The sequence below is a fragment of the Scyliorhinus torazame genome, chromosome 15 (assembly GCF_047496885.1).
Source record: "Scyliorhinus torazame isolate Kashiwa2021f chromosome 15, sScyTor2.1, whole genome shotgun sequence".
Classification (NCBI taxonomy): domain Eukaryota; kingdom Metazoa; phylum Chordata; class Chondrichthyes; order Carcharhiniformes; family Scyliorhinidae; genus Scyliorhinus; species Scyliorhinus torazame.
The window spans coordinates 77,080,598-77,368,955 of record NC_092721.1 but is presented as its reverse complement, the minus strand read 5'-3'; the positions used below and the strand labels follow the sequence as shown (position 1 = coordinate 77,368,955).

Sequence of the window (288,358 nt, the reverse complement as noted above, 5' to 3'; positions counted from 1 at the left end):
GGTGCTTTTGGCTCCTTCAAGGACACTGACGTCAGTACACTTGTCCTCCCAGCTGGTGCGGAGAATCCATCTCAGACAACGTTGATGGTACCTCTCCAGGGTCTTGAGGTTGCAACTAAACATAGTCCAAGTTAATGAGACGCACAGAAGAATTGGGAGGATTACTGCCTTGTACACGAGGATCGCAGTGTCAGCACAGATGTCGCAGTCATCTAAGCCCTTAGGTGTCCGAAGGAGATGTTCGCAGATTGGATACGATAATGGATTTCCGCATCAATGTCAGCCTTAGAGGAGAGGTGGCTACGCAGGTAGGGGAAATGTGCCACATTTGATAGGGTTTTTTCACTGATCTTGAGGGAGGGAGAGACCGGATGTTGCCCTGGGTTGTGAAATGCCACACAAGACCCCACTAAAGCCTGGAAGGAACCTGAAGCACAGAAGTTCAGAGCTGCGGTGACCTTCGCAGCCACTGGGAGCTGGCATGGGTTGGCCTCTGCACATGGACTGCCACCTTGAGCCTCTTTGGATGCTGCTGCCTTCTCTGGCATCTGGCCACTGGACTGCCAGCAGCACTGAGAGGGCAGCTGCTGCAGTGTCCACTATACCATCCATCATGAGATATCTGTAAGGAATTGAAGAGAGTGAGAGCCCGAAAATCAGTTATGGATTCCATCCCTGGATTCTCGAGTCCCCCAAGCTTCCCTCCTATCCTTATCTACTCTCAGGATGCCATCCAACAAGCCGGTTGTGCAAGGGGACCCCAGTCAGAGGGAGTTAAAGTTTCCTCAGCATCTTACCATGGGCAGGGCTCTGCCCTGCGGGTGTTGGTGGGACAAACACAGGCAGCAGCTGGTTGCCCCTGTTATGGGTATACACAATTTGGGGGTGGCCTATTGGACCCGCGGGTGCCGAGCCCCTCACCCACAACCCAGGGGCAACCCCCATCCTTCCCCACCGGGCCTGTCCCCCTATCGGGCCCATCCCTCCTCTCCCCCCCCCCCCCCCCCACCGAGTTCTGGGGAAGCAGCTTCAGAGCCCCCGAGCTGAATGCCCAATTTCGAAGATGGCTACCCAGCTCCTCCGATCACCTCAGCAGCCATTGTGCTGGCTTCACTTTTTTAAATAGATGTGCTAGAGGCAGTCCTGTTCACTGAGGAGCCAGTTAGGTTACGGTAGGATGTTCGATAGGGGGTCTGTCCCATTAACAATATGGAGATTGGCTTCAATTGGTATTAATTGGCACCTCGCCACATTTCGGCAGGATTCGGAACCCGCCAACGGGGGTGGGCTGGTGTAGCCACTTAAGATGGCCAACTCACGATTCAAAATGGCGAACGGCAAAGGCTGATGGGAAAGTCAGCCAACAAGACAAAAACCAGCAGCTGCAGGTTGGCTGTGTATTTACCTCTGGAAAGGCCAGACAATATCGATACCAGCAACCATCAGCATAACAAAACAACAGCCATCTGCATACTAATGAGCAATCCCCGGGAACAATAAGCAACATTTAGACACACAAAGCAAACCAGACTCTTCGGCGCCAGCAGGAGCCTACACAAAAGCAGGTGAACGAGTACCTCAAGACCACCCATCGATCAGGGAACCACTCCAGTATTGGAGAAAATCAAACCAAATGATTGGGACAAAGTCCAATCACTTAGGACCAGGTACAGGGTCCGCCCCGAAAGGCGGGAAGCACCTGGGGACTATAAGAGTTGAGCCTCAAGTTCAAATCGCTCTCTCTTCACTCCTCTTCTTCACCTCTTCGCTCTCTTCACGCTCTTCTTCCTGCCCGGGTCACCCAGCAACAACGAACCAACATTGACCGTGACCGGTGCAGTGACGCCAGTGATCATCAAACTCGTAAGTCTTAATTTAATGCCCGCTACGAGATAGGCGCTCCTAACTACCAATCCGCACCAACTTCGAATCCCGCAGACTCAGAACCCGAACGAATGGCCATTTGTTCCCCTGACCTGGTTGGCCAGTTCAAAGTTAAGTATAGGCCTGTTAGTTGTAGAAGTAGCTTAGACGTAGAATTTGTGCATGAGTAGCGATTACTGTGATAATAAATGTGCTTTCATTTGAATCTTACTAATCGGTGTATTGGATTATTGATCATTACTCGGACTTGAACCTCGTGGCGGTATCATAAAGATACCTGGCGACTCAAGAGTAAAGGTAATAAAACAGAGCAATTGAACCAAGGAGAAAATTAGCAACATTATTTGGCGACTCTGGTGGGACCCGATCTAGAAGTGGAAAACCACTCCGGGAGAACCCAAGAATTTGAATTAGAGATCCAATTGGAAACAGAAAACCACAAGTGTTCAAGCAGTTCTGATCAATAGTCATAAATTCGGAAGTGTGTGTATGCATGCGTAACTAACAGGGCGATAAGGTAAAACTGATAGATTTTTTGTTGCGACAAAACTGTCGGAAGTTTGTATATCGGAAAGCAGCGAAAGCCGTACCCGTATTTACAGCACCGCCTTAATACCCCTGTCCCAAATTTGAAGAGCTGCATTCGGATTAATACCCCTGTCCCAAATTTGAAGAGCAGCATTCGGATAGGAAGGATGGCAATGCAGCGCCTAATGAACCCAGAGGAATTTGCGGTCGCAGCGACCAGCAGCAGTAGAGTGGGACAATGTCCCATTTGGGAGGAAGAAATCAGGAAATATCTCAAAGGGAAAGGATGGCCCCTTTGGAATGAATTCTGTGACAACGAGGAATCAGGTCCCGGGAGTATAGGACATACTTGGTTGGAGAACCGGAGCGAGATCCACAAAAAGAGCTGAGGGAAAGCTCGCAAGCCGATGGCAATCGTGTCCTGCTTGGCACAATTGCGAGGCACAGAGGAGGTCGTTAGGATGCTCCGGAAAGAAGTTGAGGGCATACATTGAATGAGTAAGGTCGATGTAAGCGAGGTAGAAAAGGGGAATTTGGAATTGAGAAGGAAATTGGCAGCAAAAGATGGAGAGGTGGAGGATGCCAAAAGGGTACACCAGTCTTGTCTGGCGCACTTAATCAGCTTCCAGTCTCAATATGAAAAGGCCTATCAGGACACGCAACGTGCAGTCCTGGTACGTGAGGAAATGGAAAAGCATGTAGAGGCATTACAGAGCCAGTGTAGTGACCTCACGGCAGCATTAAGAGCACTCCATGATGCCACCACAGAAGAACGACAAAGCACATTAGATCACGCAAAGTGCTGGAAGCAGATTGCAGAGCTGCAATCGCTGCTTTCAGTTCAGAAAGGCTTCCAGGAAACCTTTGGAGAAAAATTAGATCAGGAAGACGGCCCTGATTGGTAAGAATTGAACAAAACAGCGCAGAGATATGTTCAGCGAACATGTGTGCAGGGAAAGCCACAAAAAAGGAAAGCGCCCCAACCCCCCACACAGCAGATAGATCAAGCTCCAATGAACCCAGTAACCACCCACCGCACAGCCACATCGGATGATGCGGAATTTCTATACTCCACCCCCTTAACAGTGACCCAATTACGGGACGCGCGCGATAAGATCCCACCGTTCCTCCCCACCTGAGACCCCCACCATTTCTTTGCCACAGTCAAGCATCAGGCGACCATGTACGGCCTGGATGAGCGAGAGCATGTCAAGCTCACAGTTTTAAGTTTAGACCCTTCAGTAGCAGCAGCCCTTCCCAACCCACAGAATGTAGGAGGAGGCACCCTTGCAGAAATGCATACCGCGATCCTGGATGCGATCGGGTATAACTGGGGTGACCCCTTCGATGGCCTCAACAAATGTAGGCAAAAGAAATCCAAGCACCCCACAGCGTTTGCTGGACGCCTGTGGGTCCACTTTGCAGCAGTCTTTGGAGACTTAGACATGGTCAAATGGACCCGCACCCTTATCTCCCATGCCACAGAAACAGGACAGAAAGCCTGCGTGAGTTATGATCCCTCAGAGGAGGCCCATAACGAGAACTGGGTAGTGAAAAGATTGTCCCGCGCTTGGGAGCAATCTATACAAAGTAAACCCGCAGTCAAGAATCCCGAGGAAAAGCAGGCCGGCGCAGATATGCAGGCAGTAAAAACAACACACCAGAACCCCGCATGGGTGAATGAGGGAAAGAACAGTCCCCCACCGAAGTCACAGGAGTGTTACAACTGCGGACAGTTGGGACACTTCGCAAGAGAGTGCAATGCCCCTAAAAAGCCACAGAGAGCCCAGCAGATGGGCACTCTGAGTAAGAAAAAGACAGAGCCCATTCACAGCGTCAGCACCCGTCCAGATCAGACGGACTTGACCGGAACGGACTGACGGTGTACGGGCTTCCCCAGTTGGGTCTGCGACACCCTTTGGGATAGGTCCTGACGACCGGTAGTTGCAGCGAAAATTTGGGGACAGCTCATCGAATTTCTCTGGGACACAGGAGGGTCCCGCACCACAATAAATTCCTCCACCATGTTTCAAAAAGACACGTGGCCCACTACAGCCACCATCACCCTCAGCGGCTTTACAGGCCACTCACAGTCCCTGTACCCATTCGAATTGGTAACATTACCACCAAGCACCCCGTGGTTTTAGTTGGCCTGCCCCACACAGCAGAACACATTCTGGGAATCGATTTCATGAATTCCCACAATCTTTCATTTGATCCAGTCAACCTGGAAGGTTGCAAAATCCGCAAGAGCCCCCGCAACGCTCAACATAGGAGAGTACGCGAACACAATTAGCGCAGGAGGCGAATTTTGGTTCAACCCAACCACGCTTAGTACGGACAAGCAGGTTAGGGCAGTTCTGCAAAAGAACAGGGCAGCATTCGCGACCCACAAGCACGACTGTGGACGGATGACTGGCTCTGTACAAATAACAGGACCTGACCCTAGGCCCCAAAAACAGTATGGATTTCCCCAAGAGGCAGAGGGAGAAATCTCAAAGGTAATAGAAAGCTTATTAGAGCAGGGCGTACTTAGATCAGTAGCCTCCACTAATAATGCCCCGATTTGGCCAGTGAGAAAGCCCGATGGATCATGGCGACTGACCATCGATTACCGGGAACTCAACAAAATCACCCCCACAGAAACACCCACAGTAGCAACAAGTCCCGAGACCATGCTCAAGCAGGGACTCAATTCCCAATTCTTTACGGTTTTGGATGTCAGTAATGGATTCTGGTCCATTCCATTGGCAAAGGCGTGCCAGTACAAATTTGCCTTCACCTTTAAAGCACAGCAGTACACATGGACATGCCTGCCACAAGGATTCCACAACTCCCCCTCCACCGACAGCTGGCAAATGGTTTAGCCAAATTCTCTCGCCCTGAATGTCTGGTTCAATATGTAGACGACCTACAACTGCAGACAGACACCAAGGAAGAGCACATTGAGCTTCTGTCCGAACTCCTGGAACTCTTACACTCAATCCGTTATAAAGTCAACCCCAAAAAGGCCTAGATTTTGGAAGAAAAAGTGATATATTTGGGAACAATTATCACACATGGTAAACACGAGATCGAGCATAAAAGGATTGACTCGATTGCTAAATTGCCCCTTCCCCAGAACGTTTCAGCCCTCTGGCCGTTTTTAGGACTGGTTGGCGACTGCCGAAAACACGTTGACGGTTTCGCCAGCAAGGCAGCACCCCTCTCAGACCTCCTAAAGAAAGGAGCCCCCTGGGAATGGCTTCCACAGCATCTGTATGCTGTGGACTCTTTAAAACAGGCACTCATAGCAGCCCCCGCACTACAAGTTCCAGACCCGCTTTCCCCTTACGCCATAGAGGTAGCGACCACAGACCGCACCCTTTCGGCCGTGCTCCTCCAGGAACTGCAAGACCAGTTAAGGCCCGTAGCTAACGCCTCCAGAATTTTAGATGCTGTGGAGCAGGGATTTTCAGCCTGTGAGAGGCACCTGCTCGCAGTATTTTGGGCAGTCATATATTACCGGACTGAACCCCATCACAATTCTCACCGAACACACCCCCACCCAATTTTTCCTGGACGGACGACTCAAGGACGGTACAGTAAGCCAGATTAGAGCAGCGAGATGGACCCTTCTCTTGCAGGGACGGAACATCACTGTTAAAAGGACAAAGACATAAACCTTTTTAGCCGACAACTTACAGTACCCCGAAACCCCCCATGAATGCGAGATTATCTCTCCACACCACAACACTGGCCCCTTTATCGCTAAAACACCCCCAGAAAGATAGGTAGTTCAACCCAGAGCCCCCAGCACACAGACACGTGTGAGCCCATAAAGACCTATGTGGATGGATCTTCCACAGTCTTGGATGGGAAGCGCATAACAGGTTGCGGTATATATGTCGAGGACGCGCAGGGACGCTCCCTCGAGGAAATATCAATAAAACTGCCATGCCACTTAGGCGCGCAGGCAGCAGAACTTGCGGCCATCGCGTATATAGTGGAACACCCAGATTCCTTCCCCAGCCCAGCAGACATATACTCGGACAGCCTCTATGTCTGCAACAGCCTCACAGAATTCCTGCCCCTGTGGAAAGCAAGAGGATTTGTTTCCGCAGACGGAAAACCCCTCCCCTCAGCCCCATTGCTCCGACACATTTTAGAGAGAGCACAGAACAGGACTTTTGGGATAATCAAAGTTCGCAGTCACCATCGTTCCGCACCCCCCTGGAAATGTAAAAGCCGACGCACTGGCTAAAGCAGGTTCCAGACATGGATATTGTTGGACACCCCCCGAAAGCGCACCAGTGAGTGCAGTTCTGGTCTCACAGACAAAGATCGAGGATCTAGTGGAGGCCCAGAAGCAGGACAGCAATCTCAGGGAGATTGTAAAAGGAAAATATCCAGCTCCCTATGAGAGGTTCCAAAATGCACTGACCACACATGACGGTGTGGTGTTAAAAGACACCCTTTATGTGGTTCTTGAACAGGACAGGAATCATCAACTGATTTGTTTGTTCCATGACGGTCATGGACATCAGGGAATCAATCCCACTGCAGCCCATCTCAAGCAGCTTTGATGGTGGCCGAATTTAAAGGAAGATGTAAACCATTACATCGAGAATTGTCTTATCTGCGCCCAAAATAATCCGGACAGATATGCCAAAAAGGCCCAACTCAGCCACACCCGATCCGTTAATGGCCCCTGGACTAACCTCCAGATTGATTTTATAGGACCATTGCCCCCTTGCAGGAATGGCTATAAATATGTACTTGTGGTAATTGGCACATTTACGAAATGGGTGGAAGCATTCCCAGCCCGCACAAACACTGCAAAAACCACAGCCAAGATTTTGACCCACCACATCTTTACAAGATGGGGACTGCCCCGCAGCATTGAATCTGACCTAGGCTCCCATTTTACGGGATGTGTCATGCAGAACGTCCTCACGATATTTGGCATCACCCAAAAATTCCACATAGCATACCACCCACAGTCGAGTGGAATCGTGGAGCGCATGAATCGGACCCTAAAATCCATCCTCAGAAAAATGGTCCAGCAGAACAACACCACTTGGGACTCAGTCCTCCCTTTTGCGCTGATGTTTTTGCGTAACACAATTTCAACTTCCACAGGTTCCACCCCACACACTCTCATGACCGGACGCCCCATGAAAGGCACAGAATATTTGTTAGGTTTAGACTTGACCAGCCCCGAAGTGACGGCCCTCACACACGAGAAAGAAGTGGAGCAATTAGTCCAAAATGTTAAAACCGCTCAGCTCGCAGCCGCAGTAAAATTGGGCACCAGAAAGAAAAAGAGCAAGGCTTGTTTCGACAAGACAGTGCATGCGACTGAGTACAGTATAGGACAGCAAGTTATGCTCTCTGTATATAACCCCAGCACATTCTTGTCACAAAAATACTCGGGTCCGTACTCCATTGCGGACAAAGTAAGCCCTTCCATATATAAAATAAAGTACCCCAACGGTAAGACTGCGTGGTTCCTTATAAACCAGCTGAAGGCATATGGGACACAGTCGAACCACGCACGACGCAGCACACCACACCCCGCCCACAGCCAATGTAACCCTACCATCCCCCAACACGTCCAGCCCAGCCACGGACTCGACCTCACCCCCGAAATATACACTCCGCCCCGGAACGACCACAGACTGCAGCAGCAGAGACAGCGACTGTGACTCGGACGGTAGCCACAGCACGCCTCCCTACTATCCCCATGCAACAGGACCCACACCCAGCGATTCCGACTACGATCCAAGTGATCCCTTCATGATCACTTTCCTGAACAAACCCCGCCACCGACCACCGAACTACACTGACTCTGTAACCACACAACTAGACCCCAACTATTGGCACCGAGATAACTCGTTCCGACATGTCCACAACGACGAGAGCGACCCCACCTCACACCTTGATACACTCAAGAGTTTGGCACCCGGGAGAAGATGACGACCTTGGGTCTGACTCCCAAACCGAGAACCCCTTTGCGACCCTGTTCGCAACCGAGAACTGAGGTGTCCAGATGATGTTTTAAAAGGAACCGCTTGGGAGAAGTGGTGTCCTTTCTGATGGAACCTGCAGCATGTTTAATGTTGTTTGTAAGTTTGTTAAATGTTGTTTGTCAGACAGGAAAAAAAAATTTCACGGCCCCACGCCTTTTCAGCCCAAACCTCTGAGGACTTGCCCACAGAGACTCACTATTGCCAGACACTAGTTCAGCGGAACTGGCTTGTCTGCAGAGACTTGTTCAGGTACCAGACGCCCGTTCGTAACTGCCCTTCTGGTTCGAAGGAGAGAACCACTACGGCAGCCCCACCACCATGACTACATTTCTTGCCCGTTCTTGTCTGTTGCTCAGGCAGTGGAGAAACGGCTTGGGACCCGGCCTGCCTGGGAACCCCCCCTCTGGTCAACTACGCTCGGGTAGGAGAGACACGGCATTGGTAGCCGTCCTACCCGGGGACTCCATCCAACTCTTACCCGTCGCGGCCCATACGCACCTCATTTTGGAAATTTTAGTTCAAAAAGTTTTGTTTTGTTTCAGGTAACCCTTAGGTTGCCAACCACATGCTATTTACATCCTGAAACATTTGGATGGTAAATTGCACAGTCTGCGAGACGGCTCGCACTGGTTCATTATTTGAAAGTATGTCTTGTCCTAAAATTCGGTTTTTGAAAAAAAAATTAGGGAGTCACACATAGTGACCAATTATAAAGGGAGTAATTGGCACTAAAGGACAGACAGACTATCGTACGAGATGTTAAACAAAGATAAGTTACAGACACTATGCTTGTTTCCACAGAACTCCAGAAGCTCCAGGACCGGAGAAGAAAAGAGAAGAGCCATGAGGACTTCCTCCACATGGATCATCACCATAATAATGGACATTTGGTTGCGAGTGAACGCGAACCCCATGACTTCAAGCCCCCCAGCCGTTAATGTTTCACTTCCCCACAGTACCCAGAGCCCAGTCACCAGCGACACCACATCACCTTGGTGTGCCAGGTTTATAACCTGGTACTCTCTGTCATATGTAATAGAAACCTTACTAGTATTGGCGATACTCTGCTGCATCGTGCAGACTATGCGTCTAAGGAAATGGAGTAGGAGAGTCTACCGCGCTCGAACCCCGGTATATAGGGTCAGATTCCCTATTTTCAGATACGACCAGACCCCCGACCCCCGCAATCTATAATAAAGAGCATTCATTTGCGGTTTTATTGTAAATAAAGAAATGTAAAGAACTGTTCATGAGCAAATTGTACGATCCTGAGCTTGACTGCCAAGCCAGGAAAACTGTGTATAAACTGCTATGATTTTGTTTGTGTGTTGAGGAAGTTAGGATAATGAAATGTTCAAATGAATGTAGTGTATTAAGAATAGTTAGAGGTTCCCAGTTTATTGTTTTGTAATGCATGTCCCTGTTTGACAAAGCGCCCTTAGAATTGTCAGTTAACATTTTTTTGCATAGCTATGGTCAGTGCAGAGGCCATAAAAGAGGTACCCCCCCCCCCCAGGTCAGGGAATGGAAAGCAACATAGTTATGTGATCCTTCACGCTTCGCGTTAGGATCACAAGGAGGGAATGTAGCCACTTAAAATGGCCAACTCCCGATTTAAAATGGCGAACGGGAAAGTCAGCCAACAAGACAAAAACGAGCAGCTGCAGGTTGGCTGTGTATTTACCTCTGGAAAGGCCAGACAATATCGATACCAGCTACCATCAGCACAACAAAACAACAGCCATCTGCATACTAATGAGCAATCCCCAGGAACAATAAGCAACATTTCGACACACAAAGCAAACCAGACTCTTCGGCGCCAGCAGGAGCCTACACAAAAGGAGGTGAACGAGCACCTCAAGACCGCCCATCGATCAGGGAACCGCTCCAGTATTGGAGAAAATCGAACCAAGCGATTGGGACAAAGTCCAATCACTTGGGACCAGGTACAGGGTCCGCCCCGAAAGGCGGGAAGCCCCTGGGGACTATAAGAGTTGAGCCCCAAGTTCAAATCACTCTCTCTTCACTCCTCTTCTTCACCTCTTCGCTCTCTTCATGCTCTTCTTCCTGCCCAGGTCACGAACCAACATTGACCGTGACCGGTGCAGTGACTCCAGTGATCATCGAACTCGTAAGTCTTAATTTAACGCCCGCTACGAGATAGGCGCTCCTAACTACCAATCCGTACCAACTTTGAATCCCGCAGACTCAGAACCCGAACGAAAGGCCATTTGTTCCCCTGACCTGGTGGGCCAGTTCAAAGTTAAGTATAAGCCTGTTAGTTGTAGAAGTAGCTTAGACGTAGAATTTGTGCATGAGTAGCGATTACTGTGTATAATAAATGTGCTTTGATCTAAACCTTACTAATCGGTGTATTGGATTATTGATCATTACTCGGATTTGAACCTCGTGGCGGTATCATAAAGATACCTGGCAACTCGAGAACAAAGGTAATAAAACAGAGCAATTGAACCAAGGAGAAAATTAGCAACACTGGTTAGGTTGGGAATTGGGTGGCGTTCAGCGCAGATCCCAATTTTGGCCTCTCCCGTGATCTAACTGTCTTGCACAGATCCGAGCCGGGCACAACGCGGTCGCTAGATTGAACCCGAAGAGTTCTAATGATCCATCTGCTAATCCCTCAAAAGTCTTGTCCTGACCTTTTGTGTTGTTCCCCTTCTCATCTCTGAGATATAAGAGAGACTCGTGATTCTGCTGTGTCTTTCATGACCTCAGAGTAACCCACTGTGCTTCAAAGTCAGTTTTTAAGTGTCATTCCTGTAGTAATGTGGGGGTCAGATAGCACAGTTAGCTGGACGCCTGATTAATGATGCAGAGTGATACCAATAGCATGGGTTCAATTCCTGTCCCAATTGAAGTTATCCATGAAGGCTCCTTGTTCTCAACCTTAGCCCTTGGCTTCTCAAAAGGAGCCCAGGGACTATGGCAACTTTCAATTTTTACAATATCGGAAACAAGGCAGCCAATCTACACACAGCAAGCTGCTGCAAAGAGCAACGTGACAGTGACCAGATAATAATTTCTCAGTGCTATTGGTTGAAGGGTAAATTTAGCAGGGCACTGGAGAAAACGCTCCAGCTCTTCTTCAAAATAGTGCTATTGAGAACTTTTTATTTCATGGGATAGGGGCGGCACTGGCAAGTCCAGCATTTATTGCCAATCCCTAATTGCCCTCGAACTGAGTAGGTTAATAAGCCATTTCAGAGTCAACCACATTGCTGTGGGCTTAAGAACATAAGAACATAAGAACTAGGAACAGGAGTAGGCCATCTGGCCCCTCGAGCCTGCTCCGCCATTCAATGAGATCATGGCTGATCTTTGTGGACTCAGCTCCTCTCTCCGGCCCGTACACCATATTCCCGAATCCCTTTATTCTTTAGAAAGGTATCTATCTTTTTCTTAAAAACATTTAAAGAAGGAGCCTCAACTGCTTCACTGGGCAAGGAATTCCAGAGATTCAAAACCCTTTGGGTGAAGAAGTTCCTCCTAAACTCGGTCCTAAATCTACTTCCCCTTATTTTGAGGCTATGCCCCCTAGTTCTGCTTTCCCCGACCAGTGGAAACAACCTGCCCGCATCTATCTTATCTATTCCCTTCATAATTCTATATGTTTCAATAAGATCCCCCCGCATCCTTCTAAACTCCAATGAGTACAGTCCCAGTCTTGGAGTCACATGTAGGCCAGACGAGGTAAGAATGGCAGCTTTCCTTCCCTAAAGGGCATTAGTGAACCAAATGGGTTTTTACAACAAAAAAGGCGTCTTCAAAGCCTTCTCCAAAATACGGCATTATAGTAAAACATTTCCTCAGCACTAGAGTCAGTTTATATTTGTGCTAAAGTCCTGGATGAGGATTCGTGACTATCCATTACTGCATGCTGTACTCATGCTGATGTTTTCAATGAAGTAATCTGCCATATCTACCTTGTCTGCTGCTCACTATGGTGGCTTTCACATTAGCGTCAAATGAAGGAAACTAATAAGGAATGCAGAGGAAGTAAATCATGATGAAATTTGCAAGTTTGTAGAAAATTGCTGATTAATAATTAAAACAAACAAAGTAATCTTAAAAGAAAATTGAAAGTAAACGCTTGGGGTACTAATTAAAATACAAATCACGAACAAATAATGCTGCACTTGGCACCTCTGTGGGAAGGAAATATTCTCGTTGGTAAATTAGTAGAGAAAAATCTCTTTAAAAAACCTTGCTCAAACAACATATTCTCTTGTCATCTGTTGTAGTGCGGATATTGTGATATGTAAAATGATCACATGCAATAGCAAAACACACAGAAAATAATATTTTGTTTGCACAGATAGAAATGGGGGGCTGCATTTTCTGCCGCATCGGGAACTCTGCTCCCGGCGGTGGGCAGCGGAGAATCCAGCATCGGGCAGAAAGTAGGATTGTCACCGATCCCATTCTGACGCTCCAGACCCCGCTGGTGTCAGGATTAGAGGTTCACACCTGCACCAGGCGGATGGAAATGGGTCATTAAGACTCATTTGCATCCTATTAATAGGACGGGCATTATATTCTCTGGGCCCTCCTGATTCTCCGGTCCTCGATGCCAGAAATCACGTGACCGAGAAAAGTGCAAGTCTTGACAAGCGTGGCCTTGACGTGGTGAACTTCACAGTGGGCCAAGGGGTAACTCTTTCAGGGAGTTGCCCCCAAAGTCCATCAAAGGACAGCTGGGTGCGTGTGGAAGCTGTCAATCACAGCCTAGTCAGCTGTCTGCATTGTTCCATTCAGCTCCCTTCACGCTTCAGTGACTTTGCAGTCGTAAGCTTTGAAACTAACAAAACGCTCTTAACTCTCTTTGATATGGTCCAGGAACTGTCAATCATAGCTTGAAGTTTGTAAATATTGCGGTTAGTATTGCACAGGTGAATTTCTGAAAAATATATTTATTAACATTTTTTTCTTAACAATCAATACCAATCAGAACAAAAAGAGAAAAATTCAAAACATCGGAATCAAATATAGAAGTAAAAAAAGAGAAAAACACACAACATCTAACAAACATTAAATACCAAAATTAATCTAAACCCCTGAACAACTGATGGTAACTATCTCCTTCAAAAGGAAATGGATGGTTGCCATCTTAGGTCAAACCTCTCCACCCCCCGATGGTGAACTTGACTTTTTCCACGTGTGGGAATGATATTGAGTCACCCTGCTAAGCAGAGGCACTGGGTGAAGTGGGAGACCTCCAATCAAGCAATATTCACCTCTGGACTATCAGTGAGGCAAAAGTGACAATGTCTGCCTCTACCCCAGACTGAATCATCGGAGAATCTGACACCCAAAATATTTCCACCAGCGGACACGGGTCTAACAAGGAGTATCTTTGACATAATATGATCAGAAAGAAGCCCAAATGCCTATAAGTTTGCGGCAGGACCAGAACATATGCATGTGGTTAGCCAGCCCAAGAGAACAGCGATCATACCTATCCTCAACATTCATGAAGAACCCACTCATCCTTGCCCCAGACAAGTGCATCCTGTCTAGTTACCTATGTGGTAGGTAACTTGTGCTACTCAATCCTTGGTTGATGGTGTGGTCTTCTAAATCCTGATGAAGAAGACTCAAATTCTTCCAGTAACAACAAAGGTTTATTGAGTAACTCTAACAACAAGCGCATGAGTTCTTTACTTTAACTTTGATACTAGTGATAAGGTTAACAAGATCTAACTACAATAACTATACGTAACTCCACGAGCCATCTGAACTATTCTGATATTGTCCTGGTCACAGTGCACCCGAGAGAGAAAGAGACTGAGGGAGAAACAATATGGTTGCTTTTTATACCCCTGTTGGTCCGGCCCTCTAGTGATCATGTGGTGCTGCTGATTACACATTAACCCCTTGTGTACATGCACATACAGAGATCACTACATCTGCCCGTTTTCTTGTGTTACATATTTTCTATATGTTGTAAAGAAAATTGAACAAACATAATGGATGCAGTTTGCTTGAGACAGGTAGACAATTTGTGATGGTATTAATGATTATACAAAGCCAATTAATATTTATGCGTCCAATCTTAATTTTTAAAAATCCAAACTTTATGAATTTGTTCGGTTAAGTTGCTTTCTTCTTCTGTTGTTGAAGTGGTGATGTTGATGTTGTTATTTCTTTGTGAACGTCGTCAGTGTCCCTGTGTTTAAGTAACCAAGAAGTCAGTAATGAGGTGTTTGAATGGTCGAATCACTTTGTTGTCTGATTTATACTTTTTTATTATGCTTGTGGTAGCAATTTTGTGTTACATCTTTCTTGAAAGCTGGTTTTCTTGTTTGTTGTGGAGCAAATGCAAATTCGTGAGTTTTGTTGCAATGCCATGGCATGTTTGTACTCTTGTCATAGTTTTGGAGTGTAGTCTTGCATTGTCCTTCATGTGCAAAGTTGTACCATGTTGTACAGGTCGTTGTGTCATTGTCGTTTCTGTCTTTGTTGTTTTTGTTGTCGCTCGTGCCGTTGTTTTTGTCATTCTTGTTGTTTTTGTTTTTGTTGTTTTCATCGTTGTTCTTGTCGTGCTTCTTGGTGTTTTTGTTATGCTTCTTGTTGTTTTTGTTGTGTTTGTAGTTTTTGTTGTTGCTGTGCTTCTTGTTGCGCGCAATGAGTGTTCCGTGTGGATAATTTGAGTAATTGTCACAGTTATTAGTGTCAGTGTCCGTTGTGGTGTCTGGTACATTGAGCGTTTCATCTTCAGAATTGTGAGAATGATCTGATGTTGCATTGATGTTGGTGACTGTTTTGTTATGCACTTGTCGTAGCATAAACTGCTTCCTTGATGTGCACTCTGACAAAGGACGGTTCAGACATGGAGATAGCTTTAACACGTTTATTAAACTATTAACAATTCTCCTACTTGGATTCGACGCTACTGTTAATCCTGCTATAGCGACTCAGACTGACTAATCAGTCTGCTACAATCCATGTGGTGGGTGTGATGCTCAATCAATCCTGTGTCTGTACTCACTGAGAGTCTCCACTGGAAAGAGACTGAGCATGTGTGATGTGTCCCTTTATATAGGTTGGTATAATGCCCCCCTGTGGTAGTGTCACCTCTTTGTGTATCGTGAATGCCCATTGGTCGTGTCCTATCTTACTGACCCATTGGTTGACTGTCTGTGTGTCATGTCTCTGGTGTTTCCTCTCGTGTCTAGCTAGGTGTAGTGTATTTACATTAACCCTTTGTGTACTTACAGTGATGTATATCACCACAGTGACATCAGTCATTTGTGGTGGATTTGATTGCTCTTCTTTGCTTCCTTGGTGCTCCTCTGCTGGAGACATTTCCGGTACATTTGAATCATCTGTCATCTCTTTATGCTCCTCTTCAGGAGTTATTTCTGGTTCATGTGAATCACCTTTGGTTTCTTGGTGCTCCTCTTCTGGAGTCAAAATCTTCAAGATTTCAATTGACGTGGTCTCACTGGACCCAAGAATAGTCCTACTCTGTGCTTCTGTACAGCCGAGCTGAGATCTGTCAGTCTCGCTGTGATCCTGCACACTCTGTATGTCGAGTGTGAACACTTTGTCAGACTTTCATAGTCTGCTGCTGGTTGCTCATATAAGGCGGATAGACCTTCATAGTCTTCCTCGTGCACGGTTGTCGCTCCGGTGTCTTTAATTGCGTCCATTCTGGAGTCTGTCAACGAGCTCGCTGTGGAGGCTTGTATTACTCTCTCTGTGGAGTCGATTTGTGCTCTCTGCGTGGTGTCGCCTTCTTCTTGGGTATTGCTGTCATCCAATGTATCGACGATCTGCCATGGTATCATGGTATTGGATTCATCCACCATGAGTAGAGTCGTGTTGAGATTTTCAACCGTGTTGCTGATGCATTGACCATGAACTCCAAATAACTCATCCATGTCTGAGCAGTAGTCTTCAATGAACAAATCATCTCTTTTTGTTTCGGATTTCTCATTGTGCTCTCTATGTCCAATGAAGAACTCATCTTCTGAGTAGTAATCGTCAATAAACAAATCTTTTGGTCTAGATTTGTCATTGTGCTCTCCTCTTTGGGTGTTGCAAACTGCTTGTTCCAGGGTGCTGCGGAGGTAATCTTTAACTGTGGGTGGAGGCTTGGACTGCATTCTGTCGTTCGAAGAAAACATTTTGTGTTTTGCAGCTTTAAAATTCTTATTTGTAATTTTCGGGCATTTCCTTTTTAAGTGGGCGTGGTCCGGGTCTTCTGACATCATGACGCTCGTGACATAAAGCGTAGGAATCGAGTGTGCATGCGCAATCCAACTTTCCTTTACTCTGCGCTATTTTCGCATATGCGCATGCGCGACTTCTTGCACATACGAACAAGTGTATTTTGCCATTCTTTTTCTTTTTGAGAAGTGCGCGTGTGCGGACTGGCCGGAACGCTCTCGCTCAAGATGTCTGCCAATCAAAAAGTGCTGTTGCATCGAGTGACATTCTGCCTTCGTCTCGTGGTAAGTTTTTGCGCCATTTTTATGGGGTTTGTTTTCTAGATAATGATTCTGTCTTTGTAAAGACTCAAAGTATTGATTTTGTTTTTGTTCATAAGCAAGGCATGTTTGTATAGCGATTTCTAATGTTAAATATATTTTTTGTGAAAGTTGTTTCCTCAAATTTTTATCAGATATTCCAGAAATTAATTGATCCAGTATTATAGCATCTCTGAAATCAGCATAATCACAGCCTTGTGCTATTGACTTGAGATTTGTAATAAAATCAGTGATGGGCCCTCCGTTTCTGTGGCATTTATGACAGGAGTTAAATTTTTTCAGCATCTCACAAGACTGACCATTACAGTGTTCATCAAATTTTTTGAGTATTACTTCTAATGTGGTGTTGTCTTCACCTTCTAAGTAATTAAAGCAATTATAGATTTTTCTGGCTTCATGCCCTCCTGCTGTGAGTAGTAGTGCTATGTTTGTTGTGTGAGAGACCGTGGTTAACTCATTAGCTGCGATACATATTTGGAACATCTGTTTAAACATTCTCCAGTTAAAACTTAAATTACTGGTTCTTTCCAGCTGCCATGGAACTCCAACGATTTCCATCGAATCAGGTCATCGCCAAGGACACCTTTTGCTGCGAAGTCTTCCACAGTCAAATTTCCCGACCTGAATTTTCTTGTTATCTAACCTTATCTAACTAGTTCTTTTATAGCCAACACACCTGGTACCATGTGTGGTATGTAACTCATTCTACTCAATCCTTGGTTGATGGTGAGGCCTTCTGAATCTTGATGAAGAAGACTCGAGCTCGTCCAGTAACAACAAAGGTTTATTGAGTAACTATAACAACAAGCGCATGAGTTCTTTACTTTAACTTTGATACTAGTGATAAGGTTAACAAGATCTAACTACAATAACTAGAACATAGAACATAGAACATAGAACATTACAGCGCATTACGGGCCCTTCAGCCCTCGATGTTGCGCCGACCTTTGAAACCACTCAAAAGCCCATCTACACTATTCCCTTATCATCCATATGTCTATCCAATGACCATTTGAATGCCCTTAGTGTTGGTGAGTCCACTACTGTTGCAGGCAGGGCATTCCACACCCTTACTACTCTCTGAGTAAAGAACCTACCTCTGACATCTGTCCTATATATATCTCCTCTCAATTTAAAACTGTGTCCCCTCGTGCTAGACATTACCATCCGAGGAAAAAGGCTCTCACTGTCCACCCAATCCAATCCTCTGATCATCTCGTATGCCACAATTAAGTCACCTCTTAAGTCACTTCTTCTCTCTGACGAAAATAGCCTCAAGTCCCTCAGCCTTTCCTCATAAGATCTTCCCTCCATACCAGGCAACATTCTGGTAAATCTCCTCTGCACCCTTTCCAATGCTTCCACATCCTTCCTATAATGCGGTGACCAGAATTGCACCAATACTCTAAATGCGGCCGCACCAGAGTTTTGTACAGCTGCAACATGACCTCATGGCTCCAAAACCCAATCCCTTTACCAATAAAAGCTAACACACCGTACGCCTTCTTAACAACCCTCTCAACCTGGGTGGCAACTTTCAGGGATCTATGTACATGGACACCGAGATCTCTCTGCTCATCCACACTGCCAAGAATCTTACCATTAGCCCAGTACTCTGTCTTCCTGTTATTCCTTCCAAAATGAATCACCTCACACTTTTCTGCATTAAACTCCATTTGCCACCTCCCAGCCCAGCGCTGCAGCTTATCTATATCCCTCTGTAACTTGTAGCATCCTTCCGCACTATCCACAACTCCACCGACTTTAGTGTCATCTGCAAATTTACTCACCCATCCTTCTACACCCACCTCCAGGTCATTTATAAAAATGACAAACAGCAGTGGCCCCAAAACAGATCCTTGTAGTACACCACTAGTAACTGGACTCCAGTCTGAACAAAGGTTTATTGAGTAGTTTATTTGTCTTCTACCAGCTAGCCAATTTCTGATCCAAACTGCTAAATCACCCTGAATCCCATGCCTCCGTATTTTCTGCAGTAGCCTACCGTGGGGAACCTTATCAAATGCATTACTGAAATCCATATACACCACATCAACTGCTTTACCCTCATCCACCTGTTTGGTCACCTTCTCAAAGAACTCAATAAGGTTTGTGAGGCACGACCTACCCTTCACAAAACCGTGTTGACTATCTCTAATCAAATTATTCCTTTCCAGACGATTATACATCCTATCTCTTATAAACCTTTCCAAGATTTTGCCACAACAGAAGTAAGGCTCACTGATCTATAGTTACCGGGGTTGTCTCTACTTCCCTTCTTGAACAAGGGGACAACATTTGCTATCCTCCAGTCTTCTGGCACTGTTCCTGTAGACAAAGATGACTTAAAGATCAAAGCCAAAGGCTCAGCAATCTCCTCCCTAGCTTCCCAGAGAATCCTAGGATAAATCCCATCCGGCCCAGGGGACTCATCTATTTTCACCCTTTCCAGAATTGCTAACACCTTCTCCTTATGAACCTCAAGCCCTTCTAGTCTAGTAGCCTGAATCTCAGTATTCTTCTCGACAACATTATCTTTTTCCTGTGTGAACACTGACGAAAAATATTCATTTAGCACCTCTCCTATCTCCTCGGACTCCAAGCACAAATTCCCACTACTGTCCTTGACTCTTACCCTCATCATTCTTTTATTCCTGACATATCTATAGAAAGCTTGAGGGTTATCGTTGATCCTACCTGCCAAAGACTTCTCATGTCTCCTTCTGGCTCTTCTTAGCTCTCTCTTTAGGTCCTTCCTACCTAACCTGTAACTCTCGAGTGCCCTGACTGAACCTTCATGTCTCATCTTTACATAAGCCTCCTTCTACCTCTTGATAAGAGTTTTGACTGCTTTAGTAAACCACGGTTCGCTTGCTCAACCACTTCCTCCCTGCCTGACAGGTACATACTTATCAAGGACACGCAGTAGCTGTTCCTTGAACAAGCTCCACATTTCCATTGTGCCCATCCCCTGCAGTTTTCCTCTCCATCCGATGTATCCTAAGTCTTGCCTCATCGCATCATAATTGCCTTTCCCCCAGATATATCTCTTGCCCTGCGGTATATACCTATCCCTTTCCATCACTAAAGTAAACGTAATTGAATTGTGGTCACTATCACCAAAGTGCTCACCTACCTCCAAATCTAACACCTGTCCTGGTTCATTACCCAGTACCAAATCCAAAATGGCCTCGCCTCTTGTTGGCCTATCTGCATACTGTGTCAGGAAACCCTCCTGCACACATTGGACAAAAACGGACCCATCTAAAGTACTCAAACTATAGTGTTTCCAGTCAATATTTGGAAAGTTAAAGTCCCCCATAACAACTACTCTGTTGCTTTCGCTCCTATCCAGAAGCATCTTTGCAATCCTTTCCTCTACATCTCTGGAACTTTTTGGAGGCCTATAGAAAACCCCTAACATGGTGACCTCTCCTTTCCTGTTTCTAACCTCAGCCCATACTACCTCAGTAGACGGGTCCTCATCAAACGTCCTTTCTGCCACCATAATACTGTCCTTGACTAACAATGCCACCCCTCCCCCTCTTTTACCACCTTCCCTGAGCTTACAGAAATATCTAAACCCCGGCACCTGCAACAACCATTCCTGTCCATGCTCTATCCATGTCTCTGAAATGGCCACAACATCGAAGTCCAATGTGCCAACCCATGCCGCAAGTTCACCCACCTATACGTAACTCCACTAGCTATCTGAACTATTCTAATATTGTCCTGGTCACAGTGTATCCGAGAGAGAGAGAGAGACTGAGGGAGGCACAATTTGGTTGCTTTTTATACCCCTGTTGGTCCGGCCTTCTAGTGATCATGTGGTGCTGCTGATTACACATTAACCCCTTGTGTACATGCACATACAGAGATCACTACACATCCCATGTATTGAATTTAATTGAATTAGGCCCAGCAGAGCACAGAAGACATGGAGTTGACCCTGTGATGGGACTCGCTCCACACCTCACCAGTAAGAATCCAGTTCACTTTCCCATTTCTCCCTCACTCCACTCAACGGAGCAGAATCCAATGAAAGGATATGACTATTTAGGTCTGAAATGGAGGGCAGCACGGTGGCGCAGTGGGTCAGCCTTGCTGCCTCACGGTGCTGCGGTCCCATGTTCAAACCCGGCTCTGGGTCACTGTCCGTGTGGCGTTAGCACATTCTCTTCATGTTTGCGTGGGCTTCGCCCCCACAACCCAAAAGATGTGCAGGCGAGGTGGATTGGCCATGATAAATTGCCCCTTAATTGGAAAAAATAAATTGGGTACTCTAAAAAAAAAATGTTTAAGGTCTGAAATAGACCCCTAGCCAGTCCGAGCAAGGGACAGAATCTTCTTTGTCAAGCAAGAAGGTAGCCCAAAGGAAAAGAAGGAAAAGCTTTATGAGGAAAAATCGAGAACTTGAAAATACCGAAAAATACTGAAGTTGGGCACATAGAATTTATCAGCTAACTCCCCGAAACTGGCAAAACTCCCCTCCACAGAGGTCCCCAAAATGCTCCAGACCTTTCACTTCCCAAGATATAAATGTTGGGTCCAAACCGGAAGGTAGGAAAAGGTGATTATTGTAAATAGGGGCCAGTGAAGTCAGGGAAAGGTGCTTGAAATGCTGACTAAACTGTTTCCAAATCCTGAGAGAGGGCACCACCGCTGGATTTGAGGAAAATCTAGTGGGGGAAAAGAACAATGGTGCAGTGACTACGGTGAGAATAGTAGAGGTAGTGCAAGAACAAGCTTCCATTTTTCCCCAAATGGAAACCTGGATCACTGATCCACAACAACATGTTTAATGTTAGCTGCCCAGTAATAAAACAATGAATTGGGGAGGGCCACCCCCCCCCCCTCCCCACCGCCCCCCCCCCCCCTCCCCCCGCCTCCCTGGCTGTCTGACCCTTTGAAACAGAATACTATGGATTCTAGGATTCTCACCCACCCAGAAAAAGGAGATATCAGTTTGTTGACCTTAATAAAAAGAATTTGGTGAGAAAATGGAAAGACATTGAAAGAAAAACTCGGGATCATGTTCATTTTCATAGTTTGAACACTGCCTGCCAAGGAGAGGGGAACTTGTTCCACCTCTGCAAATCTACTTTGATACTGTTAACCAGAATGGTATAATTTAACAAATGAATTGAGGTAGAGTTGTGAGCCACTTGGACCCCCAGATAGCGAAAGCTTGTTTCAGCAATGCGAAAAGGTAATGCCCCCAGTTTGGCTCACCTCCCAGGCGGGTTAACCGGGAAACATTCACTCTTGCCTAGGTTCAGTTTATACCCAGAGAAGGAGCCAAAGGTGTCATGTGAGAGTACCTTTAAGAAAAGGGTGTTTATAAATGGGTGTGTATATAAATATCTGCAGTGAGAGTGCCTTTAAGAATGGGTGTTTACTACTGCAGTGATGTCAGAGTGTGGGTGGAGCTGGGCTGTCTGTTAGATTTTTACTTTTGTTTTAGGCTGTTTGCTGCAGGGTGTGTTTTAGTTTCGTTTTCAGTGTTGGAGCTGAAGCCAGACCAAGCAGATGTACTGCTGCTCTCTCTGCCATCAAAATACTATCTCTTGATCATTTGGTGAATTCAGAATTATAAATGTTTTCAATAGTGACTTTAACCTGATGTGCTTCTGTTAAAAGTTTTGTTTTTAAGTCGTATGGATGTTAAAAAGGAAAGCTTAAAGGATTACTTAGTGTTGTAGTCTTTGGGGGTTGTATTTGAATTGATGGTTGCTAAGATGTTAACAACGTGTTTTAAAAAGGTTAACTTGAGTTCATAGAATAAACATTGTTTTGCTTTAAAAAATACTTTTCCATTTCTGCTGTACCACACCTGTATAGTGGGCCATGTGCTCCCCATACCAAAATCTATTAAAAGTTGTGGGTCAGGTGAACTCCATGATACACTTTGGGGTTCTCTAAACCCTGGTCCATAACAAAGGTGTTACGCAAATTCATTATGCCTTCTGAGGCATATATATATATATATATATATAAGTAATATACAGGTGGTTATCGAAGCAAACACCATAATGAGCTTCAGTGAACCCTTCAAACCCCTCCCGTTAACTAACTCTCTTGTTAGCAGGGAGACTTCCAACTGGAGAATGGGAAAAATAGATGAAAATAACAAAATGCCGAAGCCCCATTTTACTTCCACATGCCACCAGAGAATAAATGTCACGTCGAACAACAACGTTTAAAAAACAAAGGAAGCCATATATTAATACAACAAACAAAAGCTCACATAGTAGAATCCCAGTTCCACTCAAAGATTATAGAATTCAACCCCAACAAGAACAAGGAAAAACATGAAAAACAAACAATACAACATGATCGTTATCAGAGTCAAAAAAACAAATTACAACGGGTCCAACCTGTACATTTTAGAAGAGTCTTTTCCCTCAAACATTATTCTGAGACGAGCCAGATCCCGAATCGAACTCCACCCTTGTACAGGGTGACCTTGACTCCATTGAACACAGCTCTCCTTTTTGCTAACTCCTGATACAACCTAATGGGGTGGCCTTCCCACTTAAAATCGCGCTGGTCTCTTGCCCATTGCGGAACCCTGTACTTTTCCTTAAAGCTGTGGAGTTTCGCAATACCACACGGGGGGGGGGGGGGGGGGGGGGGGGGGTTTGAAGGGTTCATTGCAGCTCATTATGATTTTTTTTTAGATAATGAGCTTAGCGTTTTTGTTTGGTTTGGTTTTGTTAAACATAGGTTTTAATATTACGGTAAGCCTTTGTTTGCCTCACTCCTATTTACATTTGGGTCTTCAGGATGATGCTGAACTGTGTGATGAGCCCGGTCCAATTCCTGCAGGGTTGCGAATCCACCCTCACCCACCATTTTGAGGAACATGTTTGAGAAGTATTCCATAGTGATATGGCTCTCGATCCCCTCCAGCAACCCTACAATCTGAAAATTCTACCTCCTGGACCTATTTTCTTGGCCATTCAGCTTGACGCTCAATGATTTATTAGTTTCAGCCACTGACAGCGCAGCAATCCGATCACTGTGGTCTAATAAAGCCACCTCTATAAGCTTGATCGTGACTCCCTTGACTTCGACAATCTCATTCGTTATCCACAGAGCTGCTCAAATAGAATCCACGGCCTCATCAGTTGATCGTTGACAATCCTTCGACATGATTTGTCGGTGCTCCTCAAGCTCTTTTGCCAAGGTATCAGAACGAAACTTGCCGTGAGTAGAGTGGAAGGAGAAAAGGAAACCGATTCACCATCTTACTTGCCGTTGATCTCCGAGAGACCTCGGACTCCGTGGGAGATTATGTTCTCCAGCTGGAGCTGAATTGCACCAGTTTTACGATTCCCTTGCGGTCCTAAAGTGGGATGTTTATCATTGTTCCACTCTATGCCAATTTATACAGGGCGTGATAGCGAGATCCTTGGCTGGCCAGCTCATGCACCGCAAATCGGCCGGAACATTCCTCCCACCGCAAATCAGCCTCGACTCCTCCCCTCGCCCCACTGCACACCAGCCCGCACAGGGACCTTGTAATAGGGGGAAACCCAGGGACCCCTTGCTTGAAAAAAACACCCTCCACAGACCCACCACACACAGCGGCACCACCTCCCACATGCACACACAGACCTCTCCCACCCCCCAGAAAGGTGACTCCTGGCTAGAAGCTAGAGAGCGGTCCAGGAAGAAGCAGTGGCAAACATTATAGCTGTAATACTTGCCTTGCAGCTTCACATGTCCATTCTTTGAAGGAGAGCATCTGTACCTGCATTTGGTTCCCACAGATCCATGAACTGCAAGTCATTGATAGCTTTCTACTAGTGGTCTGTGATTGACAGCATGTACAAACCATCTGCAGCTTTAATCCATTCATATCCCTTCATGTTTCAGTGGCCCAAGTGGTGAAATCCCAATGTTTGTAAACATTGACCATATCAAAGAGCTAAGTGCATTCCAAGCACTAAGTGCATTTCAATCACTCAAGCATGTGATTTCAGTGCACTTACCTCTTTGCTGTGGTGAATATTTACAAACATTGGAATTCCACCACTTAGGCCACTGAAGTATTCAGGGATGTGAGTGAATCACAGCTGCAGATGGTTTGTACAAGTTGTCAATCACAGACCACTACTGAAAACCTATGAATGGCTTGCAGTTAATGGATCTGTTGAGCCAGGTTCAGTCATAGTTGCTCTCCTTCGAGGGATGGGCATGTGGGGCTGTAAGGTCAATATTACAGCTATAATGCTTCCCACTACCCTCTAGCTTCTAGACAGTGCCCCTTTTCTCGGGTGGGAAGGTCTATGTAGGAGGGGGGCCTTTGTGTGGGGGTAATCTGTGAAGGGGGTTCCATTAAGCAGGGGGTCCCTGTGCCCCCCCTATTCAGGGGCCCCCTTGTTACAGGGGTCCCTGGGGAGCGCCTCTGTATTACAGGGGTTCCTGTGAGGAGTCTCCCTATCACAGGGGTCTATGTGGCGGTGGGTCTGCTAGAGCAGGCGTGGGCATGCAGTGCATTGTTGGTGGGGGGCTGGACTTTGTATGGGCTCGGCTGGTCTCACCTGTGTGGCCCTGGCGAGGTGGACCTCACGGTGGGCTAAGAGGGCAACTATTTCCCTGTTAGTTGACCACAAGGTCCACCACGTCAGGGCCATGCTGGTAAAAACCACAAGAGATCCGCACCCACGGAGTTCCTTGCCGCTGGGACCAGAGACTCACGGGTAGCCGGAGCATAGGACACCGGGCCCGCTGAATAGATGCAAATGGGTCATTCAGACACATTCGCATTTATTAACGTTTCCCCATTGGTGCGCACTGTGGCCATCATTCACGCAGCCAGCAGGGGGGTTATGATCGGGTCGGTGCCCAGCACCGATCCTGATTTTCCCCTGATGCCCGGGGATCGCATTCCAGGCATTCCGGACGGAGAATCCATCCATAGGCCATTGTTGATTGGAGACTGGGTGTTGTAATGAGTTGTCCCAGTTAAGCAGTCAATTGATCCTCACCGGCTAGGCACTTGAATCTTTTCTTCAGTGTTGCCAAAGCTAAATTCCTTGAAAATATTTGATCTCCTGCACTAACTTGAAATTTGAAATCCACTTTGAGTGCGACTGCTTTTCAAACGGAAGGTAAGATGCCAGCACACCCACAGACCTGCCACCCGACATAGCACAAACCTCTCTGTTTTTGGTGTTCAGTGTGGAGTACAAGACTGGAGATGCGGCACAGGTGAAACAGCTGCAGTAATTACATTCCAGAATGGCTCTCTGAAGTGAACCGTAACACAGCACAAATTTTGCTTTGGTGTTTGAAGCCACCAAACAGAATATTCACAATTCCTGATGAAGGTGCATTGTCCATGGAGGTTCACTGATATCCACATTTCCAGGTGGCTGAGATGCTTCATTTACCTCAAGGGTGAAGAAACCACAGAGCCACAAAATTAAAAAGAGCATCACCATTTCGCTCTCCAATTAATATTACAACATCCATTATAAAGTTCAAACCAACTCCTTCAGCAGCGACTAGAATTAAACTGTTGGCATACTTTAAAAATATTTCTTCAGAAAAATAGACTTTCTTCACTCAGTTTGGAGATAAATTATTGATGCAGACCCTGGAGACTGCTGTAGAGTTATATTAAAATTAGATGAGGGACGGGGAAGGGAGATCAGAAGTCGGCGACTGAACAAGCAATTTGACAAAGCAATGCACATGAGAAGTGAAAACTGTAAACGGGAACAAGAAGAGGCAAGAATTTATGAACAGAATGGACAAATATAAACATTAATTAGAACACAAGGGCTAAAGAATAAGGCATGAGAGTCTATAATCTGCTGAAAAGATGAGTATCATTAGACTTCAGTGAAACTTAGTTGAAACCTAGGGATGAAAAAGAGTAATTCTGAAACTACAAGATATTCAAAATAACAAAGTGGGAAGCTTTGTTAGGCACAGTTGGTGTAACGGTCAAAGAGGCGATGGTCAGAATTATCTAGACGTTGGCTCCCCCACCCGCGGGTATCCTGGTGAGGTGGCTTCAATGGGAAATCCCATTGACCAGCAGCGGGAAGAAAGAGGTCCGCCGCCAGTGAACTGCACGCAGCCGAGAAACACACGGCCGGGGGACCGGAGAATTCAGCTCAATAGACTTATAGAATGACTGATGATCAAGGCCAGAAGTGAATTGCAGATGTGGACATGATCCCGATGTTTTTCATTTATTCATCGGATGTGCATGTCATTGGATTGGCTGCCATCCCTAACTGGACCTCCACCACATGGACTGCAGCAGTTCAAGAAGGCAGCTCACACCATCTTTTCCAGGGTAATTAGGGGTGGGCAATAAGTGCTGATGCATCTGCAATTCACCTTTGGCTCTGATCATCGGTTATTCTATGCAGCTATCATCTCCTTGACTATTGCATGATCAATTGCTTTCGTTACATTCAATACATGCCTTCCAAGCCGTTCTTGTACAATTACAATTGAATAAAGAGATAATTTTCTGACTGTTAATTTGGGGCTGCAACTGTTTAAAAATAATAGATGATACTGAAAGAGCTGCCAGAAAATTACAGGATGGAAATGTTTCCTAATTTTGTAATTGACTAACTGTGAGGCTACAATTAAATAAAAATTGACTGTAACCTTTGATCTATGTGGAAATCTATGTGATTGCCTCTCAGGCCACAGGAGTCACACAAAGAGAAACGTATCCTCCAACACACGTCATTTGGGTCAAGTACAAAGGAAAAATGTAAAAAATCTTAAATCCCAATCCAACCTATCTGGGACATGCTCACTTCCAGTTGTAAGAGAGTCAGAACAGGTGGAAGGCGACCAACCTTCTTCCAGGAGGTAGATGACATATTTTAATATTTTAGTGAGGCTGTTTAGATTTTTTTCTCTTTGATGGTGTTAAGGTTTTGGGTGTTGTTGGGGCTGTACTCCTCTGGGAGAATGATGAGTTTTCCACCATACTCTTGACTTGTAGATTGTGGGCAGGCTTTGGGAATTCAGGAAGTGAGTTACTCGCGACAGAATTCCCAGCCTCTGACCTGCTCTTGTAGCCACGGTATTGGTATGGCTGATTAACGGTGAACAGTTTTGGTCCCCTTATCTAAGGAAAGATATTCTGGCATTGGAGGCAGTCCAGAGAAGGTTCACTAGCTTGAGTACGGGTATGGAGGGATTTTCTAATGAGGAAAGGTTAAGTAGGTTGAGCCTGTACTCATTGGAGATAGAAGAATGAGAGGTGACCTTTTTGAGACATGTAGGATTTTCAGGGAGATTGACAGGGTAGATACTGAAAGAACATTTCCTTTTGTGGGAGAGTCTAGTGTTCAGGAATGGGTTAAGAGACATTCCAATTAGATGTTTCATTGATGTTAAGTATCCAATAATTGACACTGATATGTAAAGAGGTTGCAGGTGGCTCTTGGGCATGTGCTGTGGTGATAGAGTTTTGTATGGAGTGTGTTCAAGGAAAATAAAGGTGCTTGTGAAAAGGAGCAGAACTCTTGACTCTTTACTCAACAGCAGCCAGAAGCTAACAGTGGAAGCGGAGGATGGTTGCTGTGCAAATGTAAAGGGTTGAAAGGTACAACTTTTCCAGAAGAAAAAAAAAATTCTGCATCAACCAAGGAGTGAGTGAGAAGGAAAAAAATATACATATGGCTGAACCTAGAATAAAGATGTCCACCATTATTTTCTGAAAGGGGATTGTATAACTAATGGAGAAGTGCAGTTGTTATGTGGACTAAGGTAACTGCTTTGGGAAAGAAGAAACAAGGAATGAATTTGGCTCTTTCTCTACTTTATGAGAGTAAAATCCGAAGCAAAGTGTTTTCTGAACTGGAATTGGAAGAATTAGACTCAGAAGAAGGTCTGGAGATTCTATTGCGTTTTATGGATAAGATTTATCAAAAGGATGACTTGCTAAGTGTGTACGAAGCCTGGTCAGAATTTGATAGAAAACAGATCTGGAAAACAGAGGATATCTCTATTGAAGACTATAATAATGGAATTTAGCAGACTATACAAAAGGCTGCACAAACACCGCCTGGAATTTCTACAGTCCGTGTTGGCACTTAAGTTACTGGACTATGCTAGAGTGACCAATATGGATCGGCTCCTAGTTTTGACAGGAGTTAAGTTTGCAGATAATGATACCTTATTCGATCAGATGATAGAAACCTTAAATTCAATTCAATTCCTATGACTCTTATGACACAAATTTGTCAGTCAGCAATAAAGCAGACTATGGAAGATACATTACTGATCGGATGGCAAGATTGTACGGCTACGAACAGGTTACAAGAGTATGGAAGGAGTTCGGGACCTGGAAATTATGAGGACAGCAACCTATTTAAAACCTATAACAGGAGGAGGGACATGGAGAATGGTAATAGGAAAATGAACCCCAGAAATGCCCTTGGTATGATAAATCAATGTTTTCGGTATGACCCTCAATACCATTATGCTTTCAACTGTCCAACACGTTATAAAAAACTGTTTGAAGCTACACATGACACGGAAGAGTCAGAAGAGGACAAAGATAGTGACCAGAAAGAAGGCATTGTCCCATTAGCAAGCAGTTTTATGCTGGTAATGAGAGTGTTGGTTGCAGAATCCTTAAATTGTGCTGTATTGGACAGTGGCTGCACATCTACTGTATGTGGAGTTGACTAGTTAAAATGTTACCTGGACTCTTTGAATGCTGAAAATCGTAACAAGGTTAAGGAATTTGAAAGTTCCACAAGTTTCATGTTTGGGGATGATAGTACTCTGAAGTCGCTGAAAAGACTGGTGATCCCTTGCAATATTGTCGGAGTGAATCATTTCATTAGCACAGATGTTGTATCAAGTGAGATACCTTTGCTTCTGACCAGACCATTGATGAAGAAAGTACACATGAAACTGGATATGGAACAGGATAAGGCAACAGCTTTTGGTAAGCTGGTGGACTTACAATTTACACAGTCGGGACACTATTGTTTTCCATTACTGGCAAATAATATTTCAGATGCAGTTGTTAAGGATGTGTTATTGGCAGCTGGAAATGGGATTTTCGCTGATAAAAAGAAAAACTGAATAGGCAATTTGCGCACCCGTCTCCTCGGAGGCTGAAAATTTTATTAAAGGATGCAGGGGTAAGGGATGAAGACTATACTAAGCTGATAGAACAGGTTAGTGATCACTGTGAGGGTTGTAGGAAGTACAGAAGGACACCAGAACGACCAATAGTAACCCTACCTTTGGCCAGGGATTTTAACGACATTGTGGCCATGGATCTTAAGATCTGGGATAAAGCTAACAACACATTTATTTTTCATTTTGTAGATTTAGAAACCACATTTAGTCAATCAACCATTGAACGAGGTAAAGAAAAGAGAGATATTCTGGATCAGTTCATCGAAAAATGGATAGAGACAGGAATGGGCCCACTGGCAAAATTCCTTACAGACTATGGGGGAGAATTTGCTAATGACGAGTTTCGGGATATGTGAGAAAACGTGAATATCACAGTTATGAATACGGCTGCGGAAAGCCGATTTAGTGATGGCATGTGTGAAAGAACAATGCTGTAATAGATGACATGCTCCGTAAAATTTTGGCAGATAGACCAAATTGCAAGTTAAATTCAGCCTTAGCATGGGTGGTACATGCAAATAATTCATTGAAGGTGGCTATTGTCCCTATCAATTAGTGTTTGGTAGAAATCCTAAAATTCCGCCCATTTTGGATGAACAGCCTCCAGCTTGGGAAGGGACGACAATTATCTATGCCTTTGCTGAGCATTTAAAATGCATTACATAGCAGTAGAAAAGCTTTTTTGGAAGCAGAAGTCTCTGGAAGAATTCGCAGAGCTTGAAGGCATAATGTACGGCCATCAAATACTGTTCTTCAGCAAGGAAACATAGTATACTATAAGCGAGACAATTGTAATGAATGGAAAGGCCCAGGGAAGATCATAGGCACCGATGGCCCAACAATTGTTTTGCAATATGGCAATCAGACTATTAGTATACATTCATCAAGGATAATGGGTACAGATTACAAATTTTCAAATTTAGACAGAACAGACAGACATGATGAGGAACCAGGGTCAGTTGGTACACATGTGTTACAGAACTATGAGGACCAGTTAACTGATATAGACAGGGTTTCTGTAGAGGAACACAATACTTCTGAAGAATTAGAACAGGCCATTTTCCCGAAAGGACAACTGCCAAAAGTTGGTACAAAAGTGTCTTACTTGCCTGAAGGGTCTAGTCAATGGAAGGATGCAACTGCTATTAGTAGAGCAGGGAAGACCACTGAAAAGTATAAACACTGGTTGAATGTATAGCATTCAGTGGAGGGTGTCAAGACAATGGATTGGGAACACAAAGTTCAAAAATGGAGGGCACAGAAACGCAGTGCCAGTTCAGATAGTACATCGGATAGTGAACAGATTCGCAGGAAAAGGTCGAGAACTATTGAAAGGACATCCCACAGCAGAAGGGAAAGATCAAGCAGTAGCAGTACAGAACGGGATACCAGGCGGGATAGGGGGCGTAGTTTATCAAAGTCTCAGAACATGGGTAAGACTACGAATACTACTAGGAGTAGAAGCCCACATGCACATGAGATTTTGGTGGCTTCCAATAAATTAGATGAAAAAGTTATCAAAGATGACAAACAGCAAGAACGGCATAGTTGGAGTGAATTTGGGGTATACATGGAAGTACCGGATAGGTGACAAAGAGCTCTATCCCACAGATGGATTTGCATGGAAAAGGTTCTTCCGGATGGAACTTATAAGGCAAAGGCCAGTCTTGTGGCAAGGGGATTTGAAGAAAACTTAGAAGATCAGGACTTAAGGTTGATCCAACTACGGCTGGAAAGGTTATTTTAAAGATCTTCTTGGCTCTATTAACCACAAAGGCATGGGAATGTAAATCTATAGATATAAAAGCAGGCTTTTTGCAGGGGCATCAGCTTCAGAGAGACATTTTTTTCTGTCCTCCTAAAGTGGCAGCCAACACAGAAGGGATACTCTGGATGTTAAACAAATGTGTATATGGATTAAATGATGCATCTAGAGTACAGTATTTTTTGGTGAGGTCAGTTTTTTAAAGTTAGGCTGTTGCCAGTTGAAAGCAGATCTGACAATGTTTTACTGGCACTATAAAGGAAATCTTTCTAGCATCTTTATGATGCATGTCAATGATTTTTTATGGGGTGGGACTAGTGATTTCGAAGCTATTATAATCTCTGGTTTGAGGAAAGAATTCAGGGTTGGAAGTCAGGCTTCCGGTGCATTTAAATATATTGGACTGAAAATTGGACAGACTAAGTTAGGGGCAACTTTACGTCAGCAATCTTATTTGGAGAGCATCAGCCCAGTAGCAATTAGTCATCGTTGGGTTTCACAAAAAGACACAGTGGTTTCAAAGATGGAAAAAGAGCAACTGCGTAGTTTAATTGGGCAACTGAATTGGTTAGGTAGACAGACTAGACCGGACGTTAGTTTTGATGTCTTAGAGTTGAGTACAAAAATGAATGATCCTAAAGTGGAAGACCTAATGAGAGCAAATAAAGCGTTGGCCAAACTAAAAATGCAGGAGTATGTTTTGAAGTTCCCGGTTTTAAGTGATCTTAGGCACTTGAAACTCATAGTTTATAGTGATGCGTCCTATGCAAATTTATGTGATGGGGTTTCAAACGCAGGAGGTTTTATAATTTTCCTTTTGGGGAACAATGGTAAATGTTGCCCTCTTGTGTGGGAAACAAAGAAAATAAGGAGAGTGGTCAAAAGCACTTTGGCTGCTGAGACGTTAAGCCTTGTAGAAGCGGTGGATATGATCTTTTATATATCCCAGATATTGATAGATATTTTGGGATGAGGGGATTTGGGGAACATACCCATTGAGTGTCACATTGACAATAAATCCCGGTCGGAAAATGTGCTCTCTACAAAAAGTGTGAATGAGAAAAGATTAAGGATGGGCATCTCAAGTTTGAAGCAGATGTTGGACAGAGGGGAGATGCAAAAATTAAATGGGTCGACAGTAGCTATCAATTGTCCAATTGTTTTACGAAAATAGGGGCTAGTTCCCAGAAACTTTTGGATATTATTAATGTTTCTGTGACTTTTTCAACAAATAAAAGGGGGAGAATTGCGTGTGTTTTTGAGTTTTTTGTAATTCTGTTTTTTCAGGGGAAACCACCATTTCCCAAATTATGTTTCTCCAAGGAAGGGGAGACTATTAACGAATGTGTTAAGAGACATTCCAATTCGATGTCTCATTGATGTTAAGTATCCAATAATTGACACTGATATGTAAAGGGGTTGCAAGTGGCTCTTGGGTATGTGCTGTGGTGATAGAGTTTTGTATAAAGTGTGTTCAAGGAAAATAAACTTGTGAAAAGGAGCAGAAATCCTGACTCTTTATTCAACAGCAGCCAGAAGCTAACATCTAGGACCAGAGGGCATAATCTCAGGGTAAGAGGTCACCCACTTAAGACACAGATGAGAAGGAATTTTTCTATCAGAGAGTCGTGAATATGTGGAATTCTTTGCTACAGAGAGCTGTAGAGACTGGGTCATTAAATATGTTCAAGGCTGAGATAGACAGATATTTTATCAGTAAGTGAATCAAGAGTTATGGGGATAAGGTGGGAAAGTGGAGTTGAGAGTTATATCAGAGCAGCCATGATCTCATTGAATGGCGGAACAGATTTGGTGAGTCAAATGATCTACTTCTGCTCCCATATTTTAAGGTCTATGGATCTGTTGTTTGTGGGGTCGCTTATCTTTGTACTTAGCATGCTGCTTCCTGGTAACTAGTATGAATCTGGTCCTGTTTGGTAGCTTCGCCAGGTTGGCACCTAATTTTTAGGTATAGTTAGTACAGCTCCTCCATGCTCTCCCACAGTCTTCATGTCCTCATTGAACCGTGGCTGATCCCCTGGCGTGATGGTGATGATAGACTGAGGAATGTGCTGGGCCATGAAGTTACTAATTGTGGAGGAATGCGGTTGTGTTGCTGATGATGGCCATAGTACCTCATGAATGATCAGTTTTGAGCTGCTAGATCTGTTTTGAATCTATGCCATTTTGAATGGTGGTAGTGCCACCATGTTCGCAGTGTGAAGTCAGGACTTTGGCCCAAATCCTCTGATCAGGGTTGTAATAGCTTTGTTCGATGCTGTTCAGACAGAAAACTGTCCACTTGCCTGTCCACATACCTGGGCACAATTTTTCTGTCCTACTTCTGATCCATAATGCAGAAGAATTCCTTCAACGCAGGAATCCACGGAGAGATGAACTAAGAGAATCAGTACAAATGCTACCATCCTTTTATGTTGGAAAATATGAGAAAGATCTTAGTCTTACCTAGCGTAATTATATACCAGACCCCCCCCAAACTGATTCCCCCTGCTCCCCCTTTAGTTCGCCCCCCCCCCCCAATTACACCCCCTAACCCTCCTGTCTCTACGAGCCCCAATGCACCAACCCAACAACCCCCTGCCCCCGCCCAACCGGAGTTGCCCCTACTATCAAACTAACCCCCAACTAGACCTAACTAGCTCCCAGCACCCTCTGACCCCGACCTGACTAGCCTCCACCAGCTGACTACCCCCCAACCCACCCTCTCACCTGCTGCCCAGTCTGAAAGCTAGGTCCTTCAGTACTTGGACAGCTAGCTCAGGAAAGGGGCTGATGAGCAGGTTTTGGGGATGGACATTGAAGTCCTTTATCCAGAGGACATTCTGTCACATTGCTACCCTCTGTATTTCTTCCTGATACTGTTCCACATGGAGGAATACTGATTCACCAGCTGAGGGAGGACAGTGGATGGTCATCAGTTGGAGGTTTCCTTGCCCATAATTGATCTAAGACCATGAGACTTGTCAAGACGACACAGTGCTTAGCATTGCTGCCTCACAGCACCAGGGACTCGGGTTCAATTTCAGCCTTGGGTGACTGTATGGAGTTTTCACATTCTCTCCGTGTCTGCGTGGGTTTTTCTCCGGGTGCTTCGATTTCCTCCCACAGTCCAAAGATGTGCAGACTAGGTGGATTGACCATGCTAAATTGCCCCTAAAGTGTCCAAAGGTGTGCAGGTTAGGCTGGGCTATCGGTATAGGATTGGGGAATGGGCCTACATAGGTAAGGTGTTCTTTTGAAAGGTTGGTGCAGACCTGAATGGCCTCCTTATGCACTGCAGAGTTCCTATGGAATCTATGGACTTCATTGCATCCTGTGTGTGTGTGTGTGTGTGTGTGTGTGTGGAGGATCCTCAGGGCCACTCGCTCTGACCGTATACCATTGGTATACCATTTAGGGCAGCACGGTAGCATTGTGGTTAGCACAATCGCTTCACAGCTCCAGGGTCCCAGGTTCGATTCTCGGCTTGGGTCACTGTCTGTGCGGAGTCTGCACGTTCTCCCCGTGTGTGCGTGGGTTTCCTCCGGGTGCTCCGGTTTCCTCCCACAGTCCAAAGATGTGCAGGTTAGGTGGATTGGCCATGCTAAATTGCCCTTAGTGTCCAAAATTGCCCTTAGTGTTGGGTGGGGTTACTGGGTTATGGGGATAGGCTGGAGGTGTGGGCTTGGGTAGGGTGCTCTTTCCAAGAGCCAGTGCAGGCTCAATGGGCTGAATGGTCTCCTTCTGCACTGCAAATTCTATGAAATTCTATGAAATTGGGCTGCCACTTCTAGGAGCTGTCCTGTCTTTGGGACAGGACCTATCCAATGGTGGTTATGGTGGAGTCTGGGACATTGTCTGAAAGATATGATTCCATGAATATGACTATGTAGCTCAACAGTTCATGGAATAATTCCCCCAGTATTACATTTCCCTGGAGGTTTGTGAGGAGGTCTTTGCAGGGTCGACTGGGATGGGGGTCCCTTTGTCGTGCCTGGAGAATAGATCAATGATCCATCCAGTTTTAACCTGATTTGAGTTTTTAGTAGCAATTTGATACAACTGAATGGCAGACAAAAATTATCATAATACTGGGGCCCTGGAGTCATATGTAAAGGTAAAGTCACCATCTTCCCAGATGACCATAGGCTGCTTTCCCCTTTGAGAGGACGAGCTGACTGGTGATGATTTAACCTGAGGATCACCACACCTCAGACGAGGTTGCGAAGTTGCACATAGGCTTCACTCAGTAAAATGACTGATTTCCTTTCCTGCAAGACATTGGTGAACCAGATGGATTTTTACGACAATCTGTAGTTTCAAAGTCGCCATTGAGATCACTAGATTTTTATATTATTCTAGATTTATTTAATTAACTGAATTTAAATTCACCCACTGTCATGATGGATTGGAATCTGTGACTCTGGATCATTTGTCCAGGTGTCTGGATTTTTACTCCAGTAACAACACCACTATGCTACTGTACCTCATTCTGACTCTCCTACCTTGTTTTCCATGGGCCCGACGAGATCTTCTCCCCATACTCTCCCAATCTCTTCCATGATTTTCCCTCTTCCTTCTCAATCTCTCTACTTCTCCAACCACAATTTTTGAAGGTCAACCCTTGATCTCCCCCTACCCACCCCAACCCCATCAATGTTCCCATCTCTCCAACATTTCCATCAGTATCCCCCCCCCCCCCCCCCCCCCGCCGACCCTTGATGGTTTAGTTCCTTCAGTTCCTTTCTCATCCCAATATCCATTTACGTCTCGCATTGACCTCTCTTTGCTCTCTCTTCCTGCTTGGTGCCACATGCCTGACAGTCGCCAGCTTCTCAATCTGGAGAGTCAGATGGATAGGGTGACAGGGGATAGGGTGGGTGGGTGGATAGGGTGGTAAGTGGATGAGGTGGTAGAGTGGCAAGTGAGTATGATGGCAGGTGGGTAGGGTGGCAGGGTGACAGGTAAGCAGGGTGACAGATGGGCAAGTGGTATGTTGGGCAAGGTGGCAGTTGGATAAGGTGGCAGGTGGATGAGGCGGTAGAGTAGGTGAGGTGGTAGGGTGGCAGGTGGGTCAGATGGTAGGATGCTGGGTGAGTAGGGTGGTAGGTGGGTCAGGTGGTAGGGTGGTGGATGAGTAGGGTGGCAGGTAGATGAGATGGTGGAGTGGTGGGTGAGTAGGATAGCAGGTGGGTCAGGTGGTGAAGTGGCAGATGAGTGGAGTGGCAGGGGGTCAGGTGGTAGGATTATGGGTGAGTAGGGTGGCAGGTGGATGAGGTGGTAGGATTGTGGGTGAGTAGGGTGGCAGGTGGATCAGGTGGTAGGATTGCGGGTGAGTAGGGTGGCAGGTGGCAACTCTGGCTGGTTGTCACCAGGAAACAGATATAAAACCTGGTAATGCGGTCCTACCATTACATTGGGCAGGACCTGAAAAAAGCTGTTTTTTTGTGTTTTCTGACCTCAAAGCTATACCCATAACTGTTTCTTTCCTGTGTCCTATTAATAATGTTCTATGAAATAAAATGTCCTTATATATACACTGTATATTTGAATATTGCATTTGAATACACTCTAGAGTCCTTACCCAGTACTTGGGTTAATAGTTTGCAATTACAAGCTTTAACTGTTGAAACTATTTGTCTGATATGTGACAGAATTTGAAGAGTCAGCCCCACTTCAGTTTGTGGTCCACCCACTTCTCAATCTGAAGGTTGCAAGTTTAAGTTGCACTCAAGAGACTTGAGCACATAATCTCAGCTGGCACTTCAACGCTGTACTGAAGCAGTGTTGCACTGCTGGAGTTGCCATCTTTCAGATGAGAAGTTCAAAAAAGGCTTTGTCTGCCATCTTGGGTGGCCCTCAACATTTCTGTGGCACTGTTCAAAGGAAAGTAGTCACGTTCCAGTGGCCTTGCCAATATTTAGTGCTCAACATAACAAAAACAGATTATTTGGCCATTATCTCATTGGTGTTTTTGAAAGTTTTCTGTTGATAAATTAGCTGCTGCAAATCCAACATTACAACAGTGACTACATTTCAAAAGTACTTCACTGGTTTTAATGTGCTTTGGGATGTCCTGAAGTCAAGAAAGACGTGATCATACGCTAGATTAAGTAGTCCTTTAATAACATGAACAAATGAAACTGCTTTGAACTTGGCTGCTTCACATCTCTAAGGATTCAACTAAAATGTCTCTGTCATTTTGAATTTCGCTCTGTCTCCAATAGAAGTCGATAAAGCCTCATCTTTCAATGCACTGACAAAAATAATATTGTTTTCAGAGAACAGTGAAAAGTCTTCTATCATTGATCCATATTGGTTTCCTGTGTCAGAAATGTAATTTTAACAAACTAACAGCAAATAGTTATTGCAGAAAATATGGGGGCTTCAACCCACCGACTGAACTGCAGGCAGCATGTTTACGTCATGTAGCCTGCCCGTCAAAATCCGTGCTGCATGCAGTCAGTGCTAATTGTGTAAATCATTGTCTGCACATATCAGCAGGAGCGCTGAAATCAGAACTTGCTAGCACAACTTAATTCTACAACATTTGCACTGTTTAAAGCTAATCTGCATTTCTAAAAGGGATGGAACATTGAGGCTGGAGCAGGTGCTGACAGGCATTCAGAAAGTGAACCCAACTTAGGAAACATTGAAGACTGGTGCAACATGGGAGAGTGCAGAATTTAAGATGCTGCACTGGAGCTCTTGCAGTGGGTGGAAAAGAGAAGTGATGTGCTGTATCACACCTATGCATGGTAAAAGACAATAGGAATAGATAACTATAGAGGACAATATCCAGAGTCAAGCCTCAAAGACAGTGTGGATGCAGTGCCACAAGAAGCTCAATGACTTTGCATGAGTGGTCAACTGCATCACTGAGTATGATATTATGCCAACTGCAGAAGTAGTCTTAGCCACTGGTTAAATTGTGATACGTCAATCGATCATCTACCAACAATCTCTATCAGTCAGGCTTTACATCCAACATTCATATGCTTCGCCTCACCCTGATATGCTTAGCATTGCTGAAAATCTCACTTCCACACCTCACTGCTTGCACACACTGCAAGCTTCAACCATGCCAATCATACCACCCAACAAATAGCATGACACTCACTGATCCACTTCTCTCTCTCTCACAGGTCAATGAGCAGAAACAGTAAGCACTGTGACAGGCATGGTGGCATGTTGGACACTCGCCGTAGCCTGTCTTCCATCTTCCAGCTCCCCCCTCAAGCCATCCGTCACCTCCTCAAACAAGGTTGCGTGTCCCTCTGCCTCTTCTTCTTCGAACATGTCACCCCGCTGCTGTGCCAGATTGTGGAGGGCACAGCAGACCACCACAAAGCGGGAGGACCTCTGTGGGGTCCACCAGGGCAGTCCAGGCATCGGAACCGCATTTTCAGCACCGCTCACTGACAGCACAGGTGCCAGCATGGGCCTCATTGTATTCAGTCTTTCCTCAGTCTCAGGCCTCTACACCGGTGTCATCAGCCATGTCCTCAGCGGGTATCCTTTGTCCCCCATGAGCCAACCCGTCACCGAGGATGGGCCTCAAAGACACCGGGGATCTCCGAGTGCCCCAGGATGTAGCTGTCATTCACTCTCCCAGGATACACATGGACATGATTGAAAGGGGGTGGTCGCACACGATCTGAACATTCAGGGAGTAGGCTCCCTTCCTGTTAATATAGGGCACTCCCGGTTATCCTGGTCTTTGCAGGGCGACATGTGTGCCATCAATCACCCCTTGGACCTGGGGCATTCTGCCATTGGTGACAAACCCACAGCCTGGGCATCTTGGTGGGCCTGGTCTAGGTCGGAGATGATATAGTCTGATGCCCAGGCATACAGACCATTCATCACTTCTCGGATGCACTTGTGGCTGAAGATTGGAAAATGCCACAAATGTCCCCAGTCATGCCCTGGAATGACCCGGTGACATAGACGTTTAGGGCTGCAGTGACCTTCATGGCCACCAGGAACAGATGTCCTCCTCCGCTGCGGTTTGCAATGTCGATGAAGACATTGCACAGGTGCCACACTGTCTCACTGTTGTTGCGATATTTACGCGCTATAAATATGGCAGTCAATAAGTTGCCCTACTTTTGTCTAGATTTTGATATTATATTGCTTTCAGAGTCACCAGGTATCAAATGATACCACCACAAGGTTCAACCGGATATCGATCAAAGACCGAACAATCAGTTAGTTAGTTCAAGGTCAATAATACTTTATTTACACACAAGATTAATTTATACATGCAACATAAACACTACAAGCTAAATTGCACCTAACACTATGACAACCTGTACTTAACTTCAGGCACCCGGCTTAAGTCAGAGGAACAGTGGCCTTTGTTCGAATCTGGATCGGCTGGATCTGGAGAATTAATTGCGGTTCGGCTAGGATCATCCATCTGGTAGCGAGCGTTGAACTTGGATTTGCTTCTGGTCGTGGTGCTGCAGTTGGAGATAGACGTTGCCGGAGCTCCAGGTCCAAAAGAGAGCGAACACATGGCAGTGTCTCTCTTTATCCTTGGGGAGTTTCGCGCTCTTTTGGGCGGTCCTTAGGTTTGGACCCAATAATTTGGCAGACTTCGATCATTGCCTTCGATCTGAGCCAATAAAGGGGCGGGTGCCTTGATGGCTGGGCATGTCCTAAACGGTCATTGACCTTGTTGATGCTTCCTGAGTAAAGGGAGTGGCGCCGATGTGTCTGGAATTGTATCGGATACCTGAGTACCAGTCCTTTGTCTTAAGGAAATGGGTCATTAGAATGCAAATTGGCTGGGGGTTTCAATACTGTCTGGTTCTCTGCTTACAAATATACATTTAAGTTCTGAGCCTGCCTACCTGAATCTTGTATTGGCCATATTTCCCTTGAGTCTTTGCAAATGTCCATGTTTCTTTGTAAGTGGCCATCACAGATGGCTACACTGTTGAGACTGAGTCTTCGTTGGCAAATGCTGCCCGTCAGCTCATGGAAGGACCAACACTGCCTGTACTCCTTGGGCTGTCGCTGGCCTCCCCTTCTGACCCCCTCCTCACCTTGCACATGTGGTACTGCCTCCAGCCCGCGTTGGCGATGCTGCTTTCTTTGGCGTCTGTCACAAGCTGCCATAAGCGCAGCGAGGGCGGCCTCCATGGGATCTACACCAGCAAAACCTTTTGTTCCTGGAATGAATTGGAGAAGGAGAGTGACCCATGATCAGTTAGGGATTCCATTCCGGGTCCCTCAAATCCCCAGGCCTTCCCCACCCTGACCATGACCATCCCATCTTCTTTCAGAGTACCATCCAATGAGACAGTTATTCTGCCAAACCTCGCCCTACACACTCAGCCCAGTCCAGATCAGGAGCCCCGAGACCCCAGACCTATGCCAGGAACATTCGGGAGCCCATGCTTGGGTGCCATCTCCCCAAGCAGAGATTTACCCTTTAGCCACAAGAGAGTCCTTAGTGGTGAAGCCCTGCTCTTCAATGTTTGATTTTTGGCAGCTGCCTCTATGGTGCTGACATTCCTAGAATACAGGCACACTGTTCAGGCATCAAAGGCTGCAGGACATCCAGTCTATTAATTGTCCTCTGAGATATGGCACCTGTGTCTTGGATGACGCACTTGAGAGTTGAGGAGTGTGAAGTGCTCTCACAACTAACAAGGCTAATTCCTCATTTGAAATAGCCTTCAGCTGTGAAGCTTGAGGCTGCTCACAGTCAAAGGGGTGAAAGTGACTTTCAGGAGAGAAGCTGCAGCAGGGCTCTGTCCTGGGGGGGTTTTGTGGGACAGACAAGTGGCAGCTGTGATTTCCCCTGTTGTGGGTCTCCACAATATTTAAAGATGGCTTGAAGGCTTCACAAACAAAAAGCCCCTCACCTCCCCCCCCCCCCCCCCCCCCCGCCCCCCCATCCGTCCCAGGGACAACCCCCGACCTAGAACACTTCAACCTCCTGACTAACCCAGCCCCCTGAAGGGTCCTCCACCCGCACCAAACACTGGGGCAACAGCTCCGTGCCCTTGAGCTGCATGCCAGTAAATGGCCTACCCCCCTCGTTAGCCATTACACCAGCATAACATTTTTGTAAAGGAATACTAAATGACGCCTGCGTGATTTCTCACTGGGGAGTCAGGTAACTTCCAGGACACCATTGAATTCGACTTGAATCTCGTTAATGAGATTGAAATAAATGCAAATGAGGCTTAATGATATTCTCGCCATTTGGGATAAGATCTGGAACTCGCCATTGGGAGCGGGTCAAGTGAATCGTAAAATGGTTCACGCCCGATGCGAATCTCAATTTTGTCCTTTCCCGCTATTTTGACCTTTCCTGGATCGGAGCAACATGGTGGCTCAATCGCGCCCACTATCTGTGCCCGCTCATGTCCTCACCAAGCTGACATCTGGCATGATTCACAGCAGGACGTATATAGTAGAAGCAAATATTGGTGCGTGATTAAATAGTCTTGTTCAATTTATCCATGTCTGCTGGATAGTTTTGTTGGTGGGATGTGGTTAGCAGAGGCTGTATGTTAACAATCCTGTATGATCAAAGGGGAATATTGATATCTCAGAGATCGGAGCGACAAGGGTGAAGGAGCTTGTCTGCGTTTATTGGTGATTTGATATCGGGTGGGCATATAGAGGTCACATGGGTGTAAGGCCTAGAACCGATTGGTTTTCAGAAGCACCATGCTTTCTGAAACCTGTTCAGATAAAACCGACTCATGGGCCTCCCTCACACACCTCTCCATGGCCCCACATCCTGAAATTCCAACAGGTTTACCTTCCTCTTAGATACATCCTCATCATCATCTTCTTCCAATAAGGAGTGGGGCTCCTCTACGTTGCAGTTGGCAAGTCCTCCCCGCTCTGCTGCAAGAGTTTGTGCAGTGTGCAGCAGACTACGACAGCCTTTAAGATGGTTCAAGATGCATATTGAAGAACTCACCAAAGCCCGAGGCAACAGAACCGCATTTTCAACATTCCAATGGTCTATTCTATGATCATCTCATTCCTTTCAGCAAAATCTCCCAGTAATGATGTTCAAAGTGTCTCACCTGTTTCTTGGCTCCACCAGTTTTTACCGTTCATGAAATTGAAGGCCTGTGTTTCCTGTGTGCCTCAAACTTAATCGTAAAGGTAGTATCTAATTATAAAACTGTGCTTTTTAATGTGTATTTATTGCATGCAAATTCATTACAATTAACTTCCCATTGAGTGCCATCAAAACCACTCTCCTGCTTCTGGGAGAATTTGGTGCTTCTATCCCGATGTTGGGAACCATTCTATTGAACGCCCCACCCAGCTTTCCCCGCTCCCTCGGCCAGCATTGAACTCCAACAGTAAAATTTCTCAATGTACAAACAAGGATAAACAGGACTCATGAAACCATCGTGATTTATGGTAATTTCACCACTTGTGACAGCTAACTGGGGCACGCAGTGCTTTTGAGTTATGTGACAATCAATGATTTACATTCTGGAAACTGTCATGTCTTCAAACACAACCTCTTTATAACATGGAGCTATTCCTGACTAGCAGTCTACTTAACAGGGGATTGCCAAAACAGCTCCGGCAAAAATGGAACGTGTGGGTGGTTAAAACCATGGGAATCCACTTATTACCCCATTACTGCTGTAGGTTCCTAATGTGAATTTTTAATGGATCAATTGTCTTCGGTGGGAAATAACAGGAACCTGACGAACATAATCAACTTGGGGTTCCATTCTGTCATTGAGATCCCAATAATGTTTTCACTTAGCAGGGGAAAAATAACTTCATGGATTGGCTTCAAAAACTGACTGACAAAAATCATAGAATCTTACACAAGGCAGTTATTTAGTCGCTGTGCCTGACTTGCTTACAGAAAGAGCTATCTAACCAATTCCGCTCCTGCTCTTTACATATAACCGTGTAAATATTTTGTGTCCAAACTTCTATCCAGTTCCCTTTTGGAAGTTACTACTAAATCTGTTTTTACTGCATTTCAGTCAATCCAGATTGCAACACCTTGCTGTGTAAATTCCTTCTGCCTCACATCCCCCCACCCCCCGCTGGTTCTTTTTCTAATTATCTTAAATCGATATCCTCTGGTCGCTAATTCTCCTGCCACAGGAATAAGTTTCTCCTTAATTACTATATCAAGATCCTCATAATTTTGAACATTTCTATCATGTTCCTTCTCAACTTTGTTATAATCCTGGAGCAAAGGCCTAAGTTCTTTGTACGATCCAGCAGCTTTTTGTTAAAAGTAGACTGAGCTGGCTCCCCCTATATATAACCCTACTCGGTTGGTCACAGCAAAAGTTTAAGTTTCTTTTTTATGAGGATATGCCTTTTCCAAATCTGAATATATTTAAATATTTAAGTTTTGAGCAATATGGAACCAATCAAACACGATTTTTTGAGTCAAAGAAAGAGTAGATCTTTGAACCATGAAACCCAAGCACCATGCAGCATTCTGTCCTCAGTCATCCATACACATGCGCACACATACACACTTAAAAATATACATGATTAATTAGCCTTTGTTTGTGCTTGAGATGTAGATTTTCTACACTGTGACTCATGTGGGGGAGCTGGTTTCTTGGATGCAGTCAGATGTTCCAGTTATTACAAGATCTCAGTTCACCGGTCGGTTTCTGATAGGTTGGCTCCTGGAACTAGGCAACACCTTTATTCCAAACGAGAGAGAGGGAGAAAGAACAGCCTTTAGCCTGTCTCTTTAGTGGTTTGGGCAGCCTTGCCTTGAAATACATCACTCATTGTGTATTTCCGGGAGGATTTGGGTGTGTATGTCTGTTGCAGTCAGTGTTTCAATCTCCGGTATTTTGTATTTAAAAAAAATGTCTCTTCCTTAGACAGTTACGACTTTAGGTGGGTGTCTGGTCTATAGGAAAAGTCTGACTCTTCACACTCCCCTGAGGGTGATTTGTTTGTTTCGCTTCTTCATGTTGGAATGTGGCCTTGCATTTTAAACAGCTTTCTCTGTCTCAGTTCAAACTGCAAAATTTCCACTCAGCTGAAAGTTGAAAAATCATCAGCGGAATTCTCCGTCGACGGGATCCTCTGGGCTGCCGGCAGCGCACCCGCACCCACAGGTTTCCTGAAGGCATGGGGGGCCAAAATGGGGAACCCAATTGGCCGGCTGCGAGAATGGAGGATTCCACTGCCGGCGGGGGGGGACGCTGTGTAGGAAATACGGCTGACGGACCGGAGAATCCCGCCCTTATTTTCAAAAAATAAAATGGCATAGTTTCATGACATAGACAAAGTTTGAGCTGCAAAAGATTTGCTAATAAAATAAAGCCACAAGATTCTATGGGTTTTGAACGTACAAATATAAAATTTATGATACAAGGTCAGAAAGATTTGAACAAGACAAATTCCACTGATTTCTCAACAATCCAGCCAGATGTCAGTAAATGGCCAATTTAATTGAAACTTTGTCTCTCTATTGAGGGATTCCAATCTACATTTTCAAAGATCTCACCTTTGAATTCTCTCCAAAAGCAGCTCCAATTCGGATGGTCTCAATGACCTCTCACCTCTCAGAGTTTCATTCTCATCCCCTGAGACTCCATTTCCCTGGATTCACGAGTCTGTATTCCAGCCTCCTTCGTTCCTCAGGGTTTCTCTGAGTCCCTATTACTCAAGGTCTGCCAACAACAGCCCTACTTCTGCTTGGAGGGCCTTTCTTTACTCCTCTTTTTTTCTTAACTAAGACCTCTCCCTCTCCGTGTCCCTGCCTGGAACTCTTCTTCATAGCAATCACAATGTCCCTACAATGCAGAAGAAGGCATTCGGCCCATCTAGTATACACTGACCCACTGAAAGATCAACCTACCCAGGCTCCCACCCTATCCCTGCAACCCCGTAACCCCACCTAACCCGCACATCCATGGACACTAATGGACAATTTAGAATGGCTAATCCACCGAACTCGCACACCTTTGGACTGTGGGAGGAAACCCATGCAGACATGGGGAGAAAGTGAAAACCCCACACAGACAGTCACCCAAGGTCGGAATTGAACCCTGGTTCCTGGTGCTGTGAGGTAGCAGTGCTAACCACTGTGCCACATATGACGCTTTGCTCCCAGGTCACATGAATCTGCTTTTGCACCATTTTCTTTTGTGCGGGTGCACTAGGCCTATCCTCAGCCCGAAGAACTACAAAATCACCGGATTGCACTTCTGCTGCCCACTCCCAATGCACATATGAGCCAAGCCTGTCAGTATTTGAAGTTCCCAGCCCCCGCTCTGTGAGAAGACAAGTTGGATCTCATAACCACCTTATCTGCTTTAAGGAGAACATGCCCGTTTCTCCAGTCCCTCCATCTAACTGAAATCCTTCTTCCCTGGCACCATGCTGACAAAACCCCTCTGCACCCTCTTCATAGCCATCCTTTCTAATATGTTAGAAAGTTAGACATAATATTCCATCTATGGTCTAACCAGTAAATTATAAAAGGAGTAATAAAGATCTCCCATGTCTTCCTTCCTTTTGTATTCCATGGGCTGGATTTTACGTTTCCCTGTTGGCCATGTTTTCAGCATGGGGAGCATGTAAAATAGGTTGGTTGGCTAGTCCTGCCCTTGCCCAAGCTCATGCTCACAATACAATAGGTGGGTGGTTGCTGAAATTGCTCCTTCGCCACATGTAAATAAATAATTAAGGGTCATTTAGGCTTGTTAACAGGTTTACTGACCTGAATAATATGCTGCCCACAGCATAACACAGCTGTCGTGGGCGGTCGGGCAGGAGTGGGCCGGCCATCTTTCAAGGCCAGCATGAACAAATCACAGAATGATAGTGCCCTTCGGCCTATCCTGTCTACACCGATACATGAAAAACACCTATTCTGCCTCCGTAATCCCATTTGCCAGCACTTGACCCACAGCCAAAGGGGCAGCACCTCATTCAGGGGGGTGCCCAGCATGAAAGATGTTCCCCCCCCCCCGTCCTTCTGTGCTGCTTGCCTGACAGAACATGGCCCGCCGTTCCCTCCCCCCACCCTGCCCCCTCCCTAGGATTTGGGATCACTCCCTGCCCTAAAGCCCCAGGACTTACTTTTTGGGGGCAGCCATGTTCCTTTTTGGCCTTTTTACTGTAGTCCTGGTAGCTCAAACCCCTCAACTCTGGCACTGCCAGCATTGATAGAGCTGTTGGCCAATCGGACTGGCTGGCAACTCCCGAAGATGGGGGCTTCCTCCCAATTTAGCCTGCCGAAAGCATGTCATGGCTGGGGGGGTAGGCTGGCATAGAGTGAGTTGCCTTCTGGCTGCCTTTTCTTCTTGGAAGGGGTGAGCAGTCCACCCTCCTGTAAAATGCCACCTCATAATCCATTCATAAAACCATGGTTTCCCGGCTGCTTTTTTTAACGGCTTGATCAAATGTACCCTGCTGCCTTCAAATATTTGTGTTGGTAAATCCCCAGATCACTCTGATCCTGACAGTGCACCATTTTGTTTGCATTGACTGTAAGAACTCAGTGATGTGGCATTCACCTGCAGCCATTTGGATTATTCGGAAGGATCTCACTGCATTTTGCTGATTTTTAGATTCCCAAGGCATTGGGCGGGATCTCCGTCCTGCTGTGCCAGATTTCTGGTTCAACACGCTGTCGGGAGTCTCCGTTTTGCCGGCTGGATTCTCCATTTGGGAGACTATGTGCTGACGCCGTCGTGGGAATAGTGGTGTTTTATGCCCGGATAAACGACGCAAAACCTCCACCGATCCTCTGTCTGGTGGTGGCTAGCAGGCACACAGCTCCAGCTGCGGGTACTGCCGGAGAATTGCTGGGTCCATGCTGCGCAGGCGCACGGCGGTGGCCTGCAGCAGCCGGGCCGTGCAACATGGCGCCGGCCCCCCCGTGAACCAGGCCTGCCAAATAGTGCCGTCGTTTGGCCAGGCTCGTCACCATCGGACAATCCCCCACCAGTACCCCAGCCCCCACCAAAACCCCCCCTGCCCGCGGATCGGCTCCCCCCTGATTGTGGCGGCGCTGGACTCAGTCCACAGCCGCCTTGCCGGGTTCCCGAAAAAAAAATTGCTTCAGTGACTCAAGCCATCGGGAACCCGGCCCATTGGGGTGGAGCATCGTGGGAGGGCCTCAGGTGACGTCCTGAGGCCGTCCCGACGGCATGTGGCTTACTCCTAGAGTACGTCGTTTTGGACGGGGCGGAGCATCGCAAAAGCGGCGCTGCCCCCGGTTTCGGTGGGATTCTCCAGCCGATCATCGAACGCAATTTCGCCACCGGAGGCCGGAGAATCCCGCCCAGGGGTTCCCACTGTGGGGCAGCCCCACGCCTTCGGGAATCTCCCGGGCTGCCGGCAAAATAGAGCATCCCGACGGCGGAGAATTCAGCACATTGTCATTTTTATTTGTTTGCTCTCCCTCCCAAACCAATTTCAGGTTATTCTAGATGCTGTATTCACTTTTTTAAGTTTGAGGTATATGAACAATTAGAGGAAAAGCAGCAGCAACATCCTCTGCAATGAGGACCAGGAGCAGCCGGACCAGATGGAATACAGCAGGTGCCGGTCGGGGGCTGCTGAAAGTGAGTTGTGCTATAGACTAGGATACACTTTCTGCAAATCACTGAGTAACAGTGCATTAGGAGGCAGTGCGACCCCATCCGGCTGTTATCACTATGTATCACCAGCTGGACCTGGGGTCCATGCTTTCCCAGCGCCTCTTTTGATGTCTAAAAGCTCAATCTATTGTATTGAGCTTTTCGACAGCTCGACATTGTTATTCTACCATGCCAATGAGTGCGCCAACAGGAGTTTCAGCAGAGCTGGTAAAAGACTGCTGTTGCCCAGATGGGGATTCTGGAGATAGCCACTGCTGGTGACTTCTGGGTGTTGAGCCTGATACAAGTCTGCTTACTGGCCAGTCAACCCTGGCTACTGCCTGGGCAGTTTAGCTTAGCTGGTTAATTGGCGCCATACTGGGTATTGGTTAAGGGGTGATGAGGGACCAAAGATGCTGAGACCCTGAGAGGGGAATATGTGCCAGTCATAGTGTGTCACTGCCATTCTGATGAGTTTGGGCCTCATCGATTCCACAGACGATTGGCTCCTTCATAGCCACAATCTATTTTCCCTGCATGGGTTTGAGAAAACATGGACTCCAGTCAGGGACGGGCTGCAGCATCTGTGCCTCTGAAGGCTGCATCTCTCCCCATTTCAGCAGAGCTGGAAGATGGAGCTTGTCCTCTGGTGAAGTGCAATGCGACCATCAATTCACACGAGACGAAGAGTAGAAGTGAACAGTGCTTTTAATACGCTAGATCTGTGCCTGCCTGCGACTGCTCTATACTGAGTGCCGCCTACAGGCTGCAGATCTATATACCACCCTGAGGGGGCAGAGCCACAGGCGGAGCCCACAAGGGCATCAACATAATACAATACAATACAGTGGTGAACCGCAGCAGCAATACGTTCACCACATTCACCCCCTGTTAAAAAACTGAAGTCCAGCGGGGGTGAAGTGGGCTCACAGGTCGAGTCTGTCCGGCGCCTTGATCGTTCTCTGTGATCGCCTCAGCTCCGGCTTCGCTGCGGGCACGGGTGTTGGGCTTGTTGACTCCAGGAGCGTGTCGTCTGGAGCTTCATCACTGTAGGTCGGCGATGGGGGGAGGGGGAGTGTAAGCCATGTAGGGGCGGGGGTGTTGTCCGGTGTAGGGTGAGGGGGGGTAAGTGATGGTCACTGGGGAACCGGCAGGTGCCAGATCCCGGAGGGAGACTGTATCTTGGCAGCCGTCGCGGTGCGCCACGTAGGCATACTGAGGGTTGGCATGTAGGAGCTGGACCCTCTCTACCAGGGGGTCGGACTTATGGCTCCTCACGTGCTTCCGGAGGAGGACAGGCCCCGGTGTTGTCAGCCAGGACAGAAGCGAGACCCCGGAGGTGGATTTCCTGGGGAAGACAAATAGGCGGTCATGAGGGGTCTCGTTCGTGGCTGTGCAGAGGAGCGACCGAATGGAGTGGAGCGCATCGGGGAGGACCTCCTGCCAGCGGGAAACTGGGAGACTTCTAGACCATAGGGCCAGAAGGACGGCCTTCCATACCGTCGCGTTCTCCCTCTCCACCTGTCCGTTTCCCAGGGGTTGTAGCTGGTAGTCCTGCTCGAGGCAATGCCCTTACCGAGCAGATACTGACGTAGTTCGTCGCTCATAAACGAGGAGCCCCGGTCACTGTGGACGTAAGTGGGGAAACCGAACAGGGTGTAGCTGCTGTGCAGGGCCTTAATGACAGTGGCCGCGGTCATGTCAGGGCATGGGATGGCAAAGGGGAAATGGGAGTACTCGTCAACAACGTTAAGAAAATACGCGTTGTGGTCAGCGGAGGGGAGGGGCCTTTGAAATCGATGCTGAGGCGCTCAAAGGGGCGGGTTGCCTTCACCAGGTGGGCCTTGTCTGGTCGATAGAAGTGCAGCTTACACTCCGCGCAGACTTGGCAGTCCCTGGTTATGGCCCTAACCTCCTCGGTGATTGCAGGGCAGATTGCAGGCCTTGATGAAGTGGAGAAGACGAGTGATCCCCGGGTGACAGAGGTCATTGTGGATAGCCCGGAGTCAGTCATCTTGCGCGCTGGCGCATGTGCCGCGGGACAGGGCATCTGGGGGCTCGTTGAGCTTCCCCGGACGTTACACAATATCGTAATTATGGGTGGAGAGTTCGATTCTCCACCTCAAGATTTTATCGTTCTTGATCTTGCCCCGCTGTGTGCTGTTGAACATAAAGGCTACCGACCATTGGTCGGTGACGAGGGTGAACCTCCTACCAGCCAGGTAGTGCCTCCAATGCCGCACAGTTTCCACAATGGCTTGAGCTTCATTTTCGACCGAGGAGTGTTGAATCTCGGAGGGGTTGAGGGTACGGGCCTGTCTGCCTGGTTAAGGGTAGCGGCCAGGGCGACATCTGACGCGTCGCTCTCCACCTGGAAGGGGATGGACTCGTCCACCGCGTGCCTTGGTAATGTCTGCCTTGATGCGGCTGAAGGCCAGACGGGCCTCAGTCGGCAGGGGGAAGATGGAGGCTTTGATAAGTGGGCGGGCTTTGTCCGCATAGTTGGGGACCCACTGGGCAAAATATGAAAAGAACCCAAGGCATCTTTTCAGGGCCTTAGGGCGGTGGGGAAGGGGGAATTGCAGGAGGCGGCTCATGCGGTCGGGGTCGGGGCCAAGGACTCCGTTTTCCACGACATAGCCGAGGATGGCTAGTCGGGTTGTGTGGAAAACGCATTTCTCCTTGTTGTAGGTGAGGTTGAGGGCTTGGGCGGTTTGGAGGAACTTCTGAAGGTTGACGTCATAGTCCTGCTGATCATGGCCGCAGATGGTGACGTTATCCAAGTACGGGAACGTGGCCCGCAGCCCGTACTGGTCCACCATTCAGTCCATCGTTCTTTGGAAAACCGAGACCCTGTTGGCGACGCCGAAGGGGACCCTGAGGAAGTGGAAGAGGTGGCCGTCTGCCTCAAAGGCCGTGTAGTGGCGGTCTTCCGGGCAGATTGGAAGCTGGTGGTATGCGGACTTCAGATCTACCGTGGAGAAAACCCGATAGTGTGCAATCTGTTTTACCATGTCCACTATACGGTGAAGGGGGTACGCATCGAGTTGTGTGTATCGATTTATAGTTTGGCTGTAGTCTACAACCATCCGGTTCTTTTCCCCGGTCCTGACGACCGCCACCTGGGCTCTCCAGGGGCTATTACTGGCCTCGATGACCCCCTCCCTCAAGAGCCGCTGGACCACTGACTTGATGAACGTCCTGTCCTGGGCACTGTACCGCCTGCTCCTGGTGGCGACGGGTTTACAGTCGGCGGTGAGGTTCGCGAAGAGAGGGGGAGGGGCGACCTTAAGGGTCACGAGGCTACATACGGTGAGAGGTGGTAGGGGTCCGCCGAACGTCAGGGTCAGGCTGCTGAGGTTGCACTGGAAGTTCAGTCCTAACAGGAGAGGAGCGCAGAGATGGGGGAGGACGTAGAGTTTAAAATCGGCGTACTCGGCGCCCTGTATCGCGAGGTTCGTGACACAATACCCCCGGATCTGCACTGAATGTGATCCGGAAATGAGGGAGATTGTTTGGGATGCTGGGGAAATCTGGAAAGGGCAGCGCCTTACCGTGTCTGGATGTATGAAGCTCTCCGTGCTCCCAGAGTCAAACAGACAGGGCATTTCGTGCCCATTGACCCAGACGGTCATCATTGAGCTCTTGAGGTGTTTGGGCCATGACTGGTCGAGGGTGACAGCGCCGAGTTGCGGGGAGCTGGCGTGGTCGGAGGTAGGGGGGTGGTCCCAAGATGGCGGCCCCCATCGGTCGCACGCGTCGGGCGGCGTTGAAGATGGCGGCCAAGTTGGCGGTCCCCGTCGGTCGCACATGTCGGGCGGCATTGAAGATGGCAGCCAAGATGGCGGCCCCCATGAGTCGCACGTGTCGGGTAGGGTTGAAGATGGCGGCTTCCACGGGTAGCACGAGGCGGATGACACGTCAGAAGGGGACGGTACCTGCAGGCACGCAGCCACACTGCGGGGTCTGCGGGCCTGTGAGTCTGTGATTCGGACCTGTGATTTAGGAGCTTTGGGTCGGGCCAAGCAGACTTTGGCAAAATGTCCTTTCTTGCCGCATTCGCTGCAGGTCGCATTCCGAGCCGGGCAACGGTGCCTGAGGTGCTGGTTCTGACCGCAGAAATAGCAGGGCGGCCCCCCGGGCTGGGCGGGCAGCCGCACGGCCCCCCAGGTTGGGCAGGCAGCCGCGCGACACAGGCCTGGGACACCCTCTGGTCGGGTGACCACGAGGGAATCGCGTGCTCAGAGGGGGAAAGCATTTAGGCGCTGGAAAGCTACTTCTAAGGAGGTGGATAGTTTTACCGTCTCTTCTTGGTCGAAGGCGCCCTTTTCGAGCAGGCGCTGTCTGACATAGTTGGACCGGACTTCAGCCGCATCGGTGTCCCGGGTGGCGAGTTCCATATGCTGCGAGGCCGTGACGTTCTTGTAATTGCAGTTTCGAGCGAGTACCCTCAGGTCGCGTAGGTATTCCTCCAGCGATTCCCCGGGGCGTTGGCGACGAGTGGTGAGGAGATGCTGCACGAACACTTCATTCACTGGCCTCACGTAATATCTTTTCAGAATTGCGACCACGTCTGCGTACGTGGTCGCTTCCTCGATTAGTACAGAGATGCCGCCTACAGGCTTACAGGTTGTACCCCAAGGGGGCGGAGCCACAGGTGGAGCCCACAAGGGCATCAACATAACACAACACAGTACAGTGGCGAATTGTAATAGCATACGTTCACCACAAAGTGTCTGCTGGTGTGTCCTTGCCACTAGTACCTGCTGTGGTTCACACTGATTTATCTCACATTCTAGCCCAGTTGAGGTGCCAGTCTCTGTTTTCATACTTGGGAGTGATGGAACTTCCATAAAACTATTGTCCACCTAAGAACAGTCTTCTTCAGGTTGTTTCAGCTATTGAGGAGGACCTAGAGGAGAAACAAAAGGGACAATAGTTAGGATGAGTGAGAGCAGCTGAATTGCTGCAGAAAGTGTGCGTGATGAGTGTTATCCAATGTGCAATTAAAAAAGACCCCTGTTTACTGAAGGCTTCTCAAAATGCCCAATATGCTAGCCCTGACAGACCATGAGCTTGAGCTTTCTATTGATTGTTTCTGAAGCTCGTTGAGGATTATGAAGTTAGCCCCTCCTCCCTGGTCTTGCTTCTGTCATGATTCATGGTGTTCTAGAGAAAGGGGGAAACATGGAAATCAGTACTCACTATTTACACTCCATTGTGCTAATTGAGAGCTTCTGTGTGGCAACAGATCCTGGGGGTCACACTCCAAAAGGTGGTGACCTCTGAAATCCCACTACAGAGTGGACAATCTGACTACCAACCCTCCTAGTACGACTAAGAAACAAAAGTTTCTTTCTTGCCCTCACCACTTTCAGAAGTACCTTATCGAACTTTGACTGTATATATATATTTTTTTTAATTCATTTTTATAGGATGTGGGCTTCTCTCGCTAGGCCAACATCTTTTACCCATCCCTAACTGCCCTTAAAATGGTGATGATGAGCTGCCTTCTTCAGCTGCTGCAGTCCACCTGGTGTAAGTACAATCACTGTGTTATTAAGGAGGTTGCTCCAGGATCTTGACCCAGCGACAGTGAAAGAAAGGCAGTATTTCACCACGGCGTGGTGAGTGACTTGGAGGGGATCCTCCAGATGGTGGAGTTCCCAGGTGTCTACTGCCCTTGTCCTTCTAGGTGGTAGTGTTCGTGGGTTTGGAAGGTGCTACCTCAGGAATCTCGATGAGTTTCTGCAGTGCATATTGCAGATGGTACTCACGGCTGCTACTGTGTGTCGGTGGTGGAGCGAGTGAATATTTGTGGAAGGGGTGCCAATCAAGCGGACTGTTTTATCTTGGATGGTTATGAGCTTCTTGCATGTTGTTGGAGCTGCACTCATCCAGGCAAGTGGGGGTATTCCATTACATTCCTGACTTGTGCCTTGTAAGTGGTGGACAGGCTTTGGGGAGTCAGGAGGTGAGTTACTCGCTGGTTACCTAGCCTCTGACCTGCTCTTGTAACCACAGTATTTATGTGGCTAGTCCAGTTCAGTTTCTGACCAATGGTAACCCCCAGCATGTTGATAGTGGGGGATTCAGGGATGGCAATCCATTGACTGCCAAGGGACGATGGTTTGATTCTCTCTTATTGGAGATGACCATTGCCTGGCACTTGTGTGGGACGAATGTTAGTGGCCACTTGTCAGCCCAAGCTAGGATATTGTCCAGGTCTTGCTATATTTGCACGTGGACAGCTTCAGTGTCTAAGGAGTCAAGAATAGAACTGAACATTGTGCAATCATCAGCGAACATCCCCACATCTGGCCTTATGTTGGAAAGAAAGTCATTGATGAAGCAGCCGCAGTTGGTTGGGCCTGGGACACAACCCTGAGGAACTCCATCAGTGATGCCCCAGACCTGTGATGACTGAATTCCAACAATCACAACCATCTTCTTTTGTGCCAGGTATGACTCTAACCAGTGGAGAGTTTTCCCCTGATTCCTATTGACTCCAGTTTTTCTGGGGCTCCTTGATGCCATACTCCTCAAATGCTGCCTTGATGTCAAGGGCAGTCATTCTCACCTCACCTCTGAGGTTCAGCTCATTTGTCCATGTTGAACCAAGGCTGTAATGAAGTCAGGAGCTGAGTGACCCTGGCAGAAAGCAACCTGAGCGCCAGTGAGAAGGTTATTGCTAATTAAGTACCACTTGATCGCACTGTTGAAGACCCCTTCCATCACTTTACTGATGATTGAGAATAGACTGATAGGGTTGGATTTGTCTTTTTTTGTATACAGGGCATACTTGGGGCAATTTTCCACATTGCTGGGTAGATGTTGTAGCTGTTCTGGAACAGCTTGGCTAGGGGGGCATCAAGTTTTGGAGCACAAGTCTTCAGTACTATTGCTGGAATATTGTCAGGGCCCATAACCTTTGCAGTATCCAATGCCTCAGCTGTTTCTTGTTATATCGTGGGGTAAATCGAATTGGCTGAAGACTGGCATCTGTGATGCTGGGGACCTCCAGAGGAAACCGAGATGGATCACCCACTCGGCACTTTATGCTGAAGATTGTTGCGAATGCCTCAGCCTTGTCTTTTGCACAAATGTGCTGGGCTCCTCCATCACTGGGGATAAGGATATTTCTGGAGCCTCCTCCTCCAGTGAGTTGTTTAATTGCCCAACATTATTCATGGTTGGATGAGGCAGGACTGCAGAGCTTAGGTCTGATCTGTTGGTTGTGGGATTGCTTAGCTCTGTTAACTACTTGCTGCTTATGTTGTTTGGCATGCAAGTATTCTGGTGTTATAGCTTCAGCAGGTTGATACTTCATTTTTCAGTGTGCCTGGTGCTACTCCTAGCATGCGCCCCTGCACTCTTCATTGAATCAGGGTTGATCCCTTGGCTAGGTGGCAATGGTAGAGTGGGGGATATGCCGGGCCCTGAGGTTACAGATTGTGGTTGAGTACAATTCTGCTGCTGCTGCATGCCCACAACGCCTCATGGATGCCCAGTCTTGAGTTGCTGCACCTGTTCTAAATCCATCCTATTTAGCATGGCATCCTCAATGTGAAGACGGGACTCAGAGAATTACTCTGAGTCTCTGGATCACCAGTCCAGTGACAATACCACTATGCCACCACCTCCCCTGAATTTTATCTCAGATGATTTTTCTTCTAGAACTTTGCAAATGAAGTGGAGATGCCGGCATTGGACTGGGGTGGGCACAGTAAGAGGTCTTACAACGCCAGGTTAAAGTCCAACAGGTTTGTTTGGAATCACTAGCTTTCGGAGCGCTGCTCCTTCCTCAGGTGAATGTGACCTACTTCACCTGAGGAAGGAGCAGTGCTCCGAAAGCTAGTGATTTGAAACAAACCTGTTGGACTTTAACCTGGTGTTGTGAGACTTCTTACTTTGCAAATGAAAGCAGACAGAAGGGACTGCAACTTCAATGCCAAACATGAACTCCCACTTAAATAGGCCTCTCGCTGATCATTTGGAAATTGTGCCCTGGAAGTGAATGTTTTTACAGTCAGGTTGGCCAATCCAGTCACAATTATTATGAGGTCTGACAATATATTAGCCTGGAATCAAAATCGGGACTGCGTTGTTTGTAAATTTGTGTTTGTGGCATTGCCTTCATTCTACTTTACTAGCAACTGCACCAATTCTGCCATCCACACACCCGTCACTATACATTGCCTCAAGGTATCCCCCTCACTGCTCTCACCATGGTGCCATCAACTGCTTAGCTTTGTGATTTATAGTGAGTGCCTTGTTTATAAATGCTCCTGATTTCATGGCCCATATGCTGTAAGCGTGTTAACAAAACATTTGTCTCTCTGACATCTTTCATATTGCGCAATTGTCCTTCACCACAGGCTTTTCTGACTCAAAAATGGAGCATCGCCTGTGCGATCCAAGTTATCAGTCATCAGCGTTGCTTCAGCGACATTATACACATCCTTCAGATGTTTCAGGCACAATTAGTGACCTACTTGCATCACATCTCATCACAACTCATGCTTTAACGTTCTGCTGCCCCAGCAAATTAATTTGTTTTTGTGACCCAAAAGACACCCAACAACTCATGACCACTTTATCTAACATGGCTAATATTTTGGACTGGACTTTCATTCCGCCGTTGGGAACCGAGGGCTGAATCATTTCCATGTTCCAATACTGCGCCATGTCAGCGTCTTCAAATACAAAAGCCCTAGTTGACCTGGAGGCATGTTTAGTGCCCACTTAGCAGCTCTGGGTTTGACCTGGAGGTGGGAACTTGTAATGAGGCCAATCATAAAAAGCAAATGGCAGGCATGACTGGGCTGTGAAACAGCAGTGTGTTGGTGGGTCAGTACTGGCTGAGCAGGGTTGCCTAGGTGCCCACATGATTGAGGCTTTGATGGACTTTGTTGTCTCTGAAAGGAAAGATGAGCTTTTACCTCATTCCAGGGGGGTAAATCCTCCGAGCCAGGTCAAGAGGGCATGGATTAAGTTAGCTGTGGAGATTAGCAGCCTGGGAGTAATTTGGAGGGGTTCCAATGCAGGAAGCAACTCAATGATTTTGAAGGGTGATTGGCAAGTAACACTGAGTGACAGGCATCTAACCCTGTGGTCACCAGCATGCATGAAAACTGGGTAGATTAATTGTGAATAGTTCTCCTTAATGCTCTCAGGTCAAGTGGCCAGTTGCATCACTGAGATGGCAGCTCCCCTCTTACATAGAATGCAACTGAGCAGGGGCATCACGGATGACCGCAACATCTCAAGTCCATGTCCTGCTGGAAAGGGTGAAGAAGGACAGACTTCTCATACATCTATCTCTTTTCATGCTGCAGGAGAATGCACAGTTCCAGAGGGATATCTCAGGTTGGTGGTGTTGTGCTGCAGTCCCACCCACTGACTCCTCTGGAGGGGCACTGCTGGAGGTCGCAAGGAGTCCACTGGATTGGGCCATGGATGGTAATGATTCGGGAGGTAATCCAGAGCAGGGTAATTTTACAGCTCAATTGAATGGTGAAGGGCATGAAATTCACGACTGTCCAATGCGGGCTGTGACTATAAAACCACTGTCACATATTGTGCTGGTTGTGCTGATGCATCTGCTGGGCAGTTCAAGTTCTCAGTACCCGCATCTTCAGTTTCGTACAAGATCACTTGCAGAGACAGAGCAAGGTGTTTCAGCCCAGTCATCGCCGGGGAAAGAACTCAAGACAGGATTCTCCATCGACCGGCGGCAAAATTGCAAAACAGGATTGGACGGAAAATCGGTCGTGACACCAAAATCGTGGCGGGTGCTGGGTGCATGCCAGAATGGCACTGCCTCAACAACACCGTCAAGGTGCTCTACTCTGCACGTACAGTAAACACCGTTCGCATATCATTAGCAGGCATGACCCGGTATTCTCCGGGGCTTCTGCGATTCTCCACCTCCACTGGTGGGAATTCCCGACGGCGAGGTTCACTTGTGCTTTAAAAATCGGCAAACAGGCGCCGTGGCTGATGAGGGAGAGAGAGTAGGTAGGTGTTATAACTGCCTGATTACTATTGGCTCGGGACTATTGGGGGTGTATATTAGTTTAATAACATTATCAAAATACAGAAAACAGTACAACAAGGAAATCAAACACATGGCACCCCAGAACACACATACCACCTCCCCCCCACCCTCCGAACCTCTATCAGCAGAAAGGCACACCAGCCCAAACCACTGGAATAGACCACTCCAACACGGGGCATGGAGGTGGAAAGACAGAGAAAGAACAGTTCACCCCTCTCAAATCGGGGCATAATTCAGCCCGGAATAACCTCGGCACATCATAAACCAAACCGTACAGAGCATTTCCAAAGTCAAGGAACAGCCACCAGCTGCCGAGGCAGTGCCTCCCTCGCCTCCCAGCCTCAGAGACCCAATCAGTGGAAGGGCGCTCCGAACAGCCCAACTCACCGGAAAAGGTCTCGCTGGCAGTGTAATGGAAAAAGGTGGAATATCCCCACCCCCACCAGCATCAGTAGTGTGCACCAAAAGAAAACACAAAAAACGGGCAGAAAGTTAGCGAAGACACCAGCCCAGACAGTAGACAAAAGAACCAGCTCAAATACAATAACAAGCATATGAGCAAACATTAAACAACAATACCTGATTGGCAGAATGGCCTCCTTCAGCACTGTAGAGATTCTATGACAAACCCCCGGATCTGTGGGAATCTCAGCAGGACACCCAACATTGTCCTCACGGGCTTTTGAAAATCCAGGCCCTTGTTTCTAAGTGATGTGCACCCCCCCCAATCAATAAAGTTACTGATAAGATTCTTCAAACACCTCAGGCATATAAATCCTTGTAAATATTTTAACTAGCAGCAATCTGGAGTTGAACACATTTTTGAATGAGAGAATAATGTTTTATTTCCGCCAAATGTTTTATTTTGATCAGTGGTGATCAAAAGCAGTTGGTGTGTTTGAAAAGGCCCCTGTCTGGTGTGTTTGAAAAGGCCCCTGTCTGGTTCACTTTGACATGGATTTGTAATTACATTTACATTCAGCTGAGAAATCTATAACATGAAGATGGACGTTACATTCTGCTTAGCTTCCTCCAGAAACCTAATGCGGAAATTCCAAGGCTTTGACTATAATTGCTGGAGGGATAATTAAATAAAGAGATGACCAAGAACTCAGTGTCTAAACTTGGCTGGATGCAGAGAGGCACAGTTACTGCTAATGTTCGGCACTTCCTACTAATGGGATCACCATTCAGTATGGCATGGTGTGGGGGCATGATGTGGTCAGGTGACAATACATTTTTACAGTCGATGGTACATCACTCTGCTCATCACGTTGTTGAGGATGAAATTCGCACTCAGGCTTGGAATGAAAATCTCACTCTTGCCCAGAATGACGTCCTCACTCCCATTCGGGGTGAAGTCTTCATGCCCGCTTGGGTTCAGAATCAAACACTGACTTACAGTCAGAATTAAGTTCTGCCTTCAATTTGGGATGAAATCCTCAGTGGCTTGGAATGAAGGCCTCACACACGCTGGGACTGAAATTCTCACTCTGGCTGGGGAAATTCTCACTCTGGCTAAGGGCTCAAATTTGTGCTGTTCATTGATGGGAACCTTGAAAGGTAAATCCACCACCATGGGTTGTGATTCCTCAATGACAGCTCAAATCTAGTGCTCAAACAGACTGATTAACCCTCATTTGACAAAACAGTTTGTCTGTATTTCACACTCAGTGTTCGTGGACCACAGTTTCGGAACAAGTTGTGGTTCCTAAGCCCTGGCTCTTGCCAACCTATGTTTAAGTTCTTTGGGTCTTGAGAAATCGGCATATATTTCATATTACTGAAACAGAAACTTGTTGATTTCTCAGTTTTGTTTGGAGACCATTATGTGTGGTGATGCCTAGCTGACAACATTTTTCATGGAAGTTTTTATGAAGCTTATAAATGGCTTTTCATGGAGAAACAGCATAATTCTAAAGAAGCAGTTTTTAGTCACTGGCCTCTAGAGCCTTTTGATCTTTTATATCCTTAAGAGCTCATTCATCACCCATCTGAGGTTTTAGTTATACCTTAACTAATTATGTGATGTTAGTGAATGAGTGCTATTATATATATTAGCGAGGTTGCTTGTCTGATCTCCTGCTTTTAGTTTCAAAGTACCATTGTCTTTTAATCTCTTAAAGCAGGCAGAGGTAGATCATTTCGATCCCAAACATGCTCTCCATGTTTATTTTACACAGTTTGCTCCTTTACAATTTGTTTTTCCGTGGTCATTTCCTGACAGACAACGAGGATTTCTTGTCTTTCTGACAGAATTTTTCTCTTGTTTCTCTTCACTGTTTTGTATAGATTTTCCTTAGCTGCCATCTTCTAGGGTTTAAAATCCTACATCACTTTGATTATAGAAAAAGTATCTTTGGCCATATTTCCTGATTAACTTGGTTGGGCTTTTGGCCAGTCAGACCATCTGACAAGAAACTGTCGGCCAAGTGTGCGGCACTTTGCTTCCTTGATTTTCATTGGTCATATTCCTTTAAGTTTCAAATATAGTGGGCTTTATAGTGGGCCACCTTTTGTTTTGCACTATTTCAACAAAATAACCAAGTTAAATTAGTTTCAACTACTACTATGCACTTCTGTAGGAATGCTCTGATCTCCCCCTCCTCCCACGCACACAAAATAAAATGTGATTCTTCCTTATCATCTTCAATTTCAAATCTATTTATTTTTCAAAATGTTGTTAGTTCTCTTCTCTGCTATGTTTATGCTCAGAGTTCTTTTATTTGTTTTTTTATTTTGCTTGCTTTATGACGCTTTATACACTCTTGATTTGTCTCTCCTTTTTCTAGACTAATTAGCAGTCACCTGATTCCTTTTCTTGTTGTTGTGCCTAACCTGGTCTCTATGCTCATGGGTTACATCCTGTTCAACACCTACGAATGAATATTTATGTTCCTCTTTCATGTTACAATTTGGTTACTAGTTTTGTGCAGCACATTATTTTGTGCTTATTTTTAAGAGAGCTTTCGGGTGCTCCTGTTGTCATGAGCATTGACCTAAAATGTCACGTGGTTCATTGTTCTTTTGACTGGTGAGTAAAATATCATATGATCAGATGCTTTGAAATCTCCGACAAAGTGATATCTACATTGAAAGCTTGTTATATGATGCTGGTTAGACTTTTCCATGAGAGATTAAATAAGAACTTGACTAATTTATTGCAAGGTTACGTTTATGTATATCTTTTCAACATTGTTATTTTAACAGTAGGTATTCAATAGGTCACACTATAGTCTGGCAGTAGGTTGATTTATTTGAATTAGCATTGCTACAAAATCATTTAAAAAAAATTTAGAGTACCCAATTATTTTTTCCAATTAAGGGGCAATTTAGCATGGCCAATCCACCTACCTGCACATCTTTGGGTTGTGGGGCAAAATCCACGCAGACACGGGGAGAATGTGCAAACTCCACACAGTGATCCGGGACCGGAATCGAATCGGGGTCCTCACCGCTGGAGACAGCAGTGCTAACCACTGCGCCGCCATGCCGCCCTAGCACTGCTACAAAATCATGACCGATTAATTGTTTTGCTTTTCAAAGCTTGGAACAATAATTGTTCAGTTCCATTGATTGGACGTTTATGCTGTTTTTTTTACACTGACATTAGCAAATGCAAACTGTTCATCCTCGTGTTCTGCAACACAATCAGTTGTATGACTGAGATTACAAAACTCTTCATTTCATGTGAGAGGTGGGTGTATTCATCAATTTATACAGGACTCCAATGGAACATCTAATTGTCAGCAGTATACACAATGGGCTCAGGAAGTGTAGAATTTCATATTGTAACAGTCGAGATGTGAAAGAAAAAGTATATTATTATCAGCAGCTGGATTACTTTATAATGTTTTTTAGCGCATTTCAAAATGGACAATTGATGAGATGGCACGATGTCTCCAGCTGGTCACATGCCTTCGAGCAGTTTCAAAGTAACAATGGCTCCTCGGACGGTGGGTCTGCTCCAATCAACTCTGAACAAGGGCAATTATCCCAATGCAGCAATTTCGACAAGTGGGCTTCATTTATTTAACCCGAAATCAGCAAAAAGAATTCTGACTCCAATGAAACAGCTCAAAATTCCAGCCATCCTTTGTCCAACATCGAGGAGGCGTGTCACGTGACCTCCCCCAAGCTGCGTTGTAATGCTGTCCAGTGGAACTGAACTCAGGCGCTTTACGTTTCACCTCCAACATGAACAGAATCCAGGCAACAGTCTGTGTCTAGCAGAAAACCGGTGGCTCTAGAAAAACGGATCATTCTACAATCAGTCAATCTCCCCTTGGGACGAACATTTCTGTTGACTTCTGGGGCGAAATTCTCCGACCCCCCGCCGGGTTGGAGAATCGCCGGGGGCTGGTGTGAATCCCGCCCCCGCCGGTTGCCGAAGTCTCCGGCACCGGAGATTCGGCGGGGGCGGAAATCGCGCCGGTTGGCGGGACCCCCCGCGCGATTCTCCGGCCCGGATGGGCCGAAGTCCCGCTGTTAAAATGCCTGACCCGCCGGCGTAAATTAAACCACCTACCTTACCGGCGGGACAAAGCGGCGTGGGCGGACTCCGGGGTCCTGGGGGGGGGGCGAGGCGATCTGGCCCCGGGGGGTGCCCCCACGGTGGACTGGCCCGCGATCGGGGCCCACCGATCCGCAGGCGGGCCTGTGCCGTGGGGGCACTCTTTCCCTTCCGCCTCCACCACGGTCTCCACCATGGCGGAGGCAGAAGAGACTCCCTCCACTGCGCAAGCTCGGGAATGCCGTCAGCGGCCACTGACGCTCCCGCGCATGCGCCACCCGGAGATGTCATTTCCGCGCTGGTGGGGCGGAAATTCATCCGGCGCCGACCTAGCCCCTCAAGGTTGGGGCTCGGCCCCCAAAGATGCGGAGCATTCCGCACCTTTGGGGCGGCGCGATGCCCGTCTGATTTGCGCCGTTTTGGGCGCCAGTCGGCAGACATCGCGCCGTTTCCGGAGAATTTCGCCCCTGGCTCTGGAAACATGGAAATCCCCCACCTATATTTTATATTGGCCATGTTCTGAACCCGCTTCCTTTTTCCTTATCCCCTGATAATTGTGAGTGAAAAAGAGGTGGGCATTGTGAAATCTCTCTCACATTTGTGTCTGTAAAAATAAACCTTTTTGTGTCATCTTACCTCGAGTTTGCGGTGCGAGTTATTACGAGACGATTAGGAAGTTCCAAATCTAAGGGTTGGAGAAATTACGCTATTGTTTATAAAGGGGGATATCATAATAAAACACCTTTCTGAATACAGGTGGGTAGAGAGTGGGAAAATCAGCGCAGTTTAAATTGACCCCTCCTCCCCCGCCGAGCCACCCGTGCCAGAAAATGGAGGTTCGTCTGAGATTGATCCAACTTGAATTTGACCAGAGTCCAAATTAAGAGACGAGCCAAATTAAAGGGAAGAACCAATTGGAAGCCAGAAGAGGGTAAACCTGGTGGTTGGTACTGATTTTACGAAACTTAACCTACCACAGCAAACTCTTTTAGAGCAACTTGGTAAATTGTATTCCAAAGATGAGTTTAGAAGCACTAATCAGTGAAATCCTAGCCTTCCTAAGTTGGAAAGAATTGTCATTTTGGGCGCGTTTAGCGGGGTGTTTCTCGAGGGACAGGTTGGCAAGATCGCAGCCCATATTCAATGGCACTAAATGCTGAAAATGAGCGCCATGAGCTTCTCGCCATTACTGCCGGTCTCGCCGTCTGATTCGCCTCACTCACACCTCAGCAGCTCGCCTCTAACAAGGGAGAGCTGCTTTAAAATGCTCCCTCACCATTTATTCCCAGTCAATACACAAGCATGGCAGTGCAGACTTTCTCCTCGCTTTGGGGATGTCGACTTCGCCAAGCTTCTTGATGCTGTGGATGTGAGGCAGAACATCCTGTTCCCCCGAGGGGATCGGAGGACCAGCAGCAGGGTCAGCAATGCCGGTTGGGAGGCAGTGGTAGTGGCTGTCAGTGCGGGCAGTATGACAAGGCCGCCGTACAATGTCAGAAGAACACCAACCACCTCCACTGAGCTGCAAGCGTAAGTTACCACCTCCCTCCTGGCATCAGTTCCGCCTGCCGCCCCTCAAATTCCCAAACTATGCCCACCCCTCACAGATCACTGGCTGACAACATTCACCCTCTCCACATCCGATCCTCGTGCTTGTTCCTCAGAACAAACTGGCACCCGCCAGCAAAACCTCTCCATGTCCAGGTGCAGTGCCCACATATGCCATCTGCTGTAGACCCTCCTAACCCATCAAATGTGTGGCTCACAATGTTCTCTCTTTGTCTCCGCATAATAAGCGGCAAAGGGCCAACACAGTGGACGGAGTCGCAGTGATTCAAGTCCTCACTCCCTATGAGGAACGCACCCTGGAGATCACGGGGTTGATGGAGGAGAGAGCAGTCACCAACAGTGCGGTTTGCCTGCACCGCAGAGGTGACGGTCCACTATGCCTTCACCAAGGTGACCCGTCTCAAGTCAGTAGCTAATGTCAGACAAAATAATCCTTCCCTCTCACTGACCATTGTCTCGCAGATTCTCCATCCTATGAAGCTGGGCCATCCAGCTTCGCCGCCGTTACCCAAGAGACCACCTCGGAGGAGAGCTCCAAGGAGACGACCATTGAGGGGTCACAGCATTCATCCCACCTTCCACCAGCGCAGACACACACCTCAGTGCGTGACTTTAGTGGTTTATGGGGCATAATCTGGTGAGCACCACACAGTTGCTGATGCACATCAGGTGGAAGCACGAACATCCAAGGGAGTCAGCAGTTGGAGGTCTGCTGGATCTCAGGACTCAGCTGGATCTAAGTCAGATGCTGAGCCTCTGGACAAGGGTCTGCCGGAGTTGCTGCAGATGATAGGACACAGCTGTGACATTCAGGAGGGGGTGACCCCAGTGACTGCATAGCCAATTGAAAGAGTCCCAAAGGCTATGGTCACAGGAGATATTGCTGAACATATGTGGCACTCAGGCCAACACTGCTAGGGTGGCGATTGCAGTGAGAAACCTGGAGCAGAACATCCGCGTCTTGAGTGGCAGTGCCCAAGGCATGGCTCAGTCTGTGACGACCATGGCTAAGGGCCTCAACATTATGACCCAGTGGCTAAGGGATGTGTTCCCGGCTCAGGCTTGTCGATGCACTGTAGGGCATGTCCCAGTGGTTGAGGGACATGTCCCAGATGCAGATGGACATTGTTGGGGCACTCCAGAGCTTGGCTCATTCACTGAGGAGCATCGCTGAGGGTGTTGACACCATGGTGCGTGCAGCCAGTGGGGAGTCGCCAGGACTGGCAGAGCCAGATGGCTCAGAGGCCTCCAGAGCTCACTTGAGCTACTCCTCCGTCCAATGCAAATCCCCCAGGGCCTATGGGCACCATCAGGGAGGAGGACACGCTGGAGGTCAAACTGGGTCCTGCCACCAAGGAGACTACGGCGGTCTCCAGTTCTTCTGAATTCCCCCTCCTGACGCCGGCACATCTCAAAGGCAGTGAGCATAGTAGGCTGACATGGCGACGCCTATAACACCGGTATTTGGCTGGGGCTCTCCAGAGGGTGTCTGCCAACGGCATCAAAGGCCACAGGCGCAGGCTGCCTCCACCTCCGGTTTGCATCCTGGGACACACCTAATTTGTCATTTGCAATAGCCTTCATCTGTGAAGCTAGAGGCTGCTCATAGTCAAAGGGAGTGAAATTGAATTTCAGGATAGAAGCCATAGCAATGTCCCTGGAAGAGTTTGGTCGGATAGGCTGCAGCTGTGATTGCGCGTTATGGGTCTTTACAATATTTAAAAGATGGCTTGATGGTCTCACAGTTGCAAACACCTCACACCCCCCCTCCACCGGCCCAAGCACGACCCCTGACCTGGACCGCGTTAACCACCCTACCATGCCCCTCCTCCTCAAGCACTGGGACAGTAGCTCCGGTGCCCTTAAGCTGCATGCAGGAAAATGGAATCGGCTACTCACCTCCTCATTTCCCCTCAGAAGCCAGCTTGCCATTTTTGAAAAGTACAAAATGACCCCTGTGTAATTTTCGAGCTGGCGAATCGAATAATTCTAGTGAGGCCATTGCATTTGACTTCAATCCTGATAACGAGATTGAAATAAAAGCAACTGAGGGTGTATGATATCCTTGCCATCTTTGGGCGAGATCTGGAACTCATCATTGGGAGCGGGCCTGGTGAATGGCAAACTAGTTCGCGCCCGGTGCAAATATCGATTTTGGTCTTTCCTGCTATTTATCAGTGCTCCCAGATCCATGATGGGCGTGATGCGGAGGTTGAATTGTGTCTTAAAGTTTTAGCCAAGAAATTACTCATCAAATTTCTTCCCGAGGCCCCAAAGCCTAAGGTACCCCAAATATTTTTGGAGAAGTTAGACCTCAGTTCCTATCCAGAACAGGGCGAAGAATCAGAACCGAGCAATGATTGGGAGACCTGTGATCAAGATAGCAACCCTGGCCACAACATAGCTGGGAGAACTGGAAAGGAGGAGGCTCCAGAAAGAGGACCAGGAGAGGGAACAGGATCACCAGCAAAAGATGCTGGAGGTGAGAGTGAACTCTCAAGAAGCAGAGAGGGAATTCCAAAAAAGAGATGAGGGAAATAGCTAAATTGCGGAGGAATGACTTGATGAGCCCGCAAGTACTGAACCCCGAGAAGTCAGCACAGTTCGGAGAGGCTGGGCAATCTGTTCAATTTTGGCAAAATACCGACTTGTGGCAGAGGGCTGGGAAAAGTCCTGAGACGCTGCAGGGAGCGAAAGAACACGACAGAAATAAGATGGCTTCAGAAAAGCTACCTGAATTTAAAAAGGCTGCAATTCAGCCAGACAAATTGAAAGAAGCCAAGACCAAGCAGCAGAAATCTGCAGAAGAGAATGGTGGCAACGATTAAGAAGCCCAAAAGGGTAGAACAGCCCCCACAGAACTCGGGCGAGAGCTGCTCAAAGGTAGCAAGGCCAATTCAAGGCCAGAGAAATTTAATCGGGTCCAGAGAAGGTTCCTAGAGTCCAAAGTAGTTTCTCCAACAATCCCCAATCTGAATATGGATCAGAGAAGTTCTCAAGCAGGGGAAGAAATAGTGAGGGAAATGCTCCACGTAGCCAAGCACCCAATTTCAGAACAGGGTATTAAGCCCAGAGAGGAAAAGGTTAAAGACTTGCCTGAAGCATGGTTAGTGGAAACTTCTCCGGCTTTAAATAGGGACATGGAAAGTTCCCAGATACAGTCAGCCAATTAAAAAATTCATAGTAATTTCTTTTGTGCTCGGCAAAATGGACAGTTGTTGAGCAGACAAGGGCGGGATTCTCTGGTCGCTGCATTGGGTGGAGTTTTGGCTGAGTGCCACATTTTCCATTCTCGCTGGCAGCGGTGGCGGGGCGAAATCGGATCAGAGAATCCCGGCCAAGATGTCTCTATCTGGTCACATGATGCCTTCCAGCAGTTTCAAAGTAACATTGCCCCATGGACGATGGGTCTGCTCCAAACAAATTTCAATAAAGGCAATCTTTCGCATTTCCTAATCTCCTATAATGGTGTTAATGGCCTAAGTATTAACTGTTCTATAATGCAATGGTTTTGACAAGAGTATTTCATTTAGTTAACCTGAAACCAGTGTCTCCAAGAACAAAAGGAATTCTGACTGGCTGATCTCCAACGTGAGGTGGCGGATTTCTTGACATTTATTCAGGAGAGCTTTTTGTGTCACTATGTAGAAAGTCCAACAAGAGATGGTGAAGTGCTAGATCTAATTCTATGGAATGAAGCCGGATAGGTGTTCGAGGTGGCAATGGGGGAGCATTTTAGTGACAGTGATCATAATGAAGTACGATTTAAGTTTGTCATGGAAAAGGAAAAAGATGGTCTGCAAAATGGTTTTGGTTTGGGGGAAGGCAGATTTTATTCGAATAAGGAAGAATTTGGCAAAAGTAGACTGGGAACAGCTTCTTGTGGGAAAACTATAGCAGAGCAGTGGGGGTGGAGGAAGGGGGGTTCAAAATGGAAATAGGGACACAGTCCGAACATGTTCTTTTCAGGGTGAAATGTAGGAGCAACAAGCCCAGAGAACCTGAGTGTCTAGGAATATTCAGGACAGGATAGGAAAGAAAAAAAGAGGCTTTTAGCAGGTACAATGGGAGCAAATCAGCAGAAGCCTTAATGGAGTATAGAAATTGCAGGGAGAATTTAAGAAAACAATTAGGAGAGTAAAGAGGGGGCATGAAAAAGCACTGGCGGGTAAGATTAAGGAGAATCCCAAGCTCTTCTATAAGTATATCAAGGGGAAGAGGATAACCAGGGGAAGAGTAGGGCCCATTAGGGTCCAATCTATGCATGGAGCCAGAGAACATTGGTAAGGTGTTAAACAAGTACTTCACATCTATCTTCACTCGGGAGGAGGATGTAGGTACAGAATCCGGGGAGAGGGACTGTGAAGCTCTTGAACAGTTTGAGATCGGGAGTGAGGCTTAAAAGTGGACAAATCCCCAGATCTGGATGAATTGTACCCCAGGATGCTGTGGGAGGCAAGGGAGGAAATTACAGGGGCTCTGATCCAAATTTGTAAATGCTCTCTGGCCACAATGGAGGTGCCAGAGGATTGGAGGACAGTTAATGTGGTTCCATCTTTCAAAAAGGGTGGTATAAATAAACCAGGGATTTACAGACTAGTGTGTCTCAATTCAGTGGTAGGGAAACTATTGGAGGAAATACTGAAGGAGAAAACTAATCTCCACTTGGAGAAGCAAGAGCTGATCAGGAATAGTTAGCATGGCTTTCTCAGAGGGAGGTCATGCCTAACGAACTTGATTGAATTTTTTGAGTAGGCGATCAGTGGCGGGATTCTCGCAGCTTGGGGCCGGGCCGGAGAATCCCCGCGACCGGCGCGAATCGCGCCACGCCGCCGGCACGCAATTCTCCGCAGAGCGCAGAATCGGCGCCAGCATGGTTGGCGCCGCGCGGTCGGGGGCCGCTCTACGCAGCCGGCCAATCGATTCACGGCCCGGGGTGGGCCGAGTGGCCTTCGTAAAAACGGCGAGTCCCGCCGCCGCCGTCCACACCTGCTCGCAGCCAGCGGGAACTCGGCGTTGAAGGTTCGGGGGGCTGCCTGTGGGGGGGGGGGGGGGAGTGGGGGTCCGACCCGAGAGGGGAGCCTCCGATGTGGCCTGGCCCGCGATCGGGGCCCACCGATCGGCGACCGGCTTCTCTGGCCTCCTTTCTTCTGCGCCGGCCCCAATAGTCGTGCGCCATGTTGCGTTGGGGCCGGCGCGTTGAAGGAAGCCACTACGCATGCGCACATTGGCACCAGTGCCACTGCGCATGTGTGCGTTGGCGCCAGTGCCACTGCGCATGCGCGGATGCCGCGGCACCCAGTTCACGCTGGGATCAGCAGCTGGAGCGACGTGAACCTCTCCAATGCCGTGCTGGCCCCCTACAGAGGCCAGAATCGCTGATTCTGAGGCCGTGTTGACGCCGTCGAGAAACGAGACGGTGTTTCCGACGGCGTCAACACTTAGCCTCAGGATCACAGAATCCCACCCCGGATGTGTAGCTGCTGTAGTGCAGTTGATATAGTTTACATGGATTTCAGCAAAGCCTTTGACAAGGTCCCACATGGGAATCTGAAAAAGAAAGTAAAAGCATGGGGGATCCAAGGTAACTTGGCAAGTTGGATCCAAAACTGGCTTAGTGTCAGGATACAGTGGGTAGTGGTAGAAGGCTATTTGTGTGATTGGACGTACACAGGGATCAGTGCTAAGCACTTTATTGTTTGTGCTATATATAACCAATGTAGATGAGAATGTGGGGGGGATGACAGTGAGGAAGTAGGTCTTAGGTTGCAGCAAGATATGGGCAGGTTGGTCAGATGGGTGAGCTGTGGCAGATGGTATTTCACCCTGAAAAGTGTGAGGTGACGCACTTTGGAAGGAATATCAAGACCAGGGAGTAGTTTATGAATGGCAGGACACGAGGAAGCTCAGAGGAACCGAGGGATCTTAGGGTACTTGTCCACAGGTCCCTGAAGGTGGCAAACAGGTTAATAGGGCAGTTACGAAGGCATACACTTGCCTTTATCAGTCATGGCACAAAGTATAAGAGTAGGGAGGTTACGTTGCAGTGGTACAAAACTTTGGTTAGGCCAGAGCTGGAGTACTGTGTGCAGTTCTGGTCGCCTCACTATAGAAAGGATGTGATTGCACTGGAGAGAGTGCAGAGGAGATTCACCAGGATATTGCCCGGGATGGAGCATTTGAGCTATGAAGAGAGGCTGGCTAGGCTCGGGTTGTTTTCTTTAGAGCAGAGAAGGCTGAGGGGTGGACCGGATTGAGGTGTATATAAAACTTTGAGGGTTATGGACAGGGTGGATAGAAAGCAGCTGTCCCCCTTAGTTGAAAGGTCAATAACAAGGGTGCAAAATTTTAAGGTAGTTCAGAGGGGATTGGAGAAACATTTTTTTTACCCATATGGTGGTTGGAGTCTGGAAGGGAGGGTAGTAGAGGCAAGAAACCTCACAACCGTTAAAAAGTATAGGGATAAACACTTGAAACATAATAACATTCAAAGCTATAGGCAAAGTGCTGGAAAGTGAGATTAGTGTAGATTTAGTGTAGTTTTGTTGATGCATACTCGATGGGCCGAAGGGCCTCTTCAGTACTGTATGACTCAATGGCGGGGATTCTCCATTCACCACCGCTGCGATCGGGAATCCCGATCGGGCGGAGAATGGTGCGTTGGCAGAATAAACAATTCTGTTCCATTGCCACTGGCCGCAGCGTGCTTCCCTCCCCAGCAGGAAATACAAATTCATGATAAGCATGCATTTAACGGGCCTGATTCTCCCCCCTCCCATCGTGAAGCTCTCACCCCCACAGCAGGAAATCCACCGGGCGGGCTTTGGTGCTCGGTTGATCAAGCTCAGCCCTGGCGCAGTGAAGTCCGAGGGAGGTCAGGGCACTGATAATATGCCCCTCTACCCCTGCCAGCCTGCAGAGGGAGAGATCCCCAAGGGTCTTGGGTGGGCTCGGGCAGTGCCGTTGAGCCCGGTACCTCCCCTCCCCTGCTCAGGATTGGGTCCCGTGTCTGGTCTGTCCCTTTCAGAGGTCTGGCCTCCTCAGCCTGAACTCCTCTGCCTGACAGCTGAAGAATAGTCCTGGCAGTTCAATGAAGAATCAATGCTGGAACACTTTCCATTTGCTAATGTTCGCTCCATTGCTGCTACAAGTGTCGGAGGCTTTCTTCAAAGTCCACAACACTGGAAAAGGCTCCAATACTTGCAGTAGTCTGTGAGTGAGTTTAGTGATTCAGACACAGCTGCTTGGGGGATTGTGTAATTTTTCTCTTCACGCTTGAATGCATCTTCAGTACCCACTTTGATGCTAACCACAAAGTTTATGAATACTCCTGCTATGATTGACTACTCACCACATCAAAGGAGCCGAGTGGTTTCACTTCCTCTTTTTCACAGCAGAAAACACTTTGCTTCTTTGATGTGGTGTGGTGAGGGGGAGGTCACCCTCATGTGAGCATGGTGTGGTGGGGGTGACCCGTTATTCCCGTGGTGGGAGGGGGAGTATACCCCTCCTTGTCAGCAGGGGGAGCAAATCAGGATTTGTGTTGTAGGGGGGCCTGCCGCCAGACTTTGTGATTGGGGCACCCGCTCAAAATGACAATCCGATACCGGAATTCTGATGGAATCTGGCAAACACATCACCATGCACAAATTTCCATGGTTAATGAGTGAGACCTACAACTGGGTTACCGCTCCAAGTGCGAGCGGAGACCAGTCCCGATTCTCCGTTAGTGGGAGCATACACCGGAACAGACAATCCTGGTGTGTGACTCCCTAACTCCAGGAACAGCCTGTGCTGTCTGCCATCAAACCAGTGGCAACAGAAAGAACTCTGGCCTTCATCAAACCTGCAAACTGCTGGAACCTTGGGACCAGGTCAACTCACTCTATCTGCCTTCTCCCATCGAGGAAATCTCGCTCTGGAATGACAGATCACCCTACAATCAGTCAACCTCCCCTTGAAAGAAACATTCCAGTTGATGTCTGATTCCGGACACATGTAAAACCCCTACTTGTATTTTATTCTGGTCGTGCCCTGAACCCTCTTCTTTTTCCCTGATCTCCCATTTATTGTGAGTATAAAAAGCGTGGATGTTGCAAAACCCCTCTCATGTGTGTGTGAAAATAAAACAACCCTTTCCCTTAGCTTGAGTTTGCTGTGTAAGTTATTACTAGATAATTGGGACATTGCAAATTTAAGGATTGGGGAAAATACCCACCAATTATAAAGGGGCAAATCAGAATAAGAAAAATACCTTTCTGCTTACGGATGGGTGGAGTGGGGAAATCAAGGCAGCTTAAATTGACCCCCCCCCCCCCCATCCTTTACAATATTTTTGGAAAAGGTCTTTAAACTGTTAGTTGTCATCAGGACCGTGGCACTCTTTTAATATCTAATGATGTGGAGATGCCTGCGTTGGACTGGGGTGGACACAGAAAGAAGTCTTACAACACCAGGTTAAAATCCAACAGGTTTGTTTGGAGTCACTGTGTCATCAGTTTTCTTCACCTGAGGCACTCTTGCAGTAAGAATGTATTTTTGTCCAACCTGCTAAATAGGAATTCAATTTGTTGGCAACCAGATAACTGATTTTGACCGTTACAGTACCTTGCATTACTCATTGGAGCTACACATCAGTAATCACAGGCAGGTGTCCTGTCATACAGACAACGCAGAATTCTTCTGGGGGTTTAATGAATGCAGAAACATGTATCACTGATGTTAGTAATTGCTTTAATTCTTTGTCCTCATTTTCCAGATAGATCACATTAAAACACAGCCATTTAACAATAGCAGTTGAGTTATTCCATACAACATATGCTGTTCTCACCAGTTGCCCAGTGTAGCTCTGAGCCCTATGGGGTGACAGGGACTGATAAATGCTGAGCATCTACCCAAGGACCAAGGGGGGCTGGGGAAGTCAGGACCTCAATCAGGCTTCATTCAATTACATTTCACGTCAACAAACCTTGATAGCAAAAATCTCTCCCGAATACTGCTCTGATTAATGATGCTTGATGCCAAATAATGTAATTAGGCAATAATGAGTGGGTGTATATTATGTTGGCTATCAAGACTAGCTGTTGACCTTGGTGACTTCTACTCAAATTAGAAAATAAATAGCCTGAAAGTACAGCTTAATAAGGCTGTGCAAATACCTCATTGCTATTCAGCATTACTTTTTAAAAATTTTGTTGTTAATTAAAATGTTGAGGTCATGTTTTTATTAAGCTGATAGGGACTTAATGGAAAACACTTCACAGAAAATGGACAGTAACGTGACTAAATAATGAAAAGGCAATGAAGTGACTAAATTATTAAGCCAGGATGTGGTTCCTTTTTAGCTATCAAGTTGAGTTCACCTGACATCAGTCGATTCTACATAAATGCAGCGCACACAAAAAAAACTCAACAATATAGAAACGTTTCAAAATATGGAGACAATTCCAAGATATTACTGACAAATACACATTTCTAATTCAGTCACCATAATTTGAATGGTTGATATACTTGAAGGGTTACTTTGAAGCATACATTACTGGTTTGTTAAACAGAATCTGCTTGTGTACACTGCTTCCCACATTTCAAAGGGGAAAAGGGGAAAATAGTGAAATTAAACTCATAGAGTTCGACAGCTACTAAGGCAACATTTGCCAAATACAATATAAGCCCAAATATTTTGCAACACAACTATATATTAATTTAATAAAATACACAATATAGCTCTTAGTACAATTAACAAGTTTGGCTCATATGCACTGATATTGCAATAAATCAATTAAAAAGCTAGATTCAGTGTAAACACTCCGTGATTCTTACATTTGCACATCAATATGTTTTGCTTTGCTAGTACTTAATCGGTATTCCCCTATAACGAGTCATTTTAGTGTCCATCTACAAATATGGAACAGTATTTCTTCATCTGGGACACAATATATTATACCATTGGACAATAATATGGTGACAACATTTTGATGACTAAAATGCAGAGGAGGAATTTAAACAACTGGACACTAAAATGTCACTCTTTGGTAGTACAGCTTAGAGAATAACCAGAATAACCATTTTGTACTTGTTTTGTATTAGGTCTGAGAGCATGGGGCAAATGTTTTTTGTTTAAACAACACATTTTACAGAAATATTTTAAAGTGGGTTTATACAAAATATCTAGATGTGCATCATTTCATAATGATCCAGAATGAAATATCCCATGAGGTGACAATCAATGATGCAATGTTCACTGCAGATAAGCCTAGTTCATAAGGACACCTACATCAGCTGACAATAACTGTACACTCTGAATTTAAAGATTTACAATGGAAAGCTGATACCTGCTTCTTATCAATTCTGCCTCTCATTGTTTCTGTTAAACAATATATTTTTGTCTGCAGAGCTGTATTCACTGGTCAGCTTGACAGCACCTGCATTTTCCACTTTTTCATTCCAAGGAAGGGCATATATTGAGATTGTCAATTCAATTCAGTGAATGAAACATAGACATTTTTCATAACTATTCTGGTGAAAACACAAGTATTTTCTGTATTCTGAGACACAACAAAAACCAATGAGAAGTGCGCACAAGGGCACTTTGAATTCTAACTCACAGACATCAACCAACATCATCTTTCCTGGTATTCTGCCATTGGTGCTTTACCACCTGAAAAATAAAATGCTGCCATGAGGCTTTTGAGTGAGTTGTCCTTTCGAAGAAAGGTAGTCAACTGTCACTAATTACACAGTGTTCACTTTCTCACAGTTGAAGGGTCATTTCCTCGACAATCTTGCAAAAGCTTGTCGATTTCTCGAACTACCTGCTCAGCGTCCACACCTTCCCGGCCTAGCTCCCGGCTAGAAGGTTCGTAGTGGTCCAGGACGGTGTCCACCTCATTGAACTCCCGGCCAACTCTGGAGTGTACATCTGCAAAGACCGTTGCCACTGCTTCAGGTGTAATAAAGTGGCTGTCACGTTGTTTATCAGGTGATGGGTAGTGGGTATCAGATGTCAAATATTGGGCAGTTGACTCTGTTGATGTGTCAGCCATTTTCTGTTTCACCTCAAATGCAACCAGAGGTCGTTTACTTGAGCTGTTACTGCCTGCAATTGAAGTCTTGTCTGGACTGCTTGCAGCTGATGAGACCTCTTGCAAGAGAGGACTTAGAGCACGCTTAGCTTTTAAATAGGGTTTTACATTTGCAACGAGAATGGTGTGCTCTCGTTTGTCCTTCCCAAAAGTACAGAAAGTTTTTTTCCCAGCAGGAGTCGGGTTTTCTTGAGTCTCAGATTCAACTGTGGCCTCTACTGCTGGTACAAAAAGATTCCGGCGATAATCCGAACATTCAGCTTGGTTCGAGACAGGGAACTGAGGCATCCAACACTTGTCGGAATGTCCTAAGACACGGCATTCATCTGTACAGTTGACACAGTCCTCCTTCTCTGCAGAAAAAAACAAGCAAAACCTATTACGCTTAGAAAAACAAATGTTTTAGTCAGTGAAATATTCAAACTAAAGCAGTTTAATCAGCTGCCCTGGGTAACCAAAATCATAGGTTGGCAGCATTGGAACAAGTGTCACCTCAAGCAGTCAGATCTCAAAGGCTAAAATAAGTCGAATGTAAAACAATATTAAATAACAAAGTGACATTTTCTCAGTTGTTACATGTAGCATCTACACTCAACATATACCTCATGCTCAATATGTACATTGGCTGAATAAAGGTCAATTTAAATGCCATGTTATAAATACAATTATTAAAATGTATTAAAATTATCCTCAAAATGAGTGGATGTTTGAGAGTAATTCCCAGATTTAAATTACTTTCCAATATTCTTTCTGCAACTAAAACGCTGAGATGAACAAGTTCTGAAACATATTGGAGACCACATTTTCATTTATTTGCTTATATTAATGTAACATGCTTCATATAAAAAATACCTTATGGATTTACAGGCTGGAAACCATTAAGTGAATTTTTAAAAAGACTAAAGTCAAATTCTAATGAACTGAAACTACTGTCAAAGATTATAGAATCCTAGAATTTATAGTGCAGAAGGGCTGCACATTTGCATCAATGTACCTTCACATTCCAAAACTATTGACATGTGGACATTGACATTGAACCCAGAAGGACCACTGAGGCAAGGAATCAACCTTTAAGAGGATATACCTTAACTTTACTAGACTATGCATTGCTTAATCTGCTCTCCCCTCACACCCACTCTGCAATCTACCTGTGTGTGTATGAACCTTGGGCGGGATTCTCTGATCCTGAGGCTAAGTGTTGACGCCTTCATAAACGCCGTCGTGTTTTACGACTGCGTCAACAGGCCCCCAGGAGCAACGATTCTGAGCCCTACAGAAGGCCAGCACATCACTGGAGCGACCCACGCCACTCCAGCTGCCGATACCGGCGTCAAAAGGGCGCCGCGGGTCTGCGCATGCGCACTGGCTTCCTTCTCTGCGCCGGCCCCGATGCAACATGGCGTAGGGCTGCAGGGGCCGCGCAAGTAAAAGAGGCCCCCAGCCCGAGAGGCCGGCCCGCCGATCAGTAGGCCCCAATCGCGGGCCAGGCCACAGTGGAGGCCCCCCCCCCCATCGGGGTCGGACCCCCCCTCCCCTCCCATCAGGCCGCCCCAGAAGGAATACACGCCGAGGTCCCGCCGGGTAAGACCACACGTGGATGGCACCAGCGGGACTCGGATTTTTTTTTGCGGCCACTCGACCCATCCCGGGCGGAGAATCGCCGGGGGGAGGCCGCCGGCGCCGATTCTCCGCTCACTGAAGTATCAGCGGACAGGCGTCGGGGCGGCCTCGCGCGATTCGCGCCCGGCCCGGCGATTCTCCGACCCGGCGTGGGCTGAGAGAATCCTGCCCTTTGACTTTGTGTGTGTGTGAAAGTTGGAGCATTTTGTTATATTTTTCTTAGACCAGGCATTATGGACGGAGAAAGAGATGGACGGATAACCTCTCCCATTTCTCCTCAGCTCTTATGCGTCCGCAATACTATGTGTTTAGAGAGTGTCTTTTACCATTTCTGAGTTCAGACTTTTAGTAATAGACATGAAACAGACTTTGATAAGTTTACATACGAAAATAATGTTTATTCACACAACACCCCAGAATGTAAATACTCATTTCTTTATGCATAGACAAACATTGGATTCTCGAGGAAGAGGCATGCAGCTGGACCAATAACAATGTCAGAAGCAAATTGTAGTTCAGAATGAATCCTTAAAGGTGTACATGGTGCCTTCTGGATAAGTCCACTCTAGTGGTTCATTAGAGATGAATGGAAGTTGGAAGTTTCTCGATTTCCAAAGTTATGGTAGAATTTCTGTAGAGGTGAGTCTTTGCAGGTGAAAACAAATTTGTCCTCTTTACACTTTCTGGGTTAACTGGTTCCTCTGGTTGGAGAAACTCTCCCTCCTTCTGGTAGTTTCGGGCCTGATATCCCTCTGGTTCTTAAGAGTAAAAGTTGATGGGCAGCACGGTGGCGCAGTGGTTAGCACTGCTGCCTCACGGCGCTGAGGTCCCAGGTTCGATCCCGGCTCTGGGACACTGTGTGGAGTTTGCACATTGTCCCCGTGTTGCGTGGGTTTCGTCCCCTCACCCCAAAGATGGGCAGGTTAGGTGGATTGGCCATGCTAAATTGCCCCTTAATTGGAAAAAATGATTTGGGTACTCCTAAATTTATTTTTAAAAAGAGTAAAAGTTGATCATGTGATCAATATTTCTATTGTCTACCCAGAATGATTTGAAAGTCAAGAGCCATTGCTATACAATGAGAAAATGGATGGGTTATTCATACCTTCTTATGATGAACTAATTTCTGTTTAGTCCTTTGATAAGCTTTGAACTTGGAAGTCTGGACTTGTGTTTTGGGCAAATACCCAATTAATGGTGTGAATTTGCAAGTGACTTTGCATTCAAGGGTGGACATTCCATCCATGGGCTTTTACATTTTAAGAACTTTCTGGGAGCATGTTTCGACATGAGTTAATCCTTCATCTGTCCAGAAATCAAAAAATGTCACCTGGCGCTCAGCAGCATTTTGACTATGTTACAAGTTCCATGTTGACTGAAGTTCATAGCCGTAAAGTTAGGAATATGATATACTTAATGGGCATGGCATAGGTTAACTACCTCTAGTTAGGGGGGTCCCTGTGCTGGGGGGGGGGTTCCTTTAATTAGGGGGTCTCTGTTGGAGGTTCCTTTAGTTCTTGGGTCCCTAGGGGGAGTCTCCCTATTAAGGGGGCCACTGGGGGTGCCTTCCTATTAAGGGGTCCCTGGAGGAGTCTCCCTATCAGGGGGTCCCTAGGGGGTTTCCCGATTAAAGGGGTCACTTGGATGGGTCTCCCGATTTAGGGGGCCTCTTGAACTGGTCTTCCGTCTTGGGGGGTCTGTTAGAGGAAGGATGGGCAGGTTGTGCAATGCGAGGGGGGAGGGTAGTCTTCGGATGGACTTTTGGGGCAACTCCCTAAGCGGGTTACCCCTTTGGCCCACCACAAAGACAACCTTGGTGAGACCTGTTGTGGTTCCAGCCCACGTGATTCTTGGCCCAGGGGACCGGAGAATTACGGAGGGCCAGAGAATAGGATGCCTGACCCGCTAAGTGGATGCAAATGGGTGATTAAGACCTGTTTGTTTAATTTACATCCTCCCATTGGCACGCGAGTGTGAACCCCAATCCTGCTGCCAGCAAGGTGGTCGGAGCATTGCATTTGGTCTGCGCCCGCCAATGCTAGTCATTGATCCCGATTTTTTTGATTCTCCGCTGCATCGGCGACCCCGCTACTGGAGGTGGGTGGCGGAGAATCCAGGCCCAGGATTTTCTCATAAGGGTCATTGTAGCAGTACGATTTAAGTCATCAGTAATTTTTCTATTTTTAACTCAAAGGAGCTTTTCAGAAAAAGGAAAACTTGCATTTTTCACGACCATCTCCAGATGGTTTACAGCCAATTAAATATGTTTCCGATAATGTAGGGAATGCAACAGCCAATTCGCATACAGAAAACCCTAACAAACAGAAATGTGATTTTTGTGAACTTGATTGGGGGATCAATATTGGCAGGACAACTCCCCTGTTTTTATTTAAAAATTGTGTCATGGAATTCTTTACGTCCACCCAAAAAGGCAGGTGGGGGCCTTGGTTTAAGAATACCTCCTGCATTGAATCTTGATTTTGTGGTGAAACCCTGGAATGGGACTTGAACCTGGTACCTTACAACTAAGAGTGCTACCAATTGAGCCACTGCTGGCAGTCTGACCTACTGGAATTGTTGGGGGCTAATGTAGCATTATACCTTGATGCTATTATGACCTACCCTTTTAATACAAATTGATTTGCATTGATATAACACCTTTCATCATATTGGAGCATTCCAAAGTGCTTTACAATCAATGCGGTACTTCCAAAGTGTAGCTACTGCTGGAATGCAGGGAAATGCAGCAATCATTTTGCACACAGCAAGGTTCTAAAAACAGTAATGGGGCACATGATGAGATAAACATACATTAAATAGCTGGTGGAGAAGTCTTCCACTATTTAGTAAATGGAGCATTGTCATAAATATCCCAAGATTCCCTATCTTCACTATCTCTGGTAAAGTACTTTCTTTACGTTGCTTCATGGAAGGTTTGACACTGCCTGCAGTTTTGTGAAGTGAGCTGGGCAGGGCTATTCTTCAGGGCGACTGAGAGCCACCGAGAAGGGCTGGTGGCTCTGCTGGCAGAACAAGCACAGACTCTGCTGCCAAAGGCAGAGACCACCATATTTTCTGGCCCTGAGTGGGTTGCTGATGGCTGATCTTGCCAAACAGCACCCAATCTGCAGGGAATGGAGCATAATCTGGAACGAAAGAAGCAAAGGGTCAATTCCACAGTGGTAAAACGTTCTCAGATTTGTAGAGCCGTACATATTAAATAAGGGATGAGATGATTTATCAATGTCACAGTCCGTACAACAACAACTTGCATTTATATAGTGCCTTTAATGTAGCAACACTTTTCAAGCACGTTTCAAGAAAGTTAGCCGCCAAAACTTAACACTTAGCCAGAGGAGAGATCAGGTTCGATGATCAAAAGCTCGGGGTCCGATAGGTAAATCACTAGGAACATCTCAAAAGAACAGAGTACATCAAATTATGAACATATATTTGTGGCTCGGTGGTGGCCTCCCTCAGCCCAATGTTTGTAGGCTGTAATTTTGATCCAACTCAAGAGACTTGAGTAAAAAACCCATACTGACATTTCAGTGCAGTGCAAAGGGATTGCTCCACTGTCAAGAGATGCATTCTTTGGACAGGTAGAGATGCATTCTTTGGAACGAACTGTTAAAATAAAGTGTAAAAATGCAACTGCACCATTCAAAGAAGACAGACACCTTCCCATTGTCCATACAATATATATAACTCAACCAATGTTGTTATCGTTTGTGGATCTTTGATGCGTGCTACCATGTTTCCTACATTTGAATAGTAAATTCAAAAGTAATTCATTGGGTGTAAAGTGGATTGGCACCTCCTGAGGTGATGAAAGGTGCTGCAACTGCAAACCGCAGGTATCTGCCCAAAATCGAAGTACCAGCCCGGTGCCGATTTGGGCACCATGCTCCGGTCCGCGCTGATAGCGGCATGGAAAACCGGCATTTACATGCATTTAAATGTGATTAGTGGATTGGACACAGTATGCTCCGTCCTTCCACAATGCTCCACTTCTCTCAGGCGGAGGTCTCGCGGGTGTGAATTACCATAAGTATGTACAGACATGGACTGGGCGACATGGCTGCAGATGGGGAGCAGGAGGCTAAAAACGCACTGAAAACCCGTTGAAAATGGGCTTACTGGGGGATTGGTGCCCAGGCCGGGGGCAGTAGCAGATAGTGACTTGGTGCCAAGTACATGGACTTGGGGTGTTCCTCTTGAGATTATGATGGCCTGGCTCAGACCACCATTGCTGCAGTCTGGCTTTTAAATGCACCCCTTTGGTGTTCCTTACAGGCTCCTGGTTGCTCACACTGCTGAGTGCTGTCTGTATCCTTTAAATGCTCAGAAGGCCTCTGGTCATCTGAAAGAGGGCCGTCCCTCTGGGTGCCCTCCTACCCCAGTTGTATCAGGGCCAAGCTCAATCAGGTGTCCAACTGGTGTTGGTACTCTTCAGAAGTGCTGCCTGATTGCAGAAAATCAGGGGATCAGCAGAGATCACCCCAACCAGAGGATACCTGCACCGTGTCCTCTAAAACCCTCTCTAGTTCTCTGCCTCTCTCAGGGCACAGGACTCACCAGTGACTCCACCCCTCCGGATCACCAGCTGTCTCCTGCTGCTGAGGCTGGCAGTGCTAACTGCCTATGTCACCACCTCCCAGGTAGTGTTCTGGAGAGCAGGCTTGAGTCTGTGGCCCACGCTAGAGAAGAGGGTGTCCCCTCCACTCCTCACTGGCATGGAACTGTGGGTCCACCTCGGACTCCCAACCTTGGGGGGCTGGCCTTCTCTGAGCCATCTTGTTGGCTGCAGTGAGTGTATGGTAATTGGAGCGCTTAAAACAGCTCCAGCTGCCAGACTCTTTGGCGCTAACTCCGGCCCCAATGGTTAGATGTTCGCTGGGCCGGGAATTGCTCGGAATTTCCGCCAGCAGAGTGCTGGCCCATTAGCATGTCCTGAATTGCTCCAGAAATAGCACCCCCAACAGGAATGCAAACTGCACGCAATTCAGTCCCGGCCTCAAGACTCTGGGCTCGATCTACTGGCCGCGTCCTGCCGGAACGGAGAGGCCTCCCCTGGTATTCTTGATGGCCATTACGCTACAATGAGCGGGACCCAGTCTTGCATGGCTAAGTGAGTTTAACAACCTATTTAGCTATGCTCGTGTTGAATCTAATGGCCACTTCGTATTGACTGGCCTCGTTGAGGAGACCCTAGCTGGGCACCGTTCAGTACTGGTCTTCACTAATGGGGGCCAAATGGAGCGGTTCCTGGGAGGTCTCCCAGGCGATTGGAGGCTCCTGGCTGGTCGGCCTCCGGGCAGGGTAGCACCTTGGCACTGCTGGTGTCACCTGGGAACCTTGGCACTGCCAGCCAGGTGCCAGGGTACCCAGGTGGCACTGCCAGACTGTAATTTGGCCGGCGCCAGGACTGGGCCTGGGGTTGCCCTGTCCATGTGGGGTGGGGTGCGGGGAGGGGGCTCAATGACCCTCGAATAGGTGAGTTGGGGGCTTGAGAGATTGGGACACCATTTAAAAATCTCTTCCTGCACCGAGTTTCGCTCGCGGGAGCACTAAAAAAAACAAAGTGCCGGGAGATAGCGAGGTCATATTCTTTTTTAGTGAGATCACGCTTAGTCTCCCAAATGGAGAATTTTGTTCAACATTAATCTGTACTAACTTATCAAAATAACAACAATATCAGCAGGGTTTTGCTACAGTGTTGTGGTTGGAAACAGCCTCTCCTGTGCACTTCTGTTTGAATAGATTTGTTTGAAAGTCTTATTTAATTTGCCAAGTGGTGATGCTGAGCAGAGTCCAGATGCTTCGCCACTGGAAGCAAAGTAAAAATCTGGGAGTGATTTATGCCAGGTTCTTTGTGACATGAATTTGGAAATATTTAGCTAGAAAGTGCAGAGGTCTCCTGCTCACTAATCTGCCAGGGAACAGCAGCAGGTGCAGGGTTAGAGGAAGAAAGGGAAGAACGCCACATTTAAAGAATGGACACAATAATGCAATTTGATCGAAATTTGCAGCAGGATGTCTAAAAATTTTCAAACATATTATACACTGTTCTCTCCTGATAACTCGGCTGTACAAGTGGCCTAGCAGGCTCTTTCATTCAAGCAGTTGAGTTCCTTTACTCACAGACCCTTGACATTGTTTCATTTAACTTCCCCTTTAAAAAAAAATTTAGAGTACCCAATTATTTTTTTTCCAATTCAGGGGCAATTTAGTGTGGCCAATCCACCTACCCTGCACATCTTTGGGTTGTGAGGGTGAAACCCACACAGACACAGGGAAAATGTGCAAACTCTACACGGATAGTGACCCAGGACCGGGATTTGAACCCGGGTCCTCAGCGCCGTAGACAGTAATGCTAACCACTGTGCCACCATGCTGCCCTTAACTTCCCCTTCTAACAACGTAAGTACATCTGGTACTTGATGAAAGGCATCTGTTCAAGCACAGATGCCGATTATCCGTGAGTGATAAACGAGCCTCATCGTCTGGGTTGGAGTCACTAGGTTCACTGCTTCCCTCATTAGTACTCGGAAATCTCCACCTCTTAGTAACTTGTGACTCCACTATTCTCCAAAAAGGAAAGAACTTAAAGTTAGATTTTATGATGTTGTAAAAATGTATAAAGAATACATTATATATATGGGGCCCAAAATAGTTTTTCTTCATTCATAGGATGTGAACAGAACAGGACAGTGATGCAACTCCAAGTCAATATGCTGTGCGACTTGGAGGGGAACTTTCAGATGGTGATGTTCCCATGTGCCTGTTGTGTTTACTCTTTAAGGTGGTAGCAATCGCAGGTTTGGAAGCTCCAGCTGAACGATCCTTGGTGAGTTGCTGCAGTGCAGCTTGTGGATCGTACTGACTGCTGTCAGTGTCCATTGATGGAGGAGGGAGTGAATGTTTAAGGTGGTGGATGATCCAAGTTGCAGAAAAATAACAAATATATACATTATATCTATATACATGCATGAATGATGAAAATATTCAATAATAGATGGATATTACTGTACTTGTACTGTAACGATGTGTGAACAGCTGATTGAATTGTCTAAAATAACCAAGGGTTTAATATGTTTTCAAGTGGTGGCTTTGTAATTGGTGTCTATAGTACAGTAGTATAGCGATAATGGATTGGATTGGATGAGTATTCCAAAAGACTGGGCAAATGATCTAGAAATAAAAGTTCAAATCCTGCCAGGTTTGCTGGAGGATTTCTTCTTTCTGTTTTTCCCATTTTACTTCAGGTTGCCACATTGCTGGTTGATTGCCCTTCTCCATTTCCTCCCGGCAGTCACCCATTCCTCTTCCAAACCTGCTGTGTTGGAAGTCGGTCACAACCACATCTTTCCATTTGGCTTTAGAACTTCCTCTTCTCCTTCTTTCTGGCAGTTCCATCGCCATCATTCACCTCACCACATGTCCTGTCTCTCTGGAACAGGTGACTGCACCATTTCAATCTCTTCTCAGCTAATTTCATTAGTGCTCCCACAATCTTTACCTGTCCCTGATGTGCTGGTTCCCGATTTTTGTCCTTTTTTGTTACCTCACACATTCATCTCCCCATCGCATCTGGTTGTTGTTCTTCACATCTTGATGTTGCCCAAGTTTCTGCATACTCTACAAGCCCAGTCTCTCAAAAAGACACACTTACCAGTCACTGGCAGGCAAGACAACAATGTATCAGTGCCAGCCCGGGCCTGGCTAAAAGGGGAGGGTTTGAGACAGAAACGGCACCTGGCTGTAAAACCGTACAGCGCTCCCCATGTTTTAGTTTATGTGCTCACATTATTGAACCTACAACTATTTGACATAAAGGCAAAATGCTACCATGGATATGGCACAGCCGGGTGGATGCCTTTCAGGTTGCATCAATGGTGGTTCATGCCCGACCACTGCGACCCTACGGTCCACCTCCTGGCCACTCCCTGCTACACCGCCCCCTCCCCTCCGGCAGACACCCCCGGCCAGTAGCACAGCTGACAGCAAACTACAGCGATGTTGGACACATTTTGTACCCCCTCTCTCTCCCTCAGCAACCATGGCACCCGGTTCCCAATTTTCAATACCACAAGTGAACTTCCCCATTGGTAATTCTGCCTGGCAGAGACGATGCAGGATTAAGATTGCCAGATCAGGCTCATTAATGATATGTTAACGGCCTTTACTGTACAATGTGCATGCCCTTGCCTGCCTGGGTGCATTCACGCCGCTGTCGAGGCATTGGAGCATGGCATTCTGTTGTGCACCCGGCACGTCCTCGATTTTCAGCCGACGCACGATTCACTGTCCAATTGAGTTTCGTGAGTCTGGCGTCACTGGACGGAGAACCTGCCCCTAACCATTTGTGCTTTAGAGTTAAGACAACTCTTAATGTTACACAACGCATCAACTGATACATATGGCTGAGTGGTGCAAACAAGTTTTCTATTTACTTTCCATTTTCATATTATTGATCCATCTCAGTTGTCATGAATGGAACCATGTAAAACAGTGAGAGGTAGTCATAGGAACCGATGAGACCTTACCATGAATTGCACATGAAAATTCTGCCATGTCAAGGCTCCCTTTCTACATGCACACGGCAGAATAAGAATCTCAAGAAGTAATGGCTTTGGGATCATGTAATCAAATCACCTTTTGCTAAGTTTCTTTAACCTCAGAAACTGTGGGCTCATACTGCTGAACATTTTGGCATGAAATATGAGGCATAAGAGTCAGATTATCTGTGGGGTAGAGAATTTAGCGGGGGTGGGGTATTTGGATCTGCTAGATTTTAGCCCGTGCTGCTTGTGAACAAAACTTCTGGCTGGGGATTACAGGCAAGTCCTCTTTATTGTCTCCCAAAAGTGTTGAGGCATTTCTGGGTTTCTCTCGAAATTGCACCCAACACACCCTTTTGAGGCACAACAGGTGCCATGTTTGCTGGGTGGGCGGCACGGTGGCGCAGTGGTTGGCACTCACGGCGCCGAGGACCAGGGTTCGATCCCGGCCCCGGGTCATTGTCCGTGTAGAGTTTGCACTTTCTCCCGAGTGTGCATGGGTCTCACCCCCAGAACCCAAAGATGTGCAGGGCAGCTGGATTGGACATGCCAAATTGCCCTGAATTTGGAAAAACAAATTGGATACTCTAAATTTATTTAAAAAAATGTTTGCTGGCTGTATCCTTTCTGGGTCTTCCAAAGATCCACACAAGAGGGAAAGCGTAAAACAACAACAAAAGGGGCTGAACACCTTCCGTGGTCACAGTTCCCACATTCTTGTGGCAAAACTATTTTGCAAAATATATTTTCCCTTTGAATCTTTAAGAGTCTCTGGCTTTCCATTCTCCACTTTGGGGCTGTAAAGGTAGGCTTCAGTTCCCTGACACTTCTTCATGGCAGGGGCCTTCCACAGGCACAAACTGTCCTTAGTAATTTCAAGGCTCCTAACAGTGCATAAGCTCCCCCAGACATCCCATGATTTAAGATGGTGCTGCATATCCTCCATTGTAGGCAGCCAGGAGTTCCTGTTCTGTCACATTGCCGGTGGGCGAGCTGGACCCCATGATTTCAGGGCTTTTTAGGATTTTTTTGAAAAAATCTGCAATGATTCTGGAAGAGGGAAACCTTCATCACAGTAAGGTATTGAGGACAATGAAGTTACGTCACGGTTGGGGAAACAGTAATTCTTAGTGCAGGAAGCATTAGTCAATTCTCACCTCACGTAAACCCTTGATCCCAGAGGTACCAGTGTTTCATAGATGCATTTATCAAGTGTATTACATGCTGTAAAGAATGAAATGGGATAACAGATGACTAAAAACCTGGTCAAGAATTACAAGGCAGTAATTCAATGAAGCACTTCTGATAATGCCATAAAACTGCAGGAGCAAAGTTTGATGAGAACCCCAAAACTGGATTACTGTTTAACCTTGTTGCCACATATTTGACATTAATTACTTGATATATATTTATAGCCTAGATTTTTCTTTTGTGTGGAACAGTGTTTCTCGTTTTTAACTGATACATGCTATCTATGCTAAATGCAGCAGAGGGTATGTTAGGGTGACAGGATAAAAAGATAGAGACACATTGCTGAAGGGATATGAATCTATGTCACTGACACGAGATTCATGTCAAATTTTCCTCTGAAGCATACATGCACACCATTGAAATGGAAGGTAACCCCAGGTATTTAAAAGTTTGTTGAAAGTGCTTTGATACTGTGACCTTAGTGGTACTGAGCATATAACATTCAACATGGTTTTGGCCTTTTTTATAGCAGGTAGAATTTTAGGGCCATAAAATTTAATTAAGGCTAAAAAATAGGGCACGATTCATGATTAACCTCTTCCTGATCCCTCAGATGCAAACACATAGGCACAATGCATGTTGCTGGGTGCTTGCATGCACTCATGAAGGGCTAATATGAGTTCAAGCTAACATGCACTACTTAAAGAAAGCCTGCTCCCCTCAAAGGGGAGGTGCATTTTGGCTTGATCAGGTGCTGCAAGTCATTCTAGCAGTCAGTTTCCCTGAGAAATAGGCAACAATGGCACACTATGGTAGAAAGCACACTTGATGGTTCTCTGGTACAGCACTGGAGGACTTAATGCGGGCGGTGGGCAGGTGGAGAGGAGTCCTCAATCCACAGGGGACCAATAGGCCTTCCAGACAATGGGATCAGACAGATGTCACGACCAATCTAACCTCAATGACTTAGCTGCATTGTCTTAAGAAGTTAAAGACTTTACACAAGCGGTCAAATTGAGTGAATGCACTTAAATCTTGTATTCCTACAATTACACCATTGCTCAGTGCACAACCTTATCACAATCCCCATCATTCACTTGACCACAAACTTTATCAACCACACCTCACAGTCATTGCTTTACATCATTCTCACACAGTCGAACTGTTACTAAAATTACATCCATTTCTCGCAGCTTGCACAAATTGCCAGTTATTCAATCATAATAGTCACACCACCCAAAACACTCCCTGCACACCTCCCTCTCTTTCAGGATGACATGGTGCATAACAGCGAGCAGCAGCATCTAACAGGCAGGGATAGGCACGGCTCTATTTCCTCACCCTGATGGAGAAGATGTTACTCACCTTCACTGAAGCGGCCATGATTGAGGCCATGGCCAACAGCAGGGCTATGAGCACAGTAGTTGAGGATGCTCAGAGTTAATTCACCTTCTCACCCCCAACTTCCCCCTCAGCCCACATCCTCTTATGAAACATAAAATGTAGATGGTGGAAGCTGGTATCTCTTGGTTCCCCCTACCACCACTTCCCAATTCCCATATCCTTACTGTAATCCTTATAAATTCCTTCTTTCAGATATCCTGGAGATGCCATCTGGCCAGGTTGTACTGCAGCAGCAATGTGTGGAAGAGGAAGAAGAGGCTGATGATAAAGACACATCATCTCTCACTCTTGTGGTTGACACTTAGAGCTGAATTGTTCTGATTTGGTATTTTTGAAGGTTGGTAATTATTAAGGTTGCGAACCCTGGGACCATTTTCAGGTTGTAAACCCGACCTCTGGAGTAGCAGCTATTCTAGTTGCTCTGTGTCAGAGGAGATCAATTAAGAGCCTAGCTCAGGACTTCGTGACCAATTAGGGCACAGCCATGTGTCAGGGGAAGGATTTCAGAGGAACGTAGGCGACTGGGTTCTCCGTTCCTGAAACTAAGTGTTGACGCTGGGGCAGGATTTGTGGACTTCCACGACAGCAAAACTGGTGTTGCACCTGGATCGATTCAGCGACTGTTAAGATGCTAGCACCGGCACCACGTGGAACGCAAGTGATTCCAATGAGAACCGTGCGCGATTCGTGATTGTTACTCAGGAGGCCGACAAATTGCAGACGCATATACACTTCACTCCCCATACACACCATCCCAGCCAATAAGATGGCACTGGTTGAGTTGGAGTGCGCCCATACGACTGCTGGGGCCAGAGGGTACCTAGCGGGGGTGGCCTGGTGGGACATCCATATGACCCGTGGCCCTAAGTTCACAGTGGGCAGTCAGTGGCATGCGCAGCTGCCTGGTTGCATGACTGCCTTGCAGGCTGCGGCAATAGTATTCTGTGCCCGTCCAACCCGACCCCACAGCCCACCTCCCGGCCCTCTCCCTCTATCCCCCTGGCAGAGGTCCTTCGGCCAGCGGCACAACTTTCAGCAAACTATGGCGATGTTGGATACTTTCCGTAGCCCCTCTCTCCCTCAGCAGCCACGGCACCTGTTTCACTATTTTTAAAAGCACAAGTGAACTTCGCCATCGGGAATTCGGCTCATTAGAGATGGAGAATCGTGAGACCCTGGAGAATACCGGGTCAGGCCCGATAATGATATGCCAACGGCGTTTACTGTACGTGCATTCTGGAACGCATTGATGCCGCGGAGAATTGCGATTTGGCGTGAAATCGGCACCCGCCTCGATTTCGGTGTCAGAACCGATTTTCCTCCCAATTGCGTTTCCCGATTCCAGCGTCGTCCGACGGATAATCCCGTCCAGGACGTCTCAGAGGAGTTCACCAACATTTTTACACCCCGTGGCGGTTGGGGTGGGGCTGGAAAATGTGGCAAGCCATTCACAAGTCCACTGAATTAGGAAGACCGGAAAGTCTTGCTGGCGAGAAGGCTTGTAAAATACCCCCCTTGAAATTTTAAGGCTGCAGCAAACCACAGGAATAGTGAGAAGACCTGGGGCGGTTGACTCCATCACCCCCTGCCCCACCCACCCTCTCTTCTTCCAGGTCTCATACATGGAGGTCCAGCAGAGGGAGCTGAGGCATTGCAGTGAGATGAGCTCTGCTTAGGGCAAGTGGCAAAGAACAGTTTCATAATAATAATCTTTCTTAGTATCATAAGTAGTCTTACTTAACACTGCAATGAAGTTACTGTGAAAAACCCCTAGTCGCCACATTCTGCCGCCTGGTCGGGTACACAGAGGAAGAATTCAGAATGTTCAATTCACCTTACAAGCACGTCTTTCGGGACTTGTGGGAGGAAACCGGAGCACCTGGAGGAAATCATGCACACTCCCCACAGACAGTGACCTGAGTCAGGAATCGAACCTGGGTCCCTGGCACTGTGAAGAAACAGTGCTAAGCACTGTGATACGTGCATCAACCAAAGCAGGCAGATCGCACAAGTTGGCAAGAGTCAGGGATCTGGGTTTGTGGTTGCAGGGTGGGCCTACAGTGCTAAGCATCTTGTCAAGTCACTGAGAATGTGTTCCTGCACCATGAGAATGGAGCAGTGACCTACAATGACAAGCTGAGCCTCTGGGGCATTGGTGTTCGCACATGTCGGGATAAATGATCCTCTGCACGCAGACCTTATGTTGTGGGTCCCACCTCCTTCCACCTGTACCTTGATGGCCATTCTCGGTGCCCTGTGACTGTAGAGAAAGCAGCTGGTGATGCTGCTGGCGTTGCTGCAGATTTTCCAGTGAAAAGCCTTCTGCCCTACAGCCTCAACAGAAGGGGATAGCTGAGCTGTATAAGCTGCTCCTGTGCTGCCTTGAAGGCTGGGAGGGAGGAAGTGAAGCGGAATGTGTGTGATGCATTGGTCAGGTAAAGAGCCTTCCAAACAGTTGGCAAACACCTGCTAAGCAGTGATAGCACTCTGACAGGAGTGCTCTGAAAAGCAGCTTTTCAGCCTGTCCATTTCTGTAGCATTTCAGTGTAGCTGATCAAAGACTTCACAGCTCATCAGTTTCACTGAGGAAATCCCTCCTGCTGTCCTTCTCCAACCTGTCAGGCTACAGATACTGTGTGTGACTGCTCTGCTGTTGGGAAAGAGGGACTTCACTGGGATAATCCCTCTTAACTGCCTCCTCAATAACTTCAATTGCTTTCCTGACTTAACTGCGGTGAGTTCCGACCTCTCCACCAACCCGACTCTGGAAAAATGAGCTGCAGACGGGAACAAACTGACCGAATGCAATTTTTCCTATTTTCCCTGCACATCTAGACCTGCTAGAAAGCAATGCTCACTGTCAAGGAGCATTGAAGAGCCCAATACCATCCCTGCACATGGATTTTCACAGTGCTTGGAGCCCATTAGGTCCAACACGGAATTAGTGGGCAACTCCCATTACACTACCCGTACTTGTTGACTCAACCATAAGCCACATCTGATGGTTGAAATTTGAACTTCTTATTCAGCACAAGCAGAAACCACGTGAGTGCTGCAGTGGAAGCTCAGCCTGAAGTTCTGCAGCTCAGCTTACTGCCACAAATGCTCATTCATTCCATTATGGCAGCAGATGCTCAGCACCTCCACAGTTTACCAGAATTTCTGAATGCTATACCAGGCGAGTGACAAACCTGTCAGACTCTCACACAATATTTATCCTCCCACCACGATCTCTCCCCCAGAGCCTTTGCTGTTGTCTGTCAGCTAGCCAGTGTAGACTGCTGTTACCCATGTCGAGATGGTGCGGTCTAAACTCAGGCTTTCTCGGGCTGGAACTGCTCAAAGGCCGTCTGCAGTGTTCCCCACAGAATGTTCATAGTCTTCTGCTCGACATTCTGTGACCATGTGCAGGAACACAAAAACAAGCAAAGGCACATGGATGACATGCACCAAGGGAATGTACAGCAATGATTGATTGACGTCTGCATGGAATTTTGAATGGTTTAATTGGTAAAGTTAGTTTGAAATATTTGCTTTGTGGTAACTTTTATTTTATTTCAGTATTGCAGCCAAGAGGTCGATAACAGAGGAAAGGTAAAGATGTGCGACTTGAAATGAAATGAAAATGAAAATTGCTTATTGTCACAAGTAGGCTTCAAATGAAGTTACTGTGAAAAGCCCCTAGTCGCCACATTCGGCGCCTGTTCAGGGAGGCTGGTACGGGAACTTTTGGTGAATGGGGAAATTAGGTTTGAATTCACAGAAACCACGGTTGAATGAGTCAAACACTGACACTCTGGTCACAAAGTGTTTGTAGGGTGTTGGATATGATTTGATAGGTCTTAAGTAGGTTAACTGTATGTATGTATTAACAACCAGAACAGGGTAGGCCATTTAGGACTAAGATGAGGAGAAATTTCTTCATTCAGAGAGTGGTGAACCTGTGGAATTCTCTGCCACAGAAAACTGTGGAGGTCAAGTCACTGGATATATTTAAGAAGGAAACAGATTCCTAGTCTCTATCAGCATCAAGAGGTATGGGGAGAGCATGGGAGTATGGCATTGAGATAGAAGATCAGCTATGATCATATTACATGATGGAACAGGCTCGAAAGGCCAAATGGCCTCCTCCTGCTCCTATTTTCTAGGTTTCTACGTACATGCATACAGTGAAGGGTTTAAGTGGGAGCTGTCTCCATGCATGTTTGTGTTCATAGCTCTGTCCAATACTAGACTGACCTCGACTGTGGGCCATGTGTACACTTATATCACTGTGTGGATGTTACTCTATGCTGTCCTTCATTAATCCTACACAGAACTAGGGGGCATAGCCTCAAAATAAGGGGAAGTAGATTTAGGACTGAGCTCAGGAGGAACTTCTTCACCCAAAGGGTTGTGAATCTATGGAATTCCCTGCCCAGTGAAGCAGTTGAGACTCCTTCATTGAATGTTTTCAAGATAAAGAGAGATAGTTTTTTGAAGAATAAAGGAATAAAGGGTTATGGTGTTCGGGTGGGAAAGTGGAGCTGAGTCCACAAAAGATCAGCCTTGATCTCACTGAATGGCGGAGCAGGCTCGAAGGGCCAGATGGCCTACTCCTGCTCCTAGTTCTTATGTTATACTTGAGGGTCGTGGGAGCTTTGCATCTTGGCCTTTGCTGGACTTTAAAGCAGATTATTTAGTCACAATTCTTCCAAATTAATGAAGTATTTTTCCTTCTTGGAAAGAGTTTGGATGCCACGTGTTCAGGCGCTGACTTAGAAATCTATTTTTTCTGCCAGAGCTTTTAAACATTTCTCACGCTTGAAATTTAAAAGTTTCAGCTCACCCCTGCTAGGTCTGCTGACTCTGCACTCTGGGAATTGAATCTGGACTTCCAAGAGATCCCATGGACTGCTGCAGTGACAAATTTAAAATTTCTGCATTCAGATTCCAAGTGTTTCTTTGGAGCTTTTCCTGCTGATTTTGCTCTGCACGCCTGGAAGCTTTTCTTAGGTCAGAATGTGTCTTCAAATTTTTCTTTAGTCCTGCAGGAGTTTAGCAGTTCTCTAAATTTTTTGGCCGTTTTGAGTCTTTTCATTTGCTTCCACCATGTTGTAGGGTGTTGGATACTGTTTAGTAGTTTAAAAAAAATAAATTTAGAGTATCCAATTATTTTTTTTTCCCATTAAGGGTCAATTTAGCATGGCCGATCCATCTACCCCTGGGACCTCGGCGTCATGAGGCATCAATGCTAACCACTGCACCACCATGCTGCCCTCCTGTTCAGTAGATTTTAATGAAGTCTCCATAGTCTTAAGTAGGTTAACTGTATATATTTATTAACTCCAAGAACTATATACATATATATTTTTATACAAATATATATATATATAGTAAAGGGTTCAAGCTAAGAGCTGTCTTCTTGTTTGTTTGTGCACAAAGCTCTGTCCATTAACCCTAGGTGTGGCTCATGTATTTGCTTACATTTCTGTGGGGCAATACTGTACTCAGTCCAATGTTAACCTTATACGTGCCAGGTCCTAATATTGCAGAAATTGGCTGTGTTGGTTATCTTCTTCCTTCTCTTTCTTCCTCCTCATCTGTTTGCTATATATCAGGTGGCAACTGCTATGCTATCATAATAGTGAGTTTGTGCAGGATGGAATGGGCCATGGCAAATTCGGAGACAAACTCTGAAGTACAGCTGGATTCCCCCATAGAATATTACAGCTCAGTACAGGCCCTTCAGCCCTCGATGTTGCGCCGACCTGTGAAACCACTCGAAAGCCCATTTACACTATTCCCTTATCGTCCATATGTCTATCCAATGACCATTTGAATACCCTTAGTGTTGGCGAGTCCACTACTGTTGCAGGCAGGGCATTCCACACCCTTACTACTCTCTGAGTAAAGAACCTACCTCTGATGTCTGTCTTATATCTATCTCCCCTCAATTTAAAGCTATGCCCCCTCGTGCTAGACATCACCATCCGAGGAAAAAGGCTCTCACTGTCCACCCTATTCAATCCTCTGATCATCTTGTATGCCTCAATTAAGTCACCTCTTAACCTTCTTCCCTCTAACGAAAACAGCCTCAAGTCCCTCAGCCTTTCCTCATAAGATCTTCCCTCCATACCAGGCAACATTCTGGTAAATCTCCTCTGCACCCTTTCCAATGCTTCCACATACCTTCCTATAATGCGGAATCCAGAATTGCACGCAATACTCTAAATGCGGCCGCACCAGAGTTTTGTACAGCTGCAACATGACCTCATGGCTCCGAAACTCAATCCCTCTACCAATAAAAGCTAACACACCGTACGCCTTCTTAACAACCCTCTCAACCTGAGTGGCAACTTTCAGGGATCTATGTACATGGACACCGAGATCTCTCTGCTCATCCACACTGCCAAAAATCTTACCATTAGCCCAGTACTCTGTCTTCCTGTTATTCCTTCCAAAATGAATCACCTCACACTTTTCTGCATTAAACTCCATTTGCCACCTCTCAGCCCAGCGCTGCAGCTTATCTATGTCCCTCTGTAACTTGTAACATCCTTCCGCACTGTCCACAACTCCACCGACTTTAGTGTCATCTGCAAATTTACTCACCCATCCTTCTACGCCCTCCTCCAGGTCATTTATAAAAATGACAAACAGCAGTGGCCCCAAAACAGATCCCTGTGGTACACCACTAGTAACTGAACTCCAGTCTGAACACTTCCCATCAACCACCACTCTTTGTCTTCTTCCAGCTAGCCAATTTCTGATCCAAACTGCTAAATCTCCCTGAATCCCATGCTTCCATATTTTCTGCAGTAGCCTACCGTGGGGAACCTTATCAAACGCTTTACTGAAGTCTATATACACCACATCAACTGCTTTACCCTCATCCACCTGTTTGGTCACCTTCTCAAAGAACTCAGTAAGGTTTGTGAGGCACGACCTACCCTTCACGAAACCGTGTTGACTATGTCTAATCAAATTATTCCTTTCCAGGCGATTATACACCCTATCTCTTATAAACCTTTCCAAGATTTTGCCCACAACAGAAGTAAGGCTCACTGGTCTATAGTTACCGGGGTTGTCTCTACTCCCCTTCTTGAACAAGGGGACAAAATTTGCTATCCTCCAGTCTTCTGGCACTATTCCTGTTGACAAAGATGACTTAAAGATCAAAGCCAAAGGCTCAGCAATCTCCTCCCTAGCTTCCCAAAGAATCCTAGGATAAATCCCATCCGGCCCAGGGGACTTATCTATTTTCACCCTTTCCAGAATTGTTAACACCTCCTCCTTATGAACCTCAAGCCCTTCTAGTCTAGTAGCCTGAATCTCAGTATTCTCCTCGACAACATTGTCTTTTTTCTGTGTGAATACTGATGAAAAATATTCATTTAGCACCTCTCCTATCTCTTCGGACTCCAAGCACAACTTCCCACTACTGTCCTTGACTGGCCCTACTCTTACCCTAGTCATTCTTTTATTCCTGACATATCTACAGAAAGCTTTAGGGTTATCCTTGATCCTACCTGCCGAAGACTTCTCATGTCCCCTCCTGGCCCTTCTTAGCTCTCTCTTTAGGTCCTTCCTAGCTAACTTGTAACTCTCGAGTGCCCTAACTGAACCTTCATGTCTCATCTTTACATAAGCCTCCTTCTTCCTCTTGACAAGTGTTTCGACTGCCTTAGTAAACCATGGTTCCCTTGCTCAACCACTTCCTCCCTGCCTGACAGGTACATGATTATCAAGGACACGCAGTAGCTGTTCCTTGAACAAGCTCCACATTTCCATTGTGCCCATCCCCTGCAGTTTTCCTCTCCATCCGATGCATCCTAAGTCTTGCCTTATCGCATCATAATTGCCTTTCCCCCAGATATAACTCTTGCCCTGCGGTATATACCTATCCCTTTCCATCACTAAAGTAAACGTAATCAAATTGTGGTCACTATCACCAAAGTGCTCACCTACCTCCAAATCTAACACCTGTCCTGGTTCATTGCCCAGTACCAAATCCAATATGGCCTCGCCTCTCGTTGGCCTATCTACATACTGTGTCAGGAAACCCTCCTGCACACATTGGACAAAAACGGACCCACCTAAAGTACTCGAACTATAGCGTTTCCAGTCAATATTTGGAAAGTTAAAGTCCCCCATAACAACTACCCTGTTGCTTTCGCTCCTATCCAGAATCATCTTTGCAATCCTTTCCTCTACATCTCTGGAACTTTTCGGAGGCCTATAGAAAACCCCTAACAGGGTGACCTCTCCTTTCCTGTTTCCAACCTCAGCCCATACTACCTCAATTGACGAGTCCTCATCAAACGTCCTTTCTGCCACCGTAATACTGTCCTTGACTAACAATGCCACCCCTCCCCCTCTTTTACCACCTTCCCTGAGCTTACTGAAATATCTAAACCCCGGCAACTGCAACAACCATTCCTGTCCCTGCTCTATCCATGTCTCTGAAATGGCCACAACATCGAAGTCCCAGGTACCAACCCATGCCGCAATTTCACCCACCTTATTCCGGATGCTCCTGGCATTGAAGAAGACTCACTTAAAACCACCTTCCTGCCTGCCGGCACACTCCTGCAACTTTAAAACCTTACTCATGACCTCACTACTCTCAACCTCCTGTATACTGGAGCTACAATTCAGGTTCCCAAGCCCCTGCTGAACTAGTTTAAACCCTCCTGAAGAGCATTAGCAAATTTCCCCCCCAGGATATTGGTACCCCTCTGGTCCAGGTGTAGACCATCCCGTTTGTAGAGGTCCCACCGACCCCAGAATGAGCCTCAGTTATCCAGAAATCTGAAACCTTCCCTCCTGCACCATCTCTGGAGCCACGCGTTCAACTCCTCTCTTTCCCTATTCCTCATCTCGCTATCACGTGGCATGGGTAACAACCCAGAGATAATAACTCTGTTTGTCCTAGATCTAAGTTTCCACCCTAGCTCCCTGAATTCCTGCCTTACATCCCTATCCCTTTTCCTACCTATGTCGTTGGTACCTATGTGGACCACAACTTGGGGCTGCTCCCCCTCCCCCTTAAGGATCCCGAAAACACGATCCGAGACATCACGCACCCTGGCACCTGGGAGGCAACACACCATTCGTGAGTCTCTCTCGTTCCCACAAAATCTCCGATCTATCCCCCTAACTATGAAGTCTCCAATGACTAATGCTCTACTCCTCTCCCCCCTTCCCTTCTGAGCAACAGGGACAGACTCTGTGCCAGAGACCTGCACCCCATGGCTTACCCCTGGTAAGCCGTCCCCCCCAACAGTATCCAAAGCGGTATACTTGTTACTAAGGGGAACGACCACAGGGAATCCCTGTACTGACTGCTTCCTCCCAGCCCCTCTCACCGTCACCCATCTATCTTTATTCTTCGGAGTAACTACATCCCTGAAGCTTCTATCTATGACCACCTCTGCCTCCCGAATGATCCGAAGTTCATCCAGCTCCAGCTCCAGTTCCCTAACGCGGTTTCTGAGGAGCTGGAGATGGGTGCACTTCCCACAGATGAAATCAGCAGGGACACTGTCGGCGTCCCTCACCTCAAGCATTCTGCAGGAGGAACATTGCACTACCTTCCCTGCCATCCCCCTAGTTAAAAAAAGAAAAAGAGCTTACCTGTTATTCGCTCCCCTTCTCAGCAAGCACTGACTCAACAACCTTTGCGCCCTGCACGATAACACCTGAGGGAATATAAAAGAAAAACTACTTACCAGTCACCAGCCAATCCCTTACCTGCAGGCTGTGGCGTCACGGTTCAACTTCTTTCTACTTCTACCTGACCTCGAGCCTTCCTCTTGATCTTTACAGCAGTTGTTTTTTTTGGTTAGAGGAGGGAGTACAGAGGGAAACACTGAAGAAGTGTTTTGGGTTTAAGTGTCACTTGCCAACAGCTCCTCCACAAACTACCTTCAAATTAGGGTGACCACGATGGAGGTATGCACATTTCCCTTGCAACACCAATCAGCAGCTCCGCTCTACTGCCCTCTGCTGGATACTTGTCTTCACTCGAACAGCTAGGGTCTAGCTCAGGTACACCTTCAAATTAGGGTGACCACGACGGAGGTATGCAAATTTCCCTTGCAACACCAATCAGCAGCTCCGCTCTACTGCCCTCTGCTGGCCCAGAGACGGAAGCATGGCTTAAGCATCCCAATAGTCTGCCCATGACAGTTTTGTGTTGTAGCACAGCTTTCATTATATACATGCTGTCCATGTCTGCGTAGATTGTGACCAGGTTGTCAGCTGTTGGCTCTTGTCACCCAGTAGCCATCTTCTGGTTTTTCGAGGTGGCTCAAATGCTGATGGCATATCAGACTGACACAGAATAAAGGCATCGTGACTTCTGCAAGAATACCGATAATTGACATGCTCTGACTATGGTCATGTGAGCTGAACACTGAGGAAGTGAAAAGAACCACTGCAGCTGAGGGACATCTCTGAATTTAGTTGCGATACCTACAAACGACGTGTATGTAGCTAGCGGCATCTTGCATGACCATAAACTCTGCTATTCTTGGGGGAGCCACATAGTCACTCAGCTTCTCTCTACAACAATCACAGAAGGTCGTTCGATGCATTGTGACTGTGCGGGCTAATTTTTCCCACTCCTCCACTCTTTCCCAATAAACTGTAAAAGTTCTTATTTTCAAGTCGATATCCAAATTACTTTTGAAGGTTATTACTGAATCTACCTTCACAAACCTTCCAGGCAGTACATGACAGATCATAACTTGCTGCATCAAAAAATTCCCATCTTCCCTCTGGTTCTTCTGTCAATTATCTTGAATCTGTGTCCTCTGGTTACTTACCCTTCTGTCACTTTAAACAATTTCTCCTTGTTTACTCTATCAAAACTCCTCAGAATTCTAAATACCTCTGTTAAACATTCTCTTAATCTTCCCTGCTCCAGGGAGAATAATCCCAGTATTTTTTAGTTTCTCCACATAACTGAAATCCCTCATCCCTGGTATTGTGCAGTGCAGTTCTCTTGCAGCTGTGAAATATGTAATTTATCCTCGCAACAAGTGCTATTATGGAAATGAGATCATAATATATTCAAGCTGATCCCGTACCAACTCTACTGCATCTTGTTCTGACTTGCTAATTTCTTCCCAGTCTGTCTCGGGGGTTGTATCTCACTTACTTGTTCAGTTTTCCAAACCTTCTTGCAAACACCATCTCTGAAATGACAATATCTGTCTCCAGCAATGTGAGCATCTGGCTGCACAAGCACAGACTGCGATCTGATGTTCCACTGATCTATAACAAATTGCATCTCTGAAATTGCTGGCACAGTAATAGGCCAACTGGTCAAATTTCATGCTCCTTCCTCAATTCACTTAATTTGCTTCTTTTAATATAAATACATGTCCTGAAACTTTGTGGTATAAACAAAGACAGGTAACATACTTCGGCCATCCCATCAAGCAGCAATGAAGTGCAACAATTTATCGATTAGGGGCTAGTTTAGCACAGGGCTAAATAGCTGGCTTTTAAAGCAGACCAAGGCAGGCCAACAGCGCGGGTTAAATTCCCGGACCAGCATCCCCGAACAGGCACCGGAATGTGGCAACTAGGGGCTTTTCACAGTAACTTCATTTGAAGCCTACTTGTGACAATAAGCGAATTTCATTTTGATTATCCAAGTCAATGTCCGCCATCTTCAATTCTCACTTGTAGGTATCATTGTAGCGGAGGCATAGGCGTCCAGCAGGTCATGACCCTGTGGGTCAGTTTACCATACATAAGTTATTTTGCTGTAGGCCATCATCCATTCAATGAACATGGCCGTGCCAGAATAGAGGACGTTAGCTTAGCAATGAGTGTATGGTGATGGAATTAATATGCTCCAGGGCTACTGAGTTGGTGAGCATGTCCAGCTGACAGATATGAAGATGGTGGATACTAACATTGATAGGTGGGGGACAGTCACTGAAAGCAGTGACATCTGTACGCGATTTGAGGGAACATTGGAAGAAGTGAGTAGAAATAGAAAGGCTCCACTGGCAGAGAGGGCCCACAGAAAACAGAAGCTGGTAAATTCTGTACCTTCTCAGCCCACACTCTTCATTTACACCAATCGGCACAGACTGCCATGCCAGAGTGGGCTCCTGCTTCACACCAGGCGATGTAGCCCATCGTCTCACAAGACAGGCTACCACAGTAAATGAATATTGGTTATGGTATTAGAAGTCTTTTAAGTTTTAAACCAAACACAAGTCGGGAGGCAGTGGCATAGTGATATTGTCACTGGACTAGTAATCCAGAGACCCAGAGTAGTCTTGGGTCCCAAGTTCAAATCCCACCACTGCAGATGGTGAAATTTGAATTCAATAAAAGTGATGACCTTGAAGCCATTGCCGATTGTCATTAAAACCCATCTGGTTCACTAATGTCCTTCAGGGAAGGAAATCTGCTGTCCTTACCTGGTCTGGCCTATATGTGACTCCAGACCCACAGCAATGTGGTTGACTCTTAACTGTCCCTCAAGGGCAATTACAGATGGGCAATAAATGCTGGCACAGCCTGCGATGCCCACGTCCCATGAACAAATCAAAAAAACAACCTATAACAAAGTTAGTTATGTAAAAAGATGAGTTGAACTTTTATTGCTGATTGTCATTCGCCTAACATTTTACAGTCAAATTCCATTGTACATTCCATAAATAATAACAGTTGTTTGTTCTTTCTCTGCATTTTCTACTTTCAGTTCAATGTTTCCCTGAAAATTGAAGGAAGTAGCACTATAAGCCCACCATGTCCTGCATTTGTCGTTCAAACTGGCGGCACACATTCAAAGAAAAGTCCTAACAGCCACTAGAAACTGTCACTTCTGCCAACTATTACAATAATGTTGAAAATGAATGCATTTCTTCATTTTTATCACAAACACTCAAGATACTAGTCACAAAATTCAACCGAAGTATAGGAATGCTTTAGAATTTGGGTTGAAAGCATGGCATTTCTGGGATTTTGTATCTGGTCAGCAACGACTGGATAAAACATGGCCACAGAAAGCTTGACTGCGCATAATAAATGGAAAGCCGCACAATCACTGAGAACTGGTACTTATTTCAACTTATGGCACTGGGCTTGAAGTTCCAATTATTTCACATTCTGCTAGATTTCAGAATGATTTGGACAGGTTCAGCTCAGTTCGAACTGATTATGAGTCCCATCCTACAACTGTTATAACCTGACACCAAATTTGCAACCTCCACAAACAGATCTCAAGGGCAATTAACAAAGGTGAGTGTTAAGAGGCCTACTCTTGAAGACGAGGAAAGGGAAAGATTGTAACACAGTGCAGAAAACTCCACATCTAATCTGGCCTGTGAGTGCTTAATGCGGACACACACTGGGTGTAATTGAACACTGATGACAGGAGTCTCGCCCGCCGGTTAGAAAAGTGGCCGATGCCCACCTCCTCTCTATTGGGAAAGGTCTGCCAGAATGAAGTGCCCATCAGACACTTAACTGGCCAGCATCCATCCTTCCTCAGGATTTAGGGGCTGGTTTAGCACAGGGCTAAATAGCTGGCTTTAAAAGTAGACCATGGCTGCTTGAAATCCCGTCCCCCAAGATTTTCTGGTCACTCACAGGCTGGCAGCTCATCATTGCCTGTCAGCGCCAGTGAGCGGTATGGCTGCAGATGGTAATGCAGATGATAGAGGTATCGACAAGGAACCCAGACCACAGATGAGTTAGTGTGTAATGGGAGTTGTGAGGAAAGGGTGGTTAGTTGGGGAGGGTTGCAAGTGTGTCAGAAGAAAATGCTGGGGAGTGGCTCTCAGTGGGGCCCCATTCCTGCTGTTCTTGAACAAGCACTGAGTGCGTCTGGATGAGGAACCATTGCACCTTCACCGCCCCCTCAGCAACCCAGCTTCAGGCCAGATGCTCGTTCATGAGCCTTCCTGTCCTGTACTTAATCCGGCAGAGGTTGGAAGCTGGTAGGTCCCCACCTCGTGCAGGTGGGCGGGATTTAGTGGTTAGCACTGCTGCATCACAGCTCTTGGGACCCGGGTTCAATTCCGGCCTTGCGTGGAGTTTGCTTTCTCCTCATTTCTGTGTGGGTTTCCTTCCAAAGTCCAAAGAAGTGCAGGTTAGATGGATTGGCCCTGCTAAATTTCCTCTTAGTGTCCAAAAGTTTAGGTGGGGTTGCTGGGTTACGGGGATAGAGTGAAGGCGTGGGCCTAGGTAGGGTGCTCCTTCCAAGGGCCGGTGCAGACGCAATGGGCCGAATGGCCTCCTTGGTACTGTTGGGATTCTATGAATTGTTACAGTGCACCAGGAGGCCATTTGGTCCATCATATTTACACCGGCTCTGCAAATGAGCATTGCAACTTAGTGCCATTCTCCTGCCTCTTCCACGAATCTTTGCACATTGTTTCTATTCAAATGCACATTGTTTCTATTCAAATGATCATCCAATACCTTCTTGAATGCCTCGACTGAACTTCCTCCATCCTTTCAGGCAATTAATTCCAGACTCAAACCACTTGCTGTGTGAACAAATATTTTCTCACATCACATCTGCTTCTTTTGCAAATCATTTAAATCTGTGCTCTCTTGTTCTTGATCTTTTCATGAGCGGGAACAATTTTGCCCGATCTACTTCATTCTGCCCCCTCATGATTTTGAATATCTCCATCAAATCTCCTCTTAAGTCTTCTCCTCTCCAAGGGGAACAGTCCCAACCTCTCCAATCTATCTTTATAACTGAAGTTTCTCATTCCTGGAACCATTCTTGTAAACTTCTTCAGCACTCTCTCCAAAGCATTCACATTTTTCCTATAGTGTGGCACCCAGACCATTACACAGTCCCAGGACCCTGTACTTCTGCACCCCCTTAAGAATTGTACCCCTTATTTTATATTGTCTCTCCATCTTTTTGCTACCAAAACACATTAACTCACGGTTCTCCACACTGAACTTCATCTGCCACCTACCTGCCCATTCCACCAATTTGTCTCTATCCCTTTGAAATTCTATACCTTCCCCCTCAGAATTTACAATGCTTCCAAGTTTGGAACAAACTTCTAACTTGGAACAAGCACTAAATCAGAACAAGGGCAGGTTAATAGAGTGATGAAAAAGGCATATGGAACAAGTTGACGTAGAGATTAGAAAAGCAGGGAGGTCATGTTATGTTAGAGTTGTACAGAACTTTGGTGAGGTCACAGCTGGAGTATTTTTTATGAGGTCACGGAGTGCCCACGCTGAGTTGTATCAAAGAAATCAGGTTGTATCAGGTTTATTTACAAGGTGATCATACACAGCTCCCAGTAGTCCCCAACCGGTGTTAACGGTCGGTACCGAACTGGCCAACCTTATATACAACATAGATTGATTTTTCCCGCCCACTTAACGAGGAAGTTCGTACTCCACAAGGGACACGGGGAAGGCAATCATTCCCACCCCGTAAGTCCTGATGCGGCAGGTTATGACATTACTCTGTGCAGTTCTGGTCATCTTTATTATAGGAAGGATGAGATTGCACTGGAGGGGGTGCAGGAGATTCACCAGAATGTTGCCACATTTAAATTATGTATCTTCTATCCAACGCCTATCATAAATATACTTTTTCTTCTTTATATTAATTTTTATCTCGCTTTTCACCAATCGATCGCAGGATTTGTTTGCCCTACCTTTCCCATTTGAGGAAATATACCTTGGCTCTGCCCAAACCATTTTGCTGCTGTGCTACGGTAACTCCAGCCACCGTTTAAGCCCTGAAACCTGGAGCCCAAATTTCTGCAGCTGGCAGCACTTCCTGCACATGTGGTCGTCTCGGGCACTGGTAGTATCCATGACTTCCTACATATTACATAGGCCACGCATTCCACACAAACGAGCTGCCCTGCCATGTCTTAACTTTACTTCCCTTACATTAACATTAGTTTACTTTGATTTACTTATATTACTTTATTTTACTGCCCTAACTCAATATTATTTTGTGTTTCTCACTTGAATCCAAGTATAGCTACTTTAAAAAAAAACGCTTTTCTAATTCACACCCTCCTGTCTCCAAATTGTATTAAATTCTGCCCATTTTTGAATGATGAGTAAAAAATATAAAACATATTAAAAAATTGCATAAAATATACTTTATAGCAGTCATAATAACCTGCCTTCTATCAATGGGAGATCAAATTACCCGTACAATCATAACTGAGAATTTCCTTAAGAGCTGCTCCTGCTCTGCAATCCTAACTTTGTCAAGAATTTCCTATGCACTCCTGGAAAAGTTATAGCAGTGGAAACAACTCTTGAGGAAATTCCCAGCCTCTTGACTTTTTGTTCTCACCGTTTTGACAGTTTTGTTTTCCATCTGCTTCTATAATAATCTTTTATAATAATCTTTATTGTCACAAGTAGGCTAACATTAACTCTGCAATGCCACATGCACACTACACATTATCATTGTGCGAAAGGAAGTGAGCCAGTTACTTTCTCCCAGGTATCTGTCAACATCGCTCAACCCACTGGAACACAAATTTCCACTTCTCTGCGGGAAGCTCCTCCTGCAGAGATTGGCAATACTCCATGCTCTGCACCTTGTTGAAGTAAGCCTCAATGAAAGAACCTTGGTGTCCTCAGTGAGGATTTGCTGAAACACTGAGGTGTTCCTTACATGTGCCTAAATGTATCTATATTTTGTCACTTTCAGCTGTATGTTCTTTTTGCTGCAGAGGTTTTTTTCTTTAGCCGTTTCCGAACTATACTCCAGCAGCTACCTCCCTGAATAAGTCAAGAGATCAAATGGAAAACCCATCAGGCAGAAGCAACAGTACTTTTCCCTCTAAAACATGCCCCAAGGCTAGTGTGGAATTATTATTGTTATGCACGGTATAGGTTATTTGCATTGCTTCAGGCATGGAAACAATAGGAATTTAAAGCACAACTAGCACTATTCCACTGACAAGCACAATAGTGGCATCTACGATTAAAACAGACAAGATATGATCCTGTTTCTGCTGCAGGACAAATTCTGTTTTGGTGATGATAACATTTGAATAGTAAATACTTCTGAATTCTGATTTTGAATGGCTGAAGTGTGGTATTGTCAAATCAGGGAACAACAGTTTAACAACTATGGATTTGTCAATTTCACAGAATCATGTCTTACAACACAGGCGGCCATTCAGCCCAGCATGCCTTTGCTGTCTTTTTGAGTGCCAAAGTAAATGCTGCAACAGAAGGAGGTGACTGAGAATGTCAACACCACAAGCATCATCGCAAAACATAGATGAAGTACCAGAAAAGGTTCAATGTTTTTACATGAACAATAAAAGTGAGAACTAGGGGATAGATTCTCTGTTTGGGAGACGGTCTCCTGCTAGAGATGAATTGCAGGAGGTCCACGATCCTCCTTGCATTCCAAGCACTAAGTGCACCCCAAACACACAAGCTCTCTTTGATGTGGTTAATGTTTACAAACATTGGGGTTTCACCACATAGGCCACTGAACCAAAGGGATATGAATGGATCAAAGTTGCAGATAGTTTGCAGAAGCTGTCAATCACAGACCACTGCTGGAAATGCTTGAATGGCTTGCAGCTAATGGATCTATGGGAACCAGATGCAGGCACAGCTGCTCTCCTTCCAGGAATGGACATGTGAAGCTGCAAGATAAGTATTACAGCTATAATGCATCCCCATGTCCTGTCTGGACTAATCTCTAGTTCCAGACAGGGGTCCCTTTTCTGGGGACAGGGGGTCTGAATGTGTGTGTGGGGATGGGGGGGATCAATAGAGGGGGTTGGGGATTCTCTCTGCTGCAGTGGTACCTGTGGCAGGTTTCCCTATTACAGGGCTCCCTTAGGGGGGTGGGGTAGCTCCTATTACAGGGGTCTGGGGGGGGGGGGTTCACTTATTACAGGGGTCCCCGTGAGGGGTCTCCTTTTACAGGGTCCCTTTGGGGGGTCTCCCTATTTCAGGGGTTCCAGGGAGTGTCCCCCTACTACAACGGTCCTGGGGGATACCCCTATTACCGGGGTTCCTGTGGGGGGGGTCATCCCATTACAGAGGTCTCTGTGGGGGTGGGGGGGGGGAGGGTCTGGCAGAATAGGAGGCATGGGCAGGCAATACATTGTTTGGAGGGGTGGCCCTCAGATGGTCTCTACCAGCGTGGCCCTGGCGTGGCAGACATCAGTCCCCTGGGCCTACTGTGAGGTCCACCACTTCAGGACCACGCTGGTAAAAACCACATGATGCACATGGGGCAGGATTCTCTCAGCCCGCGCCGGTTTGGAGATCGCTGGGTCGGGCACGATTTGCGAGATGCCGCCACGACGCCAGTCCGCCGATTCTTCGGTCACCGGGATTGGCCGAGTGGCCACCAAGAAAGCCCGAGTCCCGCCGGTGCCGTTTACATGTTGTCTTACCCGGCGGGACCTCGCCGTCCATCCTGTCGGGGGTGGCCTGTGGGGGTGTGGGGCCTCCACCGTGGCCTAGCCCGCGATCGGGGCCTACCGATCGGTGGGCCGGCCTCTCCTGGTGGGGCCTCTTTTGCTCCGCGCCCGCCCCTGTAGCCCTATGCCGTGTTGCGTCGGGGCTGGCGCGGACAAGGAAGGTACCGTGCATGCGCGAGTTCACGGTGGTCGCAGTGCTCATGCGCGCCGGTTGCAGCGCGCATGCGCAGACACGCGGCGCATGTTTGGCGCCGGTATCAGCAGCTGGAGTGGCGTGAGTCGCTCCAGTGCCGTGCTGGCCTCCTGTAGGGCAGAAGATCGCTACACTTAGTGGTCCGATGACGCCGTCGTTAAACTCTCCGGTTTTTACGACGGCGTCAGCACTCTGCCGTCAGAAGGGAGAATCCCGCCCTTGATTCTTTTCCGGAGGGACCAGAGAATCGCAGGAGTCTGGAGCATAGATGTAAATGGGTCATTAAGTGCCATTTGCATTTATTCCCATGCTCCCGCTGGCTTGTTCCCGCCGCCAGCAGGGGGGTTGGAGCATTGTGCGATTTTGCCTTGACACCCGATTCTCCGTCCCATTGGGGAACGTGGTCCGGGATGGAGAATCCAGCCCATGGTCTTGCTATCAGGTTCTCTTCAGATGGAGATCGGTCCACAGGATCATCCCTGCCTTTGACTACCCACCAACATCCCCAAATTGAAAAAACACCCCAATTCCCAGAAATTACCCAACAGTGCCACACTTCCCAACAATCCCTGCGATCGCCAAACAATCCACTTGCTTCCACTAAAAATCCAACTGCTCGCTCTCCCCTACTGGGCACCTGCCACAATCATGCAACAATCCATTCAATCTTAACAATTCTTCTGAACACTCAAAATAAAAGCAAACCCTTTTGAGGCAGCGAGACAGACCGGGCCTTGAGGCAGGGAGATGGAATGGGCCTCGAGGCAGGGGTCCGTCACAGGCCTCAAGGTGGGGGCCCCGGAGCATTAGAGAGAGGAATGAGTGTGTGTGAGAGGAGGGTGTTTGTGTGTGAGGGAGACAGGTGAGTGTGTGTGTGTGAGGGGTGTGCGTGTGTGTGGGAGTGGTGTGTCTGAGAGAGAGGTGTATGTGTGTGTGGGAGACATGGGTGCTTGTATATGGGAGCGGGAGACATGGGAGTGTGTATGTGAGACGGGCTGGATTCTCCGCCCCGCCACACCCCATTTCTATTTCACCCTGCCGGCGGGATGCTCCATTACGCCGGCTGCTCAATGGGGTTTCCCATTGTGGGGCAGCACAATGCAGTTGGGAAACCTCCGGGCTGCTGGCAAAACGGAGCATCCTGCCGGCAGAGAATCCAGCCCAGGAAATCGTAAGTGTGTGTGAAGGAGAGGGAGGTGCTTGTGTTCGACATGAGTATCAGCATTCCAGCATCACTCCTCCAGTTAAAAATAACAAAAGGTACGACTTAATTTTTTTTAACAAGAGAACTTTTTAGATTACTCCTAAAGCGGGTACTACTTTCAGGGCTTCATGTTAAGGGGCCTAGGGAGGGTGGCTTGGCCAGGTGTTAATGTGATGAGACTTTGTAGTTGGCAAATGTATCTGTGGCTGTTTGCCTCTTCCTAATTCCTTATATTTGCAGAATTATAGCTGGAAAAGGCTTGTTTACATTTGATTTGTGTGTTCACACCTATTTTGTGGCAATAAAGGGACATTGATATGAGAATGCTTGGAGTTCCCCGATGCTCTTGGGAGGTCACTCGGGATTCCGGGCTCGAAAAGTTTGGGAAACCCAGCTCTGAATCAAAGATGTGTCGGAATGGGCCTCATTGCAATGAAGTATTGGAATTGGCAGCATGGCTGAAAAAACATTTGTGGAAATTCTGCTGTTTTATTTATCAGGCAACTCCTAATTCACTACCCAATATATAGAGAGAATATGCTAAGCTGCTAACTTGTATCCGACACCGTTTAGAGGTGATTCATTATAATTGTACCTTAACGAGGTGCAAACTACTCACTGAACACCTGTTTCTACCGAAACAGCTGGCAAGTTTAAATGCTGACTTTGTAATTAACAATATTCATAATGGAAAATGGTTTGCACAATTCACTGGATTTAAAATGAATGCCCAATGTAATGGTTGGTGGTTTAAGTGGCAGGGACAGTAATAATATTTTATTCCTCCACTAACTACTCTCACCTTTCATATAGGCCACACTTTCATGCTAATTCCCACCTCCAGCTACTTATTCACAGCGTCCTGCTTCTTTCAATGCACAGACTCTATGAAGTCGCTTCACAACATCTGTGTATCCCTTTCGAAGAACCACACCCTCAGGCACTAAGCTCTACCTGCAAAACAAATTGGTAAGGAGCAATTGGATGTGGACCAGACTGGAGAGGGCCAGTCAACAGAGAAGCCTTCACTCAGCTGGGTGAAGGAGCCTTGGAGATTACTGGGACAGTGTGTGGTGGGACACTAATGATGGAAAATCTGCTGGCGGAGAAAGTGCAGTAGTGGCTTCTTCCTATATATCTTTTTTCTCTTCTCAAACATGCAGCACCGCAACCTGGCAGTCTCTGTCACCAGCTAGTGTATAAGTTTTCCACTATTTGGTGATTCTCATCCCTCTTTTCTGTTTGCAGATCCATCTCATGATTTGCAGCCAGCTGCACAAGAGGAAGCGGCCACCCGTACAAAATTCCTGGGATCCCTGGCGCCCTGATCTCTCAACCCCCCCAACATGACCCCGGGACCAATGCCCCAACTCACCTACAAGGGGGTCCTCAGACCCACCCGCACCCCACTTCACACGGGCAGGGAACCACTGGGCCCAATCCCTGAGCAGACACAATGCCAGCCTGACACCTTGGTACCGCTAGGATGGAGTGAACAATTCAGAGAGCCTTTGTGCAGCTTTAAAAGCAATCAAAACCAATCAGTGGCTTTTGCCAAGTGGAAGGGACGGAGATTTCTTGTGTGGCACAGTGGTAGCATTATTGCTTCACAGCGCCAGGGTGGCTGTGTGTGTGGTGTCTGCACGTTCTCCCTGTGTCTGCGTTGGTTTCCACCGGGTGCTCCGGTTTCCTCCCACGAGTCCCGAAAGATGTGCTGTTAGGTAATTTGGGCATTCTGAATTCTCCCTCTGTGTACCTGGAATGTGGTGACTTGGGGCTTTTCACAGTAACTTCATTGCAGTGTTAATGTAAGCCGACTTGTGACAAGAGATTATTATTATGCCACACAGATCTCTGCTCGGGCCCTGGAATGACCCATGATGCCTGTACATCTTGGGCCGTTGCTGGACTCCATTTCTGGTCCCCTCATCTGCCTGATGGGCGGCTGCGTCTTCAGGCTGTGCAGCTGCCCTCTGCACATGTGGTGCTGCCTCTAGCCTGCATTGGCGTTGCTGCTTTGTACAGCGTCTGCCCGCCTTGGCTGGCATAAGCAAAGAGAGGGCAGGTTCCGCGGGTTCCACACAAGCAAACATTTTTTGTATCTGGAAGAAATTGGAGGAGGGAGACCGACAATCATTTAGGGCTCCAATCTCGGGACGCTCAAATACCCAGGCCTCCCCCATCCTTACATGACTGTCCGGCCTTCTTTCAGAGTGCCATCCAGAGAGCCAGTTGTGCTGGCAAACCTCACTCTACGCACTTACTTCCGGTCAGATCGGGAACCCCTAGACCCCAGACCTCTGCCGGCAACATTAGATGGTGGTGGGGTGTGGGGTATGCTCAGCTGCCCTCCATCCACGCACTTACCCTTTGGTCGCGAGAGGATACTCAGTGCTGAAGCCCTGCTTGACTGTCTGATTGTCGGCAGCGGCCTCTATTGTTCTGACACTCCTAGAGTCCACGCACACTGCTCAGGCATCAAAGGTTGCTGGACATGCAGTCCACTAATCATCCACTGATACATAGCCATCAAGGAGGCATTTGAGAATTCAGGATCGTGAAGTGCTATCACAACTAACCAAGCTAATTCCACATTTGAAATAACCTTCAGCTGTAAAGCTAGAGGCTGCTCACGATCGAAGGGGGTGAAATTGACTTTTATGAGAGAAGCCGCAGCATGTCCTGGAAGTTTGGTAGGACAGACAGGCTGCAGCTGTGGTTGCTCCTATTATACGTCTCCACAATATTTAAAGATGGCGTGAAGGCCTCACCAATGCAAAGCCCCTCAACCCCGGCCCAGGGGTGACTCCCGGTTTGACACGCTCCAGTCCACTGAACAACCCCAACCCCTCCCAAAGAATCCACACCCATGCCAATTCTGGCGCATGCATGGCATGCCCATGCCAATATCCTTTCCAGCATGGAAGGGTCTTGCGACCCAAGCTGGAAGTGGTTGGAAGGGCTGCACATACCTTTTACTGACCTCGAGGCTTCAGATGAAATGCGACAGGCAGAGTTCATTTTCGCAGCCTATATATTGCTTTACATGTATGATTGTTTGGGAATTGGATAGAAAATTACAGGGTGATTTTTCCTATACCTCAGCGGTTTGCCTCTTGCATTGCCAGTTGCCTCTTGAAACCAACACTCTCCCTGACATGCACTGTGGTGCTCCTGATCTAGTTTCTGGAGCTACTCGAACAGTGACCTGATGATGGGTTTTCTTTGAATTTTTCCTGTATCACGACTTTGCTTATAGAATCATAGAATTTATAGTGCAGAAGGAGGCCATTCGGCCTATCAAGCCTGCACCAGCCCTCGGAAAGGGCACTCTACCTAAGCCAACACCTCCACCCTATCCCCGTAACCTAGTAACCCTACATAACCTTTTCTGGCAAGTAAGGGGCAATTCAGCGTGGCCAATCCACCAAACCCGCACATCTTTGGATGTGGGACGAAACCGGAGCACCGGAGGAAACCCACGCAGACACAGGAAGAATGTGCAGACTCCGCACAAACAGTGACCCAAGCAGGAATCAAACCTGGTGTCCTGGCGCTGTGAAGAAATCGTGCTAACCACTGTGCTACTGTGCCGCCCTTATTTACGCTATTACCTCTCTTCCTCAGCATCAGCCAAATATTCTTCACTATTGAAAACGTTTTCGATGTTTTTGTGCCTGTTCTCAGGATGTTGAATCTTGAAGTTGGCATACAACAATCCAATCCTTCTCAACTAAATTTCTCCATGTTTTAATTGTAAATATTGTCTGGCTGCTTGAGTGTACTTGAACATTTTTTTCTCAACTTTTCTTTGGGAATTCAATATATTTTTGTTCTTGCTATGAAGCGTTTTGGATAAGTAGATATGGTTAATGGCCTTCAACACCTTTATCTTGTTCCTGAGAGCTGTAAATGGCTGTTCTCTTGCAAAGATAGTTTCTACCGCCACTCAATAATTTCTTGTTGACTGTTTTTGCTTTTGTCTGCTTTCTGGCGTGGTTTTGAGGATAATCAGCCAGGCTTCCAATAATCTGTAGGATTCCTGAGATTTCTTCTCTGTTCTGCAGAATTATGCTTGTGGGGCGGCATGGAGGCACAGTGGTTCGCACTGCTGCCTCACAGAAACAGGGACCCATGTTCAATTCCGGCTTTGGGTGACTCTCTGTGGAGTTTGCACGTTCTCCCTGTGTCTGTGTGGGTTTCCTCCGGGTGCTCCGGTTTTCTTCCAGTCCAAAAATGTGCAGGTTAGGTGGATTGACCTTGCTAAATTACCCCTTAGTGTCCAAAGGTTAGGTAGGTAAATGTTTGCGGGGGTGTGGGCCTAGGCAGGGTTCCCTATCAGAGGGTCGGTGCAGACTTGATGGGCCGAATGGTCTCCTCCTGCACTGCAGGGATTCCGTGATACTGGATTCTGTGGTTCTGGTTCTCCGAGACAAATACGGGACTCTAGCACAAAACCTTACCATGTAAAGTGGAACTCAGATCACCAGTAAATTCAATGATTCTAATGGTTTACCAGACTTTCCTGCTGCCTCAGCTCATCTCGCTGCTGAAACCTTCCTCCGCCTTCATTACCTCTAAATTTGGCTATTGCAACACACTACTAGCTGACCTCCCATATTCAATCCTTCATAAACTTGAGATCACATAAAACTCTACTACCCATGTCCTAACTCACACCAACTCTTTTCACCTAGCACCCTTATGAAACCCCGCCTTCGATGACTTCCGGTGACAGGGATGTGCTGAATGTGGCTCACTTCCTACGAAATCAAATTTAGGCACTTTTAACCAAAAATAGCCTGCCAGAACCGAAAAAAACAACCCCGTATCACCCTCTTCAACCTATAAACGAAGATGTAAAATATTAACCGAAATGCTGAATAACAGCTGCACCAGAGGCCACAAGGAAACGAGAGGCAACAGAAGCCTAGAGAAACCAGTGAGCGAGACAGCAAATCCATGAGGCGAGGAAACCCCGGCCGCACCTGAAAGAGGATAAGTTCGTCCAAAATAACGGGCTGGGAAAGCAGCAGCGGAAGTAAAGGTGAAGCCATTACCCTGAGAAATTGAGGGACTGAAAGGCATTTTGCGCAGATCAGTACCACCTCGTTCTGAAGTCGAAAACTAAGGCACAGAAAGGAGGGGGTGAGGGCATTGGGGCGCAGGAGAAAGAGGAAGAGGGAGAGGCTCAGACTGACCCCAGGAGGGGGGCCACCACACTAGTGGGAAAGCTAGCGCCATGAGGTGGGGTGGGGCGCATCTCCCGCAGGGGACAGAGCGCCTAGCGACATGGGGAAATGATGGGTAAACAGCACAAGAGGGGGTAAATAAGCAGAGAGGTAGAGAAGGGAGGACAGTGGCGGAGGGGAGAAGAGGGTGGGGGATGGAGATGCACAACCATAGGGGAAACAAAGGATCAGGTGGGGAGGGGGGGGGTGGGGAGAGGGTTCTAGGCAGGCTACAACAGACCACACATGGCAACAGGGAACCGGTTGGCACAGTAAGCAGCCACTTTGGAGGGAAACCCTGGAGTGCAAGGGCTCACCCACATGGCATACACATAGTTGGCAGCCATGTTGGGTGGCCCCTTGACAAAGGGAAACCATACCGGGTCCCGGCCTCATGGTGAGTACGGTGACTGCAGCTATTTTGGCTGGTCCCCTAACAAAAGGAACCCCCCCCCGGAGTGCAGGGGTGCATCCACAAGGTAAGCATGGTTGATCCCATAAGGGGGGAAAGGGGGGCAACAGAAACCCCCCATTAGAATAGTCACCTGAAACATCAGGGGATTTAACGGCCCAGTGAAAAGATCCAGAGTCTTCACCCACCTGAAAAGTATGAAAGCCGACAGACTTCCTCCAAGAGACACACCTGACGGAGAAGGAACGACTACGGGTAAGAAAGGTCTGGGTTGTACTAATGTACCACTCTTGTTACGGGACAAGAACTAGGGGGTAGCCATACTGTTTAATAAGAGGACAGTGTTTATGGCGACGAAGACGATTATGGACCCAGGGGGATGGTATGTCATGGTCAGGGTGTCCTGGAAGGGGCACCAGTGGTCCTTGTTGTTTTTTATAAATTTAGAGTACCCAATCATTTTTCCTATTAAGGGGCAATTTAGCGTGGCCAATCCACCTACCTTGCACATCTTTGAGTCGTGGGGGCGAAACCCCCGCAAACACGGGGAGAATGTGCAAACTCCACACGGACAGTGAACCAGAGCCGGGATCGAACCTGGGACCTCGGCGCCGTTAGGCTGCAGTGCTAACCACTGCGCCACCACGTTGCCCTGCCAGTGGCCCTTGTAAATGTCTATGCTCCCAACTGGGATGACACAGAGTTTATAAAAAAGACCATGGCGGAAGTCCCCCACAAAGGCACACACCGACTCATCATGGGAGGGGACTTTAACTGTGTACAGGACCCATGGACAGACAGGCCGAACCCCAAAACAAGGAAGACCTCTAACATGGCGAAAGAACTCAGCACATTTATGGAGAGGATGGGGTCAGTGGACCCATCAAGGTTTACACACCCTGAGGAGGAGTTCTCTCTCTTCTCCCAAGAACATAAGATATATATACGCATAGACGTCTTTGTGGTGGGGAAATTGGTGTTTCCAGGGATAAGAGCAGAATACCCCACGATCGTGATCTGTGACCACGATCCACATTTCATGGATATGAGGTTGGAGACGGGCCATGCCCAGTGCCTCCCTTGGAGGTTGGACATGGCGCTCCTTGCTGATGAGATTTTCAGAGAGAAAATATCACAAGGCATAGATGGGTATATTACCAATAACCAGAATGGGGAGGTCTCACCCTCCACGTTCTGGGAGGTGTGAAAGGCTGTGATCAGGGGTGAGACTATTGCCTGTAAAGAACATAGAGACAAGCAATAGAGGGCAGCAGTTAGTCGGCTCCATACTGGAGATAGACCGACGATACTCCATGGCCCCGACCTTAGAGGAAAAAGCTACAAATGGACTTTGATCTGCTCTCCTCGAGGAAAGCAGTGCACCAACTCCGTCAAACACGGGGGGACCTTCTACGAACACGGAGACAAAGCCAGCTGCCTGCTGGCTCACCAGCTGAGAAAGTAGAGGGAAATAGCACAGATTAGGGACAACAAAGGCAGACTGGTAGCAGAGCAGGAAAAGGTTAACAATACCTTCTACCGGGGGCTGTACACCTCCGAGCACCCCGAGAGGGACTTGAGGATGACGCAGTTCCTTGATGGACTGGACATGCCTGTCGTGGGGGAGGATAGGAAATGGGGTCTGGAAGCACCATTAGAACTGGTAGAAGTCATGGAGAGTATCAACTCCATGCAGGCGGGGAAGGCGCCGGGAGTAGATGGATTCCCGACAGACTTCTATAAAAACTTCACAATGGCACTGGCCCTGCACCTGTGGGAGATTTTCACAGACTTGCTAGTAACAAGTGCTCTGCCTCCTTCACCAGCCAAAATCTCGCTGATACCCAAGAAAGACAAGGACCCAACAGAATTGCGGGTCTTAGAGACCCATCTCACTGCTGAATGTAGACATGAAAATACTGGCCAAAATCCTGGTCAGGTGAGTGGAGAACTGCGTACCAGAGGTGGTTGCAGAGGACCAGATGGGCTTTGTTACGGGTAGGAAGCTAACGTTGAACATCAGGCGCCTGCTAAATAGGATAATAACTCCATCCGGGGAGATCATCAGAGGTGATCATCTCTCTGGATGCAGAGGCCTTCGACATAGTCGAGTGGAAGTACCTCCGAGAGGTACTGGAGTGTTTTGGGCTGAGAGCAGGGTTCCCAGCATGGGTGGAACTTTTGTACAGTGCTCCCACGGTGAGTGTGCGGACTAACACCACCAGCTCTAAGTACTTCCAGCTGCACAGAGGCACAAGGCAGGGATGCCCGCTGTTACTGCTGCTATTTGCCCTGGCAATCAAGCCATTAGTGATCACACTCAGATTGGCAAAAAACTGGAAGGGGATCTGGAGGGGAGACAAAGAGAACAGAGCCTCACTCTATGCGGATGACATGCTCCTCTACGCTGCAGACCCACAAAGCATCATGGAAAGGATCATGGCACTCCTGAAAGAGTTTGGAGCCTTTTCGGGCTACAAACTCAACTTGAGCAAAAGCAGAATCTTCCCGGTGAACCCTCATGGGAGAGGGCAGAGCTGGAGGCATTGCCATTTAAACAAGCCTGGGGATACTTGGGGATCAAAACTGGCCACGGATCCACAAATGGAATCTGGCAAATCTGGTGGAGGAAGTTAAAAAGGACCTGAAGAGCTGGGACACACTCCCATTCTCCCTGGCAGGGACGCTGCAGACGATCAAGATGAACGTACTGCCCAAGTCCCTCTTCCTGTTCAGATCCATACCGATCTCCATACCCAAGGCCCTCTTTAACACAGTAGGCAAAATGATCATGGGTATTGTGTGTGGGGGAGGAAGAGTCCAAGGAGCCCCAAAAAGTCTTGCAAAGAACGATAAGCATGGGGGGCCTGGCCCTCCAAAACGTGAAATCCTAACACTGAGCAGCCACAGCAGAAAAAGTGAGGGACCAGTAAAGAAACCAGAAACAGAATGGGTAAAAATGGAGGAGAGTTCCTGCACAGGGATATTCCTCTGGGCCCTGGGCACAGCAGCACTCCCATCCCCACCAGCCAAGCACTCAACAAGCCCAGTGGTAAAAACCATGCTCCGGACGTGGAATCAATTGAGACAACACTTAGGTCTGACTGAAATGTCCACTATGGCCCCCATCTGCAACAATCACAAGATATGGAGGCCATTCACCAGGACCATTTGTAGCCAACAGCCAATAGAGCAAAGGGGATGGGGTCCCACAGAGAGACCACAAGCACCAACGAAAGGGGAGAAGGAGGGATGGGGAGGAGAAAAGAGGGAGGCACATGCGCCAATCACACACTTTGCAGGGGAGGGCACCACTCCCCACAGACCGAAAGTTTGTAAATACGGGCAGCCAACTAGCATTGATTTATCACTATGTAATATATGTGTCACTATACGACCTTGCTTTGTATGATAATGAAAATCCAAGAAAGAAAACATTCTTTGCAATAAAAAACAGGGGAAGGGAGTCGTAGGGGGGGGATAAGGGTGTTTGGGTTTTGGGGGTTATTTCTAATGTTTGGCTTTTGTAAATTATATTTGGTTTGCACAGATTTTTAAAATTATGTATTGTATTAAATGAAAAACACTCAACAAATACATTTTCAAAACAAAATGAAAGCCCGCCTTCTCAACCTTGCTCTTCGCTTGAGGGTGGTGATCCTCAGGTTAAATTACGGCCTGTCAGCTCCCCCCTCTGAGGGGAAAGCAGCCTATGATCATCTGAGACTATGGTGCCTTTACCTTCTACTTGCTGGCCTACAATGGCGCCAGGTTCGGCAATGTCTCAATTTTAAAATTCTCATCCTCGTTTCCAAATCCCTCCTGAGCCTCAGTCCTCCCTAACCTTGGGCGGAATGTTCTCTCTGTTTTCAAAAGTGTTTACTATGGTGTGTAAAGCAATGTGTAGCTCGCTGGCTGAGCTACTGTTTTTTCCCGCTGCATTTTTGAACACTTTAAAAAAAGAATCTAGGAGGCGGGTCACATATCATGCTGGCGAGGATGTAAAAAATAAAGTACAAAAACCCAAACCCCCACAGAAACAGAACACCCCTCCCCCACCCCATAATCTCCCCCCCCCCCCCCCCCCCCCCCCGACCACCATGGAATCCCACCATCACAAAATCTACCCGCCCACCCCCTCCCCCCATGTACACGGAAGCTCTGGAACTGCCCGGGCACTTTCCCCGGCATGACCCTCTCCCCTTGAGGGCTGCACCTGTGCACCCCCGGTGGGTTCTGTTCGGCAGTTCCCCATTTTTAGAAATCTGTAAAGGGGAGTCACGTGATGTGAGCCAGGAGCGGCTGCGTTTTCGTGAGTTCAGGCTCTGCTTATCTTTTAACCTTTTTTAAAATCTGTGTGCACATTTATTTTATGTCTTTTCCTAGTTTACATAGTTTTTACTCTGTTCCGAGGTTTGTTGGCCAGTGTTTTGGCACTATTGAGCAGAGACAAAATGCTTAAATCCTCATTGATCTGTGGCGGCTGGAAGGAGTTGGGATGGGTCCTTGTCTTCAGTGGCACAACTACTTTTGAGATGTCTCCTGCCCTGACAGCGTGGTGTGTATCGAAGGATGCTAGCTGCTTATGATGACATTAATCCATCTGAAGGTCTCGGCTCTGCGGTGCAGGGCGTCAAAGCCCAATTTCAAGAGGTGCAAGACTTTTTTATGGAGGTATTGGAGGCGCACGAGGCGATTACTGTTGCAGCGAGAGCACTATCGATGGAACATATTTAATCCTGTCTTTGAGGCCAGGTGTGGGATTGGCCTCCCGACACTAGGTCCTGTGTTGTCCTGTTCCTGATGTTGATTTAGAGGGGTTGGAGATTCTGAGCAGGTTGGGTCATCCCTCCTGTTGTAGCCTTGGTTGTGGGCCGTATGGAGACAGGGTGTTGGAAGAGATGAGGTTTTGTGCTTCGATCGTTGGAATCTGTGGACGATCCTGAAGATTGCTCACCATTTTTGATCCTGCTTCTCCTTGATGCTACTTTCTTTGTGCGCTGGTGGAGAAGTCTTTATCCTGATGACGGCATTGCATCTCAGTTGGTATCCTGGACTTTGCTTCCTGATAATGTATTGTCTGTTATAGAACACAGAACATATAGTGCAGAAGGAGGCCATTTGGCCCATCGGGTCTGCACCGACCCACTTAAGCCCTCACTTCCACCCACACAGGGACTGGTTTAGCACAGTGGGCTAAGTCAGCTGGCTTGTAATGCAGAACAAGACCAGCAGTGTGGGTTCAATTCCCGTTCCAGCCTCCCCCAACAGGCGCCGGAATGTGGCGACTAGGGGCTTTTCACAGTAACTTCATTGAAGCCTACTTGTGACAATAAGTAATTATTATTGTTTTTGGTTTTTTTTAATCCCCGTAACCCAGTAACCCCTCCTAATCTTTTTGGACACGAAGGGCAATTTATCATGGCCAATCCACCTAACCTGCACGTCTTTGGACTGTGGGAGGAAACCAGAGCACCCTGAGGAAACCCACGCAGACACGGGGAGAACGTGCAGACTCTGCACAGACAGTTACCCAGCGGAGAATCAAACCTGGGATTCTGGTGCTGTAAAGCCACAGTGCTATCCATTTGTGCCACCCGATGTTATCAATATATTTCCTTGCAGGGAAGTGAATAATTTGAGTGTGATGTCCTACACCGTTGGTTATCCTGATTTAATAAGTTTATATCATGTTACGCTGAATGCTGAGTTTGAGATCTGTGCAAAACCTTCTGTGTACTTTGGGGAGGATGAGCAGAGCCAGAGCGGGATGAGGCGTGGAGCATAAGGGTTGGTAGCATTAATTCTGTTCTCGCTACGTTTGAGGAAGGAACCCTAGTGTGAGTTAGTTTCTTATTTTTGTTTGGCGCCTTTCCTTTTTCAGGCCAAGGTGGACGGTGTATTAGCCTGTCGAGGGCTGGGACTTCAGTTGTTTCTCCTGATATGCGTCTCTCTCTTTGACTGAGTGTGATGGTAATCCTTGGGGCTTAGTTCTCCTGAATTTCTATTTGGTGACAATGCAGGTTTGGGCCAAGCTTGGCTCCGGGATCAGTGATCAGTATCCTGCTGCTCCTTGGATTGATGTATCCTTTCTTTTCCAATGGTAGACCTGGGTTGAGATTTGACGCTTGGTGGTGCCCAGTCCTCCCCTCATCTTCCTGTAGTTATAGCATGGTTGCCTGTTCTGGCCTGGAGACGAGTGTAATTTGCGTGATGAGTGTTAGTCAATTGCCCCTTTAGCTGTGGGGTTCTTGGGATATTGTTTTCTTCCTTCTGTCATTTTGTTTTGTAGCTATGAGTATGATGTAGGTCTGTGATGTAGCCTGTATCCTGTTCTGGTGCAGACATGCCTTGAATCCATGAAGGGTGTATGTTGGGGATTTTGTCCCTTATTTATCCGGTCCTATTTGTTCCAATTCTTGCACTGACTATTGTGTGCTGCACCTGTTATCCATCATTACCTATGGCTATCCTTTTTGTTTCGTGTAATATGATAACTGTAAAAAATAAAAACTCAGGACAGCACGGTGGCGCAGTGGTTAGTGCTGCTGCCTCACGGCGCCGAGGTCCCAGGTTCGATCCCTGCTTTGGGTCACTGTCCGTGTGGAGTTTACATATTCTCCACATGTTTTTGTGGGTTTCGCCCCCACAACCCAAAAGATGTGCATAGGTTAATTGGCAACGCTAAATTGCCCCTTAATTGGAAAAAATGAATTGGATAATCTAAATTTAAAAGAAATCTCTAAAATATACCTGTTGTAAACCCCGCCAATGTGATGTCACACGGCAGGGGCGGGTGGGTCAAGGATCCGACTTCTTACCTGGGGAGGTTGCTACAGCGCGGAGGCCCAATAACTAAATTTAAATGTGTTATAATGTGGTTCCTGTCACTGTATGGCTGAAACCCTCTTACATCACTAGGAAGAGCAGGGTATAATTGAGTGGGGAAATCCCGCTGGGGTAAAACCCGCTTTGTGACTCCCCCACGATTCTTTGTCCCCGTTGCCATTTCCACCTGCCGAAAACAGGAACAGGAATTTCCCCACCTCTGTAATCTTCTCCTTCCCCATAACCCTCCCTAATGTCTGCACCCCTCAAATTCTGGGCTTGTGTATCCTGGATGTTAATCATAGTAGCTGTGTCTTCAGCTGCGTTGCCTTTAACCTCTGAAATTCCCTAACTCAACCTTTCAGTTTCTTTATCACCACAGGACAAAATCGATGAGCACACAACTCCATCTCACACAAGGTCACACACCAGCACATGGTATACAGACAGAGCATTAGCTTCCTGGACATGACTGAGCATCAAAGCCACAGGAAGCTCAGATGTTCCCATTAGTGAGTCACCGACATTTTAAGCCTCCTGGAAGAAAACCTCCTCCGAGGTGGGGATGCATTGCCAGTGACGGTCTCCGATTTTCTTTGCTTCCAGTTCCTTCCAGGCTGATGGTGAATCTCACAATTTGCTGCATTCAAGGCACTATCATAGATGATGGGTGCCAGCACTTCCTTGTTGGTCAACCCAGTCAGAACAAGAGGGCATTTGCATTTGCTACACTAGCTGGGTTCCTGCAGATCCAGGGAGTCAGATATTGCACACAAGTGGCAATCAGGCGTCCCAAAGTCACTCTGGCATTTCCCTCCAATGAAAAGGATTCCACTCCATTCGAGGTCTGGTCTGTAACCACTGAAAGACCATCAAGTCGGTGCAAGGTACCAAAAAAGCTACTATGATGTGTTCATGTCTAGCCACACTTCACTAGTTTGGCTTGGTAGTAATGGACACTCGTCACGCTTCAAAGCAGATTTAGGGGATGACTAATGATGTGGCTGCTAACACCTTTGAGAAGCCCAACCAAGGACACTCATGAAAGGTACAACAGAAACTACATGTGCACAAGTGTTTTAACTGAGCAAGCAATTAGGGTGCTGAAGACATGACAGGGTGCTTCTACAGATAAAGGAGGTATCCTTCAGTATTACCAGCCAAGGTTTTGAGAGCAGTAACAGTCTGCTGCGCCTTGCAATGTGTTGCACAACAGTGAAGACAGAAACAACAGGAGGAGAAATCATGGACATGCCCTGCTGAAACTTCTGTGTTCCCATCGCGCCGCCAACCTCCCAGTCAGTGAGTTGGAAAATTAAAATTCAGCCCTAAATGTCTAAAATAAAAGCAATTTGATCGAAAATGCAAATCCAAATGATTTATCCTCATAAAGAAGGATGGATTGGGGGGGGGAGAAAACAAAAGAGATGCTTTCTTAATAAGTGGAAAACTCAAATTAAATTACTCCTTATTTAATTTTTTTCTACTCCTATTCTGTCCTTTCCTATTAAGATGGACCTGTTTTGCTTTCATGAGGTGAGGGCACTCCATATCAATCAGTAGACGCAATCGGTGATTTTCATGACCTTGCTATCCTCAATTCACCACAACGACGGACCACTTTTCTTCACTCAACATGAAAGATGACACAAAGTCTGTTCACCGTTATTGCCTGAATCATCAGATCACATTGAATCCCGATATGTACATTACTACCAAGCCAAACTTTGTAGATCCTCCTTTTTGGAAGTTTGCAAGCTGCTTTCCAATAAATTATTTCACTCATTAGCTTCAGGAATTTCTTATGTGAGATTTCAAAAATAAATGCAGCTCTCTTGTCCTTGGGCTTGCTAACTTGATGCTCCATAGGACTATCCTCTTCTTGCTTCCACTAATTCAGGGGTTCAGACATTCTCCAGCACATTACATTAAATTATCACAAGAGCATTCTAACATGGTCTACTTGTTGAGCAGCATTGGTGAAGGCCTAAGAAAGTGTATGGTACTGAAAGACTGAAGAAGACTTCAAAATAATGTCACCCAGCTAAAGGAAGACATTATTCAACACAATGGATAGAAATTTAGGTGTGTCTCTTTTAGGTGTGGTTTAGGCCTGTGTGATCAATTCCGAGGTGCCTCATATATTGGGCATTTGGTCTCATTTCAATGCTGACGTGCTATGAACAACCAACCAGTAAAAAGGAAACCAAGATGGGAAACATAGGCTAGGGAATAATCTGACAGTGGAGGTGGGGAAGGACAATTCTGGGAGAACCTCCGGGCAAGCTCTTTGTGTATTTAACAGTTTTTTTAAAAAATGTGTTCCATTGCATGAGTTATAAAAAGTTAGTAGGTGCAGCAGATAATCAATGGTATGCTATCCTTTATTAGGAGAGGAATTGACCAGAAAGGTAAGGATGATGTGCTTCAATTATACAGGGCATTGGTGAGGCCACATCTCGAATACAGTGCGCAGTTTTGGTCTCCTCATTTAAGGAAGAGGTGGGATCAGAGGAGGTTTACTAGATTGCTATTTGGAATGTGTAGGTTGTCTTATGAGGGTAGGTTTAACAGGGTGGGTTTGTTTCCTTTGGAGGTTAAAAGAATAAGAGGTGACTTGATTGAAGTATACAAGATCTTGAATGGTTTTGACAAGGTGGACGTGGAAGGAATGTTTTCTCTTGTGGCTATGTCCAGAACGACAGGGTACTGTTGTTAAATTAAGGATTGCACTTAAATGAGAGATGATAAGAATTTTTTCTCTCAGAGGAATGTGAGATTTTGGAACTCTCTGCATCAGAATGCAGTGGTAGCAAGGTCACTGAATGTTTTTCAGGCGGTGGTAGTTAGATTCCTGTTAGGCAGAGAATCAAAGGTTATCGAGGGTAGATGGGAATATGGAACTCAAAACATAAACAAGTCAACCATGATCTTATTGGATGACAGAGCATGCTCGAGGAGCCAAATGGATAACTTCTGCTCATAGTTTATGGCCGGGAATCGTTGATCCCTCGCTGGGTCAGAGAATCGCTGGGGGAGGCGGGGGGGTGCGAATCTGGCCACACGGCTCTGACGCTGGGCCGCCGATTCTTCAGCGTGGTCGGGGGCCGTTAAAAGCGCCCCCCCCCCCCCCCCCCCCTCCCCGGCGATTCTCCGTGCTCAACGGGCTGAGTGCCCGCCGAGTTCCACTGGCGTTGTTTGCATATGGTCCTACCCAGCGGGACCTCGGCTTTCAGGCTACGGGGGCCGTCCTGGTAGAGGGGGCAGGAAGGAGCCGACTCCGGGGGGGGGGGGGGGGTCCTCCACGGTAGTCAGGCCCGCGATTGGGGGCAACCGATTGGCGGGTGGGCTCATTCTGGGGGAGGGGGGGGCTATATGTTCCTCTGCGCCAGGCCCCTGTCGGGCTCTGCCATATTGCCTGGGGGCCGGTGCGGAGATGGCAACGCACGCGCATGCGCGGACCCGCACCGGCCGTGGTGCGCCGGCTTTCGGCGCCGGAGCAGCGCACAGCACTCCGCCGCTGTTCTAGCCCTGGGAAAGGGGTGAATGCCTGGGCCTGGAGGCCCATTGACGCCGGCATCGCTCGCGCCGGTTTTGACGCTGGCGTCAGTACTTGGCCGGGATTTCGGAGAATCCCGGCCCCTATGTTTGTGTGTAAAGCATCATGCAGTTTGCGATAGCTCATAACCAAAGGCTCTGATGGCTGGTTCAACTATAAGCACTGGATGATGATTTTTTTCCCATTCCCAATATGATGCCTGGCCGTAAATATATGGCTTCTGAGGACCGTGTGCTTTCTGATGGCCCAAGACTCTGTGGTGTTCAGGTGAATTTATAGATTATTGCATATTACAACACCTTTCATGACAAAACAAGATACCTCGCACCTTAGTGTCAGTCTCATTCATCCTTGGGTCACATTTATGAAGCCATGTGGAACTCTTTGATCTAATGATCCAATGGCCCAATTTTCAAGGGCCAGATGTTCGTGAAATTGGGTCGACTCTGGAGGCATTTAAAATAGTGGATAAAACCTGAATTTAGAAGTTCCGGCCCCATTTCCAACAGATTCCAATTTGTTGCCTGGGCAGCGAGAGAAAGGTGGGAAACCTGAATTCAGCACAACCATTTTAAATTAGTGCTGAGTTCAAACAGACTCCATTTTTGTTGTTACAGGGTCTTTGATCGAAATGGGATTCAGGAATTCATGGAGATGTAAATACTCTTGAAGAGGGGATAAAGTCTGTTCAAGTGTCATAGCCTGAAATTATTTAAATCGTCAGCTCTTTAAATATGAACAAATAACCCTCTGCAACTGTCAGTTGGTGTAGAAAAACTAACCCCTGCTGCAGGAGTGAATTGATAGGCAGGCTTAGAAAAAATTTTACCACCTAATCGTGCAGTTTCAAAAGACTTCATTGTTGACATTTCCCAGGTGCTGATATTATAGCTGGGCACATTATGAATGCTTCACTAGGTTTCAGAATCTCCTAAACTACTTCTCGGTGGTGGTGGTGTGGGAGGGCTGAATCCACATTTTGACTGACAGGTTTAAAGGGACATTAAATGTTTTGCTATCTTTGATGTGGTTAATGAATAAAAGTTCATTTGATTTGTAAACAGATTGACCTAATGGATTTAAAATTTTTGAATAGGTTTCATGAATTAGATTTTTTTTTAGTATGAGGTGTGTATGAGTGAGAGCTTCCTTTGAAGTTTATTTGTTTTTTCATCTTCACATGGCTCCTGAGATCTGCCCATAGTGGATATTGGGTGAGTGGCTATGGAGGAAGCCTGGGGGATATGAGGTGGCAGAGGGGTATGAATGGCCATGAAATTGGCATGATAGCATGTGGATATATGACAACATGGGGCTGAGTGGGAAGGGAAAGGCCTAACAGCCTGTTATAAAACTGTTGCAGGGTCAAAATCCTGGAACTCCCTCCCTAACAGCACTGTACGTGTACCTACACCTCAGGGGCTGCAGTGGTTCAAGAAGACAACTCACCATCACCTTCTGCAGGGCAATTACGGATGTCCAAAAATGCTGGCCTAGCCAGCAACGGCCACATCCTGTCAAGTTTCTTTTTAAATTCCAGCCCCACTTGACCTGGAGTTGCAACACAGATTTTATTTAAATTACCCAAGGTCCTTGGTTGAGTCCAATAAACTAGTCACCAGGTTTGTAACTTTAAAACTCAAGTAACCTTTTATTATGTACAGTATTATAATTAAATGGGTAGAAAATGTAACTGACTATATACTGCCCCTTTCCCAACACCTTCCTAACAACAGACAAACACAGAGATGGAAAGAGAAAGAAAATATTAATAAAAAGGATAAGGATGATGCATTGGGATGACTTCCATTCAATGTCTTTCTGAAGTTCAGGCTTTCATTTTTGTTCTTCTCCCTCTAGAGTTGAGATGGTTTTCTCTGGCAAGGGTGTCTACTTTCTCTGCAGACTCAGCATCGTTTCAGGTTTACAGCAAAGGAACTGCCAGGCATTCACTGTTTTCAAAACAACAGAGCAGTTCTTTCACTTCAGCAAACAGGAGAGAGGAAGAGTGAGTTCCTTTTATTTCCAAGGTCTAAACACCTCTGCTAAATTCTCTCAGAAAGCAACATGCAGGAACCAATCACTTACCTTTGTCAAGCAGAGCACTGCCCTGGCCAAGCCACTGGTTGCCAGTTAACTAATCAAACCAACTCCCTCCAAAGCTGGTTCCCAAGATCCATTCAGTAGAGAAGAGTCTGGCTTCACTTTTCTAAAATACAAAACCTGGGAATACAGTATCCTGGCAAGCAGGCTTTTCAACTTTGAATCTTCTGCTTAAAGGTACATCCCGATTAACAAAAACAAAATAAAAGGGAACAAAGGAAATAACCAGGAAGGATTCTTGCACCAGGCTACCTCAGAAATCATCTGCCTCTGTGGCTGAATCCAAACTGTATCTGGCGGCAGCAGGCCGGACTTGAGCAAACCACCGCCTCCATGGCAAAAATCTAGCCCCAAATAATTTCATTGTGATGGTAATAATTTTACTCTAGAAGATAATTTGGCTCCATTTAAAACTGGGTGCCTTCTTTTCATACATTAGTACCATGTCTAATCAGGAGGTATCTACTTAAAACTGCACTCAAATACCCAAACCAATTATTTGGCTAGGTCATCTAATAATATCTGAAGTGCGATATATTCACCCAAAAGCACATTTGTCAGAATCAACTGGCAGTTAAGTCAAGTAGAAACAATCCCTCTGAGGAGAAAAAAAGCCTATACATGGTGCACATATCTAAACATGAGTTTTAGCATAGTAATGCGATAAAAGCAGGATTAGTTCAACATGGATTAGCAGATTATGTGTATTTTGAACATCATGGTAAAGTGATATTTTGGCACGCTCAGTATCTCACCATTCTAGTTGATGCTGTATGTCTGCCAAGTCTGCATTTCATATGTCGGTATTATCGTGTTTTAACTCCTATTATTATTGCTTCTTTAGATTTCTTATCAGGCAGTGTTCATAACACTTCCTCTGGGAAAATTTTGCCGCTGAAAACTGATGAATGCTAAAACACAAATGTGTGCCCTGATGTTTTTTGAAATATTTCATGGAAGTTCTGGAACATTCCACAGGTTTAAGTCAGTTTAATGAGTGATAGTTTACTAGTTACCCCAACAGTATATTACATTTAGGAAAAACAGGTAAAAAGGTCATCTACCAGGTTTTATGAACTATACAATAAAACTAATCTACTTCTATAATATGATCTCTACACCAAGCTACCTTCCCCGTAGGTATGAAATGTGTGGCTTTTCCTGCCAATTCAGTATGTATTAATCAGAGACATTATGGCAAAGAATAAAATATAATTTCCACCTCCTCTTACGAAAGGATTTACTTTTGGCCATAAAAATTCCAGTTTGCTGGTGAAATATTAGTTTGAGAATGCTTAAAATAAACTGCTTAATATCTCCATTAACATGTTAAACAAAGTCATATCATGGGCACGATTTAATTTTAAAAATCAGGGTCCGCTCTGGGCAGGATTAGCCAGGCCATTCAGGTGCTGCTGTCCAACGGTACTCTGTTGCTCCCCAGAGACCGCACTGAGCATAATTTCCTGCACTGAGGAGTTCCACTTTAAAAATGGCGCCCCAATCTCTCAACATCCCGATGCGGCCCCCCGACCCCCCCAATGCCCCGACTCACCTACAGGGGGTCCTTGTGCCCAGAATACCCCACCTTAGATGGGCAGAACAGCCCCGGCCCTGTCCCCAGCGCAGGCAAAATGTTAGCTTGGCACTGCCAGCCTGGCACCCAGGTGGCACCAGCAGTGCCAAGATGCTAGCCTGACCAGCAGACAACCACCCGGGAGCCTCCAATTGTCTGGGAGACCCCCCAAGTCTCCTTGGCGATCCGGCATAATGTAGTTAACTGTGTTTTTAAGCTCACTTACCTATGCGAGTCTGGATCCAGCCCATTATCGGCAGGATCCAGATTGTGACGTCTCATGAGATCTCGCGAGGCGTAACGACCGTCTGGAATCCCGAGAGAGGCCTCTGCCGGGATCTACCTGCCACATCACACCTCGATTACAGCAGGACGCGGCCTGTAAATCGCGCTCCTTATGAATGCATCAAACATTTTTATTTTAAGAGAATAATTTATTATTTTTTATTATAAAAGGAACTAGCCAATTTGTGGAATGTAAACATGAGAAGATGAAAACATTCAACCAATCAGGCAACATCTGTGGACAAATTGGACAAGTTAATGTGTCAAGTGTGGTTATAACTTGTCTATTCTCTCCACTGCTGCTGCTCAATCTGCTGATTGTTCCCAGCATTTTCTTATGCTTGTTTAAGATTTCTAGCAGTTTCCATTTTTTATTGTTAAGTCAATTTGTTAACTCAATTGGATATTCCACTCTAAAATGTATCAATAGGTCAGGCAAAAGTAGAATTAAAAGCTTTCTAACTATAGAGGCATAGATGTCTCATAAATGTCAGTCTCTGAAGTTAACTGCATAAAGAGAATCAACTTGCCTTTGCTGAGCGAAAAAGTGCCTACAGTTAAACTCGGGCCTTATATGATCTAAAGCCAAACATAATCTCCCCTTTCCTCTTTAACACTAAAGCAATTTTTCAAAATAAGTCTCGTCAGTAAAACTCTTGTGGCCATACACAGGACAGGTACATACTCTCAACCAGGTTATGGTGAAAAATAATTCCCATTGAAGAATCTAGATTCAGCGCAATCAACTTGACACAATTCAACAAACTCATTCTCAATTGCTGCTAGAAACAATATTTTAAAAACAAATCTCTTTTGTCCACCCTACTATAGAAAATAAACGGCACCATAGTATTTTTGTGAATGCTACATTAAAATGTTTAAAGTAACTATCAATAGAACCCTAAGATTAATACATTAGCAGCTCTCTGAAAGAGCTAAAAATTCTCTCAACTCCCTTTCAAATATGCAATTCCATTTTGAATATTGAATCTACATTCACCTTTTCAGGCAGCACATTGCAGAAAATAACAACTCACTTCATAAAACACATTTTTCCTCATCTTCCCTCAGTTCTTTTGGCAATGACTTTCCATCTGTGTCCTTTGTATAACCCAAAACTGCCAGAGCAAAAAAGCTTCTCCTTATTTACTTCTATTAAAATTCCTCTTAATTTTCAGCAGCTCTATTAAATCTTCCAATTATCTTCTGTTTTAAGGAGAAAAATCCCAGCCTCTCTCAAAATACCTCAAAACCAACAAAGTACTTTTCAAATGCCGCAGCCATGACTAGGTAATCTGTTCTTGTGATCTTGACTCAGGGATAATTACCCTGGCTCTTCTACATGGTGGTACCATGGAATATTTTATCTCCATCTGGGAGGGCCTCAGTTTTACCATCTCATCTAAAAAACAGCACCTCTGACAGTTTAGCAATCCCTCAGCACTGCACTGGAGTCTCAGTCTTGAGGTGCCCAAGTCTTCAAGTGGGTGTCAAACCCTGAACCTTGTGACTCAGAGGAGAGAGTACTACAAACTGTACCACAATTCTCGATAGTTTCATTTTACCAATCCAGCAAGGTTATTTTGATTATTGAGGAGTGATACAATTGCTAATATTTCTTATTCTTTAAAGACATATGTGCCCACTTTCAATAGCACACTTTACAAAATACAGCAGAACCTAATTATCATTGAGCCATTCCTATTGTAATCTGATCATTTCTTATTTCTAATCCCGACTCGATTTTAGGTCCCAATTATAAGGCCCCTTTCTAAGGTGTATAACATGAATTTGTCACACTTCATATGCATGCACACCTAAATCTATTCACAGATAGTCCTGGCATAAATTAGCCTGGGGGCTAATTTTACTTCAAATAAAAAATGGAAGAATGCCAGTTTTTAAAAAAAGTAATTCATGACTTTCCCACAAACCTCATTCTCAGAAATCACACATTCCTGGGTAACACCTTTCTGTAGTTGGATAATTAATTACAGGGACTCACATCTTCCGACTGAAAGATATTACCTCGACCTATTATTAATTAATTAATACATTTACCACTGTTATGTCTGTTTGGCAAACCTGCAATCGTGCCTCAACTCGCCTCAATTATGATGTTTACCTTCTTACCTAATAGAACCTAATTTATAGATATAAAGAAAGACTTCCGGTTACGCAGTATCCTTCACAACCATAGGACCTCCTAACCTGCATCAAAGCCAATGACATAATTTGAGGTGCAGTCACTGTTGTAATGCAGGACAACTCGTTAGCCATTTTCTATACAGAAAAACCCTAAAATACAGAATGACAAAACTACCTGATTATTTTGTGATGTTAGTTAAGGGATAAAAAAAGGCAAGGACTCTGGGGAGAACTCCCATGCTCTTCTTCAAAGAGAAGAGATCTTTTATGTCCACCTAAGTGGACAGACATGGCATTCTGTGCTCAATTCTCTTGAGAGGGACATGAATCCCAAATGCTTGAGATCTGTGCAATTCTGCTTCACATTAAAGCCCGATGAGTATCAAATTAACTTAAAAATTGAGGCAGTTCTATTTCATATTTAAGAGGTTTACTTTCCAATGTCCTAATTTTCCCACGCATGAATTAAAAATTGAGATTGCTAATCAGATGACTCAAACTTCACTTGTGAAACATCATCAGGTTCAAAACAGAGATTATTCATTTGAAATTTTACCTATGGTATATTCATTTTTCTCATCGTTTTTATTGCTTTATTCTGCTCCTCCATACAAACTTACTTTTTAAATTCCATCTCCTGTTTTCTGAATGTGTTGAAGATACAGTGATATAGTTTACAAAACGTTACCAGCATCTTGATATATTGATCATTTGTTGGCTGTTCATTTCTGCTTTGAGATAGTGGGTGCTGGTACAGCTGAGTCTAATCCTGCTGTTACTCAAGGTACACCCATAGGCAATTAAGAAAATCATCCTTGGGAAAATTAGGACATTGGAAAGTAAACCTCTTAAATATGAAATAGAACTGCCTTTTTGTCATTGTACTAAATTGGCAGTAGTCAGGCAGTTGGAGTTAGTTAATAATCCCTTAAAGCCTACTTACCCAAATCCTGAAACAAGGATCAACACGGTCTCTAAGCTTACATGCTTCAAATACATGAGGCAAATCCATTGCTGGGGGATGTGGGCAACATGATCTCTCAGTCAAAATAAGTTAAAATTGAACATTTCACTTTGTTTCCAATCACACAGATCCATCAGGGGTTTTCCACAAGCTGTGCAAGTTATTTCTCCTCAAAACTTATTGATTTGTCGAACTGCACAGACTAACCATGTATACACAGAGAACACTGGTAAGACGTGTATGCTTTCTGTATCTGACATGTTTACAGTTGTTTCCTGCTAACAATTCCTGTTGAGACTCTATACGGTTGAGAGAAAAGTCTTCCATCATTGCAAAATAACAGATTTAAAGAAAGGATTAGTCTCTGGTCACTGGAACTATTCCACTTGCTAAATATCACAAAAGCACACATGACCATAGTCCTGGTGAGGCTGTTGGGATTATGACGTGTCTACACCAAGTGCTTTTATTTCCTTTGCCAAATATTGGAGTACAAACATCAGAACCTGGGCATATTGCAGTGAGTGAGACTGTTCCATTCCTCAAAGCCTCTCCAGTATTTTAAAGCAGAAGTCAAGAGTGCAATGGAATACCTATCACTCTTTGGATGAGTGCAGCTGCAAAATCACTCAAGAGACTTGACAAGGCAGTCTACTTGATCTGAAGTCTATGCACCCCTTCCTCCACTAGTGATGGACCGTGGATGTAGTGCATACTATCTAGAGGATATACTGCATCAACTCTCCAAGATTTCCTCACAGCACCTTTCGAACCTGTGATCTCTACTATCCACATGGATAAGGACAGCAGGCACATGGGAACACTACCTCCTGCAGGTTTCCCTCCAAGCCACAAACCATCCTGATTTGGAACTACAAGGCTTGGTGTTGGGTGGAGGTGTTGAGTTTGGGTAGGGTGCTCTTTCCAAGAGCCGGTGCAGACTCAAAGGGCCGAATGGCCTCCTTCTGCACTGTAAATTCAATGATAATCTATGATTAATCTAGGACAAAGGTTCGGCACAACATCGTGGGCCGAAGGGCCTGTTCTGTGCTGTATTTTCTATGTTCTATGTTCTAAGGCTGTTTCTTCATCATTGCTGTGTTGAAATCCTGGAATGTCTTATGTAACAGTATTGTGGTGGTACTTTCACCATATGGACTGCAGGGGTTTGAGAAGGCAGCTCAGCATCATCATCTCAAGGGCAACTAGGGATCGATAATAAATGCTGACTTTGCTAGTATAACCGATATCCCAAAAATGAATCAAAAAAATCTTCCTGCTCATCAATCTAGTTGAATATTATTTATCATTACACCTTTTTAGCTACTAACATAAATCATGAGATATTGTTTCTGGTGTGCTGCTACAAAGTATGAGGAGGTGGGAGAGGTTATGCTGGAGGGAGATAATGATACAAACTTATCCTGAGCAAAATGAGGAAAGGATTTTCTAAGAAGTTTGTCCGGAAACAGTAAGTGGTTGCTTTTAGCAGTATCTGGAAAATAACAATTACTTCCATTTATCTAGTGGTGTGAAACATCCTAAGGCACATTATGGGAGAGTAATGGAGGCAATGGGCTGGATCTTACGCTCTGCTGTCAGTGGGTTTGAAGGTGTAGTGGCACTTAAAATCTAGTAGGTGACCTGCCCACCCCCTTAGCTGCCTCCACCGCAATTTGACCAGTGGTGTCAGGTGGTCTGTCAGCCAGTGAACCAACTGAGGCCCTTAAGTAGGCAATCAATGCCCACGTAAGGGCTTCATCCCACCGCCACCAGGATTTAATTAGTGGTGTGAGAAGCCCATACCAGCACCCAGCCCAACAGATTTCCCTGCGGAGGCTGTGGTGGGTGGTGGTAGTCACTCCTTAAACAGCCTCTAGGTCCATTCAGGCCCTCTGGGTATTACCCCCCAACCATAGGTTGCCCTTCCCCAATAGCCTCTCGAAACGCATCCTCCCATCCCCAGCAAGACGTACAAACCCATCTCAAGTTTCAATCAACATTGTATACCGCCTCAAGCCCAGTGCAGTATCCAGAGAGGCCTTTCTTCCTGGTCGTGCTGTTTGGACTGGATAGCTGACAGTCTCTGATTGGCCAGAAACTCTCTGAGGCAGACTTGTCACTGGGAGATGGAATCCAGCCTCCAGTTTATTAAGCCCAATTAGTTGCTTCCCCCCCGAACCTTTGGGTATGGGAACCATGGTGTCCTATAAAATCCAGCCCAATGTTCCTGAGTATTCCCAAGAGCGGGGATATGTGGATGGATGTTCTCACTCTGCAGCTTAAGAGTATACAAGAGAGAGAGAGAAATAGGAGGATAGGGCGGATGAATGTGTGATTGGAGAGATGGCGCAGGAAGGAGGGCTTTAGACATTAACATAATTTCTGGGAGAAATGGGACCTGCACAGACTGAATGGGTTTCATTAAAACAGAGCATGAACCAATTTTCTTGCTAGTGCTTCTGGGGAGGGTGTAAAACAATTGGGCAGAGGTGTGGAAACCAAGTGAACACGAGAGAGGAATACCATGGTGCAAAAAATATTAGTAAAGACAGATAGTACTAGAGTAGGAAATAAAGTATTCGGTTGATTCAGCTGAAGAGGGAAAGTAATAAATTCTAAATTAGGCTTACAGTGCATGTATGTGAATGCGCAGTGTGTGGTAAATAAGATTGGTGAGTTGTAGAAGCAGATAGCCACATGGACGTTATGATGAAAAGAGAGACCTGTGTTATGGGCCAGGGTTTAGAGAACCCCAAAGTGTATCATGGAGTTCACTTGACACACAACTTTTAATAGATTGTGGTATGGGGAGCACACGGTCCACTCTACAGGTGTGGTAGAGCAGAAATGGAAAAGTATTTTTTAAAACAAACCAATGTTTATTCTATGAACTTAAGTTAAGCGTTTTAAAACATACAGTGAACATCTTAGCAACCATCAATTCAAATACAAACCCCAAAGAATACAACACTAAGTAATCCTTAATAACTTCCCAAACAACATCCAGAAGACAAAAGAAACACCTTTTAACAGAAGCACATTAGGTTTAGATTCACTACTGAGAACATTTATAATTCTGAATTCACCAAATGATCAATAGATAGTCTTTTCATGGCAGGGAGATCAACAGTACACCTGCTCTGTCTGGCTTCAGCTCCAATAATGAAAACGAAACTAAAACACACCCTGCAGCAAACAGCCTAAAACGAAAGTAAAATGCTGACAGACAGCCCAGCTCCTCCCACACTCTGACATCACTGATGAACACCCATTTCTTAAAGGTACATTTCTTAAACGCCCATTTCTTAAAGGTACTCTCACATGACACCTGGTTCAAAAAAGGGCAGGATTGTATATTATGTATTCCAGGATACATAGAATTTTTTTATCACAGAATTTACAGTGCAGACGGAGGTCATTCGGCCCATTGAGTCTGCACGGCTCTTGGAAAGAGCACCCCACCCAAGCCCACACCTCTACTCTATCCCCATAACCCAGTAACCACACCCAGCACTAAGGGAAATCTTGGACATAAGGGCAATTTAGCATGGCCAGTCCACCTAACCTGCACATCTTTGGACTGTGGTAGGAAACCGGAGCACCCGGAGGAAACCCACGCACACACGGGGAGAACGTGCAGACTCCGCACAGACAGTGACCCAAGTCGGGAATCAAACCTGGGACCCTGGAGCCGTGAAGCAATTGTGCTAACCACAATGCTACCGTGCTGCCCAAAGATACAAGATGCTCAGGAAAGGTAGGAAAGGAAGGAAATGAGGAGGCATGATTAAAGCTTCACAGTGCTGGAGAGAGTGGATGTGCCAGAGAGGTTAAGTGCAGAATCTATTTGGTAAGAGACATGGAACAAAAAATGTGCAATTACATTGCTCAGTGTATTCTATAAGGCATCAGCGAGTGGGAAAGAGTAGGGGAACAAATTTGCAAGACAATCACAGAAAAGTGCAAAACCTATACTGGGAAACTTTAATTATCTGAATACAGACTGCGATAGCAATAGTGTGTAGAATCCGACAAAGTGATCACACGGGAACTCGTGGTTGGATGCAAAACTAACACAGGTTTATTTTTCATACAGTAATTCCTCCACTCCCCGAAGGGGACCTGCACCCAGGTCGGGGTTTATATACTGAGAGGCTCTCCTTGTTAAGGGACAAGCCCTGCCCCTTTCATCGGGGAAGTTCGTATTCCGATGGCGCAGGAAGGAGGGCTTTAGACATGAACATAATTTCTGGGTGAAATGGGACCTGCACAGACTGGATGGGGAAACAGACGGTGCCCACTTTTTGACATCCGAGGAGGTCAGAACAAGTGTAAAGGGCAGATAGAGGCGAACCTTCATTGAATGTGTTCAGGATAATATTCTACAGCAGTATATCTTTCATCCAACAAGAAAGGAGGCACTGCTGGACTTGCTTCTTGGGTATGAAGTAAATCGTGGATCAAGCATCAGTAGAGGAACATTCAGGGGATGGTGATCATTGCATCTCATAAGGTTGACTCTGGTAAAGGAGAGGAACAATCCAAAGGAAGAATAACTAACTAGGAGGAAGACAACTTCAAAGGGTTAAGAATGGATCTAGCCCAGATAAATTGGAATCAAAAATTAGCATGCAAAACTGCAACTGAATTATGGTCTGCCTTTAAAGAAGATGTACACTCAAAGGCCATAATTTTCCGGCTGTTCCCGCCAACGGCATCTTCTGGTCCCGTCGACGGTGAACCCCTGCCGCAGGTTTCCGGGTCGTGGGGGGGTGCATTTAACGGGAAGCCTCGTTGACAATGGCATGATGAAAAGATCCTGCTGCCGGCCAATGGTGTGCTACCTCCGCCACCGTAAAACATGTGGCGGGGGGGGTGGGGTGAGAAAAACCTGCCCTAGGTGTATTTCCACAAAGGGACAAGGTAAGGGATACAAATCTGGAGCTCCTTGGGTGATGAAAGAAATAAAGATTAAAATAAACAAGAAAATGTGTGCTCGTGACATGTTTAATGGGCAATACAACTGAGAACTAATAGAAGATTCAGAGGGGAAATAAAAACGCAGATAAGAGAAACAGAAAATATGAGTGAATATGAGAAAAGACTGGCAGCTAACATAAAAGGGAATCGTAGACTTTTATTAACATAGGAATCGTAAAAATTTGGTTGGAGGAGTGGGGCCAATTAGGGACCAAGAAGATGATTTACACATGGAGGCGTGGGGAATGGCTGAGGTTAAATGAATACTTCACGTCTTTCTTTTCCAAGGAAAAAGATGCTGCCCCGGCCATGATGAAAGAGAAGGGGCTAGATTCTCTGTTAGCCGCCGCCGAAATCGGGGCGTGCGATCGGGCGGAGAATAGCTCTCGATGCCGAAATCATGGCAGGCACCGGTTTGAAGCCGTATCACGATGCTCCGCCTCCTCGAAAACGGCGTCAATGCGACGCACGGCGCGTGTAGGTCAAACACCATTTGCATTTCATCAGTGGGCCCACCCGCGATACCCCGCCTCCGATGGGCTGAGTGCCCAATGGCGCAGTCCACGTGTGCTCTCACGAATTGTGAACATGGCATGGTGGCTGTTGAGAGGAAGAAAGGGCGCATGACAGTGTCCAGTACCGCCATACCTCACCGACAGTCGCGCCGCTGGGGGGGGGGGGGGGGGGGCTTCTGCCAGGGCTGGGGGGAGTAATGGGGGGTAGCCAGGAGGTAGGCTGTGGGGTCGGGGTGGACGGGTACGCAGCACCATTACCGCATCCAGCAGGTCAGCCATGTGCTGCGCATTCCGCTGACAGCCCAATATAAACCTGGTGCCCTGGGTCGTATAGGTCACCCCCGGGGCAACCCCCTGTGTGCCCTCTGGCTCCAGCCGACCCATCAGCTGTATGGGCACTCCAGCACAACCTGTCCCATCTTTTTGGCCGCGATCAGTGTGTTTGTGTGGGGGGTGTATAGTTTAAGCGCGGCTGCAGTTTGTCAGCCCTGCGAGTGTCCATCACGGGCACGGCAATTCCGGCACCGTTTTTTGTGGGTTTTGCTGATGTCCATGCGGCGCCGGTGCTAGCCCCTCACCAGTAGCGGAGGTGTGCACCGATTTTTCTGACATGGAACTCCGCGGATTCACCTTTGGCATCAGCACTTAGACTCAGAAACGGAGCATCCAGCCCAAAGTACTTACTCATGAAAACTTTAACATTGATAAGGAGCAGGTATTGGATAGGAGGTCTGTACCAAGGAAACTGAAGGAAACTAGAGTGAAAATTGCAGAGGTCACAATTTTCCAACTAGCAAATGTTACACCTATATTCAACAAAGGGTGTAAAGATAAGCCAAACAACTACAAGCTGGTCAGTTTAACCTTAATGGTCAGGAAACTTTTGTTTATTAATTAAAAAAAAATAATTATTTTATAAATTTAGAGTACCCAATTCATTTTTTCCAATTAGGGGGCAATTTAGCGTGGCCAATCCACCTAACGTGCACATCTTTGTGTTGTGGGGGCGAATGCCACGCAAACACAGGGGAGAATGTGCAAACTCCACACAGTGACCCAGAGCCAGGATCGAACATGGGACCTCGGCGCTGTGAGGCAGCAGTACAGATTAATTAAGGATGCATGGATGTGTGAAGGGAAATTTTACTAACGTGCTTGAATCTTTCAATGAGATAACAGAGAGGGTTGAAGAGGGTAATGCTGTTGATGTGGTGTAGATGGACTTTCAAAAGGTATTTGATAAGGTACCACACAGCAGAACTGTGAGCAAAATCAAAGTTCTTGGAATAAAAGGGGCAGTAGCAACATAGAAATTAAATTGACTGAGTGACAGGAAACAAAGTAATAATGAATGGCTATTTTTTAGATAGGAGGAATGTTTCTTCTGAAGTTAGAATCATAGAATCCCTACAGTGCAACAGGAGGCCATTCGGCCCATCATGTCACTACCGACCCTCTGAAAGAGCACCCTATCTCGGCCCACACCCCCGCCCTATCCCCATAACCCCAGCTATCCTTTTGGACACTGATGGGAAATTTAACATGGTCAATCCACCTATCTGGCATAACTCTGGACTGTGGGAGGAAACCAGAGCACCCGGAGGAAACCCACACAGACAAAGAACAAAGAAATGTACAGCACAGGAACAGGCCCTTCGGCCCTCCAAGCCCGTGCCGACCATGCTGCCCGACTAAACTACAATCTTCTACACTTCCTGGGTCCGTATCCTTCTATTCCCATCCTATTCATATATTTGTCAAGATGTCCCTTAAATGTCCCTATCGTCCCTGCTTCCACTACCTCCTCCGGTAGCGAGTTCCAGGCACCCACTACCCTCTGCGTAAAAAACTTGCCTCGTACATCTACTCTAAACCTTGCCCCTCTCACCTTAAACCTATGCCCCCTAGTAATTGACCCCTCTACCCTGGGGAAAAGCCTCTGACTATCCACTCTGTCTATGCCCCTCATAATTTTGTATACCTCTATCAGGTCTCCCCTCAACCTCCTTCGTTCCAGTGAGAACAAACCGAGTTTATTCAATCGCTCCTCATAGCTAATGCCCTCCATGCCAGGCAACATTCTGGTAAATCTCTTCTGCACCCTCTCTAAAGCCTCCACATCCTTCTGGTAGTGTGGCGACCAGAATTGAACACTATACTCCAAATGTGGCCTAACTAAGGTTCTATACAGCTGCAACATGACTTGCCAATTCTTATACTCAATGCCCCGGCCAATGAAGGCAAGCATGCCGTATGCCTTCTTGACTACCTTCCCCACCTGTGTTGCCCCTTTCAATGACCTGTGGACCTGTACTCCTAGATCTCTTTGACTTTCAATACTCTTGAGGGTTCTACCATTCACTGTATATTCCCTACCTGCATTAGACCTTCCAAAATGCATTACCTCACATTTGTCCGGATTAAACTCCATCTGCCATCTCTCCGCCCAAGTCTCCAGACAATCTAAATCCTGCTGTATCCTCCGACAGTCCTCATCGCTATCCGCAATTCCACCAACCTTTGTGTCGTCTGCAAACTTACTAATCAGACCAGTTACATTTTCCTCCAAATCATTTATATATACTACAAAGAGCAAAGGTCCCAGCTCTGATCCCTGTGGAACACCACTGGTCACAGCCCTCCAATTAGAAAAGCACCCTCCATTGCTACTCTCTGCCTTCTATGGCCTAGCCAGTTCTGTATCCACCTTGCCAGCTCACCCCTGATCCCGTGTGACTTCACCTTTTGTACTAGTCTACCATGAGGGACCTTGTCAAAGGCCTTACTGAAGTCCATATAGACAACATCTACTGCCCTACCTGCATCAATCATCTTAGTGACCTCCTCGAAAAACTCTATCAAGTTAGTGAGACACGACCTCCCCTTCACAAAACCGTGCTGCCTCTCACTAATACGTCCATTTGCTTCCAAATGGGAGTAGATCCTGTCTCGAAGAATTCTCTCCAGTAATTTCCCTACCACTGAAGTAAGGCTCACCGGCCTGTAGTTCCCGGGATTATCCTTGCTACCCTTCTTAAACAGAGGAACAACATTGGCTATTCTCCAGTCCTCCGGGACATCCCCTGAAGACAGCGAGGATCCAAAGATTTCTGTCAAGGCCTCAGCAATTTCCTCTCCAGCCTCCTTCAGTATTCTGGGGTAGATCCCATCAGGCCCTGGGGACTTATCTACCTTAATATTTTTTAAGACACCCAACACCTCGTCTTTTTGGATCACAATGTGACCCAGGCTATCTACACCCCCTTCTCCAGACTCAACATCTACCAATTCCTTCTCTTTGGTGAATACTGATGCAAAGTATTCATTTAGTACCTCGCCCATTTCCTCTGGCTCCACACATAGATTCCCTTGCCTATCCTTCAGTGGGCCAACCCTTTCCCTGGCTACCCTCTTGCTTTTTATGTACGTGTAAAAAGCCTTGGGATTTTCCTTAACCCTATTTGCCAATGACTTTTCGTGACCCCTTCTAGCCCTCCTGACTCCTTGCTTAAGTTCCTTCCTACTTTCCTTATATTCCACGCAGGCTTCGTCTGTTCCCAGCCTTTTAGCCCTGACAAATGCCTCCTTTTTCTTTTTGACGAGGCCTACAATATCACTCGTCATCCAAGGTTCCCGAAAATTGCCGTATTTATCTTTCTTCCTCACAGGAACATGCCGGTCCTGTATTCCTTTCAACTGCCACTTGAAAGCCTCCCACATGTCAGATGTTGATTTGCCCTCAAACATCCGCCCCCAATCTATGTTCTTCAGTTCCCGCCTAATATTGTTATAATTAGCCTTCCCCCAATTTAGCACATTCATCCTCGGACCACTCTTATCCTTGTCCACCAGTACTTTAAAACTTACTGAATTGTGGTCACTGTTGCCGAAATGCTCCCCTACTGAAACATCTACCACTTGGCCGGGCTCATTCCCCAATACCAGGTCCAGTACCGCCCCTTCCCTAGTTGGACTGTCTACATATTGTTTTAAGAAGCCCTCCTGGATGCTCCTTACAAACTCCGCCCCGTCTAAGCCCCTGGCACTAAGTGAGTCCCAGTCAATATTGGGGAAGTTGAAGTCTCCCATCACCACAACCCTGTTGTTTTTACTCTTTTCCAAAATCTGTCTACCTATCTGCTCCTCTATCTCCCGCTGGCTGTTGGGAGGCCTGTAGTATACCCCCAACATTGTGACTGCACCCTTCTTATTCCTGATCTCTACCCATATAGCCTCACTGCCCTCTGAGGTGTCCTCTCGCAGTACAGCTGTGATATTCTCCCGAACAAGTAGCGCAACTCCGTCTCCCCTTTTACATCCCCCTCTATCCCGCCTGAAACATCTAAATCCTGGAACGTTTAGCTGCCAATCCTGCCCTTCCCTCAACCAGGTCTCTGTAATGGCAACAACATCATAGTTCCAAGTACTAATCCAAGCTCTAAGTTCATCTTCCTTACCCGTAATGCTCCTTGCATTAAAACATATGCACTTCAGGCCACCAGACCCGCTGTGTTCAGCAACTTCTCCCCGTCTGCTCTGCCTCAGAGCCACACTGTCCCTATTCCCTAGTTCTCCCTCAATGCTCTCACCTTCTGACCTATTGCTCCCGTGCCCACCCCCCTGCCATACTAGTTTAAACCCTCCCGTGTGACACTAGCAAACCTCGCGGCCAGGATATTTATGCCTCTCCGGTTTAGATGCAACCTGTCCTTCTTATACAGGTCACACCAGACATGGGGAGAACATGCAAACTCCACACAGTCACCCAAGGCTGGCACTGAACCCAGGTCCCTGGCATTGTGTAGCAGCAGAGCTAATCACTGTGCCACCATGCCGCCCATGAGCTCCCCAGGGATTGGTGTTAGGGTCCCTGTTCTTCCTGATAAATGTTAATGACCTAGACTTTAGTGCCTAGCACACAATTTGAAAATGTGCAAATAATATGAAACTTAGAAATATTATAACCTTTATTAGTGTCACAAGAAGGCAATGAAGTTACTGTGAAAATGCCCTAGTCGTCACACTACGGCGCCTGTTCGGGTACACTGAGGGAGAATTCAGAATGTCCAATTTACCTAAAAAGCATGTCTTTTGGGACTTATGAACCATGACGAGGATAGTGCAGAACCTCAAAAAGACATAGACAGGTTGGCAGAATGGGCACACACACGTGGCAGGTGAAATTTGATGCAGAGAAATATGAAGTGATTTGTTTTGGTATGATGCACGCACAGAGGCAGCATGAAATAAAGGCAGCTATTCTAAAGGGGGTAGGAGCAGAAGGACAGGGGTGCATATTTGCATAAATTATTGTAAATGTGAGGACAGGTTGAGGGAGCAGTAATAAAACAAACAGCATTCTGGAATTTATCATTAGGGGCATGGAGTACAAAAGCAAGGAAGCTATGTTAAACCTATAAAGCACTGGCCCAACCTCATTTTCTGAAAAGGAAAAAACTGCAGGGCTGTGGGAAAAAGCAGAGGGTTGATATTATGTGAATTGGTGCTTCAGAGGGCCAGCAGAGATATGATAGGCTGAATGGCCACCTTCTTTGCTGCAGCCACTCTATATATTTAGGTTATGGGGCTGGGGGGGGGGCATTGAAAGGAGTAAGTCTTTGGAATAATGACTAAATAAGATGTTTCTAAGTATATTATTTTTCTAAGTACATTATTTGCATTGGCATCTTCAAAACTTCAAATGCATACTTTTGTGCACCTGAAGCTCATGTTGGGAATTTGGTACATTCTCCCATATTTCTCTAACAATTGAATTGAATGGATAGAAAACCATATCGGTGGTACTTCTGAACTTCTTCTATGCCCTCCGCCTAATACAAAGCTGATCACCACAAACATTGAACAGTCGTTTACCCTGCGTCACCAACGGCTTTCAAAAAATGTCCATTTCGTTTCTATCTTTTATATAAGTAAGATTCTTTAAAATCACAATTAATGCCTTTCCGTCTTTGTGCTGCCAGTACGTTTCCACAAGTAATGATTTTTGAAAGCACCATTAACTCAAACCTTCGACTTTCTTGAACAGCATCGATTTCCCATGGAAACTCTTTTTGCAGATGCTTTCACTTGTATTGCGGCCTCACGTGAGTCCAGCTAATTCGACACAGACTAGGGATTAAAACTCATATCCTAGTAATCCATAGTTCAATAGCACACCATGAAATTAAACTTGTGACAATCCCAGTGTAAATTGCTTTAGTCTGTCGATCATTGCACTTTGTTACAACTGATTTGGTTTTAAAGATTGGAATGTGCACACATTAGTAACAATATGTTCATATCAAACAGATAAAACAAGTACAGTAAGAAGTCTTACAACATCAGGTGATGAAGGAGCTGCGTTCCGAAAGCTAGTGATTCGAAACAATCCGATTGGATTTTAACCTGGTGTTGTAAGACTTCTTACTGTGCCACCCCAGTCCAACAGCGGCATCTCCACATCATTAAATAAGTACATTAATGGTTCTAGCAATGTAAATAATGAATAGGATTATAGGCAGGAGTAATTACCTTTAATTTATAGCTTTCATCATGGAATTGCACAGTTAATTTTGTTTTCCTTCTGCTGAACTATCAACTCAGGAAACGCACACTCTTTAAACAAAAGGTGCCTGAATTTATGTGGTACTGTTCACTCATTTAACTATACAAAACACTTCACAGAAAATGAAATATTGAATACTGACATGGTTCAACAAATGCTCCAACGAAGCAACAATTTATATTTCTGTAGCGCCTTTTACATACTGAAACATTCCGAGGTGGTTCGCAGAGGCACAGTTGTTGATGAATGAGCAATTAATGAGGAATAACTATTGGCCAGGAGAATTCCCCGACTCTTCTTTGAATAGCTGAAGTGTTGTTAATGGTTACATTATAACCTTTAACCGTGCCCTAGTATTATAGAACCTGGTTTAGCATTGTCAATACCGACTGCGTGTCTGCACAACACATACTGTCTATCACCCTATGTGTTGTGATCTTCACTTGTTCTACTGTCTGCAGCGACTTCCATGATTTTCACAGCTTTTTCCCTAACGCTTCCTGCTAAATTCTCACTTTCTGGCTGTTCTTGCTGGGTTGTCTCATCTCACCTGCACTAGAAAACCTTTAGGCGATGCAATTCTCTGTATTATCACCTTTAAAAACAACGACAAAATTATTTGTAGTTCCCATAAAACTAGAATTTCAATGAGATGCTGAATTTCATCCTCATTCACGTAGTTCCTAAAATTACACCTCCACCTTCACATCTGCTAAACTGTTCCTGTTCTGGCAATCTGAAAGAACACACAGCACTTCTTCCTCATTAGTCACACACTAAAAATGAAACTTGATGGGCCGGATTCTCCGTTTTAGAGACTGAGCGCTGACGCTGGGACTGAATTGCGTGAGTTCTTTAGCCCCAAAAGCGGCGCTGGTCCTGGTGTGATTCGGGACATCTCAATGGGCTGGCACAGGCGCCACGTGGAACTAGTGCAATTCCAAAAAATGCTGGCATGTGATTCACTGGGGTCGGGATTGGCACACAAGATCCTGACAGGCTGCAGCCGCATATAAGCACTCCACTCACAACACACTCACGTTCCAGCCAAAAAGATGCCACCCCGAAAACCGACACCAAGGTTCGCTGAGCTGGAGATGCTAAGGATGCCGTGGAGGAGAAGGGGGGGGACCCTGTCCCCCCGGGGTGGTAAGGAGGCTGCCACCCGCAGATGTCAACCGGGCCAGGGCATAGGTGGGTTCCACCGTCAGGGCAGGCCAGCAGTGCAGAAAGAAGCCGCATGACCTCCTCAGGACAGCCAGGGTGAGTCACCACCATTGTGCCACGGGCATCAACTCTTCCCCCCCCCCCATCCCGCCACCTCCTCTTGAGGTCCCTGCCAGCTAGACCGGTAGCCAGCGATGGGCGAGGGTGAGCAACCCCCCAGGCCAGTCACCTCCACTATCGTCATCCTGGCACCAACTCCATCCCACACACCCGTAGCGCCCCCCTACTCCCATAGGCGATCGAACCCCATCCGCTGGCAGTCCACGCTCACCCCACCCTGCACCACATGCCAAAACCCATGCCGCCCGCCATGGCCGGGATCCTTGCACACACAAGCCATTAGCTGTGGACTCACTGTGCTTCCCGCGTCCGAGTGTTTCACACAGTGCATTATTTGTCTCCCTAGGAGAAACAGCCCACAATCGCTGGGAGAGATAAAAGGCCCACCGAACCTGCGGCACCTCATCGTCGCAGCGCAGAGGACGTTGGACGTGGTTGATGGGGTCGGAGAGTGGGCAGTCGCCAAGGCAGAGGTCGGCATCAGAGAACCAAGTGAGCCCGCAGTGAATAGCGATGACCCTCTTGCACATGTGGTTGGGGGAAATATGTTTGAGCTGCCGCCAGGTAGGCCCCCCAGTTGGCGAACCTGAAGGTGATTGTATTGTCCCATGCACGCTTCCCTGGCTCACATGTGCATGAGGTGCATCTTGTGCATCGTCTGCATGTTCATGGAATGGTACCCCTTGCAGTTTGTGAACGGCACCTCCTCATGTGACGGTGTCCATAGGGGAAAATTCGTCCCGATCATCCCCTGGACCTGAGGCATCCTGGCGATGGCAGCAAACCCCGATGCTCGAGCAATCTGGTGGGCTCGGTCCATATTCAGGTTGATGTATTGCGCCACCTGGGCATACAGGGCCTCACTGATGGAGCAGATGCACCTGTGCACTGACAGGTACCCACGTGGTGCCTTGAAGGACCCCAATGCAAACAGGTTCAGGGCGACCGTCACTTTGATGGCCCGGGTGTCCTCCTCTATATATACCCTTGCGGTTCAAGGTACACCATGATGTGGCCGTACTGTCTCCCTAGTCAAGCGGAGTCTTTGATGACATGCAGGTCCTTGAATGTCGGGCGCTGCCGGTACACACGGGACCTAATACTGTGCCGCTTTCCCACCTCCTCCTCGATCTGTTGGGCAGCCGGCTCTCCATCCTCACCGACTGGTTCCTGTTTCTCTAGGGCAGACTCTGCTGCTGCAGGGCTCTCCCTCAGCAGCTCCTGCTTGTACAGTTGCAGTGCGTCTACCATGACTGTGACGGCTAGGCAGATGCCAACCACTCCTGGTTAGATACCAAAATCCATTCTCTGCAGTGGGTAAAGGGCAGAAATGTTATCATGGCGGTTACCCGCATGCCCAATCAGGTCCTGTGGGCTACGTGGTGGCTCTGGCCCGTATTGCAGGACAAGCATGTCCCTACCCTCCCATTCATACCCCGACCCCCGGCCGTTCTCCGCCGCTTTGCCCTACGCAAAGCACCCCTGGCCGCATCGGTGTCTGGCACCGGGGGAGGGGCCCTCTGATTCCGGAACCTGTCTCTGCCAACGGCGGTGCCAGTGGCTGACACAACCCATGCCAGCAGCAGGCTCTACGGCCCCTGTCCTGTGCCATCCTGTGAAGTCTACTCTGGGTGTCCTCCTTGGGTGGTGATTATCACCAGCAGGGTGGTGCCTAATTGTTGGTGGGTGGGGGGGGGTTCATGTCTGGACACCCCGGGGGAGGCACCCGGACCCTACAGCTCATCCTCTGGTCACCCCCCCGCTACACTCCCCGCCCCAGGCATACCCCCCCCCCCCCCCACCCCCCACCCCCCCAGTGAGCGGCAGGACCATCAGCCCATGCTTCTCTCACCCTCAGCAACCACGGCTCCAGTTTCCCGATTTTAACCACGCCATCGCTTCTTCCTCAAGGCGGAGCTTGCAGGAGGTCCGGAGAATACCGGGGCGGGCCCGTTAATGATATGCCAATGGTCATCACTGTACAATCTGCATGCCCACGCCGACGTGCGGCGTAGAATGCATTCACACCGCTATTGAGGCACTGGAACATGGCATTCTGTGGGTGCCCAGCTCTGGCCTCGATTTTCAGCTCACGCACAATTCTCCGCCCAATCGCGCTTCCGCATCGCTGGACGAAGAATCCCACCGTGCATATATTATGCGAACATTCAAGAAAGGTCAAGAAAAGACCAATGGGCTATCCAGTTTCTCTTACCGTGACATGGCACAGACTACACACACCATCAATCCACCATCCTGTCATGCAGTTAATTATTTGACTGGCACCAAAGTATGTCAAATCACTGAGGCATGTAAATTATATGCTGTGGCATATTTGAGAAAATCTGTAAAAATAGGCATGTTTTAACACATTTATATGCTGCCTGCCTTAAAGGCGGTCTGCACACTGCAAAATGCAAATACAACAGCAGCAATAACAATTTTAATATTTTTATCGCACATTTAACGTTGTAAAATGTCCCAACTTGCTTCACAGGAATATGATCAAACACACAGAGCAACAGAATAAGAGATTTAGGTGAGATGAGCAAAAGCTTGGCCTTAGAAATAGGCTTTAAGGAGGGTTTATCTTGAAGCAGGAAAGTGCAGTAGAGAGACAGAAAGATACAGGGAGGCTATTGAGGTCTAAGCAACTGAAGGCAATGGGGAAGCAATTTTCATCTTGATTGCTCAAGGGACCAGAATTAGAGGAGCACAGATACCTTGAAGGATAAGACCATAAGACTATAAGACATAGGAGCAGAATTAGGCCACTCGGCCCATCGAGTCTGCTCCACCATTCAATCATGGCTGATATTTTTCTCAACCCCATTCTCCTGCCTTCTCCCCATAACCCCTGATCCCCTTATTGATCAAAATCCTATCTATTTCTACTTAAAGACACTCAGTGATTTGGCCCCCACAGCATTCTGCGGCATAGAGTTCCACAGATTCACCACCCTCTGGCTGAAAAATTCCTCCTCATCTCTGTTTTAAAGGATCGGCCCTTTAGTCTGAGATTGTGTCCTCTGCTTCTAGTTTTCCTACAAGTGGAATCATCCTCTCCACATCAACTCTATCCAGGCCACACAGCATCCTGTAAGTTTCAATAAGGTCCCCCCCTCACCCTTCTAAACTCCGAGTACAGACCCAGAGTCCGCAACCGTTCCTCATACGACAAGCTCTTCATTCCAGGGATCATTCTTGTGAACCTCCTCTGGACCCTTTACACGGCCAGCACATCCTTCCTTAGATACAGGTCCCAAAACTGCTCACAATACTCCAAATGGGGTCTGACCAGAGCCTTATATAGCCTCATAAGTACACCCCTGGTCTTGTATTCTAGCCCTCTTGACATGAATGCTAACATTGCATTTGCCTTCCTAACTGCCGACTGAACCTGCACGTTAACCTTAAGAGAATCGTGAACACGGGCGGCAAGTGGCACAGTGGGTAGCATTGCTGCCTACGCCGCTGAGGACCCGGGTTCGAATCCCGGCCCTGGGTCACTGTCCGTGTGGAGTTTGCATATTCTCTCCGTATCTACGTGGGTTTCACCCCCACAACCCAAAGATGTGCAGGGTAGGTGGATTGGCCACGCTAAGTTGCCCCTTAATTGGGATAAAAAATAATTGGATACTCTAAATTTATTTTAAAAAAGAGAATCGTGAACAAAAACTCCCAAATCCCTTTGTGCTTCTGAATTCCTAGGCGTATTCTCATTTAGAAAATAGTCTATGTCTCAATTTCTCCTTCCAAAGTGCATAACCTCACAATTTTCCACATTGTATTCATTGGGCTGGAGGAGATTAGAGAGATAAGGAGGGGTGAGACCATGGAGGGATTTGAAAATAAGGACAAGAATGTGAAAATCATGAGTCAATGTAGGTCGGTGAGCACAGGGGTGTTAAAGCAATGGGACTTGGTGCGGGTTGAGGTACATGCAGCAGAGTTTTAGATCAGTTTCAGGCCTATTCAAAGTATTTTGGGAGTGTAGTCACTATTTTAATGTAAAGAACGGAGCAGGCAATTGTGCAGACCAAGGTTTCACATTCAGCAGAGCAATAATGTAACCCAGCTCAAAGTCATTACTCTCAGAAGAGAGATTTAACGTTAGAGAGTAGAAAATCAACAATGCCGCTCCTTTAAGCTCCTACACTGCCTTCACAAGAATATTTGAATCTATAAAAACTGCTGTATCCCAGCTGTCACTCATCTCCATGCAATGCAATGGGGCATTGAGATACTCCAGATGTCAGAGGAGGAGGGACTGGTTGCTGTATTTTGTTCTCGATTCACACATGAATCTACACCTGCTGAATTAAGTCTGAATCAGCTGGCAATTCAATAAATTTGGGGCTAAACAGGTGTGAAACACCTGGCAGTCTGAACAGCTTGCAGACAAAGTCGATGTCAATTAACATCAGGTGGAATCGATTTCAACTGTTTGATTCTCTTAATCATTTACTAATGATATTGAGAAGCGGCTGGAAAAGCAGAGAGCTGTGCACACATATGCCATATCTGAATTTCTTCTCTTTTCTGCCCCTGTATATTCCTGTCTCGAGTGTCAGCATTGCAAGAGTATTTGCTGATGCAGGCTGAGAAGGACTACGTGCAACACGAAGACACAAGGGCCAGTTTCATGGACATGCTTTGCCAGCACATAGATGCACTGCCCAGGTTTTCATGATTTTTCTTCTTGTTAATTGAAGGAAAATCGATTGCGCTCATAATTTCTAGGAAAGGTCATTCGGATCAGGCATTAAACTGAAGCCCACGTCTATTCCTCAGGCGGACAGAATGGATCTCAGGGCATTACTTGAAAAAACTGCAAGGGAGTTAGTCAGTGTCCGAGCCAATACTTATCCCTCAATCAACATCACCAAAAGATTATTGTTTCATTATAATATTGTTGTTTGTGGGACCTTGTGTGCAATTTGGCTGCTATTTCAAAAGTACTTCATTGCTTTTAAATTATTTTTGTGATGTCCTGGAATTCATACAAATCTTTATTTGTTTCACTCAAAAAGACCCACATTTTATGTGGCTTTCTATTTCACAACAGCAGCACTACATGTCTATAAAGCACCACGGGGCTTTTACTACTTTAAAGGTGGTGTACAAATGCAGGCTGTTGCTGTTGCGATGCTGCCAAAATCATTTATTCATTGTTTTTGCATTCAGACAATACAGCAGCTTTCTACTGCAAATGGTTGCCTTACAGCAAAGATGTCAGCTTTCGCTCATATAGCACAAAGATAGTACGCTCTTCCCTCTGATTTCAATGGTTGGTGGGTTTAACCCTGCTTCATAAAACCTACTATAAACGAGACTGTCACTTCAGTGCTGTGCTAAGGGATTATCTGGCTATTTCACTCAACGCTGCCTGTGGATCCTTGCTGTGTGCAAACTGCCATCCATGTTTTCTTATGTCACAACAGTAATTACACTTACTTTAAAAAACAGTACTTCGGCTGCGGAGCATTTTGGGACATCCTCAGGGTTGTAAAAGACGCAACATCATTTTGTTTTTTTAAATTGATAGAAAGTTGTTTACGGTTTTGCCAAACAAGAAACTTCCTTCATCCCGTGGATACGAATCATAGCTCTGAACCAGTGTGGACACTCTCTTGATCTCTGTCATCTCTCGGCAATGGAACATGCAATATAATAGTTATTTCTAGTTGTACTCTTGCTGAAATGCGAGCAACCATGCACTGAGAGATAAAAGAGACATCAAGAGCTTTCGTAACAAGGCTGCTGTATTTCCAGCACTGGTGCATCCACATTATAATGATTGGCCACTGTTTTATGTCTCAGGTATTATATCTGGTTCACACACTTGAGTTAGGGATTTTAACATAATTTTGAAGTTCAGAAGTGCTTTCCAGAAATAGCAACTTAACTCAACAATCCATCCAATTATGCAAACAAAAATTAACGCTTGTGCATTCGCTTAAACTGTATACAAAATTATGAGGGGCATAGACAGAGTGGATAGTCAGAGGCTTTTCCCCAGGGTAGAGGGGTCAATTACTAGGGGGCATAGGTTTAAGGTGAGAGGGGCAAAGTTTAGAGTAGATGTACGAGGCAAGTTTTTTACGCAGAGGGTAGTGGGTGCCTGGAACTCACTACCGGAGGAGGTAGTGGAGGCAGGGACGATAGGGACATTTAAGGGGCATCTTGACAAATATATGAATAGGATGGGAATAGAAGGATACGGACCCAGGAAGTGTAGAAGATTGTAGTTTAGTCGGGCAGTATGGTCGGCACGGGCTTGGAGGGCCGAAGGGCCTGTTCCTGTGCTGTACATTTCTTTGTTCTTTGTTCTTTGTTCTTTTAAGTCTTGCGGGTGCCTTTGTCTGCTGGGTGGGGGAGGGGGTGTGGATCATGGAAAAGTTCACAATGTGCCACATTGATGCAGGTCTCCTCCAATTTAGAATCATAGAACACCTACAGAGCAGAAGGCCATTTGCCCATTGAATTTGCCCCGACCCTCAGAAAGAGCACTCTACCCAGTCCCATTCTCCCGCCCCAACCCCGTAACCCCACCTAACCTTTGGACACTAAGGGGTAATTTAGCAGAGCCAATCCACCTATCCTGCCACATCTTTGGATTTGGAAGGAAACTGAAGCACCCAGAGAAAAACTCACGCAGACACGGGTAATCATAAAGAGACTTTCCGCTGACATAAAATGTGTGATTTGTGCCTCTCGTGAGATTTTTTGCTGCTGCCACCAAACCCGCCCAAGAATGGGAGTGGAAAGTCCCGGCTCAGTTTTAGTTGCCTGTCCCAATATCTCTTTCTTTGGCTTGGTGTAATTTTTAAAATATCAAATTTTGCTCTAATGCAGCACCTTGGGTCATTTTTTAATGTTGTATGTCCTATATAAGTGCAATTAGTTCTTGTTGTTGGGGTTTCCATTGAATAGAATGTGAAATGTGCCAACAGTGAGTTGGGTACCTTAGGGGCTGAATTCCGCGTTTGGCGCGGGGAGGGGAATCAACGTTCCCGACGGAATCGGGCATGGCGCCACTCCGGCGATTCTTCGGGCCCCGGATATCCCCGCGTCCGCGAATTCCATCGCACGGCTGGGGGAGCCATTGCCAAAGGCCCGCCCAGCAAACCTCCGCTCCCGACCGGCCGATCCCCGACGGCGTGGAACTAACATGGTCTGGCAGGTCGGGACTCTCACGCGGCGCTGCAGACTGGCCCTGGTGGGGGGCGGGCGGATCAGGTACCGGTCTCATGGGCATCCGGGGCAGAGATTGGGCCGGTCCGATGCAGGGGTGTGCGGTAGATCTGGAGGACCTCGTTTTTTCGTGTGGGTCCGCGGTCCGAGTCCGCCATGGAGCTCGGCGCGGCTGCTGGAGGCTGCCGCCGTGTGCATGTGCAGCCCCGGAACCGGAAGTGCGGGGGCCCGTATACGCAGCCAAAGCTGAGTGAATTAATCTGGGACCCTGCTAGCCCCCTGTAGGTAAGTGAATCAAATTTTATTTTTTGCAGGAAACTGGGGAGTGCAACGGCAGCATTTTTACACCAGCGTGGGGACATAGCGCCATTTTGAGAGAATCCAGCCTGAGGTCTTGATGCTTAATTCTGCAGTTCTTGCCTCCATCGAACAAGATTTTCCAGAATAAGAATAGCCTTGCTGCATTTACTCTATAGAGCTGCTAATATTTAGAATATCCTCCCACGCAAAGTCACAGGAGCAAAAGCACTGAGTCAATCCAAAATACAATTAAATGCCATACTGTGGGATCAAATTTACTTCAAGACTTTAGTGGGTCTAATGGTCTTTTTCATCCTTGAGTTTTTATCATGTATCAATGCTTTGACCATTTTATTTCACCCTAATTTTTGGCAAAATAAATACTTTTGTTGAATTTATTTTTAACGCTGAATTTTTATAAATAATTCTCACTTAAAAAAGAGCACCCTTACAAGGGTGGTAATATGCTACACAGAACGTGCTCTCCCCAGCGATTAACAACATGTTATTCATTAGCTTGTCTGGGTATTTCATAATACATCTTTCACTTACTATGTTGATGAAATTTCTGATGCCTGTCTGTCAAATTGGGATTGAAAAGAGACACGGGTATCAAAAGTCCATCTACAACAGAAGCTGCAGCTGAGACAGAAAGGCAAGAGAGAGGCAGTCTTAGAAAAATAGACTGTAGAGGAGTTATTCTGTTTTAAGCCAAGCAAGACGACCTACCAAAGTGGATCAGCATAACACGCACATTATTTTCATGTTCTTACAGGGAGGCAAGACATACCGAAATGAGCTGAAAGAACCTAATCTATTACACTGTATGTTTACCTTGCTGTCGAATAAAGTAGTTAAACAACCTGAACAAGGTATGGCCCCATCTAGTGTCAACTCGCTCCTCCTTCAGAAAGACTGAACATATAGAAATAAACAGTATGAATCAACTTCCATAAAATAAATACAATTATAGAAACGGGAGTAGGCGATTCAGTCCCTTGAACCTGTTTCAATATTTAATAGACTATCACTGTACCTTGACTTGTTTTACTCACCTTTTCTCTTATCCCTTGACATCATTACGTAAAAAAATCTATCAGTCTGAAGCTTGAAAATTTCAATCGACCCAGCATCACTGCCTACTCAGGGCAGAGTTTCAGATTTCCATTGCCCTCCGTTTGAGAAAGTGCTTCCTGGTTTCACTTCTGAATGTCCTGTTTCTAATTCTCAGACTGCTCAGCCCACATAAGGGAGCAACGTGAGGAAATACCTCCAGCAAACCAGAACTCTTTCTTTTTAAGCAGTGGTCATCCTCATGTGAAAATGAAAAATTTGATCAACTTCATGAAGTATACTTCATGCATAGGTTCGAATAAGGTGCAGGAGTAGGCCATTCAGCCCCTCGAGCCTGTTCTGTCATTTGATGACCTGATTATGGCCTCAACCCTACTTTCCTCTCTACCTCCTATACCTTTTGACTTCCTTGTTAATCAAGAATCCATCTAATTCAGCCTTAAAAAAACTCCATGATTCTACCTCCATTGCTTTCTGGGGAAGCAAATTCCACAAAGACTCTGAGAGAAAACATTTCTCCTCACTTCTGTTTTAAATGGGAGACCCCTCATTTGTAAACTGTGTCCCCAGTCGACAGTAATTGCTTCATTTAATATATAATCCAAAACTGGGAAGCCGATAGTGAGCATTGGTCATTACTACTGGCGTGAAACAGGTTTGCTAATATGATTGTTTACTTTTCAGATCACGAAAGTGCATAATGTATATCATCCTGTCATTTGCTGTCAGAGTAATGTAGAACAGGAGGAAAAGGAATTGAGATCAAATACACTAAAACTATCGGAAGACATGGTTAATGATCTGAAACAGAAGACGGGTCCATGAGAAAACCAGAAATATCAGGAGAAAACTGCTGGACCTTGACATGAGAAAAAGTAGAGGCCTAAAAGAGATTTAGGAGCCCAGGTATAATGAACAGTAAAATGTCATGAACAGGTGCAGAAAATAATTTGAAAGGCTGGCCTTCATGTTGAGAGGAATAGAAATGTTACGTTTCAGCTATCCAGCGCCCTGGTTACATCTGAAATACTCTGAATAATTCTGGGCACCAGACCTTCGAGGGGATACACTGGACCTCGATGGGAGTGCAGTGTAGATTTACCAGAATAATACTTGGACTCCAATCGTTAATTTATGAGGGAAGATTACACAAAACTAGGGCTGTACTTGCTGGAATTTAGAAGATTAAGGGGTAATTTAATCAAAGTTTTCAAGATAACTGAGAAAAACTATTTCCATAATTTGGGGAATTTTGGACTGGGGGCACAGACAAAAAATTAGAACCAAAAGGGTGAAATAGAATAGAGAAAAGGGGACACTGCCAGCCAGGGAGGATTTAAATGTGCATGAGAAAAGGCTTATCCTGGAAAGGGGAACTGTTGCATTTAGTTTGGGTGCAACTCAAGAGATAGCAAGAAGCAAAAACTTGTTCTAGGTAATGGTTATGGTCAATGTCAACATGAATCAGAGTTGACAAGAAAGGAAGCTAAGAACCAATTAAAGCCGTTATTATCCATAGAATCCCTATAGTCCCGAAGAAGGCGATTCGATCCAGCGAGTCTGCACCGACCCTCTGAAGAGCACTCTATCTTGGCCCACTCACATCCTCTTCCTGTAATTCTGTGCATTGAGCATGGCCAATCCACCTAACCTGCACATCTTTGGACACTATGGGGAAATTTAGCATGGCTGAAATCCACTTAACCTATTTTCTGAATACTTCCATTGACTGGGCAGAATGGAGGTCACATCCAGGAGTGAAAAATCCATGAACTAGGGTAGTGCCCAAATGTTTTTGAGCCACTGTGTCTATTAGTGTATGAGGATGGAAGCCACATTATACATTTAGCATTTAGTAGCAAATCAAAAAATACTAGCATTATATATCAAGGCACATTAGGGACAGCAAATATTATTATTACTATAATAACACAGGTTAATATTTATAACTAAATGAAAATGGCTGACCTCAGAGCAGCAAGTTACAGGCCTGCTGAAATTAGAAAACAAATAATGAACTGTAATGGAAATCAGCAACATTAAAAATACCTGACAGTGAGAGAGTGCAGTTCAGAAGGGCTCATAAAAGACACAATACATGATCAAATATACAGAAGACTGGCATAAGAAAGACTGCATTCATATAGCCTTTCATGACCTCCATCTCAATGTGTTGTAAACCACAAGCCAGTTGGCAAAAGATAGAGTGGAGCCAATCTTTATACACTTTTATAAACTTTCGTTTTGCAGGTGTCACATTACAAGAATGCACCTCCAAACCCCAACTACCCCAATCTCAGTCTGTTCCTATATTTTGCAGTATAATGTTCATAATGCTCAGTTAATGCCCACCATCTGTATACTATTAAAAACAGAGCATCTGACTTCCGGTGGCGGCAATGAGTGAGTGAGCCGCATATTCGGGGGCTCTCACTCCGGCGGGATTTGAGGACCTGAGGCGAAACTCTCCCCAAACGGCGCGATGTCCACCGACTGGCGCCCAAAACGGTGGCAATCATACGGGCATCGCGCCGCCCCAAAGGTGCGGAATGCTCCGCATCTTTGGGGGCCGAGCCCCAACATTGAGGGGCTAGGCCGACGCCGGAGGGATTTCCGCCCCGCCAGCTGGCGGAAACGGCCTTTGTTGCCCCGCCAGCTGGCGCGGAAATGACATGTCGGGGCGGCGCATGCGCGGGAGCGTCAGCGGCCGCTGACAGTTTCCCGCGCATGCGCAGTGGAGGGAGTCTCTTCCGCCTCCGCCATGGTGGAGACCGTGGCGGAGGCGGAAGGGAAAGAGTGCCCCCACGGCACAGGCCCGCCCGCGGATCGGTGGGCCCCGATCGCGGGCCAGGCCACCGTGGGGGCACCCCCTGGGGCCAGATCGCCCCGCGCCCCCCCCAGGACCCGGAGCCCGCCCACGCCGCCTTGTCCCGCCGTTCAAAAGGTGGTTTAATCCACGCCGGCGGGACAGGCAATTTATCGGCGGGACTTCGGCCCATCCGGGCCGGAGAATCCAGCGGGGGGGGCCCGCCAATCGGCGCGGCCCGATTCCTGCCCCCACCGAATATCCGGTACCGGAGACTTCGGCAACCGGCGGGGGCGGGATTCACGGCACCCCCCGGCGATTCTCCTACCCGGTGGGGGGTCAGAGAATGACGCCCCTGGTTCCCCAGTTTTACGGAGCTGTGGAGCGCTAAAAGGACGGCCACGGGGGCTAAGGAGCGAGCAGAGCTGCATGGAACTGTGGGAAAGCAGAAAGCAGCACAAACGGGAGAGGAAGGGACAAAGGCAAGGTGCAGGAGAAGCTGACCCGGGAGCAAAGATGGTGGACCTGCGGACCTCGGACCCGGCGATCCAGCAGGCGTTGGAAAACATGCTGTAGGCGATAAAGAGCAGTTTTGAGTCATTGAAGCAGGATAACTTAGACCCACTTCAGAAGGCAGTGGATTAGCTGAACCAGAGACTGGATGCCCAGGCTGAAAAAGTTAAGGAGCTAGGGGAGGCGGTGGAGGAGTAGGCGGACGCGCAGACGATTGCTGCGCGAGAAGTCAACGGGTTGAAGGAGAGACAGAGAAGACTGCTGGACAGAGTAGAGGAGCTGGAAAATAGAGCCTGTAGACAAAATCTGAGGATCATCGGATTTTCCGCAGCTGGAACTGTATTGTACCTGGAGCAGCCTCGCGTTGCTGTTTGATGTTTACATCTTGTTTGATCTTTCCCATAGTGAGACTGCTCCAGTGGGTCGGAGTGGGGGAAGGTGTGCTGGGGAGTGGGGAGATGAGGTCGGGGAAACAATGGAAGTGAGACAAGGGGGCGCCGGAGCGATGAGTCACCGGGCTAGCAGATTGGCTAGTCAAGGGAGTCAGGTGGGGGGGGAGAATACAGCCAGTGAATGGCAGGGGTGGGGCTATCGGGGGATGTTGCTGGTTGGGGGGGGAGGGAGTTATTTTGCTGACGTGGGGGGGGGGGGGGGGGGGGGGGGGGGATCTGAAGTAGGTAATGGAAAGGAGGTTGGGGTGGGTGCAGCCAAGAGGCGAGCCAGGAATTGCACGGCGCATGGGCCGGGGGCGGGCCCAAGAAAGGTTATGGCTGACCGGCGGGGGGGGGGGTTGTGCCCCCCAACCAGGCTGATCACCTGGAATGTCAGGGGACTAAATGGACCAGTTGAAAGGGCACATGTGTTCGTGCACTTGCGGGCTCTAAAGGCGGACCTAATTATGTTGCAGGAGACACATTTGAAAGTGTCTGACCAAATTAGGCTAAGGAAGGGCTGGATCAGCCAGGTCTTCCACTCGGACTTGTATTCTAAGTCTAGGGGGGTAGCAATTATGATCAATAAGCGGGTTCAATTTGAGGCGGAGGGCGTAGTCACAGACGGTGGGGGCAGATTCCTTATGGTAAGGGGCAAGCTGGAGGGGAGAAGAGTGGTGCTGGTGAACATATATGCGCCGAACTGGGACGACGTTGACTTTATCAAAAGAGTGCTGGGAAAGATCCCTGACCAAGACTCACGTAAGTTGATAATGGAGGGGGGGACGGGGACTTTAATACGGTCCTTGACCCGGGGCTGGACCGGTCATGTCCCAGAACAGGCAGACTCCCAGCAATGGCAAGGGAGCTGAAAGGGTTCATGGAGCAAATAGGGGCTGTGGACCCATAAAGAGCCAGACAGCCGACGGGAAGGGGCTACTCGTTTTATTTGCATGTTCATAAAGTATATTCTAGGATTGATTTTTTTTATCGTGAGCAGGGACTGTGTAGGGGAGGTAAAGAATACGGAATACTCGGCAATCACTATCTCGGACCATGCCCCGCACTGGGTGGACCTGAAGGTCGGGGGGGGGGTGAATTACCAACGCCCGCAATGGAGGTTAGACGTAGGACTGTTGTCGGAGGAGGGGATATGTGAGAGACTTCGGGAGTGTATGCAAAATTACTTGCAGGGTGAACAATACGGGGGAGGTTTCAGCAGCGACCCTGTGGGAGGCGCTGAAGGCAGTAGTGAGGGGGAAGCTGATCTCAATTTGGGCTCACAGGGTCAGGGCGGACAGAGCAGAAATGGACAGATTGGTTAGGGAAATTCACCGGATAGACGAGGAGCATGCGGGGTCCCCGGGGGAGGACCTACTCAGGGAGAGACGGAGATTGCAGGCGGAACTGGGGATGCTATCCACGAGTAGGGCGGTGGAACAACTTAGGAAGGCGAGGGGAGTGGTGTATGAGCATGGGGAGAAAGCCAGTAGATTGCTAGCGCAGCAACTCAGGAAGAGGGAGGCGGCCAGGGAAATAAGTATAGTGGTTGATGGGGAGGGGAGCAGAGTGGAGGACCCGGCAGCACTGAATAAGGTATTTCGGGACTTCTATAGTAAGCTGCACACTTCAGAACCCCCGGAGAAGCCGGAGGAGATGAAAAGGTTCCTGGATGGACTAACCTTCCCAAAAGTAGGCAGGGGACTAGTGGACGGGCTGGGGCCCCTGATTAGAGCGGAGGGGGCATTGGGGGGCCTAAAGGCCATGCAGTCGGGGAAAGCCCAGGGACCGGATGGATACCCAGTAGAGTTTTACAAGAGGTTCTCGGAGATAGTGGGACCGGTCCTGACAAGGGTTTTTAATGAGGCAAGGGACAGAGGGACCCTGCCACCGACGATGTCGCAAGCCACCATCTCGCTGATACTGAAGCGGGACACGGACCCGGAATCCTGTGGGTCATACAGGCCAATCTCCCTGATCAATGTGGATGCCAAGCTCCTGGCGATTAGAATTGAGGACTGCGTACCGGAGGTGATTGGGGACGATCAGACAGGGTTTGTGAAAGGCAGGCAGCTGACAGCTAACTTGAGAAGATTGCTTAATGTAATCATGATGCCCCCGACGGGCAAGGAGGTGGAGGTAGTGGTGGCAATGGGCGCTGAGAAGGCCTTCGACCAGGTGGAGTGGGGCTATTTGCGGGAGGTGCTTGGACGGTTTGGGTTCGGGGAGGGACTGGTTAATTAAGAACGTAAGTAAGAACATAAGAACTAGGAACAGGAGTAGGCCATCTGGCCCCTCGAGCCTACTCCGCCATTCAATGAGATCATGGCTGATCTTTGTGGACTCAGCTCCACTCTCCGGCCCGTACACCATATCCCCGAATCCCTTTATTCTTTACAAAGGTATCTATCTTTTTCTTAAAAACGTTTGAAGAAGGAGCCTCAACTGCTTCACTGGGCAAGGAATTCCAGAGATTCACAACCCTTTGGGTGAAGAAGTTCCTCCTAAACTCGGTCCTAAATCTACTTCCCCTTATTTTGAGGCTATGCCCCCTAGTTCTGCTTTCCCTGACCAGTGGAAACAACCTTGGGTCAGACTATTGTACCAGGCCCCAAAAGCTAGCGTTAGGACGAACAGGATAATGTCAGATTATTTCAGACTACACCGCGGGACCAGACAGGGGTGCCCACTCTCCCCGTTGCTGTTCGCGCTGACCATAGAGCCATTGGCGATGGCGTTGAGAGCTGCGAAGGGGTGGAAGGGAATGACTAGGGGAGTGGTGGAACATAGGGTCTCTCACTATGCGGACGACCTGTTCCTGTACGTGTTGGAACCACTGGCCGGGATGGAAAATACACTGGAAACATTGAGGAAGTTCGGCCGGTTTTCAGGGTACAAATTAAATATGGCCAAGAGTGAGATGTTTGTGGTGGAGGCAAGGGGCCAGGAGAATAGACTGAAGGAGCTGCCATTTAGGCTGGTTGGGGAAAGTTTCCGGTACTTGGGGATACAGATGGCACGAGACTGGGGCAGGTTGCATAAGTTAAATTTGACTAGGGTGGTGGAACAAATGAAGAGGGAGTTTCGGAGATGGGATGCACTCCCGCTGTCACTGGCGGGGAGGGTGCAGACTGTAAAGATGACAATCCTCCCTAGATTTCTGTTCATCTTCCAGTGCCTCCCGATCTTTATCCCACGGTCCTTCTTCAAAAGGACTGGCAAAATCATCATGAGCTTTGTCTGGGCAGGAAAATCCTTGCGGGTGAAGAAGGCGATGCTTGAAAGGAGCCGCAGCAAGGGGGGACTGGCATTGTCGAGTCTGATCAACTACTACTGGGCGGCTAACATAGCCATGATAAGGAAGTGGATGGTGGGTACGGGGTCTATCTGGGAGCGAGTGGAGGCGGCTTCGTCCAGGGGCACCAGTTTGGCAGCCCTGGTCACGGCTCCCCTACCGCTGTCGCCAGCCAAGTACTCCACCAGCCCGATAGTGGGGGCGGCCCTGCGGATATGGGGCCAGTGGAGGAGGCATGTGGGGGGGGGGGGGGGTGCGTCTGTCTGGGCTCCAATATGTGATAACCATCAATTCTCCCCCGGGAACATGGATGGAGGGTTTCGAACATGGCGGCGGGTGGGGGTGGGGAGGGTGGGCGATATGTTCCTGGAGGGGAGCTTTGCTAGATTGAGGGGCTTGGAGGAGAAATTTGGGCTGGTAAGGGGAAATGACTTTAGGTACTTACAGATGCGGGACTTTGTACGCAGACAGGTCCCATCCTTCCCACGCCTCTCACCAATAGGGATCCAGGACAGAATAGTCTCTCGAGGAGAAGGAGGAGAGGGTAGAGTCTCGGATATCTACAAGGTGCTCATGAAGGGGGAAGAGTCCCAGACGGAGGAACTGAAACTCAAATGGGAGGAGGAGTTTGGCGGGGAGATGGAGGACGGGCTGTGGGCGGAAGCTCTGAGTAGGGTAAACTCAACCGCAACATGTGCCAGGCTCGGCCTGATTCAATTTAAGGTCGTTCACCGGGCCCACATGACTGTAGCTCGGATGAGCAAATTCTTTGGGGTAGAGGACAAGTGCGCTAGATGCGCGGGAGGACCAGCGAACCATGTTCACATGTTTTGGGCATGTCCTAAGCTTAGGGGGTACTGGGAGGGATTTGCGGGGGTCATGGCCCGGGTGCTGAAAACAAGGATGGTGATGAGTCCAGGGGTGGCAATTTTCGGGGTTTCGGAAGACCCGGGAATCCAGGGGGAGAAAGAGGCAGATGTTTTGGCCTTTGCTTCCCTAATAGCCCGGCAGCGAATACTGCTGGCATGGAGGGACTCAAAACCCCTGAAGACCGAACTATGGCTTTCGGACATGTCAAGTTTTCTGGGTATGAAAAAAATTAAGTTCGCCATGAGGGGATCTGTACTGGGGTTCGCCCGAAGGTGGCAACCATTCATCGACTTCTTCGCGGGAGAGTGAACGTCAGGAGGGGGGGGGGAAAGAGTGGGGGGGGGGGGGAGAGATTAGAGTAGAGTAGGAGGGATAAATAGGCGGGTAGCGTCTAGGGGAGAGGAGCAGGCATGTGCAGTATGGTTTGATTGAAGTATTGGTTTTATATTGATGTTTGCACATTTCTGTTATCTGTAACTGTTTACAATGCCAAAAAATACCTCAATAAAATTGTTTGTTAAAAAAATCCCCAGAGCATCTCACAATCCCAGAAGTATTCTGAAGTGTTGTTGCTTTTGCAACATAGCAAATAGCCAATTTGTGCACAGCAATTTCCCTCAAACAGCAATCAGACTATCTGTTTGTGGTGGTGTTGATTGGGAGGATAATTGTTGGTCAGGGCACAGGGGTGCTCCTTGCTCTTTTCAAAATAGACCATGGAACTTTTCACATCCACCAGAGAGGGTAGGTGGGATCTTGGTTTACCATCTCATCTGAAAGGTGGCACTTCTTAGAAAGTGGAGTGCTCTTTCAGTTTTGAATTAAAGTGTTGTTATTCAATTCTTTGCTGAAGTCTCTAGTGGGGTTTGAACCCATGACCTTGAGACTTCATGAGGGCTACCACAGAGTCAGGGGCACTAAAAACATAAGGGGACTACTTTGCACACACTTCTTGCGAACATTGCTCAAAGCCTGTCAACTTTGCACACCGGGAAATTAATGGTGCAAAAAAGTGAGAAATGCACCTCAGATATCATTTTTTGTTGCTGAGGTTTCACCACTGGTAATTTGTGAAAGCAGCCATAAAAAAACAGCTGTGGTTATTGAAAATAGAATAAGAAAAGCAAAGTTGAAATGCAGATGGCATGGACATTACGAGGATCAGCCTCCTTTACCTTCGGGAACTGAGATAAAAACAAATCCACTCTGATGGAATCAAAGCCTACTTTCGCTGGTGACTGTGAATGTCAACTACACTGATAATGGGTGTGAGCCAACATCCCTAAAGTATCCTAATTTGGCACTAATTATTTATATTGGCACCAAATTGGCTATTTCAATTCATGGTCTGATGTAGCAAATGGAGGTTTGATATTGGCAAAGTGGGTCGATGCACTCTTGACTTTGGGATTACAGCAGATTGTTAGAACAGAGAATAAGGAACTTTAATGGTTACCTAGCAAAGGAGACAGCCTTTCACAAGGCTGAAGAATTTTTTGCTGAATTTGCCAATCTAGAATGCAAATCATTATTTTGAATTCAAAGAGTTAAAGTGCTGGAATGATAATTAATACTTAACCACCAAGGTGACGATAACCAATAAAATAAATAACTCATTTATATAGCCTCAAGTGCATCCCAAAGGACTTTCCAGCCAATTTGTACACAGCAGCAACAAGATGATGACCAGATCATCTTATTTGGGTGTTAGTTGAGAGATAACTATCACCAGGACACCAAATCGCTCACCTTCGTAACTTGGGAACATATTGTCCTTCCTTCACTGTTGCTGGGTCAAAATCATGGAATTCCTTCCCTAACAGCATTGTGGGTGTACCTACACGGCAGGGACGACAGCGGTTCAAGAAGTCAGCTCAGCAACATTTTCCCAAGAGCAACGAGGGATGGGAAATAAATGCCAGCGGCGCCCACATCCCCCAAATGAATTTTAAATACTTTTAAATACACCCACCACACGCTGCATGCACCCCCCCCCCCCGCCACCCCCCACCCTAGCAATCTGCTGCAATTTTTCAAATAGCAAAACGGGATCTTTTACATTCCTCTTTTACATCCAGATGAATGCAATATATGAATACACAATACATAAGAATGCAAGCTGTTGCTGTTGGAACCAAGTCACTGGACCTGCAATCACGTTGGCTTAATGTTCCATTTGAAAAGCAGCACCCCCAAAATTATTGGCCTAGATTCCATGGTCAAGTCTCTGCGGTGAAGCTTCAGTCCATTAAATATTTGATTCAGAAGCAAAGCTGCTCCCATTTAGCCACACGTGACCCATGAAGGTTCGGAAGTATAATAATGCATTCAAATGTACTCTATTAGCTGTAAAGCACTTTGGGACATAATGAGGTCTGAAATATGCCATGAAAATATTTTTCTTTCTTTCAAAATTAACTTAGAGGCTAGGATCAGATTTGTACAATTTACATTCAAGTGGTTAAGTATAATTATAAGCAGCAACCAAAGAAAACTTTCAGGATATTGATATAACTAGTTGTGTTCTGGCTGTATCAACATTCTATTTTACCAAATATTCTTACTGTAAAATGCCAAAGATTGTCTAAGACAGTGCTTCCAAAATTAGTTTCTAATGCTACTCTATTTCAACACTTGAAAATGAACGTGACCCAAGATGCCAATGAAACAAAAAAACAGTTAAGTAGCATAGTAATGTTCAGTATATAATTATTAAAAGTCAAATGTTATAGATTAACATGTACATCAGACAAATATGAAAATCTGTGGTTTAAAGTACTTTGTAAAAATGTTATTATATTATGTACTCACCTGTCCATTACTTCATCTGAGTTGTTCCAGCTCATGGATTTTGGCCAGGAAGCAGTGGATACCATTCACATTCTCACACACATTGTAATCAGCCCCTCTCCCACTACTCTGATTCCCACTCCTCATTAACACACACAGGTCAGTCAGCCATTGGCAAACATCGAGAAGAAGCAGAAGCACTGCCAACTCGAGAGCCAACTCAAACCTGAGCCTCTGTGCAGCTGTGGCCCTGCAGGCAACATTTTAAATAATCTCGAAAGACAAAAATCCAGAGGATGGATTCCCAGTGCCGACATCAGATCGGGTAGAAAGATTCAATGGAGAAGGGTGAAGTGGGGAACAGAAAATCAATGACACATGCGTTGAACTTGTCCATAGTGTTGGCAGCGGGTAAGACGTTCCTCAGTGACATGGAGAGAGCCCAAGAGACAATCAGGGCAAGGGCTAGGGCATGGCCAGATGCTGCCTGGGCCTTAGTGTGGGATGCAGTCTGAGGACGGGGCTCACAACCCCATTTGCTGGTTCTGCAAACCCACTTGGGGGTCGTGACCCAGTTTGGAAACCACTGGTCTAAGAGTTAAAGAAACAATGCTATCCAAAGAGCTCCTGTTCCTTGCCTGTGACAAAATATTAACTGCTGAGTTCCCACCGTTAATGTGATTTGGTACTGCAACTTGGCATTCGGCTCCAGTACCATCTAAATAATTATATGAACTTACGACCGTACCTAAAGAAGCAGGGAAATGCCACTCAGCCCCTCGAGCCTTCTCTGCCATTTATTAAGATCATGGATGATCTGATAGTTACCTCAAAGCAGCAACCCTTCTACCCCCGATAACCCATTATCTCCTTGCTTATCAACAATCTGTCCACGTCAGTCTTAGAAATATTCTGGGCGAGATTCTCTGGCCTCCCTGTGGCGTGCTCAGTGATGGGAGACGACCTGCCATTGGCCCCCTACAAGGAGCAGAAATTCAGGAGCTGCGAGTATAGCGATCTTGCTCCATGACGACCACCTCTTAAATACTTGGAAAAAACATGTTCAGAGACTGAAGTGAACTCCCTCCAACTCCACCCCAACGGACAAGCTAAAAGTTGGTGTAATGACAAATTTACCAATAACACTAACTCCCTCCCGATTGAGATCTGCGTTTCCCTCTGACTGTCCCATTCCCCCCTCTGTAACTTTCTCTCCTCTAACCCCTCCTGCTTATGCTGTTCTGCGATCATCCTCACTTCCATTCTGTCGTCCCACTCTCCGTGTCTGCATTACCACATCCTCCTCCACTCATTCCTTTTATTCCCTCCTTTCACCATCCCCACCTGTAATCAATTCTCCCCCTCTGCTCTCATACTGCATGTCAAGTGTTATGAAATGTAATTTGGAAGCTTAAATCTTTTTATTAAATTTAAAGCATCAGAAGCAGGTTTTAGTGGAAGATGTTTTAAACAGGAATTAATTTATTCTCAAGTAAGGAGATGTTAGGCTGGATTCTCCGTTTTTGGCACTATGGCCCCATTGCCGGCGGGGGACAAAACATAGAACATTACAGTGCAGTACAGGCCCTTCGGCCCTCGATGTTGCGCCGACCTGTGAAACCACTCTAAAGCCCATCTACACTATTCCCTTATCGTCCATATGTCTATCCAATGACCATTTGAATGCCCTTAGTGTTGGCGAGTCCACTACTGTTGCAGGCAGGGCATTCCACGCCCTGACTACTCTCTGAGTAAAGAATCTACCTCTGACATCTGTCTTATATCGATCTCCCCTCAATTTAAAGCTATGTCCCCTCGTGCTAGACATCACAAAACAGAGGGAAGTAGATCCTTGGAAAATAGGTGACAGGTTTAGATAAAGGATCTGGGTCGGCGCAGGCTGGGAGGGCCGAAGGGCCTGTTCCTGTGCTGTAATTTTCTTTGTTCTTTGTTCTATCACCATCCGAGGAAAAATGCTCTCATTGTCCACCCTATCCAATCCTCTGATCATCTTGTATGCCTCAATTAAGTCACCTCTTAACCTGCTTCTCTCTAACGAAAACAGCCTCAAGTCCTCAGCCTTTCCTCATAAGATCTTCCCTCCATACCAGGCAACATTCTGGTAAATCTCCTCTGCACCCTTTCCAATGCTTCCACATCCTTCCTATAATGCAGCGACCAGAATTGCACGCAATACTCCAAATGCGGCCGCACCAGAGTTTTGTACAGCTGCAACATGACCTCATGGCTCCGAAACTCAATCCCTCTACCGATGAAAGCTAACACACCGTACGCCTTCTTAACAACCCTCTCAACCTGGGTGGCAACTTTCAGGGATCTATGCACATGGACACCGAGATCTCTCTGCTCATCCACACTGCAAGAATCTACACCTGAAATTCCTGCAAAAAAGGTAAACAAATTCCATGCCCTGCAGGGGGCTAGCAGGGACCCGGAGTGAATCTCGCACCTTTGCTGCAGTTATGGGCACCCGCACTTCCGGGTCAGAGGCCGCGCATGCACAAAGCGGCGGCCTCCAGCGGCAGCGGCATGCTCCATGGCGGACTCGGACCGCAGAGCCAGACCGAAGAAAGAGACCCCTGATCAGCCGCGCGCCCGAGCCTCAACCCCCGCACACTAAATTCCCGGCCGCCTATAAGGCCCCCACTGGTCTCCGATCCGCCCACCCCTAACCAGGGCGGCCGTGGACTGAGTCTGCAGCCGCCACGTGAGCATCCCGACCGGCAATAGGTGGTTAGATCCATGCCGTTGGGAACTCGGCCGGTTGGGAGCGGGGGATTGCTGGGCGGGACTCTGTCAATGGCCCCCCCCCCCCAGCGGCATGGCATACTCCGCGGTGCCACCGATTTTCGGTGCCCGGAGAATAGCCGAACCGGCGCCGGATCCGATTACGACATAGAACTGGATTCTCCACCCTGACGCCGGCCGCGATTTCGGCGTCGGGCTACGGAGAATCCAGCCCGTTGTGTGAGTAAGCCAGGAGGAAATGCAGGTTTGAAATACATTTAGAAATTATATTGCTGCTAAGTTTCTGTCCATCTCCAGCCAGCTGAAAGCATCAGATACTGCCACTTGTCTTCCCAAAATATTGGAAGTGTTTCATTCCACCACATCAGCTTTCAGGAACTCAAACGAGGGAAAATGAATAGAATTAGTTTTTTCAGCGATACCCATAATGGGCAGAAATAAATTGGACCACAGAAAAAACAAGATCGGCAGATTAGTTACAGAAGATATGGGGAAGGGTGAATTTTTAAACATGTTCATCTATTTTTTAAAGATCTGAACAGGGTGTCAGAAGACTGTGTCTTGAAGACAGGCATTGGCAAGACAGAAAAATTTAAAGAACTGGAGACACTGAGAGTTGATACGACACCAAAACCTGATGACAACAGCTCAGAATTCCTTTGAAAATAAGTAAACACAAAAGCACTAGGGGAGATCCTGGCAGACATGTTCACTCAATAATTAGCATGGATATGGCTAATGAGGTATAATTTTTCACTGAGGTTTAATTTGAGGGAGGGTGGCTCATTAGAGTCAAGGGGAGAAATATATGGCTGAGAATTACAGGCCAGTGAACCTCAGAACAGCAAAGTATAGGCACTCAAGATCATGATAGGAAGACAATTAAGCATGTTCTGTCAAAGAAAAATGATTAGGAAAAGTCAAGATTTACTGCACCTGCCCAGTATTGGAGCAAAGTTAACAAAGAATGACCTACATGTTTTAATGGAATATATGACAACAAGGAGCAGGACGTGTGTCATATTGCTGAAGGTTAGCCATTGATGGAATGCATCCCGGCCAGGGAAAGGATACACAGAAGAAGCTATGATATTGTCTAGAAAGAAATGGTCCGGTTATAAGAATTGTCAATAGTTGCAGATTGGTTAAATCAACCTTGATTCTTTCAAAGTGACAGATTAAATAATACAGAAGAAATCTGTTGCAAACTATCAACTCATGGTCAAAGGAGAAACAGCAAATGTAGGAATTAATTATAATCTAACTCATGCAATTGGGAACTAATGGGATAAGATCAGCAATCCATTTTACATCCTACACAATTTTACATTCAAGCAAAGTCACTGACTGGGAAGTAAAATTAGATAGGGTGTAGAGCAGTGTGGGTGGTGGTAGTGGGAGGCAGTGGGTGATGAGAGATAATCTAATCCTGTCAATTTCTCACCAGCAAAATTGGGTTAGAATCGCTCCATTCCTCAAAAATTGGTTAACTAGGATAAAACATAATGTGATTATAAATGAATAATTGGAGAGAAATGAGTCATAAGATTCTCTTGGTTTAATCTTTGGACTGCCTCAGCTTTGCTTATGTTAGAATCCAGCATTTTTAACTGGGTTCAGCAATTTGAATCTATACAAGTTGGTCTGTTCCATTGTAACGTATGGGACTCCACTTAAACATAATTACTTTTCAAACATGGAGCTTCTTGTCAAGTAGGATTCATAAATCTCCTCCACTGGATATTCTCATGATCCCTGAAGAGGCAGGTAACGTAAGAAAAGATGATTTTCCCAGCAATCAACAGAATGAATTGTCGGACAAGGTTTCCCTTTTAAGACTCTTATTGTGACAAACAAATAAAAATCAACATATATCAAACAGGTAACTAATACATAAATTTAAAGAAATGGGGCGGGATTCTCCGTCCCACCACGGCAGTTTTCTGGTGCGACACACCCTCGACGGCAGCGGGATTCTCCGTCTCGCCAGCCAAATCAGGTTTCCCATTGTGGGCAGTCCCACGCCGTCAGGAAATTCCTGGGCGTGGGTGCGCTGCCGGCACAACGGAGAATCCCCCCAGTGGAGAATCCAGCCCATGGTACTTTTGTATTATTGATTAACTCAATTGAAATCTGCCATTTGACGAAACTTTACCTTACGCCACGCTTCTGACAGATGGCTAACAATACAGGATTAAGTCACAAGATACTCTTAGTTTTCAACAGGCTCCTTCTACCTGCCATGCTAGTTTGAAACTTCCAATGCCCTTAGAAAATAATTTCGCTCAATTGGATTGTCTGAGCACCTACTTTCACCAGCAAAGTCCACCTACGTGGCTCCTACACATGAATGCACAAACATATAAATTAGGAGCAGGAGTAGGCCATTCGGCCCTCAAGCTTGATCCGGCATTCGATAAGATCACCACTCTGATTGTGGCCACAACTCCACTTTCATGCCTACCCCCTAATAGCTTTGTTCATTAGTCAAGAATCTATCTACCTCTGCCTTAAACATATTCAGCGATCCTGTCTCCACCACTCTCTGGGAAAGAGAATTCCACACATTCATGACCCACTGAGAAAAAATTCTGCTCAACTCTGTCTTAAGTGAGAGAAGTAAGAGACCCACTGTGGGATTCTCCGTTGGCGGGATCCTCCGCTTCGCCGGCAGGACACCCATGTCCACGGGTTTCCTGATGGCGTGGGGTCCCTTCCTTTCGATCAGAAAACCAACTTTCCCAAGCATTCCTCTCAGCTGTTAACACATAAACATTTTGCCCTGCGGGTCACAGCAGTAACTGTTCCTGTCTCTTTCTCTCCATGTGTCTGCGTCTCTGTGTTTCGCAAAGCAGCTGTTCCAGGTGTGAAGCCCGTCACTTGATTTTCAATAGGTTTTGCTGACAAATAACATGGGCCTCTCTCTAGCAGGGTTTGGATGATCGACATCCCACTTCTCTAGGACATTTTGTTTTACATTAGATTAAAGGGGTAAATTTAAAACATACATAGAATCATACAATCTACAGTGTAGAAGGAGACCATTTGGCCCATCAAGCCTGTGCGGGCCCTTGAAAAGAGCACTAAACCTACACCTCCACCCTATCCAGCAACCCCACCTAACCTTTTTTTTTGACCACGAAGGGCAATTTTAGCATGGCCAATCCACCTAACCTGCACATCTTTGGACTGTGGGAAGAAACTGGAGCACCCGGAGGAAACCCATGCAGACACAGGGAGAACGTGCAGACTCTGCACAGACAGTGACCCAAGCGGGAATCGAACTAGGAATCATATGATATCCTGTATTCGGAATAGTTGAGTGCACATTAGATATTGGCCGAGTAAAAGCAAATTACTGCGGATGCTGGAATCTGAAACCAAAGAGAAAATGCTGGAAAATCTCAGCAAGTTTGGCAGCATCTGTAGGGAGAGAAACAAGCTAACGTTTTGACGCCAGATGACCCTTTGACAAAGCTCAAAGACATTGGCCGGGGCTCTCCATTCGGGAGACTGATTTCTGCAAGCCATTCATTCATTTCTCTTAGTAGGCTGCGATTGACAGCTTCCACAAACACAGTTCATTCATATTCCTTCATGGTTCAGTAACTCTTGAGTGCTGTACCCACAATGGTGGCAAATATCAACTTCAAAGAGAGTTAAGTGCTGTCAATTTCCAGCTCAGCACTTCATAATCACTCAAGTTTGAAGGGGGGGGTGAATGGAATGCATGTAACACTCTTTGATGTGGTTGATGTTTGTAAACATTGTGGATACTGCACTTAGATTACTAAACCATGAAGGAAGATGAATGAAGCAAGGCTGACACCTGTGTTTGTGGAAACTGTCAGTCACAGCCCACGATGAGAAATGAAGGAAAGACTAGTAGCTAAAGGATAAGGCATTTAAACACAGGTCACTGCTTTTCTTGTTCCAGGAATGGACATGTGGTGCCTCCCATGTCTGAGCCAGCACGTGTATGCCCAGGTCAATGTTACAGTAGTCGTTTTTTCACTGCCCCTGTCAGGACTGCTCTCTTAACTTCCAGGCAAGGGTCTTTTTTCTGGGGAGGGGGTGGGAGGAAGGTGGGTCTGTGGGGGGCGGGGGAGGGTTCCTTTAGTTAGGGGGTCTCTGGGCGGTCTTTTTATTTAGGGGGTCTCTGTGGGGTTCCTTTATTTTGGGGGTCTCTCAGGGGGTCCCTTTAGTAAGGGTGTCTCTGGGAGGGGTCCCTGTCATTAGGGGTTCCTATAGTTAGGGGCTCTGCAGGGCGGGGCCTTTAGTTAGAGGGTCTCTGGGGGGTCCCTTTAGTTACGGGGTCTCCTGGGGGGGGAAGGCCTTTAGTTAGGGGGTCACTTTGGCGCGGTTGTGTTACTTAGGCATCTCTGTGGGGAAATCCTTTTTGTTAGGGGTTGTGATTTTAGTTAGGTGATCTCGGTGGGGTGTCTTCCTATCTATGGGGGGTCTCCCTACCTAGGATATCTCTGAGGGGCTTCTGGGGGAGGTCTCCCGATCTAGGTAGCCTCTGGGGGGAGAGGGGTGGCTGTCTATCTATGTGGTCTCTGGAGGCTTTTCCCATTTTGGGGGGGTGGAGGGGGTCTGGTAGAAGAGGAGTGGGCAGGTTGTGTATTGTGGGGGTGGTCATCGGGTGGACATTGGGGGCATCTCCCTTAAGGGATTACCCCCTTGGCTCATGGTGAGATCAACCACATCAAGGCCACACTGGTAAATATCAGTTGTGATCCGCTCCCACATGATCCCTGGCCCAGAGAATCACGTGGGCCTGGAGACTCTGGTGCCGAGCCTGCGAGGTGGATGAAAATAGTCATTAGGACCCATTTGCATCCATTGGCATCCTCCAACTGGTGCGCAAGTGTTGGCGGGGAGCCGGAACCGGAGCACAGCAGTCAGTTCGGCACCCGGAGGGAACCTCAATTTTGGCCGGACGCCAGATTCTCTGCCCGATTGCAATCGTCATTGCCAGCGTTGCTGGCGGAGAATGTAGCCCATTGTGTGCACATTTTTCATAGTTGAATATAAGTGGTTGTTCATCAATTGGCATGGGGTTCAGGGAGTGACATAGGATAGGACAGCACTAGAGAAGACAATAAACAGGAAGAGAAGAAAGACTATGTTGGCTATTCTGAAAAGTTTTGGGCCACAAATTTATACCAGAACACACATGCAGGCAAATATGCATTGTCCTGGGAAATAGGGGCGGGATTCTCTGATCCTGAGGCTAAGGGTTAACGCCTTCGTAAACGCCATCGCGTTTTACGACGGCATCAACAGGCCCATAGGAGCAGCAATCCTGTGCCGCACAGGGACAGCATGGCACTGGAGAGCCTCACGCTGCTCCAGCTGTCGATACCGGCGTCAGAACGGGCGCCGGGGGTCCGCGCATGCGTGCTGCGGCTGGTGCGAGTCTAGTTGCCTTTTCCGTGCCGGCCCCGATGCAACATGGCGGAGAGCTACAGGGGCCTGCGCGGAGTAACATGGGCCCCCACCAGGATAAGCCCGCCGCCGATCGGTAGGCTCCGATCGCGGGCCAGGCCTTCGTGGAGGCCTCCCCAGGGTCGGACCTCCCCTCTCCGCCACCAGGCCGCCCCCCCGCAACAGGAACGGCGAGGTCCCGCCGGGTAGGACCACAATGAACGGCACCGGCGGGACTCGGCGGGCACTCGGCCCATCGCATGCGGAGAATTGCAGGGGGGGCCGCGTTGGTTGTCCCTCGACCAGCGGCGTGGCAGCGCCAATTCTCCGGACACTAGACAATCGGCGGACTGGCGTCGCCGCTTGAATTGCGCCCCCCCCCCACCCGCTGATTTTCCGACCGGCGCGGGGTTGGAGAATCCCGCCCCAGATACTTGAAATGAAATGAATGAAATGAAAATCGCTATTGTCACAAGTAGGCTTCAAATGAAGTTATTGTGAAAAGCCCCTAGTCGCCACATTCCAGAGCCTGTTCGGGGAGGCTGGTATGGGAATTGATTTACAGAAGAGTCAAAATTCATGACTGTACAAGTGCATGTTTTTTTTTAGAATTAGAATTCATGCAATGCAGAGGAGGCCATTTGACCCATCGAGTCTGCACCGACCTTTCGAAAGAGCATCCTACTTAGGCCCATTCCCTGCCCTATCTTCATAACCTCACCTAATCTGCACATCCCTGGACACTAAGGGGTAATTTAACATGGCCAATCCACCTAACCTGCACATATTTGGATCTTTGGTTTTCAAGGTTTGCACACATCCATCTTCATTCTTCCATTTTCAAAAAGCCTATCACAATTTAATAATGGATGAATAAATAGAATTTCTAAATTATCCGAAGATGCATAATTTGTACAAATTTGGTAAATGTACTGGAGAAGTAGACATTGTTCAAACAATAAGAGCTTTAGCAGCTGGACTAAAAGTTGGTCAATGGTATTTAAAACAGACCAATGCAAAGCAATGCAGGAAAATTCGAACAATTAAATTGCGAAACACAGGGCAGCACGGTGGCGCAGTGGGTTAGCCCTGATGTCTCATGACGCCGAGGTCCCAGGTTCGATCCCGACTCTGGGTCACTGTCCGTGTGGAGTTTGCACATTAGAACACAGAACATAGAACATTACAGCGCAGTATAGGCCCTTCGGCCCTCGATGTTGCGCTGACCTGTGAAACCACTCTAAAGCCCATCTACACTATTCCCTTATCGTCCATATGTCTATCCAATGACCATTTGAATGCCCTTAGTGTTGGCGAGTCCACTACTGTTGCAGGCAGGGCATTCCACGCCCTTACTACTCTCTGAGTAAAGAACCTACCCCTGACATCTGTCTTATATCTATCTCCCCTCAATTTAAAGCTATGTCCCCTCGTGCTAGACATCACCATCCGAGGAAAAAGGCTCTCACTGTCCACCCTATCCAATCCTCTGATCATCTTGTATGCCTCAATTAAGTCTCTTAACCTTCTTCTAATGAAAACAGCCTCAAGTCCCTCAGCCTTTCCTCATAAGATCTTCCCTCCATACCAGGCAACATTCTGGTAAATCTCCTCTGCACCCTTTCCAATGCTTCCACATCCTTCCTATAATGCGGCGACCAGAATTGCACGCAATACTCCAAATGCGGCCGCACCAGAGTTTTGTACAGCTACAACATGATCTCATGGCTCCGAAACTCAATCCCTCTACCAATAAAAGCTAACACACCGTACGCCTTCTTAACAACCATCTCAATCTGGGTGGCAACTTTCAGGGATCTATGTACATGGACACCGAGATCTCTCGGCTCATCCACACTGCCAAGAATCTTACCATTAGCCCAGTACTCTGTCTTCCTGTTATTCCTTCCAAAATGAATCACCTCACACTTTTCTGCATTAAACTCCATTTGCCACCTCTCAGCCCAGCGCTGCAGCTTATCTATGTCCCTCTGTAACTTGTAACATCCTTCCGCACTGTCCACAACTCCACCGACTTTAGTGTCATCTGCAAATTTACTCACTCATCCTTCTACGCCCTCCTCCAGGTCATTTATAAAAATGACAAACAGCAGTGGCCCCAAAACAGATCCTTGTGGTACACCACTAGTAACTGGACTCCAGTCTGAACATTTCCCATCAACCACAACCTTTGTCTTCTTCCAGCTAGCCAATTTCTGATCCAAACTGCTAAATCACCCTGAATCCCATACCTCCGTATTTTCTGCAGTAGCCTACCGTGAGGAATCTTATCAAACGCTTTACTGAAATCCATATACACCACATCAACTGCTTTACCCTCATCCACCTGTTTGGTCACCTTCTCAAAGAACTCAAAAAGGTTTGTGAGGCACGACCTACCCTTCACAAAACCGTGTTGACTATCTCTAATCAAAATTATTCCTTTCCAGATGACTATACATCCTATCTTTTATAAACCTTTCCAAGATTTTGCCCACAACAGAGGTAAGGCTCACTGGTCTATTGTTACCGGGGCTGTCTCTACTCTCCTTCTTGAACAAGGGGACAACATTTGCTATCCTCCAGTCTTCTGGCACTATTCCTGTCGACAAAGATGACTTAAAGATCAAAGCCAAAGGCTCAGCAAACTCCTCTCTAGCTTCCCAGAGAATCCTAGGATAAATCCCATCCGGCCCAGGGGACTTATCCATTTTCACACTTTCCAGAATTGCTAACACCTCCTCCTTATGAACCTCAAGCCCTTCTAGTCTAGTAGCCTGAATCTCAGTATTCTCCTCGACAACATTGTCTTTTTCCTGTGTGAATACTGACGGAAAATATTCATTTAGCACCTCTTCTATCTCCTCGGACTCCAAGCACAACTTCCCACTACTGTCCTCGACTGACCCTACTCTTACCCTAGTCATTCTTTTATTCCTGACATATCTATAGAAAGCTTTAGGGTTATCCTTGATCCTACCTGCCAAAGACTTCTCATGTCCTCTCCTGGCTCTTCTTAGCTCTCTCTTTAGGTCCTTCCTAGCTAACTTGTAACTCTCGAGTGCCCTAACTGAACCTTCATGTCTCATCTTTACATAAGCCTCCTTCTTCCTCTTGACAAGTGTTTCGACTGCTTTAGTAAACCACGGTTCCCTTGCTCGACCACTTCCTCCCTGCCTGACAGGTACATATTTATCAAGGACACGCAGTAGCTGTTCCTTGAACAAGCTCCACATTTCCATTTTGCCCATCCCCTGCAGTTTTCCTCTCCACCCAATGCATCCTCAGTCTTGCCTCATCGCATCATAATTGCCTTTCCCCCAGATATAACTCTTGCCCTGCGGTATATATCTATCCCTTTCCATCACTAAAGTAAACGTAATCAAATTGTGGTCACGATCACCAAAGTGCTCACCTACCTCCAAATCTAACACCTGTCCTGGTTCATTAACCAGTACCAAATCCAATATGGCCTCGCCTCTCATTGGCCTATCTACATACTGTGTCAGGAAACCCTCCTGCACACATTGGACAAAAACGGACCCATCTAAAGTACTCCCCGTGTTTGCGTGGGTTTCGCCCCCACAACCCAAAGATGTGCAAGGTAGGTGGATTGGCCACACTAAATAGTCACTTAATTGGAAAAATGAATTGGGTACTCTAAATTTTTTTTTTAAAATTGTGAAACACAATGAACTGTTTTTAAAGGGAGCACAGGAAAATAAAAGGTCTAGAAGTAGGATAGGAATGTAGGAACATGTGAAATTTGGTCCCTTGAGCCAACTACATAATTCAACCACATCATGTCTGATCTTCTACCTCAATGACATTTTTTAATATCCCTTAATATATATACTTTTATTTTTATTTTTCCAAATAATGGGCAGTTTCGTGTGGCCAATCCACCTACCCTGCACATCTTTGGACTGTGGGGGTGAGAACCAAACAGACATGGGAGAATGTGCAAACTCCACACGGACAGTGACACGGGGCCGGGATCGAACCTAGGTCCTCGGTACCATGAGGCAGCAGTGCTAGCCATTATGCCACCAGGCTGTCCATCCCTTAATATTTAGAAATCCATCAATTTTTATCTTGAACATACTCAGTGACTGAGTTGCCACAGCTCTCTGGGGCAGGGGATTCCAAGGATTCAGCACTGAGTTGAGAAATTCCTCCTCCAGTGGTATCAGTGAGGTCACTTCTGGAATGTTGTATTCTATAGGAATGGTGATCCGTTGCAAAAGATGTACTGAAGAGTAAAATAAGTTTCTCATACCTAGAGCACTGGTTCCTGGTAACAGGTTAATAACAAACCTTTGTATCCAAACAAGATGTAAAGGAACAAAAATAGAAAATTCTGGACAATCTCAGCAGGTCTGACAGCATCTGTGGAGAGAAAAGGGAGCTAATGTTTCGAGTCTGGATGACTCTTTGTCAAAGAAAATGGTTAACCTCTTTTCAGTCAAGTGGGTACAGCAACCAAAATTATTTAAAATGAATCAGGAGTTATAGGGCAAACAATCACAGTTTCGAAGCCAGTAGCTGACTGAGGATTCAAAACTAATTTCTCACAAACCAATGCAAGGGTCTGTTAGTCATTACTTTCTTGTGTCAAAATCCTACACTTAGTTTAATGAAAGAGTACAGGACAGATGCACATATAAATGATAGGAAAAGGTCGATGGAAAGGATTGTGGTTGAAGTACCAATTTAGTACATGAAATGTGCCAAGTGGGCCATTCTCATTTGTGAAGTTATTATGTTTTAAACATGATGTACCTGCCTCTGCTGCAGTGCAAGAGATAAGATAAGAAAATTCAGCAATAAGAAAAAATATGTGAAGAAAATTGTTTAAAGTTGTTCACAATAAGTGGATTCAGTAGATTCTTGTTACTGTCACTCTCAATTACCACCTATAAAATGATAATGAGCATAAATTGACAATAATACTATTTCTCTCCAGTATGTTGTGTTTTTCCTCAGACAACATGTAAGGGTATCCACAGAGCAATAAAAACCCAGTAAAATAGCTGATTCCCTTTTAGTTATAAATTTTGTGCAGATTTTTGATCACGGTTTCCATTCAGAAGGAGCTTTAAACACTTTCATCCAGCCAGGTTGACAAGAAAATTATTTGTGTCTACAGGGTTAGTTTCAGCAAAAAACCAGTAGATAAGAACTGAAAAAGCTTAACAATAAAATGTGACACTATATAAAATGTTGGGCGTGATTCAACTGGAACAAGTTTATGTCTGGTTTTGGGTGCATTTAGTAGGGTGTTTCTCAGTAGCTGCAGTGCCAAAAAACATCCCGTTATTCAATGGCACTTTGCCATTTTTTATGGCCTTGGGGAGATCCTTTCCGCTGAGGTCGCACATGAGTCATTCCCTGCTGGGCTCAAGGCTCCTCAAAGACCGGGTGCCATTTTGTCTGGCTGCCCCAATCTCCACCCCCCCCATTTTTGACTTCTCCAACCTCCGGGAGGGTCATGGGAACACCCCCTCACCCACCTCCACCTGGTAAGGCCCACCCCTCCTCCAGGCACTGCAGGCCTGGGTGCCAGAGCGAGTACTAGGGTGCTACCCTGCCCTGTCCCCGACCACCCGGAGGTTCCTAATGGCCTGGGAGACACCCCCAGGTGCCATTAAGACTGGTCCACGTTTGTGGAAACCAGTACACATAAAGCACCTTGGTGAGGTCTCCCAGGTGCGGCCATTAGGCCTCAGGCACCAGAGAAATCCCGCAAATGCATATTTAAATGAGTCATTAAATATGCAGATCTATATCACGCCCAGTGAGGGTGAGATCAAGATTACAATGTCCCCTGAACGTTTAGAGCGTTGTAAATCTTGCAAGACGCCTCTCTCGAGATTCACCAGCCTCATCCCGACACCAAGTCGGGCCGATGAGACCGCTGAATAGCGCCCGTTAAGTGGGCCAACTTTGAAAATTATTTGGATCTTAGAAAAAAATGAGAGTAATGAGGACAATATGTGAATCTTGTATAGTCCCAAATTGGCCAATAATGATGTGGTTAAACACAAAATATACAGCCCCACTTTTGTGTTAGGCATAGTCCAATTAAAATACCTCCCTCCATTGATCGCATGATGGTAGACTCAGTTACCTTACTTCACCCTGAGCAGTAGTAGGGACACTGTAATTGGCCTCAGCACCCTGGATTCTGACCTATCAATTCCTACCAGTGGCAGGGTGGCATAGTGGTTAGCACTGTTGCCTCACAGCGCCAGGGACCACATCAAATTCCGGCCTTGGGTCACTGTTTGTGTGGAGTTTGTACATTCTCCCCGTGTCTGCGTGGATTTCCTCCGGGTGCTCCGGTTTCTTCCCACAGAGCAAAGTTATGCGGGTTAGGTGAATTGGGCATGCTAAATTGCCCCTCAGTGTCCAGGGATGTGTAGGTTAGGTGGGGCTACAGAGATGGGGTGAGGTGGACGGGGCATGGATAGAAAGCTCTTTCGAATGTTCAGTGCAGGCTCGATGGGCCAAATGTATGGATTCTATGATTCTCCTGAAAGTGGATAGGCTTGCAATTTCTTTCTATGGTTGAAGAACTATACCTCATGAAGTATGACACATATGTGAGTTCCCTGTGCCAGTGGAACCATTCCCTGGCAAGGAGGCAATTTTGGAGAGATGGGGAAGGAGAAGTGTCCTAACCCGCACGGGGCTTCCAGGATAGGGACGATTAAGTAACTTGTGGATCTTGCAGAATATAAGCTCCCCCGATAAGGGGGCGGGGGACCATTAACAAATATAGAGTCTGCCAGTGAGGCACGGACAAGAGAAGACCCAGTAGAGAACTATTGGAGCTGTATATAATAGCAGGAGTAAAATAAAGTAAGTTTTTATTTCAACAAACTCAGTATGGATTCTTTATGGCCTTTACAAAAAGACTGGTAGGAAAAATGCTCCAAGTTATTTTGTACATCAATCGTGTAGGACAGGTGGTCACAGTGAAATAGGCACTGCCATTTCACCTCAGGCACCTGGGTTCCAATACAGCTCAATTGTTCTTGTATTGGCTGCAAGCATCCAATGCTAAATAAATAATCTTAGCCTAGTCCACAGTTGATCAAGATTCACATAACATATGAGAATACCAAAACTGTTCATTCAGCAGTAATATTACTAAAAAAAGCATGCCAAATAAAAACTGGAGCTGGAAAAACTATCTTGCTGCATGTTCATTGGGATCACAACCCTACATAAACTTTATGATTCCATAAAAAATATATATACACATATATACATATCTATAAAGTCTTACACTGAGAATGTGTTTACCATCATCCGGCAAAATAATTACTACAGATAGATAATAATTATCATCAATACCCCACTACCTCAGAAATACCCAAATACTTTACAGCCCACACTCCAAAAACTATCTTCAGAGCTGCGAACAGCACCTCTTTATTTCCTCATGTTGGGAATTGTAGTTATCAAAATGTAATTTTGTTAGTAGATACCAGGAATTCAATCAGCTATCAGCAATTCAATCATTAATGTAAACATGACAGAGAGCACACTGTAGACAGAAATCTGCGAGGATAGCTTCTTTGATTTTTAGTACTTAAAAGCCTGTTCTGGTTTTGTGATAGCTGATGATATATTGATTTTTCAGAAATGTATTTTCAGAAATGTGTCAATACTATACAAGCTTCTTGACTGGAGAGGGCTTTAAACTAAATAATTGAGGGTGGGGGGATAAAGTGTAGGCAGTTGTGGTAAGTTAAAGGAAAGGGCAAGACAATTGTATAACATTGCCACAATAGTAATGGTCGCCAGAGTCGGCAGGAAGGGACAGACGCACTAATTTAAAGAGTGCACCAGCAAATAAGGCCATAATTTACAAAAGAGGTTAAAAAAAGGGAGAATTGAAGGCACTGGGCTGGATTCTCCTTTTGCTGACGCCAAAATCGTGAAACACGATTGGGCGGAGAATAGCTTCAGACACCGAAATCGAGGTAGGCGCCGATTCGATGCCAAATTAGGATGCTCCATCACCCACAAAATGGCGTAAATACGGCGCTCACCGTGCGGGCTGAAAGTACAGTGGGCATATGATTAGTGGGTCTGACACCCAATGCTCCGGGGCCTCCGCGATTCACCGCCTCCGATGGGCCGATTTCACGACGTCGTCATTCACTTGTGGTTATAAAGATCATGAACCTAGCATTCTGGCTGCTGAGCAAGAGAGAGAGGAGGCAGGAAATGGCGTGAAGTGACTGAGGGCTGCTGGCCTGGACACCAGCCGCGCTGGTAGCGGCAGGGGAGGCCTCTGCCAGGGCTGGGGGAGGGGAGGGGACAGGCCGAGCAGCCGGGGGGGTGCCCCTCCCTCAGGACTGTGGCGGTACCCAGGCAGCCATCTTGCTGACCACCCACCTCGGCCCCTGGTTCTACACAGTAACACCGGCCATATGGGTGCCACAGCATCGTGCACCCCCCCCACCCCCCAAACACCGCATCCAACCGCCAGCCACCCACCAGTGCACCACCCAGGACCACACCCACAGCAGCCCCCAGTGACGGCAGTGCCTAGCCAATGGTGCCCCTGGCAGCAGGGACGGGCGCCAGGACCGTGGGCACGATGGGGCCTGATGCCGACAGGGCAGGAGTGGGGGTGGGGGGGGGGAAGGGACATGCGTAGGTATGGCCCGCAGTGCCAACCGGGAACACCATGTAGCCGATGTAACCTGGTTGGGCACGGAAGTATGCATCATTCTAACATGTTGGCCTTTCACCCCCTGCAGAGAATGGCTTTCGGACAACCTGTGATGCTGGCCGCCATGGCGATGGCTGTAGCTCTGCATGATACCCTGCAGCAACGTGAGCGGAAGTCGCTCACAGAGGAGACGGAGGCTGTAGCAGAGCAGCGGGCTGCAGAGGGGCAGGTGGCAGCTGCACAGGCTGGAGAACCGGCTGACCAACAGGCCGAGGAGGAGCCAAGGGGGCACCACATGAGGCCCCGCCTGTGTACCGCAACCGCATGTCGTTTGAGGACCTTCCGGACCGGACATGCAGATGGAGACTGTGGATGAGCAGAGGGACAGTGCAACACATATGCCAGATGATGGCACACCTCAACTTCTATGTCACAGGTTTGTTCCAGTCGGCGAGTGGGGACCTTTCCGGGATTTTGTAGACATCGGCACACAGGTGCATCCGTGCCGTCACAGACACCCTATACGCCCAGGCGGACCAGTACATCCAGTACCATGTGGACCGCACCCACCGTGATGTCCGGGCAACAGGGTTTGCTGCCGTGGCCGGGATGCCCAAGGTCCAGGGGGTGATCGAAGGGATGCATGTTGCCCTAGGGCCACCTGTAGATAACAGGCCACTATACACAAACAGGAAGGGCTAGCACTCCATGAACATACAGCTGCGACCAACAGATGCGCATCATGCACGTCTGCGCCAAATACCCGGGCATCGTGCACGACTCCTTCATACTGGCACACTCGGTGATCCCCCACATGTTCGAGGGCCCCCCCAGCAGCGGGGTTGGCTGCTGGGCGACAGAGGTTACCCGTTGCGGTCGTGGCTGATGACGCCTATCCGGAGGCCATTGACCAAGACAGAGACTCACGACAACGATGCCCATACAGTGACCAGGGATTTCGAGCGGTGCTTTGGAGTCCTGAAGATGCGTTTCAGGTGCCTGTACCGTTATGGAGGGGCCCTCCAGTACGAGGCTAGGAGGGTCGTCTGCATCGTGGTGGCCTGTTGCGTCCTCCACACTATAGCCAAGCAGTGCGGCGATGTGCTGGAGGAGGATGCAGGGGAGAGGGACAATGAGTGGGACATGGAGCCCGGGCAGGCACAGGAAGCCGCACGACGCCATTGCGCATGGGACACCCTCGTCGCCTCAGGTTACACCAATTGGGGGGTGGGGCGGTGTTTGCTGGCCAGGGGCACGGACGCCACCATCCCAGACCCACACCCCCTGACCTCCCACACCACCAAACCACCGGCATGCACACTCCAACCCCTCGACACATACCTGCGGTGCGACAAGTTGTGGGCACTGAGTTGGCAGTGACAGCGGGTCTGGTCTATGGGATAGAGGATGATGACAACCCACTCTGCGATCAGCTCGTGCTCCACATCGTATGGAAATGTCTGACTCATGCCCATTGTAGCACCTTCCACCCGGGTGATCCCTGCGCGCGAGTTGGCCAGTCCATCACACGGTCCCGTTGAATCCCTGGGGTGGGGGTACAGGAGATGGTCGGGGCAGATGTGTGTGTGGGGGGGGGGGGGGTGGAGCACGGTCCACCCACAGGGCCTGCACTGGTCCCCTACCCTCCACTCCTGGCCAGCACTGACCGGCCCACCCCCACACCCATCAGACAGAGCACCGAGGCAAGTTTCAACGATGTTAATAGGTGTTTATTGTGAACAAATATATACAGTTTGTACCCTAGCCCATATAACTAAACCCGTGCCAACTTAACTGGTGTCTAACTTTCTGGCCTTACGGGCCCTAACACTATGCCTAGGTGGCTCCCCAGACGGTACAGCAGGAGTGGAGGCGGCCTGCTGTAACTCCTACCTGCGACAAGGGTCCTCGTTGGCACACGTATCCTGGGGTGACAGGCCTGGATGGGGCCGGGCGTCCCGGCTAGCGTGGTGCCGCTGTTCTGCCCGCTGCCCACCAGGGACAGGAGGGGGCAGTCCGAGGTGCTGCGCTTTTCCGGTACCTCCCCTGTAGGTGTGACCGGCACGGGCCCCAATACATCCTCCTCCCTCGGGGTGCTAATTGGCCTCCGGGCTACGCCATGGGACGGGGGTGCGAGTTGAGCCACCCCCTGAGGCCCCCCCGCCACCTGGCGCTGCCAGTCCTGGAAGCCCTCTCTGGTCTCGACCAGGGTCTGCACATTTGCGGCCATGGAGCACAGGGAGTGGACCATCTCCATCTGGGACTGTGCCATCTCCCTGAGGGTCTGTGCCACATCAGCCAGTGACTGGACAATGTCCCTTTGGTACTGGGACACCTCCCTCTGGGACTGGGCCACCTCCCTCTGGGACTGGGTCACGTCCCTGTGAGTTGTGGGGGATGAGGGTTGTGGGTTGCAGGGGGGTGGGTGGCGGGGGGGCGAGTTTGGGGATGGTGTCCACACATGTGTCATGGGGATCCGCAACTAAGCAGGCTCTCACTTACTCGCCCACGGCCGACCTCCATGGCGGGGACCTCTCTTTCCTCCAGGCCGCCGACCACGTCCAGTATCCTCTGCTCGGGCATGGTGAGGGGTCTGATGGACCCCCTCCAGTCTTCTCCCACTCCTGGCGGTTGTGTGCGGGGTGGGGATGGGGCAAACATAAACAATGATAGTGTTAAGACGTTCCGATGCATGCAGCCCAGGGGTTGGGTAGATGATGGCCAGGGCACCCGGCCACAGCGGTTGGCATGGGTGCTGGCATGTGGGGCAGGGTGGGGGTTTGGCCATCCCCCGGGAAGGGGGGGGTCCGTGTTACATGTGTGCGTGAGGGGGAACGGGTTTGGTGCCAGAGGCACATCGCTGCCGACTCACCCTGGCCGTCCTGAGGAGGTCATGCTGTTTCTTCCTGTACTGATTGCCAGTCTGGATGACGGCGCTGACCGCATATGCCACCTGCGCCCAGGCACGGCGAACGGCGGCGCCTGGCGGCCTTCCTCCTTGGCTGGGGTACAGGGTCATCCTTGGAGAAGGGTCCCTTCTCCACAGCATCCAGGAGGTCTCCAGCTCAGCGTCCCTGAACCGTGGCGCTGCTCTCCTTCCAGCCATCTTGTTGAGTGGGATGGGGGGATGGATCATTTATGTGCGGCTGCGGCGTACGAGTCTCATGTGGCCAATCACGGACCCGACGAATCTGGTTCTGTTTCGCTTGGAATCTGTTGCGTTCCAAATGGTGATGGTGCTAGCCCATTTAGATTGCTGAATTGGTGCAGCCGTTGTTCCATTTTGCTGTCGTAAAACACCAGGGGCGTCATTCTCCGACCCCCCGCCGGGTCGGAGAATGGCCGTTGGCCGCCGTGAATCCCGCCCCTGCCCCCGCCGAAGTCTCCGAAGGGAGAAAAGTCGGCGGGGCGTTAATGGCGCCGCTGCCGCGGAGAATGTCACGGGTCTGCGCAAGGCAGCCGATTTTCGGCCTGCCGATATTCTCCCTTCCGGATGGGCCGAAGTCCCGTCGACGTGATGACCGTTCACGTCGACGTGAATCAAACCTCCTTTTCATCGGCGTGACCCGGTGCTCCAGGCTCACGCCGACCAGCGAGGAGGTGAGTGACGGCCTGGGGGGTTGGCTCTGGGCAGGAAATGGCGTGGCCGCAGACTGATTGCGTGAGGAGAGGTGTGTCTCGGCTTGTGTGTCTGTGCGGCGGGGGGGGGGGGGGGGGGGGTGGTTAGAGTAGGTTGGGCTCCGGGGGAGTGCCGGGAGGGGGTCCGTGCCGGGGTGGAGGTTGGGGGTTGTGGAGGGGGTCCGTGCCGGGGTGGAGGTTGGGGGGGGTCCGTGCTGGGGTGGAGGTTGGGGAGGGGGTTCGTGCTGGGGTGGAGGTTGGGGAGGGGGTCCGTGTCGGGGTGGAGGTTGGGGGGGGGAGGTCCGTGCTGGGGTGGAGGTTGGGGAGGGGGTCCGTGCCGGGGTGGAGGTTGGGGGTCCGTGCTGGGGTGGAGGTTGGGGAGGGGGTCCGTGCCGGGGTGGAGGTTGGGGAGGGGGTCCGTGCCGGGGTGGAGGTTGGGGGGGGGGGGTCCGTGCTGGGGTGGAGGTTGGGGGTTGGGGAGGGGGTCCGTGCCGGGGTGGAGGTTGGGGGGGGGTCCGTGCTGGGGTGGAGGTTGGGGAGGGGGTCCGTGCCGGGGTGGAGGTTGGGGAGGGGGTCCGTGCCGGGGTGGAGGTTGGGGGGGGGGGGGTCCGTGCTGGGGTGGAGGTTGGGGAGGGGGTCCGTGCCGGGGTGGAGGTTGGGGGGGGTCCGTGCTGGGGTGGAGGTTGGGGGTTGGGGAGGGGGTCCGTGCCGGGGTGGAGGTTGGGGGGGGGGGGTCCGTGCTGGGGTGGAGGTTGGGGGTTGGGGAGGGGGTCCGTGCCGGGGTGGAGGTTGGGGGGGGTCCGTGCTGGGGTGGAGGTTGGGGAGGGGGTCCGTGCCGGGGTGGAGGTTGGGGGGGGGTCCGTGCTGGGGTGGAGGTTGGGGGTTGGGGAGGGGGTCCGTGCCGGGGTGGAGGTTGGGGGGGGGTCCGTGCTGGGGTGGAGGTTGGGGGTTGGGGAGGGGGTCCGTGCCGGGGTGGAGGTTGGGGGGGGTCCGTGCTGGGGTGGAGGTTGGGGAGGGGGTCCGTGCCGGGGCGGAGGTTGGGGGGGGGGTCCGTGCTGGGGTGGAGGTTGGGGAGGGGGTCCGTGCCGGGGTGGAGGTTGGGGGTTGGGGAGGGGGTCCGTGCCGGGGTGGAGGTTGGGGGGGGGTCCGTGCTGGGGTGGAGGGTTGGGGAGGGGGTCCGTGCCGGGGTGGGTGATGGGAGGGCAAATGAGTTGGTCCACCTGGCCAGGTGCCAGCCTCCAACAGTTGGACCCATGCGGTCCATGCCACCTGGCTGGGGGGAGGAGGGGATATGGGCAATGATGACATGTCGTCGTTCCCCTCCCCCCCACCAGGCCGTCATGTTTTCAGACCATCCAGCGATGTTGGCCGCCGTGGAGGCAGCCGCTCATGTCTATGTTGCCCTGGATGAGGAGGAGGAGGAGGGGGAGGAGGAGGAGCGTGCCAGAGAGGCGGCGCAGGCTGCCGCAGAGGGGCAGGCGGCAGCCGCCCAGGCTGGAGGGACACCTGACCGACAGGACGAGGAGGGGGAGGAGGACGTCGTGGCCCCACGGCAACGGAGGCACCCGAGGGCGCCCCGTGTGTACCGGCCCCGGCAGTCATACCAGGACCTCACGGACCGGGAATGCAGGAGGAGACTCCGGATGAGCCGGGAAACCGTGGCACACATCTGCCACCTGCTGGCACACCTGTCACCGCGTGGCACTGGCGGGGAACACCCTCTCCCCGTGTCCGTCAAGGTTACGGTGGCCCTGAACTTTTATGCAACAGGGTCATTCCAGGCACCGAGTGGGGACCTGTCCGGCATATCGCAGACATCGGTGCATCCGGGCAGTGACAGATGCCCTTTATGCCATGGCGCACCGCTACATCCGCTTCCCCGTAGACCGGGCCAGCCAAGATGCCCGGGCCGTGGGCTTCTCTGCCGTTGCCGGGTTCCCCATGGTCCAGGGCGCGATCGATGGGATGCACGTCGCCGTGCGGCCACCTGCAGAGAACAGGGCCGTGTTCACTAATAGGAAGGGGACCTATTTAATGAACGTACAGGTGGTCTGCGACCACCGCATGATGATCCTGCACGTCTGCGCCCGTCACCCAGGCAGTGTACACGACTCATTCGTGTTGTCGCGGTCATTCATCCCCGGCATGTACGAGGGACGCCATCCCCGGCTGAGGGGCTGGTTGCTGGGCGACAGGGGCTACCCATTGCGATCGTGGCTGATGACGCCTATACGGAGGCCACGCAATGAGGCGGAGAACCGCTACAATGATGCCCATGTAGCGACAAGGGGAGTGATCAAGAGGTGCTTTGGCGTGCTGAAGATGCGTTTCAGGTGCCTGGACCTCTCTGGGGCGCCCTCCAGTATCGGTCAGATAGGGTCGGCCGCATCATTGTGGTGTGCTGCGTCCTGCACAACATAGCCCAGCAGAGGGGCGATGTGCCGCAGGCAGAGGAGGGCGGAGTGGAGGAGCAGCAGGAAGAGGCCCAGTCCTCCCCAGATGAGGGGAATGGGGGCAATGGTCAGGGCAGACGGGGTAGACACAGGCGGGTGGCTGTCCACCGTTACCGGCTGGCCCAGCGGGCACGGGACAGACTGATAGACGCCCGCTTCACTGACTAGATGGGCGTGGGAATCGGGTAGTATGGCCACAGACCGCACACCATGACAACAGCCGACCACCCACACCCCCCACCCATCCACCCACCCAGCACCCTCACCCCCCTCCCCAACCCCACCCACCCCACCCGCATGCACACCACCCCCCCACCCCCAATTGCCGATCCACCGGCGGCACAACGGGCCGGGCTCACCCAGTTGCGGGTGGACGCGTGTCTATCGCAGGCCATGGAGGATGATGACAACCCGCCTCCGATGAGCTCCTGGCTCTACATCGTTGGACTATGTCTGACCCATGGCCACAGTACCACCATCCACCCGGACCATCCCTGCATGCGGCTGTGACACTGCAGCGCACGGTCCCGTCCTCTGCCCGGGGGATGTTGATGGCGGCCCAGGGGGAAGGGGGCAGACTCACCTGGGGCTGAGGTAAGACCACCCGTCACACACACACTTGCGCTCAACGTACATGACACGCCCGCACACTTTGGACAGAGCACAAAGGCAGCTTCGGTAGGTGTAACATTGACTTTAATAACCAAAGGAGTTCATGCACGTGCCCTAGCCCCTAAAACTCATCTGTGCCCTGCACCCGTGCCAACTTACTCAGTGTCTAATTGTTTGGCCTTACGGGCCCTTTGACTACGTCTACGTGGTTCCCCAGACGGTACAGCAGAACTGGAGGTGGACTCCTGTGATTCCTGCCCTCTGACACCGGATCCCTTTGGCGGCCGTTTCCTGAGGCGTCCTGGCCTAGATGGGCCAGGCTGCGGCCCGGGCGACTGGGATGGCGAGCTGCCAGCCTGTCCTGCCCGTTGCCCACCCGATGCACCTGGGACAGAAGGGGGGGAGTCCGAGGTGTCGCGGTGTACCGGGACCTCCCCTACAGAGGGAGCCGGGACGGACCACACCACCTCCTCCTCCCTCGGGGTGCCCGATGGCCCCCAGGCCTCTACATGGGTGGGGGATGCGAACGGACTGGCCATCCGACGCGCCCCCGACATCTGGCGCTGCCAGTCCTGGAGGCCCGTGCTGGTATCGACAGGGGTCTGCAGGTTTGCAGCCATGGAGCCCAGGGGGTTGTCGAACCCTGTCTGCGACAGTGCGACGCCAGCTCGCACATGGCCACTGTCGCCGATGCCCTCAGCGATGGCCTGCTGAGACTGGGCCATGGCCTGCAGAGACTGGGCCATGGCCTGCAGAGACTGGGCTATGGCCTGCTGAGACTGGGCCATGGCCTGCTGAGACTGGGCCATGGCCTGCTGAGACTGGGCCATGGCCTGCTGAGACTGGGCTATGGCGTTGAGCGCCTCTGCCATCTGGCGCTGGCACTGGCTCATGGCCTCCTGTGAGAGGGCAGCCATTTCCTGGGCCACAGACGCCGCCTGCACGGAAGGCCCCAGGCCTCGCAAACCGTTCCCCATGTCTGACACCGTCGCACCTATTGCCTCCACCGCGGACGCCACCCGTGCGGTGTCAGCCTGGGTGGCACGCATGACCGGGACCACTCCCAGCTCCTGGACGCGGGTGGACTCCTCCACCTGCGACCGCAGCCGCCGCAAGCTACCCGTCACCCTATTCGCTCGTCTCCGTGTCGGTGGTTGCATCGGATCTATGTGTGGGTGTGGTAACTGCAGGAACCCGGGATCCATCTGGGCGGCAGATGTTCGCTTGCCCTGGGCTGCCCTCCGACCGCCCGGTCCCTCTGCTGCTCCTACCTCCACCTGCTGTACCGGGACGGCTGTGTTGTGCGCACCAGTGAGTGTACCAGACGCCTCATCACTAAAGTGCCCAACCGTGGTGAGTGTTTCTGCGATGGTGGAGGGTGTTGGTGACAGCAGTGGCGTTGTGTCGTGCTCTTCGTCCCACTCTGAGTCCATGGCACTTTGGGGTGGGGGTTCGTCTCCACCCATCCACTCTGAGTCACTGTCCGGTATTTTGTCTTCCCGGGTAGGGGTGTCCTGGGTAGTGCTGTCCCGGGTAGTGCTGTCCCGGGTAGTGCTGTCCCGGGTAGGGGTGTCCTGGGTAGTAGTGTCCCGGGTAGGGGTGTCCTGGATAGTGGTGTCCTGGGTAGTGGTGTCCTGGCTCGGATGTGATGGGGGCCTGTGGCTGCCCCCCTCATCGCTGGGTGGTCGCTCCCGCACGTGACGGGGGTGTCGTCTCCCTGTTGCTCCAGGTCTCTCCGTCTCCCGTGGTGTGCGAGGGGCATCCTGTGGGCGTCGCATGCTGGAGGGTGTGGGTCTCTCCGTCTCCTGTGGTCTCCGAGGGGCATCCCTGCGGGCGTCGCATGCTGGAGGGTGCGGGTCTCTCCGTCTCCCGTGGTCTCCGAGGGGCATCCTGCGGGCGTCGCATGCTGGAGGGTGCGGGTCTCTCTGTCTCCTGTGGTCTCCGAGGGGCATCCTGCGGGCGGTCTGCATCTGCGGGGATGGGTGCCTGGACGTTTGGTCCTGCGATACACAATGAAGCATGCATGGTTAGACATCAGGCAGTGATCAGGTGATACGGGGGAGGGGGATATAGGGGAGGGGGGATATGGGGACGCGCTGTTGGTGGCTCACTTGCTCGTGGGGCCCCGACCTCTGCATCAGCAACCTCCCGGTCCTCAGGTCCGCCAGCCAGTTCCAGGGCCCTTTCCTCGTGTACGGTCAGTGGCCTCTCATCAGCGGGCCCTCCTCCAGTCCTCACATGCTCCCTATTGTTGTGTGCGCGCTTCTCCTGTGGGGGGGGGGGGTGGCAGGGGTAAATGGCAACAGTGTTAGGCAGGTATATGAATGCACGCCATCGGTTGCGCGTGCATTGCAGAGGTTAAGGTTAGGGCTGGATTCACTTGGGGATATGGGGGAGGGGGGATATGGGAGGGGGGATATGGGGGAGGGGGGATATGGGGAGGGGGGATATGGGGGAGGGGGGATATGGGGAGGGGAGGATATGGGGAGGGGGGATATGGGGAGGGGGATATGGGGGAGGGGGGATATGGGGGAGGGGGGAATATGGGGGATATGGGGGAGGGGGGATATGGGGGAGGGGGGATATGGGGGAGGGGGGGATATGGGGGAGGCTCACCCTGCCTGCTCTGACGAGGTCGTTCACCTTCTTGTGGCACTGGGTGCCTGTCCGTGGTGTTAGGGCCACAGCGGTGACGGCCTCTGCCACCTCCCTCCACAGACGCCGGCTGTGGCGTGGGGCAACTCTGCGGCCGTGCCCGGGATACAGGGCGTCCCTCCTCTGCTCCACCGCGTCCAGGAGCGCCTCCACATCGCGTGACTCGAACCTCGGGGCTGAGCGACGGCCAGCCATCAAGTCGGGTGTTGCGGTCGGGTGTTCCGGTCGGGTGGGGGGGAGCTGCGCGGCCTTATGAGCCGTCACGCCGTGCAGCGCGTATGACGCTGCACGGCGTGAACCACTGCGCAAGCGCGGATCCCGTTACGTCGCTGCTAGCCCATTTCGGGCCGCAGACTATCGCCCCATTTTTATGACGTGACGCAAGTGGGATTTGCGCCGTTTTTTGCGCCGATCGGCGGAGTTTCCGCCGATAACAGAGAATTTCGCCCCAGTTTCCTCGCCGGCATCAGCACTTTGTCTCAGAGTCAGAGAATCCAGCCACTGTACCTCAATGGTGTAGCATTTGTCCCAAAATGGATGAATTGTTAGCACAAATAGAAATAAACAGGAATGAACTGATAGCCTTTATATACACATGTTGCAAAGTGACCATAGCTGGTACCACCAGCTGGACCGGTTAGCTCAGTGGGATAGACATACACATGTTGCAAAGTGACCATAGCTGGACCGGTTAGCTCAGTGGGCTGGACAGCTGGTTTGTAATGCAGAACAAGGCCAACAGCATGGGTTCAATTCCCGTACCGGCTTACCCGAACAGGCGCCGGAATGTGGCGACTAGGGGCTTTTCACAGTAACTTCATACTTGTGACAATAAATGATTATTATTATACCTGAATATTTTAACATTTTGGAAGGACAGGAAGCTAAGAAACGTTGTTTGGGCAGTTCTGTTAATTAGGGTGACATTCGTACTTAAGTGAGAGATGGCCTTAGTTCAAAAGGACAATCTGTACGGGGCGATTTGGAGCCTGCACGGACTGTTAGTGAGATTGGAGGTGCCTGCAAGAATCACACTGGAACTGACACCTTGCCACTTCTTGGGTAGGATTTCACCTGTAGAATCAGTTTGTGTCAAGATAAGAAATAATGAAGGAAGTCGCTTGGGGAATATTTAACAGGCGCTCTAACAGTAGCTTTATTGTAGGACAGAGTATACAGGAAGAAATAATGGGGCTTATAAAAGATATTGCAATGATTATGGATGGTTTTACTCTACAAGCATACAAACATATATACGCCGATTCTCTCGAATCGGTTCCAAGTGCTGTCGCCAGCAGGAAAACTGGGGTGCTTCCCGCTGGCAGCGCTGCTGAGGTGGGATTCATCGGTACTTTGACATTTTTTTGGGTGCCATTGGGCACTTCTTCCTGCGATCAGGAACGCCGCGACCGATAGCCTCGTGACCCTTCTGATACCCGCCTGCGATCCACCCATGGATCGCGATCCTGAGTTTGAAAATGACTGTCATATGTAATTAAACCAGACGTTGAAATGGAACTGGAAAATTGATCAAAGATCATGATCAAAGTGATTGAAAGTGTGAAGACAAGCGATTGGGCAACCCCAATTGTTCAAGTTATCAAGCCAGATGGCTCAGTAAGAATCTGTGGTGACTTTTAAATGAAGATAAAACCAATGTTATGTGCCGACCAGTATTCTTTCCCATTAAAAAAGGACCTATTTGCTGGATTTTCAGGTGGACAAAAGTTCAGTAAGATAGATTTGTCAGAAGCGTACCTCCAGATGAAGGTAGCAGCTGATTTGCAGCTTTTACAGTGCAAACTGATGACGAGAGAGTTTGTAGGAGACACACGGATCAAATTCTCGCTTCAAAAAAGAGAATTTGCAGAGTCAGTATCTGAAAGGCCAACATCTGACGCTCTAAGTTTGGAAATCCCTGGACCTATGGTCAAGACTGAGTCAAATTCAGATTCTACATCAATGGAACCTAAGGCATCTGTAGAAACTGAAGAAAAAACAACTTTATTAGATAAGGTGCCTGAGCCAAGTGTGGAACAGACTACCAAGGGTGTGAAAACAAAGACTCCTGAATGACGGAGAACCGACGTCCACCTGAAAGATACGCTTAAAAAAAAGTTTCAAAATAAAATTAGAAAAGATTCTCGAACTCATATGTAGGTATTTCTAATATATATAATTGTCCAATAATAATACTTAGTTAAATAATCACTGTTCACCATGAATAAAAGGTAAGTCATATTAGTTGTCGCACCAGAGGAATAGAGGGGGAGGGATGGATTATATTGTAACAAATACCCTCTTTATAGTGTGTCACATAATTGATTATGTGGTGACATCATCAAGGACACCTGGGAGATTTTCCCTCTCTTACATCGTAGACTGCGAGCCAGCAACACCTTTGTCAATAAACTCTGACAACTAGTTGATGCTCTATCAATTACGACGAGACGAGAGTGGAGTGTAATCGAGGCTTTATTAAGCAGAGATGTGTAGCCTCCTGCAGCTGCTGCCGAAATGGCTGCAGCTTGGTGAGCACACACATTTATACTCTGCCTACTGGGCAGAGCCAGCAGGCAGGGATCTACCCCCTTACCTGTAGTACAGGAGCTTTACCGTATTACATCTTGTATGTGATATATACAACAGTGGTGACTACCACATTCACCCCTTGTTAAAAAAGAGTCCAGCGGGGCTGGTGGAAAACTATTCACATGCATTTTAAGGTTAACATTTTGGGGAAAGTTCACAAATTCAGCCGATCGGGTGCCTTGATCCTCCGTTGTGAGCGCCGCAGTCCCGGTGGCGATGCAGGCGTTGGCTCGGTCGCCGGTGACTCCGGGAGCGTGTAGACCTCATCTTCATCCCCGGGTGGGACCAAGAGGACGACGGATCGTCCTGGAGCGGGGGCTGTGATGAGGTGCGCTGGGGGGAGGGAGGGTGGCGCCGGGGTGGGGGGGGACCCAGCTGGTGCCAGGTCCCTGAGGGAGACTGTGTCTTGGCGGCTGTCGGGGTACGCCACACAGGCGAACTGTGGGTTTGCATGGAGTAGCTGTACCCTCTCGACCAACGGGTCCGCCTTGTGGAGCCGCACGTGCTTGCGGAGGATAATGGGTCCTGGAGCTGCCAGCCACATTGGGAGCGAAACCCCAGAGGTGAACTTCCTGGGGAAGGTAAGGAGACGTTCATGGGGGGTTGCATTCGTCGCCGTGCAAAGTAGCGATCGGATGGAGTGAAGGGCGTTGGGAAGGACCTCCTGCCAGCGGGAAACTGGGAGATCTTTGGACCGTAGGGCCAGCTGGACGGCCTTCCAGACCGTCTCATTCTCCCGCTCCACCTGCCCGTTTCCCCGGGGGTTGTAGCTGGTCGTCCTGCTCGAGGCGATGCCCTTGCTGAGCAGGTACTGACGCAGCTCATCACTCATAATGGAGGATCACCGGTCACTGTGGAAGTGGGCGGGGAAACTGAACAGGGCGAAGATGGCATTTGAGTGCTTTGATGACGGTGGCAGACATCATATCGGGGCATGGGACGGCGAAGGGGAATCTGGAATATTCGTCGACCACGTTAAGGAAGTACGTGTTTCGGTCGGTGGAGGGGAGGGGCCCTTTGAAATCCACGCTGAAGCATTCAAAGGGGCTGGTGGCCTTCACGAGATGCGCGTGGTGTGGCCGGTAGAAGTGCGGTTTGCACTCCGCACAGACCTGGCAGTCTCTGGTGATAGACCTGACCTCAATGGAGTAGGGCAGATTGCGGGCCTTTATGAAGTGAAAGAACCGGGTGACCCCTGGGTGACAGAGAGCGTCGTGTAGGGTCCGGAGTCGGTCCACTTGTGCGCTGGCACATGTACCTCGGGATAGGGCATCGGGGGGCTCGTTGAGCTTACCGTGGCGATACAAAATCTCATAATTGTAGGTGGAGCGCTCGATTCTCCACCTCAAGATTTTATCATTTTTGATCTTGCCCTGCTGTGTGTTATTGAACATTAATGCAACCGATCGTTGGTCAGTGAGGAGAGTGAATCTCCTGCCGGCCAGGTAATGCCTCCAATGCCGCACAGCTTCTGCGATGTCTTGGGCCTCCTTCTCGAGGGAGGAGTGCCGAATTTCGGAGGCATGGAGAGTGTGTGAAAAGAATGCCACGGGCCTGCCTGCCTGGTTGAGGGTGGCGGCCAGAGCGATGTCTGATGCATCGTTCTTGACTTGGAAGGGGAGAGTCTCGTCGACCGCGTGCATCGCGGCCTCGGCGATGTCGGCCTTGATACGGTTGAAGGCCTGGTGAACCTCGGCCGTCAGGGGGAAAATGGTGGAGTGAATGAGTGGGCGGACCTTGTCCGCATAGTTAGGGACCCACTGGGCGTAGTCTGAGAAGATCCCAGGCATCGTTTGAGGGCCTTGGGGTAGTGGAGGAGGGGGAGTTCCATGAGGGGCCCATGCGTTCGGGGTAGGGCCCTAGAACTCCATTTTGCACCACATAGCCGAGGATGGCTAAGTGGTTGGTGCTGAACACGCACTTCTCCTTATTGTACGTTAGGTTAGGTTGGGGAGTTTGGCGGTGTGGAGGAATTTGGAAAGGTTAGCGTCGTGGTTCTGCTGGTCGTGGCCACAGATGGTGACGTTATCCAGGTACGGGAAGGTGGCCCGCAGTCCGTACCGGTCAACCATTCGGTCCATCTCCCGTTGGAAGACCGAGACCCCATTCGTGATGCCGCAGGGAACCCTAAGGAATTGGTAAAAGCGGCCGTCCGCTTCAAACGCGGTGTACGGGCGGTCCGCCTTGCGAATGGGGAGCTGGTGGTAGGCAGATTTCAGGTCCACTGTCGAGAAGACCCGGTACTGTGCAATCTGATTGACCATGTCAGATATGCGTGGGAGGGGGTACGCGTCGAGCTGCGTGTACCGATTGATGGTCTGACTGTAGTCAATGACCATCCTGTTTTTCTCCCCAGTTTTCATAACTACCACATGGGCTCTCCAGGGGCTGTTGCTGGCCTCGATAATGGCTTCCCGCAGCAGCCGCTGGACCTCGGACCTGATGAAGGTCCTGTCCTGGGCATTGTACCGTCTGCTCCTGGTGCCGACGGTTTGCAATCTGAGGTGAGGTTTGCAAACAGAGAAGGCGGGTCGAGCTTAAGGGTCGTGAGACCGCATACAGTAAGGGGTGGTAGGGGCCTGCCGAATTTCAGGGTTAGACTTTGGCGGTTGCACTGGAAGTCCAGGCCAAGTACCAAGGCAGCGCAGAGATTAGGGAGAACATAGAGCCGGAAGTCGCTGAACTCTATGCCCTAGATGGTGAGGGAGGCGGTGCAGTACCCCCGGATCTCCACGGAGTGGGATCCAGAGGCATGGGAGATTCTCTGGTTAATGGGGTGTACCGCGAGGCAGCAGCGCCTTACCGTATCGGGGTGGATGAAGCTCTTTGTGCTCCCGGGGTCAAGAAGGCATGATGTCTTGTGCCCATCGACCTTTACCGTCGTCGACGCGGTTGCAAGGTTGTGCGGCCGGGACTGGTCGATTCTGATGGAGGCGAGCTGTAGCTGGTGTCGGAAGGCCCCTGGCTGGTCGGCAGGTGATGAGCGGCCCGATGAGGTGCTCGACGGGCAGGGGTCCTGAGGCGGGAAAGATGGCGGCGCCCATGGGGCGCACGGCGTTAAAGATGGCAGCGCTCACGGGCCGCATGAGGCCCGATTGGGGACGATGGCGGCGCCCACGGCCCGCACGTGTCCTGAGGCAAGCAAGATGGCGGCGCCCATGGGCCACACGTGGTCTGAGGCAAGGAAGATGGCGGCGCCCACGGGCCGCACGTGGGGGTTGCAGGAACAATGGGCCTGGTTACAGCAGCGATCGAGCGGGCCTGGCACATAGCAGCGAAATGTCCTTTCTTCCTGCAGGCCTTGCAGAATGCGCTCCGCGCCGGGCAGCGCTGCCGGGGGTGCTTTGTCTGTCCGCAGAATTAGCACTTGGGTCCCCCGGGGTTGGCTGGTTGCCGCGCGGTGTAGGCTTGGGGTTGGCTGGGTGTGGGGCGGTCGCTGGTGGGGTCCACGGTGGGGTGTTCACTGGTAGGGTCCACGATGTCCTGGAGGGGGGCACTGTGCGGTCGGGTGCATATGCTTGTACATTACGGGAGGCGACCGTTAGTGAGATAGCGAGTTTCTTGGTCGCCACGAGGGTAGCCCCTTCTCAGAGGCGCTGCCGGATGTACGCCGACCCTATGCCCGTAACAAAAGCGTCACAAATTAGGAGTTCGGAATGTTCAACGGCCGAAACGGCCTGGCAATCGCAGTCCCTCACCAGGGCGTGTAGGGCACGCCAGAAATTTTCCACAGACTCACTGGGGAGTTGATGCCTCGTGGACAGGAGGTGCCTGGCATAGAGCTTGTTGGTCTGCTGAGTGTAGTTTTCTTTCAGTAGCGCCATGGCCTCAGCGTAGGTAGGCGCGTCCCGGATGAGAGGAAAGATATCAGAGCTCAGCCGCGTATTCAGGATCTGGAGCTTCTGTGTCTCTGAGGGTGGTTCTGTCGCCGATCCGATGTAGGCTTCAAAGCAAGCTAGCCAATGTGCGAAGGCCGACTTGGCGTTGTCTGCTTGAGGGTGCATCTGCAGGCGATCCAGCTTGATGTGGAGGTCCATCGTTGTAAAATCTCTGCTGAATAAATTGATGCACTATCAATTACGATGAGATGAGAGTAGAGTGTAATCGAGGCTTTATTAAGCAGAGATGTGTAGCCTCCTGCAGCTGCTGCCAAAATGGCTGCAGCTCGGGGAGCACACACATTTATACTCCGCCTACTGGGCGGAGCCAGCAGGCAGGGATCTACCCCCGCACCTGTAGTACAGGAGCCTTACCGTATTACATCTCGTATGTGATATATACAACAGTGGTGACTACCACACTAGTTAACTAACTTACAGTACGGCAACCCTCGTTATCCTTTGGCTCTGCTTGAAGTCAAAACGAAACCCCTTAAAACATAACTCAGGGAGTACAGAACTGATGGGTGAAAGTACATCATTGTGCAATACTGAATAAATAATAGTCTGGGCAATTAGAGAATCAGGTTTCAATGGGGATATCAGATGGCTGGTTGGGTTTGAAACTGGACTAACATGGCACTGAATTTAATGCAGATGTACCTAATTGTTTTGTGCTGTTTAATCAGCAAAAGCTATGTGCAGTTGTGCACATGATGATCATCAGGTGCCAAAGGTGTTAGAATTTCAAAAGCCAATTAACACTAACCTGGTTCAAAACCTAATTTTGAATATATTTGTAATAACAAAGATTAAAATGCTTAGCTGCATTGCTTTAGATATAGCATTCATAATTTAAATTTCAACCACATTACGAGCCCCGCGCTTTATGCTGTAGACATAATAATTGTACAGCTTAGCAGAGAAATTGTCCAATACCAAGACTGGTATTTTTCTCAGTTTTCAATTTGTACGAATTCCTTGCATTGATGGGGTAGCACTTAAGAACCCTATCCAAAACAGAAAAGGCTTTAGTTTGGTTTCTAGCATCTAAAATAAGAATAATCAAAAAAATCCTTGGTTCAAATGCTCTTTAAGGCACATTTCAGTTCACTCTCCAACTTTAATTAGCTCTGTAATAAATAATGAACTAGCTGATTAATACAACCACCAGTTCCAGAGAAGTGACAACTCGATCATAAAACTGAATCTGCCTCTCACAAGTATACATTTGAGACCAGAGGAAAATTACAAAGCAGTTTCAATTGAATTAAGAAAAGCTGGTATTTCCTCCCATGATTGTACTTTGATTCAGCTATATTTCATAAGCAAGATTAACAAAGGAATCTTCAGCCCCACATGAATATTCACCTGAAAACATATAGGCGACAAAATACTAATCTAACAGGCATAGTTAGAAGTTACTTCTAATTATTATAATTGCAGTGATGTTCTAGCAATCTGCTGATGTTCCCCATGTATTGGGATGACTATGTATTCACACACAGGATGGAGTAACGCACATCTCTTTAACCAAATGTTGGGGCTGTTTAGCACTGGGCTAAATCGCTGGCTTTGAAAGCAGACCAAGGCAGGCCAGCAGCATGGTTCAATTCCCGTAACAGTCTCCCCGAACAGGTGCCAGAATGTGGTGACTAGGGGCTTTTCACAGTAATTTCATTGAAGCCTACTTGTGACAATAAGCGATTTTCAAATCATACAGGCAAACCACAAGGAATACTCTAACATGAAGACACTGATATTCACAGGATTGTCATGGTGCAGAAGGAGGCCATTTGGCCTATCGTGTCTGCACCGACTCTCCAAACGAGCACCATGACTCAATGCCATTCCCCTGCCTTTTCCCCGTACCCGCACAGGTTGTTTCTAATGAAGTAATTGTTATGACCCCCCTGGGAAGTAGGGGAGTGTGCACCATCCGATTCAGAACGAATGTGAACTCCCCCGGTAATTGGGGCGGGGTTTCCCCCTTAACAGGGAAGGCTCCACAATATAAAAATGCTGACCTAGGTGCAGATCGGGGAAGGTGACCCTGCAGGGCATGGGAGTTTAGTAGTGTATCTTAATAAATCTCTCTTTCTTTGTATCCTTCATGTTTCTTGCCCGTCGGATTCTACAGTAATCATCTAATGCCCTCTTGAATGCTTCCATTGAATCTGCCTCCACCACACTTCCAGGCAGTGCATTCCAGAGCCGAACCACTTGCTGTGTGAACAAGTTTTCCTCACATCACATTTGCTTCTTTTGCAAATCACTTTAAATCTGTGCTCCCTCATTATTGATTGTTTTACAAGGGGGAACATTTTCCCCATATCTACTCTGTCCAGCCCGTCATGATATGTACATTGACTGGGATGTAAAGGGTTAACAAGTTAATGGTAATGATTCATACCACTAGAGGGAACCACAGAACAGTCTTGGATATATCATGTGACTTGAGGATTCTGGGATTAGAAGATTAGATAGTAAAAGGATTAAATAGTGAGGTGAAAGAGAGAGCAGTTGTATTCTTGAGTTGTATAAATTAGAGATAGCATAGTTTAATACAATAACCTTCTACTTTAGTAATGTGAACGAATCTTAGTAGTGTAATAAATTTATAGCTTTGTTTGTTAACAAAGCTTTGTGTTCTTTATTCAACACTACGCATCTGAGCCATCCAGGTAAAGCAGAATAGAGAACACGACACAGTCCACTCATAATTTTGAACACTTCAATCAAATCTCCTCTTAGCCTTCTTCTCTCTAAGAACAACAATTCCAATCTCTCCTCATAACTGAAGTTTTTCATTCCTGGAACCATTCTTACAAACATCCTCTGCACTCTCTCCAATGTGTTCACTTTCTTCCTATAGTGTGGTGCCCAGAATTGCACACAATATAATAATAATCTTTATTAGAGTCACAAGTAGACTTACATTTACACTGCAAAGAAGTTACTGTGAAAATCCCCGAGTCGCCTAATGCCGCCGCCTGTTCAGGTACACAGGAGAATTCAGAAAGTCCAAAGCATCTAACAGCACATCTTTCAGGACTTGTGGGAGGAAACCGGAGCACCCGGAGGAAACGCACGCAGACACATGGATAACGTGCAGACTCCGCACAGACAGCGACCCAAGCCAGGACTCTAACCCGGGTCCCTGGTATTCCAGCTAAGGTCTAATTAACGTCTTGTATAAATACAGTATAACCTACTTGCTCTTGTATTCTATGCCCCTATTAATAAAGCCCAGAATACTATATGCTCTCACCACCTATTCTGCCAGCTTCAATTATATGTGCGCATACACACCCAGGTCCTGCTCCTGCACCCAAGAATTTTACCCCTTATTTTATATTGGGCTAAATTCTCCACTTTGCGACGCAGGCGGCGGGAATTGCGATCGGGCAGAGAATAGCACACAATGGAAAAATCGCGACTTGCGCCCGGCACCGAATCCAATGCATATTCTGGTCCCTCGCTGGTGGCATTATCGATGTGTGTGCCCCGCGCTAGCGGATCCATGCAAAACGGTCATTTGCATGAATTTAAATCTCATTTGGACACTTCATGCGCCACTCCTTCATGATGCTCCACCCCTCTTAGGCAGAAGTCATCCAGAGGTCAATTGATGCAAGTATTTAGAAACGGAGCCTGGGCACCATGGCTGCTGAGGGGGAGCGAGAGGGTAAGAAAACTCTCAAAAATGTTAAGGCTTAGGGGTTGCTGCCTGGGCCGGGGGAGTAGCAGAGAATGGCTTGGTGGCAAGTCCCTGCACCTCGGAATCGGAGTGGCCTGGCCCAGACCGTCTTTGCTCCAGTATGTGCCCCTTTGGCGCTACTCACAGGCCCCTGGCTGTTCACATTGCTCACTGTTCCCTGTGTCCTGTAAATGTTCAGAGAGCTGCTGGTCATCTGGGAACCCACCCAATCCGCCACTCAGGAAACCTCAGACCACAGCAGTATCATCAAAGGAATGGGTATGGCTAAGCTCAATCAACAGTCCTCCAGCTACTAGGACTCCTCAGTGCAATCCCCAGAAGCACGGGAATAACAGAGTTCCCCCCAAACAAAGGAAACATGCACCATGGCCTTTGCCACCCTCCTTAGCACACTGCCCCTCACTGAGCAGAGGCCTCACCAGTGACACTATCAGCTAGCCCACACCTCAGGGCCACGAGCTGTCTCCAAACACTGCCTCTGCACTGTGCCCTTGCTCCCATCCGTCCTGCCCCCGGCCAGGAAACCTGACCAGCTCTCTGTCACAACTAGTGTGTTACACCCAGGACCCATCTCACACTGCCGCTAAGCTACCAGCCGATGCAAACCTCCCTCGCTCTCTCCCATCTGTAGGACCTGTCCACGCAAAAGCCTCTATGCACGGAGGCAATTGGTGGCACACAGTAACCCTCTCCACTGCACAACTAGTTGCCACCCTGGGGTGGTGAATCTATGAAACTCTTTGCTCCAGAAGGCTGTTGGAGGTCAAATCACTGAGTGTCTTTAAGACAGAGATCGATAGATTCTTGATTAATAAGGGGATCAAGGGTTATGGGGAGAAGGCAGGAGAATGGGGATGAGAAAATATCTGCCATGATTGAATGGCGGAGCAGACTCGATGGGCCGAGTGGCCTAATTCTGCTCCTATGTCGTCTGATCTTATGGGAGGGATAATACATGGTCTGTCCAGTGAATAGACCCACAAGACCTCCTACTGTGGGAAACTGGACATGGGCCACAGAGCTTATCATTGCCACAGGTTGCAGCAGCCAACGGTACCACTGTTGACAGCAACAGTTGGCGAGGATAGAGGATCCCTATTGCACAGGCCAGGTGCCACTCACTGAAGGGGACATGGGTACAGTGCAGACGACAACCTGTCAAGGGGGCCGGGTGGGGATGGACATGTTGAGGGTGGCACTGCAATACAACTTAGGGTAATCATATAACCTGGTGCCTTTGGATGGTTAATTAAATACTCATCTTGCTAACATTTCTGACTCTTTCTCCTCCCCCATGCAGAGAATGAATTTTGGAGTGTAGCCAGCTATGCTTGCTAACAACCTGGCCTCTGCAGCCTTGGGGACACAGGGAGGCTGGAAGAACAGGGCCAGCTCTGGGACGATCCCTCGGCCATGAATGACCCTTTGTGAATGATGTGAAGATGCCGGCGTTGGACTGGGGTGAGCACAGTATGAAGTCTTACAACACCAGGTTAAAGTCCAACAGGTTAGTTTCGATATCACTAGCTTTCGGAGCGCTGCTCCTTCCTCAGGTGAATGAAGAGGTATGTTCCAGAAACATAGATATAGACAGATTTAAAGATGCCAGACAATGCTTGGAATACGAGCATTAGCAGGTGATTAAATCTTTACAGATCCAGAGATGGGGTAACCCCAGGTTAAAGAGGTGTGAATTGGGTCAAGCCAGGACAGTTGGTAGGATTTCGCAGGCCAGAGGTGGGGGATGAATGTAATGCGACATGAATCCCAGGTCCCGGTTGAGGCCGCACTCATGTGTGCGGAACTTGGCTATAAGTTTCTGCTCGGCGATTCTGCGTTGTCGCCTTTGTGAATGGGCCAAGCTCTGGAGCGCCGGAGCAATGTCTATGGGCCCTGGGACTTGTCTGCCTGTGACTGGACTCTCCTGTCCTGCGCCTCAGCCATCGACCATGCAGTGTGCCCCAAGCCTTGGACATCTTGACTCATGGCTCTGACTTATTGCCACAGGCTTCCACTACAGACGCCACCAGCTCAGTGTTGGCCTGGGTGCCACGCATTGTCGGCAACATCGTCTGCATCTGAAGGCGGTATGAATTCCTCCAGTGATGGTTCTCCTTGAATTCTATCTGGAGCACAGTTGAAACTGCCATTTATTGTATTTTAATAAATACTGAATAATCATTAAAAGACATGCACTTTTACCTTCTATCTTAATTCTCTAATTGCCATTTCATTTTTCTGAAGATTTTTTGTCACAACAGATAAAAGATTGGTGAATGAATTTACAGGGATTTAGTTCTCAACCAGAGTCCATTATTGCCTTGAAGCAGTCTTTACATTTCTACAGTCATAAATACGATAGGCAGCACAGAACAGACCTGTTTTTATATTTGCTTTCTTTAGCTCAGAAGAGGAAAAACATTTGTGTTAGTTGTTAAGCTATGACAGAAGTGTCGACATGTAAAAAGACAATACCAAAGAGGGTATATATTGTAACTGCTGTCGTATATCAGCACTCAAGTATGCATGGAAATTGTCAACCTGGTTCTAATCCAGTCGCAAGTTGCAATGCAGCTGCTAAATTTAACTGTGTGTAAAGAAAAGGAAATCCAATAGGGTCCTCACTACAACTATATCATCAAACCTTTTCATACAGAACTGATGCATCTGTCATATATATTAAACCCAAGGAGGCAATGGCTATCATAAGACAGTTGGCATTACTTTACTTGATTAAACAGAAAAGGAACGTCAAATGTCTGATAATAAACAAACATCTTATTTAATTAATCAATTTTAAAATTCGAAAAGCCCACATTTACTTAATTACATAAATGGGTGAACAATGCAGCTATCTGACAGCATCTCTAAATCCTTTCGTTATCCCAGGCAAGAGAAATTCTAAGCAACAATGAAAATATGGCTGGAATTTTCTGGGCGTTCACCCTGGCGAGATCTTACCGTCCCACAGGCACCCCTGCCGCAGATTTCACGGCAGTGAGGGTTGTACTCATCGGGAAACCCCGTTGACAACGGTGGAATCAAAAGATCCCACCGCCGCCACTGCCAAGCCGCTATGGAGGGGGAGGAAACTCCCACCCAAAGTCCCTCAATCAAACACAGCGCTCACTCAGGCAACACACATCTCTGCTGCTGTCAATAGCTGTTCTGAGAATAATGATATTGAAAGCATTTAACAATAGAAAACCAGCATCTCAATATAACGAGGCAGCAAATCATTTAAAAGCTGCCACAGAATATTATAATGAGAAATCCCGTACTCAATGCCCTAAATTATCGAACATATTAAATAGAGACTGGTAACATGATACATATTTGAATAGATTATTCTTCTGACAACGCTGCTTTTGAATACTTAAGACACCTCATTCCTGACCATTGAGAAAATACATAAAATAGTAAACGTAATGTAACACTTCGCACATCCTCTTCCTGCCCTTCATGTTCTTGTTACACTACATTTTAGAACATGCTATTTTCGTCAGGCTCCCTTTTATCACGATCATCACCACTCTCCATTTCATGTTCACTTTCAAGAACAAAGAACAAAGAAATGTACAGCACAGGAACAGGCCCTTCGGCCCTCCAAGCCCGTGCCGACCATGCTGCCCGACTAAACTACAATCTTCTACACTTCCTGGGTCCGTATCCCTCTATTCCCATCCTATTCATGTATTTGTCAAGATGCCCCTTAAATGTCACTATCGTCCCTGCTTCCACCACCTCCTCCGGTAGCGAGTTCCAGGCACCCACTACCCTCTGCGTAAAAAACTTGCCTCGTACATCTACTCTAAACCTTGCCCCTCTCACCTTAAACCTATGCCCCCTAGTAATTGACCCCTCTACCCTGGGGAAAAGCCTCTGACTATCCACTCTGTCTATGCCCCTCATAATTTTGTAGACCTTGATCAGGTCTCCCCTCAACCTCCTTCGTTCCAGTGAGAACAAACCGAGTTTATTCAACCGCTCCTCATAGCTAATGCCCTCCATACCAGGCAACATTCTGGTAAATCTCTTCTGCACCCTCTCTAAAGCCTCCACATCCTTCTGGTAGTGTGGCGACCAGAATTGAACACTATACTCCAAGTGTGGCCTAACTAAGGTTCTATACAGCTGCAACATGACTTGCCAATTCTTATACTCAATGCCCTGGCCAATGAAGGCAAGCATGCCGTATGCCTTCTTGACTACCTTCTCCACCTGTGTTGCCCCTTTCAATGACCTGTGGACCTGTACTCCTAGATCTCTTTGACCTTCAATACTCTTGAGGGTTCTACCATTCACTGTATATTCCCTACCTGCATTAGACCTTCCAAAATGCATTATCTCACATTTGTCCAGATTAAACTCCATCTGCCATCTCTCCGCCCAAGTCTCCAAACAATCTAAATCCTGCTGTATCCTCTGACAGTCCTCATCGCTATCCGCAATTCCACCAACCTTTGTGTCGTATGCAAACTTACTAATCAGACCAGTTACATTTTCCTCCAAATCATTTATATATACTACAAAGAGCAACGGTCCCAGCACTGATCCCTGTGGAACACCACTGGTCACAGCCCTCCAATTAGAAAAGCATCCTTCCATTGCTACTCTCTGCCTTCTATGACCTAGCCAGTTCTGTATCCACCTTGCCAGCTCACCCCTGATCCCGTGTGACTTCACCTTTTGTACTAGTCTACCATGAGGGACCTTGTCAAAGGCCTTACTGAAGTCCATATAGACAACATCTACTGCCCTACCTGCATCAATCATCTTAGTGACCTCCTCGAAAAACTCTATCAAGTTAGTGAGACACGACCTCCCCTTCACAAAACCATGCTGCCTCTCACTAATACGTCCATTTGCTTCCAAATGGGAGTAGATCCTGTCTCGAAGAATTCTCTCCAGTAATTTCCCTACCACTGAAGTGAGGCTCACCGGCCTGTAGTTCCCTGGATTATCCTTGCTACCCTTCTTAAACAGAGGAACAACATTGGCTATTCTCCAGTCCTCCGGGACATCCCCTGAAGACAGTGAGGATCCAAAGATTTCTGTCAAGGCCTCAGCAATTTCCTCTCCAGCCTCCTTCAGTATTCTGGGGTAGATCCCATCAGGCCCTGGGGACTTATCTACCTTAATATTTTTTAAGACACCCAACACCTCGTCTTTTTGGATCTCAATGTGACCCAGGCTATCTACACACCCTTCTCCAGACTCAACATCCACCAATTTCTTCTCTTTGGTGAATACTGATGTAAAGTATTCATTTAGTACCTCGCCCATTTCCTCTGGCTCCACACATAGATTCCCTTGCCTATCCTTCAGTGGGCCAACCCTTTCCCTGGCTACCCTCTTGCTTTTTATGTACGTGTAAAAAGCCTTGGGATTTTCCTTAACCCTATTTGCCAATGACTTTTCGTGACCCCTTCTAGCCCTCCTGACTCCTTGCTTAAGTTCCTTCCTACTTTCCTTATATTCCACGCAGGCTTCGTCTGTTCCCAGCCTTTTAGCCCTGACAAATGCCTCCTTTTTCTTTTTGACGAGGCCTACAATATCTCTCGTTATCCAAGGTTCCCGAAAATTGCCGTATTTATCCTTCTTCCTCACAGGAACATGCCGGTCCTGAATTCCTTTCAACTGATACTTGAAAGCCTCCCACATGTCAGATGTTGATTTGCCCTCAAACATCCGCTCCCAATCTCTGTTCTTCAGTTCCTGCCTAATATTGTTATAATTAGCCTTCCCCCAATTTAGCACATTCATCCTAGGACCACTCTTATCCTTGTCCACCAGTACTTTAAACCTTACTGAATTGTGGTCACTGTTACCGAAATGCTCCCCTACTGAAACATCTACCACCTGGCCGGGCTCATTCCCCAATACCAGGTCCAGTACCGCCCCTTCCCTAGTTGGACTGTCTACATATTGTTTTAAGAAGCCCTCCTGGATGCTCCTTACAAACTCCGCCCCGCCTAAGCCCCTGGCACTAAGTGAGTCCCAGTCAATATTGGGGAAGTTGAAGTCTCCCATCACCACAACCCTGTTGTTTTTACTCTTTTCCAAAATCTGTCTACCTATCTGCTCCTCTATCTCCCGCTGGCTGTTGGGAGGCCTGTAGTAAACCCCCAACATTGTGACTGCACCCTTCTTATTCCTGATCTCTACCCATATAGCCTCACTGCCCTCTGAGGTGTCCTCCCACAGTACAGCTGTGATATTCTCCCGAACCAGTAGCGCAACTCCGCCTCCCCTTTTACATCCCCCCCCCTATCCTGCCTGAAACATCTAAATCCTGGAACGTTTAGCTGCCAATCCTGCCCTTCCCTCAACCAGGTCTCTGTAATGGCAACAACATCATAGTTCCAAGTACTAATCCAAGCTCTAAGTTCATCTGCCTTACCCGTAATACTTCTTGCATTAAAACATATGCACTTCAGGCCACCAGACCCGCTGTGTTCAGCAACCTCTCCCTGTCTGCTCTGCCTCAGAGCCCCACTGTCCCTATTCCCTCGTTCTCCCTCAATGCTCTCACCTTCTGACCTATTGCTCCCGTGCCCACCCCCCTGCCATACTAGTTTAAACCCTCCCGTGTGACACTAGCAAACCTCGCGGCCAGGATATTTATGCGTCTCTGGTCTAGATGCAACCCGTCCTTCTTATATAGGTCACACCTGCCCCGGAAGAGCTCCCAGTGGTCCAGATAACGGAAACCCTCCCTCCTACACCAGCTGTTTAGCCACGTGTTTAGCTGCTCTATCTTCCTATTTCTAGCCTCACTGGCACGTGGCACAGGGAGTAATCCCGAGATTACAACCCTAGAGGTCCTGTCTTTTAACTTTCTGCCTAGCTCCCTGAACTCCTGCTGCAGGACCTCATGCCCCTTCCTGCCTATGTCGTTAGTACCAATATGTACAACGACCTCTGCCTGTTTGCCCTCCCCCTTCAGGATGCCCATTCGGAGACATCCTGGACCCTGGCACCAGGGAGGCAACATACCATCCTGGAGTCTCTTTCACATCCACAGAAGCGCCTATCTGTGCCCCTGACTATAGAGTCCCCTATTACTATTGCTCTTCTGCGCTTTGACCCTCCCTTCTGAACATCAGAGCCAGCCGTGGTGCCACTGCTCTGGCTGCTGCTGTTTTCCCCTGATAGGCTATCCCCCACCCCCCGACAGTATCCAAAGGGGTATACCTGTTCGAGAGGGGGACAACCACAGGGGATTCCTGCACTGACTGCCTGCCCTTTCTGGTGGTCACCCATTTCTCTGCCTGCACCTTGGGTGTGACCACATTTACATAACTGCGATCTATGACGCTTTCCGCCACCTGCATGCTCCTAAGTGCATCCAATTGCTGCTCCAACCGAACCATGCGGTCTGTGAGGAGCTCCAGTTGGGTGCACTTTCTGCAGATGAAGCCATCCGGGACGCTGGAAGCCTCCCGGACCTGCCACATCTCACAGTCAGAGCACTGCACCCCTCTAACTGACATTGCGTCAATTAATTAAAATTAAAAAAAAATGTTTTTTAAATATATTTTTTTAAAAATTTCAAAGTTACTGTTAACTATCTGTTTCCTAGCACTAGATTTCTAATAGAAATGCGAAAGCTAAATATAGTACTCTCCGATCTCTGGCTTAGATACCCCTCTAAATTATAATTAAGTAATTATGTTTAATTAGTTACCAATGCTTAATTTTTTTAATTTAGTGTAGATTCCCAACCAGCCACTCAGGCCACAGCTTTTCTGTGATGTCACTTCAGTTTCCCCCGACACACACAATTTGAAAAAGGTATAAAAGTAAAAATGAGTAAAAATCACTTACTTACCTTCTGAGTGTCTTAGATGTTCTCAGGTTCTCTCCCTGACAGAGACTGCTCCTCCACCTCCGAACCTTGACCTGCACAATGCTAATAATATAATATAATAATAATATAATATGGCACTTAACTCACACCAATGGGTCTGATTATTAGATTAGAGGAGGAGGGCGGGTGGGAGACACTACACGTGTAGTGTCTCGGGTTTCCTCTCCACCAGAATTTATTGGTTGGGGAGGGGGGGGGAGGGAGGGGAGGGGGGTGGGGTAAGTTACCCAGAAAGGATAGGTTTCAGTGGCGTTGAGTCCCTTTTTACCATAGTAACCATTGAATAGAAGACTATTCTTATATGATGAGATGAACTAGAGTGGGATGAGACTCCTGAGGGACAGAAACAGCAATAAAGAGCAGTTGGGCTGAATGGCCTGTTTCTCAGCTGGAAATTCTACTCCGAGAAGTCCGCGGGTCGAAAAAAATAAAACAGAAAAGTGTTTTTTTTAAAGGATAAACTTACCTCCCAGAAATCACTTGCGCACCGCTCCCGCTAAAATGGACTGGCCTGTTCCTGTGAAGGTAAGTGTTTTTAAAGGATAAACGTACCTCCCAGAAATCACTTGCGCACCGCTCCCGCTGAAATCGACTGGCCTGTTCCTGTGAAGGTAAGTGTTTTTAAAGGATAAACTTACCTCCCAGAAATCACTTGCGCACCGCTCCCGCTGAAATCGACTGGCCTGTTCCTGTGAAGGTAAGTGTTTTTAAAGGATAAACTTACCTCCCAGAAATCACTTGCACACCGCTCCCGCTGAAATCGACTGGCCTGTTCCTGTGAAGGTAAGTGTTTTTAAAGGATAAGTTACCCAGAAAGGATAAGTTTCAGTGGCGTTGAGTCCCTTTTTACCATAGTAACCATTGAATAGAAGACTATTCTGATATGATGAGATGAACTAGAGTGGGATGAGACTCCTGAGGGACAGAAACAGCAATAAAGAGCAGTTGGGCTGTCTGGCCTGTTTCTCAGCTGGAAATTCTGCATAATTCTGTTCTCCTCCAGCCCCACAAGTCTCTGAAAATTCTGAATTCAGCTTACTGTGACGTCTTGTGCATCCTGTGGTAGTCACCACGAACTGTATTAGATGTATATTAGATGCAGTACGGTAAGGTTCCTGTACTAGAGGTACATGGGTAAATCCCTGCCTGCTGGCTCCGCCCAGTGGGCGGCGTATAAATGTGTGTGCTCGCCAGAGCTGCTCCCATTCTGGTAGCAGCTACAGGAGGCCACACATCTTTGCTCAATAAAGCCTCGATTATTCACTACTCTCGTTTTTGTAGTAATTGATAGTGCATCAATTTATTGAGCAAAGATTTTAAAACGATGGAATTTCGCAACAAGCCTGATCGCCTACAGCTGAGCCCTCAAGCAGCCAACGCTATGTCTGCTTTCGACCACTGGCTAGTCTGCTTCGAAAGCTACCTCCGAACATCCGCTGAAGAACCCTCGGACGCACAGAAGCTCCAGGTCCTTTATTCACGGATGAGCCCTGACATTTTTCCTCTCATCCGGGATGCGCCCACTTACGCTGAAGCAATGGAGCTCCTGAAAGGAAATTACGTTCAGCCGGTCAACAAACTATACGCCAGGCACCTCCTGTCCACGAGACAGCAACACCCCGGTGAGTCCCGAGACGATTTCTGGCGTGCCTTGCACATCCTGGCGAGGAACTGTGACTGCCAGGCAGTTTCGGCAGTCGAGCATACAGAACTTTTAATCAGAGACGCTTTTGTTATGGGCATGGGGTCGGTGTACATCCGCCAGCGCCTATTGGAGGGGGGTATGCTTGATCTTGCGGGAACCAGGCAGCTCGCGAACGCGTTAACAGTGGTCTCCCGTAACGTCCAGTCGTATGCCCCCGACCGCACGGCACCCTCATGGGAATCGTGGGCCCCAGTAGCTACCGACCCCAGCCCACTGCAAGGCTGTGCCGTGCGGCAGCCAGCCAACCCCAGGGGGCCCAAATGCTACTTCTGCAGGCAGAACAAACACCCCCAGCAGCACTCCCCGGTGCAGAGCGCAACCTGCCACGGCTGCGGAAAGAAGGGACAATTTGCTGCTGTGTGCCAGGCCTGGTCGGTCACCGCTGTTTCTAGGCCCAGCGTTCCTGACACCCCCCCACGTGCGGCCTGTGGGCGCCGCCATCTTCTTCTCCGCAAGCCACGTGTGGCCCGTGGGCACCGCCATCTTCTTCTCCGCAGGCCACGTGCGGCTTGTGGGCGCCGCCATCTTTAATGCCGCCCGCCATGTGCACCCCGAGGGCGCCACCATCTTCGGCGCCATTTTGGACGGCGCCTCAGGACCCCTGCTCGTCGGGAAGCTCGTCTGGCCACTCATCGCCTGCCACCACCGCTGACCAGCCCGGGGGCGCCCAGTATCAGCCGCAGCTCGCCTCGATCACCCTCGAGCAGTCCCGGCCCCACAACCCCGCAACCGCAATGACAGTGGTGAAAATCGATGGGCACAAGACTTCCTGCCTTTTTGACTCCGGGAGCACGGAAAGCTTCATCCACCCCACTACGGTAAGGCGCTGCTCCTTCGCGGTACACCCTGTTACCCAGAAAATCTCCCTGGCCTCCGGATCCCATTCCATGGAAATCCGGGGGTACGTCCTCCCCAACCTCTGCGCTGCCCTGTTACTCGGTCTGGACTTCCAATGCCACCTCCAAAGCTTAACTTTAAAATTCGGTGGACCCCTACCCCCCCTCACCATATGCGGCCTCCTTGTTTGTAAACCTCACCCCGGATTGCAAACCCGTTGTCGTCGCCACCAGGAGCAGACGGTACAGTGCCCAGGACAGGACCTTCATCAGTTCGGAGGTCCAGCGGCTTCTGCGGGAAGACATCATTGAGGCAAGCACCAGCCCCTGGAGAGCCCAAGTGGTAGTAGTAAAGACTGGGGAGAAACACAGGATGGTCATTGACGACAGTCAGACCATCAATCGGTACACGCAGCTCGATGCGTACCCCCTCCCACGCATATCTAATATGGTCAATCAGATTGCACAGTACCGGGTCTTTTCCACAGTGGATCTGAAGTCCGGCTACCACCACCTCCCCATCCGCAACGAGGACCGCCAATACACTGTGTTCGAAGCAGATGGCCGCCTCTATCACTTCATTCGGGTTCCCTTCAGCGTCACGAACGGGGACTCGGTCTTCCAATGTGAGATGGACCGAATGGTTGACCGGTATGGACTGCGGGCCACCTTCCCTTACATAGACAACGTCACCATCTGCGGCCACGATCAGCAGGACCACGACGCTAACCTTCAAAAATTTCTCCACACCACCAAACTCCTTAATCTCACGTACAATAAGGAGAAGTGCGTGTTCCGCAGCAACCGCTTCGCCATCCTTGGCTATGTTGTGGAAAATGAAGTTCTAGGGCCCGACCCCAACCGCATGCGCCCCCTCATGGAACTCCCCCTCCCCCACGGCCAAAACGATGCCTGGGGTTCTTCTCCTATTATGCCCAGTGGGTCCCTAACTATGTGGACAAGGCCCGCCCACTCATTCAGTCCACAGTTTTTCCCCTGACGGCTGAGGCCCGCCAGGCCTTTAACCGCATCAAGGCAGACATCGCCAAGGCCACGATGCATGCGGTCGACAAGTCCCTCCCTTTTCAGGTCGAGAGCGATGCATCGGACGTAGCTCTGGCCGCCACCCTCAACCAGGCAGGCAGACCCGTGACATTCTTTTCCCGCACCCTCCATGCCTCCGAAATTCGGCACTCCTGTCGAAAAGGAGGCCCAAGCCATTGTGGAAGCTGTTCAATAATACAGTGGGGCAAGATCAAAAACGGTAAGATCTTGAGGTGGATTATCGAGCTCTCCACCTATAATTACGAGATTTTGTATCGCCCCGGGAAGTTCAACGAGCCCCCCGATGCCCTATCACGAGGTACATGTGCCAGCGCACAAGTGGACCGACTCCGGGCTCTACACAGTGGTCTCTGTCACCCGGTTCTTCCACTTCACTAAGGCCCGCAACCTGCCTTACTCCATTGAGGTCAGGACTGTCACCAGAGACTGCCAGGTCTGCGCGGAGTGTAAACCGCACTTCTACCGGCCAGATCGAGTGCACCTGATGACGGCCTCCCACCCCTTTGAGCGCCTCAGCATGGACTTCAAATGGCCCCTCCCCTCCACCGACCGAAACACGTACTTCCTGAACGTGGTCAACGAGTACTCCCGGTTTCCCTTCGCCATCCCATGCCCCGATATGACTTTTGCCACGGTCATAAAGCACTCCACAGCATCTTCGCCCTGTTCGGTTTCCCCGCTTACGTCCACAGCGACCGGGGATCCTCCTTTATGAGTGATGAGCTGCGTCAGTTCCTGCTCAGCAAGGGCATTGCCTTGAGTAGGACGACCAGCTACAACCCCTGGGGAAACGGGCAGGTGGAGAGGGAGAACGGGACGGTCTGGAAGGCGTCCTGCTGGCCCGACGGTCTAAGAATCTCCCGGTCTCCCCCTGGCAGGATGTCCTCCCCGACGCGCTCCACTCCATCCGATCGCTCCTCTGCACTGCAACTAACGAAATCCCCCATGAACATCTCTTTGCCTTCCCCAGGAAGTCCACCTCCGGGGTCTCGCTCCCAACATGACTGGCAGCTCCTGGACCCGTCCTCCTTCGCAAACAAGTGCGGACCCATAAGTCGGACCCGTTGGTCGAAAGAGTCCAACTACTGCACGCAAACCCGCAGTACGCCTACGTGGCGCACCCCGACGGGCGCCAGGACACAGTCTCCCTCCGGGACCTGGCACCCGCTGGATCCCCACCCATGGCCCACCACCCGACACCCCCCCCCCCCCTCCGGTTACCCTGCGCCCCCGCTCCAGGATCCGTCCTGCCACAGGTTCCACTTGGGGGCGATGAAGACGAGGACAACACGCTCGCGGAGTCACAGGTGACCAAGTCGGCGCCTGCATCACCACCAGGACCGAGGATCAAGGCCCCCAACAGAATGAACTTGTAAATTTTTCCACCACCCCCGCCGAACTCTTCTTTTAATGGAGGGTGAACGTGGTAGTCACCACTAACAGTATTAGATGTATATTAGATGTAGGACGGTAAGACTCCTGTACTAGAGGTCCATGGGTAAATCCCTGCCCGCCGGCTCCGCCCAGTAGGCGGCGTATAAATGTGTGTGCTCGCCGGAGCTGCTCCCATTCTGGCAGCAGCTACAGGACGCCACATATCTTTGCTCAATAAAGCCTTGATTCTTCACTACTCTCGTATTTGTAATAATTGATAATGCATCACAGCCCTCACTTCTTTTACTCTACAATTGGTGGCGGTGCTTTCAGGCAGCTTGGCCTTAAACTCTGGAATTCCATCCCTAAATCTCTTTGCCTCTTCACCTCTCTGCTTTAAGGCATACATAAAATAGCGCAGAAACATTTGGTCTGAGTAGTCTAGGTTGTGCACGCTGCACACAAGCCATCTCCCACCGTACTTAATCTAACCCTTCCTGGAAATCCTTCTTTCTTTTGTCTTCATGTACTTATCAACTTACATTTAAAGATATGTGTGCTATTTGACTTAACTGTTCCACATGGTTGCGAGCTCCACATTCCAACTTCTCACTGGGTGAAGAGGTTTCTCCTGAATTCTGAAGTGGATTTATTGGCATCTACCTTATGTCGAGGGCCCCTCAGTTTGATCTCCCAAGAAACATTAGAAGGTTATTCAAGTAGAAACGTCAATCTTCAGTCGTCCCTCCTCTCGAACAGGGTCTTTCAAACTGCAGGTTGCAACCTGTGGATGAATCGGGGGCGGGTATCGGAAGGGTCACAGAGTGGTTGGCCGCAGTGTACCCAATCGGTGAAGAAGCGTCCAACGGCCCTCACCAGCTTTTAAATAGGAGAATGTCGACCGCAACCAGCTTTTAAATACAATATAGTCTTCCAGTCAGAAGCGGCAGGGAGCAGGTCACGTGCCTGACATGTACACTGATGTCACGTGCCCTGTACGTCCATGCTTTTGGCGTGAAATCGCGGAGGAGAAATTCTTTCATTTTCTAGCTGTGAGCAAGGAAGGCAACTGGACTGTGAAGAACTGAAGATGGATCGTTTTAAACAAAGGAAAAACTGAAATCAGGAATAAAGCATTTTAAAGATGATTTCTTGAGGTGCAGCTTTGTTAATTGTGCCAATGCAAATCAGGATGTAAAGCTCATGTGTGTTATGTGCAGGGAAGTATTAGCAAATGAAAATTTGAAATCCTCAAAACTTCAAAGGCATTTGAAGACTAACCATGTCGAGTTTGAGGACAAACCTCTTAATTTTTTTCAAAGGATGCAGCAAGAACTTAAACAACCAGCTGGCGTCCTTAGCAGAAATGTAACAGTAGGGTGGCATGTGGCGCAGTGGTTAGCACTGGTTCTGCGGCGCTGAGGACCTGGGTTCGAATCCTGGCCCTGGGTCACTGTCCGTGTGGAGTTTGCACATTCTCCCCATGTCTCCATGGACTTCACCCCCACAACCCAAAGACGCGCAGGTTAGGTCGATTGACCACACTAAATTGCCCCTTAATTGGAAAAAAAAATAATTGGATACTAGAAATGCAACATTGAATGACAAAGTAAGAGAGATTGTGAGCGTGGTGATATGCCTGTGTACAGTTTTGCATATAGTTAGTAATGCAACCTCCAGCCAGCTGGTGGCGATAGAGATCCATCACGTGACTCAACACATCTGGCAGTTGGTAGTAAGACGTATAAGATAGTCACACTTAGAGTAGCTCCACGAGAATTCACTGAATTCCTTTAGTAGCCATCATCTGTATTGTAGTTCCTTAGTTATCTTTCCCACGTGTTTATTAATAAATCATCTTTATTGTTAAACAACTATATGTTCTGTGTACATCATTACAACGGTTACAACAGAGAACACAACATGGTATCGGGTGTGCAGAACACTTAAAGATAACAACGGAGAAGAAAAGAGAACGAAAAGAGAACGAAAAGCCAACCTTCTCAGTCTGTCCGATTTGCACGGGGTGCGGGTTAAACTGAAAGTTGTCAATAAAACGAGATTGCTGAAAGACTACAGTGGGAATGAGACTGAGATGCTGGGTGTATATGAACTCGAAGCATAGGTGCGCAACAGAAGTCACATAATCCCATTTTTCATGGTGGACACGAAACGCGAGTCCGTCATAGGAGCGAATGCGTGTGAGGCCCTGAACCTAGTTGAGTGGCTGTACATTCAAGGCAGCGCTGCGATGGAGGAAAATGTGACTGGCAACAAGATATAATGTCGTTGTTATCCGATGACACACAAGTGAACTTAAAGTGGAGGACGACAAACCAGATGACGAGGCGGAAGAGCCAAAGGGAATTCCAGACTTCTGATTAAGTCTTCAAGAATGTGAATTTTCTCAGTGGCATGATACAGGAGCATGATGAGCCGATATTAAAGCATCTATAAAATGTGAACGTTAAATGTTCAGAGCTTGAACAGCCTTGAGCTTCACTTTGGAGTTTAAGTTTGAGCCAAATGAGCATTTCACAAATGAGGTAGTCATGAAAGTATACCAGATGGAGTCGCGGCCTGACTAGTTCAACTTTTTATTCTTTGACGAACCAGAAATCACGGGATGCACAGAATGCCAGATTGACTCGAAGAAAGGAAAAAATGTCACACTGAAAACCATTAAAACGAAGCACAAGCATAAGGGTCAGGGTACTTGCAAAATAGACACGAAAACGATACCAAATGACTCTTTCTTCAATTTCTTCAGCCCTCCTGAAGTTCCACAGCATGGAGTGTTAAATGAAAGCTGTGCAGCAAGACTCACTGCTGGCTTTGAAATTAGTTGCCTCCTGCGTTAACACATAATTCCATGTTCAATGTCGTACTTTACAGGAGACGCCTTTGCAGATGATAGTGACTCAGATGATGATTACTAAAATGATAATTATGAAGACCATGAGTACGATGAGGAAAGTAGAGACTCAGATGGTGGACTAGATGAGGATGACTATGAAACGCTATTCAAGTGGTTTGGCGGGAGTGGCGTGGTGATCACAAGAGACGCCCAGTCCACGCAGCACAACAATAAATGTGAAAGCTCTAAGATAGCGTATACAGAGACTGAAAGTGAGGTTGCAGTTGCAGACACATCAGATGACAGCAACTCAACTGCGAGCAGACTGATAACTGAAAACATAATCCTCATTCTGGAGAAACTGGCTCCAGAGGCAGATGGTGCATCATCTCATACACATTAAATGGTTCCTGGAGCGAACTCCCGAATACTAGAGGCCACTCCACCGAGAGACATGCTAGAAGAGCAGATGGATATATCTGCGTGCAGTTCCACAATGATAGGCGAAACATATATCATCCTCTCAGATGAGGATGAGCCACGAATCGGCTCTTCAGCAAAAGACGACCCACACATCGTCATATCAAGTGGGGATGAGCCAGCAATTGGGGCTCAAACACAAAATGAAGGTGCAGCACCCAACATTGGGGATGTTGATCCAAGACTACTCCTGAAGTTGAAATGAAATGAAATGCAGTCAAGTTGCAGACTTGACTGCAACCACACAGTCATCCAAAAGTATGCTGATACTGGACGTTTTACCAGGTGATGGGCATGCAACTCAGCGTGTGGACACAACCATGGATTAACCAAAACTCATCGGTCTTGCGAAAGTTCCGAAAGTAGCTATGGTGGAGGAAAAGCCATGGTTAGCCTGCCCAGCAGATGATCCAGAAGCAAATAATCTCATGGCAGTCCAGCGGCATGACGGGTGCCACCAAACCAGAAAATAAAAAGAAACGCGGTCAAAAGATCACTCCCATGAAAAGGAAGACGAGAACGAAAGTGGAGGATACCATGGGTCACATCCGCGGCACTGAATAGGTAAACATCAGCAATGTGACCTACAGGCCAGAAAGCATACAACGACGCAGCAAGAAGCATCGCGGTAAAAAGAGACCAGCAAGAAAACCGGGCTTCTGGATGCATTGCGTCAATGAGCCAAACAAGCTGATATTATACAAAAGAACTGCCAGAAAACCGGTCTTCCGGAAGTTAAAACGCCATCAAACAACCGGTAAAAGTTCAGAAGAGGGTGATGTCGTGGTGAATGTTCAATAAGCTGTGCACCAGGAATACGTTCATCAGACATATCATGCTGTGTGAAGCACAAGTGTATCTGTATATAAGACACGTGTAAAATGACAATGCAGATCATGTTTTGTAAAACATAGTTATATTTGAGTACAAATGTTTAAAAAGTTCCACAGGGGGCGGCATGGTGCTGCAGTGGTTAGCACTGCTGCCGCACGGCGCTGAGGCCTCGGATTCGATCATGGTCCCGGGTCACTGTCCGTGTGGAGTTTGTACATTCTCCCCATGTCTGCGTCGGTCTCACCCCCACACCCAAAGGTGCGCAGGGTAGGTGAATTGGCCACACTAAATTGCCCCTTAATTGGAATAAAAAAGAATCGGGTACTCTGAATTTATATGAAAAATAATTTCCAAGGAAGAGGGATGTGGTGATATGCCTGTGCACAGTTCTGCATAGTTAGTAATGCAACCTCAAATTACCTGGTGGCGATAAAGATCCATCACGTGACTCAACACACTCGGCAGTTGGTAGTGAGACGTACAAGAAGATGGTCGCACTTAGAATAGCTCCACGAGAATTCACTGAATTCATTTAGTAGCCATCGTCTGTACTGTAGTTCCTTAGTTATCTTTGCCACGTGTTTATTAATAAGTCATCTTTATAGTTAAACAACCGTATGTTCTGTGTACATCATTATAACGGTTATAAAGGGGCAGCACGGTAGCATTGTGGATAGCACAATTGCTTCACAGCTCCAGAGTCCCAGGTTCGATTCCGGTTTGGGTCATTGTCTGTGCGGAGTCTGCACATCCTCCCCGTGTGTGCGTGGGTTTCCTCCGGGTGCTCCGGTTTCCTCCCACAGTCCAAAGATGTGCAGGTTAGGTGGATTGGCCATGATAAATTGGCCTTGGTGTCCAAAATTGCCCTTAGTGTTGGCTGGGGTTACTGGGTTATGGGGATAGGGTGGAGGTGTTGACCTTGGGTAGGGTGCTCTTTCCAAGAGCCGGTGCAGACTCGATGGGCCGAATGGCCTTCTTCTGCACTGTAAATTCTATCTATGAAACACAGAACATAACAGTGAGGACCAAGCAGGCTCACCTGTCGCATTAAAGGCAAGCAAAAGTGGTGTGTTGCAAAGGTCGGCCGGCGTGGGTTGCGGAGGTCGTCCATTGTGGGTCATGAAGTCCGGCCTGTGTGGGTCCCGAAGGTCGGCTGGCTGATAAAAGTGAGTCCCAGGAAAAAAAGTTTGAAAAATACTGCACTCGGGAAAAGAAGTGCCTTGAGGATATTTTCATACATTAAAGGCACTATATAAATGCAAGTTGTTGTTTTTCTAAAGCAGTGATACTTTAATATAAGCTGTGACACCAGAACATTGAGACCCTTGATTTGTAAACTTTACCATGGAGATTCATGGTATTTAATAGTTAGAAGCTATGCTTTGCATTAGCTAATTTATTTATTATTGATTCTAAAATTGTATTGCTATATCGTAAACAATTGAAAAATTAAATTGAATGGATGAACTGGATCAATATTACATTTTCCTGGCAATTTGTACCCATTCTCAAGTATAATTTTAGAAAAATAAATCTCACACACTTACATCCCTAACAATGCAGTGCAATGGAATATAACTTTTGTAAAAAAGCTCGAATGACAAGTAAAGTTTCAGATGGGTTTTGTTGTAATTTATAATGGAGTTCATCTGGAAGTGATTCTATTGATGTCAGGTTTTCACTAAATTGTCCCTTGGAGCACACAGTGACCTCAAGAAATTAACAATGAATTAATGTTTATATCATCTTTGATGCAGAAAAAAAGTCCCAAGGCACTTCACTGGAGTGTATTCAAAGATATCATCATTGAGCAAAAGGACATATTAAGAATGGTGACTAAAATCTTGGCTGAAGTAGCAGGTTTCAGAGACGGTATTAAAGCAGGAGTGGGAGCTGAAGAGGTTCACGCGTTTATGTCAGGAATTCCAGAGCTTATGGATGGGATAGCTAAATGCATGATTGTTAATGGTGGCTCAAGAGTAGAGGGCAAGGCCAGAGCTAGAATAACAAAGAGTCCTGGGCAATTATGGGGATGGAAAAAGATCGCAAGGGGCCAGGCCATGAAGGAAATTTAAAGACCAGAATGAGAATTTCAAAACTCAGAGATTAGAGAAATAGGAACCAATGTATGTCAGCAATCATACGAGGTGTTCGATGAGCAGGAACTTGGTACAGGTAGGGTGCAGGTAAAAGATGTCTCATTTATGGAGGGTGGATGTTGGGAGGTCATCTACTGAGTATAAGAATGGTCAAGTCTGGTCATGACAAAGACATGAATGTGGATTTCAACAGTAGGTGCACTGGGGCAGACGTGGCAACAGATGATGTTCTGGTTCTAGAAGGATGCATTCTTTATGATGGAGTGGCTAGCGGGCCAGAAATTCTTCCTGATGTGAAGGCTGTGGAGAAGGAGGAAACTGATAGCTAGGATGCAGGGGGTGGGAATATAATGCAATTCATCCAGCACTAGATATCAGGCAAGTAATAAGTCAATACAGGAACACTGGAAAGGTCATTTGAGATGATGTTGTATAGTAGAGCTGGGTGTCGTCAATGTACACGTGGAACACAATGTCATGTCATCAGATAATAGGGTAATTTTAAACGGCAAAAATGGGTGGGTTTGAATTGAATTGCCAAAATTGCTTAGATTCGGGAGTAGTTCATTTGATTTGAAGTTGGCAAATATTATCCTGTTTTTCAAGACAGGACGGAGACAGAAAACAGTGAACTACAGGTCAGTTAGCCTAACATCAGTTGTTGGGAAAATGCTGGAATTTATTATTAAGGGAGTCTTAACAATGCACCAAGAAAAATATTGTCAACATAGTTACGAAAAGGAAATCCTGTTTGACAAATTTATTAGTTTTTTAGGATGTAACCAGTGGGGTAGATAAAGGAGAACCAACATATGTCCTGTGCTAGTGCGGCCCTTTAAGGGAAATGGTTCATGGATCATGTGACATGCCCAGGGCCTATTTCTTGGAAGCGTGCGAACCTCGGCCAATGGCAAGAAAGCACCCAGAGCTGGGGGGCAAGCAGGCCATCAGTGTGAGCGGGAGTCAAGGAGTAAAAATTTGTATTATAGGTGCTGTGCTGTGCCTGTGTACAGTTTTACGTCATTGTTGTTTGAATAAATCACTTTGTGATTTAATCAGGCTTCTCATCGCTACCTCACGCTATTACATTGGCAATGAGAGTAAATTAGATTACGGTCCTAAGCTTCAGAATTAAGAGGGGGATAGGGGTGGCACAGAGATATCCAGAGAAGGAAAGAGAAGTAGGGGGCGATTCTCCAATATGGAGCCCAAGTGTTCGCACCGTCACACCATTTGGCGCAGCGCCAACCCGCACATTCGCAGTTGGGCCGCACCAACCTGCACATGCGTGGGGGACTTCTTTAGCGCGCCGGCCCCGACCAACATGGCGTCGGTGTTCAGGGGACGGCCGCGCCATAAAGTAGGCCCGCGGGGGGTGAGGCCGGCCCGCCGATCGGTGGGCCCCAATCGCGGGCCAGACCCCATTGGAGGCCCCACCCGGTGAAGGAGCCCGCCTCCCCACAGGCAGCCCCCCGACCGTTCGCGCAGAGTTCCCGCCGGCAGCGACCAGGGGTGAAGGGCGCCGGCGGGACTCTGTCGTATCGGCGTGGCCACTCGGCCCATCCGGGCCGGAAAATCGGCAGCCCCGCCGATTCCAGCAGCCTGCGGCTAGCGCTGCGCCAACGCAAATGGCGCCAATTCTCCGCACCTTCGGAGAATCGCGCGCCGGCGTCAGGGGGTCGTGGCGCGGTTGCGGCAATTCTCCGGCTCGGCGCAGGGCTCGGAGAATCGCCTCCGTGGTCTCTGCAGTAACAGTGAGTGATAAATAATGGCACTAATAGGACAGCACAATTCTTTTGACTGGAGCCAATACATTGTATTTTTTTGCTGCTAATGATATTACTGGGGAAGACAAACAAAAAGTAATTTTGCTTACGGTATGCAGACCCCAGACGTATAACCTCATTAGAGATTTAACGTCTCCAGAGGCTCCAGATACCAAGTCTTTTGATCAATTAGTGGCGTTATTGAAAGAGCATTACAATCCCAGACCCTCGAACATATTGCAACAGTATAAATTCAATTCAGCCATCAGGAGCCCAGGGGTGGCAATTCCTGCATTTGTAGCAAGACTTTGTCAAATGGCTGAGCACTGTGAATTTGACTCTTCATCAAGTCATATATTACGCGATCAATTGGTTTGTGACTTTAGATTTGGGAAAAACGTTGCAGTTAACATTACCTGACAAAATGCGAAAAGATGAGGGGTGGGATTCTCCGATCCCCCGCCGGGTCCGAGAATCGCCGGGGGCTGGCGTGAATCCCACCCCCGCCGGTTGCCGAATTCTCCGGCACCAGATATTCGGCGGGGGTGGGAATCACGCCGCGCCGGGCTCCCCCCCCCCGGCGATTCTCCGGCCCACAATGGGCCGAAGTCCCGCTGCTGGAATGCCTGTCCCGCCGGCGAGAATCAAACCACCTCTCTTACCGGCGGGACGAGGCGGCACGGGCGGGCTCCGGGGGGGGCACCGGTCGATCTGGCCCCGGGGGGTGCCCCCACGGTGGCCCGGCCCGCAATCGGGGCCCACGGATCTGCGGGCGGGCCTATGCCGTGGGGGCACTCTTTTCCCTCCGCCTCGGCCACAGCCTTCACCATGGCCGCCGCGTAAGAGACACCCCTCCTGTGCATGCGCGGGGATGATGTCAGCAGCCGCTGATTCTCCCTCGCATGCGCGGACCTCCGCCGGCCGGCGAAGTCCTTTTGGCCCCGGCTGGCGTGGTGCCAAAGGCCTTCCACGCCAGCCGGTGGAGCGGAAACCACTCCGGCGCGCGCCTAGCCCCTCACGGTGATTGCTTGGCCCCTGCCGCACCTTTGGGGTGGCCCGACGCCGGGGTGGTTCCTGCCACTCCATCCCGCTGGGTAGGGGAGAATCCTGGCCGAGGTCATTATGGTGGCGGCTAAGCATTTAAAGTTGTCTGAGATACAGTTTGACCCATTGGAAATGGCAAAAATTCAGTTACAAATTAAACAAATGGAATATGAGAAAGAATTAAAGCAGCTTGAATACGAAAGAGAGAGGAAAAAGAAAGAAAAAGAGAGAGAGGGGAAAAAGAGAGAGAAGAAGGATACAGATCAGGTAAAAAGATAAAGAGAGAGAGTTTGAACTTCAGAAAATGACCATGAAACATGACAGTCAGTTAAAATTATCAGACGTAAAGGGAAACGTACAGTTGGTTGATAGTGATGAGGATAGTGAGAAAGAACGTCAAAGTCGAAGGCTTGGTGGAGATCTATTTAAATATATCCAAGCATTGCCACGGTTTGATGAGAAGGAGGTAGAAGCCTTTTTCATTCCATTTGAGAAGGTAGCTTAACAAATGAAATGGCCACAGGACATGTGGGTATTACTGATTCAAACAAAGCTGGTAGGTCTAGTGAAGTGTTTGCATCACTACCGGAGGTGGTTTCTGGGTCGTATGAGGAGGTGAAAAAATCCATCTGAGGTGCACATGAATTAATGCCTGAAGCCTATAGACAAAGGTTTAGAAATTTAAGGAAAGACATGGAGTTTGAAAGGCTCAGAGTAATTTTGATAGGTGGATCAGAGCTTTGAAAATAGACCAAATAGTATGAAGCTCTCAGAGAAATTATACTTTTGGAGGAGTTTAAAAATTCAATTCCTGATGTAGTGAGAATTCATGTGGAAGAGCAGAGGATTAAAACTGCGAAATTAGAAGCAGAAATGGCAGATGATTATGAATTAGTTCATAAATCAAAGATTGGTTTCCGACATCAGTTTCAGCCTGTGAGGGATAGAAACTGGGGACATGAGAAATACTCAAGTGGTAAAGGTAAAGGTGATCTGATGGGAGATAATAAGGAGAGTGTACCTCAGATTTTAAAAAAAATCCAGGAGGATGGAAGAGACATGAAAAGTTTCAAATGTTTTCACTGTAATAAACTAGGCCATGTAAAGTCACAGTGTTGGTGGTTGAAGAAAAGCACTGGGAAGGCTGATGTGGTAAAACCGGATAAGACAGTAGGGTTTGTTAAAGTGGTAAAGGAAAGCACAAGTGAAGCAAAGGAGGTGCAAAAGATTGTATAGCTTGATCACGAGGTGATTGATAAGAAGGTGCCAGGTCTCTTTAACTCGTGTGTATCAGGAGGAGCAGGTAAAGAAGTCACAATTTTAAGAGATACGGGAGCTAGTCAATCTTTAATGGTAAGAGATGAGGAGTTATGTAGTTTGGGAAGAATGTTGCCAGAAAAGGTGGTAAAATGTGGAATTCAGGGTGAGAGGAGTAGTGTTCAATTATATAAGTTAAGGTTGCAAAGTCCAGTGAAGAGTGAAGTGGTAGTAGGAGTAATAGAGAAACTATCTTGTCCAGGAATACAGTTTATCTTGGGTAATGATATAGCTGGATCGCAGGTGGGAGTGATGCCTACTGTGGTTGATAAGCCAGTGGAAAATCAGACAACTGAAGTGTTGAAGGACGAATATCCTGGGATTTTTCCGGATTGTGTAGTAACAAGGTCGCAAAGTCACAGGTTAAGACAAGAGGAGAAATCAAAGAGTGAAGATGACGTTGAAGTGCAATTATCAGAAACGACTTTTGATCAGATGGTTGAGAACAGGTGGAGGATGAGGCGGATAGTTTTAGTTCAGGAAAATTGGTGGAGTTACAACAAAAAGATGTAGAAATAAAACGGATGTATCAGAAAGGGTACACGGAAGAGGAATCTGTGTGTATACCAGAGTGTTATTACCGTAAAAGTGATGTCTTGATGAGAAAATGGAGACCTGTACATATGCAGGCGGATGAAAAGTGGGCAGAAGTTCATCAGGTAGTATGGCCGGTAGGGTGTAGAAAGGTGTTGCGAGTTGCACATGAGGTACCAGTGGGAGGTCATTTGGGAATAAGGAAAACTCAAGCTAAAATCCAGAAACATTTTTATTGGCCTGGACTACATAAAGATGTTGTTAAATTTTGTCAATCGTGTCACACATGTCAAGTGATAGGGAAACCTCTAGCAGTGATAAAACCAGCACCCTTAATACCCATTCCAGCATTTGACGAACCTTTTACAAGAGTCCTAATCGATTGTGTAGGACCGCTTCCTAAAACAAAAAGTGGGAATCAATATCTTTTGACTATAATGATGTGTCTATTAGGTTTCCAGAGGCCATTCCAGTACGTAATAATACAGCTAAAAAGATTGTGGAGGTGTTACTTAAATTCTTTACTCGATATGGACTACCCACAGAAATACAATCGGATCAAGGATGAAATTTTACCTCAAGGTTATTCAAAGAAGTTATGGATAGCTTAGGAATAAAACAATTTAAATCAACTGCGTACCATCCAGAATCGCAGGGAGTGTTAGAAAGGTGGGATCAGACATGAAAGATAATGTTGAGGGCTTATTATCAAGATTATCCAGAGGATTGGGATAAAGGAATTCCATTCGTACTGTTTGCAATTAGGGATGCACCTAATGAGTCAACCAAATTCAGGCCTTTTGAACAAATTTTTGGTCATGAGGTAAGAGGACCACTTAAATTGATTAAGGAAATATTGGTGACTGAGAAATCGGAAATTACATTATTGGATTACGCGTCAAATTTTAGGGAACGATTAAATAGAGCAGGCGAATTGGCTAGACAATATTTAAAAGTTGCACAAAATGTGATGAAACGGGTAGCGGACAAGAAATCCAAAGTTTGTAGTTTTGCCTGTGGAGATAAAGTTTTAGTATTGTTACCTGTGGTAGGTGAACCTTTAAAAGCAAGGTTTTGTGGACCTTATCAGATTGAAAGGAAATTAAATGAGGTGAATTATGTGGTAAAAACACCAGATAGAAGGAAAACTCACTGAGTGTGGCATATGAGTATGCTTAAAAGGTACTTTGAAAATGAAGGAGAGAAAAAGGAGGAAGATTTAATGATTCGAACTCAAAGTGACACACCAAATCCAGATGACTGTGAATTTGACATACCTCAAATTAAATTGGAAAACAAGGATGTTCTTAAAAATTGGGATAAATTGTTGAGTTACCTTCCAGGGGATAAACGGACTGACCTGAAAGAGTTATTGATATCACATGGGCAAGTTTGTGGTGATAAATTGGGAAGTACTAAAATGGCGATACATGATGTAGATGTGGGAAATGCTGTTCCAATCAAACAACATCCATACAGACTTAACCCTTTAAAATTGGCACAGGTTAATAAAGAGATTGAGAGTATGCTTAAAAACGGCATTATTGAAGTGGGTTGCAGCCAATGGAGCTCACCCATAGTGATGGTGCCTAAACCAGACGGTACCCAACGGCTGTGTGTGGACTATAGAAAGGTTAATGCAGTTACAAGGACGGACTCTTATCCTATCCCACGTTTGGAGGATTGCATTGAGAAAGTGGGACAATCAGCTTTTATTTCCAAACTGGATTTACTTAAAGGTTACTGGCAGGTGCCTTTATCCGAAAGGGCGGAGGTGATTTCAGCTTTTGTGACTCCAGATGGTACATACCAACTCAAAGTTATGCCATTTGGCATGAAAAACGCCCCAGCCACATTTCAACGGTTAACTAACAAAGTTGTTTCAGGATTACGTACATCGACGATCTGGTAATTTTCAGCCAGACATGGAAAGAACATTTAAAACATCTGATGGAGTTATTCGATCGACTTCAGAAGGTGGGTTTGGTGATAAACCTAGCCATAAATGAATTTGGAAAAGCCCAAGTCACTTTCCTTGGCCATACAATCGGACAGGGTCGAATGGTCCCACGGGATGTGAAAACAACAGTTATTTTGGAGTTTTCAATACCCTCGAGACGAATGGAAATAATGCAATTTCTTGGCATGAGTGGATTTGATCGAACATTTGTGAAAAAGTTTTGTAGCGTGGTTGCTCCACTGATGGACTTGCTGAAGAAACGTCGAACATTTCAGTGGACAGCGGTGTTTCAACATGCATGTGACTGCCTGAAAGCTGTGATAACCAATGCTCCTGTGTTGGAGAATTACAAGGGACTCTGTGATCAGATTGAACTAAAGTATCTGACCTGAAAGAGAAATGCGGAGGTGTAGATAAATGGACGGATCGTGCAGAGACCTTCTTGTTCAAAGAGACTGTCAATCAGGAAGGATTTCAGATGGAGGAAGAACGAAAAAAATGGACTATATTATTATACCTGTTTGCGTGTGATGTTTTTTTTTAAACGATAAAGTATATTTACTGTGTGCATTTCTTAAAGGATGGTGAAAAGGTGAAAAATGAAACCATCTTGAAGTTGATGGTTTATTTTTTTTCTTGGGGGGAGATGTCATGAGAATGTCGCTTTAAGAAATGTTTGTCTGCTCATATTACTGCAGTGATGTAAGTGTGGGTGGAACTGGGCTGTCTGTCAGCTTTTTATTTTCGTTTTAGGCTGTTTGCTGCAGGGTGTGTTTTAGTTTCGTTTTCAGAGCTGGATAGCTGCAGTCACAGCCAGAAGGTGTATGAATCTCTCTCTGTAATCTAAAGACTGTAAATCGATCCTGGTGATTTAAAATTAGTAACAGTAGTGACTTTAATCTGATGTGCTTCTGGTAAAAGGTGTTTTAAGTCTTATGGATGTTAAAAGGAAAGCTTAAAGGATTACTTAGTGTTGTATTCTTTGGGGGTTGTATTCGAATTAATGGTTACTAAGATGTTCACTGTATGTTTTAAAAAGGTTAACTTGAGTTCATAGAATAAACATTGTTTTGCTTTAAAAAATACTTTTCCATTTCTGCTGTGCCACACCTGTAGGGTGGGCCATGTGTTCCCCATACCACAATCTATTAAAAGTTGTGGGTCAGGTGAACTCCATGATACACTTTGGGGTTCTCTAAACCCTGGCCCATAACAGTTCACTGATGATACAAAGCTAGGTAGAATCTTTGGGGAGGACATAAGAGCGCCTGTAAAGAGATATAGGGTGTGATTCAGCCACCGTGTTGCAGCCGGGTGAATCCCGCGAAAGCCCCAAATCGGGCTCCCACCGGGTGCCGGACAAATCACGAGTCACCTGACTTGTTACACCTGGTGCAATAATGATATTTAAATGAGCCATAAGGCTCATTTAAATACCCGGACGCCATATGCTCCCGTTGCTCGGGTGTAAGCGGTCGTGCCTGCAGGATCTCAACTGGGCGCCATTTAGCACTGGTTTCCACACAAAGGTGGACCAGGCGTGATGGCACCTCGGGTGGATCCCGCAGGCTAATAGAGACCCCCAGGTAGCAGGGAAAAGGCACTGCCAGGGGTCGGACCCTGGGAGGCCTTGCTCATGAAAAGGGGTGTGAGGGGAGGTTAGAGGGGACAAGAAAAGTGAAGCAGTGTGCTGAAAGAGGTGGAGGATGTGTTGAGATCGGAGCAGCCGTCAAAATGCGCGCCAGTGCAGGAAATCTCTCTGAGTGTGGCCTCAATGGGGAGAAACTCCCCAAGGCCCCCAAAAAAGGCAAAGTGCCGTTGAATAGTGGGGCCAATCTAGGCGCCGCGCGCACCATGCATTCATCCTTTCTCGCTCGGGTAGATATGATTCATCCTTCCCCACTCTGGAAGACAGCATTCATCCTGCGTCCACTGCCTTTCCTCCAGTGCACTGGCCGTCTGTCAATCAGACCAAACTGCTATCAACCAGGCCAAGATGGTTCAAGTTGGAGAGAAACTTGTAGGAGCAGAGTTGCTTTAGTTCATTATCTGAAAATCATCAGCCTTTCGCCATTCATCCTGCAGCCACTGGGATAGTGCAGGAGCATTAGTACAGAGAATAGCACATAGAATGCAGACTCATTAGGGAATAAGAAAGCTTTACATTTGCATACAATATGGCATGGTTTGGTTTCAAAATTTGGTTTGGAATATTTATTTTTTTGTTGTCTATTATTTTTGCAATTTGTCCAAGATTGTTCTGCGATGGTCAGAGACAGAGGGAATATAAGGTCTAACTCTTGTACAATGGAGCATTGGTGTTGCATTTATAAGTACTGCAGGCTGTTCAGAGACAACCCAGCCAGAATGGGACCATGCTGTTTTCTATTTTTTTCATGGAATGTGAGCATTGCCAGCAAGGTAATAATTTATTTATCATCCCTAATTGTCCTCGGGATGATGGTGATAAGCCACCTTCTTCAGCAATCTGGAGTGCTGCTGGAAAAGAGTTCCAGGAATTTGATCCAGCAATAATGAAGATGATATCGTCCGGTTGGCATGTGACCTGGAGGGGAATTTTCAGGTGGTGGTGTTCCCATGCTTTGCTGTCCATCTTCCCCTAAGTGATGGAGGACACAGGTTTGGAAGGAGGCCTGACGAGTTGCTGCAACGCATCTTATAAATACTACACACTGCTGCTATTGTGCTTTGGTGATGGTGTGAATGGAGGATTTTAGGAATATTGGATCATAAACCTTTGGTCATTGAAGGCTCAAAAAACCTTGGGTTAGAGTGTGTTTGACTGCAGTTGACATGTTTTTAAAAATAACCCTGTTTTGCAGGGCCTAGGAGCTGTTAGGATCCAGAAGGTTAAACTGATCAGAGGACTGTGTTATCAGTCTGGAATAATGTACTGTGGTTTGACTGAGGAAAGTCCCTGTGGAGTTAATGTGCTTTCAGCATGAAGAGTTAATTTGTTTTTCAGCTTGTGGAGATGATGCTAATGCTGCGGGGAGCTAAGGGATAGTGAGACTTTTAAAAAATGTATCTTATTACATGGGTAAAAACAGTAACATGTACAACAACACTCTACAATCTCACAATCCAGTTTGTACAATTTTACTTTTTACCCTCTACCCTCGCCCCCTTCCCAACCCCTGCGACAAACTGTTCCTCAAACATTGTCATGAACAAATCCCGTGTCTCGAAGAACTCCTCCGACCCCTTCAACTCAAATTTGATCTTTTCCAACCGGAGATCATCATACAGATCCCCCAGCCAGGCAGTCACGCCTGGCGGCGTATCCGACCTCCAATTCAGCAAGATCCTTAGCTGGGAAATTAGAGAAACGATGATCACAACATCGATCCCCTTCCCCTCCATCAGCTCCAATATTTCCAAGATCCCAAAGATTGTCACCATTGGGTCCGGCCTGACCTCCATCCCCGCAATTTTAGACAACATCCCAAACACTGCTTCCCAGTACCTCTCCAGCTTCGAGCAACCCCAGAACATGTGCGCATGATTCGCCGACCCACATCCGCACTCATCGGCCACGCTTTGAAAGAACCCACTCATCCTCGACCCAGTCATATGCACCAACGTGAACTGAATTAAGCTCATCCTCGCACAAGAGGTTGAATTCGCCCAAGCATCGTCTCACACCACAGACCCCACTCTATTTTCCCACGCAACTCCTCCTCCCACTTGCTCTTAATCCTCACCACTTGCGTCCCACCCACCCCTGCTCTCACAACCACCCATATATGTCTCCAATCCTACCCTCTTCCGACTCATCCGGGAGCAGCAATTGCTCCAATAGGGTATACCCCAGCAACCCGGGAAATGCCCTCCACTCCTTTCTTGCAAAGTCCCGCAAACTACCCTTCCAGATACAAGTCCCTCACCCTCTCCAGTCCCGTCTCCCTCCACTTCCCATACATCCCACCTATCTCCCTCGGCATAACTTTGTGGTTCCTGCACAGTGGCGTCAAAACCGACATCCCCACCAACTTAAAGTGCCTCCTCAGCTGATTCCACACCCTGACCATCGACTGTACCACTGGGTTCTGCTTATACTTCCCCGGAGCTAACGGGAAAGTGGAGCCGGCACCATGGCCCTCAAAATGGATTCCCGAGAGGGCTCCTCCTCCATCCTAACTCAGTCTGCCCTCCCGACCCCACCATCGCCTCACCTTCTCCACGTTTACTGCCCAATAATAGTGCAGCAGGTTCGGGAGCGTCAACCCCGCTTTCTGCCTCTGTAGTTGGGCCCTCTTTGTCAATTTCCACTTGTGCACGTGACCCATTCACTCGTCACCTGAATCCCCAAGTACCTGAACCTTTCCCTAGCTACCTTAAATGGCAACACCCCCAAGTTGGCCCCTAACCTCACCTTCACCGGAAACACCGCTTTCTTCCCATTTAACTTATACAAAGAGAAAGCCCCAAACCTCTCCAATATTACCATGATCCTATCGAGACTCTCCAGCAAGTCCAATGCAGTTAATAACAGATTGTCCGCATACAACGACACACGGTGCTCCCTGCTCCTCCTCACAATCCCCTGGCACTCCACTGACCCCCTGAGGGCTACCTCCAAGGGCTTAATCGCCAGCGCGAACAGCAAAGGCAACAGCTAACATCGCTGTCTCGTACCTCTGTGCAGCCCACAATTCTGTGAACTCATCCCAATCGTACACACACTTGCCACCGGGGCTACATGTAACAAGTGGACTCACGCCACAGACTTTGGCCAAACCCAAACATACTCAAGACCTCAAATAAATACCTCTACTCCACACGATCAAAAGCCTTCTCTGCATCCATAAAGACAATGACCTCCGGCACCTGCCCCACCAACGCTGCCATAACCACATTTAACAGCCTCCTGATGTTGCTGGAGAGCTGCCTGCCCTTTATGAAACCCGTTTGGTCCTCTGAAACCACCCCTGACACACATCCCTCCATCCTTTCCGCCACTAACTGAGCCAGCACCTTCATGTCTGTGTTCAGCAATGAAATAGGCCTATGACTCACACTCCACCAGGTCCTTCCCCTCTCTTCGTCCATGACCACATTCAATCTCCAACTCTGCCACGTCGCAATCCCCCCCCCCCCCCCAACCTGGCCACCTCTCTTCACCAGCATTACCCACCAGGGTGGAAGCTTCCGCTCATAGCCCCCCCTGCTCACCCCTCCTCTCCACCTGTAGATAAAAATAACTAAAGTAACAACTCACCCCTCCAAAAGATGAACACCAGAGACAGCAGAAACCGGGTGGGGGCAACCCCTGTATAAACGTATAACTCCCCAAAATATAATAATATCAACAAACAAAAGAGAGAAAAAACCCACCCTCCGGAAACATTCAGCAACCGTAACCTCCAACAGATGCAGCTTCTCCATCTCATACCAACTCTCCCAGGACCCCCATCTCTGTCTCTAAGGACACAATCTGGTTGCTCTGGTCAGACACCAACGTCTCCAACTCTCGTATCTTCGCTCATTGTGCCTCAAGTCACTTCTCTACTCAGTCCATCAGTTCTCGCAGAGGTGCTACAGCTCCCTCACTGGCCTTCGACCAGTCCCCTTGCATCTGCGTCCTTTGCTGTCGAAATTCATCTTTGATGAAGGCCATCAATTGTTCCATCTGGGCCTTTCCCACTGGCGTCGACCCTTCCAGCTCCACCATTTTCACAACTGTTGCCACATCACAGGTCTCTTCCAGTTCCTTGGCCAGGTCTTTGACTGTTTTTTGCCGGGTCTGGTAGCCAGTAGACATATCAAACTTGGGGAGAACCTCTCCCTCTACACCTTCTGCACCAATTTCCTCCTGGAGTTGCCCCATTAACGGGTAAAAAGTGCCCAAACCAACGCCTTTGAGCCGGAGTTGCCCTTTGTGCGACCACTCATACCATGGCAGCCACCGGAAGATTGGATAGAGATTTTTTGAGAAAGCTTTGGAGAGGAGTTGAAGTCTTTAGAGTACCCATCTTTGGGTTGTGGGGGTGTGACCCACGCAGACACGGGGAGAATGTGCAAAGTCCACCCGGACTGTGACACGGGGCCAGGATCGAACCTGGGTCCTTGGCACCGTGAGATAGCAGTATTAACCACTGCGCCACCGTGCCACCCAGGACAGGAGTTGAAGTCTGATCTGGCTGACACTGAGTCCATAATTGTTTCCCAGTGAGATAGTTGAAAAAAGGTAATAATATTTAAAACAGCGCAGTCTATTCTGAAGACAAGGAAGAAACTGAAACAAGCCATATGACCATAAGACATAGGAGCAGAATTAGGCCACTCAGCCCATCGAATCTACTCCGCCATTCAATTATGGCTGATGTTTTTCTCATCCCCATTCTCCTGCCTTCTCCCCACAACCCCTGATCTCTATATTAATCAAGAACCTATCGATCTCTGTCTTAAAGGCACTCAATGATTTGGCCTACACACCTTCTGCGGCAAGGAGTTCCACAGATTCACCACCCTCTGGCTGAAGAAATTCCTCATCTCTGTTTTAAAGGATCGTCCCTCTAGTCTTAGATTGTGCCCTCTGGTTCTAGTTTTTCATACTAGTGGAAACATCCTCTCCATGTCTACTCTATCCAGGCCTCGCAGTAAGCTTCAATAAGATCCCCCTCATCATCCACTTGAAACAGAATTTTGAAGTCATCTAGCCAGAGTCTGCAAGGGTTCTAACAAGAGCCCAAATATGTTCTGTAAAGCAAGTATATTCCATGCTGATTTTAAGCTGGATTGATAGCTGTGTGTTTCTTTACTTGTTGTTTAATGGGGAGTTGAGTAATATTGTTTAAATAAGTGTTGAAAGATATTATTTTTGGGTGTGAAGTTGAAGAGTTTAATATGTATTAATTATGTTTTGTTTTAAAATACCAAATCCCTATTATTTCAGGCAATCACTCCTGAAGCGAATAATTCTTTCTGCACAGTCTAACAAAATAAACAATATTATTGGGGTTTTGGTCCAGTATCTTCGCCACTGTTGGGGGTCTGGTCTGGGATCTCAATAGTGGAGCTAGTGAATATTTAAGGTGGTCGATGGGCTGCTGAAAAAGCGAGCTGCTTTGTCCTGGATGAAGTTGAACTTTCTGAGCATTGTGGAGCCGCATTCATCCAGGCAGGAGAGAGTAGTATACCATCACACTTACATATTGTGCCTTGTAATTGGTGAACAGGCTTTGGAGAATCAAAAGATGAGTAACTTACCACAGAATTATAGGCCTCTGACTTGCTCTTGCAGGCAGAGTATTTATATGGCTGGTCCAGATCAGTTTCTGGAACATGGTAACCCCTGGACATTGATGGCGTGGGTTTCATCAATGGCAATTTAAAAACATTTTTTTTAAATGTTTTTATTCGAGCTTTTCATTTTATAAAATACAAAATAAACAAATCTAAACAAACCAAATACAATTTACAAAAACCAAACCTTAAAAATAGCCCCACCTACCACCCCCTCGATCAGTTCCTTAAAATAAACTATCAAAGGTCGCCACCCCCGGGAGAATCCCTCGATCGAACCCCTCACAGTGGGCGGGATTCTCTGATCCTGAGGCTAAGTGGCAACATGGCCTCAGGAGCAGCGATTCTGACCCTTACAGGGGGCAGCACGGCACTGGAGCGACCCACGCCGCTTCAGCACATGCGCAGTGGAGCCGCCACGATTGCCACGCATGTGCGGTGGCTCCCTTCTCCGCGCCGGCCCTGACGCAACATGGCATAGGGCTACAGGGGCCGGCTCGGAACAAAGAGGCCCCCAACCCGAGAGGCCGGCCCGCCAATCGGTAGGCCCCGATTGCGGGCCAGGCCACAGCGTAGGCCCCCCCCGGGGTCGGACCCCCCCCCCCCCCCCCCTCCCCACCAGGCCGCCCCCGGATCCATTAATGCCGAGGTCTTGCCGGGTAAGACCAGGTGTGAATGGAGCCGCTCGGCCCATCCCGGGCCGAGAATCGCCGGACTGGCGTCGGGGCGTCGTCGCGCAATTCGCGCCCGGCCTGTCGATTCTCTGGCCCGGCCTGGGCTGAGAGAATTCCGCCCAGGGTATTTGACCTTCTATAGGTACAAAAACTCCATCAAATCTCCCAACCATATTGAGGCGCTGGGCGGAGGCACAGACATCCACCCCAACAGAACCCACCTCCGGGCAATCAATAAGGAGAAGGCAAGGACATCCACCTCCTCATCCGTCTGCAGCTCCAGCGAGTTTGACACTCCGAATATGGCAACTAACGGACAGGGCTCTATATTCAGTTCAATATTCAAAGTTGCTGACATGGTGCTAAAAAGAGACCTAAAAACTCACCAGCTTGAGACATTACCAGAACATGTGCACGTAGTTGGCTGGACTCCTGGAAGAACGCTCTCGCCTCTCATCCACCTTTGAGAAGAAGCGACTCATTCGGGACTTGGTCAGGTGTGCCCTAAACACCACTTTAAACTGGATTAAACCCAGCCTGGCGCCTGAGGGCGTGGAGTTCACACTGCGAAGGGCCTCACTCCACACCTCATCATCAATTAGGTGCCCCAGCTCTTCCTCCTCCCTAACCTTGATCCCTTCCATTGAAACCAAATCGTCTGCTGGAATCTGCCCGTAAATTCCGGATGTGCTACTCTCTTCCGATCCCACGAACGAAAGGATCTTCTACATCAGAGATGTTGGCAGTGCTACGGGGAAAGTTGGGCAGGTCTATCGTATAAAATTCCGAAATTGGAGACACCTGAACGAGTCTGAGGCTGAGAGCCCAAACTTCATCTCCAATTCCTATAGACTGGTAAACCGCCATTCCATCAACAGATCTCCCACTATCTCCAGCCCCCTCTCTCCCCACACCCCAAATGGCGTCTAATCTCCTCAACTCGAATAGATGCTTAGCACGGGTGGAGGCCAGCTTCAACACTGATCTAAGTTTAAAACGTTGTCTGAATTGGCTCCATATCTTTAGAGTGGAAACAACCACTGGGTTTGAATAGTATTTTGTTGTTGAGAGCGGGAGCGAAACTGTCACCAGTGCCTCAAACCAGATCCTCTGCATGACCTCGCCTCTATCTGCACCCAAATTAACCTATGATTACAACCCCAACCCAACACCTTCTCTACATTAGCTGCCTAATAATAAAACAGCAAATCAGGCAACGTCAGCCGTCTCTTCGAAGGTTTACCCTATGAATCCTCAGAGTCTTGTCTGCCCATATGAAGGATGATATCATCTTATTGACCTTCCCAAAGACTTTTAGTAAAGAAAACCGGCAGACACTGGAAAAGGAACAAAAACCGCAGGAGAATGTTCATCTTAATCGACTGGACCCTCCCCTCTAAGGACAGGGGAAGCTTATCCCACCTTTGCAAGTTGATCCTTGGTCCTGAGCTTACTCGCAAGGTAAGCATAGTTCAACTTACGAAGTGTGGGCGGCACGGTAGCACAGTGGTTAGCACTGTTGCTTCACAGCAGCAGGGTCCCAGGTGGCTCATTCGCCTGCGGCATCTGCCAGAATATTGGGTGGGCCCTATCGAACTCTGGTGGGGACATTTTCGCATCCCTCCCCAGCAGTTTGGCGAACATTTGAGAGAATTAATCAATCGTCCTTGCGCTCTCCACCCCACCAGCAACCTCACGATTCTTAGGTTCTGTCTCATTGGCCTGTTCTCCAAGTCATCCACCTTTGCCCTCAGGTTCTTGTTCCTCTTGTCTACTGGCAGTATCTCAACTTCCAACGAGGCGATTTGATCGTTATGCCGTGACAACGCCACCTCCACACCTTTCAGCACCTCTTCATGTTTCGTAACAGCCTCTGAGGTTTTTTCAAGCTTCTCTCGAATAGGACCAAGTGTCTTCACGATCGACTGCTTAAGGGTTTCCATCATTACCTTTCCTTGCTTATCAAAATGCTTCTCAAATTGTTTTTCAAACTCCTGCGCCATCACTCCAGTCAGCTTTTCCACCATAACAGTCCCAGCCGACGCTGTATCCGCCATCTTCTCTTCCAATGAGCCTCACAGACTTGCTAACTCCATTGAAGGATTGCCACTTGCAAACTACTTGCCAACGTTTTTTGCAGTCTTCAGCATATTTTCGTCGACAAATTCCTTATACTATTAGATGGGTCTGTTTGATAACCCAAATCCCTGGGGGCTGGGCTAAAAAGACCAAAAAACAAAGACCTTCTCCGACATGCCACCACCGGAAGTCTGACCCCATCGATGGAAATATAATGGAATGTCAAAGCAAGATAGTTAGGTTCTTTCTTTCTCTCTTATTGGGAGTGGTCATTGCCTGGCACTTATGTGGCATGATTGTTACCTGTCATTTATTAGCTCCATGTTTGAATGTGTCCAGATCTTGCTGCTTACGTATATGTTAGTATGTATGTATCAGTATCTGATGAGTCACGAATGGTACTGAACACTGTACAATTATCTACGAACATCCCCATTTCTGACCTCACAACGGAGTGAAGTCATTGATGAAGCAGCTGAAGATGATTGAACCTAGGACAGTACCCTGAGGAACTCCTGCAGTGAGGTTCTGGAGCTGAGAAGATAGGACTCCAACAACCACAATCACTTTGTACTAGGTATCATTCTAACGGGCGGAGGGCTTTTCCCTGGATTCCCATTTACTTCAGTTTTACTAGAGTTCCATGATACCACACAATCGCTGCCTTGGCGTCAAGGGCAGTCACTGCTCAAGTTCAGTTCTTTTGTTCATGTTGAGCAAGTCTATACTGAGGTTAGGACCCAAGTGGGCTAACCAGTATTGAAGGAAGGTAATAAGTAGATGAAGTTTGTTGGATCCAGGACAAGTGCCCTGAGGAACTCCAAACTAAGCGTCAGTGAGCAGGTTATTGATGTGTAAGCGTTGCTTGAATGTAATGTCAATGACATCTTCTTGTCACTTTGTTGATGATTGAGAGTAAACTGGTCAGGCAGTATTTGGCCAGAATGGATTTGTCCTGCTTTTGTGGTTAGGCCATACCTGGGTAATTTTCCACATTAGGTAAATCCAATATTGTAGCTATACTGGAGAGGTTTGGCTAAGAACACAGCTAACTCTGGAGCACAAGTCCTCACTATCACAGCCAAGATGTTGGCTCCTCTTCTCTTCCTCCTTCACCTCCTCCTCCTCTTGATCTTCAGCTATTCTTCAGCCTCTTTATAGGAAGGATGTGGATGTTTTGGAGAGTGTGCAGAGGAGCTTTACCAGGATGCTGCCTGGACTGGAGGGCAGGTCTTATGAAGAAAGGTTGAGGGAGCTAGAGCTTTTCTCACTGGAGCGAAGAAGGAAGCGAGGTGACTTGATAGAGGTAACAAGGTGATGCGAGGCATGGATAGAGTGGACAGCCAGAGACTTCCCCAGGGCGGCGGAAATAGCTGTCACGAGGGGACATAATTTTAAGGTGATTGGAGGAAGGTATAGGGGAGGTGTCAGAGGTAGGTTCTTTACAGAGGGTGGTTGCGTGGAATGTACTGCCAGCAGAGGTGGTGGAGTCAGAGTCATTAGGGACATTTAAGTGACTCTTGGACAGGCACAACAGCAGTAAATTGAAGGGGTGTAGGTTAGGTTGATCTTAGATTAGGATAAATGGTCGGCACAACATCGTGGGCCGAAGGGCCTGTCCTATCCTGTACCGTTCTATGTTCTATTCGCCGTATAGCTGATGGTAAGGGCTGTTTCCTCTGTGCAACATGCAGTAGCAGACCGCCATCAATCTGACACTCACTCTGTTGAATATTGCCGGGCATCCTATGGCAGTCCAGACAGCAGATGAGCTGTTTCACTAAAACAGGGTGCCAATAGACTGCTCTATAACATTTTGTGTGGCAGCACGACTTTCATGGTTTGCATGCCCCCCATGTGTGCAGGGTTGTGCTTTGGAATCATGAGTCATGTCAGGATGCTACTACCATGTCAGCAGAGGAAGACTGCAATCTTCACCAAGCTGCATGTTCACTCCACTTGCTCCTCTCAGGAAAGACTGAATGAAATGTGGTTTGTTCTCTTTGAACAATGAATCTCAATGACGTCCCTTACACAACTGTAAACAGCAAACTCCAAGATGCTGCAAATGCCTTCAGCTCCAGCCTGGAAGGTCAGTGCTCCGAGGTTGCATTTGTACCAGGTGTCAGATAGCAGTGAGATTGTCCTTAACCAAAATGATCCCATTGTTATGATCCCAGCTCATGTTACTACTGGACAAGTTAGATCCAAGAGGTAAACCTAGTTTGAAAACTTTTTTTTAGAAACCATGGAGGAAAATTACTGAACATATTCACAGGTATTTGCTGCTGACCTTTTAACACAAAGAATAAATATTTATTAAGCAAGAAAAAACATACTATATTACACTCGACACTAAGGTTGGAAAGATCTCAATACAAATACAAAAATAAAATTCAAATATTCATGATCCTTCACCCCAGCAATATCTTTACAGGGACAAACAAATTTGGAAAGATAAAACCAATTTTCAATATCTATCTTATACTATAATATTCAGGGTAAATATGCAGTACACGTGAACTAACAGGTGAACTGTGGTCAGACACACCATGCTCCAAATGAAATGACAAATGCAACCAAAGCAGGTTCAATGGATTTCTCCTCAATCCACCCAGACACTTCGCACACCGTGAGTCAACCGGTCTCAGTGAAACTCTGGGCGCAATTCAGCAAAAAAATTTAGAAGTGCCATTTTGGGTGAGTTTGGCGGGATGTTACCCGTCGGCTGCATTGGCAAGATTGCGGCCTGTAATCAACTGCACTTAGTCCTAAAAATGAGCCCCCACGTGAATTGCGACATGCCTGGCTCCCTCGCCATCTGATGCCTCAACTGCTCATTGCTAACAAGAGGGAGCTGCTATTAAATGGTACTCCACCACTCACTCCCAGTCAACACACAAGCATGGGAGTGCACAGACCTGCTGCTCGCTTTGGTGATGCCGACCTGATTAGGCTCTCGAAAGAGGTGTTGCACCCCGTTCCCCCAAGGGGGTCAAAGAACCAGCAACAGGGTCAGCAATGCTGTCCGAGAGACAGTGGCTGCAGCTGCAGTACGTGTGGGCAGCATAATGAGGAGGCCCGCCGTCCAATGGCAGAAGAAGATGAAGGACCTCCAAAGAGCTGCAGCTCTTACCCCCTCTCTCCTGGCATAATTTCTGCCTGCCACTGCTCAAATTCCCCAAACCCTCCTCTTCCCCAATACACTGGTTTACACATCGCACCCTACCAACAACCGATCTTCATGCTTGTTCCTCAGAACCCCCTGGCACACACGAGGACAACCCCTTTACATCCAGGTGCGATACCCAACGTGCCAACTGCTATAGATCACCTGATCCATCAAGCATGCACCTCACAATGTCCTCTCTTTGTCCCCACGGGAGAAGATAACCCATAAGAGGGATCAAGATGGAAGGGGGGTGCGGAGGAGTCCCAGAGATCATGGGCTGGATTCTCCGATCCCCAATGCCGAAATCGCGTTCGGCGATGGGGCGGAGAATCCGTTTTTGTGCCGAAATCGGGAGTGGCGCCGCTTTTTCAATTCTCTGCCAGCTGAAAACGGCGTGCCAAGTATCCACCGCCGCAGGCCATTACCTGAGGCCCGCCCCGCGATGCTCCGTTGCCGACTGGCCGAATTCCTGACGGCGTGGGTTACGTGTGCTCACACCGTCCTGGATCCTCCATGGCGGCTGCGGACTCAGTCTGGCGCCACCACAGTCGGGGGAGGGCCGATCGGCGGGGCTTCATTCTGGGCTGGGGGCAATGTGGGCAGGCAGTCCGGGGCGTGCGAGCAGTTGGAGGGGGGCACTACTTTGGCGGTCCAGGTCCACGGGCTGAGTCCACCATGGAGCACGGCACAACCGCTGCAGGCCGCCGCCGTGCGCATGTGCGGCCTCTGAACCTTAAGTGCTAGGGGGCCATATCGGCAGCTAGAGCTGCGAGCTCTACGCTGGCTCCCTGCTAGCCCCCAGCAAAATGAGGAATCGGTGGCCTTTTAACGGCAGTTTTCCTGGCGTAAAAGACCACCATTTTCACAACGGCGTCAGCACTTATCTCAGAATCGGAGAATCCAGCCCCAGAGTCCTCGCCCCCAATGAGGAACGAGCCCTGGAGATCGCAGGGTTTCCGAAGGAGAGAACAAGAAGACTGGCCTGTGTCAAAGAGGGGAGGATCCACTGTCCCATCATTCAGATGACCAATAGCAATGAGTTGTTGACATCTCACAAAATTATACTTTCCTCTCACTGACATGTCCATTGTCGTGCAGAATCGTCCTGCAGAATCACCATCTGATGAGGCCGAGCCATCCGGAGTCGTACCCCTCTCCCCCGCCATCCAAGAGAACGCCTCGGAGGAGAGCTCCGAGGAGAACACTGGAAATGCATCACAGCTATCACCCGCACCTTCCACTAGTGCAGAAGCACACATCTCAGGAGGAGACATTCGTGAACAGGCTTTGGAGGCACGCATCTTTTGAGCACCACACAGTTGCTAATGCACATCAAGTGGAGGCAGGAACATCCAAGGAAGCTCTCTAATGTCTGCACCATGGTGTCGTGCCCTCAGCGATGGTCCTCAATGAAATTCTATGATTCTACGTTCTTATGCATGGTAGCACAGTAGTCAGCACAGTTGCTTCTAGCAGAGCCAGATGACTCCGAGGATTCTGGAGCTCACTCCAGCTGCCCCTCTGTTCCATGGAGGTGCCTAGGGACCTACGGGCACCCTCAGGGAGGAGGAAGCACTGGAGCCCAACCCGGGGCCTACCAGCAAGGAGATACGGCAGTCTCCAGTTCTTCTGAACACCCCCTCCTGATGCCGGCACATCTCAAGGGCAGCGGGCAGAACAGGGTGGCCTGGCGAAGCTTGTAACACCGGTAAGTCGTCCCTTTGGCTCCAGACCCTCCAGAGTACAACTGCCAAGGGCATCGAAGGTCATAGAGCACGGAGAGCAGCAGGCTACCTCTATCTCTGATGTGCATATTGGGGACACACCTCGATAGAGCACTAAACCACCGAAGATCAAGAAGAAAGAGGATCACTCAGTGGGCATTGGTGAGGTCACTATCTGTAGCGAGAGGGAATGGAAATCTGTTATATTAAAATATTCACCATTAAAACATTTCACACCCAATACATGTGAACCCCCTGTCAAGTTAATCTTCACAGCGGGCCTGCCCACACCCCCACCCCCTGTAGCCACCCCCCCCCCCCCCCCCTCCCACCGTCACAGTGGTCCAAGATCAAAAGCCCCTGATGCAGACTTCGTCATCAGGATTGGTGTGAGTGCGCTGTCAGCAGAAAGACGAGTCAGACTTTATCAGATCCTGAGAAGCACCAGCGTTTTCCTCACAGTGAGTGATCATCACTCTCCTGCCTTGTTTAGTGACCCGCTGAGTGCCAACACCGGCGCATTATCCTGGAGTGATGCTACACAAACCCTTGGAGGGGGGAAACAGAGTGGTCGGGGACAGGGCTCCCTCACGAGCCAACCCGTCATCCTGGGGTGGTCCTCGAAGATACTGGGGATCTCAGAGTGCAACAGGATGCAGTTGTCATGTACACTCCCAGGAGTGATTCTGAGGTGATGGGGCGCACTTGATCTGAACATTCAGGTAGTGGAACCCCTTCTTTTTAATATAGGCACTCCCTGATACCCCGGTGTTAGCAGGGTAACATGCATGCCATCAATGGGCCCCTGGACCTGGGGAATCCTGGCAATGGCAGAAAATCCTATAGCACAGGCATCTTGATGGGCCTGGTCCAGGTCGAAGGTGGTATAGTCAGGTGCCCAGGCATACAGAGCACCTGTTAACTTCGCTCACTTTCTGTCCCCCTCTTCTTTGTCTATAACTCTGATACACTTTCTCTCATCATTGTGCCTATGTCTATGTACAACTCAATTGCTGCTCATGCATTAGCGCATTGTTGCCCCCAGTTCCTTCAGGTTGGGGTCAGGATTTCCGAGCCTGGTCCAAGTATCTTGCATCCCAGATTGCTAAAGGTGAGTGTGCAAAAGCGGAAGGCCAACTATGACAAAATTACAATTTTGTTTACAATGCAAGTATGTAAATACACAAAGTATGGTGATTAAGGTTGGTAAGCTACAAGTACAAATAGCCATTATAATGCAGTAGCAATAACAGAAATGTGGCTGAAAAATGGCGAGAACTGGGTCCTTAGCCCTCAAGGATATAAAACGTTCGGAAATGTCTGGGAAGGAAATTGGGCAGAGGGGTGTGGTAACAGGATGGTATTACTGATTAAGGAAGACAAAGTTGAGTTGGAAAGAAAGGTTATCCTTGAGAGGACATTGGCAAGGATCCATTTGGTAGAGCTGAGAAGCAAAAGTATGATCATGCAACAGGGGATATTCTATAGGTCTCCAAAAAGAAAGAAATAGAGGAACAAATCATCAGGGAAATCACAGAGATATGTAACAACTATAGAATTCTAATATTGAAGGATTTAATTACACAAGCACAGGCCAATGGGAAAGCAGACGGGTAGACCTTTAAAATAGGGTTCCAAGTTATTGGTGGTGTCCCCATTGCAGGCCCACCTCTCCAGCGATTTTACAAGTCGCAGGGGAGGTGTCAGGTTGGCTTCCTGCCAGTGGCCCAACTGAGACCCTTAATTTGGGCATGAGGGGCCTGCGTGCAAAGTGCAGCCTGGCAGGTTTAACCCCATGGCTGCTGTTCAGTGAAAGGGGTGCTTCTTTCAGAGCTCCCGCTGCCAATCGGAGCACTCAACCCCATTGTTTTCCCTCCCCACATCCATCCTCCCCCAACCCTGTCCAAAGGGACAAAGGGTGAAATATGCTTTGAGATTTAATGAATAGTTTATAATCGGTGTTCACTTCGGAAAAGGAGACCGACGAAATATCAGAAATGGTGAATGCTGCAGGTCATGGATGGGCTGAAAATGAGAGGCAGGAGGTACTGGAAAGGTCGGCTATCCTTTGAATGAATAAGTCACCTGGTCCAGGGCACCTCTTTTGATGCCTGCATCGGTATTGAGGGCAATGTGCTTCGAGCTTAAATTGTTTGCAAGTGCGGTTGGCCTGCTCAGTGCTGTCTTTAACATGTGTAAAACGGCGCAGAACAAAATTACCAAGCAGATCTCACTACTGAGGTCACCTTTTGCCTTGACATTGGGGACCTTACTTCCTTCGCAAAATTCAACCCTGCGACTCCAGTTCATAGAATAATAGAATCTTGCAGCATAGAAGAGAGCCAGTCAGCCCATTGCCTTTGTGCTGACTTTTTAAAAGAGCCATCAAATAGTTCCACTACCCACTCTTCCCCCAATACCTTGTTTCCTTTTCAAGTATTTATCCAATTCCCTTTTAAAACACAGTACGAAGTCTTACAACACCAGGTTAAAGTCCAACGGGTTTGTTTCGATGTCACTAGCTTTCGGAGCGCTGCTCCTTCCTCAGGTGAATGAAGAGGTATGCGTACTGTGCTCACCCCAGTCCAACGCCGGCATCTCCACATCTTTTAAAACACCTTAGCCAGTGCTTTGTGAACCCTCACCTGCACTGCCTCCAATTACATCTGCAACACCTACCTTTGCCCCGATCTTGCCACTTTGTACCTGCTCCAGGTCCTCTACCAAGTCATGTGCCAGGGTCCAGCCCTCCTCGAATGCCTCATAAGACCATAAGACCAAGAACACAAAAGATAGAAGCAGACCATACAGCTCGGAGAATAACATAAATATAAATGAAAGTATTCCTGGACTCCTTTCAACACTTCTTCAGAAGAGTATATGGTCCAGACAATCTGGATCTGATGAAAGTTCACTGACGTAAAATATTCACTCTGACACTAACATGGAAATAGGGATGGAGCAGCAATGCAGATGTGACGTCGAGAATTCAGTACGAAATAGTTTTACAGACATGATTATCATTTTTGGACACTATTGCACAGCCACAGTTAACTGGATTGAGAAGTGGCTGGCATTTGGGTGGGTAGATTCTCAGAACCAGGTCATAGATGGAACTGAAGAGGAGAGACGGGGATTAGGAGGTCTCAGAGATCAGAAGAAGCCATTGATAAGGGTACCGGGGTTTGGAGATCACTCTACTGGAACATTAGAACTGAGGCACAACCGATATTGGACCTTGAGATTCATCCACAACAGATCGGCGAGCTGCAGATGTGTGCTGAGCAGTGTCCTGCAGTTCAAAGACAAAAAAGAATGGAATTTGGGTCACTGCATTTTCTGACATTGGCCTACAGGAACTTCTTCCAAGAAACAACGGGTGGGGGGGGGGAGGGTTTACCGGTGTCCAGTTCAGAATCAGAGTGGTCCCCGCATTTTCTCCACACTGGCTCCCTTCTCACTTGACATTTCTTTCCTGCTTTTCCTCTGCCATTGTAAAGCTAGCATGCTGAAAGCAGTTGTAAGGGATTTCCTTTCTCTCATATAGATTGGCAATGACATCAGGTGAGAACCATGGGGTGCTTCAGCTGAGGTTACAATGTGCCAAATCTGTGCAGCCCAATGTTATTTATATTTATGCTTTTCCCAGCAGGTTGCTGAATTTCTGACTTAAATTATTTTTGAAGAGCTCCCTCCTGTAGTCCTTTATTGATTTTTTTTTTACTTTTCATGTTTAAATGCTTCATAAAAAGAGTGCTGTTGAAAAGACTGTTGTGCCACCTTTTGTGTGTGTCTGATTTTAAATAACATTTTGAAAGACCATACTCAGCAAATTTTCTATTGACGCCACAGGGTACATTTCAAATTGATGAATAGAAAGAAATATTGGGCAGTTTGTGCAACAGTTGCCTATCTTGCAATGCCAATTTTATTCTTCAGCAGTTAAGCTGAAAATTATCCTCTCAACTACTTATTAAACACTCCTCCCTCCCACCCCACAGAACAAGCAATGATTGCTCATTTGCCACCGCCAGCTCGTAAAATTGTTCATCACCAGCTGGATCATTTGGTTCTCTTTGTTTCAAATATCTGAAGCAATTTTATAAAGTGTAGTATCCCTTACGAGACCCATAGGGTGAACTCAATTGATCTCCCCATGGTACTCGTGGATTACGAGTTCTCTCACTAGTGGATGGAGGCCCGCCCAGCTGGGGCTCGTAAAGCCGCCCAATAAAAGCCAACCCTGACTGTGACCGGCGTGATCAGTAGTCCCGATTGGGACCTTTGAACTGTAAGCCGTGTTGTGCCCTTTATTTTGTGTTGGTTTGTTAAATACTGGTTAACTTCACCTAAATATTGGTTATTATTATCTATAGATGGATCAATCAGATCACAGAGAAATAGTGATGGGGTGGATAATAAGAATAGGTGGATGCAACAACTAACATGGTATAGCAAAGAGCTCAGCAACAAAATCCTTCTAGTGTACATGTTAAACAACATGTACCTTTAGAAGAACTCCAATAGAAAGTAAGTGCAATCATTCATTCAGGTCTTATCTCTCACAGAGATGAGTAATGCTCTTCAGCTGCGAAAAGTGGCTCTGCAATGCTGTTGGCAAGGAACGTGGTGGAGACCTGTGCTGCATATAATTGATACAATTCTACCTCACCTTGTTATGTGTTACAGTCTTGCAATGCCTTTGTTACTTAAGAATTTTTTTTATCAGGTCCAATGATTGCCCAAACTACTAATTTGATAACAATCCACAACTGGGTCAAAATTCTGGAAGTTCCAACCTAATAGCGCTGTGGAAATACCTTCATTGTGTACACCACAGCGAATCAAGAAAGCACACTTCCATTTTCTCCAAGGCAAATAGGAATAGGCAACAAATGCTAGCTGCATTCATATCCGAAGAATGAATTTAGAAAATACTGGGCGAAAATAGTATACAAGCATGTCCTCCCTGATGTTTTGGGTTCTTCGGAGTTGCATGTTGATGCTAATCCTGGTAAATCAAAGCTCAGAGATACAGCATATGACTGTGATTGTGATGTGCGATGAAACAGAGCTACATTTCACCATTATTCGCACTGTCCAGTACTACATTTATTTGATTATTCCATGAATTCAATTAATCAGTGATGCCTGGAGTATATGTTAATGTTGTTGTTCTTCAGATACAAGGTGATAAAGGAGGTCACATCCTGGACAATCACAATTATGATCTGACAGCAATGATAATTGATTGAGAAGAAATAAACAGGTGTAAAATCCTATTCAGTGGTTGCTTGACTCAAAGTTGTGAAATGTGATTTGGTTTCAATTCTTCATTAATTGCCAACAATTAACAATCATGCTTAGATTTTAAATACATTTGTGATTCGAGTGAATTCAAACTTGAAGCGGGATAAGCAAGTTCAATTCAAAGTCACATCAAGTCATTCATAGCTCTATTAATGAAGTAAAGTCACTGTGTGTCTTTCTGATTCTGATGTTCAGACATTATGGGCTGAATTATACAGGCAGGAAAACAGATAGGTGGACCTGTAAAGTAGGGCACCATGCCATTAGCAGTATACCCAATTAAAAGCCCCATTGCATTGCTGCTCCGATTGGAGGCCCCTCCCAGTTTTGCCTCCCTGCATCTACCCTCCCTATGCCCCTATCCAGCAGACCCTCCAGTCCCCCTCGCCAGAGACTGCCAATTCAGCCCCAACCCAGTGAGATCTCATGCGTACCTGAGTTTGGGAGTATCCATGGTTCCGCTTCCTCCCTGGCCTCGTACAATACTGGCAGGGTCACCAATCCTGGGGCGGCACAGAGCTTTTGGGCTCTATTTGGCTGACAGCTCTTTGAAGAAGGACAGAAGTCCTGCCTTACGAATTAAAGGGCCGTCACCCAAAGATTTAAAGGTCAATTCTGCCAAACAGAAGCAGGCTCGTCCCTGAAATTTACAATGAGTGCGAGAAGCCTGTTCTCAGTGTATAATCTTCAATGAGACAGCAATGAGATCTTACACTGAATAGAGTTTGTAACACAGTTACTGAAACCCCATTGGAAATAGAGATAGCAAAATAATTTCAAAAACGTCTTCATTGAAATCCTTCAACAAAATCATATTAAGGGTCTTGGGTTTCTGTATGGCAAGCGTGTCCACCATGTCTGATACGCTGCACTATATTACAAATCGGCTGAAGAGCTCGGATAAGATTTAAGACGATAAATATGAAAAGGGAATTCAAAGTACACTATATTTGCATTTTTATTTGTCCGAGATAAAGGAAAAATGTATTTTAAAATTTTCATTATTGTGCAATGGTGATTCATTTTGGAATGCATTGCCACAGTTTTAAACTATGCTTTCTTGTTAAGTAAACATTCATAAGGTCATTTTTTTGAAAGATCGTTTGTTTGGAAAATTCCTCGCCTGTACAACCAAATTACATTAGGTATCCATCTCATTCCCCCATTGTATTTTCTTTTAACTATGTTTACCTTGGGATTTTGTCTGTTTCTTAATTATTTAGGGAACCTTTTTGAGCACCTTTGTTGGCTGGCTGGAGAGGAATGAGCTTTTTTCTTAAAGACTCAAATTTCTGGAGAGTGAGGAGAGCATGACATATTTATACTAAAGTAAAGAGCTCAATACCCTCAAACTTGGGTTGCAGCAACATCATAAACAACAATAAAAAAAGAAGCTACAATGGGAAAGGCACCTTCAATGGATCCTGAGTTATCTCTACGCCTATGCTCCCAAATTTTGTCGTCAGGCACACACATTCTTCAATTTGCTTCTGACAGAATATTGAATGGTATGGCAAATCTTTAAAGATGATAAACCAGAATACAAAGCACATGTACTGGGATGTGCAGGTATCAAGTATCAAAATATATTATATCAACCTTTATCCTGCACATCTCAATATATGTAAGTGGAAAAAGATATTTTAGTTTGTGAAGAGCTCACAATTCCTTCACTACTGTAGTGTCTTTGATAAAAAAACCTAACTGAGTTACACAGCCCAAGGGTTTTCACAGAAGTCAGAGCTAACTGTCTTCTTCAGGTATTCTGTGTCGAATACCTGCCGTACATTCATGAAAGCTGCTCATTATTAGAAATTCTGTTCAATTTCCCCTTGAGGATACCGCCTACTTTCTCCCTTGGAACCTCTGCCGACTTTAAAATATTGGTGGGGGGGGGGGGGGAATCCTCACAGTGAAGCATTAAATATCAAAAGGTCACTGCTCTCTTTTAGTCTTGACGGGCGACACAATTTCTCTTTGTAAATGTTACATTTTCATGTTGTTTTTTCAACAGTTCTACTGCCCTAGGTATTTTTTTTAAACAATGTTCAATTATAGTTGCATAAAAGAACTTGTGTTTGAAAAAGCAAAAATGCCAAGTCAATTCCCAGGCAAAGTTCAGAAGAAGAAAAGTAAAATGACATTTTTGTTTCATCCAAGCAATTTAATACTAGCAATATTACTCTCTGCTCAATGTAACCAGGCTAGAAACTGATTTATATTGGTTTTCAGGCCTGAACGAGGTGATTCAAGCAGCAGAGGCTGGAGACCCAAATGTGATCTGAATAATTCTGGTGAGCCACTGATGCCGATTGAGCAATCCGAGTCAGCTTGCCAGCCTGCTAAATGCCAATCTCACCTGGCTGAAACACAAGCAGCGGCCCTCGGGTACATCCTGTTGGACGCTGCAGCGGCGGTGGAGAAATGACGAAAGGGAGCTGACTGAGCTTGAGTGGGTAGCAGCCTACATTATTGCTATAGAGCACCAAGTTACAAAAGAGAACTTCCTTTTGTTGGCAGCCTTTTATGGACCAGTAGTTTGCCTGCACATCAAAAAAATGCAGGAACTCGAGAGAAATCCTGAAACAAGCATCCAGCCCATTATTAGCATATGTAAGGAGTCTGTCACCTGTTCCAGGAGGCCTCCAGGGGTATCTGAATATTGCCAATGCTAAGATGGAACTGGATGAAGTTCAGGCACTATCTTTTAGGCAGGACATAGCCTTGCAAAGTTGGATATTTTTGTCCCTACTGTGACCAAACATTGCGTGCAACATTGCCTAATTTCTACTTTACCTTTAGTTACATGCCATATATGGGGGAAGAGTTATTTTCATTAAAAAATTCATGCATCAATGCAACATCCAAAGGTCTATTTTACAAAATTACACTTCTCAACTTTGGAGAATGTTGTACATCGGATACCGAGCCACAGAGGTCAGCACATCTGGCAGGATTTCTTAAGCAATACCCATGGGAAATCCTGCTTTACTCAATAACTTGTGTGACCAAATCCAGATTGTGCTCTGGGCCGACAAAGCTCCAGAATCGAAGTGTGAATTTGCAAAATCTACCCGCCAGCTCTTTTAATTGCAAACTTAAAATAGGTTCCAATGGAACAAAGCAAGCGATTTTTGAAGCAGGAATAATAATAAAAAATCATCTACTCAGCATTACTCTTTTCAATGGTTCCTTTCTCCATTGCCCACAATAAAGGTAATCTGTCTCTGCCACATTTTTAATAAGGAATGAAACATCAAAAATCCTCTTCAAAGATGTTCAGTACAGCTTTGAGTTTTTTGCTCAAGTCATTACAGCTTTAACTAACCTTGTTCAGGGACTGGGGGTTTGGCTGTTGTAGATTTTATCTTGAGTGCGTCCTTGGCAGACATGTCACAACAGGAGCCTTTATTAGTGTCTTGATCACTGTCGGCTTGGTCACTGTCTCCGTGTCCGCTGTCCCTCAAACTAACTCTCTCTGGATCTTTGAATGTGGAATTACTGAAACAAAAGACACCACTGTTCATCACCACATCAATTTTGAGTAATTTAGTTTGACTGAGCAATGCAGACAGGAATGCAAATGCAATGGCTGAGCAAGACATTTAACAGGACTTACCTTTGAACAAACTGCTGCCTGCTGCCCATGTAATTGGGCTCTGTGGGAAAATTGTCTGTCTGTGAAGAATAGATGAAGAAATTTAAGTATTTTGGTACATATTAAAATCTCCCAGAGTGAAACAAAATTTCCTAGAGGAAGATGATTAATAATTTAAAAAATCCTTTTTATCTTTAGTTTGTCCACTATAATTTCTTTCAAAAAGAAACCCTACCTCTATAATTGCTGATCGAAAACAAACAGATTACTCGAGGGCAAGAATTTTGATGGTTTAAACAGTGTGTATATCACAACTAAAATATCTCTTTAAACTGTTGAATCTGAATGCGTGCACAGACGAAACTCAGGAAGAACCTTAATTCACCCTCAGCATCAAGCAATTGTGTGTGCAATTTACAATGAATCATTTTGATCACTTTACTTTGATTGTTGCATTAGATTAGTTTCAGAAGCAATTATATAATTCAGAGAATTGTAACAAGTTTTCCCTTCTAAACAGAGAGGAGTTAATTTAAGGAGCTTGTGTCCTGTCTCTCTGTGAATTATTTCAGGGTATTTTAAATAATTAGATGAATGACAATGTTTAGAATAACACACAAATAATGTACAAATATTTTAGACAGTGCTGAGAGGAGGTTAAGCTCACCACGTGGCCGTTAAACTTTCAAAGTCATCATGTTTTTCATTTAACAAGTGTAAAATCCCCCACTCGCAATTTTTAAAGTAAAAACTGTTCAAATAACAGCAAAATCCTTGCCTCCAATGTAGTGTTAGAAAACATTAAGAAGTTGCACCTCTTTTAGTGTGAAATACTAATACCAAAGGTAAAAATGAAGTGACATTTTATTTGTTTTCAACATTAATAGGTGTTTGCATCTTTACTCTTCTGCAGAATATTCTACAGAACATTTTTCACCAAGTTTAACGATACAAGTTTTGTAAATACACCGGAATTAAACATCTCAAATAGTTGCTTTATTTATGGTATTAAGAAATTATTCATACAATACTCTGACATCTGGATACATGTTTTTGGTGTAAACCTATGTTCACTGCGTAATAAACAGGCTGCTGCACGTTCGTACAAGTGAACTATTAACACGACCTGGATTTACAGGTCAATACAACCACAGGAGATGGATCCTGAATTATCGGCTGAATTTAACCATGAGACATTTAAGTTTCTGCACAAATTAATATTTTAGTCCCTGTCACTAAGTCTTAGTCATACTGACTGTCGTACTTAAAAATTCTTGGCCAGAATTCTCCAGCCATTGGGATTTTCTTTTCCGCTGGCACCCCCGGTAGATTTCCTGGCACCCATGGGGTGGTTTCAATGGGAAATCCCATTGACAAATGGCGGGAAGAGAGAATCCCACCTCCAGTGAATGATGAACCGCTGAGAAACACACAGCTGGGGGACCGGAGAATCCCACCCCTTATTTCTGCAGAAACAATGGGCACAATTCTCGCAACAAATGACTAAAAAGTGTCTTTTTGGGTGGAAATACCGGTGCAAATCGTGCCGGAATTCCCGTCACAATGCTTCCATACTTGGTCTTCTTTTTGGAACCCGCTGATAAAGTGATGAGTGGGATCTGAAGATGCCAGCAGGCTCAGCCTCACAGAGATCAGAGCGCCCCAATCTCAAAGCGAGAGTGCAGGCTGGATCGCTGGCACCGGAGCTCGCCAAAAGGATCTCCCTTCAGGCGTCCCGTCCCCTTCTAGCTGGAATCATTGCCCCCCCCCCCGCCAAATCATGGGCACCACCCCAGTCCCCGACTTCCCCAGTTGAGCGACACCCTGCTACATGGTCACCAAATGTCCCCCATTGTGGCCACATCCTCTCCATGCCCCCCAGGAAGTGACCTGTGGCACACTGGCAGTGCCTGGGCACTGAGCTGCCATCTTCCCAACCACTCCAGTGACCTCTAAGCACACCCCCCCTACCCCTTGGGCATCATGTCTGGCTCTAGACCAGCAGTGAATTCCGCTGCCCTCAGCTGCGTCATAAGAGGTGAATCCCGGGAGCCAGAAGACTCCGGCTTGAAACATTGTGAGCATATTTAAATGCTCATTTAGGCATGAACCAGATTGCGGCATGTGCCGTGGGCCAGAAGCATCGTGCTCTGGTCACCGCCCGGCGCAAACCCCGTTTCGGGCTCTCCTACTATTCCCCCAGAATAGCGGGCGGAATATCGCCCCAGTATTAATCATGGTTATGTATTCAACACATGGTTATTTTCTTTCCACTTGTGACTATTGTTCTCTCGGCTAACTTTCCAGGAAGGCAGGTGCATTAAAACTAACCATTGGGTGCAGGGTTAGTCAATTTATAGTGCACAAGTTGTCTAGTTAGCTTTCAGTGCATCTGAAGTTCAAGAATGTCACAAATCATGTGCTACCCATACATGTGTAGGTCACACTACTATTAGCTAACTTTTGCTTCATGGTCATCACAGATTAAGGGAATCTCCTGACACTAGGCAGTAGTTAGCCATCAATGTAATATTGTGTTCTCAGGTATTAGATCCCCATGCTATGAGATCCTTGTACAACAAGAAATCAAATAGGAGATTTAGTAAATAGTAGTCTTTCTAATTGTCCCAGAATTTATTTATCACAAAACAGGGATCTCTTATTCCCAGAACGAAGGATGACTGATGAGCCATGAAATTGCAGGCAATCTGTGATGGAATCTGTGGTTCCATGTCTAAAAATTGTAGCTCCAATCAAACTTAATGCCTCGTGGTACCTCTGCATTATTATTAGCTGTCTATGCATGACCTCACATTCAACCATCAGGCAAATTCTTTTAACAAGTCTTCTCTTTCCTGGGAATAATTTAAAGTAGGCATCTGAAATCTGGAACTCTCCTCCCAAAATCTGGAACTTACCACTCTACAAAATACTGTTGATGCTGGAACTATTGGCACTTTCAACACCGAAATATGTATTTTGCTCGGAAAAGATATCATGGTATATGGAACAGATGCAGTTCCTGTGTGGATCAGCCCTGATCTAACTGAATCGTAGAGCAGTTGAGGAGTTAAATGGCTTCCTCCTATTACTGCTGTTCCTATGTTTACGACATGACAGAAAAGATGGTCTTGAGTGATACCATAAATGCACCATTTCCAAATTTCAACTTTAATTTCTCCTAACGCCGTTGTTTATATACCAGTTTTTCAGGTTTCTTGTTTGCATATGCGGTCCTGTTCTAAACTAGCTCGAATGAGCCAGGTCATGATCTTGTTCACCAATCAGAATACCCCACTTAAAGAATGCTGCATAACAAAGAAACAGATACTCAGAGGTAAAGCTCCTCACTTCAATGATTCATCTTTCCTTTTATAAGCTTTACAACAAAGCTTCAACAGCACACGAACCACCCAGTTTGAAACACAAATTATTTGTTCATCATTTCTCCTGCTCATTAATTTCCCCTTTCTAGTAAAACCATAGATATTTTGGCAAACTGCTTTCCGCCCAGCAATCAAGAAATCAGAATTATTTGTAAGTTCACCCACAGCTTTAGAGAATCTACTGAAAGCCATGGGATAATGAAGATCAGTGCCGCACAATAAATATATCCAGTATATCAGGTACTGAAATCTGCACCGGTTAGTTCATTTCATTTCATAGTTTGAAAATCCAGCTAAATGTGAACTCACATTTGAGGAAAGAACCGGAATTACTGAAACTGTTTTTGAACCACTATTGTCCCGTGAGAACTGCTTTGTGTGTAATAGTGTTAAGTTAATCAAAGACTAGCCAGGTTAAATGAATTTCACGCAATGATCTAAAGCACTTGCAAATCTACAGGGTAGAAAACAGTTGTCAAGAAATACCTTCGGTGTTGAAAAATTACTTGGTTTTAGCTTCATCCATTTTTAAAAAACACAGAATATGTCACATTCTATTAGGATAACTGTAGTGGTTGTTGCCAATTTTATTCATGTTTATTTTGTCTGGGTATATTACATGATGTGATTTTTAATCATGCACATCAGTTCATTCTTCTTTTACGCAATCCAACAATACTAGTAACGTCATGGCTGTACTATGGCATTCAGCATATTTACATCATCAGCAAAGATATGTACCTAGCGGTAGGTATATCGTCAATAAAAAGCGCATTAAGACCCTATTGAAAGGGTTTCCCTGTCAATTACAGCGCAGAAAGGATTCTATTGCCAGATTTATCCTGTCAATTTAATACAGTAGGTCATATTAACAACACTGCCTTGTCAATAAAACAGTTCTGAATCCTATTAATGGTGCTAACCTGTCAATATCATCTGATTCTTTATTTCTCAGCCTTTCCAGTATCTACAGAATGGGATTATAGAGTTACTCTGTGACTATCTGATGCACTGCATATATAGATTTTAACAGAAATATGATACTTTATCTGAGATCTGACTGTTAAAGTGTGTGGGTCTCTTGATGTATGTGTATATGAGTATGCTTGTAATAAGTGTTAAATAACATGCATATCAAATGAAAACCCATCTTGGAATCAGCCTGAAGGGAGGTAATGAATAGGGTAACTCTGGCATACACTGATTATCTTAAAAAGTACTGTAACAAAGTATTTAATTTCTATGGAGCAATGGAGACTAGCAATTGTGTGTTTTTAACATCACAATGGTGGTATACATCATGCATCCTGTATCTGGATCTGATAGAAAACAAATTGGTTTTGGTAGGTACGGGCCAAGAGAAAGGGATGTAATTCAAGACTACACACTGGAAGACTAGAATACAAGATGGAAAGAGATAGTAAAAATTGCATCAATGTAATATATTTACAACCTCAGAACGTCCCTAAGCACTTTACAGCCAATTAAATACTTTTCAAGTATTTTGATGCAAGAAACTTGGCAATTTGTACACAGCAAGATTCCAGCAATGAGATAATGAAATGATCAGATAATCTGTTTTGGTGATGTAGGTTGACAGATAAATATTGACCAAGATACTCTAGAGAAGTACCTTGCTTTTCTGCAAATAGCATCATGAGATCTTTTTGATCCACCTGAGACACCTTAGTTTAAAATCAAATCAGCATCTGAGTATTTGGCAATCCTTCAGTATGGTATTAGATTATGTGTCCAAGTTTCATGGATTGGGACTAGAGAGCCACATCTTCTAGCACAGAGGCTAGAGTGGCTACCCACTTAGCTGAGACTGAGATTGCAGTACATTTAGAGCCAGGCATCACTACTCTACTGTGCTAGGCTGCCAAACCAGTTTGCCCATTACACAAATACAAGAAAACATTAAATCGTAACATTGCCAAAACAAGACTGAATCATATTCAATAACAGATTTTCTGCTTCATCGGTTCTTTATGGTTTTGAGAAAAGTATGCTTTATGCAGCACAAGAATTGTAAATGCTACATTTCTGAATCAGCCAAATGACTAACTCTTAAACATTAAATACATTTACATGAGAGCAAAAGAAGATAAAAGTAATCGGTTTCAAATAACTTACTTGCTCAAATGTATAGTAGGTTGCATGTTACAAGAACTGAATTTGCATATATTTCAGTATGCATTTTCATCAGTCTAAAAATGTACACCTCTGATAGATACTAAATTATGTTTAGACGCAATGGCCTTGTCAATACTGAAATATATTCACTAGCCATCATCTCACTGAAATATCAAAATCCCAATTACATTTGCTGTTGGAAAATTATTTCACTAAGATGGCTGCTGTCTGGCACTTTTCATAACCAGGGGCAAACTAATTTGCTGGTGTGTGGCTATATTCATACAGTAATCCTTCCCTATCTGATAATACTCTGCTGAAAATTAGAAATGTGAGCCACATTCAAAAAATAAACCTCCCTCTGAAATGAATGACGGAGATGCTTTTGGAGATTCTTCAGTGAGTAAATCAAAATGTGTGGAAGAAAGCAAACAGAGGCATGTAAATGTGGTTTGGAACTGAAGAGGTGCTAGGAAGGATGTGTTGGCTGAAATAATCTTTTTGCTGTATACACAAGAGGTTCGGTACAAGCATTGAGCAGTCAATTTTGCTGCATAAAATAAAAACAAATCATAAAATGTATTTCTGAGCTGATTTGAATTAATGTTCCTAAATATTCCTCCCCTAAAAAGCACAGAATGACAAGAGATAATTTGAAAGTTTTGTGGCTGTTCCTTACAGCTCTCTCTCTGTTTGTGTTTCTCTTTCTCTCTTTGGACCGATATTCTAAGCCTTGGAAAGTGTTGCAAACCTATTCTGATGCCTGAAGCTTATTATCTCTGCTTTGATGTAGAAGTTGTATAAATATTTGTTTTATTGGATATTAACCACATTTAGCCAGGTAAAAGAAAAACTTCTCTCAGATGCCAGCATTCAAATCTTTCCCCCGGCACTAAACTACAATGTTGAATCTGATGGAAAACCCAATTTCCTTTCTTATAAGCATTTGAAAGCTGAAACCATGCAGAACCGACATGCCAACTGGCATTAGCTAGGATGCCATAATAAACATTCTTAAATTCACTTGTGGGAAGTTTAAATAAAATTAGCACATATTAACAAAAGGGACAGAATATTTTAAAACTGTCATAGAGAGGCTGCCTGGTGCAGTGAATTACCAGTGTATGATCACTACTGTGATCTGGATCTGAATCAGTCTAGGGCGATCAAATCAAAGCTATCCCTATCTCAGTTGATTTTAATAGGCCAATTTGAGCAGTCAGAATTGATCTCAGGGTGGGAACGGTTAAAAGCTCAAAATTGCCAATGGATATGCATTAAATTGGTAGTCTGACTCGGGAGCAATTAGGCAAGTTACATTGCTACAGTGGGACCAAATCTTCTGAGGTTGAGGTTAAAGTGCATTATTGAAGCACAGTATAGGGGCCCTTGTTCTGTATCAAGCTGGGATATGCATGCTCCAGAAGTAATGGTCGAAAAGCAGTTTAATTCCTGAAATAATATCCCTCACCCCGAGGTGCACAAGATTTTCTACTGTTCCCCAAAATGTACAATTTAAACAAAGACACAGTTTTCAGGCAAGGGCAGGGTGTAATGGGAGTTCTGGCAGGTCAATACAAAAGTAGTGCAGAGGCGGAGGCAGGACCAGTGTGAGTTGGAGGTCTCCGTTGGGTATAAAAACAAGGCCGTTGGGATGGCCCTTTTCTGAGCAACAAAGTCAATGGTTTAGTTTATGTGCAATGGAGGAGATATCACTGACCACTCAGATGAGTGTAAACTCTCTAAATGTTGTTCAACTGCTTGCTGACCCTGGAACAGATGGCCCATCATGGGCATTCCCTGGGGAAAAATTCTCATTGCTGCTGCCTACTCACATCATATTAAAGGAGTGCACTGAACCACTGAAAACATTGAGTGGCTTCACAATACACAGCCATGGAGATGGCAGCATCTTGGCACCACTACCTGCTAAATATATTCTGCAGTAATGTAGTTCAATATTATGCCTCAGTAAATGTATGGTGAATAGTACCAAGGTCCTTTAGCCTATTCACCTGCCTTCTTGCCACCCATCTATCAGGAAGCACCGATATTGTTAACCCTTCAATAGATTCCTCACAGCTGCACACTGGCATGGCACAAGAGTGTGACTGAAAGAGAGCAAAACAGTAGAGCAGTTAGTGATCAGGAGCACAGTATGCGATGGGGAGTTACAGCTGCAACAACCAGAGCATTGTGCATTTATGCAGATTTGCTCCCCTGACCCTCTACAGTACTCATTGATAATAAGGAGAAAATAGCATGGAGAAAATAGAATGCAGGCATACAAATGTGGTTGAAAGCATTGTCAGATGCATGGCTCACGACCCCTCTCCTTTTACAGCTTTATTGCCAGAATGTCATTCAGAGACACTGGTGATGGAGTTGGTCCGACAGCACCAAGGTTCAGTGACCAGGATGTGAGAACGTTGGCAGAAGAGGTAAAGAAGAGAAGGTAAATTATTTTCCCTGCTGGCCTGCACAACACTCTCACCAAAAAGGTGGTAAACGCATAGGGTGAATATATAAGATCCTTGGTTTAGTGTCGGAAAGGTTTCATGGCTGTTGCATTCTAGCAAGATGGGTTTTCTGACACATAGTCACAAAGGTCCAACTAAAGGGTTGCATCTGTATGCTTCAGCTTAGGTGCGAGACCTGTCAAATGCCTCAACTGTATCACTAAGGTTTGTATGTCCAAACTGCTCATGTAGCCACACACAGTACAGATGTGAAAAGCACTGTCATGTACAGACACATTAAATAGAATTCACCCTGAGGAATTATATATCGGGCCAACATAAATTCACATTATCTTTGGGGTCTATGGAGGGCACATAACAACAGAGAGGCAGCCTGGATGGGGTGGTTCAGCAAGGTTGCAGACAATTTGTTCAGTTAGGGAGACAGCCAGCTTGCTGTCCAGTTGGCTTTCAGTGAATCATCCGCAATCGATGATAAAGGTGGCGTTAAGTGCATTTCGCAACATGGTGGTAATGCTGTCAGTTCAGTCAGCATAAGGCGATGTTGGCATGAGAGTGTAAGGATGGAGTTGCATCATGAAGGGAGTGTGTGTATGGTTAAAGGCAATGGAGTGCATCAGAGCATACTTTCATAATGAGAAGGTCTATACCTAAATCACTCCTTTTGTATGTCTCAGACAAGTCTGAACTCTGCTCCCTCACACTCCTCCTGCCTCTCCAATCCTCGGGCCTGCATTAGAAGGAGAAAGCGATGTCTGAGAAGGAGCTAGCACACCATACTAGCTCACACTCCACCAACTCAGATACCAGCACATCAGACAGATGTCGCGCACGTGTAGAGTCGATGCCACAGGATAAACAGTACCGCACCAGAGTGCAGGAAGGGGTGTCACAAGTCAGAAACATATGTGTACAGTCAGCCATGGAGGAGGGAGGAAAACCACAATGACGCTCCAGTGGATAGGAACATGGAGCCTCAGGTGTCACCTTTTGAGGCGCAATATTTGGACAACCAGATGCAGATATGTGGAATTCCCTGGGCAATGCAAGCTCACACGCAGAGAGTGGTGATGTCCATGGCGATAATGAGATTCACACTGTCCCAGAGGCTCAACTGCATCAGCTCCAACCAGGAGAGATTGACCAATCTCATGGAAAAACACATACAGCAGCACCTGGAGTGGATGCAAGAGCAGTGTCTCAGCCAGGAAAGGATGCAGGCCTCCCTCAGCAGCCTGGATCAGTCCGAACATAGTATGAGCACTGACATTGATGAAATATATGGCGAGACAGCGGCAAACCCTGAACTGGACAGTCGCACTATCGCACAGCAGTTGCTGGAATGGATGACTGCTGTGCACCTGCAGCCAGCCTCATCAACCCCACCGGAGGCCAACCTAGGGCAGAGGATGTAACTGAGGAGCCTGAAGATAAGATGAGCTTCTCAGCACCCTCATCTCCCTCCACCTGTTCAGCCCTCATCTGCTCCACAAGTACCAGTGACCACGGTTGCCTATGCAGACATATAGGCCTTGGGGAACTTCAATGGATGCCTGCATGAGGCAGGTCACCAATGCTTCTCAATGCCATAATAAACAAGGGGCATGATTTTCCATGCCTCCCACCGTGTTTCACTGCGGCAGAGGCAGCCCGCCATTGACTGGCGGCCCGCCATTGACTGGCGGGGCGGATCTTCTGGTCCCACTGCTGTCAACGGGATTTCTGTTTTACTCAGCCCCAGCCACCAGGAAACCCATGGCAGTTACCAGAGACACTGAAGGCAGCATTGTGAGATCCATCTCACATTGACGTAATCAGGACCATGGGTATGGCCATACTTTGGTTTCTTCTTTCTCTGGTCTTCCACTTAAGGTAGCAGCAAACAAAAGGCCAAAGACTGAGATGCTCCTTGCATCATTCATTTTTCACTTCGGCTTACCTTAAAGGGAATGACAATGGTCAGACTCAATGATCAGATGGAGCTCATCAGGTGCATCTCACACGAGTGCTGGGTGCAAGGTGGACATCCGCACATTAGTGTTACACAGTAATCTGAGTGCATATAACACAGGTCGGGATGCCATGAAAGTTGAAGGGAAGATAGCTTGTCTGCTATCCCCAATACTTTGGGTGCTTTTACATTCCAGATGACATAGGTATGAGCTAGGATTTATGGGATGATTGCATATGTTGTCCACTACTGAGACTGGACCATGCGGGTGAATGGATGACAAGGCAATTCAAAGAGCTGGTTTAGCATAGTTGTAGATGCAGCCTTCACAATTTGCATTATCCACAGGCAGATTGGCAAATACAAACAAATCAACTGGTATTATGTGTTAAGTCATAATTCCTGCTGGCAATCTCCTCATTGTGGCCGTGGTTTGAGTAAGCACAAGGTGGCAGCTCTGGCACCTCATTGACAGCCATTGGCGATAAGGTGAAGGGTCCAGGTTGTGAAGGATGTCTCACGCTGTTTGTTTACAATGTATTGAAGTCAATGACTATGAAAGTGATGGTTTCTTCCTTATTTATGTAATTGAGTCAAACTCATTGATGTTGCTTTTCTCTCGTATCGGCTATGGCCCTGAGTAACTGTGGACTCCCTGTCAAAGGTTCAGTGTTAGATGTAAGGAACCTGTGTGAACCTGTTGGGGACTGGGATACATTTGCCAATGAGCGCTGCCCGCACAGAATCAGCCCTGACTACGTGGTCATGCCTCTCAGCTGCACTTCCACTGCCGATCCCCTCATCCTCCTATGTATCATATTCCTGAGAATGGGAAAGGGCTTCCTCCTCTTCATCAGCATCCTTTTTCTCAGATATTGGAGCTCTGGCCGTGGCATTTTTCTCTTCAAGTTGCAGGTTCTCCGCTTTGCAACATTGTGCAGCATACGACTACAATTCTGGATACCCCTTGGTGGGGGGGAGATACTGCAGAGCTCCACCTGCGTCGTCAAGGCATTGGAAGTGCAATTTGAGAATGTCAATAGCCTGCTCTATTCTACTCAGTGTGATCACATAGCTGCTGTTGCATTTACATTTGGATGCAGTTTGGGCCACCGAAAGACAGTCATTAGCTACATCCTTAACTCTTGCCCCCCAGAATCCAACCACAGATCTGTCTATGTGGATGAAAAAGATGATGGAATTTGAAATTTCTCTGCATGATGGAGTAGTCAGCTACCTGGAAACCCTGCACATACTTGAAGCAAAACCTTACTGTGGTCACAAACTGTCTGAGCATTGAGTGAGTGGAAGGGTTGACGATGGTGTCTAATTGCTATATTGGAGCCTTTGATCACCCCCTGCACCTGAGCGAAGCCTGCTAATTATGCAAATGCAATGGGAGGATTTCTCCGTCGGCTGACTCCGGAATTGAGAAACGCAATTGGGCGGCGAATTGGTTTTGACACCGAAACCGTGGTGGGCCCGGGTTTCACGACAAATCGCAATTCTCTGGTGCTTCGACAGCGGCATCAGTGTGTTCTCTGCCTCCACTAGGGCGAATTCCTGACCGCGAGGTTCACTTGTGCTTTTAAAAATTGTAAAATAGACAGCGTGGCTGCTGAGGGAGAGAGAGGGGTACGGAAAGTGTCCAACATCGCTATAGTTTGCTGACGGTTGTGCCGCTGGCCGGGGAGCTTCTTCCAGGGCCAAAGGAAGTAACAGGGGAGTGACCATGAGGTGGGCTGTGGGATCTGGTTGGATGGGCATGAGTATCATTGCTGCAACCTGCAAGGCAGCCATGCAACTGTGCATGCCGCTGACTGCCCACTGTGAACTTAGCGCAAGTGTCTTATGGGTCCCGTCCCCCGCAGCCGACCCATCAGCGCTCCAACGCAACCAGTTGGCTAGGATGAGTGTGTGTGGGAATAGAGTGCGAATATGTGGCTGCAGCTTGTCAGCCTCCCGAGTGTCAATGATGGACCTGGCGAATCCTGCACTGTTTTCATTGGAATCGATTGTGTTCCATGTGGCGCCGGTGATAGCCCCTCCGCGGTCGATGAATTGGTCCAGGCGTGGCGCTACTTTTGCTGTCGTCAAAGTTCATGAATCCTGCCTCAGCATCAACACTTAGCGTCAGAAACGGGGAATCCCATCAAATGACTCTGTTTCTGAGGCACCAAATCAAGGGATAAATTAATACAAAAGCAAATTACTGCGGATGCTGGAATTTGAAACAAAAGCAGAAAATACTGGACAATCTCAACAGGTCTCACAGCATCTGTGGAGAGAGAAGGGATCTAACATTTCACGTGGGATTCTCCGACCCCCCGGCAGGCCGAAGAATCGCCGTGAATCCCGCCCCGCAGGCTGCTGAATTCTCCGGCGCCGGGGTTTTGGCGGGGCGGGAATCGCGCCACGCCGGTCGGCAGCCGCTGGCAGCGGCCTCCCCGGCGATTCTCGGGCTTGCTGTGGGCCAAGCGGCCGCCCGTTTTAGGCCGGTCCCGCCGGCATAAATTAGACCTGGTACTTACTGGCGGGACCTGGCGGCCTCCGGGGTCCGCGGGGGGGGGGGGGGTATCTCGCCCCGGGGGGTGCCCCCACGGTGGCCTGGCCCGTGATCGGGGCCCACCAATCCGCAGGCGGGCCTGTGCCATGGGAGCACTGGCTGCTGTGGACCTACGCCATGGCCGGTGCAGAGACGAACCCACACGCTGGCGCTCTCGTGCATGCGCCAACTCGCGCCAGTTGGCGGAGGCCCTTCGGCGCCAAGCCCCTTCCACACCAGTTGGCGTGGCGCCAACCCCACCGGCCTAGTCCCTCCTCCGCACCTTCCGGGCGGCCCGACGCCGGAGTGGTTCACGCAACTCCTCGGCGCCGGGACCGCCTGTCCCGCCGGGTAGGGGAGAATCCCGCCCTTCGAGTCTGGATGACTCTTGTCAAAGCTTTGCTTTGTCAAAGCAAAGAAATTAAAATACTTGTGTACATGGGCAAACAGGGCATCAATTCCTGCTTTGATGCAGCTGTATGTGGCTGACTGAGAGAATCCAGACAGGTTTCCTGCTGAGCACTGGAAAGAGTCTGGTGCATAACAATTGAGAGCCACAGTGATATTTACAGTCACTGTCAGGGTATGTGGATCAACAAACAGGTTGAAGGTTTTGTTGCACCATGCTACATATGTCGGTGACAAGATCCCGGCTTAACGTCAGCCACCTTCGGCATTTGTTTCAGAGATATGAGGTCCAAGGTCAGTACACCCTTCTCACAGGGTAAAACCTGGTCGTCCTTCCTCTCCTCCTCCAAGATACACAGTGCTGCATCTACATTGTGCCCTGGTGTTCTCCCCATGTCTGGTCACATTCACTTTCCTCGATGGCACCCATGTGTAAAGGCACCATAACCCTGTTGTTTCTTCGGGGGCACTCTCTCCTTCCTGCAACCTGGATGTACGAGTCAGTAGAAGGAAAAGATTTTGCCCTGCCAAGTGCAGGATCCACTCCCCTATTTCCATGGGTTAACACCAGAAAGTTACAAATTACTGTTATGCTACTTCTGTGGCTTTTGCAGCAACTTTTCTACATTTAATATCCAAGCATCTCTCCAAAGTTCAGACCTGCACCTAACTGGTCTGCTCTGGATGTGTCATACTTCCCACTCCCAGCTGACAAAAAGCAGACCTGAACGAGGCAGTAGTTTTATATTGACAGATGTCTTCTTGAAATGTGCATGTCCAAATCTTGATCAACACCATTCCACGCTCCCCCCTGGCATGAAAATGCTGGGGGCTTGGTTTGGGGATGGGATTACATGTTTAAGGTAGTGGATGGGGTGCCAATCAAGTGGACTGCTTTATCTTGGGGGTTGTCGAGCTTCTTGAATGTGTTGGAACTACACTCATCCAGGCAAGTGGAGATCAGATGGTAGACAGGTTTGGGAAGTCAGGAGTTGAGTTACTCACTGCAGAATTCCCAATCTCTGACCTTCACTTGTAGCCACAGTATTGATATGGCTAGCATAGTTAAGATCCTGGCCAATGTTAACCTCCAGAATTTTGATGGTGGGGGATTCAGTGCTGTTGAATGTCATGGGGAGATGGTTAGGTTCTCTCTTGTTGAAGTTGGTCATTCACTGACATTTGTCTGGTGCAAATTTCACTTGAGGCTTATCATCCCAAGTCTGAATGTTGTCCAGGTCTTGCAGCATATGGACACAGACTGCTTCAGCATCTAAGGTGCAAATCATTGTGCAATCATCAGCGAACATCCCTACTTCTGCACTTATGGTAAAGGGACGATCATTGATAAAGCAGCTGAAGATGTTTGGGCCTAGGACACTACCCTGAGGAACTCCTGCAGCGATATCCTGGGGCTGAAATGATTGACTTTCAGAAAGAACAACCATATTCCTTTGCACTAGCTAGGGCTCCAACCAGTGGAAGGTTTTCCCCTGATTCCCACTGACTTCAGTTTCGAGAGAACTCTTTGATGCCACACTCAGACAAAAGAGGGCAGTCACCCTCACAGTTCAGCTCCTTTGTTCATATTTGGGCCAAGACTAATGAGATCTGCTGCCGAGTGACCCTGGTTGAACCCAAACTAAGCATCAATTAGCAGTCTGTTGCTGTATAAGTGCTGTTCCATAGCATTGTCGAAAACAGTGACAAGTTGATTGAACTTCGTAGATATTTTGTGTTATCCTACCAAACTAGTCCACATATTAAGACCATGGACATTTGCTCCTGAAACAAGAAAAATGTAAATGCCAACTGAAATCAAGGAACTGTTAGGTTAGTGTGTCAAGCATGTGTACGTAACTGCACTTCTCAGTACACCTATTTGTGAAAGCACACCATAGTTTGCAATGAGATGAAGTCAGTAAGTTGAAATGCAACAACTAGTATTTACATAGCACCATAAAACAGTTAAAAAAAGTTCAAAGGCACTTCACAAAAACGTAATTGGACAAAAATTGGCACCAAGTCAAAGAAGCCGACATTCGGACAGCAGAGAGAAGTTTTAACAAATGCCTCAAAGGAGGTGAGAGGAGCAGAGAGATTTAGGGAGGTATTTCCACGCCTCCTGGCTTAGACCATTGGAGGCAAGTCCAGCAACAGTGGGCGTACAAAGACAAAAATGCACAAGACAACATCCAGGGCTAGAAAATATTACATGTGGGGTCTGACTTCATTATATGTGGCATGTGAATTTTAGCTGGCAAATTCTAGTTATATGTAGACTATACCTGGCTGCAACGTGCACTGTGCCTGTTAGAACAGAGCTCTGAACATGAACAGGCATTTCAGCTTCTTTTTTGTAAACTTTAGAGTACCCAATTCATTTTTTCCAATTATGGGGCAATTTAGCGTGGCCAATCCACCTAGCTTGCACATTTTTGGGTTGTGGGGGCGAAACCCACGCAAATACGGACAGTGACCCAGAGCCGGAATCGAACCTGGGACCTCTGCGCCGTGAGGCCGCAGTGCTAACCCACTGCGCCACCATGCTGACTTTTCAGCTTCTCAAGCCTTCTCCGCAGTTCAGTTGATTATGGCTTATCCGAACCTAACTCCATTTACCTGTTTTTGTTCCATACCCCTTGATACCCTTATCCAATAGAATTTAATCACCCTCAGTCTTGAAAGCTCCAACTGATCCAGTATCCACAGCCCTTTTGGGGTGAGAGTTTCTGATTTTTCCCACTCTGCGTGAAAATATTCTTCCTGATTCACACACTACAGGAAATAGATTCGCTGTTGTTACCAGATCAAATTCTCATTGTGTTAATATTAGACAGTAATAGATGTGCAGCTGAGGAGTGAATCGGATGGGGGGCATGGCCATTGACAATCTTGGCGGAGGTGGGGATTGGGAGGTGGGGGGCACGGTATTGGAATGTCTGCCTGAGGTTCATGACATTGTGGGAGGGGGGGGAATCTCACATACACTTATGAGATGTCTCAACCTCATTTGGGAGGGGGGGCGCACTCTCTTGAGGGGGTCCGTGGGTTTTCCCTGCCAGGACGTGAGCGGCTGATCATACTGCCACTGGCTAAAAGATCACACCATGGCTGGGGAGAGGGCTGACACTGTCCAAGGTGGGTTCTAACTTCCTGAAGTGGGAGAAACGTGAGGTGCGGGGGGCTTCCCACTGACTGCAGAGGAGTCTTATGCTATTTTGTAATGAGGGTGATATCACAATCTTGGAGAGATTTCATCTCAAGGGGGACATTTCACGGGGCCATGGAGGTTTCCTCCTGAGTGAGGACTGGAATACATCACACTGACTGGTGGATAGGGTTTCTCACTGACAGGATCTTTCACTAATGGACATCTCATACTGATGTGGAGATTCCATCTTGATTGGGGAATTTCTCATTTGGGGGAGTCTCACACTTACAGGGGGAGGGAGAGGGGTTCTCACATTTTCCAGGGAGTTGCTCACTTATAGGGATCTGACACTGACCTGGTAGTATATTTCACACTGATTGGGGATGTCACTCTGACTGGCGGGTCTCTCATTGATTAGAGGGGCGGTACACGAAATGTGAAGGCGGAGTTCTCCATTTGAGAGACTATGTGCTGACGCCGGGACTGAATCGCGAGTGTTCTACAGCCCCGAAAGTGGCGCCAGCCCCGGAGCAATTCAGGACACGTTACTGGGCTAGCACCAGCGCCACATGGAACCAGTGCGATTCCAATGCATTGCAGCGTGTGTTACGACGGGGTCAGGATCAGCACTAGAGAACCTGACAAGCAGGAGCTGCATATTAGCACTCCACTCCCTACACACCCTCATCCTAGCCAAGAAGATGGCATTGTTTGAACTGGAGCACGCCTATCCCATCAATGTGTTGGCTAGGGCAAGAGGGTATCTAGGGGGGTTGGCCTGGGGAGGCACCCATATAACCCGTGGCGTTAAGTTCAAGTGAGCAGTCAATGGCATGAGCCTTGCAATGGTGGTGCATGCCCGCCCACTCCGAACCCACAGGCCACCTCCAGCCGCACCCCGTTACTCCCCCCAGCCCTGGCAGAAGCACCCCCCCGGCCAGAGGCACAACTGTCAGCATACTATAGCAATGTTGAACACTGTTCGTACCCCGTCTCTCTCCCTCAGCAACCACGGCACCCAGTTCCTGATTTTCAATACCACAATTTAAGCTCTCCATCGGTAATTCCACCTGGCGGAGGCAGCGCATCGCGGGCTGCCTGGAGAATACCGGGTCCAGCCCGTTACTGATATGCCAAAGGCTTTTACTGTACACTTTGCATACAGCATGGAACGCATTCACGCCACTGTCGAGGCACTGGAGCATGGCATTCCGCTGAGAACCCGTTGCCGCCCTCAATCTTCGGCCGGCATGTGATTCTCCACCCAATCGCGTTTCACGATTCTGCCATCAATGAACGGTGAACCCTGCCCGAGGTCTCACTCTGATTGGGGACTCACAATGACTGGGAGATTTCGTACTAACTAGAGGTCTCACATGGACAACAGGATCTCATACTCGTGAGGTGGGGTTCTCATAGTGACTCTAAGGTCTCTGATTGATGGGAGGGTTCAAGTTGAGTAAACGTGTCTCACTGACTGGGGTGGGTCTCACACTGTGAGGTCTCAAACTGATTTTGAGTCAGTGTCTCAACCTGACTTGAGGAGGCCTTATTCTGAATTGATAGTGCCTTACACTGACTTGGGGGAACATCACTGACTGAGGAGGTCTCACACTGACTGCGGCAGTTCGCAGTGACTTGAGTGAAAGCAATTGACAGCGAGGACAGGGTTTCACACTGCTTCACTCTACTGCACTGGGATTAGATTCCTGAGTTAACATGACCACATTTGATTTTTGCACAAAGGAAATGCTTTGTGTCAATGCCTACATGGCAATATAACTGTACTCTTCAGCTAATTATGGAATCCTATGTAAAGATTAGTTGAAAGCAATTGAATCCTTTTGATTATTATTTAAATATTGATGTTTATGGGGTGTCAAAAATCATCATGGCACAGATCAGCAATGTCACATTATACATAATACAATCACCTTGGTTTCGGAAAGGATTAGCAGTCTATATTCAAATCACATGATTTTTATATCTGCAAATTGAATAATGTAAAGAGACACAAATTATTGCAGTTTGCTATCAAAAATAGTAAAGGCACCATAAATAAATGCTGCTTTGCTGACAACAGTATTTAACAGTTTTCAAGTACTGAAGTTTTATTTGAAACTGAAATATAACTTTCTGTACCTCACCTGTAATATTTTAGACTGTAATATGAAAGGCTTGACAAACGACTGCTGTACTGGATTTATCTGATTTTCTCTATATCTATTTTTGATATGAAATGAAATGAAAATCGCTTATTGTCACAAGTAGGCTTCAAATGAAGTTACTGTGAAAAAACCCTAGTCGCCACATTCCGGCCACTGTTCGGGGAGGCTGTTACGGGAATTGAACCGTGCTGCTGGCCTGCCTTGGTTTGCTTTCAAAGCCAGTGATTTAGCACTGTGCTAAACATATGCATGATTTTTATTGTATTAATGGTGTTCTCCTGCCCATATGTGTGCAGTTTTGTCAATTACACAACTTCCACAAGAGGAAAGTAACAGTTTCACCCTCAGCTTGTTTTTTGACGAAGGATATCATGTGCCCATGCTTTTCTTATCTGGTGCTACGTTGAACTGAATTTGTCTATAACAGAAGATCTGTGTGTATGCTCATTAAATCTTGTAGAAGTTACAAAAAGATATCATTAGGTCATTCTGCTGCCTCCACAACCAAACCAATATTGAAAATAGTCCAATGAATCCTGACAAGAGTTCCATTGCAGTTACCCGTGGGTATATTGAATAATCTGTCGAAAGATGATGTTGATTTGGCAGAATTGTACTTTGTATAACCATGGGCTTATGGGGAAGCAATGATAAGAAATAGGAATTTTATAAATGTGGATGGAAGTCACTTTTCATCATTTCAAATTTCAACAACCAGCTCCTGACAATGCAACAGTCCCACGAGCTGCCATATTTACGAACTGTCTGTAACCTCAGTCATTAATTGTAAACTCAAATGCTTGTGGCAATATTCACCATCTACTTGAATAAATATGTGGTTTTTAAGTAATGATTATTTGTAAAACAGTCACTGCATTTATTAACTTCTTTGAATAGAGGGCAGCACGGTGATGCAGTGGGTTGGCATTGTGGCCTCACGGCGTCGAGGTCCTAGGTTCGATCCCGGCTCTGGGTCACTGTCCGTGTGGAGTTTGCACATTCTCCCCGTGTTTGCGTGGGTTTTGCCCCCACAACCCAAAAGATGTGCTGGCTAGGTGGATTGGCCATGCTAAATTGCACCTTAATTGGGAAAAAATTAATTGGGTGCTCTAAATTTATTTTTTTTAAACTTCTTTAAATAGCTGATTCTTCTGAATATCTCGTCATTTTCTCATTGCTACTTGTGGGACTCTGGTTCTGTGGAAATTGGCTGCTACTTCCCCTCCATTCCAAGTGGGACTTTTCAAAAGGACTTTACTGGCTCTAAAGTGCTTTGATACATCCTGAGGTTGAGGGGAATGCACACTATATAAATGCAAGATGTGGCTATATGTAATGGCTTGCTATGCCACTTTCATTCCTCACCTTATTATTGATAAGGTTTTATACATCAAGCCAGAAATAACAAATTAATTATAATCAGGAGACATGGACAGGATTCTCCCAGCCCTGGGTGGGCCGGAAAATCCCCGTGACCGGGCCACGCCGCCCCGACGCCGGCACGTGATTTTCCACAGAGCGGAGAATCGGCACCGGCGTGGTTGGCGCTGCGCCGGTTGCTCTACGCGGCCGGCCCGCCGATTCTCTGGCCCGGGTGGCCGAGCACCGTGACAAAAAAACGAGTCCCGCCGGTGCCGTCCACACCTGCTCGCAGCCGGCGGGACCTCTGGTACAAGGGTCGGGTGGCGGCCTGTTGGGGGGAGGGGGGCTCCGACCCCGGGGGGGCCTCCAATGCGGCCTGGCCCGCGATCGGGGCCCACCGATCGTAAAGCTGGCCTCTCTGTCCCCCGGTCTCTTTTCCGACGCGCCGGCCCCTGTACTCCTGCGCCATGTTGCGTCGGGGCCGGCGCGTTGAAGGAGGCCACCGCGCATGCGCGGGTTGGCGTCGGCGCCACTGCGTGAACCACTCCAGCGCCGTGCTAGCCCCCTATAGGGGCCAGAATTACTCCTGGCAGCGGCCCGTTCAAGCGACGATGCTTATGACGCCGTGGACACTGCCGCGGGATGGGAGAATCCCGCCCATAAACTTTTTAAAACATTCCAATTCAATTACAACGGTAGGTGAAAGTATAAGTTCAATGCATCGTCAAGTGTCCCACAAGTGAATCCAAAAGCTATTAACTTAAATGTGAATTTATTCATGCAGTAATGATTTATGCTACTAGCAACTCTTATCTTTTAAATATTGCAGAGTGGCTGGAATAACTTGTTGGCATGTGGTAGTAATAGGGTATTTCATGACTATTTTCTCCGTGCACCTGGAGAAACATATCAGAGACTTACTGTGCAACAATAAACAAGACATTTTGAGATTACATTGGAAACATGATCTATTAACCTATTAACATTGTAATCTCAATGGCTTATTCTTACTCACAATAATTCATATTGCATCAAATGTGAATATTTCAACAGATTAAAGTAGCATCAGATTTAATCAGTTTGTATTTCCAAAAAGACATTTGCCTTCAAGAACCACATTTCCATGCCTGTATCTTTCACCTTTAATCAAAAATATCTATTTGTAGCCATATTTCTAATGTCAGTTGACAAATGCAACCTCTTTGAAATTAATTTAACCAAGGCATCAATAAAAAGGGACAATAAAGCCACTGGATTGTTGCAAAACCCCAACTGTTTAATGAAGGAAAGCAGCTGCGCCTATCCGATCTGGCATGAATGTGACCCCAGTCCTAAACCAACAAGACTGACTCTTAACTGCCCTTCAAAATGGCATAATGTATTAGTACCACCACCCTACCAGGGCAAATTGCATGGGCAACACCCCCTTGTTAGTAATATCCTGTCCCAAGAAGTAATAATAAAAAGTGCTTTTAAATGTTATGTACTACAGGTAGCTGTTGAAATTTCTCTCCCCCATATGAACCAGATACAGTAATAAATCACTAACAAAAATACTTAATGTATATGCATGTGCTGATTGTCGCAAAAATATGCCATGATAAATATAGGAACACGGATTATTAAGGTTGTTCTCATTTATTTGTCGTACTTTCAGTTAACAATGCCTTAAACATTTCCTTCAACCAATTAGATACATCTTGGAATCAATGTTTTTTTCTATCAACATGTATAAATGAATAAAATAAAATTAATCAAAATGCAATAAAACATCAAAAATGTCACATCATTTATGTAAGTATTTTCCTCATATTTAAAATTGTCTTTTTTCTTCCCCTGACAATTGTGAATATTATTTGATGATAATTGAAAATATTTCCTCACCAGTGACAATGATTTAATTATTTTAAAGGCAAATTTGTGTGCTGCAAATAAAACCTCTTATTGTAGTAGAAGCAAATATCTCCTCTTTAAATGTTAATTTGTCTATTAAGAATGGACAACATTTTAGTAAGTACTTTTACAATATGTACATCTATCATTATGTATTGTTACTTTGCACTCTTATCAATGAAACCATGACGTCTTCTGTCAATCTATAAACTGTTACATCTACAGATACATTTCCTCTGAAAATCAATGTGATTCAAAGCCAGACAATAAATCCAAAGTCTGTTCAATTTCAAACTGGCTTGTGGAAATGTTTTTTTTTAGCATCAATAAAACAGACATAACCGGTTGTATTCAGAAAACACAGAAACAATAAAAAGTGGGTTTACAGGGCAAAAAAATGCCATATTTTGGCTAAGCTTTTCTGGGCGCCTTCTGATCCCTAGCCCAATACTCAAGGATCCAATTTATGCTCTGTACAATACGACTTTAGTCATAAATCTTTATGCAGATCAATAACGGAGTCAATACACTTCACACGAGGGAACAAGTTATATTATAGAAATATTGACTTATCATAGATATTAAGTGCCCAACTCTTAAAGACGCATGGCACAATTTGTCAATAACTTTCTGAAAGCAACAGGTCCCACCCAATGAAATCATTAATGACACGATGGTGTATGTATGTGTGTGTGTGTATTTTACCTGAATCAGTGACATTCTTGTTGACGTTACGTCGGTCGGATTTGAACCCTGTCCGGAGAAAGTGTGACAGACCACATGGCCCTGGGGGACGGTCAGGTTGTTGGAGGTGGGCTTCAGGTACATGACTTCTGACCTGGGGGAGCTGAGCGGCAGGCGCGTCTGGTAATCGAAATAAACGGGAGAAGAGGCCAGGGAGGGACTGCTCACCACGTTCATGACATCTCTCTCCTCCACTTCACTCTGGACCAACATGATGTCGTTCTTGTTGATCTTCTTCTTCTTGCTGCTCTTGCCCAGGTGGGGGTGCGAGTATTCGGCGATCCTGCAGTTGTACGTCCTGATCTCCTTGTTCTCCCTCCTACACTTGACGGCGATGGTGACCATGGAGGTCAGCAGGATGACCGAGATGGAGCTGAGGGTGACGATGAGGGGCAGCGACATGTCCCAGTGCCGCTGCTCCTGGTTGACCCGGTGCTCGTCCTTGGGAGCTACCCCCAGGTAGGCCACGATGACCAGGCGGGCCACGGCCGACAGGGACGGCTTGCCGTGGTCGGACACCCTGACCACCAGCTCGGCGCTGGGGGACACGTCCTCCCAGAAAGGCTGGGCCGTGCGGATCTCGCCGCTGCTCGGGTCCATGTCGAAGAGGTGCTGCTCGTTGCCCTCGGCGATCTCATAGGAGAGGCGGCCGCTGTCGCCGTAGTCGCTGTCCACGGCCCGCACGGTGGCCACGATGTAGCCCAGGCCGGCATTCCGGGGCACGTGGATCTCGGCCGTGTCGTTCTGCAGCACCGGCAGCACGATGACCGGCGCGTTGTCGTTCATGTCCAGCACGGTGACCCTGACCGTGGAGTTACTCTCCAGGTGAGGGGTGCCCGAGTCCTTGGCCAACACTTTGAACTCGAAGGACTTGGTCTGCTCATAGTTGAAGGAGCGCAGCGCGTAGATGGCGCCGTTGGACGGGTTGACCGACACGTAGGTGTAGATGGAGACGTCGCCCACCCGGGACGGCAGGATGGAGTAGGACACCGTGCCGTTCTGGCCCAGGTCGGGGTCGTGGGCCAGCACCGAGCCCAGGTACTCGCCCGGGATGTTGTTCTCGGGCACCTGCAGCACGTACACCGGCTTGGTGAAGCGCGGCGGGTTGTCGTTCTCGTCCGCCACCTTCACCGTGAACGAGCGGGTGGCGTTGAGGGGCGGCGAGCCGTTGTCGCGGGCCACGATGGTCAGGTTGTACTCGTCGCTCAGCTCCCGGTCCAGAGGCCGCTCGGTCAGCACCGTGTAGTAGTTGTCGTAGTTCTCCTCCAGTTTGAAGGGCACGTTGCCCAGGACCCGGCACTGCAGCTGGCCGTTGCGGCCGAAATCGCGGTCGGTGACTTTGACCAGGGCGATGACGGTACCGGGCGGCGCGGCCTCGCTGATGGAGCCCTGGTGAACCGACACGAAGGTGACGGCCGGAGCGTTGTCGTTCACGTCGATGACCCGCACCGAGACTTTGCAGTGAGCGGGAATGGAGTTGGGCCCCAAGTCCTTCGCCTGCACGTCGATGTCGTAAATGCTGCTCTCCTCGTAGTCGATTTTGGCGCGCAGTCTGATGGCTCCCGAGTGCGGCTCGATGGCGAAGAGCTGGCGGATCCGCTCCGTCACGTAAGGGCTGAAGGAGTAAACCACCTCGCCGTTGGTGCCCTCGTCCGGGTCCGTGGCGTTCACGTCGATCAGGAAGGTGCCGGGCGCCGTGCTCTCGCTGATCTCCACCGTCAGGCTGGCCTCCTCGAAGGACGGGCTGTTGTCGTTGGTGTCCACCACCTCCAGCTTCACCTGCACCGAGCTCGACTTGGGCGGCTCGCCGCCGTCCAGCGCCGTCACCAGCAGCACGTGGCGGGCCTGCTCCTCGCGGTCCAGCGGCCTCTGGATGATCAGCTCCGGGAACTTGGTGCCGTCGCCGCGGGACCTCACCTCCAGGCCGAAGAGCCGGTTCGGGCTGCTCAGCTCGTAGGTCTGCAAGCCGAACTGGCCGGTGTCGGGGTCGTGCGCGCTCGTCAGGGGGATGCGCGTCCCCGGCGCCGCGTTCTCGGGGATCTCGACCTCGATCTGCTCGGTGGAGAAACTTGGCGCATTGTCGTTAATGTCCAGGATCTCCACTTTGATCATGCACAGCTCCTTGTCGTTGGCGAACACCTCCAGCGAGACGACACACTTGGCAGTCCTTTTGCACACCGTCTCTCGGTCGATGCGCTGCTTGGTGTACAGCAAGCCGCTCTCCCGGTCCACGTCCAACAAATGTGGAGCGGAATTTTCCAAAACCCGAAAGTTCGCCTTCCTCTGCTCGGGACTGGTGGCCAAGCGAGCATCTTTCGCAATGTTCCCGATCACGGTCCCGGGTCCCTGCTCCTCCAGGATGGTGTATTTCAAATTCTTCAAGGTCAGAGCTCCAGTCCAGAGTAAGAGAAAAATCACAATGTGCAGGTACATTCCCAAAAACTTGCTCTTTTCTTTCCTCTTCCCTGCTATTTTTTTGGCCTGCGTATGGGTTGTTAAACCTGTTGATTTACAGCTCGGAAAACAGACGAGCCTGCAGCAGTGTGTGAGCATCGATACACCTTACAGTCATCATTTCAAATCGTGATTGAGTTTGACGACAGGAGTCTCTCTCTCGTCACCATCTTGCATTATAAATCCTTAATGGGTGTAGGGGGGGAATTAGCAATCATGCCGGAACCCTGTTCTCCCCTTCCCTTTAACCACCCCCAAAAGATCTGGCAGCACGGGTCGCGGCACTGCATGCAAAATCTGTCTTTTCCACCACCCCAAATGAAATCCGAGCGTTTGCAAAATGCGGCGCAGGCGATGTTCCAGTTTCAAGGCTTGCGATGTGTTCCTTCCAATTTCACGAGATGCAGCTGCCGAGAATTTTGCATGCTGCACACACACTCACATCGACTGGATGAATATCTATCTGTGTGTGTGCGCGCCTATCTTCACTCAAAATAAGCGGCGGCAGCTGCTTTCTGTGACTCGGACCGCAAGAGAGAGAGAAAAGGGGGGAATAAACGACTCTTATTTTTTTCTTTTCTCCCCCGCAGTCGAATAGCCTTCGCCTGGCACCCCGAGGAATTCCCGTGAAAGTCTCCCCTCAAACGATCAGAGGCAGCACAACAAACCTTCAGTGACACTCAGTGAAGGCAAACAGGATCAAATCTCTGCCCTCTCTCTCTTTCCCTCTCGCGATCTGCGGCAGCCCCCAAAGCTCTCGGTGACACACACACGTTACTTCTTTTCCCTGTTGATCCTCTCCACTTGTGATGAGCAACAGTCTTGGGTCCAGCCTGTGCGGCAGGAGCGCAGGACGTGGTTAACATTCAGAGATGTTGCTTTTGGTGTGTCTGTGTGTCTCTCTCTCTCTTTGCTCGTTCTGTGTGGCTCGCACTCCCCCTCGGTTCGGTGTCCTTTTTGGACATGAACCTCTCGCCGACACGCTCCAGGTCTCTCTCTGCCTTCCCCTCCTGCAAGCTTCGTTAAAACATATAGGGGCTGCACAGAAACCAAAGCCTCTCCGGCCAATGGAGTGCCCGCGTCCTCTGGCACCGCCCAATCCAAGCAACCGCCCTCGGCCAATGGAGCGGCCAACTCTGGCGTCGGAGGCGAGGGGTTGGCGGTGGGGAGTCGGAACCGAGAAAGGTGGGTGTGTGGGGAAGGGGATCGGGGGGGGGGGGGGGGGGAGGTCTCCGACTGGGAGCGAGCATTGCAAAGCGCGACCCCGAGAGCTCGCTCTCGGCCCGCGGGCACGTGCTCCTGCAATTTACATCCTGCAAATCTTTTATGAATGAATCGGGCTCCAGTTGCGCGAAATGGGCTCCAAAAAAAGAAGTGCCTTTCAGAAGCTTTATTTGATTTCTTTTTTAAAAATGCAAGCAGAACATTGATGACGAAAAAAAGTACTTGGGAGGATGACAATGCAGCGGTTGAGGAACGACACCAGAACTGGCTGAAGAAATGAATCTGAACTCACAACAGCGTTTAGTGTACGTCAGTGCTGACGACTGGGGGTTGTGGGGGGAACTAGATACAGGTTAGGATGAAAAATTGTGATCCCCCCTCCTTTACCCCCCCCCCCCCCCACAAAAAAAAATGATCGTCATTGGGAAGAAAACTGCCACAATGTATTCATTTTGCAATATCCTGATGGGAGGGGATGATGCAAACAGGTAGAAGAGGGTGCAATGGTACTGGCGAAAGTAAATGTCTGATCTGTCCGCGGTCTGTGCTGTTAGCGCTCAGCACAGTTTCAGAAGAGCTGTGAGTTACGCAGCACAGATTTCTCCATTGTGATCAAAGACAGAAGTTTGCATTCCCTGTCGTTGTGCAGGAGGGGGGGGGGGGGTGAAATTGCAGCTTAGCTGGTGGGAGTGTCAATATCGGGGAGCCGAGTGTCAACAACAGGGAATGCTCACAATTCCACCCAAGCAGACCTGGCTAAATTGCTGAATGGTTTTGGCAGCGTGCATTCGAGAAGCTGGGCAGTGAGCGCTGGACCTTCCTTCACAGCAGCATTTTCACATTGAATTCGCGATCACGAGTTTCACCGGAACAGTCGGTTAACACATGTCACACATTTCCCTCCAGTCGAAATTGTAGAATATAAAGCACATCAAAAAGAAACCAAAATAGCGTGCTTCCAGTTTATATTCTGCAATTCCGATGTTAAAACTCAGCCAAAAGTTGCGAGTTTTGTCAGCCCATTCAGATGTTGGTGAAAATGCATCTACCCTGAAATACGGCTGGTGATCATCGAACAGCGCAAGGATGGGGGTTGCTTTGTATATGATGCCTTTTTTTTTACAGACGATTGCACAGCCCTCGTGTAGCACGAGTTAACTTGGAAAGAACCGTAGCGTTTTTTTTAAACAAGGCAATGCCACGAAGCACTTGGAAGATTTGAACTTTTGGGGGAAAGGGTGGATTTGAAGTTGTTCACCGATAAACCTACAAGGCAGCCGCGAGTGGAGCGGTCCCAATGACAGGCTCACTTCGAGACAGCGATTTGATTCCACTTGTGGTAACAGCTTATCCTTTCGTCACTGACAGATACAGTGGAGAGCGGCGTATCTCCTATGATTAAATCGCACAGTATTCTGAGCAGAAGGACTATTGTACCATGTAATTTGAACTGCTGAGATATTGCTTTTTATTTCACTGTATATAATAGCTTGCGAGTATTATGTCGAAATAACAGATGGCTGTGAGAGATTGATGAAATGTTGAGGTAACGTTTCTGATACATCTTGATAGGCTATGAGTGTAGCAAAAAACTGAAAATGCTGAAACATCTCAGCAGGTCTGACAGCATCTGTAAGGGAGAGAACAGAGTTAACGTTTCTAGTCTGGATGACTTCGTCACAGATATTTATCCGATTGCGACTTGATTATTTACAAACGAACTGAACCGTGTTATGCCAAGAGTTCATGTTCCCCAGTTTAATTCATAGAACTCGACACATCATTGTCGGAATTCTGAAACCAGCGTGTATTTGGAAAACATGGATAACACAATAATAACAGCAACAAATATGAGCGAAAATCCTCAGCAGAAATTTTGTGAATTTTTTAGGTCGTCCTACACAAGCCTTCCATGAGACCAAGAGATTTCACTTATTTGCTTCACTTTAGAAAATAAAAATCATCTTGTAATGACGTTTTTTTTCACTCATATACTTTAACAATCCCACAATATTGAAGCACATAATTAGTCACGTAATTTTAGATTTGTAACATTAATACTAAGTTTGCAAAGGACGATTCCGGAATTGAGAGGGTACAATTGAGAGGGAAGAGAAGGCGAGAGTTCTTCGATGTAGAAAAAGGGCTGAGAGATGACCTGGTAGAGGTCTTGAAAATGTTGGGGGCTTTTAACAGGATAGACACAGAGGGAATGTTTCCACGTGTCGGGGAGACCATACGTAGGGCCGATAAATACAAGACAGTCACAATAAATCCAACAGGGGAGCCAGAAAACATGTTTAATCAGAACAGAGTGAAAACGTGCAACTTGCTATCACACAGAGTGGTTGAAGTGAATTAAAGTCTTCTAGGGAAGCCAGATAAGTCAATAAATGAGTGAAATAGGAGGCTTATGCTCAGAGGTGAAATACAGTATGGTGGAGGGAGATTCACGTGGAGCATAAACACAAACCTGCTCGGCTAGTGCACTTGTCCCTGTGCTCTCAAATTCTTTGCAGTCAACGTTTAGCTTTAAGAATTAGTAACTTCTGGTGAGCACTTACTCCACGTTCTCCCAGCAAAGGAGTTGCGCTTGGAGGGTGCTTGGCTTACATTTAGTCATGGATGGTCATGTGCTGCACACTTGGAAGGGAACCTCTATGCTCAATTTCAGTTCCATTCTTTACAATAAAAACAACTTGCATTTACACAGTGATTTTAGTGCAATAGACTGCCAAGATGCTTCACAAGAGCCTCAAAGCCAACTTTGGCACTGGGCCATAAGTAGGTGATCAAAAACTCGGTCAAAGCGGCAGGCTTAAAGTAGCATCTTGAAGAAGAAAAAGAGGTAGAGAGTCAAAAAGATTTAGAGGGAAAATTCCAGAGCTTGGGGTCGAGGCAAATGAAGGCATAGCCATTAATGGCTCAGCATTCAAAATTGGGGATACTGAAGAAGGCAGATTTAAATAAACACAGAGAGCAGAGTTTTGGATGATCTTAAGTTCATATAGGGTAGCATGGGGTGGCACAGTTAGCACTGTTGCTTCACAGTGCCAGGGAACCGGGTTCAATTCCCGGCTTAGGTCACTGTGTGGAATCTGCATGTTCTCCCCGTGTCTGCGTGGGTTTCCTCCGGGTGCTCCGGTTTCCTCCCACAGTCTAAAGATGTGGCAGTTAGGTGAATTTGCCATGCTAAATTGCCTGCAGTGTCCAAAGGTTAGGTGGGGTTACTGGGTTACAGGTGGAGGTGTGGGCTGAAGTAGGGTGCTCTTTGAAGGGCTGGTGTAGACTTGATGGGCCAAATGGCCTCCTGCACTGTAAATTCTATGATAATGTGAGAGACCACATTGGAATAATCTGCTACAGTAACAAAAGCATGGATTTCAGCAGCTGATAAACTGAAGCAAAGCTGGATTTGAACAATGGAAGTTACAGAGCTGGAAATAGGCAGTTTTAGTGATGCCATGGGTATGTTGTCAGAAGGTCATCTTGGGGTCAAATATAAAACTGAAGTTCAGGACAGTCTACAGGGAACACCAGGTCTTGGAATGAGCCCTTGGTGACCTTTACAGTGTCAGCTGTCATTCTGTTTCATAAAGTCGTGGATTTAAGCCCCACTCCAGAGACATAAGCACAAAATCTCGGATGACACTTGAATGTTGCACTGCCAGGGGTGCTATCTATGAAAGGTTAAACTGACACCCCAAGACATCCATAACTCTATTCAAAGAAGAACAAGGGTGTCTTCCATGTTTTGCGGCCAATATTTATTATTTAAGTTACATTACTAAAACAGCAGTAATTCCCCAACAGTTAATACAGCAACATGAGGTGAGCCTTGAAGAGCTAATGGATGAGAAAGAGGGTGCAGAGGAACGTAGGAAAATGATAGAAGTGCAGATAGCATGGGAGAGACTGAGGCAAGTGGCTATGGATTAGAAGTTATCATAAAATGATAAAAGGGTGGAATGAGAGTTTGGCTCAAGATAGAATCGGAGCTTGATGGGAAATGGAATGTCAAAGCTTTGTGTAAAATGTGTACGTGACTTTCGAGATGAATCGCTTCTGCTTTTGCACTAGACAGTCTGCAATACCAGGACGCAGCTGAGGGAATGGGTTCCTCATTCTAAAGATAATAATTTAGCTGAGAGCAACAGAATGTGTCCCTAACTTGGGCCTCTAAGGGGGCCGTCCTCAGAAAAGGGACAGTGTCATATTGTATATAAGGTACTGTTGAATGTACTCCCATTTTGGTAAATATACCATTCTACTGTTTCTGACAGGTTAAGCGGAACAGGTCTGAGGGGGATCTCGCCCTTAGCATGGGTCGGGATATGTGTACATACCCAGCAACCAGAAACATCATATCCTTTGCGGACACATATGACATATACAGATACGTGTTTACATGTAATTCCCTTATTTTTTTTCGCAACTTTACCCTCCCTTGGTCAACGCATCCCAAGGGTAAAGTCTTATTTTTGTTTCTGCAGCTATAGTCCCATTTACAGTTGACCCGATGACAGGGTAGGTTGCCCTTAGTCACTCCACTGATGAGTATGGTCTGATTGTATCGTTGTACGTTGGCTGAACATCCGTCCGCAGGGGTCGTGTTCCAAGGTCCTTCTCCTGAGCCTTGACTGGTGCATTGTAAGATGTCTTCTCGACAGAGGTGATGAGTCCGCCTTCTCTTGGGACCGCAGATCCTTGGCTTGGCCTCCCCCCTCGTCTCCAAAAGTCCCAGCAGGGTTACAATAATAAGTGTGGCCTTCATCCTTGAAGTGATGCCGGAGTTATTACCGAGGGCTCAAAACAGAGGGTTATTTTCTATTGCATTTTCACAACCTTACAATGCTGGATTTGGATCCAGGCATTTCTGCCTTCCACTTTTCCAGCAGTGGGAGTAGTGAGTAGGACCTGGTATGGTCCTTCCCATCGGGGTTCTAATCCTTTCCTAATCCAATTACGAATCAGGACATACTCTCCCGGATTAATAGTGACAGAACTGGACAAGGGCGGTATCTCCTCATAAGCAGCTCGCACCCGTGAATGGAGGCCTTTTAGCACTTTGGTCAAGGCTATCACATAGTTGGCCATTTCAGTAGTCATATGGTGAAACTGTACTTTCTTAGGGCTTTCTTGATCCCAGGGAGTGCGAAAGGGTCTTCCATATAGAATTTTGGCGGGACTCAGTCGTGTCTTTCCGGCTGGGGTTGCACGTATCTGGAAGAGGGCAATAGGCAATAATTTGAGCCAAGTGGCTCCAGTCTCTGCCTGTAGTTTTGCCAGTTTCGTTTTTAATGTCTGATTAGCTCTTTCTACCATTCCCGCTGCTTGGGGTCGGTACGCACAATGTAATTGTTGTTTTATTCCCAGCTTAGTACAAAATTCCTTATTGATCTGTCCCACAAAATGAGGTCCATTATCAGAGCTTAATCAATATGGAATCCCAAATCTAGGAACAATTTCTCGCATCAAAACTTTTACTACCGGAAGCTTTGTTATCTACAGTGGGGTAAGCTTCTATCCATTTACTAAATACATCAACAATAACGAATACATGTTTATAACATTGGCATCTTTCCAACTCAATGTAATCCACCTGGAGTGTCTCAAAGGGACCTTCCGATAACGGGGTTTTACCCATTTCACAGGGTACTGCTTTTCCAGGGTTATATCGCTGACATATCAGGCAACGACTGCTAATGTTTTGTGCTATTTCCTGCAGTCTTGGATGGCACCAAGTCTTCAGCAATATATCACCCATAGCTTGCGCACCACAATGAGTTGCAAAGTGAACACATTCGGTGACCCAGGCTGCTAATGCATCGGGCATACAAGTCTGCCCTGCCGGGGTGACCCACAATTTATTTACAGGATCATAACAACATCCCAATTCTTCCCATAGTCTTTTTACACAGGCAGGAGCGTCCTCCTGTAATTGAATGACGTCAGTGATGGTCGGCATTGGCTTTTCAAAGGGAGACTGACCCTTAGAGCTTTTAGTCTGACTCATTATTTTGGGCACCACCATGTCTTTTAAGCGAGAAGCCTCTTTGGCTTGGTGGTCCGCCTGCCAATTACCCATGTCCACCGGGGTTTTTCCAGTCGTATGGGCAGTTCACATTATTACGGCTATTTGTTTAGGGAGCATTAAAGCCTGTAGTAATTGTATAACCAACTGTTTGTGGGATATCTGAGTGCCTGCAGATGTAAGAAATCCCCTGTTCTTCCATAATTGGCCGAAGTCGTGTGTGACTCCAAATGCGTATCTGGAATTGGTATAGATGTTGATTTTCTTGTCCTTTCCCAGTACACATGCATGGATTAGTGCAAATAGCTCGGCTTGTTGGGCAGAAAACCACGTTTCAAAAGCTGCCGCCTCGAGAGTTTCGCCCTGCTGATTAACTATGGCATATCCGGACAGTCTATCCCCCCTTTCATCGACGGAGGCACTCCCGTCGGTGAAAACAGTTAATTCTGCGTCGGGCCGGGGAGTATCAGTGAGATCTTTGCGGACCGAGACAGCCTACTTAAGGAGCATTAAGCAGTTATGTCCAGGTGACGGGCATTCCAAGGGAGGTTCAGAGAGGACATTGGCCTGGTTAATAGTAGTGCAATGGCGAAATTGGAGCTTCGGATTATTCAAGAGGTAGATCTCATATTTGTTCTGGCGAGCCATGGTTAAATGCTGGGTTTGGAGCTGGCCGAGCAGGGCCGTGACAGAGTGGGAGCTGTAAATTACAATGTCCTGCTGGAGGGTAAGGTTAGCCACCGACTGGAGGCTGTTGTAGATAGATGCAAGGATTTGAGTGCAGGCAGGGTGACAGAAGGCAACGGGGTCAAGCTTGGAGGAGTAGTAGGCGATGGGGCGATGGCGATCTCCATGTTTCTGGGTGAGGACAGCCGTCGCACAGCCGGAAAGGACCATGCAGTAGAGCTGGAAAGGGCGATCATACAAGGGGTGCCCTAGAGCCGGCGCCTGCATTAGGGCGTTCTTGAGTCTGTTGAAAGCCGCCATAGCCTCGGGGCTCAGCTGAAAGCTTCCCAGCTGATTGGTGAATGGAGTCAAAAGGCGGGTATCGAGAGCGATATTGGGAATCCACTGGCGACAGTAGTTGACCATGCCCAGCCATTGGCGAACTGCTTTAGCGGTAGAAGGGCTTGGTTATAAGGTGGAGGTGGAGACAGTGGTGGAGGAGCAGTCGGCTGCCCCCGATATTGCCAATTTTCAGGGTCATCGTCATCGTCTCCCTCGGGCAAGGCAAGGTTGGCCATTCGACCGCACGGTCCTGGTTTAGGGGTTGGGGGCTTGGGAGACTTAGGTCTCTTATGGTGGGCACATTCCTTTTTCAAAACCTCCGCAATTCCCCCTGCCGTTAATTCAATGCCCAACCTTAAGGCATTATCCTGCCAGCTAGCCAATAGAGATGCATCTTTTAAATTTTGACAATACTCCCGCCATAGCACAATCAATTTCTTAGCCGTGGAGCTGCAGTTATGTCGCCAGATAACCTGTTGTGCCTCTACAACCGTGGGCAAATCTTTCGGCCCCCCCAGGGGCCATTTTCCCTGTCCCAAATTTTTATGCAGTTCCCCCGATAACTGCCGCAGCTGCTTAGAATGTTCCGGATACTGCTCGCAAAGAGTCTGAAGCACGCTTCCACTATCAGAGGTGCTATCCAGAGTATTACCCATTGTCTCCTATCCTCGGAAGATCCTCACGGTTACTCACTTAATTTGGCAGCGAGCCTAAGTTGCTTATTCAATCAAGAATTAGAACGGGGTTATCCTGCCCCGCAACCCAATCAAGAATTTAAGCAATTGTACGAGTGTTCCGACAGGGTGCGCGACGGTGAAACCCTGTTTATTGTGGAGGCTAAGGCGTCATCCGCACCTGATGGGAAGTACTATATTTTGGACGGAGTTATCGGGCTCCGCTGTCGCCAATAGTCAACCCGGAGTGTCGAACAAGTCAAGACACTGGTTGAGACAATCTCTTGTTTTAAGGGCAACCTTTTATCGTGAAGGTATCAAGCAACCGGAAGGATCCATCATCAGCCAAGCACCTTTCTTCGGCCGAGGGCCTCTAACCCTGGCGCAAAGAGGACTCAAACCTCTTTCCCTGTCTCGGGCCTTTAACCCGGACACAAAGAGGACTTTAACCTTTTTCCCTGTCTCGGGCCTCTAACCCGGACTACGTAATCACCTTTAACAAAAGTCACGTACACATTTTACATAAAGTTTTGACATTCCATTTCCCATCAAGCTCCGATTCTATCTTGAGCCAAACTCTCAAGGGTTCCCGCCTCTACCACTCTTTCAGATTCCAACCACCCTCTGGGTGCAAAAGACTTTCCTCAAATTCGCTCTAAACCTCCTGTCCCTTATCTTAAATCTGTGCCCGCTGGTTATTGACCCCCTCCGCTAAGGGGAAAAGTTCCTTCCTATTCACCCTTTCTATGCGCTCTCCCCACCTCAGCATTTTCTGCTTCATGGAAAACAACTCCAGCTTATCTCTCTTGATTGCTGAAATGCTTTAGCCCAGGCAACATCTTGGTGAATCTCCTCTGCACCTTCTCTAGTGCAATTACGTGCTTCCAAAAAGTGTGGCTACCAGAACTGCACACAGTACTCCAGCTGTGGCCTAAGGAGAATTTTATAGTTGCATCATAACCTTCCTGCTCTTATAGTCTATGCCTCGGCTAATAAAGGCAAGTATCCTTCTTAGCCACCTTATCTACCTGCCGATCTGCCTTCAGGGATCTTAATCAATAATCTTTATTGCCACAAGTAGGCTTACATTCACACTGCAATGAAGTTACTGTGAAAAGCCCCTAATCGCCACATTCTGGTGCCTGTTCGGGTACATGGAGGGAGAATTCAGAACATCCAAATTATCTAACAGCACGTCTTCAGGGACTTTTGGGAGGAAACCGGAGCACCCGGAGGGAACCCACACCGACACAGAGAAAACGTGCAGCTTCCACACAGACAGTGACCCAAATCGGGATCTATGGACTTCCACACCAAGGTCCATCGGATCCTCTGTACTTCCAAGGTCCTACCATTCATTGTATATTCCCTTGCCTTGTTCGTCTTAGCAAAATGCATTAGGGCACACTTTTCTGCCCATCTAACCAGCCCATCGATATTATCCTATAATCTAAGGCTTTCCTCTTCACTATTAACTGCACCTTTCACTTTTGTGTCATCTGGATGATCAACAGGATTTACTCACATTTAGAAACAAATGGACTTATTAGCAATCGGCAGCAAGGTTTTGTGAAGGGGTTCATCTCTCACTAACTTGATCAAATGTTTTGAGAATGTGATTAAGATGATTTATGAAGGAAGGGCAGTGAATGTTGGCTATATGGACTTCAGTAATGCCTGGTCCCTCATTCAGACTGGTACAAAAGGTGAAGTCACACGGGATCAGAGCTAGCAAGATGGATATAGAACTGGCTCAGTCATAGAAGACAGAGGGTAGTGGTGGAAGGGTGCTTTTCTGAATAGAAGGCTGTTACTTGTGGTGTCCAACAGAGATCAGTGCTGGGACCATTGTTGTTGATAGTATATATAAATGATTTGGAGGAGAATGTAGCTGGCCTGATTAATAAGTTTGTAAAGATTGGTGGAGTTGCAGATAATGAAGAGGATTATCAGAGGATTCAGCAGAATATAGATCGTTTGGAGACTTGGGTGGAGAAATGGCAGATGGAGTTTAATCTGGACAAATGTGAGATAATGCATTTTGGAAGGTCTAATACAGGTGTGAATTATACAGTAAATGGCAGAACCCTTAGGAGTATTGACTGGAAGAGGGATCTGGGTGTCCAAGTCCACAGATCACTGATAATGGCAACACAGTTGGATAAAGTAGTCAAGAAGGCGTACGGCATGCTTGCCTTCATTGGTTGGGGAATTGAGTATCAAAATTGGCAAGTCATGCTGCAGTTGTACAGAACCTTAGTTAAGCCACATTTGGAATATTGCGTACAATTCTAGTCCCAACACTACCAGAAGGATGTGGAGGCTTTGGAGAGGGTACAGAAGAGGTTTACCAGGATGTTGCCTGGTTTGGAGGGTATTAGCTATGAGGAGGTTGAGGGGCGACCTGATAGAGATTTACAAAATTATGAGTGGCGTGGACAGAGTGGATAGTCAGATGCTTTTTAACAGGGTGGAAAAGTCAATTACTTGGGGACATTGGTTTAAGGTGCGAGAAGGAAAGTTTAGAGGAGATGCGCAAGGCAAGTTTTCAATAGATATCATCATTAGGTTTGTGATCTTTTTTCCAGCATATGTGCAAGTACACTTTAACATTTGCAGGTGCTTGTTGCTAAAATGGAAAGATGAAAAGTATGATACTCAAGGATTTTCTGATTTCTAAGTGGTTTACTTTCTTGGTTACAGAATGATGGTAAATGTTAACTGAACATGTCCATTGCATTTTTGATATCTTCTACTACACTTAATGCACTGTGTTGCTTTAAGAACACCTGTGGCCACTCAGCAGTTTCTTTTTTTTTTTTTATAAATGTTTTATTGAAAGTTTTTTTCCCAAACAACAATTTTTCCCCTCTTACAAAGCAAACGCAACAATAACAATACAGAAATTTTAAACAATACACAAGTAACAAAACCCCTTTATCTTTGACCTAAACTAACCCCCCCCCCCCCTCCCCCTGGGTTGCTGCTGCTGGTCATCTGTCTTCCCTCTAACGTTCCCCTAGGTAGTCGAGAAATGGCTGCCACCGCCTGGTGAACCCTTGAGCCGATCCTCTCAGGGCAAACTTTATCTGCTCCAGTTTAATGAACCCCGCCATATCATTTACCCAGGCCTCCAGTCCGGGGGGTTTCGCCTCCTTCCACATGAGTAGGATCCTGCGCCGGGCTACTAGGGACGCAAAGGCCACAACGTCGGCCTCTTTCGCCTCCTGCACTCCCGGCTCTTCCGCAACTCCAAATAGAGCTAACCCCCAGCCTGGTTTGACCCGGGCCTTCACCACCCGCGAAATCACTCCCGTCACTCCCTTCCAATACCCTTCCAGTGCCGGGCATGCCCAAAACATATGTGCGTGGTTTGCCGGGCTCCCGCCACACCTCCCACATTTGTCCTCCACTCCAAAGAACCTGCTCAATCTTGCTCCCGTTATGTGTGCTCTATGTAGCACCTTAAATTGAATCAGGCTAAGCCTGGCGCATGAGGAAGAGGAATTTACCCTGCTTAGGGCATCAGCCCACATACCCTCCTCTATCTCCTCCCCTAGTTCTTCTTCCCACTTTCCTTTTAGTTCGCCCACCGACTCCTCCCCCTCTTCCCTCATCTCTCGGTAAATCTCTGACACCTTGCCCTCTCCGACCCACACCCCTGAAAGCACCCTGTCCTGTATCCCCTGTGTCGGGAGCAATGGAAATTCCCTCACCTGTTGTCTAGTAAATGCCCTCACCTGCATATATCTCAAGAAATTTCCCCGGGGCAACTTATACTTTTCCTCCAATGCTCCCAAGCTCGCAAAAGTCCCATCTATAAATAAATCTCCCACCCTCCTAATTCCCAACTGGAGCCAGCTCTGAAATCCTCCATCCATTCTTCCTGGGGCGAACCTATGGTTGTTCCTGATTGGGGACCCCACCAGGGCTCCCCGCACCCCTCTCTGTCGCCTCCACTGTCCCCAGATATTCAATGTTGCCGCCACCACCGGGTTCGTGGTAAACTTTTTAGGTGAGATCGGTAGCGGCGCCGTCACCAGCGCCTCTAAACTCGTCCCTTTACAGGACTTTCTCTCCAGTCTTTCCCACGCCGCTCCCTCACCCTCCATCATCCATTTACGTATCATTGCCACATTGGCGGCCCAATAGTAATCGCCCAAGTTCGGTAGTGCCAATCCTCCTCTGTCCCTACTACGCTGAAGGAACCCCCTCCTTACTCTCGGAACTTTCCCTGCCCACACGAAGCTCGTGATGCTCCTGTCTATTTTATTAAAAAAGGTCTTAGTGATTAGTATAGGGAGACATTGAAATACAAATAAGAACCTCGGGAGGACCATCATCTTAATTGCTTGCACCCTGCCCGCTAGCGATAGAGGCTGCATGTCCCACCTCTTGAAGTCCTCCTCCATTTGTTCTACCAACCGTGTCAGATTAAGTCTGTGCAAGGTTCCCCAGCTCCTAGCGATCTGAATCCCCAGGTATCGGAAGTTTCTTTCCACTTTCCTTAGAGGCAAGCCTTCTATCTCTCTACTCTGGTCCCCTGGATGTATCACAAATAATTCACTCTTTCCCATGTTTAGCCTATACCCCGAGAAATCCCCGAACCCCCTCAAAATTCGCATAACCTCTATCATTCCCCCCGCTGGGTCCGACACGTATAACAATAGGTCATCCGCATATAACGAGACTCGGTGTTCTTCTCCCCCTCTAATCACCCCTCTCCATTTCCTGGAGTCTCTCAACGCCATGGCCAGAGGTTCAATTGCCAAC

The 288,358-nt window shown here is 47.4% G+C and overlaps 1 protein-coding gene across 6 annotated transcripts; it reads right to left on the bottom strand.

Moving 5' to 3' along the window:
• Positions 1–73,285: 73,285 nt before the first annotated feature.
• pcdh17 (protocadherin 17) lies at positions 73,286–275,822 on the bottom strand. 6 transcript variants are annotated; one of them, XM_072476312.1, is made up of 5 exons: positions 272,360–275,822; positions 249,986–250,044; positions 249,695–249,867; positions 152,748–152,837; positions 73,286–76,003 (listed from the first exon to the last, which is right to left on the bottom strand). In XM_072476312.1, the coding sequence occupies exons 1-5, from the start codon at positions 274,742–274,744 to the stop codon at positions 75,312–75,314; spliced, it is 3,399 nt and encodes a 1,132-aa protein (XP_072332413.1). In that variant the 5' UTR covers positions 274,745–275,822; the 3' UTR covers positions 73,286–75,311. The 6 variants fall into 6 exon arrangements, 5 of the variants coding, with proteins under 5 accessions (XP_072332413.1, XP_072332411.1, XP_072332412.1 ...); XM_072476310.1 differs by having other exon boundaries at positions 272,153–275,821; XR_011935139.1 differs by lacking the exon at positions 152,748–152,837 and adding an exon at positions 244,236–244,348 and having other exon boundaries at positions 75,892–76,003; positions 272,153–275,822.
• Between the last annotated feature and the right edge of the window lie 12,536 nt (positions 275,823–288,358).

What these genes read in the sequence shown, in the direction of transcription:
- pcdh17 (XM_072476310.1), bottom strand. Translation starts at nt 274,744, where the DNA reads ATGCTCACACACTGCTGCAGGCTCGTCTGTTTTCCGAGCTGTAAATCA. An exon ending in CAAGAATGTCACTGATTCAG is followed by an intron (nt 250,045 to 272,152) that starts GTAAAATACACA and finishes TATTCTTCACAG; the next exon opens with ACAGACAATTTTCCCACAGA. An exon ending in AGGCAGCAGTTTGTTCAAAG is followed by an intron (nt 249,868 to 249,985) that starts GTAAGTCCTGTT and finishes CTTTTGTTTCAG; the next exon opens with TAATTCCACATTCAAAGATC.